The 288,358-nt window shown below is 39.8% G+C and overlaps 1 protein-coding gene across 4 annotated transcripts; it reads right to left on the bottom strand.

Annotated features, from left to right (window-relative positions):
* Nucleotides 1–83,250: 83,250 nt before the first annotated feature.
* Nucleotides 83,251–250,522, bottom strand: ptprda (protein tyrosine phosphatase receptor type Da). Of its 4 annotated transcripts, none has more exons than XM_088015914.1 (34): nucleotides 249,324–250,522; nucleotides 205,353–205,547; nucleotides 175,245–175,390; nucleotides 172,233–172,374; nucleotides 148,916–149,104; nucleotides 140,924–141,034; nucleotides 134,678–134,947; nucleotides 132,266–132,847; nucleotides 130,885–131,030; nucleotides 129,090–129,234; nucleotides 127,240–127,545; nucleotides 126,156–126,349; nucleotides 125,084–125,110; nucleotides 124,123–124,240; nucleotides 122,605–123,192; nucleotides 122,075–122,175; nucleotides 121,708–121,964; nucleotides 120,748–120,841; nucleotides 118,449–118,658; nucleotides 117,070–117,230; nucleotides 111,550–111,662; nucleotides 108,459–108,500; nucleotides 107,855–107,952; nucleotides 105,173–105,296; nucleotides 101,316–101,491; nucleotides 99,602–99,721; nucleotides 99,363–99,517; nucleotides 92,898–93,183; nucleotides 91,674–91,852; nucleotides 91,478–91,604; nucleotides 91,215–91,340; nucleotides 89,519–89,673; nucleotides 89,240–89,375; nucleotides 83,251–88,323 (listed from the first exon to the last, which is right to left on the bottom strand). In XM_088015914.1, the coding sequence occupies exons 2-34, from the start codon at nucleotides 205,462–205,464 to the stop codon at nucleotides 88,255–88,257; spliced, it is 5,805 nt and encodes a 1,934-aa protein (XP_087872040.1). In that variant the 5' UTR covers nucleotides 205,465–205,547; nucleotides 249,324–250,522; the 3' UTR covers nucleotides 83,251–88,254. The 4 variants fall into 4 exon arrangements, with proteins under 4 accessions (XP_087872040.1, XP_087872041.1, XP_087872042.1 ...); XM_088015915.1 differs by having other exon boundaries at nucleotides 122,075–122,172; XM_088015916.1 differs by lacking the exon at nucleotides 108,459–108,500.
* Nucleotides 250,523–288,358: the final 37,836 nt, after the last annotated feature.

Here is a 288,358-nt window from a genome sequence, read left to right as displayed (position 1 = left end):
ATACATTCAAATTTATGGATCTCTCTGTTTTTTAATCATAGCTAAACTCTACCTCAGTATCACAGCAACATTAATCTGTCCTCAACAGGCCTTGATAATAAAACCAAACATAACAGTAAATAGTTGATGACCTCTACCATTACCTCATGTTTTTTTTGGCTGTCATTACCTTCTCTGCACCTAGGGGGCAGTGTTGTTGCAGAACAATTCTGCATTTGCAGTGCCGTTAGCCTGTTACCTTATTGGCTGTCCCTTGCTGTTGGGTTGATGGGACTTGTTCATCCTCACCCTGATGTGAAATATCACTTCAGATGAGCGGATGGGCAAAATACAAGTTAAACATATATTCAAGATGCTAAGCCACTATTTATTCCTGTTGCTGATGCTCTGTTGTCCTTTACTTTCTGTTTTTCATGCTCCAAAAAGACTGTACAGTTCGGGCACATCTTTAAAGACAATTGCGAGTGTTTCATGGCTCAGCCATAACCGATCCCAGAGAGAGCGAGATGAAGATTCTGAGAACTGTCTCCCCGTCTTTTAATCATAGCAGCAAGCATTACGACTGCTGGAACAGAACTGATCTGAAAACAGCAGCTTGCTATCTGCTCCCTGCAGTGGCTCCGCTGTGGATACCATTACATGATAAACACTGTTCACTATCACAACTCACAGGCGCAGTACAGTGCTCAGTCCAAGAAAGTTTGACTCGGAAACAGCAACAGCAAACTTGTTGGACTTGCTGTGGCATTTTTGCTGCATTGCTTGTTGTGTTTTTGTGATTGAAAAGCAAAGAACAACAATGTACATTTACATTACTTTGTAACACTCTTTTCACAGCTACAAACTTAAATATGTTTTATTAAGATTGCATCTCTTAGGTCGACCCATTGTAGTTCATAACGGTCTTTACAAAAGCAACTCTCTGAAAAGTGTGGCATATATTTGTTTTCAGCAGTCTAAACTGTGATTCCTCGAAGTGAAGTTTTTTCCCACCCTTCTTTGTTGAAGTAGCTCAGATTCAGTCAGATTATAAAAAAGCATTTGTAAAAATTATCACATTGTAAATGATGTCCTCAAGTCTTCTGTGCCCTTTTTGAAGGTTTTGGCAAAATGTCAAAATGTTTCAGGACACTGGTGCACTTCTCATGAAGCATGTTTGGGGTTTACATAAAAAGTAATAGTTTTGCAGTTAAAGTGAAGGCTCCACATTTACTCACAGAAGCCAACTGCTACATATCCAAAATGGCTAAAATATGTGGTCTAAAAAGCAGTTAGCAAATGTGGTTTGGATAAGAACTGTGCATATATATTTTTTTCTCTCTCCTTGAAATCCTAAGTTTTTCTTCCTTATCCACTCTGGAGGCAGTTTTACCTTTCCTGACTGGTCTGGATCACATCAGGTCCAAGACCTTCTGCAAATGCCAGAAGGTGTGTTGCTTAACTGCTGGCCAAACAACATCTGCCATCAGCATTTCTACATGGCCCCACTTTGACCTGCTGTGAAATTAATTCTGCCTAAGGGTAAGGCAGAAACCTTTTTTTTTTTTTTTTACATTCCTTGATGACAGATTTTCCAAAATTTCTTCTTGGTTATTTCCTGTTGTTAAAATTCCTGCTGCCAGTCTACTGGTTTTAAAGAAACTTTTCAAGCATTTGACTCAAATTTTCCATCATACGTACAGTACAGTAGTTTGCAGAATGATTCATACCCACTGGTTTATAATTGTGAAATTAAAGGTAGTTTATTTCATGAATAAAAATGCTAAACAAATTATGTGCTTTTTTAATGCATTCTATAACTGGGACATTCTAATACAGTTAACCCCCGTCATTTGCAAGGATTAGTAAACCCATCAACAAATGTTCCCTGATTTCAAAACTTTGGCAGAGCAACATCAAAACCCTGAGAGATTTGATTATGCTCAATTCAGGTTCATGTGAACAAAGAGGAAGTTGAGACTGCGCATTTAAATCACTACAGGTGAATCGTTCGTAATTTAAGTCCAATCATTTATATAAACATTAAATAATATATTTGTATACATATGAGGTTACTGGGGCCACAGTCACTGGCTTTTGTCACTGTGAAGAAAAAGTTTTACTGGCATTTATCTACTTAATGTGCGATGGCACGATGCGATTTCTCTGTTCTGCTTGTAGAATTTGAATTAAACCAAATGAAAATTAAAGGCAACTTGATATGTCATTATCATTTTACAAATCGACAGGTAAAAGTAGATTGGCAGGATTTTTCTGATGACCGTCTAGCAAAACCTCTGATTGGGACATACCTGAAATAAATCATAAAGATATGAAAACCTTGTGAAGAAACACTTTCAGTATTCAATAAACATTATGGTGCTTTGGTAGCACTAATAAAATCACAAAATTCCACAACAAAAAGAGTACTCTGGCTGAAATGGGTCATACACTTGTTTTTCTTTCCTTCATAGCTTCCTTTCCTTTTTCTAAAGTGGCTGCCTTCCAAACAAGCAGATTTCAAGGCACAAAGCTCTAGTTTTGTGATACAAAAGCCTTTCCTGCCTTACCTTCAAATTTTAAAGCAATTTTCCTGAAAAGTATGACACTTTTGCTTCTCAAAACCATACAAAATTTAGGACTGCGTTTATTTGTAAATGGATAGAAATGACTTTACCTTGCTGAGATTTACTCAAAAGCACCACTGTTGTCTCATTGCTGAACTCATATGGTTCATCTGTGAACGAATTAGACGATAGACTGAGCCCCACAAAGAGAAACACTGGTGTTACACAGGACGAAAGGGGATTTCAACCTAAGGCTGACTGATGTTGCAAAAAGTTGTACTTTTTTAGGGATTTGTTCTCCGGCATTGAAATCTTTCTCCCTTTTTCTCTCTCTTCTCTCTATTTTTTTTATTTTTTTGTATCCCCCTCTTGAAGGCTCTGGTGAACACAAAATGTTTTCGCCAAGGGATTTGTGGATGTGTATGAATTGAGACTGAGACGTGGGAGCACTGGGCGTGCCTTTTTGTTAATAGAATACGCATGGTTGGGTCTCCCTGGGGCTGTTGGTGATGAGAGGAGAATGAAAATGTTAATGTTTGCGAAGCCGCCTTGGGTTCTCCAGAACCTCTTAGGTTTTATTGACAGACGCACCCTGCAACAGCTCCAGCGTTTAATTCAATATTTGACTATTTCAGTAGCAGATCTATATCGGAGATCAGTACACATGTAAAATTTGTCCGTACTTTGGGTAAATTGTAATTAGTATTGATTTATTTTGGGCCTCGTTCTGCAGATAAAACTAATGATCACTCGTTTCAAAAAGTGAAACGTATAAGGATATAGATTCATTACACGCTTAATTGTTAAGTATTAATATTTAACAGCTTTATTTTCTTTTTTTCATTTCAATGATTACAACTAGCAGATAATGAAAACCATACTTTGTATCTCTCAGAAAATTTTAATATTTCAGAAAATTTATAAAAATGGATATCTTAAAACATGTCAGGGTTCTACCATTTTCTTGCTGGGGAATTAAATAAGGATCTCCATCCAGTTTTTCAGCAAAAGGAAGGATAATGTGAGGCACCTTTGGTGTTTTGAACTATTAATAAAGATGATTTAAATGTTCTTTTTGTGCCCAGGTATGATGCCCTGCGAATACTGGGGGTCCAATGTATATACCAACATAAACAGTGGGAGCTTTATCCCCATTGAGCTGGAATTTCAGAGTAGGAGTTGTGATAAATGTTGATTTTCTGAGTTGTTTTAGAATTGTAGCCTGCCTCTGCTTATAGTTTGGCAATGTCAGAGGTATTGAATGAAGCCATTCACTCCGTGTTGGCCACGCTTCCAAATACCGAGTAATTATAATCGGATCAAGAGAAACGTTAAAAACATTGCTGGCAAAGATGTTGTGGACCTGCTGCTCAAGGGGCTGTTTCCAACGCCCACTTTGTCCAGTGAGCTTTATTGAACTTGCGCATTACATTTGTCGTGGCCAAACGTTGGCAACTGCGACAAAGTAGATCCAGTTGTTTAAAAGTTCAACAGAGTCTTTTAAACAGTGGTGACTCTGCTTGCCAGAGTGGTGAGGATCCTGACTCTGTGCGAAGCAAAGCGTAGAACAAGCGGCGAAAACACCAGGCTACGCTGTCATACTCAAAGCTGCCAAATTAATCCATCCTCCAGAAGCGCACCAAGGCATAAGGAGGATAAGTAATTTATTTCCTTATAATTTTCTCACCATCAAGTAAAAAACATTGATTTTTAGCTCTATTTTATCCCTCAATCTGGTCCACCATTGCAACGTCACCTTTGTGTTTGATATGAAAGTATTGTTCTTCATGATTCATGCTCTTGCTGCCCAGTTGTTTTAGCTCATATGCTGAAAGAATTTCTCTGTAGTTGACAACTAAGATAAAACGGGATCAAGTTGACCACTCTAGGTGATCAATATGCGATTGTGCTGCATGGTGACAAATGACTGTCATGGTGCACTCATTCAAGAAAATGAAAAGACCTTCTTGTACTGCGAAGTAAACTGAATTCAATCATTATTCAGCCTTGGGGGAAAAAAAAACATCCACATGATATTTGATGGACTGACAACTCTCTAAAGAATTACAATTTTCCAAACAATAAGATGCATAGTCTACATGTTTCTTTAAGGGATCACTTAGGGGCTCTTTGCCTGCATTTCACAAGATGATACCTAAATAAATTGTGATGGAAAACCTAACTTTAAAAATACTTTTAAGAATTAACAGCGTGTTGCATGTTGGGTACACATAAATACAGACAGTTTGCTTTTGAACACCTGTATGTGGTCGGATCGTATTTCTAAAAAGCTTGGATGTGCCAAACGAGATAATAGGAATGCATGGGTATTTTTTAGGATGTATGTTTTGGCAGCTACTCTAAAACCACTTGTCATTGTTGGTTTATTTATTACACATGGCTCTTATTATAGGTTAAGGGCATAAAATGTCCATGTTTAGCTCCAAGACATCCGCCTTTGCAGTTTTACTCAAATGGCAAACAGAACCGACAAGTTCTATTGTTTGAGCTCTTCAATGAAACAAAATCACGTTCACCCTCTACTCCTCCCCCCCCCCCCAATGCAATGTCAACACGGCTCCTTGTAAAAAAAAAGAAAAAAAAATCATCCAACTCTGTTACAGATAAAGCCAAATAATCTGAAGAAATGGCAAAGTGAGTTGTGATTTTACTCAATTTATATGCAAATGTAATATTTTCTGAGTAATGAGCTTATTGTATTATGTCAACATTTACTGGTGCCGTTTTGTCATTCAGGATGGAAACTGCAATCAATATTGTAACCTTGTTCTCATTTTCAGAAATATGGATAAAAATTTGCATGTTGTGCCACTGATGGGAGTTACAGCCTCAAACAGCCGAACATGTTGACATAAAGGACGAATGATCCTATGTGTAGGTTTATTTTACATAAAAAAAAAAGTGCTGTAATGTAAACCTAAAACAAATTACATTTAAAGAAAAGTGAACCAGGTGCTTTTCACCATATATGCCTTAATACACACAGTGGAAACCAGCTTGCAAATATTGTGTAAGATGATATCCAAAATCTTCCTTTATCTCTACTCTTTGGGGTACAGCCAATCAGTGCCAAGAAAAATAAGTTGTACTCCTTGATTTGATAATGCCAGCCAATAACATCTCAAGCAGCATTGCAAATAGGTATTTTAAGTGATTTCCTTTTAAATATTTTATATCTACCTTATATTAAAAAAAAGCCACAAGTAAACTGGTTTCCTTCAAATAATTTGGAATCGCGTTGTGCAGAACATGCAGAACATGATGTTCACAGCGAGATTATACAACTGAAACAAAAAGTACAATACAACTAAATAGGACAATTATTTAAAATGGCAAAAGCTTTTTAGAAAAAAAAATAAAATGCAAAACAAAACTGTGTAATTCACAAATAAGTCTTTAGTTTTCTGAAAATTGCTATATGGTTGATTTTGCTGACTTTTATAACCCAATGAAACATGTTGCACAGACACCTAAAAACTCGTGACAATTTTTGGATTAGGGAATTGACCCAGCAGCACCAAGTTGGAGTTTCTTAATTATTTCTCTGATTATTCCCATATTCACCTTAAGGTCTTTAAAAAAGGTTGTGCTGCTATAAATCCAGGTTAGCATGAAGACATGTCTGAGGAAGGGGGGGAGGGTCAGGCCAAGTCAGACCATGCTGTCTCTCTCTATCTTTCTCAACAAACATCCCTACACCTTAGCCCATCTGCATATTCCCAGAGTGACAAAATTAGTTAGCTGAGTAATAAATCAAACCTCGACTGCCCAATTTGGCTTCCTAATGCAATTAATAAGTGCTAAAAGCGTTTAACCAGCTGTAATTTGTGGATGGCACTTTGAAGTGGGTATTTAAGGAAAAGTTTGTGTGCCTGTTGTGGAAAATACATTGGGCTGGTATGAAAGCTGTCTTTGAAAAAAAGAAGAAAGAGAAGTTTCCTGTTTGTCAGTACAGTTATGGGGGAAAAACTAAGTACACTCCAGCTGGCCACATAGAGTTTAAAAAAATGAAATGTAACAGACGTAACAGAAGTCTTGGGAATTTGCTAGAAGGAAGTATCGCTGAGCACTAACAAAGTGCCAAGTCGCAAAGACAACAGCAGGGATTTTGGAAATCAATCTGAAAATGGTGTGAATAAGTCCGTCTCTAAACAATTTAATTATTCGACCACGGATGGACTGGGAAATTCTCACTTTGGACAAACTTCACTCACATCATGATGCTGGATGCTTGAAATGGAAGGTGCAATCATGACTTACTTTCTGATCAATTCAGAAAAGAATTATCTACCGCTCTAACCGCGGTACACTTACAGCCCTGAAATCCTGCTACCATATGGTAGCTTTAATATACAGAAAATTGTATTCTGACAAAATACTAAATTGCCAAAACACGTCACAATGGCAGCACATGAAAAGCATCACATACTTTTTATTTTCAATATGCAAACAGACATGCTAAATTGGACACTATGGCACTAAAAAAAAAACTACAACGTTGGCAACATCTCCAAGTTGATGAGCGATTGCTTTGGATAACCAAAATGACTCACTTTTAACTAAACACGCAAATTAATCTGGAGAGATTTCATTTAACCTAATAATCCAGATTAGATTTTCGAAGTAACTGTTTTAGTGATCTCCAGCCCATCAAACAGGCTGACTAAATCAGAGAGGATCTGTCAGTTAAATCTCTGTCTCTTCCCATCTTGCATAATCCCCTCCTTCCCGTTTTCTATGTAGCAAGCATCGGAGAGGGTGGTGCAGACGGAGTCGAGCAATGGAAGGAAGTGCAGTGGGGTGATTTCCGAACAACAGAGCTTGTCATGGGTGGATTTATCGCTGAGGGGGGGAGAGACAGTGGAGAGAGAGAGGAGTGGGGGTGAATTGATGGGTGACACATAATCAGCCTCCTTATCGCAGCCCCACAAAACTGGATTGCATCCACATCCTTGTGATCCGTCCGGATTTGGCTAATGTCTCCCACTCCTCTCCTGAGCCCCGACAGCTCGGCGTTATCAGGGCCAGGCCTGGGCTCTACTTTCCTCTTTCTTCAGACTGCTATCCCTCCACACCTCCGTCCGCTGCCTCCCCCGTCCCGTCTTTATCTTGACACGGTGTCAGGTAAAGAGGCAGCTAAGGTTTCGTTGACCGGGCCCGTCCAAACACCCCTCTCCTGTTGCCTCACCCTTACTCTGCAGTAACATCTTCCCGTGTTCCTTTCTCCCACACCAGTGTTTCTTTAAAAGACACACTGGAGATAAATCTTCAAACATCCATCTTAAATCGGGACCGGCTGTTGAGAGGGCTGCTACAGGAATAGAAGCAGACCTTTAATGTTTCCCTGCTTTTGAAAACTACTAAATATATCTCTGTCAACTGCTTTGCATTGCCTTCACAAAACATTACAGTTTTTGTCCTTGCGGTCTATTTTTCTGTGACTGGAAATGCGACGTAAACAGCTGGAGGAAGGAGTGAATCACAGCGTTCACGGTGGTTCCACAGTGGTGGGGCTGAAGTGGTTTTAGAAGAAAGTAAAGTTATACGATGACATAATGCTCTGGTTTCCCTGTATAATCATCACGTTGCCATCAAACATTTCTCATAAAGAGAGACCATGGTGGCAGAGGAATTATTTATTCATATTTAACAAGTTTGCAGATGGACGCATATATGTACAGAGTAAAAACCCTGTTCACACCAACATGTCAATTTCACGAATTCTGTTCATTTTTTCATAACATCAGTCTACCTGAGGAACTTGTCCTAAGGACAGAAAGAGATGTTTTATGCGGAGGTGAAGGGCTGACACTAAAATGAGTACTTTGCAAAAGTTTTTAGAATTTTGTTTTGTACAATGCTGTTTGGTTTCCACCTTGACTTTTGAGGCATTTTTCCTCTAAGCAATACATTTTCTCAGGTGATGGCAAAACAAGGCTTGCCCACTTCAGGTTATCTGCAAAAAGTTGAGACCTAACTTGAGTCAGCAATTAAGCCGGATTGCAGGGAAGATGTTCCCAAGAACATCTTCGATCAACATGTCCTTCAAGAAACACTTCAGGCAGAATTTGTAACAAAATCTGTTACCTTTCTGGCTTGTTGGAGCATTCTGTCATAAGGCAAAAGAGTACATAAAAGATTCTACGCATGTCACCCTTGAAAAACTGAACTGTGAAGCAGACCCCAGCTGACTGTGACCACATCCAAGCACTTAAGACAAGAATGGGATGATCAGTCAGGATTTGGCCTGTTGAAATTTGCTCCCATCACGGAAATTTTGGATCGCCACATTTGTTTTATGTATTTACAAATAAAACATAAAACTGTTTTTTCTGTATACCAAGGAGACACATAAAAGAAGCAACAAAAAAAAACACACACACACACTTGTCACTGCTGTCATTTTCACTGTGCCTGTATTTTCTTCCCATTTGCTCTGATCAGTAACTGTCGGGCTTCACTTTATCCATCCCTCTTCTCAAACTCTGCTTTATGCGCAGCCCCCAGTCACTGCTGCCCCGTCTAATAACTCTTCCCATGTTTAAGCAAAAGCGTGTGCCTAATAGACTGATCTCAAATCACACATTGGGGAATGCTGGAGTGAGCATGCTGTCACAGAACATTTATCTCCCGTTTGCCCCCTGACCAACCCATCTACGCTGGGACCATTATTTAACCTAAGAGAGGTCAAATCCTTCCTGTAGGGCTGAAACGTAGCATGAATTAAACTAAATCGGGTTTCCCCTCTACTAAAGTAGCCACTTACTTTGAAATTTACTGAAAAAACCTCTGGCACTGTATTGCTTTATGGGTGTCACGGACCGAAAGGGCTGGCGGTGGGTGAGGTTGAAGGGCAAAAGGAGTGTAAGAGGGGTGGGCTGTGATGCTGCTTGGTCAGCACTTGGCGTTATATGAGGAGAGTAATGAGGCTTAGAGAAATATCCCCCCCTCCCCGTTCCTTTCCTCTGCAGACTGTGACTCATTTTATGTTTCAGAGACTTTATTTTCCTGGATTAAATTTTCTACCTGTTTATTTCACAAGGAATATGTCTCCGGGTTCAGTTTCTCTATGGTTCTGATGGAGTCAAAGTTATTATGGATTTTATAACATTTTCACAATTCACACAAAACATGCCTTAAAAGGTGACATTTAGATGATTGAAATCCACTGCACACTTCAACGTCAGTAATACTCAGGTAGGAATCTCTGCGAACCGTTTTGTTAAGAACTTGGAATGAGGCTTTTATCACCTCAAGCTTCAAATGTTACAGTAGCCTCTTCAGTTTGACGATCCATTAACGTGATCCAGATCTTGTAAAACTGGAAAACATTTTTTTTTACCATGAACCAAAGAGAAAGCAACTGTTTTTTGTTGAAAACATAAAATTGCAGGGTGAACTCATATCACCGTTGCCACCATTGTCCCGACAAGCTTATACCTTCCTTAAATTCGTTTTGTGCACGGTTAATGACAGAATGAATCCATATAAAAAATTATCTTTGTCAACTAAAACCTTTAGAAGTTTATCAGACCAAATCTGAGCTGAGGAATGTTTCTGCAACTGATCAATAGTTTCACTAGACTTTACACAGATCTGCAGGTAAACAAGATGCCAGTTTACCTGGTATATCAATACAAAATAAAATGATTGCAGAGTTAACATCAGTCCCTATGCGAATTCCCTGCTCGATATCCACAAGGTCGTCGACGTTTAATCCAGCAAGTTGAAAGACAGAATCAGATGTTTCTAAAAAAAATAAAAATAAAACGGCATCTTTGCTGATAATACAGCTGACTTCCTCTTGTTAGATGAAGACTGTCGCCATAGCGTCCTGAATAATCAGCCAGTGTGGCACTGTAGAACCCATCAAATTTTTTACACATTTTTTCTATAAAATAAATTAAAATCTGTGGTTGTAGCATGAAAAAGTAACAAAGCTGAAGGGAAATGAACATTTGTGCAAGGCACTGTGGAAACTAATGGACGTCTCCCCTCATTTAGTGGAGGAAAGGTAGTTCTAAGAGTTTGCAGCTTATTTTAAATGTCCGAAAACATTCTTCAAATTTTCAAGTCAATCTGATTCAAGTTGATTCTGGTTTATAATAAATGAAAGTTTTTCAACATTACAACTATTATGTCATAGCGCTAATGAATGTAATGTCAAAGTTAACAGGCTCTTAAAATGTTTCTGAATTCCTTTCGTAAAACTAAATATAATACTTTGTTCAAAATGATCAAGCTTTCGAACAGAATCCCCACGGAACAGCCCCTTTGTATTTTGGCTGCTTGGTGAAAGCGTTATGCTGCGGGCCAGCCTTTGCCAGCCAACTGGCCAGCAAAAATGTGGACATGTCCAACAATGAGACCAGAATCCACAGCTGTGTGACCATATTGCATGTAAGACATGGCAAGACATGGTTTACTTCATATTACCCCAACCATCTGCAACATATAAATAAACTTCCAGTTAGTTGCAACAGAGAAACAAACAAGAATTAAGTGTAAAGATGTTTAGCGATTTTATGTTTATAGCTGAGCAGTTCCATATTTTTCTTCTCCCGTCTGGATAACTGATAAAATTGTGTAAGATTTTAATGCTGAAAACTGAAAATGGTTATTGTTGTTTTTGTATCCATTTCTGATATGGCACTTCTTTTGGCCGTACCCAGATGACCTTAAAAATGGTCAGTTTTCACAAACTGAAATGTTGTGTTACTGGCTTTTACTCTGCAAAACAATGTCCACAAAGACTACCAGATAGATTAAAAAAAAAAAAAAAAAAAAAAAAGTTTCTATTTTGGTTAGGCTTTCAGCATAGCAAAGTAATATTTATTTCTGGCTTAGAAAAATGGAAACAAGAAAAAAAAAATCAAAGTAAACCAAACACAAATCAACTAAACATGCAACAAAAACTGGCAGTGTGACATTATTAATGGGTCACCAAACTCAATCGGTACATTATCAATAAATGATAGCTTGGACAGTCAAGGAGTTAACAAAGCTAACGCTTGCATGATAATTTATTCAATGAGAAGAAGGAAATGAGGAAAAATGGTAGCTTGAAGACCTAGCAAACCAGCACTCTACTTGAGAAATAAAAAGGTTTTGTAGCAAGCTCACTTAAAAGTAAAGTTCTGGCAGATCCTGCTCGAGTTATGAGCAGCATTGTTACTTTAATAGGCAGAATCAACATTTCTCATTAATTCTTATAGGTACTTCCCATTACTGAGCCTTACAGTGGTTGTGTGAAACATAACTATGGTGAATAGAACTATTCTCTTTCAAGAATTTCATCCACTCTATAAAAGTTTCTTTGGGAAAAGTAAAGCGCTCACTTCGTCCTTTTTTGTATGATGGGTAAGGGAACACACATCCACTCATTTTAGAAAGGGTTTCATTGACAGGAAATCAGTCTGTTTTCTTAACTTCCAGACATCAGAGTATTACTCCATGAATGGCATCCAAATGCACTTTTTGCATAAAAAAATGCTTGTCTGCTTTGAAAATCACTAGAAATATCTACTGTAAACTATTTATGTTAGTTCTGTCGAGATTTGTCAGTCTTCTGACACTTCAATCCGACGAACAATGCTCTTAGACAAACCTGCTTTGCTGGAGTTGTAAGATTGAGCAGTTCTTGGTTATGTTGGGGTTGTGGGTACAAGGGGTCATAAATTCTGGTCAGCTGTTGGGGGGAGATATCGACACAAATACCACACACTGATCAAACCAAAGCTTTATGAAATGATGTTGAACGCTCCTTGATGTTTTCAGACCTTGTAGACTGAAGGGTTTCCTCTTGGCTGTTTTTTTCAAAAGAGGAATTTCTATTAGGGTTCAAAGAGAGGATATTCCATCTGGAAAGTCCAGTCTGACTTAGCAATGATTCATGCATGATTTGCTTCAAATGTAGTTTAAAGGAAGGCGCGGGTATACAGTATGACTGGACATGAATCAATAACTTTACCAGGGAAATCAATCATGTCTGCACAGAGAGGAATGTATGGATTGTGTTGCAACAGCACTACCTTTTAAATGCAAAGTGGAATAACCAACCTGCAGGCCTGTTGTTGGGACAAGAATCCAAAATGAGGAAAAATTACATAAAAAAAAAAGCGTAGCCGAATAAACTCTATTTTGGGATATGCACATTGGCTTCCCCCGATGCATTTTTGTTTTGCATCTGCTCAACAGAAAGATCTGGCAACCTTCCATCCTGTAAATGGCCCTATTATTTTTGTTTTGCACCCTCTGGTTCCTCTGAATAAGCAGAATTTATCTTTGTCAAACAGCCTCGTCTGCGTGTTTTCCCATTTTACCTTTCTGCTCATTTTTTTCCCCATTACAGCCTACACAAACAGACTACCCTTTGCCCCATCTCTCCCAGTTTTTTTTTTTAAACTTCCCTTTCTGTCATTTATTTGACCGACTGTAAAATTTGCAATTGCTGTGGTTCAGTTCAGCGTTAGCAGTTTCTTTTAATGCAGGTTCTTCCAGAAACGTTAATTTACTAAACCTAACCTAATCCACTCTTGAGTGCTCCCTTTTCACTACAGGCCACAACCTCCACCCTCCATCATAAAACACCATCATCATAAAAATATGCCAGAGTCAAAAAAAAATGTTTTATAAAACCATAAAAGAAAGAACTTGGGTTAAGGCCAGACAAACATGATGCCTACAGTTTATTATAAAAAAAAAAAAAAGCCTGTTTGTGAAAAATTTGGCTTGGCTGGCACTGAAGGCAGAAATAATTCAGGCCAAAAATGGCTCTGAGGGACGTAAAGGTTGAAAACTGCTGGTCTAGATAATGTCTTTTCCTGAAAGCTGCGTGTGAAGTCTTGATTGCTGCTAAGTCTGTACTACTTCAGGGTGATGCATGTTGACATTTTCAGCACTTATGCGATAATGTTTGTATTTAAATGGGTCTTTTAAAGAGTTGAAATGTTCTTCCCATCTTAAACTGTCTTGACTTATGTACTAAAACTAACAGTGGGCAGCAGACACGCCATTTTTGGATGACTATTTTAGAGATTTTAACGAGCAATTGCTCTGGATTTATTTCCCCCTTTGTCTCCGACTCAAGTTTTCTCCTTAATCTGGCAATAAAAACGATAGTAAAATGATCACGGCTTTTTTGTTATACCTTGTGTTTACGTGGCTTATTTCAGTTTCATTTCCAAGTCGGGATAAACAGCCCAAATCTAATCTCTGCTCTGTAAACAATCTGAGCAATGCTCGCCTTAAAAGTTCCTGTTTTTTAGCAAGTCAGATATTTTCCTTCTCTCATTTTGGTCAGTGAGTAACCATCACGATGAAAGGCGAAACCACACGGTGGAGTAAACCACCAATCAAAACTGTACACCTATGAGTCACTTGTTCTTCCTCCCACGCGGTTCAGACGGGGTGAAGACGACTGAACTCGGCGAACCGTACGTTTTGTGTGCTCTTCATATTTACTTTTGAACTTTGTGCACATACACTCAACTTGCATTGGACTATTAAAATTCAATAAGTCAAAAAGCTCAACCCTCAAATGGAAACTTGGCTGTAAATATTAAATTCTTAAACTCCATTAGTGTTTAAATATTTACAGTATTTGTGTTAAGGCATTACCGCTTCTTTCAAAAAGGCACCTTCTACTCAGGTTTGGGATGTTAAACTCAGCTCAGAAGATGAGACTATTGTAGTAATAGTTTTATTCAATTGAGATAGATTTTAACGATGTGAAAATGCACAGATTGCACCTGGTGTAAAAAGTTTATATATATTTCATAAATCCCACATTGTCCTTTTGAGAACCTGTGACGTGTTTTTATGTTGTAGTTTGTAAGGTCAGAGCTGGATCAAGCAACAGACAAGAGTTTTAGAGCTGCAAGGTGATTAGAGGTTTTAATGACAGCAGACAGGAAAAACTTACGTTGAGCGCAGTTGGTGAGCAGGACTGAACCGGGTTGTAAGAAAGAGAAGGAACCAGTGGTGAACAATTAAATATGATGGATTAGTGATCAATGACATTATACCCTGGCAAGTGGGGGAATGTTGAACAGCTGTGGGAGAGGACTGAGCAGGGGAACTGAAGGAAAGATGATGAGAATGATCTACAGTTAAAAAAGTAAAAAGCTTAACACACGAGAATGTGAAGAGAAAGCACAAAAAATAAGTAGAAAACTAAACACAAAGGAATTGTAAAGACCCTAAAGATAAAAATGAAGAACTGAAAGAACAGCAAGACCAAAGTGACGATAACACACAACCCAGAAACAATCAAACACAAAGGAAAACCAAAACACAAACACCGGTGAATAACAGGCCAGGGGTGAACGTATACCCGAGCGTTTGTGGCAGGATGCTGGAAATACAGTCTTTATACTGATTGAGGCATTGACTGATTGAGCTGAGGAGGGCATTAGAAAAGTAACTTGTGAGCACACCTAGCAGGTTACTTTTTTTCTTTTTGTCCCTCAAACATTTGTGGCATCCCTCTAAATCCTGGAGCCCTGTGTGGGGAGCCACATTGCCCATATCAAAAAACAATCACTAGTCCTGACTACAAACAAAACAAAATAAAGGAGCTAAATCTACAAACAAGGCCTTTTAGTCCAACATGACGCAGCTAAATCCCACCAAGCTAACTAATATGTCTGACTGTTGGACATGAGACAGTCACGACTGCAAACTTTCCACAGGATCCTAGGAATCCAGTCTTTGTACTGTTGCCAGGCAGTAACTGGTTGAGATGAGGAGGCCATTTAGAGGCTTTTAGAAAACTAACTCGCGATCCTTGAAGTGGACTATAAATAGTCTAATGGTTCTTGTCTGTCTTTACTTTCCCAGAATTAGGTCTGAGAATTTATCTAATCTGTTGTCTGCAGGAAATGAAGCTCAGTATATTTCCCTTTGCCAAACTGAATGACTCTTCTTTACATGGGCTTTATATAAATTCTCAAATCTGCAAATAGTTTTAAAGCTCATCTCTTTCTTCCAAAAATGTTATCTGCATGAGATATTAGCCAACACTCTGACTAAAATATCAAAGTAATAAGATGTTAAAAAGCCCTTGACTTTAGATTTAGTGCAGAACTTTGATCTTTTCAGACTGCAGTACTTAAAACAATCTCGTTTTTCAAGTGAAAGGTTTGGAATAAGATCTACAGTACCGCAGGGGAGGGAAGTATAACCATTTGGGGGGGGAATCAATGTGGATTTGGCAAATACTATGTGAAAATTATCTACAGCCATGACTGTCTCTCTAAAGCTGTCAAAAGAAAACAAAAGCTTTGGCAGATTGAGTTGGCTGCCATGATGAGGGAAAAGCAACGAAGAAAGACTGTCTGATTGGGCCCATTAGTTTAAATGATGTATAAACAGCAACAAGGACAATCAGGTTAACAAAAAAATCACCAAAAAGAGCTCAAGTTGTTTTAAAAGTGAAAAAAGAAGGAAAACCACGGAGGCGGCACGAAGGATGCCAAAAATCTTTGTTAGCCACCTGAACAGATGATGCAGCGAAGCTTTGTTAGATAACAAATACCACAACATAAAGGAAGAAGAAACTAAGGCAAAAAAAAAAGCTCTATATTTACATTTTCAGATTTAATTAGTGTTGACAGGCAATCGCTTCTCAACAGTTGAGACTGACACGTGTTCAGATGGTTTTCACTTCCAACTGTAATTCATTTATCACCTTTAAAAGTTTTACTGACTTCTTAAATTCTAGCTAACAACGTTCCCTGCAGCGGCAAGAACCCACACAGGGTGGAGAGCAGGCCTATCTTTGGATCCCACCCTGGAGAGCACCTTGTTTTTAACTTCCCTTAGAGGTAATGATATCCTTATACTATGCTAATTTTCCATGTGGCTTTTAATTGTAGCGTTTGTGGCCCACTGGACATGCCCTCCCCCACTTGTATATAAAAAGCTCAACATTGAATACAATGAATCAAGTCACCTGTCTCCGTGTGAGTAAATATTTGCTTCAAAACTCTGAAAGTCTTTGGGTTTACTTAGTCTCAAACCATTTATCAGGTGTATGAATAACCCTTTTTATACAGTGTGTGTTTGCAAAGTTTAGATTTGGATTTTCTGAACTTCTATAATAAATGGCAGCTCTGTGAATAATTGTGGACAACTCACACGGCTTTAAGAAACACATTTTCATTTAAAACACAGCTCATAATCTCGTCATCGCTATGTTTTAGATTTTGTATCCAGTTTATATATATATATATATATATATATATATATATATATATATATATATATATATATATATATATATATCCAAGAAACAACACAGACTGATCTCATTTGGCAATAAAAGTTCCAAGAAAAACCTACAATATAAAGCTGAATTACATGGTCCGGTTTACAGGATTCACAGATCTTTCCTTTCTGAGATCTCATCACAGTTGAGTCACATGAACCGCATACCTGCCGCCACCTTTGGCATTTAAAATGAAGAACTATGAGTAAGCTAAAGGATATCATATAGAGGTTAGTTTATGAGATGCTTCACAAATATTAGGAGGCAAATTATTTAATGCTTCCTTTCAAGACTCACAGCTTAGGCATTTACTTGATGTATCATCGCGGATTAGAAGGCAAGAAGCGGCTCCTGTAGGTTGACTGTTAATAAATGCAAGCTCCACTTGACTAGAGCTTGAATAAAAGCAACAATGACAGAGCAACACATCAGTTTCAGACTAGTGGATATACCAAGGCAACATGTAGAGCTGCATTTTAAACCAGATGTAAAGGGCACTGCAGCTCAGGTCAGTGAACACATCACATGCTGGGGATTTTTACAACTGAAATGCAAAAAAGTTGCTTCCTTAAGGAACGCATTACAGGTAAAGCTTGCCAGTAGAAATGACGTCGTGACGTCACTTAAGCTGTAAAACCCTTCTAAGGTGGCTGAAATAAACCAAAGCCACAATTTATCCATGGTGATGAAAAAGACTCGGTCAGTTATCTCTAACATTTGTTGCTGTCGATTGTGGCAAAAGCAGTTACTAGATTTTTGGATGAAATAACTTTTTCACATGTGAGCTTCTTCTAATTAAACCTTCATGTGAAAATGTTTAATTTATTCAAGTTGTCTTTCTCTGGTACTAACGTGATTGACGATCTAATCTAAAGGAAGTTTTTACAGCTTCGTAATTGCATTTATGTATATCGTACAGTATGATCTTTTTTTCCAACTATATGACCTCTGCAAACTGTTAAATATTTACATAGAAGAAAAAAAAGATCTAAATCTTAGGTTTGTCTAAAAATAGATTTTTGTTGGAAGGTAATGTGATCAGTGATTGATTTATTGATTATAGACCACATTACTCTTGGACGACCTGTTCCTCCGCATTATGAAGTGATGTTTAATGATGCATGAAACGTGAAGATTAGCATGATTAGTTTTATATTTCAGTGCACTGTGTCGTTGGCACTGGTGCGTTTTGCCATATTTATGAGACTCAACTTGTCTATTCAGGAAGGACCTTTAATACTCTTCACATGGGAACAGGTTAGCAAATGTCACTTCCAGTGATTCATTTTTCATGTAAGATTTGAAATGTCTCCTCCATCCATCAAAAGACCCAACAAAAACGTCGCAGAGTATCAGCACCTCGAGGTAAATTAATGTATCACTTTAACTAGTGTTAAACACATTGTTACTGGGGTAAATTGTCCAAGGAAATAAGAGTCTCTACACCTGACTTGCTCAGGGTGGGAAAAAAAAAAAAAAAAAAAATTAGGATAATTTTCACTCATTTATGTTAATTAGAAATCCAGAAAATTAAGGTGCCCTCTGGCAATCTCAACAATTAAAAGAAAATCAGCGTTTTATTTATGTCATAAATTACATTTTTCCGTAGAATTTAAATAAGGAAATTGTCTGCGATCGTATCTCTCGGTTTTCGTTGGGGCAAAAACAGTTCATATTGTTATGGTCTTCTGCACATCAAAGAAAAAAAAAAAGAAGAGGATAAATTAACTTCACAAGTTACAGCATTGATGTGTTTTGATTAGACTTTTTAATGAGTTTTGACGAAAGCCCTGAGCAAGATCTTTAAAAGGTGTTTTATGCAAAGGATCTATTATAATTCTTAGATGGAAAAAACCCCTAAAAGGCGACCATAGGGCTTATGACAACAAACGGGTGACGTATTAGTTTAGTGTTTTTGGTGGAAGACAGAAATGGCAACGATCGTTCTTTTAGTACACCTTTTTTATGAATGTATCACATTAAAACTACATAGAACACACAGCCTCAAAACTCTTGACATGAAATTGTTTTTCTGTACACATCAATACAAAATGTATATATGTGTTTTTATGTTCAGAATACATTAAAATCACTGTAAATATGGAAATTAAAACAGAAAGACGGGCAAAAGCTGACAAAGAAAATTAAGCAAATAATTTTTTTAAATGAATTAGACATTTGTTTTGACTGATTAAAGCAAACGAAGCAAAGGAGACTAAAATGATTGACAATAGTGTTGCTGAATTGGAGAGCTCCTTCAGTGGCTACTACTACGTCCTAAGTGGACAAAGGAGCATTATAATTCCTTCCTCCCAGTATATGCTTTGCTCGAAACAAATGCAAGAAGTGTTTACACATATTCACTGTTTTACTCATTTTAAATAACATCCCGACTCTTATTAGCACATACTTTTTTTTTAAATATGCTTTTTTATGCACAAAAATACACGCATATCTTTTTTGAAGATTTCTTTGAATCGGAGTAGGTCGTTTTTTTATTGGCACAGTAGTTTCTTATGCTGCAAATTACACATTAATTTGGTAATTTACTGACTTCTATTCACATATATTTATATTTGTGTAAATCTAAATGCTTCAGCTTGCCTGGTACAACTGAATTTCCCCTGCTGACGGAAAATAAAGTCCATTTCTATTCTATGTCTCATGTCAAACATCTCTAATCATGTAATCACCTCACTGAACTAACACGACATTCATCATCGGCGTTTGACACAATCAATATTAATTAACGGTATGGCAAACTATACATTATTTAAACTCTTTCAGGATTTACATACAAATAAATGAAGATTGTTTAGGTTTAAATGAATCCAGGATACCACCTGCACGGTCAGTAATTTCCTCAAACAAGACAACTCGCCCAAAATGCCAAATCAAACCCCAACACAGTTCAGATACATGCAAGTTTTTTTAAGTAAAAAACTTTATTTTATTTGCACAATAATTTCTTTTACTTGCACAGCATAAGTTCATAAGAAAACTTATGCGGCATATGTACTTTCTTATGCTCCAAATCACATTATCACACTTTTTTTTTTAATAGAAATCCAAATTCAACACTTGCTGTAAATTGTCATGTAGGGCACGAAGATGAACATGCAAACTTGTCCAAAGTGAGAGATGTCTTTGCTGCCAGTGCAGTATTGGCATCTGCTTAATGGATGTGTGGTAAATGACCCTCACTCTACAGTGTTTGTCAGCATTAGCAGAGCCCCTCTCGGCTGAGAGTAATGCCGCAAAACTGCAGAGGTGACAGCCTGCGGTGATTTGTCGCCTTCCAAACACACAGTATCATGACACTTCAATAATGGACCTGCGTGTTTTACTCAACAAATGGCACAATGACTGCCGCGGCGAACGAAGCCGGCTTCATTTTTATTCAGGTGAGGCTGTCCAGGTCAGTGCAGCGGGGCAAAAGCTGGGGTGCAGGTGCAACACCATCAACTAAAGGCAGATCCATATTGATGATGAGTTAATGAAGAGGAATGCACCCTATTGGAGTGCTTGCACCTGAAGGGCCCAACTCTTCAGAAAAGATGCCAATATCTGCTCAATGAGACAAGCAGAGGACATTGGCCTGGAAGTCGTGTTATCGCCCAGGGTGTTAGAAGTTGATATGGCCTTGATATCCTCAAGAGTTAGAGGCTTGAGAACACAATGGTAAATCTACTTTTATCAAAGCAAACAAAAACCCAGTAAAGACTAAACAAAGACAAATTTTTCTTCGGTGATATTTACTTGCTTGACATTTTCCCAGGAAAGTAAACGAGGCCTGTTAATAGTGCACCATGGTACACATGGTGCGTGTGTACCATGATATAGGCATTCCCATTACGCACCATCGTATCGTATGTGCATATAAAACTTCATTATTTTTGTTCAGTCCATCCAAACCTAACTTATAGGGATTTTCAAGAATAACATGTCTACAAATCTATTACCTGGCAGATGAACTTGTATATTACGGTGGTTGTGTGTGCTGTCCTTGGGATGAGTTTAATCTTTAAAACATTGTGGAAGCCTTGCTGACGTCAGCCATTCTCCGTCGAATGAATCTGGCTGCAGTCAAGTCAGAAGGACACCTCCACTGCCCTTCGTACCACTTCTGCAGACATTTCTACTGTCATTATGTCACACGCCCTCCTTCGCGCACACACACACACACACACACACACGCACACACACACACACACACACACACACACGCATACACACGCACACACACACACACGCACACACACACGGTTGCTCCTGGCAACTGCCGTCTTTGTAGACTCGAGGCCAGAGTAAAAGCAAAGTTATTTAATTAAATAATCACAGCAATGATTAACAGGCTGTGAAATGAACAAGTAAGAGGATGAATAGCAGAAAGAAAAGGTGCCTTTCACATGCCTCTCTGCTCTTTGACCAATTTAGAACGTGCGAGCGGCTATAATGCCTGTAGAAATCGAGGTAGACTTGTTGAAGCTTTAATAAGTCCTTGCTAAAAAAATTGCTCTGGAGGGCTTTTAAATTATTTTTGTAAAAAGCACTTAACTTATTTATTTCTAATCAAACTTAAGCTGATAGAGCTGCAAGACTTCTTAATAAACATTTTCACAACCTGACATCTATCTAGTAGTAGTAAAATACTAGTAAAATAACTAGAAAATAAAATAACTAGTAAAATAGTTCAAACATTTTTTGAAAGGGTTTTCTAGTTTTTAGGCGTCTGTGGTTCCTAATAGAGGTGCACCGATTGCAGTTTTCTAGATGATCGGTGAATACCGATCTTTAAAAAGCCTGACCTGCTGATTTAACCTACTTTTGGCCTATACCAATTATTTTGTGTGTCTGAAATATCGCTAAATATAGCAAAACACTTGCTAAGTTGGCAACAGTGGGACAAATATTATTAATTGCAAACGTGCAGAATGACCGGGTGGGCTGGGGCTGGTGTATCAGTCAAACCTCTGAAAGCAGAAGAGGACGGTGGTTGATTTTTAGACCTTTGCTGAAGTAGATAAGATCCAGGAATAAGATCAGCTTGACATGTAAGTGTTGGCCGATCACCAATCTCCCAAAATTAAGAAAATCTGCGTTATGAAATCAGTGCACCCCTAGCTAACCCTTGCTGAAACTGTACCGACCACTCAAAGCACTTTACACTAAAACCACATTCACCAAATGGTGCTCACAAACATTCACATGTTCATGCACTAAAGCATAGCTTAGTAGGCAACTTGGGGATTGCCTTGAAAGTTGGAATTGAACCCACAACTTTCCGACTGCAGGAGAACTATACCGGCAATTTTCAAAACAACTGTTTCCAGAGGTACATCACCCCAATCTTAAGCTCTAGTACTACGGTAAAGCATGTTTGATACCAGCTACATTTAAACCCTTTGAGTAAGGTCATTTGTAATTACTTTTGAACGTCTCCCAGACTTCATTTGCTACTTCAAGACTTCTTTAGAAGGTCATTTTAATACTCATAATTCACTATGCTAATTTGAATAACTGGCAAACAACTGTAATTGAGTGTTTAAACAGTCAATTCAAAGCACTGGAAAGACTTTGTTCTGTTAACTCAAAATGTCTAAATGGTTGTCATCTCCCAATGTGTTTTGTTAACTGAAAGAATTCACAGAGATTAGTTTGTTCAAACTACAGCAGCGCTTAAACTTTCCAATGGCCTCAAATGGTGTGTTTGACAACTCAAGCAAGCAGTGTACACTTTGTGCGAGGACTTTGTTGGAGCAAACATGCTGGCCAGTAAGAGGCGTGGAAGTCAGATGCTTTGCAGGAACCCGAGAATACTGTGCTTGTGCGTCCTCTGTGGGAATGAGATAGTGGAAGTACAAAGAGAAAAGGGAAAACGAAGAGGACAGAGACAGAAGAAAGAGTGAATTAAATGAGGTCGAGCAGCAACATATGAACTGCAGCTGAGGAATAAAAGAAGGATCAGTCAAGTGAACAAAAGTCAAGTTAACAAGGTGCGAGAGCAGAAAAATGAAGAAAAAGGGGAAAAACCAAGGACTGTACGCACACACTATCTGTCACATGGTTTTATCTGCCTGCAGGCAAAATGGGCATGAGTTAATATGCAAATTTACTCTGTGAATCATATTAAGGATTATCTAATGTTTATATAATGGTTATAATGACCCAACAAGAGCCTGATGACAGAAATGTGAGGTACGAATCTGCGATTTTTATTTCTTGCAACGATTTTGTAGTCGAAGTTCAAGGATACCGACCAAAACGTTTGGTTGCTGAGTGTTTTAACCCACACAGCATCAGAGCATATTCAAAGTGCCAGGCTAAATTGTATTTTTCTTGGAAATGTACTCGTGTCAGTAGGGAAAGTTCACTTTGTTTGCATGAAGCACTTGAATGACGAGTGCCTCAGCAACCTATGCCGGTATCGGAATGTTTTGCCAAAAGACTTTGACTGGAGGGTCAGTTCCTTCTGTCTATGGAAATAATGGACACAAAAAAGCAGTAAGCTGCAAACGACGGTAAGATGACATCAAACTTTATATTAGACATTAATTTGTTGTCTGTTAATATGACGTCTTGGCGGTTGTTTAGATAGAGGTGGCATGTTTATTTTAGCGCCATTATTTTAGCTCCTTCAGGACATAACTGCACTGTGTGTTTGACTGGAAACAGCTTGACATTGTTTTTGACATCGTTTTATCTTGGCGAACACAAGATCCAAATGCACACATGGTGACGTTCTTGGCACAAGTATTAGCTAACTTGTTAACGATTCTAAGGCCTTGTTTACAAGACATGGTACGATTTTCTGCCTCAAACATGTAAATGGATGGACAAGTCTTCCGTCGTCATCTTTTAGCCAATTTGGGGATAAAAATTTGCTGTGACACTAGATATTTATATCTGCGCTGTCGAATTACAAAAGTGACAGAACTGGTATGGATCGGGATGGTTTCAGACCCAAAGTGGTGGCGATGTGTGGATTGCATTTTGAAATCTTAGTCAAGTAAGTTTCTCTCAGATGCACCTCAGAACTGGGATGAAAGAGGATTCTGTGGATCTACAAAAGTGAGGGATTCTGGTCAAAGAAATGCATTCTGAGATTGTTTTCAGCATCTGACATTTTATTGTTTACAAAAAAAACCTTCTTAATATCTCAAAGTACGAATTGGCATTAGTAGTATTACCGGATGCTTGATGACTGCATTGCAACGGGACTTTGTGAGGCCAATTACAGCAATGTGAACCAAAAATTATATATTTGTATTCTTCTTCCAAGGAATGATGGGTAATAGCCACATGTTATGAAGATCTAGTTTTCCTTTGAGCCTTAGTTACTTTTGATTAAACTTTTCCCTAGTCTTTGTATCCAGATCCACCTTCCACTGCCCAATAAATCAATTATAAAAAAAAAAAAAAGTCTCCTAACTCTGCCATATATTAATGCACAGTGAATGAATTACTAATTAGTTTCTCTAAATGATGTTTAAAAATATGGAAATGCTGGAATAAATAACCTCCTAGGAATGATATTTTCAGGTGTAAATTATTTGGCGTCTAACTGTCCAACACGCCGTTCTTTATCTGTGGCAGATCTCCTGTTCTTCTACTTGAATCCTAATGATTCAAAGACTGATTATTCTTCATTACGCTCTAATACCCACATGAAGTCTTTCCCATCATCACCTTTTGTCATTAATGGCAATTTCACATGATTAATAGAATCTATTTTTGTTTTACATCACAGGTGACATGGTATGACTGCTTATCAGTCTCCCGTCATTAAGTGGTGTGGCTTGACAATGGGCCCTCTGGCTTAGGTCGACGTGACTTAACAGGATAATGTATGGCTTCTGGGTTTTGGGTTCAAAATCTTTCCCTAAAGATAATATGTCTTCATTTTTGCAGCTATGGTCACTCCATCAGCCTGTCAGGTCTCCACGTTTAGCGATATCTGAGTTCCACTGGGCCACAGAGCTGCTTAAAGACCTAATCAGTGCACCTTTGAGCATGCAAATTGGTAATAGTTGGAACGCATTAAAAGTTTGACCACAAACGTGAATAATGTTATCCAAGAATGCGTAACTGAAAATTGTGTAATCAAACTTATAGTCGCAGGTAGCGATTCACGTATAATTAGGCCTGCATTTCATATGACCTTTTTGCTTTTGTGTAAAACGGCATTGGCTGCAAAGAATTGAATATATTGTGGATTTGCTCTAATCCACAAGGGTCAAAATTATACATACAGGCACAAATATACATACACGTCGTATGTTAGGGACTCAGTAAGTTTTTCATTGGAAACCATAAATCACTTCTTTGCAGAATTGGTGGAGTTCATGTAAACTGATTTTTTTTTTTTTTTCTTCCAGACACCAGTGGCCGTTTTTGATTTTGTCAATATGGATCACGGCACAGGGCAGCATGACATTTGAAACATTTGAAAAAAAAAAAAAAAAAGAAAATCATCAAGGGCATAATAAAGTGGTATTTTATCACGTCGTCTACAGTTGAACAAAACGTCTATTTTTTTTTTTTTTACGTCAAAATAAACTTTAAAAGGAAATGGCTTGGTCAGAGCTCACCTTCCCTTTTCACTTCTTCTATAACCAAAAAGGTATTACCAGGTTAGAGACGTCATGACAGGCTTCATCCAAGAGCAAACTCACTGGGAGATTAACCAGACATCACCTGCCAAGGAAGGTGGGGAAGCTGCTGCTGGTGCCACCGGCAGCAGTTCAGGTCAGCTGGCTGCCAGAAGCTGAGTTGCAGGATTGACATCATAAAAAGAGAGCTCACAGATGTCAGGCACTTGAGGGACAACTGATGTGAATTGTGACACCTTTTAATGTTTAAATTTGCATTTAACATGGTCTGAATGTTGTAATTCGAGGCTGTAAAACAATGAGGAGTTGAATAAAATTGAGGGCTTTACTGATACTGTTAGCTGCTCGTCCTTATAATTTGTAGTTTCTTAGCTTAAAAGGAAAATTATTTACTATTATTATTATTATTATTTACCGCAACCTTTAACCTTTTCTACATTTTGTTATCCTAGAACCAAAAATTTTAATGTGTAGTTAGATGTAACCAACTTTGTAGAATCAATGGGCCCTCTGGCTGCAAAATAACTCAAGCTCAGCCTGATTCCATATAGTCTGTTTTTAATTAGACCTATGTCTGAACTTTGATTGGGCCACTCTAACGCGCGCATGTTTTGTTGGCTTTTGTTCTGCCCTCTCTGCATAGAGAATGCATGAGCTATCATGTACAGGAGTGCAAAAGAAGCCTTCCCATTTACTTCCTAGAAAAGTCCTCCTGAACAAACCCTGCGTGAGATAAGTTAAAACCTTCTTGTCATGTAAAAGTTGAAAAATGGCCCGCCGTGCGCTGCTCACCCTTGTCGGCTCACATACCGCTCTCCTCTCAGGTCTTTAAAACGCTTTCACATGAGCATTTGATGCCACACAAGATGTGTTTACTGGGCTGCAGATAATTCAGATGGATGGTACACGGTTACGCCGGATCTCGAGAGACCAGGACTTCATTTCGTAAACCACTCCACTATATCATTCATCATTATTCTTTATATTTTCTCGGTGTGCTGTCACATTCCAGGTACTTCTCTGAAGTCTGTGGCGGAAGAGGTGAGATATTTGTGATGATGATGATTGAAATCTATTCTCTGGTGTTGGGGGCGTGTTTTCTTTTCCTTTTCTTTAAAAACACAGACCCAAGTTGAGTTTTTCTTAACGTCTTAATATTAGACTGTGCCAAGATGGGAACCTTCCAAACTCATGGAAGTTTAAAGATTTCTATTGTTTATGTTGATGGTACTGGATACACCTGGACAAAATTATTGGTACAGCTGTGTACCAACAAGCTGTACCACTGAGATCACTGACATAACTTGAAAGTGAGAAAAGTACTAAACTTTGGTAACAGATAGTTATGTCACAAATCAGCCTTACTGTTTACTGTGTTAACGCTGAGACAATTTATTTTGTTTTATAATCTGCTTCTGGCTTTAAACAGTTTAACTTTACCTCTGGTACAGTGGAGATGTACCAGAGACACGTGCAAATATAAGCTTCAGGGCTGGCTTTTATTTCTTTTGGAAAAGCTGAGGCAGAAAACCACACAGTCCTTGTATTGTGCCGAAAGATTTAGCCCAGTGGGGCGAAACAACCAAAACTGAGCAGAAATTAATTCACAGCTGCAGCTGGGTGCTCTTTCTCTTCTCGAGGTGTGGCGCGAGTGAGGTGCTTGGTTGGGTAATGAGACAGATGGACAACACAGATTGCTGACATTAGCCTGCTCTTGATCTAGATCATGATTCCTCATCAAGCTAATCATTTATCAGTGGAGTTCATCGTGTTTTTTGGAGGGGGTAGAGGACAAGCTGTGCAGCCCTGGCTGCTTCAACACTTGACCGCATGGAAAGATGGCTTCATGGAGCGTGCTGAAATGAAAACATTGGGAGTCTGCTGTGAATGCCGCGGCTCTGCAGACACAATGCTGGAATGTTTCTGTCTGCTTTAGTGGTACTTTTGTTTTTAAATTAAAAAAAAAATTAAACCTCTGAAATATATTAATATGCATTACAATATTTTAAGTTTAAGCTGAGTCATTTTGTTGCAGGACAAAAACACTTTTGACTTTGAAATCAACATATGGCCATGAACTGTGTTTTCAATGCACAAGACCCAGGTACAAATTCAAACGTGACCTCAAAACCTAACTGCACTGAAAGGTTGTCGTTTTGCTTTTGTTGCTTTTGATCAAATATTTGTCGTTTCAATTCTTTTTTTGAGTTTTTCACTTGCAAATTGAATGGTACTCTCTTTTACCATTAACGCCCTCTTGGGTCCATTGTCCTTAAAAAGACTTTCAAAAGTTAGTCAAAATCTATTGTCAGTTTAGTGATTCATTTAGTCTTTCAAATACAAAAATAACTGGTTCTTGTGGGGGAAAAAACAAAACATTTTAGATTTCTTATGTTCTTTTCAGTTGCATAGCAATCGACTGTTTTAACAAGACAAGTTTCCAAGCTGAGCATTTAGTGTTAAGAGTGAAACGTTGTGCACGTTATCAAAGCAAGTAAGCTTGCCACAGTTCCAGGCTACTTACTACATTTATTCAATCAGAACTTACCGTGCCACAGGGAAAAATCGTAATATTTCTTGAAATGCACCATCAGGCCTGACATATTGGCCTACACTGTGCCGCCCATCTGTTCACAGCTGGGCACAGAGGAAGCAGGAAGTACAGGCCAAAGTCTGTGCCACACGAATACAGACAGGCAAAAGAGGGAGAGGCATCCACACAATCTACAGAAATAAAATGGAAAGTGCACCAGTGTTTTCCCTCTGAATTGACCATCTTTTTGTATGACCTAGCAGGAGATGAATGGCTTCATTTTCTCTTGCCCTCGGTTAAAGTGGCATCTTGGTCCACTCGCTGCTGCTCTCTCCAACCCAATGTTGCTAGAATGTGGAGAAAAGTATGCTGCCTGTGCCAAGGATCGCGTTTGCCAGGAAGACACATGAGCAACACAAAAGGACGGGCAACATAAAGGCTTGCAGGCGAATTGGATTTGAGTAATGAGTCACACTGCCACATCAGACAGAGATATAAAATGAGCACCTGGGACTTCAGCAGACTGCAGAAAAGTACAGAAGAACACAGTCATCAAAACCAATACATACTGACACGCAACAAGGAATTTAGGGTTCATAAGAAATTCTGCCATATTTACCCAGATTAATGAAAGTCTGTACCTGTGTTTCCTTGAAACGTCATGGGGGAGTTGGTGCCCATCTCCAGCAGTCCTTGGGTGAGAGACAGAGTTCACTTTAGACAGGTTAACAGGGTATTGGGTGCATAATCCAAGCATTCGCACATATTGTGATTTCCAGAGTATAAGCCACCACTTTTTTTTCAAATGTTTAAACAGTGAAGTGGCTTGTATATGGATAAAATCCACTATTATCACAAACAGCTTTCGAAAGGCTTCACGGCTATTTGATGAACAAGGCGACACAAACTCGAGGGCAAATTTACCACAAGACAAAAGTGACATTGAGAGTGACAACGAAGGCAGACTGAGAAAGCGTGTGATTAACTAATTCTGAGGTTCTTCAATTTCAACACTAAAAAAAGACTATTTAATGGTTTTATTGTGCAGGAGGAAGATGAAGGTAGCAGTCTGACTTTTTCAGTCATGTCACAGGCACCGTTTGGAAAATCATTTATGGTATCTGTGTACGTTACTAGTGTGTATCTCATTAAAAAGGTAAATATGTAAAAAAAAAAAAATCCCTTCTCACCCTCCGCGGGTGGTCTCTCTTTCATCCTCTGAGCTCGGGTCCTCTACCTGGGAGCTTGAGGATTCTGCGCAGTATCTTGGCTGTGCCTAGAACTGCACATTTCTGGACTGAGATGTCTGATGTTGTTCCTGCGATCTGTTTGAGCCACTGCTCCAGTTTGGGGGTGACTGCCCCGAGGGCCCCGATGACCACAGGCACCACTGTGGTCTTCACCTTCCAGCCCTTCTCCAGTTCCTCTCTGAGGCCCTGGTATTTCTCCAGTTTCTTGTGCTCCTTTTTTCTGATGTTGTAGTCACTTGGTATTGCTACATCCACCACGACTTTCCTCTGTTGTTTATCCACCATCACAATGTCCGGTTGGTTCGCCATTACCATCTTGTCTGTCTGGATCAGGAAGTCCCACAGGATCTTAGCTTGGTCATTCTCCACCACCTTTGGGGGTGTTCCCCACTTTGACCTCGGGGCTTCCAGTCCATATTCTGCACAGATGTTCCTGTACACTATGCCTGCCACTATGTAGCCTCTCAAGTAACCCTCGGCAGAGAGGCTACATATATATTATGTCACTATGTGTTTGCCCAGGAGTGTCTATTAGAGAGAATGAAAATCAACATTTCCAAAAGTCTTCCAGCATTTCAAGTTCTAGATCATTAAAACAACTGTCATATGTTTACTCTATTGGTATCTACTTAGTCTTGTGCTTTCTCACAACAACGTTGCAAAAAAAACAAACAAAAAAAACTGTCTTCTTTTTAATAGCTTCTTATGCTGTTTGAGCTTCATGTCATTTTTTTAAATGTCAGTGATGCAACAGCTGACTTTTGTGCTTTTCCTGCTGTAGCAATTTCCGCACTCGAGTGTTGCAGCAACCTGGAAGCATGCTAACTTAATCTAACTTGATCAGACGATAGATGACAAAGTTTGAATCTCTCACAGTTTTGCTTTTTTTCTTTCTAGATTTCTTTTGCAGCTGTTTATGAAATAGACACGAGGACAATGCTCATTCTGTCCATATCACTTATTCTTCTACACCAGTGGTTCTTGACCTTTTTTGATGTACTGAACCCCCCAGTTTAATATGCGCATTCACCGAAACCTTCTTACCCCCCGCCGACACACAAAATACTTTGCAGTATTTTGATTTAGTAATGTAATTATATTAGCTGTGTTACCACCCCCACGCCACTAGAGCCAGTAGCAACCCCAAAAACATGCGACTAAGCTGCAGATTTAGACTATACAATTTGGTAAAAACTGTGAGCTTCACTGAAGTAATTAAAGACACAAGTTCAAATCCATGCTGAGAGTGGAGCTTCTTCAGCAATGTAATTGATCCTCTGCAGCAAGTGATGGCAAAGCGGGGCGTCATCACGACTTTACACAGTGCGTCTTTACCTCCGCGGCAGAGGCTCCGCCGAACCCCTGAGACCGACTCACCGAACCCCTGGGGTTTGATCGAACCCAGGTTTAGAACCACTGTTCTACACGAACAAGTATCCAGACCTCAACCCTCAACCTGTCCACGTTAATTCACGTGGAACTAGATGAGAGCTGATGGAGTGGCCATTTTCATGAAACTAATACAAAAGTATAACGCCTCTTCGGATGCTAAACATAGACTTGGTTTTACGTACCATGACTTAAAAGTAGTCACGGCAGTTTACAAATGGAGTTTCTAGTTTTAAAGGTGTGAACTGATTGCATGTGACATCAGATTTCTAAAGAGCTATGCAGAGTCACTTTGTGCTAAAACAGTTGGGCCCTGTTAAACAGAGAATGGCAACTGCTTGTACAAGGCGCTTCATTTCCATTGGCAGCTCCCTTAAACTTGCCTGCATTGATTAGTCATAATCACCTCCAACCACACAAAGGAGAATAAATGGCAAAAGCTTCTTACTGCATCTCTCCTATTCTGTCTGCAGCAACCAACCCTCTAATCCAATTATGGTCACACGCCGCTCAAGGAATCTCGCCTGAAATCAGCCTTTGTTGTTTCATCCATGTGAGAGCAGCATTTACTCAATCATTGCCGCCGCCGCTTGGATGGGTCTTTTGTTAGATTGTAATAATGTTACTATCAGCATTCTTAAATACCAACATTATTCATTTAGTAATGGCACCAGTAGTCGAAAACACCAGCTAATCAGTGGTTGGTTTAACAAGACGTTTAATTTTGCTGCCTTGGTCTTTCCTAATTATGCAAATTACAAAGGTAAATGCCTTGAGACCCGAGTCAAAATATTAAAAGGTATTCCCAACCTTTTCCTTCGACATCACTGTAGACTCAGAGTAGTCATTAGTTTAGACTCTGTTCAAAATACAGGTTTTGTTCTCTGTGTAAATTCATTTAATGAATTTTTTACACCTGGAACAAGATATCTACTCTGTACGTTAGGAAAAAATAACATTTTTATCCTCACAATAGGTCAGTTGGGGTCAATAATATTTTTTTTTTTTTTTTTGCTTAATTGCTAGGATAAGAGAAATATCCTCTCATCCTCTCTGGTTTTAAATATCCTTTTATCCAGAAGTTTATACATAAAAAAATTTGTGTTCCTTACTGTCAAATTAAATCAGACCCAGAGAGTTTGACCCTTGTCTCACAGTTCAGTTTTTTTGTCATTTTTGACATAAAGTAATAAGGTCAATCACAATTACTTCATGATTTAACAAGGAGGGCAAATGAAATATTCACTGTAAAAATAAAACATGCTAAACTGCTACTTCTCTCATCATCCTTTGCATGCAATGTACTGTATTCTTCTTCCACTGGAGGAACATTTTTGTCTCGACGAAGCTGAATGTTAGTTAATTATTTTTGTTATCTTCCACCATGGCTTGAGGCTCTATCAAACTTATATGCATGCAGTGGAGATAAGAGCTTATTGGCTAAGAGAAGCGGACAGTTTTTTAATCATAAATACAGGCGGCTCTGCTCATCAAAGCACCACCGTCTGTAGTCTGATCTTCCCAAACTCGGCCCACTTCTCTGGTGCTTTGGTTCTGCTCCGTGCTTTTGCTAAACTCACTGCTTTAACAGTAAATGCAGCTCTTACTGACTAATTTGATCACGAACAAGTTGAGGAATAATTTTATCTATGTATTTTTTTATTGTTTTTTATTTTAGTCACATTTACTCATAGCTTCAACATATTTTAAATTCTATTTATTAAAAAAAAAAATATTCTGTTGTTTCAAGGACAGCTTTCTAAGTGGAAATTCAAATTCTGGAGGGAGTTCCTCCTGGAAAGCTACACAGTCATAGTTGGAGTGGGTCTCTAGGCATTCATGCTTGCTAAATCGGCCAAGGCAATTCTGCAAAGAAGAGCAGGCCAAAATGCCTCCACCATTTGTTATTGCAAACGCTTCATGGTAGTTGTTGCTTTTTCACATAGGGTCAGATTGGTTTGGATAGCTTCCCCTCCCGGCCCCCCCGCCCCCTATAATAATAAAATCTGCATTTGCAAACTGCTTTTTGTGTTTACTCACACATGGCAAAATACAGCATGCATGAAATAGTTTGGAGATAAGAAATACAAGTAGGTTGGGAAGAAATGGCAAAGGCAAGGGAGGAGGGGGATTGAACCAGAGACATTAGGTAGCAAATACAAAATAAACTTTATTAGCGTTGTTTACACTTTCAAATGAAATGGATATGATATTCAGTTCTGAAAAATATATGTATGTAAGATTGTGTAAGAATGCATTATCCCACTTCAGAAAAGATGGATGTTATGCAAGTTGACAAGTTCAGTTCAAACTTGTTTAAGCTCCTGTTGATGTCTTTATAGCAGCAAATCTAAGAAGCTTAGTTCTTCTCTTATAGGTGTTGCTTAAAATTACATTTAATTTACTGAACAACTATTTAAGTAATAAACATAACAGTTTGAATTAACAAAATATAGTTTATTCTCCTTTAGAAGAGGTGAAATTAATCAGTGTGGTTTTATTATTAGTAGGTCATTTGATACATTTCTTCTAATTCTGCTTTATGACCAACATAAAGAATATTTTCATAATATGTCCAGTTAGACAATAAACTGCCAACTTGTGCTAAAACAAAGAAAAATACAGTTCTTACAAATAATGTTTTTTTTTAATAAAAAGAAAAAATCGCAGATGAAACCGAAGCGGCTCACATTTTTCTCTAGATATTGATGCAGAGTGGAAAGAGGTTAATCTATGTCTAAAAATTATATCAGCGTTTTATTTATCACTTTCTTGCAGTTCATTGTTTTCAAAATAATGAACATATTTGAATACTTAAAGTGTGCCGTTTAGGATTATATAAGTTGGTATGCTATTTTTATGTACCCCGAATAGAAACAAATGTCTTGAATAACTCCTTTTGTACAAAAAATTAAGTCAAATTGTTAAAATCACAAAGGAAGCAAGATGACCTAATTTTTCAGTGAGTTCTTCCTGACTAAATTACAACATCATTTTGTCATTCCTTAACTGGTTATTTTATTAATCTTCCATCAGTTTCAATTATCCAATGAATTGTTCTTGATCATTTTCAGATTTGTTTTCTGCTTAAGCATGTCATGTATCATCTACTCTCATCTCAAATGTAGCATCTATAACGCTCCGTCCTACATTGTGGGTGTGCGTTTCAAAGTTACTGGGTCTCTTTTGTCGTCGTCTTGGCGTTGACGACATTAGACTGAACAGTGCTAAGGGATGCAGGCACTCTTCCTTGGCTGCAAAGTGTACGGGGCCACTGTTGTCTTGCCAGCTGTCATTACTGATGTTGACTGCGGTGCGCACAGCATGTTGGCTTTTACAGAAGGTGACAGCTCCCATTCCATTTTCCTCTCTGTTCTGAGCAGGCATGTTTTATTTGCAATTAAGATGTTGTCGAGGGAAAGTGATGTAAGAGCTCGGCATGACGACATTCCCCCTTTTGGTGCTGAAATCCGGTCTGTCACATGCAGCAGCGCAAAACTGTACTTGTAAGCTGCACGCAATTTTGAACTTTTATTTGTTGGAGCGGGATGGACTCTCCCATGTATGTAATACTATATATTTGGTCAGTTTGGGCACAATAGCCTTGAACTACAACAAACTTAGACAGCTGACTGATGGCTCAGAGCAGCATGAGAGGGAGGGGAAAGACTGTTTTCTGCTTTATGAAACTGAAGAAGTACGCCCAGTCTCTGGTACTTCACTAAAACAACTTTAAACCACATGAGGTGTAATGATTTGAGTATGACTCAGATCCAAAACTGATACCACACCACAGGAAAGGTTACCTGGATTTTATAATCAATCAGAATTTCAGAGGTGATCAGCACCTTCCTATAAGAATTGGCTCTCGGGTCAGCTTATGAAGGAGATAGGTTGGTGAGTAGCTGGTAAAGTAACACACACAATCCTATTATGTAATTCAGACCTCAGTAGACTTGAATACTCTGTGGTGTAACAATAGAAGATTGGAGAGTGTCCTTTTACTAGGGATTGTTCCACCCGCGGGACAATATAACCTGCCAACCCTCAATACAATTTAATAATCAAAGGTCTGGGAAATAGTTCTGGTCTGCAACAGGGCAGGAAACACAAGTAGAACAGACCCAGAATCGGTGAGGCAGTAATCAGGTTATGTAAAGTAAGGTTCAAATCACAGTGCAGGCATGAATGTGTGGCAGGCAGAGGATGTGGTCAGGAAGCAGCAAACGGGTCAGGTACATAATCAGAAACACAACCATGAAACTGCTAAAAGTCAGTGACAAAGATGATGATGTAATTTGGAAGTGAGTGAGCAGAGGAGGAGTTTGCATAGGCAGCAGCACAGGTAAGAGTCATCAGCAATTAGCACCCAGCCCCTCCTGTATAGGCAAGAGGAGCAGCATGAATCACTGAAGGAAACACAGGGAAATGATGACGGTAACAGTGTTACGCAAAGTTTTAATGGGCTTGAACCTAAATTGTATTTTGCCTTCTCTGAAGCCAGGTTGTAATTACAAACATACAAATAAAATGTATTGGTGAGCAAGTAACCACTGAAATATTAGGTGTATTACTTGACCTGGCTGGTAATAAAAGCAATTGCTTCAATAAGAAGCAGAAAGTCTAAAAAATGTACTATTTCGTCAGAGTCGAGGGCATAATCTGAAGCGTGACTTATTTTCATTCAATAATTGACAATGCCCACATCGAGGTCTTTTGCAAATATTTCTAGAATAACCAGCAGAAATCTAAATTGTAGTATTTATCTTCAAAATTGAAGCCTAATAATCATCAGAAAGCAATTTTAAGCTTGCTAAACAAAGTTGTCAGAAACTGTTTGGTTTGGCAGCCTCAAAAAAAAAAAAATAAAACTCTGCATCTCAAGCCTGGCATATTAAAAACTATGATGGCAACGCATGAACTCCTGCTCACCTTCCTGCTCGTCGATAAAAACCTATTCATTGGCAGCGGCTGCAGATAGGACAGACACACACACGCGCGCACACACACTCACGTATGGCTCCCGTGGATCCGCTGGAATTGGTAATGACACAATCCATCTCTAACCCATTTCCAATTCAGCTCTGGGAAATGAGATAGGATGGTAATGGAATCTCATTGATCTGAGTTTGCTCTCATGTTTATGGTCTATAACTGTGGAAGCCATTTCTAATGTTCTTTCTCATGTCAGCCTTTTTTGCATACTATCATATTTGTAGGAAATTCTGCTCAGCTTTGGAAGTAGGTGCAAACTGCACACACGAGGTCATTGATTTTTAGTGAGTACCTAAAATGCTTTAGTGATCCTTTTGTCACAAATAGTGTTTAATGTGTATACATATAAGTCAAATAAGTCATCCATAAAATGCGTTATAAATGTTATGCCATTCAAACTAAACAAGGATTCATTGGCCAAGTAATCAATGCTAGCTTTTGATTAGGTTTGTTAAGTGTTGCACAGTGCAGGTTTGGCCTGCATGTGTTCGTCATGGCAACCAGGTATTTATATTGAATTTTTTTTTAACTCAAATGGAAAAACGGAGTTATCATTTATTTGTCTACATCACTTTTTGGCAGTATGACAATAACTGGGGCCTTGTATTGTCCCCCACCCCCAAAAAAAAATAATCAAAGTATAGAAAGTGTGATGAATAATTCAGATTATTTTATTTATTTATGAATTGTCCCATCTCTAATGAGATGTTTCAATGATTGACTAAATATTCATTCCCATTGGACATTTTCATTCATTTAGTTACCCTGTAACTAAATATAACACAAAATATTGCAAGTTGGTTTAAAGATTTCTGACAAGTACAAATCTGAAATCCAGTTTTCTTTTGCATGGTCGTTCACACCACAGATTAAATGCAATCACTGTCAGAGGTCATGTGGATGTTTTACCATCACATGCGCAGAAGAAGAACGTAGACCACTTACAGCATCGTACTGTTTCTGCCGTCTATTATTCAGCAATGGTATTGAGCTGTGGTGGAAAACACTTTCACTAATCTGCTAATGCACTACTAGGGGAGCAAATGTTTTGTTTAGCGCTTTAGTGTTTTTGCTAACTTTGAGAGCATTTAGCACAGTTAGCTCCCCCTAAATAACTTTTTTCTGGATGAATTTACTTGGCTGTTTTGTAAGCTTTCAGTTGAATAAAGTTTGACGTCTGTGTGAAAGTTTTAAAATTCTTCAAGCAGTTAAGATGTTTACGTTCATGCTCTTATTTTGAAGCTGGTAATGACTGTTTACGCAGCAGTTCCATTTCCTCTTCTCATTTAAGGTGCAGCAAACAGTGTTTATTCTGTACCCATAAGGCATCTCTACCAACAACAATGACTAAGACTTGTTGTTCTACAGTTAACGGTTTAAAATCGTACTGCATCCTGTTGTCTTGCATGCTTTCTGACCACGATCCTGCTGTGGTCAATTAGGCAAAATCACCAACAGAGCTAGCAATACTCAACTTATGAATGAAAGGTCTGTTCCAAACAATCACTTCCTGTAGCACAACCACACAGGGTTGAGGGTGGAACACATGTTGTGATGTTGGCACATGGTTGAATTTAGCACTTTAGTATTACCTTGAGTTAAATACGATATTGGTATGTTGATTTAGGGTTAGCTGAATCATGTTAATTATTAGTCCTTTAAGGTTAGCGCTACTAACCTTTTAGTTAGCTGTTCCCATGACTGGTATTGGGCATTGTCACAAGAACTTAAACCAAGTGCATCCCTGTCTTTCCATTGCTTTGCTCCATCCAAAGTGTGCTTGCCGCAGCTATTGTTTACATTTGGATTTATCATATCTGGCTTCCTCTGGTGTAAAATTCTGGTACCTGTCTCACATCAAGATTTAAAAGTCAGATAAAATGCCACTGCTGTTCAGACTGCAGACATTTGAAAAATAATGGACATGTACAGTATCAGATTTAGTGCCACATATAGAAGGCACTGTGTGTCAGTGGGTCAGTTAGACTAGCATAAAAACTTAGGCAAAACAATCGAATTTGGGTCGACTTGCCCTCTGACTCTGTGTGAGCGTATCCCGTTTCTTTTGGCGGTCAGAACTGTAGACATGATGATGATCACCAAAGAAAATATTAAGTAAAATCACCAGAAAGATGGAAACTGAACTGCTGCTTTATGAACTTGAATGGACCAGATTCTTGTCACTGTAAATATGTTGTATTTTTCAGGGCCATCTATACACTCTAAACAGATCCGTTTTAAAGTAGACTAATCTTTTATTTGTCCCTCAATAGGAACATTTCAGTGCACAAATTAACAGACAAAAAGATTGTGTCCACTTCCATGAACTGTTAACTTGTCTTTTATTTTTAAATCAAGTATGTTTCTAGATATCTGTAACAGTTTCAAATTATAATACTAGTGATACTGGAACAATAAATGTTAAACTGGATTTGGTTATTGACTCCGACAGGACTATACAAACATATAAACATGTGTCTGTTTAGTGTTTCTTTTCACAAACGCTTATTTTGGCTTTCTCTCCGCAGCCTTCTTTGTTCTCCTTCCAGACTTTTGCATTTCAGGACTAACTGTAGACAGATGCTGACAGAGTCTCCAATCTAAGCAGTGGATCTCTGCAGCGCCTCCAGAATTACCATAGGCGTGTTGGCTGCTCACATCTGTGAGATGTTCAAACCTTGCAAAATTGCTTTAAAGTCTAACTGCTTTAAACCTCTCATGAAATTTCTGCCTGATCTGTCTTGTATGCGTCTTGGTCACCATTTCCTCTTTTTTTTTCTTCGGTAAAGCACTTTGTGACTTTTGTCTGTAAAAGGTGCTACTTACTTACTTACATGCTTGCTTGCTATAATGCTGTTTGCTTACTAAAGCTCTCTAATGGATCTCTGAGGCCACCTGGATTTATGCAGAGATTAACTTACATATAGGTGACCTCTATTTACTAATTTATTACACCAAATGGATAATGTAGATTTTATTTAGTATCAGAGTAAGAGGTGCTTAATACATGAACATTTTTATCCTTAGAAAATATTAAAAACCTTTATCATTTTCCTTCTACTTCACAAGTATACCTTGTCAATTACTTCCCAATTTGTGCTTCTAATGAAACAAAAGGTAAAAAAAAAACTTGGAGTGTGAATACTTTTGCAGGCCACTGTAAAAATCTAATGACTTTCATATAAAAGTATATAAACTTCAAAGTTCTCTCAGCCCCCCCGCCCCCACACATTCACACTTTTAAATACCCTGTCTACCTTTTATTCTACTGACTACATTCTAGCCATCCCACAGTTAAATGCTTTTACACAGTCACATATTTCTCTTTCATACTGGGCTGACTGTGCAAGACTGCCGCAATATGGCTTTCCATTACATCACAAAACATCAAGTCAAGTGTGAAATTAACTGACGAGATGACACGTCAAGATTGTCCCTTGCAGATGAGGAGCAAAGAGAATGGTCCGCATCAATCCATGAAAAACATACACTATATATTAAAGATGAAATAAAATATCAATGGTAATAAGCACGTTGAAGGTGTTCGGCAGCAAGCCTCGTGGGCTGCAACTGTGGGAATGTATGTATGCAATCCAGCATTACATCTTCTGTCATTAAAGTAAAAGCAAACTGCTTATTTAGAGTGCAAGTTTTATTTCCTCTTATCACAGGAAGTCAAAGTCAGTTGACTTTATTGTTTACCATGATGGGTCCCTTTCCCGCCTCCCCCTTTGCCGTTTTAGTTTGACGATTCTGGCCGACTTTGTTATATAATTCTGCCATAACAGCACAGAACTTTGCAAAGCCACTTAGTTAAAAGCATTGCTCCGAGGGGATGCATTAAACATCACAAAACCTCACATGTTGACACTTCTCTTTGTTTTGACAAATCAGTTTCACATTTGCAGCGTGCTGAGATTTATTTATTTTTTTTAAAACACGGATCAAAAAGTGCTGGCAGCCTACAGATGCCACTCAAATACACAGAAGCTGTGCAAGTGCAAAACATTGCTCTTTGGGTGGTTTACACCTGCTTGGGTACAAAGAAATAAATGCATTGAAATGGCCTTTTTTTTTTTTTTGTAGTAGATTTATCGAAGAAAGCTACAAGGACATCCTTGGAGATTCAAGAACAGATTGATAGATTTTGAGCCTTGCTGAAATGCGAATATATCAGATGTCTTCAAATGTCAGTTTAAAGCAGATCATTTTTTTCTGCTCCACTTGGCTAAAAACACAAAGAGAGGTCCATAGAAATAAACAGGATTTGTTGGATAATTCATGAATAACTAAAATGCATAATCTGTATATTTCCCCTTTGGATTGTTAAATGAACTGATATTGTATTTTACTGAGACTTCAATTCTCCTTCTGTTCTGACTCTTGAAACTTTGATGTTCAGTCTTCTGTTTTCGGATTTGAAAGTACAAACTACAAGAAAGCTGCGCTGCGTGCACTGGTGCCAATTTCTGAGATGCACATTATTGGGATGAATGTAAACGCCAGTCCAAAATGGTAATTTGGAATCCATTATTATTTCCTGGGCTCGTTTAATGAACTAGTTAGACCTTTAGGATCGCTCACAGCGACATAACATTGCCTCAGTGTAGCAGAGTGAGTTAACTGTGTGAATGCATTGATCCTGTTATGCCGAAGAGCTAAAGGTTAATGTGTTGGCCATCGATCTCGATGAGGCCTTTTACTTAACAGTGCAGATGATGTGTTCAATAAAGGCCCCACAGCTGCCATTTGTACCAGCTCATTTTTAGATTTAACCAGCTTTTTGGATCCAGCACATGGCTCCCGGGAATGCACCCACTGACTTCATACGTTGAATCATGCTAAAGCATCCAGAGCAACGCTTCCAAAACTTGTCAGTCTTTGACCCACTAAATACAAATACTGCTAAAGAAGCTGGAACCCATTTATCTCCAACCCTCCCAATTCATTTTAAGTTGGAAAATCCATCAGATTTGCTAAACGTTGTACTCAGTCACCAGACTAATAACTAGTAACACGAGTTGACGGCAATTATTGCATTGAAACATTAAGAGACATCCATCCATAAAGGTTCTAAAATACTGACGCTACTTCAGACCCAACCTGAAACCAACTACTGAATTGGGGTCTTGGTCAAGACATGTTTCACTGTCTGAGTCCCTGATGAAACTCAACTCCAAATAGCTGACAATGGAGTGTCATTATTACTTGACAAAAACAGTTCTACTTTAATTTAATCTAGACCACGGGACATGTATGATGGTTGGACATCATTTCGCTCAGAACGTAATTAATTGCTTTTTTTTTTTTAAAAGGTTCTATCCTGAACCTTTTATATTTGTGTGTTTAAATATGACGTACAGGCAACATCCATTAGCAACAGCAATGGACGACAAAACCAACTCTCTTGGCCCACTGGGGTTAATTTTCACTTCAAAACATGATCTGATGGAATACTGGAAAAGACTGTCGTGTGCAAGTTGTGCAAAAAGGAGTTTGTCTATCAAACGAATGATAATGTGGTTAATTGCTATTAATTCATTATAAACTCTGCAATTAACCTGATTAAAACGTTTGAGTGCCGCCACTAAATACACCCAAATGGGTCAGCCTATCAAAACTCTCCAAAGCCATGAGATCGCCGTGACATCATTGTTTAAAGACGGTAACTATTCTGTATGTAAACTTCTGATTTTTAAGACAATGATAGATACCTTTCTGACATATTCTCTCATTATTGTGCCATTCAGTAAATAGAAATCGTTTTGGTAATTTCAACCGAGCTAAAACAAGAGCAGTTCGGTCTGATTTAGCTTCAGGCAGTGAGGAAAAAAAAAGTGCGCGTGTCTCTTCATTTGGTGTATGTAAAATCCTGGTTTCATCTTACGAGAGATTTCTTACTTGGATGTGGATCAAACCAACGCAGGAAGTTGCAGGAAAATCCATAAAATCAGTAAATACATCATAAACATGATGGCGCAGTGTATTAGATTTGTTATCCCAGGAAACTGTCAGGAAGACGACACGCAGATTGAGTTCTCTGTGGACTCCCTTTTGCCTATTACTGAAATGAATGGTTTCAATATCGGTGCAATGGTGTGTTAAGAATGAGGGGAATATCATTAACGGGAAAAGATGCTATTAAAACATTTTATTTCTCCGAAGGCCTGGAAGTGAATCTTGCCACTGAGCAGAACTACTTTTGTTTACAGAAGTCACGCCACATTCACACCTCAACAGTTGATCATAATTGAGATTATCATATTAAATACCGGAAGATGTGATTTCATTAGGAGGTGTTGTGGATGAAGGAACAATTTTAATTCTTTTTGAATAAGGTCACGTAGATGCTGGTTTAAACCCAGGCAGTAGCTGCAGCACATGTTCCCTCACTGACAATCTAATCAGTCTAAACTTTTCCTGTCTTAGGTGAGTTAGGATTGCTTAAATTATTCCCATTTTCTAAATACCAAAACATAGAGAATCTTTTTTTTTAATGATTTTATATTACTTTCTTCAAACTCAACATACATTTTAGAACTACCCTCTAAATTGTATGACGGTGGTGTCGTACAGTTTAGTTTTCTCCCTGATTCGACAAGCCTAAATGAAATGATGGCTCGTTAGCAGGCCTCTGCAGAACACTGACATGCTGAGGAAGAAGTTGGAACCATTTGAATCATCTGTGCTGGAGAAAAGACTAATCTAAAACATGCAGTATACTGGCCTTTGAAGACGGACTCCCTGCTTTGTGACATACGTCAAATATATTTGTTTCCTTCCACCAAGCTTCTCACAACAGATAGCTGGAATTCTGTCCGAATCCTAATTTCCTTCTCACAGGAAACAGGCCAGATGTAAATTTTCCGCTCTGCCCTAGGATTTCTAGAAAGAAAGAAAGAGACCGACAGGCAGGTTGAAAGCAGTGCTGCAATGCAACAGTGCTGTCAACTGCTCCGTCTTGCAGCTGTGTTTATTTTTTGTTTGAGATCTAGCTAGTGTAGGAAGGACATGTAATTAAGAGGGTAGGGAATAATACATTTTCACTTCAACTGTCTGCAGTTTGTTTTTCCTGTATGACATTCTTAACAGACCGTCATGTCTGTTAAGAATGACGGTCTGTCATTCTTAACAGACTTGAGGCTTTTTTATGTAGCCTCAAGGCTACATAAAAAAAGCCTTGAGGCTAATTTTTATGTAAGATCTGATGATCCCGAGTTGCTACTTTTTTTTTTTAACTGCAGTTTAGAAACATTTTAATTGTCACACTGACTGTAAATATCCATGTGTTCAATATTAGTTTTACTCGAATAACGTGTACTCCTAATTTGAAGTGATGGATTACAGCAGTGCTTTGCTTTTCATGCATTTTAGGTTACGCTGCAGTTGGGTGAGGGATTCTGGATAAAATAAATAAATATTTTTACCTCTGTCATCTACGTTTAAACAAACGGACTCTTAAAAATACACATGGTGTTATCCTCATTAATTTTTAATAAGGAAATGCACCTGACCTAACCATTTTTAAGCCATCCTGCTAACTGGCTAGCTACAAACATGCAGGATTAAACCAGGAGACCCTGTAAACCAGGTTACATTATTATCCTGAGTAGGAGGAGAAAATCCTGTCTCTGGTGTTATTATGAAACAAGAAAAACACCTGTTCCCAAAATCACTGAAGCTTGCGATTTAATTTTATCAGCCCACAAACAATCACTCATTATGTCGCTGGAACGATGATAGAAAGCAGTCATCTGTGAAGCCCTCCATTCTTGGGCACGACGCATAACCAGAGCCTCCTTTTTCTTCAGGGAGGAACCTGTTCAGCTGAATCCTCTTAGGCAGGGGGAACACTTGTGGCAGCAACACTGGTTATTCAGCAAATGTCACGGTCTATAATCTTTTAATACCCCTTGAAAAAAAAAAATAGAGGCAAATATATGTCCAATACTAGCTTCCAAAATAATTAAGTGAGTACTTAACGTTTAATTGAACAAATCCTCATTTGAAATAAACTCGGCGGTCGTTTGTTTTACTGACAGATATGGTAAAAAAAATGTCTTGGCCTCATCCTGATGGGGATTTTGCCTTTGGCTGGCTGGCAGATGTTTAACTGGGGACACATAATCCAATATAGAGTAGCCTAACAGTGTGGATAAGAGAGGCTTCTGAGTAGTAGTCGGCCCTGTGTAAAAGCTTGTTTGTGTCCATCATGAACTTATTTTCTTAATACTCGGTGAATAAGTGATTGACCCCAAGCTGATTTTCCAAGTTTGCTCACATACAAAAACATTAACAGCCTTGAAATTCTATATAAAAGTCTGGGATTTCTCCCGTAGACTCAGATTCTCTCCGGTCAATTTTTGACCGGACCAATAAGCAAATAGAATGAGTTCTGACCGATGTTTATTTTCTGTTTTAGAATCGTAGTCTGCCTATAGTTTTAGCCATCGCAGGGGTGTAGGTGGAGGAACTCATTCAGTCCATGTTGGCCACACTTCCAAATATTGAATTAACATCAACAGTCGTCTCGTTTGGATCAGCTCTTCTCTCTTCAAGGAAGGTTGTTTACATTACTGGTAATTTCCAGTACGCTTCTTTGAGTCAAACTGACACATTACATATGTCACAGGTAAATTAGGATTTGGGTGAAATTTAAAACCTCAGCACAGTCCATGCCTCCTGGAAGCAAAGATTTCTAAATAACCGAGAGCCCAAGAGCTGGTTTACCAGGCCAGGTACTATGAAAAATTGAATTTTTTAAATTATACTTTACATGATATTATAACATATTTGACTCTCCCATGGCAACCACTCTGGGGTGTCACAGGAAAATCTCTATTATAGCCGCTCTCCAAAACATTAACTTTTAGTCTACAAAGTTCCTTCTGCACATCATCTACCATTCAGATCCTAACACTGGATATCTATCACCACACCTACAAAATATTTTTATAGAAAAAGGCTGTATGTGTGCTGCATGGTGGTAAACAGAAAAGTCTAATTTCTAATAATACGTTTGGACCAGCAGCAGATATGCAATTGCCTCATCCAGGACTTTTGAGAATATGCAAGACAGAAATAGATGTTCAGTTCCAAACAAACAGGAAGACGATGGCAGGGTGCAAAATCCCCTATACCTGTGGTTCAGAAGCATCACTGGTCACCTCATTTAGAAAAGTGCCAGTTGTACCATTTGTTTTTCTGCCTCTCGACGTATTTGACGGCACAACAAATCTTACCTGATATTTAATAGCCGTATAACTCGCTTTTGAATCTGTAAAAGTAGTTCTGCTTCACAGCGTAGGATGATATTGAGCATTTAATTGTATGTTTGATGGACTATTGCGGTTGCTGTGCTGGAAAAAAATGAGAGAGAGAGAGAGAGAGAGAGAGAGAGAGAGAAAACAAAGGCATTTTGTTATCATTAGTTTAACAATGTCGCTTCACATTCACTAAACCACACTGTAGACTGGGCAGATTTTTGCAAATCACTTAAAAAAAGGGAAAATTGCAATCAAAAATTATCATTTAGTTTAACACTAACTTAAGCTCTGTTCAGACATTTGTCAGATAAGCAAAGCATTAATTTGTGACTAAAAATGTGAATGCCATTTGCTTGGACTGCCTACCAACGAATGGGATTTATAGAGTTTTTCATTGCGAGATTAATCTAAATATTCCAAACTCATTTATGATCCCAAGTGCCTTTTGTACTCTGAAATGTGGTCGTAGCTGATTTCTCTACAAATGGCTGTTGTCAAAATAATGGCATACAGATTAAGCCTTCCCATTTGTTTCCATGATTGAGGCTGTGGCTCAGCTAATAAATTGCACTGACACTCATTTTAGTGAAACTTTAGCTCAGTACAAACATTCTGGTCGATAATTCATCTGCCTCTTTCAATGCTTCGATAACTCTACTACATCTGCAATATGGTATAAATTTTAAGCTGCGGTAATGCTAATAAGCACAAGTCATAATCTGAATAATATGAGAAAATACAGGACCTGTTCCACTTACCAGCCACTTTATTAGGTGTTTTTTTTTTGTTTTTTTTTGTTAGTACGGGGCTGAAACAGTGAATAACTAACTCAATTCTTCATTGCATGGATTCCACAAGGTGTTCGAAAGCTTCCTCCAAGATTTTAGTCTATATCAACACTGTAGCGTCACACAGTTGCTTCAAATGGTGTGAATCTCCTATTCCACCACATCCCAATGGTAGTCTGTTGGAGTGAGAGTTGGTGACAGAGGAGCCCATTGAAATAGAGTAGACTAATCATCATGTGCGAGAAAGCAGTTTAAGACGACTTAACGTTATTGGGGAGGAAGTATTAGAAGTTCTAGGGGTGTAATGGAAACACCCAGATTGAAACCAGATATTTACGTCCACCAAGACACCATTTTTACAGTTCATCATGAGGAAAGAGCAATTGAAATTATTTTTTATAATTCTTCAACTGTGCGTATTTGTGTCTTACTTCTCATAATATTCTCTCTCTCTCTCTCGCTCTCTCCATCTCCTCAGTAGGTTCAGGTTCTGCTGAGAAATAGTTTTGTTGTTTAGCTCTGTTGCAGGCAACTGGGACTAGTTACACACACGTCAAGTGGTACATTATTTCGTGGTCTAGTCATGGTTGTCCTGGCTGTAACAATTACAATGGCAGACTGCTGTAAGAGTCATAAGTTTTAGCATTTGTATGGCACAAGTGTATGTCTCTGAACTCTTGATAGTTTGTTTAATGTCCTTGTTTCAGCAAAGAGGAATATTCTTATCTTGAATAGTATTCACAGAGCATATTTGGCAATTTCAGAGCACTGAGAGGAAGTTGTGGTAACTAAAGGTTATAGGCTTGTTTTTATAATGAAGATTAAAGTAATTACTGAAGATGAGAGCAGCAACAGATAAAGGCTTGGGGAGTCAAGTTATACAATCTAGTAAAGTGGGAAAGAAACAGCTGTGCAGTCATCAAACAATACAGTGGAAATAAAAACACACATAGCTATTTCAAATTACAGGTCTGTGACAGGGGAAAAAATTGAATTGATTTCTTGTGAGATACAAACTAGACCATTCAAAAGAAGCATATGTAAAAAGTTAAAAAGTTCACGAACCCTACGAGATTACAAGGACATCTCTTGTTCTCAGGGTTAGGGTTAGAAATAAAGTGTGTTCTAGATTGTAAAACATTTTGAAGATTGATAATATGCTCTTTTCCAGCGCTTTGACCCTTTTCAAAAGAACTTCTCTGAGTGTCAGCCTCAATTAACATTCGTTCTCCTGATGGCAGCGACGAGTTGTCATTCGAAGGAGAAAAAAGTTGGTAAAAAGGGAAAATGTTTCTGTCCCCGGTTGGCCCCAGGGTTAAGAAAAAAATGCTGCAGACTGTTTTTTTTTTCTTTTTATGGTAAACATACAATGTTTCTCTCTTCCTTTTGCTCTGCCAGATAGCCCTGAGGCTGCCAGAGGGGAAGCTATTGATTGTTTAGCACAAGATAGACTTTGTGATGTTCAGAGAGAACATATAGCATGGGAAAAGAGCATCTCACTTGAATCATGCGATGTTTACCTCCTGACTGAGATCCAATAAATATAGTGCTTTGATGGCGTCGGCTGCACAGCCTTGACAGGACTTCATTATTCCTGAAGTCCATCACAGTGGTGAAAACACAACGGCAGGGAACATGCATCCACGTGTTAGAGAGCCGGCGCTTAGATGAATTATAGCAGAAAAGCTCATAATTGTGACTTTTCACATTTCAACATGAGCTGGAACAAATTTGGCGTTTTTGTATTTGCGTACATCGTCTTCCACGCCAGGCGTATTATGAGCCTCGGTCTGACAGACACAAAGCGCCACTGCACTGCTGCCCAGACACAAGAAGCCAGTTATTACTCCAGAGAAAGTATATGTTTTTGAGCTTTTTCTGCTCTCAGCCATTACACAAGGAAGACTAATTGATCCCTGCAGACAGCAGACAAGGCAATAGGTCATAAAACCCAGCCACTTTGCTTTTTCACAACTCGCTATCACTTTTCTCCCAAAGTGCCATCAGCAACAGCAATGGGGGGGAAAAAAACTCTGCACGTAATTTGAGGCAATACATCTTGGAGGACGGCTTGTTTTGCCATCGCGAGAGGACAAGGGAGGGAAAATACAACATCCAAGACCAAGGGCTCTTCAAATTCTTGCAAAAATGGACACAGATGATACAAAATCCATTTATTTTGCTCTTTGATATTTACGGTCTGTACTATGAATCAACAAACACTACAACAAGTATTATGTTCAATGTTCTGTGTTTCTATGCAAAGTTACCTTAATTGATCCTGCCATCAATCCCGTTATCAGTATATTGTAAGAACTCACTCTGTTTTTCAAAACGTATTTACATAACCTTTTAGGGGAGATGAAAATAGATCAAGAAAGTACCTTGAAGGAACCCTAATCATGTTCGTTTGCTTAGATTCATGAATCTAAATCATAGGTTGACATCTATGAAAAAAAATAGCAGGCATGGCCTGTCAAAGAGGATCTGAGGCAATTTAAAACATGACCAATCTCTCACTCTCTTCTGATCTATTGATCGAGTTTTGATCGACTCCACCAAACACAGAAGTTTTACATTCATCACTATTAAGATATAAGTTGTTCAAAACCCTTTCCATGCTAGTCTCAGTGTAGTGGTGTGGTCACAAACCTGAGGTAACCAGTGGAGAGCACAACATGCATTCAGGACGATCCAGAAAACATTTTGTGTGTAAAGTTAGAAACAGATGGGGGGAAAAAAAGAAATTTTCTAAATTAGTGCTGTCCTGACTGCAGCAGATAAAATCAGCAAGCTGCTGGCAGCAGGCTAACATATTACCACTATTTCTTATGAAAACTTTATTTCATACATTTTATTATTTTTTTTCTTAGACTGGCTGATAAGAGTTTGAGTTTGCCAGATGACTTGATGATGGGGAGGAGAAAGATATGCCCTGGAGATGGCAACTTCTGGTTATCACATAAGAAAAATATAATCGAGATGAGAACTCAGTGAAGATGTCAAGTTCCCCAACACGTTATTTTTTCCCTCATCATTTACATGTGGGGCACGTCAGTCATGTTACAGAAAAATGCTTCTATAACAGCTAACTTGAGCCATTTTGTTTGGGTTCTTGGTCCATAAAGGCTCATAGTGTGTCGTTCGTAGTATACTAGCTCAGAATAAGTATTAGATAGAAGACAGTTTTCAAATAAGGATTTCATCTATTAACAGAGAAAGAAAGCTGTGATCTAGTGCCCACTAAAGATCCCCACTGCCCCCATACATCATAAATTATGTGTGATTGGCACATTTTCTGAAGCTGAGTTAACCTTCACAAAGCCCGATCTCTACCCGACCGTCAGAATCTGGAAATCTCTTATTAGAATCTGTCTGAAAACATGCACAAAGCTAGGCTAGAAGGTACCAAACACCAACACATCAATACCTAATCTAAAGAAACTCAAGAACAAACGAAAAAGAAGTACTAACACATGGAAAAACATGAAACACTGGTGAACATTGCCTACCAAAATTATTCCAGGAGTGCATCGTCGACTCATCCAGGAAGTCACAAAAGAACCAGCAACACTGCAAGCACTTTATGGAAACCCTGCAGGCCTCAATATTTAAATGTTTAAGCATTGTTATATCTATCGGAAATTACCTGTCAGCATAAAACTAACATAATTCAAAAAAAGAACATTACACAGTCAATTGCAGTTTGGCGGTCCCAGTTAATTTGCTGCTTTTGGCTGCGACTGATTTGCCTTAAGGAATTCTGCACTCTACCAGAAATTCCTGAAGGACAATGTTCATCAGCTGGTGATGTGAATGGAGCCAAACAATGATCCAAAGCGCAGCAGTTAACTCTGAAGGAATAAACGTAAATAAAATGGTCTAGTCAAAGTCAAGACTGGCTAAAGAAAATTCTGCAAAAAGTACTGAGCCCAAATTCTTTCAGAGCAATCCAAAAGACCCTCTGTCAGTTTTCACTATCAAAAGCCTATTACGATTACTGTATTCATTTTTATTTAGAAGTTGGATTGAGCAGTCTGGACTTCCTTAATAACTGATAACACTATTTGACTGTTTGACACCTGATGTTTTTTTTTTATGATGACTTAATCAAGATAAAGCAAAACATTTTTTTTATAAATTTGCTCACATTCATTGGCTTGAACATGATTTTACTTCTGATAAGTTCACTTTTAAAACAGATCTCCTACAGTGTGATATCTCTTTTGACAGATGTCATTATGAGGAGATGATCAATGTCATTGAATTCAGCTGTAGGTGTTATAATGAGCAAATTGACTGAGGTAAAAAAAAAAATCTGAATTCACTCTGTTATGTCTCGCGTTCTCTGCTGCTCCCGCCAACCAATGCGTCAGTACAATTATATTTCCCATTATGGTATGTAAAACCATTTCCATAGAAACCAGATTCCTTCCATGAAGACTTTTGGGACAAATATGACATAAGGCCAACCATAATTGTAGGTTATGGATGGTAACCGCTCTGGCTCTGTGTGTGATTTTTCTCGAGAAATTGTGCCTCTGCATGCTGTCTGAGGTAAGAACTTGGCTCTTTAACTGGAGAAAAAAGCATGTATTGATCTTTAATAATATTCCCTTGTGAAATGTGTTTTACACAGCAGGAAGAAGCACACATGCTAGAACAAAAAGCAAAACTCATTTGGTATTGAACACTAGAAACAAAATCACATTTCACTATTACATCTAAAAAAACTACATAAAAAATGAATATTTCCTTAAAATACAGTTCAGTGACTAATTAGTAAATCTCCTACTGATTTTATGCATTTGCTTCCAAAAAAAAAAAAAAAAGCCTCGTTTAATTTTTGTGGCTCGTTTTATTTGTGTTGGAAAAGGTCAAAACATTAAAAACCCTCTTTATATTAAAATGAATAATGTATTGCCTTAAAAATGTAAATGTGTGTCCTTTTTGTTTGAATTGTGCTCAATTATACCATATTCGATGGTTTTTCTCTAATGCACTTTTCACCGTGTCGGTGAAATTGTTTTACCCCGTCGAACTGAATTTTAAATTTGAATGTGTCTTTTGAAGAACGCAAAAACAATAACAAATGAAAAAAAACAAAAAAAACAGGCATATTTAAGCTATGAAAATTATTGGGGAACAATAAGTGCAAAAAGGACGATGGTTTCAAGTTTCATCAAACAACCTTTGAATAAACTCCGACTTTTTGAGTCAGAGTTCTGTTTAAATGCGTTGGTCATGTTGCCTATACTTACACTACTACACATTTAATTCCATCAAATTTGGGACCAGCTAAGAAGGACCATAAACAAATACTTGAGAAATCCTCTAAAATGACGCATACTGCCTATTTTAATAGCACAAATACCAAACGTATCAAAATGTGTAATGAAGAAGTAGGTAAGGAAAAAATCCACTGGGGAACAGCCAATCAGGGGCAAGAGAAATGTTTTCTTTCAATTTTTTTAGAACTAGTCTACAAAAAAATCTGTGAATAGATGGACTTTATATGAACACTGAATCAGGCGAGAGATCATGAGTTATTTGTAAAGTAAAATATCAATACCCGTCAGGTTTTGAAAGAACCTCACTTAAAAAAAATGTTCAGCTATTTGAAAAAGGTGATTAAAAATACTCATTTGACTTAAAAGTGTTCAGTTGATGTTCATTTGGTTAATTATTGTTTGTGTACTTACACTAACAACAGTGTAAGTCTTGAAAACCCATTTTGTAGGTCAAAAACTGAAAAGTTTAGTATCAATCAATCAATCAAATTTTATTTGTATAGGACATTTCAGTAGCAAGGCATTTCAAAGTGCTTTACATAATTAAAATGAAAATATCATGTGACATTGAATAAACAGTGAGAAAGAGAAGGAGATTTTGAAAAAGATTAAAAAAGATAAAAACATTAAAACCCGCACCCCTTTTAGGACTTCAGTTAAACGTCGTTAAGCCAGCAAAAGTGTTGGTTAGTTGGCTTAGTGCTGATGGTGAATTAGTGTCCCCAGATTATCTAGAAATGTTTGATCAAGGATGACAAAGTAGGAAATTTGCACTTTTTTCATGCTTTTGAAAGAAAAAAAAAAAAGCCAGGCTCATCAATGTTCTCTGAAAAAAAAACAAAAAAAAAAAAACACCCAGTTGTTCAAACATCAGCCCCGACTCCGAGCTGCCGTCTCCTGTGCTGCTGAACTCAGATAATTCACTCATCCCTTTCTCCTGTGTGAGTTTTATCCTCTTTCTCACCTCCACTATTCCTCTTTCTGCTTTTCTCCCTCCCTCACCTTTGCCTCTGAGGGCTCTGCAATTACGTGTTGGGTGCCCAGGAAAGGAGAAGGGGGCTGGGGGATCACTCCAGCGAAATAAATCGCTCCATAACAGCTGCGGTGAAATGGTGCTAATTGCCGATTGATTTGGAGCAGAGGCAGCAGATTTCTGCAATGCAGAGCCGCATCTGCCACTCTCCTCATCATTCCCCTCTCTGATTATCCATTGTTCAGGCTGTTTACTTGGTGGTGATGAGTGGTAAATGGCAGGTTAAGAAAACTAAGGGGGCCAGACACCAAATTGGGTCCCTCTCAAAAAGACGAAGTGTAAAATTAGACATAATTAACACACCCCCTTCAGGCAGATTCTCCAAACCGCATGGAGATGACAGAAATGCAAATTAGCTGTGCAGATACACATTTTAGATACAAAAACAGTGATTAAGCTTCCTTTGGTGAACAGGGGCTCCAGCCAGTTTTGATTGAGAGCACATCAGCCGCTGAACATCTCATTTTAATTTTCAGGACTCTTGATGATTTGTTGCTTTAAGCAGCATGTAAAGAGATAAGAAATCATCAAAACTTAAAGCTTAACTTTGTAATCAGGGAGAAAAGTACAGTTTGCTTCCTTTGCAACCTTTGAAGCTCTATAGGATTTTTGATCCGGTGTACAGATTTGAGGATAAACCTCAATGAAATCCACTTGTTGGTGTTTAATGTGCTTTTCATTGCTGTAGCATAATAGTGAAAAGGGATTTGACTTGATATTATAAGTGACAAATTCCGCCAGTTCTGCACTTGAAGTAAACCGTATCTGACACGTGCGGGCCTGCTGCATTAATGCCGCGCTGAGGCTTCAGCCTCTGTCTGCGTCACTTTGAAGTGCTGCAGCCGCTTCCTTGCTCAACATATAAATAAATGAAGAAATGTCGCCGTCAAAAAACAAATGATTTAGGAGCTGCGTTAAACCCGTACGACTGTATTCAGCAACGCAGAAGCTGATTTTTTTTGTTTTGCTCATAACAAAGCTCATTGAGAACAGAATATATTATTGTTCTGTACGTGAAATATAAAGGGCTGGTTCATCTGTAAATGTTTTCTCTAATGTTTTTCATACGCTTTTTATAATGCAGTACAACTTAAATTAACGAAACCTCATTTACCACTGATCTAGAAACTTCATTATCTCCTCTGATTGGCTGCACCCCTAACAGTGTAGATTATGAGGAAGATTGTAGATGTTTACCTGCTGCTTCTACTTTGCATATTAATACATACCAATAAATATTTGTTTGTTTGAACTATTGAGCGTGGCAGTTATGAGCATTTTTAGCAGAGAGAAATTAAAGAGAAATCTTCAAAACTTTCTGAACCAAGAAGTGCATCTTGGGATCAACAGGTTTCCATTTTAAAGCTTTTGTGTACATCTGATCCAATATCTGACAATGTTAATGAAGGGATCTTCTGCATACATATAATGAAAAAGTGCCTAGAGGCCTGGAAAGACCCTGCAGACCTTGCAACTCAGTTCAAATGCCGAGCAAGGAGAAAAATGTTTTGTACTCAAAAAAAGAAAATTACCGTTTGCTCACATTCATTTTATGTGATTCCTGAACGTCTGGAAAATGAAATCACTTTAGCAATAATTGGTCACTTAATTTGACGACAGGAACTACATTATTTAACGTTTGCGCATAAAGTCAAGAATATTTGGTTTTAGTTGCTAAATTAAACACAAAAATTAGATTAGAGGGGACGAAGAAGAAGAAAACGCACTGTGCCTCCCTTGGTTTCTCATCCACACATACAGATTATAGAATTGATTCATCACTTCAAACTTATGGACCAGGAAAGTCAAAAGGAACACAGTCAGTAACTACGACTGCTACAAATAATATCCTCCTTGACAATAAATAGATTAAATCCTGTGCCTAACAGCGAGGTGAGAGCGAACACTTGTAGATGGATTTAGTTTTTTCTGAAGTCGACCGGCAACTGCTATCATTCTCAAAGTGCTGATTATCCATTATCACTTCTATATTGAATTTCCATCATACAAATGTGTTTTATTAGGTGAGGTTATAATAGAGTGCATTGCGGATGGCGGGCCCCCTGCTGAAGCGATTGTCTTTTCACAGCGGGTGCAAATCCATTTGCAACAAACTCTCAGAACTGACATCATTATCCCTCAATTTTATGATTCACGATTGTTTGAAGGCAGTAAAACATCTCTTTTCCAGAGAATTGACTACCGTTTCCCCGAAAGGTTTTTAAGTGATCTTCTTATGATTGTCATCAGCATTTAAAGTGTAATGTCTTCTCTGCTGGGACTTATGCAAAGAGGGTTTTTCTCCAGTGATTTTCTTTTTTTTCTTTTTCATGCTTTGACTAAAGAAGTTTATCTGCGTAGGAAAAATAGAGACTCAAAGCAACTCAGACTAAGTTGTTTGTGCTTGTCACTTTGACGCACTGTAGGTACACATCCTACACCAGCGTCAAAAATAACATAATGCCTGTGGCCCAGGGAGACAATTAGGTAAAATTATGACAATTAGAGTAAATTAGAGGTTATTTATTTACTGCTGCAAGAAAACAAAAATCAAAGACATTTTGTTGAAAAAGGAATCGTAGAAAAGGAAATAAGAAAATGTTGACAATCAAAACTTGATTTCTGATGAGCGTTACTCCAACATTACCCACATTTTCATTTGGAACAATGTTCTTGTTCCAAATGAACTCTTTGGTGAACTCTTTATGGCGGATGCATGGATAAGCTCCTGAGATAACAGGAAATGCCCTTTGTGGTGGTGCAGGGGATTTAAATATTTCAGTCATGCATCTTAAGAGAAAAAGAGCATTATTATTCCAGAAATGAAAGTAAAGACATAATAAAAAGACTATGTTACACTATATTACACATGTAAAATACAAAGAAGTCGGGTATGGTAATTTTTTTCTAATCAGTTTAAAACATTAAAACATAAGCAATAAAAAAGACAGATCGTTTTGACAAATAAATAATTTGCCAAGACAATTCTCACTAAATAAATGTAGTCAAATGGCAGGTTCAGTTGTCTGATTTTTTTTTTTTTTTTTTTTCAGAATGAGTTTATGCTATTCCAGGAAAGCTTAATTCATTTTGAGGCTTTTCTGTATAGCACTGTATAGTTATTAATTTACATAAATGGCATCTATTCCTCCAGCAGCCAGTAATAAGCTTAAACTACCAGAAGATTTGGATAAAGTTGAAACCTTTTTTCCCTTGTTTAACCTCCACAGGGCTTGCCTGGTTGCCCAGCAGCATCACAGTAACAACAAAGCATCTCAGACATGTTTTAGTCTTACCGTTGCGTTAAACCACAAATACCCATTTTTCTGTAAGTAGGAAACTTTTCCATGTAAAGAATGACATACACTACCTATGTCTTAGAGAGCCATGAGGAAACACTGAGTTATTTTCATTCAGACACATTAAATGGTGATTAGCAGTGACTTTTGTTTCATTTTAAGCCCTGGCATTGCGTGCTTCAGTCTTCCTTGCTGCCAAAGCAGCCTTGGATCCTGGTTTGATTCCCACACTGCTTCTCCACATTACGTAAGTGTGTCCCTATGACTGGCCAACTTCGAGGACAGTGTGGTCACGCAGTAATGGTACCTCATATAACCAAAGTGCTATGATGTCAACATAATCACGTTGTTTGTACAGTAACCAGCATTCGGAGAGCCGCACTGTTAGGCTTCTCCGTCCCTGTTTATTGGGCTATCCGTGTGAGGATAATGAATGATGGCACACAATATCCGTCATCCTGCCAAAATGAGACTTGATGAGCTACGCTGAGTAGTTCCTCACACACACACTGCTCAGCCTATCCTATCATCCAAGATGACCTCATGGTGATTTTTCCTCTAGTTACAGCTCTCTCACTCTCTCATAAAAGAGCAGATTTTAGACCACCGACAAAGTGTGCACACAGGCACCACAAAGCCAAACTGTTCACCAAACACGATCCAGACCAAGACAGGAAATGTGGGGATAACCAGTTCATGCGATTTACCCAAGCTTCACCCTTTTACAACCTCAACTATTGACACTTATGGCTCATCGGAGGCAGGGCCACCGAGTTGGCGCTCGGCTTATGAGAAAAAGACAAACGTCCTGCATTGAGCATCAAGATTGGAGCCCCTGTTTTCATTACTTTGGTTTATCGGCACAATAGTCCCCTCCTCTCTCGCAGTGCTAAATATCCCCGTGATTTGTTCTTCTCAAGCTTGCACCTGAAGCAATTCATTAAAAATGAATAGGAAGAAGGCAAAGCACTTTGAGCTGACGAGTTGAGGGAGATCGGTGGATGCAAGAGCCACGAAAAACACTGATGTCTGCAGTTTAATACGATAAGACCTTAAGCTGTCGTCAGACTAATGATTTGAAAGCCTGGGAAAACATCAAAATGCGAATAAGACATTTTGAATGTTCATATGCATTTGTGTTCTTAATATGATTTCTTGAAACAAAATCTATCCGTCTGTCCATCCGGATCCAACCATTGTGTTGTTGGAGTAATGGATCTGAAGGGTTACCTAATACACAATTTATTCACATTTATTTTTAATCCAACCATCCACTCATTATTTCTCTATGTTCACTTATTTGTACAGGGTGGTGGTGGTGGCCATCTCCAGCAGTGAATGAACAAGGCAGACTGTATTTGTGATACATCTATAAATGTTTTGCACCCACCAATGTGGTATTGTCACCTCCTTTAGGGAAGTCCAAGTCTTCAGTAGGGCGGTCAAATCTCCCTTTCACCTTGTAATTGCCAAAGGACCTCAAATACACCAAGTTTTCCATTTATTGCCTTCTGCATGAACAAGGTTGGGTTGAAAAAAACAATAGAACAAAAAAAATAAAACGGGCAGGATACCGTCCATTTAGGACAGACTTTGGACACCTGTAGGCTAAAGAGGCATCAGAATGTGATCATTTGATTTAAAGAAAAACAACTAAAATGAATAACAAAAAAAAAATATATATATATATATATATATATATATATATATATATATATATATATATATATATATACACCTTCTGCTGTGAGTTAAAACACCAATTATAGTTTGCAAGAATCACATCCACAGCTAAAGGCAAATCCAACTCAAAACTTATTTCCACAGATGTTTTTGTCACTTAATGTCTTGGGAGGGTTTTTTTTAAGGAGAAGAGAAGCAATCTTAAGCACATTTTCAGTAGAAGCAATTACTGTTTTCAAGTGAAATAATTTCTCCAGTCAGTTCATAACTTCCCCTTTCTGTCAAAAGAACCTATACTTAAAAAAGTTTCACATTCAATCCCATTCAATGCATATGTACCATTAAGAGATCACTGTGGGTGAAAATTTATGGCTACATGTTAATGTTGCTTTGCCCATCTGTGGTATTAAGATTTACAAGCCCTGAAAGAAAATATGATTCATAGCAGGGAGGGAAAAAAAAAGAGAGAAATCATAGCAATGAAAAGACTTTCTCACTTTAAAGTTCTCACGAGTTCAAGCCCCCGAGCTCGATTTAGCCGAGTGTGTTTACCTTTTTGAAAATGACCTGTTGATTTTGTGCAAGGCCTTTCCTCTAAATGCTCTTTGTCTTGGGTTTTTCCTTTGGAGGGGGAAAAAAAAAAAGAAACCTTGAAAGCAACCGCAGAAGTTATTTCAATGCGACGAGAACCACAAGATGAAACAATTCCTCTGCTGCTCAACTTTGATGAAACGTACATAAATATTTAAAGAAAACACATACGGACAGCTGTTATTTTAGTGTCGCCAAGGCAGCCGGTAAAATAAAATCCCCTGTATTTATATGAATAAGCACGCAATTTCATGTGAGCACAATGCATTTCCAGCTCTATCAGATCTGTTTTTGTTTTGTTTATCTCTCCCCATTTGCATCATTATGAGGCAGAGAAAATCTATAGTGGAGTGTGAATAGCTCCGTAATGAGGAGGAGGAATCAATCATCCTTTCAAAGTAGGCCTGCTGCAGCAATGAGAATATAAATTCACTCTCATAAATCCCACACTTTAGGGTCTCTATATCCTTCTTAACGTCTCTGGAGTTTACAGCGGCCTTGTGTGTTATGCTCCTCTGTAAGATGGACTGCCTGATTTAGGGCTGGTTTCTTCTATCCTGCTGGGAGATGATGGTTGAGATGTCCAAGTTAGCCTTCGTAGTGTGAGCTATAAAAGTGCTGTAATTGCTGTGTTAATTCTGGGGAGAGCACAAAGGGAGCTCTTTTGCCAATTCATCCAGCTATCAATCTACCTATCATGTCAAAGATTTGCCGTTTGGCATGTCTGGACCATTATTACATATGCCGCGTAATTTGGCACAATTAAAAGAAGGCACAAGTACTGTAATTAATGTCAGCTGTCAAACACAGTAGAAGCTGACAAAAATAATTATTTTCCTTAAGAAAGCCTTTGAAATCAGGAGTAATCTAGGAGGCTTCACTCGAGCTGGGGTCGCAGAAATAACCCAGATTCTCTTTGAAAGAACTGAAGATTAACACTTTATTTCTTCTCATCATTCATTTTCTAACACAGCATCCTTGTAGAGACTTGGACTTCCTTTGCTGTATTCCTACTGTATGTAACATAGGTTAAATTCAATTGAAAATACTATGAGTATCCCAAAAACATAAAGTATGTTTAATTTAGAAATTAAATGTCATAACTCAGCTGTTGGCTTTTGCTGCTCCTTTTTCAACCTTCATCTGACCATTTGGCTAGAAAGCTGCACAAAAAGTCAGGGATGATTCATGCTCATTATGATCAATGGAAAAGATGACTTGAACTTCCTCCTTCTGTCTATGCTTTTTCTACAAAGTCTTATTTTCAACTCTTCTTGGAAATGGGGTCATAGTTCAGATATTATTTGAGATTTGAGATGCTAATCAGCTGCTCCAGGTGTTTGTCTATGTGCACAATTTGGTTTAAGGGTGAAGTTATCCGTTTATTGTCAGAGGTAATAATCGCTTGCACAGTTTCAGTTAAATTAATATTTTCTATTGGCAGAGTTGGTGTTGCATGTGCAAGTTAGTAAGAGCACAGATACACTACAGTTTCACAAAGTGTGCAGATTTAGTCTGTTAATCACACATCCACCATGAAAACTGTTAAATATGCAAAATAAAGTTAAAGGAAAGTTATTGGAGAAACCAATAGTTTGACTAAGATGGTCTTTGGTTAGCTGCCAAGTTTAGGTAAGTTTTTTTTTTTAATCTAAAACTTATTTTAATTATTTTTGCAAAGTGATTGCATTACTGCTGTTGTGTTATAACTTTTTAGCTTACCACCCAAATTAAAATCAGATTAGTAAACTAGATTAGTCAATCATGGCAAAGTTGAAGCAAAAATAACATAAAGAGCTATTACTATTGGGGTTATCTTTGCTTAACTTTAAATACTGTTTTGTCTTTTTACCTTTTCCCATCCACAGAAGAAATCTGCTTTACCATTATCAGTTTTGACGTTTATTTTGAACTTCCAAAGGACCTCTGGCCCCAAACTTGTTGATTTGTGAACCCCAACGAGGTCCTGACCTCAACTTTGGGAAGCACTGGTTTATGATACAGTCACTGTGTCTAAATCACAACATTAAAACCACATGGCGAACACAACCCCCACTTCTGAAAAAAAAAAAAAAGAAAAGTTTGGAATCCGTGTAAAATGTAAATAAGAAACAGATGAATGCAACAACGTGCAAAAAACAAGGATGCTATGACTTTGTAGGAATTAAGTTCTTAGCAGGCATAATAAGGGGATCAATAGACAATGACCAACTTTGAAATGAACTTAAACACAAAACTATTTTCTGTTGGAAAACATGTCAAATGGAGTAATTGTCAATGCTTCCAAAATAAAACTTTAGTACAGAAAAATAAATTCTGCCTGTTTCTGCATATAAAAACATATAAGCATGAGTATACTTAGAAATAAAAATGCACTTGTAGTCTTGGGGTAAAATGCGTTATGGTCCGATGAAACTATTGATAGGTACACAAAGAACACTGGAGATATCAAACGGCATAGTTTGCCAAAAGTGCCAATAGTGTGGTGATGGCAGCATTATGTTTTAGGCTGTTTTTCTTCTGCTTAGTCTAGATAGAGGCAATGATTAGGTTCAAACACTAGCCAATATCATACCTGTCAAGTTTTGAATCTGAGAAATCAGGAAATGTCACTGTCGCTGGGGATGACAATAATACAGGATATCTACGGGAAAATACTAATACAGGAAGGGGGTAAAAAAACGGTAGTTTCCCAACCAAAACAAGAGACTTACAGGTATGGCCAGTATTGGCACTAAACCTTCAGTGTTCTGCTGGAAAACTAAAGAAAAATGTCATCTTTCAGGAATACTCGGGACGAAGCCATTCAATAAAAGAATGGAAAATAATCTGATGTGCACAGGAGATGCCCTCACAATCCGACAGATTTTGAGGGTGTTTTGAAAAACAGTAACACAAACTGCTTTAGTTAAAGGGTGCACATCATACATGGAGAGATGTCAGTTGGGTTTTTTGTTGGATTCCACTGAAGGTGGAAAAAGTTAGCAAATTACTACTTTTCGTTTGAAATTTAATGCATTACAAAAAATGTGGTATTTTGACAGGGGTGTGTCACTTTACTTGACGATGCAAATGTAAAGTGAAAATCTGATATTGCTATTTGAGCGCGTAGTAAGCAACAACGTTCCGGACATGTGTGTCCAATAAGCAACTGTGGAACAAACAGTGGAAACTTGTCTAATGTGGAACATGCTTATGGCATTTTGTATGTTTATTTACGTTTGCATGCAGTTTGTGTATTCTAGCATGTTCCTGCAGTACATTCCCCCAGGAAACTCCGCCAGCTGGGATCCAAAACTCTTAAGTGGGATAAAATTCTGCCTTTTATATATTGCACATACAGCCTCGTGTAAAAATGTAGAAAAAATATTAATATATGTTCTTTCCAGTCACAGTTAGGAGACATCCACAACAAATAACGTTGCACTTGTTCACTAATTTATTTCCTGTGAAAACCTTTGAAACTCATCCCCCACTTGATGGAAGGCATTTTAATATATTCAGGCGCATTGAGTTATCCGAAACAAAACACTCTAATTCAACTTTTATGTTTTTATTTATATAATGTATGTCTGCGCAATCACTACTCTCTGAGGTAAAAAGTCTGAGGAATATTTGCAGCATTCATCAAAATGATGCTCTGAGTGACCGCTCTCCCACGATGGCTTTATTTCCCGACCCATCTGTTACATCCAGTGTGGGAATACAAGCTCAGATAGTGCTCCCCGTACTGTACTACGAAAGCAGCCACTGTAATAAATTAGGTGATGACCTAATGCAGGATGAGGAGAGGCAACATCCCATTTCTTCTTTCAGTGTACCACATGGGATCTATTTCCCCTCAACATTAATAATACTCCGGAGCATTAAGGCATGCAACAAAAGCAGATGTATTCCTCCCCGGGCTGATTCGACTTGTGAGCGTTTCCTCTCCCTAACCCCCATCCCGGTCCTCCGGCAAAGCATGATTACCCGATTTTAATGAGATTTTTAATGTGACTTTCTTTTCTTTTTCCTCCTCCTTCTTCTTCTTCTTCTTCTTCTTACAATTCCAGTGAGACAATCCAGTTCTCTATGTACATACACACTATGGTTAATGTTTCCAGTCTGATGGTATGCAGAAGAAACTCATGTTGACATTCTGCCCGTCTGCCTTTTTGAGTTCTGTTTCTTACTCTTTACACGGGCGTGTTTCTAACAAGAACAGAAAATGTGCATATTTGTATTTTTGTTAACCAAAAAACTTTTTCTTTTTTTGTGACGTTGAAATTATTTACAGTGGGCTTTCAGAACTGATTGAGGTCAGGGACCACGACCACACCGAATACACACTGCTCAAAAAAATAAAGGGAACACTCAAATAACACATCCTAGATCTGAATGAATGAAATATTCTCATTGAATACTTTGTTCTGTACAAAGTTGAATGTGCTGACAACAAAATCACACAAAAATCATCAATGGAAATCAAATTTATTAACCAATGGAGGCCTGGATTTGGAGCCACACACAAAATTAAAGTAAAATGTTCCCTTTATTTTTTTGAGCAGTATACCTTAACATGCATTTTTTTTGGCATAACCACAGAAGCTAATATCCACAGCCTTCCTTGTCTCCACTTTTGGAGGAACAACCAATCAGAGCCAAGAAAAATGTACAAAGCTCTTGAATTGGCTGCAAAAGCTAGCCAATAGCATGTCAAGTAGCATGGTGCTTCCCAACCTGCATTTTCTTTCAAATATTTTAGATATGTTCGTCGATGAAATCTGTAAATAGGCAAATTTTCCACATATTATCAGAATTCATGACCAAATCATGAATTCTGATTTGATAAGGGACATGTAGGTTGAGATAGCTTTTTTTTTAATGGAATTATTTGTAAATTTGGTTGCAGGAGACAAATGTTTTTTTTTTTTTTTATTGTACTGTATAGGAGGTGATGTCCATGGTTCCTCAACAGCAGTCCTTCACTTTCTCATGCTTTGCCCTCTCCCGGCGGTGCTCTTGTATGAACCTGACTATTACTTGTATCTTGTCTACACAAATGCGTTCAGTTATCTGCAGGAAGCGTTCCGTCTCGTCTCGCTGTTGTGTTTTTTTGTACTCGACACAATAAGAAGTGCACACTCTAGGGCAAATGTCTCTCTTAGGCATATTGATCAGGCGAAATCCCTCAAATATAAAGCACCTAATGAAGCTGAAAACACAGGGGCTTACTTGTAAATGATCAAGGAAATCCTCTTTGTTCTTGATTTATAAGCCACTGAATGCTTTTACTGATCTAGTCTGGAGCGGACTGATTCAAAATAAAAACTTGGTCATATCTTTAATTTTTGATTATGCATGCTAATCATTTGAGGAGCAATTGTTGATTAAACAAAAAAATATGTTTTAATTAATTGTAAAGTCAGTAGATTTTTCCACAGAGGTTCTGCCTCCCAAGGGGTCTACCATTCCTCTTTGCACAATCTCTCTAAGTCTTTCAGAGATAATATTCTTTTCCTGAGCTCACTTCTTTTCACAAGTGACATAGGACTTAGGTCTGAGGACTGAGGTGCAAGAGAAGAATGCTTGGATCATTACTCTGCTGAAAGACCATTTAACTTGTGGAAAGAGCCACATTCAAGTACCTGACAGAGTCCACCAGATGTTTACCTTGTCATACAGTTGATGTTGCCATGCGACAGACCCGCAGCTCTTCCACCATATTTACCAGTGGGAAAGAAACGGTTTTCAACATATTCAACCTGCAAGGAACGCTTGTTACCAAAAAGCTCAATCTTAATCTCATCTTTACACTTTCAGGTAAAGATGAGACTGACATGTGGAATTTACCATTTAGCAAATTCCACATGTTTGTGATGGTAGGGCTAAGGTTGTTATGGAGACATGGTGACCGCTAAGGGGCCACTCTTTGCTGCAGCTTGCCAACAGTGATTAATTAAATAAACATTCCCATGCAAATGACAAAAGCTTAACAACACAAGCATTTTCAGATTTTAACTTTTGTACCGTCACCAGATTTTATTATACTTGTATGTAAAACTGTAGTCCCCTTGGTTTTAAAAGTGAATATTTGAAAATAGTCACTGTTATGATTGGACTTTTAATGTCTGATCAAATTATGATCGGACATTAAAAGTATTTAGTTTTACACAATGTCCCAATGTCATTAGAAGTGGGGACATAAAGAAAAAAAGGCTTCTCTACTGATCCTTGAATATTGGTCGGATGTTTTGGTGTTTGCCTTGTGTACATACTGTTATACTTTGTCAACTGTTTTCATTTAATTAGTGTGTTTATTGGCAGGTAATTATGGCATGTTTGCAACTTGTAACCACCTTTGTGGTCTGATTAATGGTCGGAGGGTTTTATTTTAGTATTGGTTCATGAGTTATGGCTTCTTTTTCCAGGTAAATATATGCTTCTGTGTGTTTTTGGACCAAGCAGCCAAACTTCTGCTTTGCTTTGGAACTGAACTTGTTAAAGATTACATATGCTGTTGGCTTACGTGGATAAATGGCTGCAGAAGTTGTTGCATTTGGCCTATAGTGGCTTAGAATTAATGTTGCCTTCTGAGCTGGATATATAATACATTTAAAATCTTTTCTTTATCACTATAACGTTTAACTTTAATGCATTTGCCAATACTGAGTCAGACCCTGAGCTCCCATTCAACAGCTGGATAAATCCAACAAATAAAGTCTTGATCCAGTTGTGGCACTTTATGTGAAGGAAATGTTTTGATAAATAGCTGCAACCTAGTGATAGTAATGGCTCCTACAACGTCTCAGGTCTATAAAAGAGAGCAACTTTTATCTTGGTGGTGAAGATTTGAATGTTGTCATAGACAGAAAGTATATTTTAATCACTGATGGGTAGCAGGTGTTTAATACAAGAGGTTTTTATGCATTTCGCTTCTGATTTTCCTCTTCTCTGCCTCCAAGTTCTAGAGGAACTTAATTTTCCCCGTCTACTGTTTGACCGATGAAGTTACTTGCGTCATACTTGCAGTCAGTTTTAGTTAGAGCCACAGTAAGCTCAGTTTAAACTCGGAATACCATGTTTGTGTAAAGTAAAGCACTGCTTGGTTGCCAAGATTCCCCTTTTGTTTTGTGTTGATTTGGAGGTCAACATTTCTCAGATGCAGTTGCCCCCACTTTCACTCGCCCCGCTCCTTCCCAAGTCTCCATTCCTCGACAGTGGGGTCATGATGCTTTGTTAGGCAGAAGTCAACCCAAATAAATGTGAGGGACAACAGACCCTTGGCTCCCTGCGCTCACACACTCGCCTCATATTTGGACAAGAACATGACATCATAAGGCAAAATGCCTGGTTTCCATGCTGAATTTGTCTACCCTTTCAGTTTACCTTCATTTCCCACTCCACAGGCAGCAGCTGTTCCCAGTCCATTTTTGAATGAAACCCAGGATTTCCTGTATTTCCTTTTAGGTTGATGGTGACCATATGCTTGGACAATTACCAGAGCAATAAAAGTCCCGGCGTTTCTATTTATTTTCTTGAGACGGAGCATCAGTCTGCTCTAAAATGATTAGGCAGAGCAGGTGCTGAAAGAATACCTCACTACAGCACATCATGCAGCCGGCCTGAAAAAACAAAGGTGTTATACATTAACGGTGAGTTAATGTATAACTCACCATCAGTTCACCAACAAGTCATAATACTGTACGTAGAGGAAGCTAAAAGTACATTAATGCTAATGTTAATCTCCTACATGTGGTATTTACCAATGAGGAGACTTCTTAAGCCTGTTGGTTGCACTGTAATCATCTTGAGGAAGTTGCAGGAAGCTTCATATGAGCTCAGTTTTAAAGTGTGTTTGGCATCATTGTCCTGAGGCAACATATCATCTTTAGACAGAAGCAAATGTGTTGGCACATTTAGGAGCCATCTGGAAACTACCAATGTCCAAGCATACCACCGACTGGAGTCTGCTGGTACACCAGTGTCTCTCTCTGCTCTGAAATAAATATAAAACAATGTGGTCTCAGAAGGTGCTGATCCAGAAAAAAACATCAAAAATTCCCAAAATTAAAGCACGAGTGTAACTTGAAAAGGATAAATGCCTCCAGGAGACTAAATGTTTCTTGTGACATGTCACCAACAATGAAGGGAAGTATTTTTAGAGGAGTCACGCCGGCAGCGTGAAGGTTGGTGTTGGCACAACCACACTGAGGGTCTGCTTTGTTGTTTGCACTGGCGAATTGCTGGTCTGGTAAAAATCCAGCCGCTTGTGCAACATTTTGTTTCATCCAGAGGGTCATTGAGAAATTATGACCTCCTGGACACGTTGACTGTGTTGAGGTTTTAAGTTGGTAAAAGTTCAATGGTAAAAGTACAGGCAGATTACAATGCAGAAAATTGACGTCATTGCTTACATCTCCCTCAGTTCGCTGATTGGTCCTGTCAAAAATTCAGAGACAATCTGTGTAAATGGGAGAAAGCACAAACTGTGCTGCAAGCAAAAAAATAATAATTTCGAGCGAAATTGCACAGGAAGTCAATGTCCAAGCGACTGAATTGCTACTGAATAATGAAGGACGACTATTTATAAATTTTTCAACTTCACCTGAAACCAGCAACTAATTGAATCTAGGATACAATTAGATGTTCCTGAAGGACGATGAATGCAGATAAACACCAGAAATGGGTTTGGAAAGATGAAGCAGCCTACATGCATTATGTGTTTGGAATGGTGCGAACATCAACAGAAAATCAACCAGTTTCAACAACCTAAGATGTGGGAAAGCTTGTTGATGGCTACAGTTCTAAGGTTTCGTCAACAATACAGAGAACAACAACCATACACACACACACACACACACACACACACACACACACACACACACACACACACACACACACACACGTCCATACTTAAGGACAATTAAGAGGGAAGAAGCCAGTGTACCCAGAGAGAACCCACACATAATCATCCAGAACATGCAAACTCCATGCAGAAAGAACCCAGGCCAAACTTCAAAAAAAAAAAAAAAAAAAAAAAAGAACTCTTTGAAATTTGTGGCTGAAGACTTGTGGAATTTTGACAAGAAGAAAAGTAAACCTTTAAAAACAACATCCCCCAATTTGGAGTAGAAAACATAGTGTTTCTCAGAAAAACTTTCAGACTGGACCAGAGCGTCATATTTGGATATTTCCAGACTTCTGGAAAATATTACGGTTGAACTGAATGTTTTAAAAACTTGTGGTTACTACCGAGCACATATTTGACATATTTCCTAAAGTTAGGAACCACCGTTGGAAAAGAAATGCAAACGTGTCTCCTTTATCAACCTTGAGTCTAGAAGTAAATGAAGAACATCTGCACCTCCTTTATCAAGTACTGGCCTGACTTTGGTTTTTTGCTATGTGAGCTTAAGGTATGTTATTCTTCTTCCTTATACCCTTATACCATACGACAAACAGCTTCAGCTTTAGACTTTTTCAGCTGCATTCCACTGTGAGCTGGGAGGAGAAAATTGTATTTAGTTTTTTTTTTTCCTGACATAGGATTTTTGGCGAGCTGTCACTGCAGCGGTGAGACAGCTCTGAATTTATCTGCAGGCTGTCAGTAGAATTAATACAGATAAGATAAAAAAATATATATGACAAAAGTTTGAAGGTCTGTAGTGGAAAGGAAGCTCTGTCGACTGCTTCATTATATTAAAGAGTGAGGCTAAAAAAAAAAAAAAGAGAGAAAGGAGAGGCCGGAGGGGGGGCGAGGTATCGTTAATAGCTTGCTTTTGGAAGCTTAGAGTTTAGAAGAGACCCAAAGCCAATTATATCTGCTCTCTGTCCAAACTTAATCAGCACCCCAAGCTCTTTAGACTTACATTTATTATTGTAACGCACTTTGTAAAAGTATTTTTCGGGACACTTGCTTCTTCATTCTAGTTCTATTTTAAGGGGAAATGACTACTCCATGCTGCTGCTGTTGTTGTTCTGTTCTCATTTACCTTAACAGCTTCTGGCTCTGCAGCGTTAAGTAGGTGCAATAAAACAAGAGTAAGGAATTTAAGAAGCAAATGTTCCTAAATGTGATAATACGGTTAAAAAATGCAGAATCTCCTGCAGTTTGACGCGGTGCTTTTTGAATGTCTGAGAAGAATGACTGGAAATATTCAGATCAAATTTGACTCTGGGAAAAGTTTTTTTTGTTTGTTTTTTTTTCCCAGAAATCCCAATTTCATGGGAATGTTTTGTATTGTATTTAATTACTTTCGAGGTCCGGATATGTTTTGAAAAGGAAAAACAAACAGTTTGAGATTTTATCCTCCATCCTTTTATCCAATTGTAGAATCCATCCAGTCATCACTTTTAATTTGGGTCATGGGAAAGTGTCTCATCTACTCTAGGTGGAATATAATCTGAAAGAAACTTGTACTGTACTTGTACTTTTAAATTTACTTCATCAGCTGTAATTCAATCCCCGTTGGGATGCCTTTTGAATCTAGAATTTCACTTTGACACAGAACTTGACTTTCTGGCACAAAGCATAATGTGAACTTGTGATTGTAATGTTCAGCAGAGCAAAGCAAAATTTCTGTTTTACCAAGCCCTTTCTTCTTAAATATTATATTATGTATCTCTGGGCTCTGACGGTCTTGTTGGAGGGGGAATTACCCCCCACCCAAAAAAAATCTCTAAAATCAAATCCTGTTAAAGCGCAGAAAACAAGAAGACGCTAATCCCTCCCACTCGTGCCTCCACCAACTCTGAGCCCAGCTCTCTGTCAGACACCGTCTACAGTAGAGCTAAGTATTTACCAGTTGCTCACCCACTCGAACTGATGAGTGTAAATTAATCATAATTTAGCATAAAAAGAGTTGGCCTTTATTCAACTTTGCTATGAAAGGGGCAAGAAAGGGTATCGTTAAATTGTGAATTCATGACATATGGTGTGTTTTGTTCAGTTTTAAGTAGCAGTTTAGAGTATATCTAATTGTAAGACTATTTAAAACAAAATGCAACAAAAATGAGGATATCTTTTCCACACAAAAGCGATTAATTTTGAGCAGGAAAGCCTAAACCAAGGTACGGTTGGTGTCTTTTAGCCTCAGTGGGTATTGTTGGACTGACGCTACGGTTTCCTGACATGCGGTTCAGAAGGACCCTCAGAGGTCTTTACCTTGATGGCTGAACCTCTCAGTGAAATCACAAGGGTAAACTGTGCCAGATCCCTACGGCAGCATTTAAGGCTGACCTCATCCCAAGTATCCAGTGACTCAGCAATATGAAAGTGCAAAGTGGTTTTCTTATGGGATAATGCTACATTGGATATGAGCAATGGTAGCAAATCCATCTCCTGCACATTAAGGTAATTGATTCTATCAGAAAAGCCGTAGTTTATACGGTATGGGACCCACCGATGGTTGTTTGAAATACTGGATAAGGAAGGTGATTTTCAAGGGCTCCTAGCTGTAATGTAGCAATACATTCATTGATCCAGACTGCTGTGAAAAAGTATTTGCTCCTTTTCACAGATTTCTTTTGTATTTGCTTGGTTGACGAACTTAAAACGCTTCAGATCAAGTAATTGCACTTAAATCCACTAACTGGTTGTGTGACCTCTGCTTGTGTTTGCTATGACTGAGAGGAAGTCCAATAAATCTCTGATTTAGGACATTTTGGCTGACTCTGATTTGCAGATTTGTTTTAATCCAACCGCCTTGTTGTGTTTTCAGCAGGATTAGTCTGTTTTAACACAATGCAAACTTTGACTTCAAGCAAAACCTCGATAAATATGCAGTTTGTCATTACAATAACAATGCTTATTGAAATTTAAACATTTTGGCCACTTTAATGAGGAAAGAACTTTGACAGGTTTGTGGGGAGGTTTGGCGATAAATTCCTTTCTACAGGTTTTTTGGTGGTTAATGTTACAGTATAATTTAATAATTATTACACTCAAATTTCTGGAGCCATTATCATAGAACAAAGATGTGGTGTAATTAAAAAAAACAAACAGGAAACGTAGTTAATAGAAGGATAGAGAACTGAATAAATGCACAGATTAAAAATATGGTCATAATTTTTTTTTTTTACTATTTAAGAACTAATGCAGAAAAGATTTCTTTTTAAGGCCAAAATCAAAGTGATTAGATTTAAGATATATTTACCTTACATACCTTGTTTTTGGTTTAAATCAATAACAAAGCGAGTGCTCTAGTCCTGGTGAAGACTGATGGCTACCTGCAGTTCAGGTCACCCTGACACTACTCCAAACTACCTTCCCTGAGACAGGCTCTACAAAATGTCCTGATTCTGGTGAATCTCCTCTGGTTTGCTCCCTTCTCTAATGTCCACTCCAAACGCCATGCAGCTCTGGAACTCGCTACTCTCCAGCTGCACACCGGCCGTCCCTTCAAACTGCGTCCTCGCCTCAAAGCCGTAAGCCATCACCCATCCGTCACTTCCCAGTCTCCTTCCGAACTCTGATAAAATCCCAGATTAACCGTTCATTCTGCTTCGAGCTGATCCTGCCAAGCAAACCAGCGAGAAATCATCATCATCATCAGATTCCCATTCAACTCTTTGTACATGTTGTAAATAAACCTGCTTGCCTTTATCTCTGGTGTCCCTGGATTGACTCTGAATGTGGGTCAGAAAACGACCTATTAACATGGCTGTTATGAGTGGGACAGAGATTATTTGTTTAGAGTCAACATGAAAGTGATCAAGCTTACTGAATCTTTCTAGTAAAACACTCTAGAGGAAAAGAAAGCCCTCGGTTTCATCTCTGCTAAATTTGCTGTGCTGTGGTGAGTGAGACCTGCTTAAGGTAGTCATTTGGGTTTTGTGACTTGACAAGACAATAATAGAGCTCATTTTGCTCCATCAGTGCAGCAGGTATCTTTTCCTCACCGTTTCTCGTCTTTGACTGAAGGTTGATTTGCAGTTATTACCGTCACACTGACACATCTCAATTAAAACGACATCTAATATAATACAAGAGGAGAGATGGATGTGGAAGCTCTGACTGAAGCAAAAAAAAAAAAAATTGGTAGCACTGTGCTGATTGGTTTGTTCATAGGTTTACACATACATTTAAATACGCAAGACTGATGCTGCTCTTAATTGTGAATATAGATGGCCCAACGGTGGAGAGTAATTAAATATCCTACTGCTTCCACCTTGCCATCTCAGCATCATAAATATACATGACGGTGGAATTTACAATCGCCATCACACACACACACACACACACAATCAAATGGGGCCTGCAATGATGGCCAAATTTCTCATCATCACCCAGATGAGTGAAGCCTCTGCTATACACAGACGTTAACCCGCACGCATCCACAATTTTCTCAGGCTGACACTTCAATTAGGCTAATCCCGCCTGCATGCAAAATGCTGCACTCCTCCTCTGTGAACCGGCATTGTTGGAGATATGCCACGTCTCTGTACTTTATGTCCTGCTCTGCATCACGAGTAGAGGGGAGCCTTTTCTTTTTTTTCTGGTGGAGGAAATCCAGAATGATCGGATCGGAAAAAGAAATGAGCTAGAGATGCACAAGATGACGTATAGAATGGGAGGAAGGATTGCATCCTGTCAAAGGAAAAAAGAGCTAGATTAATAAAAGTGATCCATACCGTGCTCCTTCTCATACTTGGTATATAGAAAATATAGAAGAAATGTGAGCTGCTGTTGCAACATGTTCCTAGCAGAGGGAATGTGCTGTTGTCCTTGTTGTGTTACTTCAAACATTTCTGATCTTCTTGATGAAAGCTTAATCTGTTAATGAGGTTTTGACATATGCACGGCAAAAAACTAACAAAAAAAATGCTGATATACATTTTAGCAGACTGTCATCTTCTCTTCAAGAACTGTATCGCATAAAACAGCACTGAAAATATGTGTTATCTGCAGTATGTGTGAGCGATACTGCTTTAAAACATGGATAAATTGACGAAACATGTACATTTTGAAAGGTGTTTATCATTGTATTAATAGTTTAGCCCACTTAGTTCAGCCAGCATTACAAAAACAGTTGTTTCTAAGCGTAAAGTCAAGTCTGTGTAGACTTGACTTTTCTTACCTTAACCTGGAGATTAAGGTTGTCATCTCATTTCCATATCCCACCTGTTCCACAACAAAGAGATGTTTGGTTTAAACTGGGACTGGTACTTCGGCGTTTTAAGTTCAGTTAATGAATTACAAAGATTTTAACACGTTAAAAGTGTTAAAACAACGAATAGTATTTATTTTATTTATTTATTTTTTTAGGTCCCAAGCCGGAACCTTTGTATTGCGTTTGTGGTACGTCTGTTAATCTGATGCGCAATCAATATCTGCAAACGACGACTATGAATGATAGCCACTTTTCTTCGGCCAGTGGGGGTTAATTTTTGCTTCTGAAAAAAAAATTCTATTGGGGCGCTGGACAAATTATTGTGTGAAAGTTGTGTTAAAAGGAGCTAGCCAATCACAGAAGCTAAAAACTTTTAAAAACTATTAATGTCTTTGTTGTCAGTTTCATGTGTCTATTTATTTTTAGTTTAGCAGCAAAAGTGGGTTTGAAAATGTTGCTTATTTTGTCTAATAATGATTAAAATGCAATTAACTGAGATGAATTAATCACACTGAATCCAACTCAATTAAAAATTTAAGCCGCTATGTTAAATAGAAATATGTACAAATGTTTGCTTTTAAAACAAGAAATTAAAGGACATCTTCCAAATAGATCCTTCAAAAACCTCAAACAATTTTTGTGAGATTTGTGAGATCATGCATGGTTTTTACAAAGTTTGGAGGAATGTTTCCATCATTTTGACCAAACTCTGTTCCTATGGATTGTTGACTATTTGGAGCGATTTCTTACGTGCTGACCAGTGGATATGAATGTGACGTTATGCGTGCTAACAAGCCTTGTCCTGGCGAGGTTGTCAGAAACAACCAGAGAAGGTACCATAAATGTGTCCATCCAAGTTAGACTGACTGTCGCAATCACCGGGCTCAGGCGACATGATGGAGAAATGAGGGACAGTTTTCAGCAGGGAATAAATTGACTAATAAAAACAGCCGCTGTGCTGTTGGTTTGAAAGTTTAAATACGAGCCCAGTTCAAGATGGTCTTCTAAGAGAACTGCATTCTCCTGTTGCAGTGTGTTGTGAAAATTTTACTTTTGCTCATTTCTTTTTGCAAAGGTGTTACAGAACAGGTAACCAGGTGGACAGCATCTATGAACATATATTTTCAAGATTGCTACAGATGGTGCCAATCACCAACAATTGGATGACTTTAAGTGTGATCTCATCTGACCGGAGCACCTTCTCCCAAGTTTTATGTGTCCCCTACATAGCTTGTAGGGGGGCTTTCTCCTTGCCACGCCTTTATAAATGTCAGGGGGATGACTGACGATAGTCTCATCAACAGATTGTCCTATGAGCTTCTAGAGTCACCATGGACAGCTTTGCTGCTTCCCTGATTAATACCATGCTTGTCTGTCCTGTCAGTTTTCCTGGATTTCAGTTGTGAACCTATAGTATGGTTTTTCTTCCACTTCACATCATGCAATACTTTGTGTTGTTCTATGACATACAATCTCAATAAAAGATGTAATCACAAAATGCTAAGTTCAAGGAGAACAAATACTTAATTTTTACAGTTTGAAATTATTCATCAAGTTGGCAATGATAATCAGGTTACCGTTTGCGTTATTGCAGCGTTATTTGATCATCATGACAAATTAATTACCCCCTCCCACCGCCACCCCCTCACTGAGACTGAAATAGTGAAAATAAGTAAGGTGTGGAGGTTGTTTCATTTTGTCGCTCCACCCTCTCGAGTTACCAAAGCTGTCAGCTTTACGTGGACAATCTACACCCACATCCCTTTTCCTTCAGCCCCCTCCTCTGCCGCTGCTCTGATATCTCTCCTCCCCCAGGCGCTACACCAGGACATCCAGAATCGCAGTGGAAATCCAGTAGTTAATCTCCACTAGTTAAATGCCCATGTATGGCCCTGAGCTCCAGCAGTCAAACTTCCTGTCTTTTCAGCCTTACTTCTTCTCTGGGGAATTTGTTCAGCGCTCTTTTATTGTTGCACGTTGGGTAAAGTTAAGTGTGTCTTAACAATAGCAGTTTATGAGCCTCTGTTTGTAGTTTTTACACTGTGGGAACTGATTTAATGTGAGACTGTTTTGGTGCATCGTTTGTAGTGTTGTGCCTGGTTTAGGTTTGTCAAAAGCGCTGAAGGATATCAATAGCAAATATGCACGCCTCCATTGTTTCAGATAGAACTAAAATGATAAAAGCAATATTTCAATCAAGCTTCTTCTGTTATTCTTTTAGATCTTGATATACCTGGTATAGGATTATTTTAGGGGTAATCTGAAGTTCAAAGTGTCATGTCAATCCTCACATAGCAGTAAGATGAGTGTGTGTTACAAAACACACATGCAAGAGTGAATCTAAAATCAATGTTACATGTAGTACTTGATATTATAGATGGATCAAATTAAAACATGTATTTTCTTATGGAAATTAAAGCTTAAAATAATCAACTACTGCAAACAGTTTCTGTGGCTGTCATCATGTTGAAATTCCCACTTCCTAACTTTAAACTCAGGTTTACCCACCAAGGTAAAATGAACATTATCTTTGATGTTAATATTGGCTGAAAAGCAAATGTGAATGTAAAGTAATTAAAAAAAACTCAGATCTTTGTTTTTTTTCTCTATTAGATTATGGAGTAAGAAATATCTTCAAATGCAAATGATTCTTTATCAGGCTTCCCTTTTTCCCATACCCATGAGATGAAAACGCTCAAATCAAACTCCAGACTTGTCAGGACTCTGCAGGAAGCCTGTTCTAAGTGTCTGACAAAAGAGTGGAAAGAAAACCCCACAGAAGAACATTTTTGTTGTTCTTCTTTCTGCTGTCTCAGCCGTGTCATCCCTTTCAACGTCTGTTTTGTTCTCCAAGAGTTGCTTGTTATGCAACATTTTACAGGAGGAAGATCTCGCAGCGATTCTAACCAGACCTGACTATTTATTCCGAAGAGAAGTGCCTCAGACAAAAGCGTGCTCCCTTGCTTTATGTGTCTCATTTTGAACTGCTTGACAGATGGCCTTCAGACCGAGCGCTTGAACACGATGACCTTCTCCTTTTGTCTGAGCCAGACTTGTGCTTAAAAAGAAAAGCTTGTAGAAACCGAGCAAGAATAGAGTGAATCAAACTGTCTCCACACGCTCCCAGCAGGTCTATCTGTTGCCTTCCTCCTATGAGAAAAGGTGTTTACCATCCGAGGCAAGTCCGCTATGTTACATGTTGCGGAGCACGCGGACAAAACATCACTACCCAGCACAGGATGTCCTGGTGGTCCGAATGTAGTCCGTGATAGCTCACATGATGAGACCCAACGTTTTGTCACTACGGTTTGGAAATACACGGATGTCAACCACTGCTTCTTTCTAGAGTGAAACCTTTTTTTTTATTGCATCTCTCTGTGACATCCTTTCTTTGCCTCTGCGCTCAGTCGCACTTAGACTTTTGTCTTCTTGTTGCATTTAGAAAGAGTTGTCATAGCAAGGCTTTACCTTGTGAAACACTTGAGCAGAGCCTTTTTGACCCGCAACGCTGTCAAGATCCTGCAACAAAAATCTATCTGTTAAAAATAGACCCCTTAGCTTTGCCACATTCAACTGCTGACACAGAGGATTGTTGTGGATTTTCCCTCAAGTGTTGTGCTGTGAAGCAGTTATCAGCAGTTAATTGCTTACCTGCAGTGCAGTGGAGTATTTTTGGAGAAATGTTCACACTAGAGAAATGTTCACACTAGTTAAACTAATTAAGTACATCTTAGCCATATGAAGCCACTTGAATCTGAAATTTGCATACGGTCAAGAAAAAAAACTTTCCGTTAGATAGGGACTAGGGATCCATTAAACCAGAGCTACCCAAGTCTGGTTCTTGAGAGCTACCAGATGGCAAGTTTGAGATGCGTTCCTTACTGAACACACCTGGATCAAACGAGTAGGGATGCATCTAAAAGTTGCATCCCTACTCCGATGCAACTTTTAGGACTGAATCAAGAGAACAACCTTTCTAAATGTTTTGTCAGCACATGGTGGAGCGGATGTGAATGGGTACATGTGAGGACCGCATCAGGCTCTCGCATACTTCATTCAACCATTTGACAATCTAAATAATACACTTACGGCTGCACAATATCGAAAATATGTCGTCTTTGCAATGTCAGTGTTTGCAATATTTACATGGCAAAGGGCTGTTTGGAGATGTCCCCGAACAGCCCACCTGGTGCAGAATGAGTTTTTCATAATTCATTACTTAATTACTTTTCATAACTTGGATTTTTGCTACGTTGACTTTACGTTGTTTGTTTGTCACGAAAAAGCAAAGTGAGCGACAATGTGAGCACCTTACCAAGCAGCGGGAGCCTTAAAGGTTCTCTGAGGGGAAACAATTTAGATCCCTGAAGCGGAACTGTGTCGATATCGGCCGAAATTACATACACCCTGACAGTGAAATCACTAGCAGCTGGTGAGGCAGGAGAACGTGTGGGGGTGTAGGGGGTTTGGGGGAGGGGAAGCCAAACACCTAATTTTATGATGGCTGAACAAAATGACCCCAGCCCCACCTACAGCCACTCATCCTCCCGTGAATTTCTTGAGACCACATTAAGCTAGAGCATAACATCAAAGTTTGAGCTTACACTTTCACCACGTCTTCCAGGCAGGTAGCTGGATTTTTCCCCGTTACAGAGAGTTAGTCACGGGCACTTTGAGCTTTCGCCAGCTGTCTGCGGAAGAGTTTTTATGCTCGGAATGCATTATGTAAGTTTCACTGCGGGGTGGCGTGGGGGGGGGAGGAAATTCATGCAATCAGTCCCCGGCTGTAAAACGGACCATCATTGGAGGGGGTGGTCACAAGGCTTGTACTATTCAAATGAAAACTGCTGATGTGTCCTATTTACCTTGTGGTAATGGATTTGTTTGTGGCCCTGCACCCCCTCCCGCCTGTCTCGAAGGAATATTGGGGGCTTAACTCCATTCACTTTCTGCTGCCCTGGCCATTTATTTTGATTAGGGAATGAAGCCGTCCATAGGACCATACCCAGAATAATTGACACTGTGTCCTCTGAGGTTGCAAAAAAATATATATATACTCTAAGTATCCCTTGGTGAGGTGGCAGTATATGAAAAGAGTGGAGCTGAGCACCAGACTGGAGGTGTATTATTGCTTTAGGTTGCAACAAAAACCTGTTGGGGGAACTCATAAATTATATTTCTTCTTTTATTTCACACGGTTGACAGGGTAATTGATGTGCACTGTGGATTTCCAAATGGCTTCAAATAGCTTATTGATTGTATATTTTTCTTTTGTTGTCACCCAGAACAAATAATAGCCACTTGGAACGTCAATGGTTTGCATTTAGGTCGTATGCGGTAATGCCTTAAAGGGATAGTTTGGGATTTTTTTTATTTTATTTTTTTTTGAAGCGGGGCCCTGTGGAGTTGCTGACGTTGCCTCAGTTTGCTTGATTTTCTCGCTTGAGTGCCTTCATGTTTTCTTTTGTGTGTGGCAAAGGGATAATTCTGATTAGTTGACAAAGTGTTTTGTGGTTTTGACAAAAGTCGGTATCTTAATTGTAGAAACTGACTGAAAGGAAGGACAATTGAAAGTCAAAACAACAGAGAGGAAATATTTGTTCTCACTGGTGAAAAAGGTTTGCACTTTAGAGTCAGTTACATATATTATTATATTTTAAAGCCAGAATACATGGAAATCTGTGAAACATGAAGCATATTAATAATAATTGGATTTGCATTATTTGCTTTGCATTATTTTTTTTTTACATCGGATGTGTCCTTTTAAATGTTCTTTTGTGAAACAAAGAGCACTCTGAGTTATTTCTGCTATGATGCAGTTTCTTTCTTAAAGCCATTTACTCAGGCTGCTAAAAAAAAAAGAAAAAAAGAAGGATTGGGTACATTTTTTCTTTTTTCATAGTTTTTCAAAAATCTCTTGGCAACAGTGTACCCGTTGTTGTCAGAGTTTACACTTTTAAATCATAAAATGTTTTAGACTTTTAAAAAAATTCCTCCTGGTGTTCAAATCTTAGCATCTCTGTACATGAAATGAAATGGAAACGTATTTCACTGACTGAAAACAGAGTTTGTTTTAGCAGAATAACTACATACCCAACCCCTCCCTCACCTTTACATTTACACATTAGTTCATGAACGTGCCCTGACGCGTGTCCACTCCCAGATGAAGCCAGCCAGAAATCAGTAATGTAGCCAGAGAAAAAAAAAAAAGAGAAAAAAAAGAGTGAAAGCAGATGGCCGGCCTACAGAGGTTCTGATGGCGGGGATGTTGGCAAGATGCTGAGCCGGAGAAATTAACCTTCATAGGTTTATACACTGCGGCAACCGTTGGCCCAGGCTGGATCACTCCCTGCTCCCCCTCACCACTTCCGTCATCACTCCGGTCGACCTTTCAGCTGAAGTTGTTTTTACCTTTTCCTTCTCCAGTGCTTTTATTTTCCTCCCTGTGTCTTGTTTCGTTTGAGTTGAAAATAAAAGAGCGCCAAGAAAAGCATTTTTTACTCGCACCTATACGAAAAAAATAACCCCAGCTAATATTTAATCAAACTAATAACGTCATTCCTTTAGCTTTGTGTTCTGGACTTCTCTGTTTTTCATTCTTGTTCCAGTGAGAACACTAAAGGTCAAACCTTCTCTGTGCCTCTGAAGCACCTCTAATGTGACATGCACACAAAATCAGTGGCGGCTTTGGCAGCAGTGTCGGCTTTTATCTGGGTTTGTCATCGCTGAACTGAGAGCTCGCTCGATTGAGGATTGCCATTTGGGTCATCATCATCGGCCGACTGCAGGGTATGGTGCCTGTCTCGCTGCTGCACAGAAACATTCTTCATCATTCTGCTGGCAAAAGGCCCCTGGGTTTTTCCTCTGCTCACACACCCATAGCTGTCTGTTTCATTTGCAGTGCACAGACGCTCCGCTTGCCCTGCGCTGTGCATTTAGTTCAGTCAAGCCAGGATTCCAGGAGGTGCAATGTCTGTTTACTCAGTCGCTTAGCTCTCAAGTGCAATATTAGCTAGGCTGGCAGCCAGCTGTGATAGTGGATTTGTGAGCTTTGCCCCTAACAAGTGTATAAAAATCACAGTAGCGTTTTTTTTTTTTTGTTTTTTTTTGCAGTTGACATTGTTGACTGTAAAGTTGAATGTCGCTTTAATGCATCAGCTAATGCTGACTTTTTAGCCACGGATATAACAAGACACTCGGGGAAAAGTTGCAGATTTGACCACCTCATAGATCCTAATCAAATCTGGTGGTGTATAATTATCGCTGGAAAAGGTCAAATATATTATGTTACTCTTAAAACCATTTGCCAGCATTCAGTTGCTTTCCTCTCCTCTAATCAGCTGCCAAGCCAACTGAAAGCAGTTTCATATGTCTTACAGCAGTCATGCAAAATTTAGCACCAGGAACAGAAATGAATGTATTTGGGGTAATAATTCTGACTCTAATGTAAATTTGGAAAACGAAAAAGAACAAAAAAAAACCTCCTGAACTATAAATCACTGAGTTTGATTTGTACCAGACCACGTTCATCTGATGATATTACAAACACAGATCCATATAAATACAATGTCAGTATTTTTATTATGGTTATTGCTTTCATGTTTTCATCTAATCACCGTGCAATTCAGTAAAAGGGAAAATAAACCTGCCTGGTCGATCCGCTGAAAGATGACACGACTTTTCCGTCAACAAAACCTGACAAAACCAGAGTTTTTACATCCAACTTTCAAAGAACTTGCAGAGGAGAATATTCACCTCAGATTAACACCATCTTACTCATGTTTTAATTCTTCCTGCAAAAAATAAGTTTGGGGGAAATGCTAAATTAAATAGATGTCAAAACTAATCCCCGGTATGAAAAATGTTGTGCAAGTAGAGGACGTTGAAACACTGCCTCCCTAAAAGAAAAAGAAAAAAGTCAACAACATGCAAAGGTCTGGAAGGTTCATCATAAAAACAGGATGCAAGGTGTTAGACTAAGTCTCCAAAATAGCCAATGTCATTTGCTGCAGGCTTTTGATATCGTTTATATGGATGTTTGTCCCTGTACAATCAAAAAGAGGCTACACAAGTTCCACACTGCTCTTAAAAAAAAACCCACAAGAGCTATCCTAAAATTTACCAGAGAACATAAGCCAAGACATGGATTTATGGAATAATGCTCTGGACAGATGGAAAACTGTGAAGCACAGAGGTGATTTAGGGATGTTCTGCTGACATGACCAGCTCAACATGAGCTCTACTGAGTATTGGCGGGTTGTTGAGAAAACAACAACCCGCCAACCTGTAAGGAAAATGAAGCTGAACCAGAACCGGACCCTCTGACATTACAACGACCTAAACATACCAGGCAATCTATTAAGGACTGGCTGAGAGTAAGAAACGTAGTCACAGAGTCAAAGCACAGAATCGTTGGAGTAAATTAAACAATGCTGCACATCCAGGAGGCAGAAAGCAAATTTTCCTCAGACTGATTTCAGAGTGGATAGCTACTAGGAGCATTTCTGAAATTAACACTGTTTGTTTTTTTTTCCACAGCTAGAAAACACATTTGTGTTACATGTTGCTTAATGAATAAGTTTTTTTTTTTTTTAAGTGCCACTGTTTTTTTTTTGTTTTTTTTGTCTAGGCTTGAAAAATAGTTATGAATAAATAAATATTTCAAAGTAAAGAATCCAAAATGTATGTGGTGTCTTAAGTTTTGAAGCGATTGTAAATAATATGCAATTAAAGAGTTTAATCTTTTAATCTGACAATCAGGCATTGCTATAACATGTTTATATAGAATACATGTTTCCTAAATCTAATATATTTCCTGTTCCAATTAAAGTCACTCCGTTTCAGATCTACATCAGTTCACTTAAATCGTCCTTATTTAGAAAAGCCACTTTGAAGATGCACAACAATGTAAATTGTTTGCACCTGCTGATAACTTGTGTTGCACTGGCAATTAATTAGCGGCATTTGCTTTGTGAATAAGATGCTGAGACACAATAGGGGAGCTAATATTGAGTGCCGTACAACATTAGTGAGTAAATCACTCTATACTTTCTCGAGAATCAGAAGCCATTATGAACTTCTCAAAGAAAAAACACTGAGAAAAGCTTTTTATTCAGAGGAAACTTTTTCTTTTGACTTAATTTGGCACTTAATATGCACCTGCAACATAACATTTAATTTGAATAGTTAGCAGCTCACAGCAGTGTTAATATGAAAATGGCCTCATACATGGTGAACATAACTACAATAAGTGTCCTGCTGTACTCCTGAAAATTGGAGTAAAACGAATCACAAAATACTTGAATTAATGAAGTGGGAGCAGGTGATTGTTTTTCACACGGCGGTGGAGCTTCGAGAGCAAATCCAGCATCTGTCTGAGTGATCGCCGGTAAGCTCTGACGTCATTTTAAACGCTCTTGGACCGAGATAACGTCTTTTGTTGGTGCAGAGTTAAAAGAGAGCATGTCAGTCTCCTGTATCGAGGCAAAAATAAATGTTTCAGCAAATTTAGCGTTGTTAAGCAAAAGCACAAGCTGTCATCGTGTAAAGAAGGGGTGGCTGTACGGAGGACGACTTTACTACGACTGATTGGTTTCATAATTCTGCAGAAACAGCAGAGAGATGGAGACGGAACATCTGCAGAGCGCTTGCTGTCTCTGGGGGGGATAAAATAAAATAAAACGCAACGACAGCACGAGTTCGTTGTCAGGTGCAAAGAAGGTGTTTATGACCAGGTGGACGCTCGAGACTAATTCACGCTAGGTGATTTTCAAAAAAAAGAAAAATGAGTGAGATGAGAGACAAAGTGAAGCCGGGCTTCTTGCTTAAGTAATCTGCATAACACCAACACTTTTGCCTCAGGCTTGGGGAGTAATGATTGAGATGTTTGAGGGGGTGGCTCGGGCTAAAACAAAAAAAAAAAGGATGTAAGCTGATGCAACGGCTAAGGCTTCCTTGCGCAGCGGGAAACATCAAACATCAGGATGAATAAAACAGTGCATTGTGATGGGGCCGTTTTCACTCTTGTTCAAGTCTGTTTTCAGTTTGAGATGTGATTTACAGAAACGGAGAGCGGCGAACGGCGTTCCGCTCGCAGAGCAATCATGGCAGGAACATCATCTCTGTACATCTTGTGGTGTCGGTGCTTTTGACACGTAATCTCTCAGACAACGTTTTCCGTCTGAGGCAAGTGCATGTTGTTATTTATAACGTTTCAACCAATCTGTGGGCTGAAACATTGATTTCCTACATCACGAATATCTGACAGCGAGTTCAGGAACAACATGTTTCCAACTCCACTCACACCTGGCTGTGTTTATTTGAATATATTTCGGATGCAAAGGATGTCTATTAGTTGGGATGGTAGGTAAAAATAATTGTTTGAAGCCGAGCTAGGATTTAAAGATAGATATTTTAGCTCGGAGGATTTTTGACTTCTCAAAAGAGAAATGCAGTCCAGAAGATTTCAAGAACGCCCTGTGGAAACTAAAGTGGAGGTCAGATGGTGAACTGCTAGAGGTTACCAAAGTAGTGCCAGGAAAGTCTTTACCTCCGGGCAACCGAAAGGTGAGGCAGTGAAGAAACTCGTCTCAAACTCTCACTTGGTTGCGGGGCAGGCAGAAATCCTGGACTGCAGCATGTGGCGCAGTATGTGCCATTCACTGCAGTCCTGCCAATTATTTTTGAGTTTATTTTCAGGGAGAAAACAGCAAACCGAAGAGTCGAAGTTCTGCATTCGGCTCTAGTCCTGGCAACCGAGTTACCTTTACCATTTGCCAGAGAGAGATGGGATAAGGCAGCCAAATGTTGTTGTGGAATATAGACACAGCAGATGGTACAAAGTAAACTAATGGAAAGCAATTAAAATCACTATTTTTACATACCACTATAGAAGCGGCAGAAGAGATTTCAAAGCTTTTACGACATCTTTGTCTGGCTGGTTGGTCAGATGGATGCAGCGCCTTCAACAAATTGCACTAAATCCAGTGAGAATGAAAGCTTGCAGGAAGGAAGTTTGAATGAGGGAAATACTTAAAAAAAGAGAAGAAATATTTGAAGGAAGAATGAAAAGAATCAAGGAAATGAATAAATGGTCGATGAAAGTTAGAGACGGATGCTTTAAAGGACAGTGAAAAAAAGGAAATAAGAAGGAATGCTGTGGTTTACGGAGGAAGGAATGAAGGACCAAAGATGGAAAGAAAGGAACATGCAAACATTTGACTAAAATGAAGGAAATGAGAGTCTCATCCATGATGATCAGTGTAGTTTAACGTACCTTATTACGCCTTTGGGTAGGTTGAAAGGCAAAGCAATTTAGAAAAAAAAAAAAAAAAAGCATTGAATTTCACTTGTCAAATGTTCCTGTGATGATTCATTGTGGGTTCCATCAGTAACAGAAAAAACAGAGCCATGGAAATCTGTTCAAATGTGGTGAGACTAAATTTTCCCCCATTTCACCAGAGAACTGTGGATAATGTGTTGGACCCAGACCAGCAGGGGGTAAAATGGCTTCATCAGTCTTTTCTTTTTTCTTTCTTCTTCTTTTGAGGCAGAGTGAGGTGGAGAGAAACAGGCGAAACACCAGTGCATAACACTGACATTTTTTAATAGAATTCATTTATAACAAATGGAACTCGTGTCAGCAAGGAACTGGTTTTCTTACAGACTTCTTTCTCCACCAATGTAACCTAAGTAAGAAAATAAAAAGCACTCCTTTCATTCAGAAAAAAGAAACAGTTTACGCTTACAACTAATCAGAGGTAATCGTATAATCTTTTTAACAAGCCATATTTTTTTTTCTTTTTACAATTTCATTATTTAGTTATCAGTCTATGCATCCAGACGAGAGATAGATAGAGAGAGAGAGCAGAGAACACAACGTTTATTTCTGTTAATGACACTCCGAGCTCAAATGGCAAAGCCACAAGAACAGATGGTTGGGGGGGAACAGATTTCTCTGAAGTCATCTGCTGGAGTAAACCATGGTGGCATCAGAACGAATGCTCTTTTTTTTGCCACAAACTCTTTTTTATTTTTTTGTCTTTTTAGCAGGTTGATACCTTTTCTGTGTTATTTACATACACACAAAGTGAATGTCTGAGGAGTTTTCCTTTTAAGAGATGGGTTCAAGTAATACATTATTGGGTTCAGAATCAATAGGGCAGTGCATAGTACAAAGATAAGAGAAAGTGCAAGTCCTTCCTACTCGGCCCGGGTTTTGGCCACTCTGCAAGTTCTTTACCGTGCATAATGAAAAGCTAATAACTGATAAGGAAAATCAGATGAGGACAATACAAAATAATAATAATAATGAACATGTTTCCGAGACTATTGTGACAGAACGGTCAGGAAAAGGAGTACAACAAAAACTCACAGCTGCTTCAGAAAATAAGGGAAAGAAAGCATCTGGAATGCACATCCACAAAGCCATCAAAGTGGGGCGGGGGGATTTCCACCAAACCAGTTCCAAAGCTGGTGGCTGGAACTGGTTTTCACCTGGCAGAGAACCACATTGTGGCCAGCTCTTCCCACCAACCAAATATAAATATAAATCTCTGAGTGATCAATTTTCAGCTTTTATTGTGCAAACCTAATGTTGACTAGAAGTTATTTGGCTACACTTCTCGCACATGTTTGATCCTCTCGATTCCTGTCAGTGGTCAGAGTGTGGGGAGGCGCAACGCTAGTTACAGATGCCTTAATGTCACCAGCTAAATTTGTAAGTGACGTTTTAAACATGCAATGTTTGTAAACTCTTTTTTTGGACTCACTAAATAGCTTTGCTGAGCTTTGATTGGTATATAGTACAGTAATTTGATGGTTCCAGATCAATTTGCGCCTCCTGTTGTACTCGGTCGCCATTTTGTCCCAACTTCCTTCCTTTTGATACTAAACCTGCACAGTATATCGAAGACCAAGAGCATCATCACATCACAATGTCAAAGAGCTGCTTGAATCCAATTTTCGTAAGATTATAAGTGTTGCTCATACAGATAAGTTTAACCAGTTAGAGAAGATCTACCTGCCCTTAACTGATGTACATTTTTATTAGCTGAGATGCTAACGCTCACGGAGAGGAGATAAGTTATTGTGTCACAATAAAGCAAAGATATATTGCATAAATTTTATCACTACCAAAGGAAGATATATTTTTTTATATTCGACCCAATTTTGTACCCATGTAAGCGATGTATATCATGTTTGAGATAAATAGTAAGTAATTAATAGTAATTAAAACATTTTAGCTATCATTTTATTTGGTGGAACATCACTTGAAAATGTTTAATTCTAAGCCATCTCCAATTATTTTTTTGCTTCCAGTCCCTAAATTTTTCTCTCGTCATTCTCTTCATTCTTCAAATCCACATTTGCATTTATACTGTGACAGTTTGGTGGTAAAACCCCGCTCTCAGGGAGCGTTGGAGTAAGACGTAATGCTGCTCAAGCCGGTGTAAAAACCTTCTCTTTAACTTGGACACAAAGACAATAGCCCACTGTTAAAGATTGTCAGTTTAACAGGAGGGACATTTTTGTCTCTAGTTCTGCTCTGAGGTGTTGCGTATAAAGACGAAAGGCATAAAGAGGAAACCAGTCATTGATGACCTGTGTTTGTGCATCCATTTGTTTTTCTGTTTTTTTTTTTTTAACAAAATCCACTTGAGAATGTTAGTTGACACTTAATTGTATGCCGGGCTTGGAGACTAATCTTTTTAAAATTTAATGTTTAGTTTTGCATCATCATCCCACCCCTCCTCCCCCAACTGTGTACTTTTTTGTATCTTGTGTTTTTAGCTGTATTTAAATTTCTATAGTGGTTGTTTTGTTCCAATTCCCTCAGCCTCTGTAAGGCCACAAAAATGAAAACTCACCATTAAAATGTTCTTATTTGCATATATATATATATATAATCTCATTATGTGACAAATGAAAACTTTACATTTTAATTTCCACTAATGCCTAGAATACTCAAAGGATACATGAATGGTAAATAAAACATTATAAAAACAGGCATAAATATAAGGCACTCTAGATGCAAAAATAAAAATAAACTATATCTGAATAAGTTGATGTCTTTGTACCTTGCCCTATTGTGTGGAGAATGAGTGTGATTCCCTCCAATATCTGACTGACTGAGCTATTTGTTTAAAGCAAAAACGCATCAGCATCGCTTTGACTGCCACCTGTTGGTATGGAGGGGGAGGGCATAATAAATTTGTGAGTTAATGACATAGCCACATATTAAAAGGGCAAAAAAAAATAAAAATCTAAAACATGTTTATTGCACAAGAAAAGATGCACTGAATCAAAATACAGTTTTGTTTTACTGATGTGCATTCCAGTGAAAAAAAATCTGTTTCCCCAATGACTCCCCGCTTAAAAGCTTTCAAACACAATCCGTACTTTATATACTTTTAAACTATATACTTTATATATCGTTATATCTATACTTTGATATACATATTTCACATATTTGACAGTATATAGTTATATATTCATACCAAATTCATCATGTTTTCTCTTCTCATTGTAACATGGAAGAACTAAGATAATCGGTAGCAGCAACTTCATACTTTGCTCACCCCTGTTGATTCCACAAGGCCCCGGTTAAAGGGCATATATCATCATATTTTAGAGCCGGAAAACCTGAAAAGCTTCAAAGTATTTAACAAATCGCAACTGCCTTTTCTTACTTAATTTAAAAATGCACTTATCCGAAACAAAAAAAGAGCCTTCTGAGTCACGTCCACTAAAACAGGAAGGCACTACCATATATGGATGATGACAGAGTGACTGTGTAATGGCACCTTCTGGAAATCTCTGAACACAACGGATTGTTTTGTTGACACGAAAAGACCTTTTGACGCAGGAATTTGTCGAACGCATGCGTGGCTGCTTGTTACATAAGTGAGCGCGTTTGCTTCGAAGATCTATGCAAAAAACGTGGGAGGTAATTACACGGGAAAAAAACAGTCCGTCGCATTTAAAGTGACGTCACTACTCAAATCTGGAACATGAGAAAACGCACTTCATGGTTCAGCTACAAAAGACAGTTCGACCAGGGAGTGAACAGCCAGACCATTTAGGCAACCGCAGCTGTTGATTATGAGCTTCATCAGGTAAGAAAATGCTTTTTTTTTTATACACACTGTGCTTAATTTCTTTCTTAATGTCTGAGCCAATGTCTGTATGCGACTACAGCTGCTTTTGGAATACACATCAGGTTTTTCCTCCATCATCCACCACATCAAACGTCAGAAGAGGTCTAGATTGACAGATGTTGTCCGCAGAACAACGTCTGAGGACATTACTGTAGGAAAGTTAGTTCATTTATCAAACGGACTAATAATATAGAGAACTGCTCCATGCGGTTAGCCTGTGTAAAATATAGTGGTGGTCGTTGTTCAGCGAAAACGCGTTTTCACTTGATTTTGGTGTTTGAGATGTGATGTCGTCGCTGTTCGGCGACATTCAGCTGCGTTGTGCTCTGTTGTTCTCTCATCCTTTTAAACATATTTCTCACATGCTAGTCAGTGTTTCTGCGTGACGTTTCAACCCTGAAAACGACTGAAGAAGTTGTAGAAAATGATGATATATGCCCTTTAATCAAATGGAAGTAACCAGGTTGTAATGTGAGTGATTGTAGACAGAAAACTTGACAAAAATATATGAACAATTCCAGACAAATTTACGAAAAAAAAAAAAAAAAAATCTTCTGAAGGAAGTTACAGTATGGATGGCGTGAATTTTTGAAGTGTATGAAAATTAGCAAACAGATTCTCTGCAAAAACAGCACGTACATTAGAACAGTTCTACAGCTTTAAAAAAATGTTTCAACTCTTTTTCTCTGTAAAAGAAAAGAAAAAGACATTTGAAAAAAAGCACATCAACTTTTATAATAAAAAACTAAATCAATACTTTTGTATTCTAACTTTAACCTCTCCCCCAAACTGAAATGAATCAACATTGCGACCAGATAAAAGGGGTATTTATTTATTCGTTATTACTTTAAGTCTGTTCTGCTCCTGTGGACCAAGCATCGTCTTCTTGATGTGATGTGTGGACTTGATTGTGAAACAGATTTGATTTTTTTTTTAATTTTTCCTCTTTTTCTTTTTGTACAATGTGCATTGAGTTGCTTCCCCCTGTATTTCGGTGTGCTTCTCGTTGTCTCTCGTTATGGGTCATAATCACTGATGCATTTCTGACGACGTCATTATTGTTCATTGACTTTTTTTCTTGCGTTGGTTTCATTTAGTTTTATGAGCCCCACAATGGATCCTTGAAGCAAAAAAGAAAAGGTAATTCCCTATGATGCTTCAATAGTCAGGATTTCCCCCCCCACCCCTCATGCTCGTCTTAAGCTGAGGTTCTTTTTATTTGGGCTTGTTGGGGAAATTACTTGGTCCTCCGGGAATCATCTTTTTCATTTTTTGACGAGTCATGTCGCACATCCAACACTTAAATGAATTGTTAGCAAGGAGTTTTAAGGAGTACTTTCTCAAGCAGGAATTTATGGCTCAGAAGAGAGGCTCGCTTGGATTTCTTTTTTCTCCCAAAGGGCCCTCCAGTTTTATCTTCCAATACTGGGTGTTTTACGTTGCATAGTGATCAAAGCTTCCCAAATACTCCAAGCCGGCTCTGTAGCAGAATTGGTATTGATCCTGGAAAGAAAGAACACTTTTTAGTGCCTTTTAAATCAAATCATTTTGTATCACTTATTTTACAAATTGCGGTTAATATATCCAACTTAAAAAAAAAAAAAAAAAAAAATACCTACAACTAGCCATTGTTTCTGAAATGATACAATAAGACTGGAGCTGAGTGCGCACATAGCTACTGCAAACATATTCAGCTACTAAATTAATCATACTCTTCAACAACGGCTTGCTTAAGTTGATCTTTATGGCTCAGGAGGATTCCTGAAATCTTCCTAGGCTGCTCAAACAACTGGAGTAAAATAATGTGTTAGAACCACAGCAGCTGATTTGATGAGTCTCCCACGCTTTCAGGAAGGCAGTATCCTGCAAAAATATTCACGTTACGTGTATTTTCAGAGTATTAATAGTTTTTTATTTTAATACTTATTTTTTTCAGCATTTTGTAAATAAATCTGAGGTAAAAAAAAAAAGTACTTTTATCAGTTTAAAACACATTTTGATTTATGTTTGTATTCAGACTCCCTAATAAAGTGATCAAACATGAAAGATGATGATAAAGTTGTGGGGAAATTTAAAGCAGAGTTAGTTTGTAAAACAAAATCCCAATCTCTGAGCATGCAACAGAGAGCATCTTCTAAAAATGAAATGTTGCGCAGTTGAAGTCGTTCATGAGCTTGAGTTATGCTGCAAGTTAAATTTCTCAGAATTTGCAGAAACTTCATTTTGTAGATATGGAAATCAGAGGAATCTGAAAGCAGCTGCAACTGTAGTAAAAGACTGGGGAGGAAACTACGCACAAGATTTTTGTTTGCAAGTGTTCGAAAAGTGTGTAAGATTTCCATTCCGCTTCACAAATCCGCACTAGTCTTTGCTCTTCTGTAATAAAACACACTGAAGTTTTGTTTTTACGCCGGCTCACCTCTGTCTGTACCATCGCTGGTCTTTGTGTCCGTAGCATTTTCACTGTCTGAAAGATGTCTACCACGCCCTCGTATCTCATTCGTTCCAAGACGATGCTGAGGGTGATGAAAACTCCGGTTCTACCAACTCCAGCGCTGTGCGAATCAGGCAGACGAGAGAGAAGACGTTCGTGTTGCGATCCAACGTTTTAATATTCACATGATGATCCGTTTTAATATTCACATGATGATCCAAAAAGGATGCCCAAGGTGCTTGGGAATGTTGCCTGACCACTTACCTACAGTGGACTGAAATGGGACCGTCTTGGCCGAACTGCTCTTTTGTTTTATGTACTTGGCCGATGAAATCAATGAAACCCTCTCCTGATTTTGGCACTCCTTGTTCAGGCCAGTCGGTGAACTGAAACTGCCTTACTGTTCGTGACTGTCCATCCTGAAACACGGGGAAGAAAAGGTGATATTATGTTAAGTTATAATGAAAACACACTCCCATCTGTAGTTGATTTTTTTTCTTCTAGGTTACAGCAATGCCGTTCGTCCTAGAAAAAAAATGCACACTTAATAGTCAGAAGGGAAATAAATGTTTAGTTATATAAATAGAACTGAAATTGCTGCCAAAGAAACCAATGTTTTCTGAAAATCCTCAACCTTGTAAAGTCTGATGCAAAAACAACTTTCAGAAAATTTTAATTTTTTTTACATGTTGTTTAAAAGTTGTTTTTATCAAAAAGGGTTTTTTATACATCACCTGGTTATTATATACATTGAAAATAGTTAACATACATTTGTAAAAAAATGGTTGAACAATGCACTGGTTGTAAATTAATGCATAATCTATACATGTCAACAAACTGGTCAAACTAATTGCTTATTATTGCATTATAAAAACTTGTGAACATGATATATTGTGAAGACTGACCTTTTTTTATGTTTGATATCTAAAATGAAACCAGTGCTAAAAACTACAAAATGCAGTTATCTGAGTCATCCAATCTGCTTAAGATATCGTCAATCTCTTTTAGATGGCATGAATTTACTTGTTGATATCTGTAATTCAAAGCAACTTCATCCGTTTGTCAGAGAAAATTACGTTTAAGATTCCTGAAATGTTCATGTTGATGGGAAGTATTTGAACCTTCTGTTTGTTTATGATAACTCTGACCCATGTGGCGTCGAAGCGTTTGGGTTTCAGCTACTAAACGTTAGTCCTGAAAATGCGCCGCAAAGGTGGCATCAAAGAAAGCCTTTCATTATTACACCCAAATGTATTTAATACACCCGCTGAAGATGCTGATTGCTTTGATGTGCGGCTTTTGACAGGTTTTGGGGGAGAGTTTTAGTTCGAGGGTGTGCATTGCTTAAGTGATGTTCTAGCCCCTTGATAAGGAAACCAATCCCATTGACGAGACAGTGTTACACGCTCCACAAAGGCGGGATGCTGCACCATTTATCTGTCTGAGCCTTTGATGGAATTAAAAACTGTGGCAGTTCACTGCTGCCGGCACCACTCGCATTTTAGCTTGTTTTTTTTTTTTGTTTTTTTTTCATTACACTCTGACAAGTGTCGTGATTTGCACAAATTTGGATTTACTTTTCTGTTGCACTTAAGGCCACAAGCTGGTGTAAACAAATATTTGAGAAAATGCCAATGTGTTGATGTAATGACTAATCCAAACAGATCTGGGTAATTAAAATCAGTCCTCAACCTTGTTTTTTTCTAAACCTCTACAGCTAATTAAAAATCGGGAAACTGTATTATTTGATACTTTGGTAATTATTTGTGTGGGCTTTTCTGCCTTTAGACATTTGCTGCACCAGAGGCCCAAATTAAAGAGCAGCACGACTATAAGCGGTATAATCTTCCAGCTGACCTCTAGGCGATCCGGTCGTCCTGCGGAGTCAAAGACGGGTTATGACCCAGACTTGGATCAGTTTTAATCCTCAACATTCAGTTTACAAGCAATCTCTGCTTACCCTGGCATCAGTCACTTTGAACTCTCTCAGGATATACTGGGGCATGTTATACTCGGCCATGGGGTCCACCACAAAGTACTGGTATCTGGCTGACCTCTCTGCCGGCCAGTACTGGTGACATTTTTCCTGGAAAAGTAGACCACAGTGACTCACAACATTCCTCTTCACAGGAGATTTATGGAATAATTTATGCATTGAATTGTATATTTTCTTTTTCTATAAAGCTGTCAGAACAAAGGCTTTTGGAGTGAAGTATCAATTACCCTGCCCATTTCTCTGAGCTTGGTCAGCATGACTACAATGGTGGAGTTGTGCTCCCAGAGCATTCTCCAGAAATCTTCTGTGGTCTCCGCCAACGGTCCCTGTGTTGCAATGTAAGCTTTCTGTTGCCTGGAGGAAACAATCAGATGTAACATAACTTCGAAAAAAAATTTCTCAGTTTTAATTGAATTATTGTACCTGTATCCATCAATGAAGCTTGCATTGATGTAGTCCGAGCCCTCCACTCCTCGGATGGGCTGAAGACACACTCGTGTGGACTCGTATGGCATTATGTTGACAAGGCGGTTCTTAAACTTGTTGCAGGGGAGATTGGCACTGATGAATCGCGACGTGTGAGCTTTAGTGTTGGCTAAGCGCTGCGAGGGCAAGGAGAGACGGAGAACTTAATGAGCGTCAAAATGATAGGTGCATGCGACGACAGATGCTTCCCCGGAGACGGGCTGCGTTTGACGTCAAGGGTGCACTACAAGAGAAATATCTAAATACTGTTCATATTTTTGCTCTTTTTCCTTTACTATAAAGTGCTCCTAATTCAATGCTTCATTGCTGTGCAGTCATTAATGGAGTTACTGCTGCCATTATTTTTCTTTACAGTCTTTTCAACTCAATGGTTTTATGCTGAATTCTCTCTTCCGTTGACTTTAGCAGTCCGTCTATCCTGGATGAAGCCCCTGACAGAACGATTGCTGTGTATGTTTTGCTTCTGTTTCCCATAGAAAGTGCTTTTACACTGCTCCTTTCCATGTCTTCTTCCTGGTTTCTCAATGGCTGCTCATTAAGAGCCTGGTTCTGATGGAGGGTATCTTCGCCGTTACCACATACTTGCCCAGGATGAAGAATTTCTCGAAAGTCGGACTTGACACCATCAGCAGAGCTTTCTTGACTTTAATCAATTACTGTTAAAACGATCAACTGAATTTTTATGAATGGATTGGATGTATTATATGACTAGACTGCATAGAAATGAAAATGACTGATTTGTGAAGAGTGCTTTAACATATTTGTTGTGAATTTGTTCTTTATAAATAAACCAAACTTAATTGAAATGGGAAGTCAATGACAGTGGCTTAATCTTAATGCAGTATGGTTAAATAGCTTGTTAATCTGTTAACAGAGATCGTTAAGCAAGATAAAAAAGGGAGAAAAAAAAATCAGCAGTACAATAGAAACAGCTTGATTGAAAACTGCTACATTTGTTGTTTACGTTCTATGGCAGAAAGAAACTTTATGTAAACCAAAACAGTGGTTCCTAAAAAAGAGGACCCGAAAGGTGAAGATTTATCATATGTTGTGTTAAATCAAAGAGGAAACCAGAAGCCCCACTCTTCATATGCAAACAGAAACGTATATCTAGAGATATATACAGAACAGAACTGGGACGACATGTTTTCTGATTTGTACCTTGAACTCCAGTTCCATGCCAGTGACATTCTCTCCGCCCTCTATCTGGGTCAGTTTCTGGATGTAGGCGTACAGGTTTCTGGCGGGCACTTCGGTCGTGCCGCAGTTGACGGCCTCCTGGAGCGCGTCGTGTATGAAGACGTACTGGTCTTCTGTTTGCACCATGTAGTTGCGCTGGGCGCGCATCAGCGTTACGTGTCCGTAGATGTCCACGGTCTTCTCGTGCTTGATGCGCTCCAGCATGGCATCAATCACAATGAAGCAGCCGGTGCGGCCCACCCCGGCACTGTCATCACAACAATCAGAGGTATGCTGTCAGATACTTTTTATGGAAGATGTTACGGTACTGTATTTTGTTTCCTGGGAGATTGAAGTTCATGTAATCCCCCCCCCCCCAACCCCCAAGGTGATTTCTTTTGCTGTTGTCTCAGGTTTGCAGCTCCAAAATATACTACAAAATACGATCACCTTTGCAGTTTCAGTGTGCAAAATATAATATTAAAAAGTAATAATTAAAAAACATCCAATTGGATGTGATGTTTGCAATTCTTTACCATTTCATTTGCCATGCATTCATAATCTATGTGCCAACATTTTCAAGATTTTGAAAATTTTGGCAAATTTTCAAAATCTGTTTTTTATGCCCAAAGCTAAAATACATCACAGGCTAAACATTTTCAGCTGCGTCCTATGACAACCGACGTTCCTTTTTTTGGGGAAAATAATGCAAAATTCCAAGTGATCGTAAACATTTGTAGTTCCTGCTAAAAGCTTTTTTTTTTAAATGCTTATTTAAATTAAAATAAACTCAATACCCTTGAATGCAAATATACAGAAACTGGATTTGGTTTAACATGGACAGTGGACTGAATTGGCAGTTTTGTAAGCACATAATGCATGTGACAGGCCTGATCTCCAGTAGCAGAGGAAGAGGCATCTTTTATTTCTCCGGCTAAAGGCCAAAAGTTACACTCTCCACCAAGTTTTCTCCTGTACAATGAGCCATTAAACTTGTACCGTAATTGAATCTGAAGTGGCGCTGGGCTGGCACTCAGCCTGCAGCAGGCTCCAAACTGTTTCGCCTCTAGACCCCACCTGTGCTCTCCACCTGATCAGAACTTAATGCACTTGTGCGACAGAAATGTTCCACCTTTATCTCTTGGTTCAGAAAAGTGCCACTACAGTAAATGTGATCCACTGCAGCAAACATTTCCCTGGCTTCGTTATTGGACAACTCTGGACAAGTGCAGCTGACTACAATTAGGGTTATTAGATTAGTACAGTGCACCTGAACAGCAGAAGGGCTTATTAGGAGGCACTGAAACGCAGGTCTCTTCATTAAGATTCATACTGCCGCATTTTTTACGTTGATGTGCAAAATGCACAAGTGGAAACAAAAAGTTGTTTTACTGTTTCTCTTTGACCTGCCCTTGCAGCCAGATTCAGAAGCACTGGATATACGCAGCCTCCTCAACAGACCAGATATTTGAAGGTATGACTTATTTTATCTTCAGCAAAGTTTACTTTTTATGCCTGCAAAAAAAAAAAACAAAAAAAAAAAACAACGTTATCTGTGACTGCTTTTAGGCTCAGCCCCCTCTCCAAAATCATAGTGACGTCTTTACAGGAAGATCAAAATTCTGCTTAAGGCCCCATACAGCTTTGGGCTGGGTCTGAACCTTAATAAAATCCAGTGCAACCAACTGCTTTCAAAAGCAGCTGAGCCGAGTAGGTTTGTAGCCCGAGTAGCCCACAGAGGTTTGTTAGAGGACATTAGTGAACAAACAAAATCATGAAGAACAAGGAGCACCTCAGGCAGAACAGGGCTGAGAGTGAAGAGCAGCTTTAAAAAATAAATTTTTTTAAAGGTTTTTGTGGCTGAAGTGGTCTAGTTGGGGAAGAAGAAGAGCAGAGGAAGAGGAGAACACGTGCAGTAAATGACCCCTACTTCCTCCTTTTACAACCTACTTCCCAGGTTCAAAACGGAAAGTAAAAGCCATCATTTAAAAACGAATCTGCCAATCTACCTAAATTTACAGGCCGCGCAGGGAAAACATTCGTCAAGTACTTACACTCAACAAATCTGTCCTTTAAGGATGAGTGGCAAGAAAAAAAAGCTGATGCAAGAAAACCCATGTAAAGACTGCCACAAGCCATAGAGATAATAGAAAGTTGGTGCTCTGGTCTGATTAGACTGAAATTAAAACATTTTGGTCTATAAAACGTCTCGGTGTGGTGGAGATCTGACATCAGCCTGATGAAGCCATTGCAAAAAAAAAAAAGCGTGGGTAGGAGCTAGAGCGATCCATAAACTACAACAAATTCAGTCTCCATTTATTTGTTTGTAAAAACTATCATCGGCCATGTAATATTTGACATGCATGTCACAGTTACGCCTCACGTTACGTTGGCCCAGCACAGAAGCCATGAGAAAATAAAGTCGAACACCTTTGCAAGGGAAAGGCATTATGTTGTACATTTCGTTTGTTTTTCTTCCACCTCACACGGCGCTTGGCCTTGACAAGTCAAGTCCTTGCACTTGGCACACAAAAGCAAATAGGTTATCCAATTCATTTGGTGTACGTGTCTATGAGGTGCGAAGCAGCCCCCGTGTGCCTTCCTCCTTCTCCTCCTCCTCTTCCTCCTGAAGAGGCATTTGTTTTTCATTTGCAGCGAGAAACAGAATAGGTTGAGTAGGGGAGCTCAAGAGGCAGCGAAGCTGGTCCCCCGGGGCCGAGTGTAGTTAATGTGCCTTGCAGCAGAGAAACCGTGCTGCTGCAAACGGCATAAAGACACACATGGGAGTCGCTGGCTACAGCAAATGATCTGATGATCACTTTCAAAATGGATGAAAGCGAATTATTTCCTTGCCTTTTTTGACACGAAAAAGGCACTGCTCCAGGGTGAAGTTAAAAAGTGCACTTGCGTGAAAGGGGATGTTTTTTTTGGTGGGGGCCCTAAAGAAATGTAAATGTATCCCAGGGGAGCAATCTGAGGAATGAGTCACTTCCAGGTCTGAAAACACCTAAAACCCCTTGGGTGTAGGGATAGAAAAAAAGAAAGAAAAAAAAAACTATAGATTTCTTCCTTTGCTGCAGCAGAAAACATTTTTCAGAGCAGCCCGGAATGTGGGAGAGTGATGACCTGCTAGAGAGTAAATGACAGAGTGACAGCGCCGAGCTAGACGGACGGAGACGGAGGAAGATGAGGAATGGGAAAGGAAGGTGAGGAGAAGACACTCATCTTGAACTCGTGTCGCCCTCAAGTTAGTTTTTCTAAAGACTGAGCTGCAGAAATACACATCGGCTTCTTCCTCCCTCTAAGTGTAAGACCACAAAAGGCGAGTGTAATTTTCCTTTCTTTTTTGGAGAAGTGATGAGGTGTCGGGGTGAGCTGGTGCAGAAAGCTGTCAGTACGGTTGGCAGTTAAAGGGGAGCTGGCGCACTGACCACGCTAATGACCTGACACTGCCTTTTCAGCTATTCAAAAGCGGCCGCCTCGGACGTTGACACACACGCACACACACGCACACACACACACACACACACACACACCCACACACACACACACACACACACACACACACACACACACACACACACACACACACACACACACACACACGCGCGTGCGAAAGTGTCAGGCTAATATGCTTTCCAGGAGTTTAGGGAATACGGGGGTGGGAAGGGGAGGAAAAAGCAGCACATAGCACAGCTGCAACGGGTCCTGTGAAGATAAAGCATTAGCAGCAGTAAAAGCAATTACATATGTATTGTTGGCAAATCTCTGGCTGTCAGCTGGCCTGTCACTGTTTTTTTTTTTCCTTTTCTGCTCTGTCTATAAAAACATCCACACATATAATAAATTAAACTCATTGGGGTATCTGGGTTGCAAGTTGAGGGCTAGCTTTTACTCGAGTGTATGTGAACAAAATTTGGACATTAAATGATTTTTTAACCTAAACTAAGGTGTTTTTTTTTATGACTGGTATCTTTTATGCAACGGTAATTTTAAAACCATACGATTTGTTTTTGATTATCCAGTTGAATGATTCAGATTAAACAGATTATAATATCGGAGAAAGATAACTAAATGCAAACAGCCGTTTTCAAAGTAATTTATATATTACATTTGACACCTGATGTTCCTGGGGGAGGGGGTGGGGTGGGGTTACGGACACACCCTACTGCAGGAACAGCTAGAATCTGTGACTATTTGAGACATCCTCTGAATATCTTACTGTGAGGGTGAAACGAAACAGTTCTAGAAAGACTGGGCCAAAATTCCTTCAAAGTCATGTAGATTACCATTTTTCACCATTACTTCATGGCATGATTATGTGACTCTCTAAAACATTTAACTGTGGCAGAAAAAAAAAAAAAAAGCAAAAACATTACTCTTCGAGGATGCTAATTTTTCTTAGTTCTTTTCCACATGCTGTCCTTTCCCCCTTTTTTTCCCCTGATGAGCATTTTGGGAACAACAGTGGATTTTGGTCTTTTGCCTTAGGAGATTTTGCCTCTGAGATCGTGTCAAATCTTTCGGCTTTAACGGAAATAAAAGGGGCTATGTTTAATCTTCTCCTCAGGGAATGTTTCCCCCATGTTGCTTAACCTGTCAGTGAAGCTGGGATTTCACGGAGCATTACGTCTTTTGGTTGTAGGGAAGCCAGCTCTGATGATCGTCTGTTATACCTGGCTATGTGCAAAAGTGCAGATCGATTCAGTCCAACGGCGTCGTTTTCATAGCAAAAAACTACAAGCATAACAGCATACCTTGCTTATTTTGTCATCATTTACAGGCTGTTCCCTAGGAGACAGTATAGATTTCATCATTGACTTTTTGTCCCATTGTATAAAAACTGTTACTAGAAATTCATGAAATCAAAACAGCATCCATGTCTATCTAGGAAAAGCAGTGCTTTTCTTTCAAACAGGAATCGGGACATGAAACAAAACAGATGTATATCTAGGCAGGAAGAACATTCATAGTAACATCATTTTGAGAAAAAAAATAAAATAAAAACCACAATTCAGTCTTAAGTGTCCAAAAGAATATTAAAAATTGTATTAACGGATATTTGCTTGCATTTGTCTACTCTAGTACTCTAAAGACTTAAGAAAAAAACACACACACAATGTCTCTTATTCAGTTTTTCATCTACCAACTGGGAGCTGACTTAGAGTATATATATATATACTCTAAGTCAGCTATTTATATATAGAGTATATATAAATAAAACGCTGTAAAAAGGAAGCATGGCAAACCCACTCCTGAAAGTGGATCTTTTTATGATGCTGCAACAAAAATGCATTTTTATGTACATCCTTCATATTAACCCATCCACTAAAGTCCATTCTGGATAAGGATGTGAGACATAATTGTATGAACTTTCTTAGCTCTGTTTTCGTCAGGTGGATATTCATCTTCGTCCGTCGTCCACGTGTGAATGTCCTGTTTGTAAATTACTGGCATTCACGCTTCATTTTTGTTCCTCGCTATGCTTTAAGCCTCCAGCATGTGCACAAACAGCTTCAGCAGGAGGATCTACACTAAATTAATAGGCACTTTTATCCTATTTTTAACAGCTTAACCACAACACTAGCTTTGTGGTATCCTGCAAGCATGTAAATATACCAGTTTCTTCTATTTAACATGAAACACAGAATGATAAAAAGGCCCTGATTGGGGATTTGGATGGTGGACACGACTATCTGATGGGAAGCCAGAGGAATTTAAAACCCCAATCTGCAGTGTGACGTTAATTCCCACATTTTCCTTCAGACTTTAAAGTCTTTTTTTTTTTTTGGGGGGGGGGGTGCTTTTTGGCAAGTAGCACTAATTAACTTCAGCATGTGGTAATTCTACAGTAATCCTTCTTCCTTTTTTGTCACTTTGATAAAAGTTGGTATCTTTTACACTGTCACCACTTCCTAATCCCCACACCCCCACGATGAGTGTGAGAGTTAAGAAAATCCAGAAGACTCCGTTACTGTGTGGCGCCTCACTGATGGGAAGCCCCGCTGCTCATGTAGCTGATGGTTGGTGAGCGAGTTCTGGGTGTATCAACCCAAATGAGATGAGCAGACTGGTGGGTTGTTGATGCAGGAAAGGCATGATGACAGGTCAGCCTGTATCTGTCTCTCTGAGTGGGAGGATCGCTGCAGGAAATGTAGCTGGTACTCGTGGTATGACGTTGCAAACACGTTCTAAGTTTGAGTGCTTTCTGGGAAATGAGGCTAGATGGCCTTTTTTGGGGCTGCTATGCAATGCATTTTAGTGCATTCTTTTTTTAGATATCAGTACACAAATGACTCAAATATGAGCCTTTAGTAACAAAGAAAGTGATTTATTTATTTTATTTTTTTTTGTCATATGTATTCATTTATTCATTCCGGCAAATGGAGAGGAAAGAAATCAATTTCATGCTTCAGGATGTTTCTGTAAAACTGTGATGTTCCCCACCTGCAGTGCACCACCATGGGCCCCGCATCTGGAGGATTGCAAGCTTTCACCCGTCTGAGGAAGGCGAGGAACGGCGTGGGGTGCTCCGGTACCCCGTGGTCTGGCCAGGCAGTGAACTGGAACTGTCTCACCTCCCTCTTCTCACTGGAGCCGTTCTGAAATAACAAACGAAAGTGACTAACGCATTTTGTGCCAGGGGGGAAAAAAGAAAAAAAAAAAAAACCTTCGCAAATCCTCACCTTAAAAAGTGCGAACGTCCGGACGCAGTATGTGGCCAACTCTACTGTGTCCAGCAACGTTATCTGGATGAGACCGTAGGTCTCTGTCCCTCTTGTGGGCCAGTACTGATCACATTTCACCTGCAGGATACACAGATCTCAGGTAAATCAGTCCCATGTTTAGACGCCATGTAGTGCGTGACTGTGAAGAGGAAAAGAATCCATGGATTTAAACCTTATTTTTTGGGAAATGTGCGTCTCTTGTTCAAAATCCCAGTTCTTTGTTTGCCTGTCAAGTCAAGGCTGACCACAGATTAACAACTGGCTTTGTGTCTGGAGATAATCTTAATGTAGCTAGAGATCTACTAAGATTACATTTTAGACTGTTGAACTTTGTGACCGATTGGGGACTGAGACAGGTGGATTATAATCGGTTTTCAAAGTAAGCGATAATGAATTCACTGTATGCCACACATCTAAGGTTTTTTTTAATGACTATTTATACCATTTATTACAGTATCTTGCCTCTATTTAATTATATACTCTACTTTGAATTAGTCTATACCGTAAAATCACAATAGTGAATACCAAACCTCGAACCTTCTGCTTTTTACTAAACAAAATGTAATAAGTAATGTTGCAAATCATTGTCTGATATTTGTAAGACCACTTTGCACAGCCAAACAATGGACAAAACAAACGTTGACCTCCTCGCCCCTCATTCCTGCTGACTGGCTTTAATTTCCCAATCAATGAAATGGCCTGAGATATTTGCATGCAGCCACCAGTGCCATTAATTGCCATGACTTAATCTATAATTACGAATTTAAACACAACGTCCAGTCATATTAGCGTCTTTGCTTTATTGCCACTCTGGTTTCTTTGTGTCGAATAAAACACTTGAATTGCTGCGTTTGGACAAAGAGACAAAGAGAAGCACGGCCGCAGCCGGGGAGGAAATAACCAAGCTCCTGAAGAGTTATTTAAAGTATTGATTGGCTCAAAGGAGTATGTTTAAGAGTAGTTATCATTATCATATTTCCTAACAGGAGTCCTATGAGACTCTTAAGCCAAATGGCACCAGCATGAAGCACACCGTTTAGTAATATTTCACTTTTTAATAATTTGAGCTTCGCAAAAACAAAACAACAAAGCACTGTTAACTACGAAGCAGTGATTCTCAATTGTTTTAAATTACTATGGGCTTAACAAGATTTAGCAACATTAACGATATTTATAGCGATTTTTATTGTTTAGAGAAATTCTGCAGTTCTGGTGCGGTTAGCATGACTTTTTGGCTATGTTGGCATCGGGGCAGCTCCTGCCACTCTTCAGTTATTTGTGTGGCAGCATTTGAGTATCAAAGTAAACATTAAAAAAGTGACTTACAATGCCAGAATGTTTCGTAAGTACTGAAAACACATTTTTTTGACAGACTCCTGCTCATTGTCATGTCACTGTTTCTCAGGGAAAAACTTTATCACCAGAAGTTCTAAACTTTAAAATACTTTCCCTCAACAAACATGAACTGGATCATTATCTGCTAAAATGACATGTTTTACAAAGAGTGTGAACACAAGTTAAAACTTTCTCTTCCTGATCACGATAATCTATATTCCACAATGAGTCAAAACTATCGAACAACAACATAATGTGAGAGTTGAGGAAGGCCTTATTTTATGATTAGTAGAACTGTGTTGTTTGATGTAAACAGGTGTCCGTTTTTGTCCCATACCCTCGACCTCTCTTCCAGTTTGGTCATCATGACAACGATGGCACTCCTCTGCTCCCATATCATCCTCCAAAATTCACCAAACGTCTCCGGCAGCGCTCCCTGGGTGGCGATGTAGGCATTTTGCTTCCTGTAGCCGTCTATGTAGTTAGCGTTGATGTAGTCACTTCCAGGGATTCCTTAAAGACGGAAAGCAAAGTTACTAGTTTCATAGAGAAAGTAAACGGGATGTCAACTTTTCCAGACTGCACAGAAATCCTGACGTTTGTGTAAGTTGTTGTTTTCCATACAGCTCCATCACTGTGCCTATTTAGTGCATCGTCAGACTTTCTAATGCTTTTCCTGAAATGATTTCAGTCAGACTAATGTTTGCTGTAAGCAACGCAGCAACAAACGCTCCTTTTTTTTGGGGTGTGTGTGTGGCGGGGGGATGGGGGGCAGTGTTACCCGTCCGAAGGGATTTGTGTTTGCTATCAACAACACATTTCCCTATTCCATATCTGCAACTGACTTACAGATAAAGCTCGGTCTCACACGGAGAAAAACAAACCGGCGAGAAAGTAGCAAAACAATTTTCCCCCAGCTCTGCTCTCCCGTTTCCCTTTGCTTATAATAAATGAAAGGCGCAGCAGCCTTTTCGAATCCAGGCAAAACAGACAGAGCTGACAGCTAGTCAATGCTTGAGGACTGGCAGTTTAGGGGCTCCGTGCACACATGGTCGACCAAGATAAGTCTCATCTGCATGGGCGCCACGTCTCAGAGAAATACCCCCCCCTCTCCTCATCCCCTCCACTTCACTCCAGCTGCTTCCTCTCCCTCAGACTTCCTTTTACTCTCAGGTAACTCATTCAACAGTGTAAAAGAGAAAGAAAATGGAATATGAACACATTAAAAGAACCCACCCACATTGTTTTTTTTGTTTTTTTTCTCTCTCTACTCTCCCACCCACCCTCGCTGAAGCCGTCCACACAGAAACAAGCGGCTGTGCATTTCTGTGATGGACAAGGGATAAGTACAATTAAGCCTTGGGCGTTCTCCATTTTAAAAGGAAAAAAAAGAAAAAACCCAAAAACAAACAGAGACATTACGGTGGTTTAATGAGTATGAGGCGAGTTGGTTAAATGTACATTTGCAAATGGATTTTTCTTTTATTCCTTCTGTCACTCAGGATTTGTGTAAATTTCTCCATTTTCTAAGTCAATGCAGCCATTAAGACATTAAAACGTTGATGTTCTTGCAGCGTAGCTCAGCTGGCCCTCGATCCTCATTGGAGGAAGATGAAGGTATCGCGAAGAACATACTGAAGGTCTGATAATTACTTCCAGATTTCGGCTTGTTTTTTAGATTTTTTTTTATTTTTATTTTTTTTTAAAAATAAATAAATAAATAAATAAATACTGTTGGCGACTCCTTGCGGTGGAGTCGCCAACAGTAGAGTTAGCAGTGTGTGTGTGTGTGTGTGTGTGTGTGTGTAGGCCAGCACATTTTTTGTATTAAACTTTATTGCCCTCATTCTAATTTTCTAATTTGTTGCCATTATATTTTCATCTGTTCAGAGTATTAATATTGCAAAGAACTCTGGAGTATGATATTTATTGGCAAATATACTCAAAGTTTCATGAGTTTACACCTTGTCCAGGAGGCTGAATATGACACTGGTGTGCAGAATGTCACTGCAGCTGTTGCACACTTTTGACACAGATTACAGTCTCCTGGACGGTAAATGTCACAGAGTTGTTTGGAAGCAAAGATGAGAAACCACAGCAGTGAGGAAGATGTGGATTTACTTCCCTAACAATTGATTTGTATGATTTTCCACCATTGTGCAGCCCTACGTGTGAGCCACAATCATCAAAATTAAGATGTGTCCTCATTTGAATAGGGATTACTGAAATAATAAACTTGATAGGTATTCAATGAATTAAAGTGCTTCTATAAACTTTACGGGGTTTAAGTAGAACTAAATAAACTAATCAAGGCTAGTCAACTTTAATTCAGCAGAACTTGATGGATGCGTTCAGACATCTTGAGTAAATACAGTGAAGTCATCGCAGACAGAACGCCTGTTTTCCAGAGATCCTGCCGATTCATGTCCACATATGTAAATTTTAACTTCAAACTCTAAAGTCAATTCCCTTTGTTTGTTTCTCTGTGGACTAGTTTGCACAGAGAACATAAAGAAACAGATGCACTGCTTGCCAAAATGCTTTTGTTAAGAATTGTCTCTCGTGTCCATCTGAAAGCAGCAGTGTCTTCAGCAGATGTGTTTTTTTTTCCAGTGGCTCGCTAATGGAGCTCCATCAACACTTTTAAGTTGTGGGCGGTTTCTAATAGACTGGAAAAAAGATGCTCTCTAAGTCACTTTATCCATTTACTATTTTATTTATTTTCCCATTTTCTTCCATGGGAGCAGCTGAGTGGAAATGCTTAATTAATAGCTGTGTGCGTGTGTGTGTGTGTGTGTGTGTGTGTGTGTGTGTGTGTGTGTGTGTGTGTGGGCGCAGTTGTGTTTAATCGTAAACCGATGAATGAGTTAGTACTTTGCAGGGAAAGTTTCAGAAAGGCCTTTTCATGTACAGGGAGCACTGATGTGCAACACGTTATAGATGTCATTTCATACCTCCCTCTAACACTGCAGTTTAAGTTTTGCCTGTTCACACCAACAACTGTCCTTTTTGTGCTGTACAGGAAGACTATTGATTCAATCATTCATTCGTAGAGAGTATACTTGGTAAAAAAAAATATATATCTCTGGCTCTGTGTGTATTTGTGATGGGAGGTTTTCCTGCAAAATTAGATAGAAAGTACTCCTGGTCCAGTGTATCTGGTCCAGAAGTAGCTGAATTTCTCTATGGATGCTACTGACAGAGATTATATTGCCTTTGACTTACTGAACACTCTTTTAATAGAAAGTCATGTTTTTCTTCTCTGGATTTTTGCTACTGCTGTTAATAACTTTGTGAGCTTTCTTTTCAGAGAAACAGTACATCTAAAAAAAAAAGCTCTTATGGAGATACTGTTACCATTAAGTCAGTTGTATTCTTTTTTTATAAACAGCACTCCTGGTAAAAGAAAGCATTCATTGCTCAGTGCTTTTGTGTTTAATTTAATTTCTCTCCTGGACAAAATTACTGACATAACTTCTCTGATTAGAAAAGTATGTCTTAAAGTATGTGTTTCTCTTGAGGTAATCCAGTACTCATGTTTGTAGCTGTATTTATCTCCTGCCCAAAGAAATTGACTCAGATTTTGCTGTCATCAACATTGTGGATTCTCCTGTCACAGCAGTTGACCATCTGCACCTCCTGGTTCTGGAAGTGCAGAGGCTTTTCCTGTTTAAAGGGACGGGTTTAAAGGGACGGGTTCCTCTCCAATGTCGCCACATGCTTGCTCAGGAGGTGGGATTGCTACAAACTCTAGAACCGCAGTCAACTGACATTTCTTAGACAAGCATTTTTTACCTGTTTGTGTAACAATGTACTTTAGTAAAATTTGCACCAATATTTTATTCTGACTATATAACATGGCAAATTGTCACAATTCAATTGTCACAATGAGACATTTGAGCTGCAGCCAAATTTGCCATATGTTTGTTTTTGTATATTTATGTTATAAAATGGCATTTCCTGTCAAATCTACTTTGTTTTTTGTTGGCAAAAAAATACAGAAACACAAATGAACAGGTAATGTTTACTACAAACATCACTGTTATGTGCCGGCGTTTCTTGTATGAGCCGCCACTCATATTCATGTATGAATATAATGAAATTTAACAGTGTAAAAATGCCCAGGAGGTCTTTAAAACATGTTTCTACGGGTCATCATTACAAGCAATGCAGCAGTTAGGAAGGGAGACGTACCGTCAATAGCTGAGAGTAGGACTCTGGAGTGATCGTAGGCAATTACGTTGGCGTATCTGTTCTTTGGTTTGTTGACCTCCAGGTTGGAGTGCTCCCAGGTGAACTGCTGACCGGGGTCAATGGACTGGCAAGGGGAAGAGCATCACACTGTTACCACAATAAAAAGTTTTGACACAAGATGAATAAAAATTACATGAGAGAACATTGACTGTTGACGTTTAGGAGGTTTCCACATTCTTAAATTCTCCTTTCAGCAAAAAAAAAAAAAAAAAAAACTGCAAATGAAAGTTGGATCTGATGTTTTTGACAAATGTTTAATTCATTTTTTTAAGAGTATATGCAAGGCCATACATGGTTTTATGCATTCAGATACTGTCCAGGTCCTGTTTAGCTAGAATGTGGGGATTTTTTTCCTTTTTTTTTTTTTTAAAGTAAAAGCACTTATAAATATTTCCGCCTGGTATGTCTGATGTTTCAGTTGACCCCAGATCCTATTTTAGCTTTTGCCGACTCTAATAGCACATTTGTTGGAGAGTAAAAGCTGAAAACGTACATTATGTGCTTCTGCTATGCATAATATTGATTTTTTTTTCCTTTTTTGTGCTGCTGTAAGGCCTTCTCGGCTGCACAAACACAGTGAAGCAGAAAGGCTTTGAAATATTAATGAAATACTACTCTATGGAAAAGTTACACTTACACTAGCCATGCTAACCACTGCAAGCCCTCAAGCTTAAAAGAGCTACCATGGTGGAAATAAACTGATACCCAAAGTTTTTTGAGTTAAAGATTACCTTTGTTTTGAAAGAAGAAATAGGTAAAATAGAAAAAAATATGCACAAATTGCATTGGGAGAGATTTTTTTTTTAATGACAAATGACTTCCAGAGAACTCCAGTTATTTTATCCATAAACAATTTCATTCTCATAAAGGCTATTATTGACTGTGCGCCACCTTATTTCTCTGCTAAGTGAATAAGAAACTAATAATGAATAATCATCATTTTAGTCGATATTGTTTTCCATTTGTTTTGTTTCTGACCCCTGTTTAGCCCAGAAAAAATGTATATGACATTAAATTTCACATTTGAAATTTGACCCTTTGTCAAACTAAAATTACCAATGAACTTTCTCTTGGTAAATATTGTTTAATGGAGTCACAAAACTGCATTTCATCACTGATTATCAAAGCCGGTAAGAAAAATGTCCTGCGTTATGAGGTACAACTCTTTAGGTCAAATCTTCAGCCCAGATCTACTTTAGCCATGTTCAGGAATTTCTTCTGTTGAATTTTGATGCTTTTAGTATTCATGCTGGCTGCACAGTGGCGCAGTTGGTAGAGCTGTCGCCTTGCAGCAAGAAGGTTCTGGGTTCGATTCCTGGCCCCGGTCTTTCTGCATGGAGTTTGCATGTTCTCCCTGTGCATGCGTGGGTTTTCTCCGGGTTCTCCAGTTTCCTCCCACAGTCCAAAAACATGACTGTCAGGTTAATTGGCCTTTCCAAATTGCCCCTAGGTGTGTGTGCATGGTTGTTTGTCCTGTGTGTCTCTGTGTTGCCCTGCGACAGACTGGCGACCTGTCCAGGGTGTACCCCGCCTCTCGCCCGGAACGTGAGCTGGAGATAGGCACCAGCACCCCTCCCGACCCCACTGAGGGACAAGGGTGAAGGAAAATGGATGGATAGTATTCATGCTATCACCCCCTACTGGCACAACCTAGGTATTACCAAGCTTTTGTAACCTGATCCCAGAGAAAATGTTGATGCAGGTTTCTCCAAAAGCAAACAAACAAACAAAAATCTCCAGAACTATAGCCATTGCCAAGCTAAACCCTTTAATTTTAGCACAATTACCCCAAACATTAGCCTCCCAAGGACGTATTTTTCTGATCAATATGTCCTGTCCAAATCTATCCTAAACAAAGGCATGGAAAGTCAGGCTCAGTTTGATTTTTACCAAAATATGTTCAAACAATGGGCTGCAACGTTGCTTACAATATAAAAATCTTTATTACATTGTGCTCATAAAATTGCTTTCCACTGCTCTGAAATAAGCAGTATGAAATTGGAATAGAAAGGTACTTAAGCGGCACTAATGATTTGGCAGCTTGGCAGTTTGAGGCCCACAAGGTGACCTCGTAGATTATGGAGGAGCTGAATGATCAGCACAGAGAGACGGCCAGAAAAGTGGTAATTATTTTTCAAATGCAGCTGGGGCCTTTTTTGAAGATTTTTTTTTTTTTAAGGATCTATGAAAGGCATAGTGCTAAATTACCAACTGGCATACGGGACTAATTCATATTGTTGGAGACTTTTCTAAAAGATCCCAAAGGGCTTTAGACTTCTAGGTTCTACAGTAATATCATAAGATATTATGCTTGTTTTACTTTTCATGCGTCCTCATTGTGCGACTTCTTACATATTTTATTTGAAAAGCAGAGTTTGACTGACTTTATGAAGGATCTTGACTCAACTTTGTGAGGCCAAAACCTTTGGAAACACCGTTGGTCTTAATGTTTTCATACAAACTTTACAGCAGACACGTACTTTTGCTTCTTGATGTTTTTTTTTTCCTTTCTTTTTTTTTTTTTTTGTGGTGACTACACCTAAATATTTAAGTGACTCTCAAGAACCACAAGAAGTTTTGACCCTAACTAAATTGTACCTATAACAAAGAGTTGACACTTACTTCATATTCCTGGGAAAACTTTAGGTTGTCATTGGCTTTCAGACGCTCTACGTGATCGGCCAATTCCATGATGGGGATCGGAGGATGGTTCGCCATACCTGTCACAAAAAAAACAAGATGGACCGATCATCGCTCAGGCACAAGCCTCGATTACCAGCATATGATTATAAGAGGTGGAGGTGGAAGAGTGAATCTTGTTAGGCTAGTTTGTTTTACTCAAAGCAGTGACCATGCTAATAAAGAGACACAAAAGCCAATGAGAGGCCATCGAGCACACTTTAGCCCCCACTCCCTACGGAGAGAGAAAAACGTTATTCACACAGAACGCCGCAGTGGGTAGTTAGCAATGACAGCGTGTGCACGGACACACACAAACATCCCCCAAAACACACAAACGTCACACGCTGAATGTTAGGCTGCTGACATCTGCTTTGAGTGATGTCATTTCAAACTCTGCCTCCTGCGATGACAATGGTGTTAAACGGCGTGATGAATTAGATGCGGATGTGGACACAAGACTTAGCAAAAACAAAAGGAGGAAAGAACTGAGGCTAAAGAAAACGATTATGGGTCATGTCAAAAAGCATAATCGAGAACAACTAACTTGACAAATGGAGGTTACTGGGGTGACTGGGCGCACCTGAACCTGTGGAGGAAATGTGGGTGAAATTAACTTTATTATAGACGTCACAGCAATGTGATGACTGTTTTTAGTTAAAAAAAACAAAACAAGACAAAAGGTAGAAAAAGGATAAGAAATAGTTGATTTTGTCTATACTATATGGGAGATTAGCAACATACAAAATATTGTGATGCCACTGTGCTAATTTCACAGGGAAGAGGTAGACTGAATGATCTGATGATTTGTTTAGTTTACTGAACAGAGACTATGTATATAAGGATTAATCACAACTAAAAATACATTTCATTACAGATAATAAATATTAGAGAAATTCTTCATTTCAATTTCATCTGGAGGGACATTTCTGAAGAGTAACTGGTAGAGATGCACTGATCAAGCCACCAGTCCTTTGTAAATGACTGGTGTTATCAAAAGGAGGTTTTGTCTGACTGACCTCAAATTCTGATGGCATCAATTTATAATCTTAGCCAGCAAGACGGGTGGCTTGATTTTCCCTACAAAATTAAGTGTTTTTTTTCTTTTTAGAATTATGTTTATATGTGTGTTTAAGCATATGGTCTCATGAGGCATCTGTTTTTGTCTTTGTGGGAGGGTTACACAAAGGGCAGCTCTGATCATTAGCGTCTATAATTTTTGAAACAAAGCAACAAATTTAAGTAGGACAATTTTTCCAGTAAGTTATTTTTCCAATAAGAAATAGCTGTAATATATATCCAATAAGATATGTTACAAACTTAATTATCAACAAGTCATATCAAAACCTGGAGAAAAATGCTAATGTTAGCCTAGCGACAAAGCAAGCTGATCATCATCAGAGGAAGTAAGAGCTAATTAGGGTTGTATGTGTCGGGGCAGATATGCTTTCAGAAACAGAAGAGTTTTGCTTATTTTAGTTTAAACTTTTTTTTTTAACCCACCATAGTCTTGGATTAGAAATCCCAGTTGGTACAAAACAAACAAAAAAAAAAACCACATGCCATCAAAGAACAATGCAGAATCCAGAACATTGTATTAGAAAGTTAGATCTCAAGCATACACATACAACGGCTGTACTGGGTTTAATGTAGTATTATGTGACAAAGGTATGTCAAGGATAAAATAATCTCGAGTGAGCCGTCTCCAGATTGTAATAATTTAAAACTAACTTAACAGACTTGGTGTGCTGCAGCAGTTCAGATGGATTTGATTCCACGAGGCAGAATTACACTGTATAAATAATTTATAGTCAGGTTGTATAAAAAAAAAAAAAAAAGGTCCAGGAAGAGACGTTCACCAAAGCAACGTGTTTCACTGTGGCTATGACGGAAGAGAGGATGTGTTATTTTGCCAAGCTGGGCGCCTGGCGCTCTATGCGACACTACGTTTCATTCTGGTTTCTGGCACAAGTGGGCATTAGCAAATGGAAGCTGCAACGTTTTCACACCCACTTATACATCCCTTCGAACGACTGCAAGGACTGCCTTTATTGCAGTGCGCCACTCAAAATCCATTTTTACTAAAGGGATTGGGGAGGAGGGAGAGGGGTTGAGGTGCAACCACGAGAGTGCCTTTCCTGACATGCCATCGTTCAGACATCAAGAATCCTTAAGATGAAAATGTCCAATGAGAGGGGTGAAGAGGTGAAAAGGAGGGGAAGTGCAGCAGAGAGAGGTGTTCTTAGGTAGAAGTGCTCTGGAGGAAAGTGGTCCTGTGGTGAGAAGAAAAATATTTGGTTCTTTCTGTAGCTTCAGAGAGCCAAGATACTGGCTCTAAGTAAGTAAAAAAAAAAAAGATCGGCTTGAGAGGTGAGAAAAATAGTGGAAGGATGGTTGGAATCAGTTCCAGGCTGAGGTGAAAACACTCCTCCTGCTTGGATAAAATGATCTGTAATGGCCCTAAAATCCCAACGGAGCTTTTCTGAATATGCACAAATGAGCCTGCCGGGATAATTTATCCCCCTTTTGGGCTAGCTGACCTGAAAAATACGCGTTTCATATTACAACGTTATTGGCAGCGTCTGAACACCCGTTCTGAAGCAGTCAGACCCAAAGAAAGTCAAACTGTATTAAAATGTGCCACTTTTGGCCCTGGAGAAAATGTGTGTCTCCTTTCCTGGTAATACAGCATCTTGCCAAAGGATTCATATTTTATCACATTGCAACTCCAGTGCATTTAAATGGGACATTATTTAATAAACCGACACAAAATAGTATGGAATTATGAAGTACAATGGCGTCTGAAATGGGCGTCAATGTCATTAAAGCTGCAAACTCTTCAGGATATGTTGTCAATTTTGCAAACTAAACTGTTCCATTGTAGCTCTGGCTGCTGTGTTGTCCTGCTGGAAGGCAAATCTCCATCAAGAATCATTTCAACACAGGTGGACTCCAGTTGTTGGCTTGGTGACTCCTAAGTGCATCTTCTTGCACTGGATTTTATTTACGGGTATCAGTGTAAAGCGGAACAAACACAAATTGATGTCACACTTTTAAAACGTTTGTAGGAAAATAATTTGAAAACGACCTTGCAAGGTTTGATTGCACTACTTTGTGTCGGCTTATCAGATAAAATCTCAGCATGTTTGGAATGCGACAAAATGCGAACGACTTCGAAGCCGCAAAAACACGGGTTTCGTCATCCTCTCGCCAGCTCGTGGTTTTCACACAGCCGTGATTAATTTCGTATTTCGCTCGCCTCCTGCAATGCAGGTCTGTGCTATTCTGGGTGAGCGTGACAAGCAGTAATGACCTGTACAACCCAGATGCAGACGGCGATGACATATGCCACTGAAGTGTCGAGCCCGCATTCCTGCCTCCGGATTTTCCACAGCGAGGCGTCTCCAGAGAGACCCATGTCAGTATTGACCCTCTCTGTCTGTTCAGAGCACCTGTCCACGGCCTCTTGTGCAAAACGCTCCCTTGTTCAGTGTCAATCTTACCAAGAAAGGGTGATGAAGAGGAATATTTGGTTTTGTTCCCTTGAAGAAAGCAATCAGTGGCATTCAGACCAAGATGCAGATTCAGGTTTGTTTTTTTTTTTTTTCTTCACACAACGCTTGATCTGGAATACTTACCAGGTGTCTGGAAGTTAAGACGCCGGAGCTCAACCGGATCAGTCGGATGATGAAGAGGCATTTCTTTGCTGTTTGGAAGGCTGCCTTTTCTGGCTTCGGTTTCTGCTCTTTTTCTGCGGGATATAAAACAAATTCAAATTATCTCAGCCAAGAAAACAGATGCTTTTTTTTTTCTCCCCTCTCTATTGTTGTATAACCTCAAAATGCGCCTTGTTGTCCCATGAATAATGAGGGGAAATATGTAATTAAGGAGCTGACAGGACTACATTCTCTCGGCATGCAGGACTACAGGGGATAGTCTGAGCAACATCTCTTCATTGTATAATGGCTTGCAGTACAATAGCTTCTAGCTGGTTAATTCCATCCTTAGTGAAGCTTAATGTTCACGTTTCAGTGAGAGTGTCAGGTCATGCATTCAGCTTTTAAGAAAATTGGAAGGCTTTGTTGGGTCCAGGATTTATATGCATTATACTGAAACCAGAGTTTGTTAATGTACATATGCTTAATTATATGGCACGGTGCAAAACCAGTCCTTATTTCTTATAAGCCTGCACAGCATGCTTTATTTTTTAATCTTTTAAAGTGGTCTTTAATACATCCCCAAGCTGCCTGAAGAACTTCACTAGTCTTTATTTGGACTTCAGCTTTTTCATTCATTTTCAGCATAAAATCCATAATTTGCTTTAAAACAAAGAAAGTGGACAAGATGAGTACAAAAGTGTAAGTCATTAAAAAAACAAGTAACTACAGCAGATAAAGATAATAATAATTTTAAAAAATCCAGCAGGGAGCTGACATAGGCCCTGAGAGATGCAGTACATCATCCTTTAGTTGATCTACTGTACAGGTTTTCAGCTAACAGCTCTTTGAGGATTATTCTTTTGTGCTTAGGCATAATGTTTTAATGTTGATTCAGGGAAACTCTTGCATTTAAGCTTTAAGAGTGTATTTAAAAAAAGTCAAATTATGATCTTATCTTTTTTTTTTTGTCCTTGCTTCTCTAAATCTGGTCTTCTAGTTTATTTTATTAACTTACCTGCTCTGTCAGATTCTAAGTAAGCCTTTCTTTGCTTTTTGTCATTGCAGTTTTTAAATTGATATTAAAGCCTTTAATTTGATGTTTATCCATTCAGTTTTCAGCTTTGTTTTAGATGTCATTACAAGTTAAATATACGTATCCTTGACGAAGCCCCCAAATAAAACTATATCCTGATCTGATGCACAAATCACAAGCCTGAGATCCCCACTTGGTAAGAGGCGAGGTACGTAGAGATACAACCTTTTAGCTACAAGGCAAGAATGCTAACAAGTGCACAACTATGACCACTGTACACTAAGCATAATCAACCACAAGAGCTACTGCAACAATGGTTTTCAGTTTGTCAATACCTTTGAAGATGTTCAAGTGTCATTGTCTTTCCAGGTATTCCAATGGTATGTTTTTCATATTCGACGAAAGAAATTGCAACAAATGATGTTGCAAACGTCCAAAAAACGTTTTCTTGAGAAATTATATTACATGTCGTCACCACATTAGCTTCTCCTTGTCTTAATTAATAGGTCAGACTGAAATAGTTTAGCAAAGAAGAAAAAATAAATAAAAAAAATTCTCCTAAAATCCTAATAGTAAAACCTGCCAATATCTGAACAGAACTAAAAAACACAAACCTTCAAAGGTCCCAGAAGTGGTTTATAAAGAAATGCGGGATGAATCAAGTCCAAAGGTCACATGTGGAATGCTAAATAACATACCTCAGTTCAAAGGGATCTTTTGTGTAAGTATAAACCAGTTACTGGTAAAAAGACGTTCCAGCGTTTTGAAATGTTAAGTTTAAAAATAGCTAAAAAAATGTCATCAAACCATCCAAACAGCCTTCCAACATCTTTTCATGCAAGAGAAACTGTCAGAGCAACAGACATTTCTCCAGTTCTTCCAAGTACTGAATATTGCAGCAATGTCCCAATTCACCAGTTGTTGCCTGCACACTGCTGGTCAGCTCACTCAATGAAGGCTCCAGCATTCTTCCCTCAATGACAAGAAAGTCACTTTTACCTTGGTTTAAATATTTCTGGTTTAAAAAAAACAAAAAAACAACTAACAGTCACGGTGCCAAAACTAAATAAGAGGAATCTAACATTTGTATTAATCTGACAGTGTTTTGAAACTACAGTTGGCAAAGTAAATGTCTGTTAAGCAGCTGACTGAAGGCTCTGCTGGAGCAGATAACCTGCCAACATACGTTTACGTATTAGTATGTTACTATGTTGTAACTGATAAATATCATGGCTAAGACTCTTCTTGTAGTAATATTCATAATACTGGATTATTTTGGAAGTAGTATACATAACTGTTGCTGTCCTCTTACGTGCAAGTATTTAAGATGCTATTCCACATTTTTTTATTTAAATGTTTGTGTAAACAACATAAAACTGTGTTTTTGCTCAAAACCGTGCAGTGACAATGCCCAGTTATGTGCTTTTTTCCTGTTGTCTTACATGTGCGACATGCCTCTCTTGCAGGGGAAAGATGTGTTCATTAGCGACATGCAAAAGAAAAAAACTGACCAAGAAGTTCTAGGTTTCTTTTTTGTTTGTTTTTTGTTCAGTTCTTTGCCAGTCTTACCTGTCTGGTTTGCTGCTCCATTGGTCAGCAAAAAATAAAAATAAAAGAAAGAAACGGCAACACATTAGGGAATGAGACCTTTAGGTTTTAATATTACTGAGACTTCCAGAAACTAAATCAAAAGCAGCAAGAGAAAAATGAATCCATCTCGCCTGACTTTTCTTTTTTTTTTTTTTTGCTTTGTGTGCAAGATTAGTGATGCTTCACTTCGGGGGATTATGCTCAATTATGCAGCCTTGAGGTTCTTTGTTTCAAACACTACAGATTCCCAGGTGCAGCCAAGATTCGTACAATGTATCTCAGCTATTTCAAGCAGTTTCAGCTGATTGCTTCTTGTTCAAGCATAAAAAAGTCATCTCTTGACTGCTAATTGGCGTGTCTGTCTGTTCCTGTACTCCACTGTTTTATGCATTTATCAAACTCAGAAACGACGCACACTAAAGATTCATGCATTTGGTATTTTATATGAAACGACACGTGGGATCGTTGAGTTTAATGAAATGTGTGTGATGGGGCACGGGATTGTGGTGGGGTTTTTTTCCCCATTTGAAACAAAATCCATCAGTTTTATTGCCATGATTGTATTTGGAGGTGTACAATTTACTTTTATGTCCAGGCTCAGCAGATCTCACCACGGTTTTGTTGTGTTGTTGCATCAAAGTTGCATTCTCTACCCCATGAATATTGATCTTCAAGAGAAATATCACCTAGTTCTAGTGCTAAAAGTCCCCTTGCCTGTCAATAACTAGTCTGGTACTCGATGTTTAAATCTACTGCACTTTACAGATGCTAAAGAAAATTAATCATAAATAATAAAAAAATAATCTCAGTTTTTTTTTAATCAAGTTGTAAAAAGAAATATTTTCCAGTTTAAATATAAAGAAATATGTAAGTTTTTTTTTTTTTTGTTCATTTTGATGCTAGTGACAATCCAGAAAAGTAGAATATGGCTATTTGCAACGGATTTTTATTAGCCATACTGTGCTGTTACTCTCCACAAGCTGTAGCTTGAGGGCTCCCATGAAAATAAGCTCAGGCGTAGATGTTTGACTGAATGAACTGCTGGTTATGTAGAAGGCCAGAGGAGACGGACGAGGAAGTGGACGATGCAGGAGCGCAAATGTGTGCAGGTGCATGCTTAAAGGCTGCGCGTGTCCTGGCGAAACAGGAGGACACAGGAGAAGGGAGCATAAGGTCAAAAATGAGGATCTGTAGCTCAGGTTCCCCAGCTGGATGGGTAGCGGCGAAAGGTGCGGGGAGAGGAGGGGGGTGGGGGGAGGTTAGGATGGCTGGGAAGTGAGCCCACACCCCGGGGTCCTTCTGAAAGCTTCACACACATGCAGTGACAGGCAGCAGATAGTCAAAGCTCTTCCCTCCTACGCTTGACTGATGAGCAGTGACATTACGGGCTCAGAATATCACTAGGGGGTTCCAGTTAAAAGAAGAAAAAAAAAGGGAGGGAGGAGGGAGGGGGATATTTTCATTCAGTGGGAAGAGCATTACAGCAGTGTTTGCTACAGTTTAAAGAGAGTTCCTGAGTGTGTGGAGGGAGGCGTGTGATTAACTTTCAGTCAGCAGACGTGTCTGCTTGAAGGACTGTGGGCGCCTGAGCTTTGATGGCTTGACAGTTCGGGTAGATGCATGTTTGGAATTACTCATGTTAGAATTAATGTGAATTACTGAGAAGGAAGGTCACACTTAGTCCAAGGATCGATGCGCCTCAGGCTTAAAGGTAAAAATCACTTTTTCTACATCTGAATACTGGAATTTGGTTCAATGTTTCAGTTTATTCAGCACTACAATGTTGCCACTCATATAGCATCCTTTATAATTATTCGCCACCCTGGTGAAGATGTAAAAAAAAGAATAAAACAATATTCATCTATTTTCTAAACAATTTTCTTCTAGTAAATTGATAAGTGTCTAGGAGTTTATTACCTTATGGATTCACTTTTGTTTCCCCGGTGAATAAATATGATGTGACGTAGTAGCCTATTTTTTTGTTTTGTTTTATAAACTCTTCACAGTGGGAACAAGAGGAGAACAAGGCATTTTTAGTAAACCGGATGGGTGTTAATCTTTATTAGTCAGGAAATGTCCGCAAGAAAATAGCTGCTTGCTAAAACCTGGTCAAATTTACACTAAGAGCTATAATCAAAACAACTGGAACTGTGACTGACAAGGCTGGACGAGGATCCAACTTTATCTTGCCACAAGGCAGGTCACTGCCAAAAATGCTCTCCTCAATACACCGGACCATAAAACAGGGTACCGAACTGCACTGACCAAAGCCGTACCGCTCAACGGAAAAGAGGCATTAGGATTCAACAGGTTTCCATAACAACCATTAGACGGCAACCGGTTGTTTGCAAGCCAAGCCAACTTCCTCAGTCGCTAAGTAAACAACAGGGTTCCTACATCTTTACTTCAAAATACCATACTGTCTTTATTTTTATGATTCCTTATAACCCAGAACTAAAGAGATAGAAGCTAATGAGGAGAACATTTAAATGGCTGATAGTTTACATTTTAAATGGATGGGAGAAAAATTTCAAGATTTGATGTAGTGATCCCCCTCACCCTCCAAAAGAAATGACACAACATAAATAATAGTGTGCAAAATACATACATTTTAGGAATCTGAGTTTTTTTGTTATTTTCAAAGTTTTTATGATGAAATGAACCTTGTTCTTTGGTCAGATAAAATTAAAACTGCGCTTTTTTTAACGACAAACACTCCGGGGGGGAATCTTGATTGAAACAAATGTTGCAGACACACAAAAAAAAGCGCCTCATGCACCTCACTGTTATGTCTGGTAGATGTGATGCGGAATACGTCGAGCGTTTCTATCTGCGACGGATTGTTGTGAGTTTCTGATGCGCTGCAATGTCCTCACCTTTTATAAAGAAGGATGGCGATGACGATGCATATGATGAAGACAACTGCCAGCACGGGCCCCACCACCCAGATGAGACCTTCCTCCTCGTCCATGATCGGCTGGGGATTGAGGTCTGCTGAAACAACTGGGTCGGAGTACGGGCTGGTGGCATACATGATCTGAGAAGGAAAAATCAGAACTTTGGTCCAGTTTTTGCCGTTTTAAAACCCGTCTGATCTTTTGCTCCAGGTGTTTCCTATTTATTTGCAATGCGGTGAATTCAGTAAGGCAAATTCAAAGCTAATTCAAAGTTTCCTCTTGAGTAATTTTTTTTTTTTTGCACAGCTGCTGTTTGACCAACTACAATTATCTGTGTATCTTTCTTCTCAAGGAAAGAGCTGATTGAACCATTTCATATTCAAACCAGAGATAAAAAGATGGTCTCCGGGGAAGAAAATGTATGCGTTAGTGGGCAAATTAGAGATTTGCGTCTGTCCGTCATTATCTACCTGAACTCGGGGTTAGTGGAGAGAGTACGAGGTAGAGCTGTAAACCCTGGAGCTCATCAAATCCATCATCTTGCCTGCAGCTGCCTAATCATGCTGCTTTCTGCTCTTTCGTCCGCACTGACACACACACACACATGCGCGCGCACACACGCACATTGACACACTGGCTGCAGCAGCGGAGATAAGGTGGACCACACGTAGGATGCAATTAAAGAGGAGCTCTGTTATCGAGGTGTTCCTGCGATCGGCGAAGGTCTTCAGGGGGTTTCTCTCCCTAAAGCATCCAGGGTCAGGTTCTTTTTGGACACCTTCCCAGTGCTGCTTTAAGTTTTCGTGGCAAAGCTGCACAAGCCCTCAGAGTAACACACAACCAGAGGCAGACTGCGGCCTTTGGCCGAGATGAAGTGGATTTGACCCTTTTCCTTAACAGTTTTTAGAACTAAATAAGAAATCAGGGAAAGAACTTGAGCTTTAAGATCACAGTGCCTTGAAAAAGTATTCACATCCGACCTTTTAACTTTTTTTTTTCCAACCATAAACTTAAATGTATGTTCATGAGATCTTAAATGATTCACCAACACAAACAAGGTAGAGAATATTTGAGAATTTCCTTGCTGATAAGGAGCATTCACGCAGCACAGTGATGGTGTTCAGTGTGATGCTTTTTTTTTTTTTTCAAAGCTAATGCAATTCTTTTGACATTTTCTTATAACCAGCTCTTTATCCCTAACTTGTCTGTTGTGTTGCTTGGTGATACAACTACATAACACTTTTATTAAATAAAATTCCAATAAATTACACCGAGATCTTGGGCGGTACAGGGACAACGTGAAACCGTTTACAGTGTTTGTTTTTTTATAAAGGACAGAACTGAAAAACAAAACGTACGTTTTCAGACATCTCCAGCACGGCGAGCACGAAGAAGATGTATTCCTGGCCGTTCTGGAGTTGTTTGTTTTCAAAGTCGTCGTAGATCTTGCCGTCTCCCAGGGTGAACTCTTTGGGCAGGTCTTTGAAATGTGCAGCGATGTAGGCTTTGGGCTCGGCGTGCCTCTGGAAGCGAAGGCCTCGGCTCGTTCGGTTTATCTCTTTCAGTAGCTTTAGTGAAAAAAAAAAAAGAAAGAAAGAAAAAAAAAACAGCTGATAACGTGGGGCACGTTCCAGTCGCACGCACACAAAAACAAACCCCGCACTCACTGAGTCTGACAATCTCTTTTGATTGCTGAGCCGAAAATGCTAATTGCAAAAAAAAAAAGGCAGAACATGAGAAGAAAGATCAATAACTTTTTTTTTTCTTATTTCATCTGCTTTTATTTTATTTGACAACAAAAGATTGAGAGATTAAAAGATTGTGTGAATTTTCCGTCATTTAAAGCAGCTGAGGATTATCCGGCGGCTTCAAACGGTGAGAAACGGACTGAATTAATTCAAAACTTGCATCGCTCTGTTGATACAATCAAAAGCTTTTTTCTGCTTAAACGCATCGACGAGTAAAATCTGGGGAGAACTTGGCGGCGTTTGATAAGTGTACTGTAATTTATTTTCCACTCATTTTCTGCAGAAAATTAATCCAACACAAATAAAACGAAGAAAAGTTAAACAAGCCGCAAATAAAAACGGATTCAGACATTGAATTTTGTGGGTTTCGACATCGCGCCGATCCGTTTTGACTCCGTAATTGTTATTTGGGTAAATGATTTCACCACCTTTCTTTCCCAGCCACAAGTGATAATGATCCTACGAGGCTGAAAGGAAAACAATGCCCTTCATGCAAGCCGGTGTCGTCAAATTCAAATTTCCTCTTACAAAGCATGGATGATAATTATGCTAATCGCGCCTGGTTAGCCATTTCTCTGTCTGAATGCGTATATCCAACATGTGTGTGTGTGTGTGTGTGTGTGTGTGTGGCTGCCGTTCACATTGCAGAGTGTGTGTCCTCGGCCGTTGTGTGCTTTGTTTTGGCTGCGGGGGTGTTGGTGCTGCCCGATAATGTCTTCAATCATCTCTCCTGTCAACACGGCTAAATCTAGCTGCCCTTGGGAAAAGTTGTGAAAAGGTGAGTGCCAATATTGACAAACAAATAAATTCTGACGGAGACGGTGACTTTTGGGGCCATCGGTCAAGGCTGCAGACACGGGCCTCCGGGCATGAGCCACGAAGGCGTTGCTGGATGAGACCCCTTGTGTTTTCTTTTATCCATCTGTACCTATGATATAACGTGAGGTTTATAACCAATAAAATAAACATCAGAAGTGTCGCTGCCTTTGCCAGACTCTGAAACAGCTGTGCAGCGAAAGGGACCGACATTCTTATAGTTTTCTGTTATAAAAGGGTAAATGACATCACAGTTCAAGCCAGAAACGGGATAAAAACAGTTAAATGTATGATTCTTAACCAAGCTTTTGATTGGCTTTCAAAATGATTAAATAAGTTTAAAATGAATACAAAAGAAACATTTGGAGCTGTTGAAGGTACTGGTTGCGTTACACACTGAACCATTTGAAATATCTTTATTCTTTGGCCACTTTCACAGATGTGCTCAGCTGCCTTATGCATTTTTTTCCCCCTCTTCAGACATGAATTATAACTACTGTGCGATTCAAGTCTGAAAGCAAATGAAAAGCACACTTAGAAAAGTAATTCTCATAAGTTTGACACTTTCAACATGTGAGATTCAAACTTTAATCCTAAATCTGTATTTATAAAAGCCATCATTTAGCTATCAACACTGCTGCACACCTTGATGCTTCAAAATTACCCAACTTTGTGCATGTAGCTCTAAATATAAAACGTCAAGTGGCGTGTGCGCTAGCTTTTCCTGAAACGCGAAGAGCCGCTAAGGCCTGATGCAAGCTCTTCAGGTAATTACTGCAAATACAAAGAGGAGGAGAAGGTGGAGATGGGATGGCAGTTTGCAGTCCAATTGATGGCTACTTCATGTTCTCATTTCCATATGAACAGTGCTCTCTGGAGCTATTTGCGTCAATCAGACAGACTCATCGCCTGTCTCCCCTGTCCTCATACCTGTCTCGATGTACTTTTTCCTGCTTTGAGAAATTAAATATGTGTTCGTCGCACACAACTTTGCAGACCGAGCTATGACGCTTGTCTTGACAGAATGCTGGAAGTAGAATGTGGATTGTGCTGGTATTTTAAAATGTTTCCTCTAAGACGATCTGGAACGCACCTCTTCCAGATTCATCTCATCCGGACTGTCCCAGGGACTGTAAAACTTCCCAGTGCGCTGCTTCTTCAGAGGTACGACCACAATATAGTAACCCCTGGAAAACACGCAGAAAAAGAAGAAATGTCATGTGTAATCACTTGTTTCTGTTTCTGTGTGTGGCTTAGCATGCTCAGGATACTTTGCCAGTGGCGGTTATTTCTTACTCAGGTCCCCAGTGGATTAAGTAAAACAAAAAAAAAAAAAAAACAGAAAAGCATTCTCATCCCATCATCAAGGTGGCAACAAAACTGCCAAACTTGAGATTTTCTGGTGGGGCAATTCACCAACATTAGCCCAAATGTCAGTATAGCAGGCTAATACAAAACTAATTAGCTTAAGCTGTATTATGGAAGCCAGTGGGCCAAGTGCAACCAGCAGCATCAAAAAAACAAAAGAAAAAAAAAATGAGTTGGAAGCCATCATGTGCAATGTATTGTACTCCCTAGCCTTCTGACAATCCTGGGCTTTGTTGAAAGGCTGTAAGAGACTTTACTGGGCTTAGGGGGGTGCGGTCAAATGAGTCCGGCTGCGTTAGTATGTAATGATTGAGGTGAAGAGGATATTAGTCTCAAAAGCAGGGAGGAATGAAAATAGTTTATGGGGAAAAAAATACGTCATTACTGACAAGGTGTTGTGCATAATTAGTCTATGGGAAGACCCGTCCTAACTAAGGTGTACCAACGTTGTTTAAAGTTTATGATTTCAAATGAGGTAAATTTTTCTTGAAACCTCTTAACCTGTGATTTCAATGATGATTTTTGTCTGGCATCTGTGTTGCTGCACACTGTCTTTTAGCTGACTGAAAGAAGGAAAAATATTGTCTGATTGGAAATATTTTCAGTGGTATTTTTATTTCATCAGCATACAAATACCTTACAAAATAGCTACATACCACTCCAAACTGGCATCATTCAAGCTCACCTTACTGTCTCAGAAGTTTGGACCGACGGGAGCTCTACGGTCACCATCCCGTCTGAATTTGTTTTGCCGATCATGTAGGGCTTGGTGCGAAGGACATCTGGAGCCGTCATGGTGGACACGCGATGCTGAAGACCTCCAGCGCTGTTCCCGCGGTTGGTCAACAGGAAGGAGTACTGTGTCTCTGGTTGAAGACCCGTGATAAGCTTCTGTGTTAGCTTTCCATCCACCTCCACACTCTGCCCATTATCGTAGAGGATCTGTGTGTGGGGGAGAAAGAAACGTCTCATTTAGACGTTGTGGGGGAATGTGTCGTGCGATGTTCACGTGTTGGGGTTATAAGCCGCGAGCAAGGTGAGCGAGCACTCACAGTAAAAGGTTGTGCCGGGTTGTAGGTGTCTGGGATTTCCCACGTCAGCAGCACTGACGACTTCATAGCAGCTCTCACGTGAAAATTTTTTGCAAACACTGCTAAAAGAAAGGGGGAGCAGATGATTTAGACACAAAACACCCTCTCCGTCCGTCTTCCTTTGACCCCACGCACTAGTGCTTACCTGGGAAAGTCTCCTTCAAAACCAGGTTGAAACCAGTACTATGTTGAACTGAAAACTGTCCTCTTACCTTCTTACCAACACCACGTTTATACAGTAATGACTGACCTTTACTTAACTGACAAAACACAAAGAGACACACATACTTACTCCATGGGAGGTCTTAAATTATAGGATAACAAAAAAACTAATGATAGGGGAATATGTTAATACCAGAGTCTTCTGGTTGAGTCAGCTTTAGCATTTTGAGACATTAGGGCGGAAGTTGCAGCTGAACAGGTCTGAGCAGGAAAAGGTTGATTTTTAAGAGGAAAAAAGGGGCTATAAGAAGTTCAGTGTCTGGTCCTACCTTGATCCACAGGCTGTGTTCTGAATTGGACACTTGGGCTATAGGGGCCAGAGCCCTTGCTGGTGAAGGCACACATTTTAATATCATAAGTAGTGTCTGCCCTGAGCCCATCCAGGAGGACGGTTGATTCCGGGGCAGTGATGAAGAGTTCTGACGGACTCCGTGGGCTGTTGATGTCTTTGTACTGCAGAGCGTATTTCACTATCTGACCGTTTCGCTCTGCCAGGAGAACGGGCTGCCAGCTGACCTGAACCGTGGAGGTGCTGGCTCCCTCTGCCTTAATGTTCTGCGGGTAGCCGCTCGGTACTTCTTCGTTTGTGACCACCTCTTTGACCGTCTCCTCCCCAAAGCCCACCTTGTTGCGCGCCGAAAGGCGGAAGGTGTACGAGGCTCCCTTGTGGATCTCTTTGGTGGTGTAATGGTTCTCTCGCTCAGGGAACTCAATAACAGTCAGTGGGTCAACGTCTTTGCGGCCAAAGCGAAGGCGGTAGCCCTGCAGGGGGCCGTGGGTTATTGCCGGGGGGTGCCACTGGAGGAGAGCCGTTCCCATGTTTGTTGTACTGACCATGAGGCGAGGTTTCTCAGGAACTATTGGTGGGAATAGAGAAAAAGTTCTTAGAAACATAAAGGACGCTGTTTTCTTCATTCATCAGAGCATGGGCCGCTATCAAGGTTTCAGAATACCTTAACTTTTCTGTGTCAAGATGCCATTCCGACTAGGAGACCCAGAATGTTTTTCTCAAGACTGATTTTCCTTTCATTATTCTGGCAGGTTTTGATGAGCAATGTCTGGGAATGGGAGACTGACACACCCATTTTGAAAATAAAGGCTGGGATTCTTCACAATAACACTTAACCAGTGACTCTGTCACAATGACGGTTTATAACTTAACCTTACCCTAAGTCTATTTAGAAGGAAAAGGATATTTGCTGATGCAGACGTCTGTCTTCTACCCCTAGATTGCCTTGGATTAAAACTCTGTTGTTCTACCCATAAACTTGTTCACAGCATGTCCATTGTGAAGCTGAATTATAATCACATCCAAGCAGCAGCAGTGTCTCCCTGTTAATGTGATAAGGTTCTCATTGACCTCAGTTTGTTTTTATTCGTTCATTCATTTGTTCGTGTGCCTATTTGCAGTGCCGCTGCTCTCCCAAATGCTACTGCACACTGCTGGTCAGCAGGGTTATATAGTAGGCTACTGCACTTTTTTCCCCACTTACAAGAAAGACGAAATATAATACTTCTGTCTGCAACAAATGCAATCTGACATAGAGGAGAAAACTGGTTAAAATATAAAAGGTGGCACTTGTTCAAATGCTACAGCAAAGAGTTAAAAGTACTTGGATAATGTCACATATTGTCTTTCGTGAGAATGCCATTAGAACGTCCGACCGATGACAAAAGAAGACTGCTTCTGTTTCTATTATCTGAATTGCTCATAGCCTCGCACTGTCACAGGAGATGGAAAGAGACTGACTTCCAGTGTTTATCTTTATCAGTGATGATTGGATTACCTGCGCCAGTGGTGGTGATCAGTTTGGGTTTGCTGCGTGCACCGTCGCCCTTTGTTGTGTAGGCTGCCACTGTGACTGAGTACGTGGTTTCGGCCTGCAGATCAGTGATGATCATCTCCTGAAAACATGCCAGATTTTAAAGTGCTGAACTCAGAGTTCGTCTCTGCACACATAGGTGAGCAGAGATCCTTCATGTCCGTTGTAACCTCTCTGTCTGCTACCATTTTAGCTAATGCATAAACATGACAACAATTCATTAAAATCCTACTACAACTTCTGAACTTTATTTCAAGTAAATCTATTTCATAATACTTGGTTAGGTATCAGTTTAAGAAGTCTTGGGTTACGTTCACACAACAGGTGTTGATCCTCAATTCTGATTTTTTTTTACTAAAGTCTGATGGTTTTTGAGTTGTCGTTCATATTGCTAAGTAAATGCGAATGCAACCAGGCTTCTGTGTGAAAGATGTACGACCCCAAAGCGACCGGCACGTGCAGAAGAAGAGCGTAGACGTCACATAGCTGCAAACTGTTTACAGAAGTGACGGTGGATGCCGCCGTCTATGGACTGATTTTAAAATTGCTGAGCAGTGGGAGCCGACAGTATTGTCACAAGAGGATAAGACAAAGGAAGCCAAGACAAAAGAAAGACAAGTGTCGGCACTACTTGCTTCAGTCATTGTTTACTTCCAAATTTACAGGTGCAGCGTTATGATCCATGTCTCACACCAATTGACGTAAAAGTTTGGTAAAATGCTAGATGACTGTTCAGGCTCCAAACTTTTTAAACTTCTGTAAAGTATCTGATATAGTGCCACATATGGAAGTGGCACAAATTGGATTTTTATGGGTGAAAAGATCGGAAATGGGTCGTTCAGACTGCCTTGAAAAAGCAGTCTATGGGCAGCATTTCCCTGCTGTGTGAACATAATAAACAATAAAGTCTGTTGTAGCTACTCACATGTTCAGTTGTGTCATCGTAGTCCCACTGTGTGTTGTCGAAGAGCGGACAGAACAGAAACAACAAGTGAGCAAAGGTACAACAGTGACTGGCAAGAAAGCATTTGCACCCATTTTATCTGTAAACACACAAGCACCAAATGTTTGCCGGTAGGAATATTTGTAGCAAAAGTGAACAATAAACCAAGCGCAAATGGTTTGTGTTTGTCAACTGAAGTAAGATCAGTGAAGTTTAACGACGATCTCACTCACTGCCTGGCAAAAGTACTTACAACTTAGGAGATTTTATTGGGATCTTAAGTGAAAGGCTGACACAATGTACTCCATCATTGTGAAAAGTAAAAAGATGGACTAGTGGTTTTCACATTTTTTCACAAAAAGGAAAAGGTGTGGGATGGATTTCGATTTTGTCTTCTTTACGTTGACGCCACAAAATAAAATGCAGCACAACCAACTGCCTGCAGAAGTGACTTAATTAGGAATGAGAGTACTTTCGACTTGCCTGTCACTTTCCTGCTGGTGCATCTGAATTTCCCCACTGAGGGACAATAAAGGCAATGACTGTTCTATCTGTGTGGAGCTTCATCTCAATATGAAGCCGGCTGTTCTGCGGAGGCCTTAGGCAGGAAACGCTGCTGCCCACAGTGGAAGAAGAGACTCTGGTCAGAGGTAGTGCAACTACCTCATACAACTATGCTTTTTCCTGACACTTCACAATTATGCACTACCTTGTGTTAGATGTCATATAAAATCCCAACAAAATACAGTCTGTAGTAGTAATATGATAAAATGCCAACAAGTCCTGTTGCTAATGCAAAAGCTTTACATCAACCTTAATTTCTTTACACTCAACCTCCAAGAAGCTAGAGGTCTAAGGTGCAAGCCTGAAACACTTCTTGGAAGCAAACTGTAGCAAAATTAAGAGAGGACTCAAGACTTTTGCACACAGTACAGGACATTGCCATTACCTATTTGAAGGTGAGGAGGTGAATGAGACAAAGCAGTACTACATGTCTGAGGAATGAGGCGGCAGGTTGTGTGTCTGGTTGCGTTGAGGGTGGGTGGTGTTGTACCTGAGCATCATCAATCAGGATGTCCTTGATGACTGGCTGTCCTGTGGGCTCCCCATTAACCATCCTGACATAGTGCACCTGGTATCCTCGGATCTGACCGTGCTGCTTGGTGGGCACCGGTGAGCGCCAAATCACTTTAATTGATGAAGAGTTGACAGCCTCCACCTCGACTTTACGAGGTGGCCCACTAGGAACTGGAGGAACACCATGGGATAAAAGAAATAAGGTCAAAATTATAGAGAATCCCCCCAATCTTTGCTTCACCCTCTTAAGCGTCGCCCCCAAAAAATGTTGCGGTGACCAAAAAACAAAAAAAAAAAACAAAAACGCACAAAAGTGCAGAAAACCGCAACAAGCACTGCATGACAGAGTTATTTCAACAATGGTAAGGAGAGAGGGGGGGAAAAAACAACAGCAAAAATCAGGTCCGACAACCGACCTAATCTTGTAAAACCATTAAAACCGAGTCGGGTGAATTGTAAAAAATATGGCGTAAAAAATGGGTTTAGTCAAAATAGAAAAGTGGAGCCAAAAGAGACTTCAAGAGTTTCATATTCTTGAAGTGCAAGAAGAGTTTTGGCTGTGATGTAAGGGGGAAAAAATAAAAATAAAAACAAAAAATGATTTATTATCACATGAACTGACAAAAATATTAAAAATGGCCTTTAAAAAAAATCTTCCACATTTTGTTGTTCCCACTGTCATGATTTTTAAAAATTCGAGATCTAAAAAGAACAAGAAAAAGTTACAAAAACAGACAGTTGGGACTGGAAGTTTGAGGCCTGGAGGAGTGGAAAAAGCCATACCATGTGTTGAAATTAAGCAGCGTGAAGGGCAGAAAAAGCCAAAAAAAGGTGCTTGCGAGAGTCAGTTTGGTTAAAAAAATGACTTTCCAGAACAGAGCCGACAGTACCGAGTGGTCACAGTCATTTCAGAAGCAGGCAGAGGGGGTAGAGAAGAGGTAGCAGCAGATAGAGGCTGTTAGTATCTGGGGGGTGGGGAGTTGGTTAGGTCAGGAAAAGCAGGCTGGATTTTCAGCTGGAGGGTTTTTTTTTATTATTTTTTATTTTTAGCAAACACATACCATCCTCCTCTGTTCGGATAAGCTGCGGCAAGCTCTCAGGTCCTGCTCCGACATCTGTGTGGGCAGTGACCGTCACACGGTACTCAGTCCATTTTTCCAGGTTCTCCAAAAGATACTTGGTGCTCTCCGGAGGGATCCCAGAGATTCGGCGAGCGGCGGTGTCCTCCCCTTCGGTGGCGGCGTAGTGAATAGCGTACTGCGTCAAGATCCCGTTTTGCAGCTCCACGGCTGGCGGCCGCCAACTTACCAGGATACTGGTCGAGCTGGGGCTGTGGCACGTTACATCCTGAGGTGGGCCTGCGGGTTCTGGACGGCGAAGTGGTTTGGTAGCAGATCCGTTTCGTTGCGGTTTGGTTTAGATTTGTCGGTTGAGGCCATTCATTTAGTTGGATTTGTTGTTTTTTTCGTTTTTAAAGGAGGTTCAGTTTTTATTTATTTTTTTTATTTTTGATGAGGTTGATGATGGAAGAGTCGAAAGAAAAAGAAAAAAGGAAAATAAAATGATGGCATGAAAAAAAAGCACGAGGACTTTGATGAATAAATAAAACAAACCTTAAAACACAAATAAACAAATGTAGAAATAAACACACGTTTTTTTTAAGTTTACAACGAAAGGAAGAATGATTGGAAAAAGGAGAGCTGTACCAGAAGTCACCTACCTTTGCCATGAAAAAATATAAATTCATATGAAATTAAAATGAAAACTTCTTTCCCATTGACGTCATAAACAGGTTAAAGAGACAATTTCAAATGTTACATTTTGCAAGCAGTTACCATCAATCCAAAAACATAAAGGTTGATGCTGAAGTTAATTTAAAAAAAGGGGGGAAAAAATGTGGTATTTGTCACCAACCTTTCCGAAGCCTGTTGGTTTGTGGTAAAAGCCTGACTGTACAACAGAGAGCTTTGCAAGGAGATATGACTGATTCATTACATTCTGACAACATCGGCATGCATGAGTTTCTCTTCTTTAATATCTTCGCAGGATTTAAATTTCTGAGTGTCTGTACCCACCTGATTACCTGCCTCTGACTGTCAGACCCCTCAGATTTATGCTGAAAGTCCAAACTCAAAAAAAAAAGAAGAAAACAGAAACTGATCGGTTTGATTTTTCTATTCTGTGAACTGATATGAAGAGCTGGATACGTTTGGAGAAAGCAGCAGAATTTAAACGTCTATTTTTGTTTGTTTTTCCAACATAAATCTGAGGTTTTTAGGAGGTGGGAATGTCTCTAACTAGAATGTTGCTTTGAGCTTTCTATGCTGATGCAACTCAACAATTCAGTTAAATTTAAATGGCGAATTAAAGAACGAAAAAGTCTGAGATTTAACCTTTTGCCTTTAAAATATGTAGCTGCAGAGAAAGCTCAAACTAAACCTTTATTCTCCTGGTTTTGGCTGCCAGGCAGCTTCAGGAGACATGGTTTCCAAAGCTCCGTTTCGCTCCCGTTTTATTATTATACAACTCACACACATGTGGACGTTAGCATAAATAATTCAGGAGCTTGAGCGTTAATTTTACTCAAAACTGTTTTGTGCACAACAAAGCAGAGGAGCAGGGGCTTTTGTAAACCATTCTAGTGACTTTGCAGGAAGCCCAGATGGCTGTCAGTACAGCCACTACAAGGAATGCTGCACAGTTTTCTTTTTTTTCACTCTACTTAGATTTAAACATTTTTCAAATGCATCAAACATTAATAGGTAAAAAAAAAAAAGTAGAAAAAAGGAAACCAAAAGGCATAACTGACATCTCCACTCTTTTGAGATGTTTGGACTTCAAAGAAAAATGCATTTGAAACGCGTTTGTTCCCAGATGTTTTAAACTTGGTCAGATAAAGAAGAACACCTACGTGTCTGTGGGGTTTCTGCGGAGATGTCGCTGGTGTAAGCTCCAATTCCATGTTTACTGCGGGCGGCCAGACGAAAAGTGTACGTGGTGAAGGGCTTCAAGTCCTTCAGCAGGTATGTGGTTGTCGGTTCGAAGCTGATTCGTTTCTGTGAAGACAGTTTGGCCTTCTGTCATTTCATTTCTTCTTTTCCTAGCTGGGAAACACTCATTAACATACGAAACCTTGTTTACAAGTAGATTCTGGCAAAGAGACCAGCATGGAAACAAGGAGCGCACCAATGTATGTACCGGTCAAAACAGGCCTACAGTTTAACCTGTTGTGCAAGTTTTTCTTTCATGTTAAAAATGAAAGAGTAAAAGAACCATTTTTTCCCCTTTGATTAGTTAATTTAGTAGTTTGGACAGGAATGCTCTAAAATTTCCATTTGTATTAGAGAGCACTAGCTCGTGCAGCCTAGAAAAGTTTGTATTATTTCACGGTATTCAATAATTTTCAATAAAATAAGATTTTGAACATTGAAGGTGTCCTTCTAACACCTGACAGCTAAGAACAAAATTGGTATTGGTCAAAACTGGAATCAGCAGGTCAGGCTTTCTAAAGACCGGTAGTTTTTATTCTAAAGGCCAAAAACTGCAACTGTTGCACTCCTGACAAAAACAGCTTTTGACAGAATTTCAAACATAAAAGCGTACACTGCAGACACATGGAACAAGGATTCATATAATTCAGTTTAGACATAAAACTCAACAAAACCAAGGAATTCTCCTTTTACACTGTACACCTGGTAAAGTTTAAAAAACTTTAAAGTTAATTATTATTTTCTTGCACAAGTATAATCCGATCTTAAATATGCGCACATATTTTGTTGTGGAAAAGATCCAACGTTAACAAAAAAAGATGTTTTTAATTGTTGGCACCGCAAACATTACATTTAAACTGAATATTTAAATGAAGCATTTTCTTTCTTATACTTTGGTATTTGAAGTTAATCAGAGCATTGAGGAACTTTGATCTAGTCAATCATGATTTTCCAATCCAGAGAAATTCATTTCTTTCAGGCAAGACAAGAGAACATGGCGTACAAGTAAAGCAGTTGTGTGTTGATCTGAAAATTAGACAAAATGGCTAAAAGAAAATAGCTACTTGTCTAAACTTACTATTATTAAGAGTAACAACTATAAAGTGACAAGCGAATCAGTTTAAGGAGGTTAAAAAAAAGCTTGACATTAGAAAACAACAGGAAGCAGTGAGATCATCAAGCCTCAACCATCAGATACTGACTTTGTACCAGATGGTTGGGATACCAGGAGGCAGATTTTGCTGCCCGACCATCAGCAATGTATCAGTGTAAAGTTTGATTTCGAAGCTGGAACCGTGTGGTACAATCAGATAAGACCAGGACTGAGCTTTTACAGGGAAACACATGCACTTTGTTTATATCCAGGAGCATTGAAATACAAAAAGACATCCCCCCCCCACATTCCTTTTTTTTATTGCTTAATATTGCAATGACAATTCAAAGGAAAATTAAATAACTACTGCAAGCCACAATCTCCAAATGTCAAAGTCATAAAAATAAAAATGCTCGAGGAGAAAAAGTTACCAATTATGCCCTGTTAATTACTCACAGCAGTGTTAAACTAACAGCCGTACTGTAAGTAATTAAGGAGGGTAACAAGCGGCTCTTAAAAACATTATTAAAACAACTGCAGCAAAATCTGGACAGATTCAGAGTATTTCTTACGTGCAAGCAGACTAGAAATGCAAACTGTTCAGGTTCGTAAGCGGTAATTACCTCGTCTTTGTCGTCCTTCTTTCTGTACGTGAGCTCATATCCGGTCACTTGGTTTTCCAGTCCCGTCTGGGCCGGAGCGTTCCACGAAAGCAAAATGCTTGTTTCTGATTTGGCTTCTCCTTTGAAGTCAGTCGGCTGGGAGGGAACTGGGATCAAAGAGACGAGTTCATTATGAGCCACATTACATGCGATTCATTGGGATTTCGGTCACACTTCTGGACACGACAGCGGAATGGTTACGGTCCGGAGGGATGTCAGTCTCATAGATACCACCATGCCATCCTCAAATAAACAATATATGCAATATTGTTATTATTGCTTTATTACTGAATGCAATTGAAGATATATATGGGGTTTCTAATAGTCCGTTTTTCATTACTGTATTATTATGAACTAATTTAGAACGCATTGAATAAAATCTCTCTAGCTCCTTTCCATAAACACTTCAATGTGGGATTAAGACCCCCTTATGCCGTCTCTGTGTTTTGTTAAAGGACTGTGGTGGTTAGGGGAGCTGAATTCAACTCACTCCTGGTAAGCCCCTTACTCACCAAAGGATGTACTCACAGCTCTGTGTCATCTGAACTGTGGGAAGTGTGTTATGTAGCTGTGAAAGGCCGACTGTGAGGCCACTAGGCTGGGGATCATCGCACTGAGGAACGGCTACTTTGGTTAAGAAAGGCCGACTTGTTTCTTTGTTGTTGTTTTTTAAGTCACAAGAAGGTCAACCCCTAAATATGTTTGCATCATGTTTTTATATTATTCACAAGCATATCAAATCATTTTGGAGTTGGAGAGTGGTTTCTGTCACCTTTGTAGTGTGTCACCACTACCAGTCAGCTCTGCTTCTGCTGGCTGCTCCAGTGTTGTAAGAGCCTGTGTAACAATATCTTGCACATCAGGGTTTTTTTTTTTATTATTATTTTTGGTAGAGTCTTTTCATGAAACCCTTATTTTCTAAAATATTTAAGAAAAATAATTTGATGTGAATTTACAGCCTGACAGTTAAGTTGACTCAGTCAATGATCACAGATCAAACCAGAATAACTTGGTGTGCTGTGGTGGTGCAGGGGTTAAGCACAACCCACATATGGAGGCCTTAGTCCTCGATGCAGTTGTCACAGGTTCAATTCCCGGCCTTGGCGACCTCTGCTGCATCTCTTCCCCCTTCTCTCATTTCCCACTTTCCTGTCAATTAACTATCAAATAAAGGCCACTAGAGCCAAAAAAATCTTAAAAAAACAACAAAAAAAACAGAATAACTAAGCTCCGTCTTGCTGGTAAATGGAGTTTTCGATCCACCTTTCCATGCGGCACGCTTCCATACTTTGTAAATTGTCAAAGCAGGTACAAACTGATTCACCACTGGCACCAAACCCACCTCCGGTCTTGGCGATGATTTGCAGCTCAGGAGAAAGGGGTCCGTCGCCCACAGATGTGAAGGCCAACACTTTGATGTAGTAGGTCTTATTCGGGATGAGGCCCTGGATGGTGACGAAGTTAGACCCCCGAACTATCTGCTTCTCCCAGAGGTTAACGTGCTGGCTGTAATCCATGGTGTAGTACACCCTGTAGCCCATGATTTGCCCGTTGGGCTCCTCCGGCTCGTCCCACTGGATGACCGCCGTGGTCGCGCTCATCATGTGACCCCGGACCTGCCGCGGCGCGGTGCTCGGCGCCTGCTCTGCCGTTTTGGCCTCGATGCTCTCGCTGGGCGGCCCTCGTCCGATGTTGTTCACAGCCACCACCCTGAACTCGTAGTCGGAGTAGGGGCTGAGGCCGCCCACGCTGTACCGGGTGGTGGCCACGCCATCTATCTCCTTGTACAGGTCATCAGAGTACTTGGATTTGTGCTGAATGATGTAGTAGGACACTGGCTCGGGGTTGCCAGAGTCCCAAGTCAGCGTGATGCTGGTGGCTGTGCGCTCAGTCACCACCGGAGTGCCAGGAGCCTTGGGCAGTGCTGCAGTGACAATTATTTCATAAATATTAATAAAAATACAAATATATGGAAAATATCAGAAAACTTTACCTCTGTGATTCATTTCTGAAGCCACAGATTCTCACATTGTCTGCTTTCAGCATTTTACAGAGCCGTTGTTTATGTTGTTAATCTTTAGATTTCTCTTTATCACTTTAATAATTAAACAGGTAAATTTATTGCTTTAATTCTCCACAAAGTGGCGCACAGCAAAGGATATCAGAGCAATAGATCGTGTTTATATGCCATCTGAAGCAGACTACTGGGGGAAGCCTCTGCCACGCTGGTATATTGTGACTAATATCTTCATGTTTTGTCTCGGAAAAACAAAGCTGTGAGCGTGTTTGCGGGCTGGAGTCTATCCCTTGTGTGCATGTGAATGTGGCGGCGCTATCTGGGTTGTCATTCTGGTGTATTACGAGGGACAAATGATTACTATTTCTGCACCAAACAGTATACTCTACTTTCTACCCCTCCTTTTAGAAATAGGGAGCTTGTTACTTTGTAGTTCTCTGTCTGACAGATAAGCACTTTGCTATAATCTTAAGCTTGTATCGTATGTTAAAAGTCGGGTGCCAGAGTTTTAAGAAAAGCTTTGAAATTGGTTTGTTTTGACAGAGAGGGGTGGGTACGTTTCTGACAATAGTCTCTACTTGAATGTTTTCTGAACAACAAACGACATCAAATTTACAAGACAAAACTGTTCAATCTTAGTATGAAGTGAAGATGATCGACATTCTGAAAAGTGATTAACTTCTGTCATCTCTTTCATTAGCATAATTCCAGAAATGGCAACTCAGAAAGTCAGAGGAACACTGTTATTGACGCGTATATATTTAACTACTTTTGCATGTTTTATTTCACTCCAACCACTCAACCTTAACCATCACTGTGTTTAAAATGGATCATATTTAGGACATTGTCATTTTCTAAAAAAATGTAATCTGAAGAAAAGGCAGGCTTTCAAATCAGTCAAACACATTATGCTAACTGAAGACTAACTACAGTATTTTCCAGACTATAGAGCTCACCTCACAATAAGCCGCACCCACAAAGTCTTTAAAAAAAATGGAAATGTACATTTAAAAGCCGCACCAGGTTATAAGCCACTGGTATCTCCGCCTCTCTCGGTTTTCCACAAGATAAATCTCCTATTAATCTCCAATGCCGAACCATGGATTCGTTCACGCCGAGCTTACGTGCAGCCAGATCGATGGCCTTCAACTTAAAAAGCGGCATCATATGAACTTCTTCATGTTGTTTCCATGATGAGGAGGTATGAGTTTGAATACGTTTCTCCGTCGTGCCTGCTTCTAGGATGTGCTTGTTCTAAATGAAAATCAGCACTTCCTTCTTTGATTTCCAATTTTGACTTCCAATGATTCACTTCCTGCTAGAGAGCCCCCTGGTGGTTGAAGAAAAATCCGCACAAAAGCCGCACCCGGGTATAAGCCGCATGGTGTGTAGCAGCTTATAGTCTGAAAAGTGCGGAATGTCCCTTTATACATGAAACACTGTTCAAACTTTCAAGAGGTCACTAGACACTGTCCTATTACTAATTAAGCTTTTCCAAATCACTTAATAGTTCTTTTTGTTTTATAAAATTGGTTTTCTACAAATGTGTTATGTATGTTCTTTAGAGAAAAGCAAAGCTTACCAATTGATATATTATTTAGATTAAACGTCTTCAATATGGAGATTTAACTTTGTTTCTGGGGAATGTAATACAGGAGTTTGAACAATTATAGCATCTCATTTATTTTTAAATCATAATATTAGTAAAATCCTACCCATCTTAATCAGCATATTTACCTTTTACTGTTATCTGGGCCATAGCTTCTATCACCCCAAGTGTTGACATGGCAACACAAGTGTAGTTGGCCGACTGTCGTACATCTGTGAGCTCCAAGACGTTGCGTCCAATGGGCATGTCGTCCTCTGGGGTGAGATCCTCAGCGCCCAGCATCCACTTGACGTACGGCATGGGCGAGCCCACAGCTACACACGTGATATTCACGCTGCCACCAGGCATGATCTCATTGTCTGTCGGTGGGATGGAGAATCGGGGCGGGACTCGCCGTACTGAAAAGGAATTACCAGGTTTAGAACAACCAACTGAGAAAAAAAAAAAAGATAAAAAACAAATCAAATCTTTCGGAGTAGTTTCCAAAGAGTTTGATTGCTCGAAGATTGTGCTTTTATCTGCAGAATTCAAATGAAAACTGTTTCATATCATCCATAAGGACGCATTTTAAACATATTTTATCTAAGCTCTAATGGTAATGGTGAATGGGTGAACACCGATGTGAGCACTATGCACAAAACACAGCATCGGATTTGTACACAAATACTGTTGCCAGGCAATTGTATGCAAAGAAACAACTTTTAGACACAAACTGATTCTTACATACCACAGGCATATACATTACAAATATCAAAACAACATATAGCCTTAAGAAAACATTTTTTGTGTGGATTCTTTTAAGGTTCAGTGCAAACAAAAGACAGGACTGTCAGATGTTATGCATTTCCACTTTAGAACTCAACCAGCTCATAAAAGATTAAAAAAAAAGTAAAAAAACAAGGCAATTCTGCTATGTAGCTGTTTTTTTTGCTCTTATCACAGGAGCAAAAAAAAATGTTTGAAAGTAGGCCTAGAAGATATCAGAAACGCTTCTATGACTCACACTTTAACGGGAGGTTTTTAATGAACCTCAAAAAAGTGTGCCTAAGAATGAGTGAACATAAAGTGCACCAACTGTTGGTGAATTAAAGATGTAGTTTTTAAAAAAAATTAAAAGGTTATTTGCAATAATGTGTTGGCAAAGATTAGAAGTGCCAACTTGGCTCATTTTAAACCCAAATTAGTTGGAAAGGGAGGGAAAACCTGAGGCCAAGTCCAAGAGGGGAAGAGACCTAAGCACACTTCTACCGTCTTAAAACATCTACATCAAAAACGTCGCAGCATGTGTGCTGTACTTCCTGAACTGTAAAACCATACTTATGTTTGCAATGGATGGTCATTCATAGGGAATCCAATGATTTTATTTATTTATTTTTCATTTTTGTAACTGAGGAAATGGAAATTGGAGGTGGCACATCACCAATGACTTTCCTGTAAAACATGGAACATAAAACGCGTTTCCAGTCAGAGTAATAGTCGGATTCAGAACTAAAGCCACAGAAAGGGCAAACATATTAAAGCAGTTTACGCAAAGGCTATTTTGTTCAAATTTACACTGCGCTTCTTTTTTTCTAACCACCCAATCCAGTGTAAGTATGGTTTTAAGCTTTATGAAATAGCATTTATCCAAACCACTATGAGATTTATGAGGCAAGAGCTGTTTTAAAAGCTCGGAAGTCGTCTGTGGTCTTGGCCCCTTCTCAGAGGCTTTAGCCTCCAGGACAAACTATAATCTAGATTTCTACTAAATGTAGATGCCAAGAGTGTTACGTTCTGCAGGTGACATATCCGTTTAAGGGTTTGCAAAGGATAACCCTGATAATTACAGTGGAAGAGTTTCAGGAAAAAACATGAAACACTCGAGGCAAACAGTGGATGCATGCCTATTTCTGATTGAGTATTTGTGTATCTACCGTTTTTGCAGATTTGGAAAATTTACTGATTCATAGAGTTTTAAGTAGACTTGAAGCTGGAACACTTCTGCACATTTCTACTTGACAGACTATTGGCTGGCTTTTACAAAACAGCCAATCTAGGAATGGCATTCATTTTCCTTGCTGTTGATTGGCTGCAACTCCAAAAGCAGAGATGAAAACAACCTTAGACATTAGCTTCTGTAATAGTGCTAAGATGCCTTCCACTATGTGTATTACTGCATTTTAAAGTATATTTGGTGACTGACATTTTAAAATAGTTATAAGAATTTTTTGTGGGGACCTCAAATATTTGCAGATTTGATTCATTAGTGCAAGGATGTGTTCCCTGACCTCCATGAACACCACAGTGTTTTCTGTATATTAAAGTTCTACTGACTTTTGCAGCTTTTAGGCTGTAATAATAAAACCTTATTTCTCTTTTATTTAAATCCAGTGTGCTGAAATTCCAAAACTATATAGACTCCAATATGGGTTTGTGAATGCATAACATCTGACAACAACACAATAAATAGCACACCAAAGAAAACAGATGAACTACTTTTAGCTGGACAAAACTGTACAACATCATGGATACAAAGTTGACTTCAAGGACTTTTGGAGGCAAAAGAAATCCCAACATGCAAACAGGAATATGGGGTTGTTGGAGACAAAATGAAAGAGGAAAACTGCTTCAAATACGGTCAAAATGTTGTCTTAGCAGTCCAAGCAGCCATAAGAAATGTCTTTTGCAAATAGACTAGTTGTGCTGCTTCTGAGCATCCTCACTTGGTTAAGATTACCAAATAAAGTGGATAATGGGACACAGAAGCAAACAGACAAGCGTCAAGGATGGGTTCATGTGTACTGGTGAGCTCAGTGTTACTGCTCATGGCATTCAAGGCGGACCACAAATGTCTTTAAAATAAAGAAATCAAATATTTTCACATAACCAATAAGATCCTCTAGTTTCTGTCTCTAACCCGAGGACGCGTTAGGCTTTACTCAGCTATCGCGTCGCCAAGTGCTTCCTGCTGCCAATTCTCGAAGCCCGCTCTGAAGAGAGTGCGGTAGCTCTCTGGAGAGGAAATCGAAGGGAACTGGCTGCATTATTAAATACAACGTTTCTCTCGCTCAATATTTAATTAATATCCAATTGGATCGCGCTCCCCACAGACATAATATTATCCTGCTCATTTGAATATCATTACATTTGTCAAGACTTGTGGATAAGACTCCGAATGTATCATTCTTTCATGACTTCTCCGGCAGTAACATCCTCATCAAAGGGAGTACATAATCGCTGCGGGTGGAATTGTTTTTACAGCTTGACGCTCGACTTTAGTGTAAATTCCTGAACATATGTCTGTCTATGGGAAACACTTGTAAAGACGTTTGGATGTCTGCATGCAGAGCAAGTCCCGTTCCCTGTAAACTAGGCGTCAACCCAAGCAGGAACACTGTCATGGTAAAGGGCTGGGAGGGTCAGACGTTAGCAAGTGAGCATGCAAACAGACAGTCAAGCAGATGCAAAAATCAACCTCCCACTGTTCCGCCTCCAGGATACCAACATGTGCCACCTGTTGGACAGTCATGCATTCTGACAAAGAGCAAGGGACAGTCTCTACAGGAACAAGAACACTGAATGTGTGACAAAGAAAAACAATACGCTGAGGCAAAAGCAAAACCAATGGAAGAATGCTCGCTTCAATGTCTGGAAGATCCGATTTCCTTTTTGGTGATGAAAATAAAGAAAATCGATTGCCATAAAGAGTAACTTGATGAAGAAGTAAAAAGCACACCAACCTTCTCGTAGCTCTGAAGGATGTAGGGATTTTGGATGCAGAACAAAATGAAATAAGGGGTGGAGAAAAAACAAGGGAAACACAGAGAGTAAGAAGGCCATGTTTCAGGTGCTCAAATGCTGCGGAAAACATTTCAGAGGACCTTGTGTCCTCTAAAGGGAAGGAAGCCCTGTGAATCTCCCCAACACCAACAAACAGCGACACCTTGTCGGAGCTAAAACGTTTGAAGTAGCATTTACTCACTTATAAACTGTGTTGTGCCAAAAGCCAGTGGTCTCAAACTCCAGTTCTTGAGGACTGACGTCCAATTGTGTAGCTCAATTGTCTCGTTTTGTCATTTTGCCTCTGGAGGCCCGACAACAATATTTTTTAGATTTTCGCGTGTTTAAGTAAAGACTTGTCAAAGTGTCTCAGCACACCAGCCTGTGAGGACTGAAAGTTTGAGACCCTTAAACCATTTGATTAGCTTCCCAAAAAACTTCAAATACTAGGTCTCCTTTTTCATTTGCTTTCTCACTGTCAGAAGATTTTCATGGCTGTACAACAACGGTTGGCTAATGGTCATCACAGACTATCAGCATTCTCTCTCCTGCAGGTTCACACATGTGTTTTTAACAGGGTGTGTGTTTAACAGGGCATCCCACATCAAACTAATGCAAGAATAGAAATGGTAATAATGACAAACAGAAGGTTGAAGAACTGTCGGCTTTTTTTTCCCCACCAACAGTGGGAAGAGTTTGGATTTCTAATGATACGACAGCAGTGCAGCAACACTAAACTTATAACAGGACGCATCTGGAAAGCAATATCCTCGATGTCGTCATTTTACCAGGAAAAACAAGATAGTTAAGTAATTAATGTAATTAAAGAACAGCCTTAGGTTTCAGTAGGTAACAGTATCAAACCTGAGGAGTAAAAATTTCACATTTTTTAGCCAATTTACTTTTTATTTTCAAAATAGGAAATATTTTGTTCCTCGTCCTTTCTACCAAGTTTGAGCAACAAAAAAAAGAGGGAAAGTATTTATCACACAGATTTATCTCTGTATATGTTTCAGTTTTCCAAAAATGTTTTTAAAGTATTTATTCTGAATTTCTGTATTTTTCCATTAACATTTAATATTTGTAACGCCTACTCTTTCATTCCATTATTTTAGTTGTTTTATTTTTAATGACTTTTTTATGTTTTTCTTTCTGATATTTCTCTTGCTGCTGCAACAAATCAAGTTTCAAACACAGATGGACAAATACAGGATTATTTAATTGTATTCTAGAGTATCCCTCAGGATACAAGACAACATTTATAGTGGATAATGCTACCTTTCTCAATTATTTTTATTTTATCATCAAGAAAGTATTAAGGCATCATTATAATGGTGTTCAACAGTAACTCCAAACTGACAAATGGTTTCTGTTTTACAAATTGGTGCGTCACTGCACCATCCGTTGTGCTCAAGAAAGGAGATGGAGGGAAACAGATGTCTTGGCCTAAAAGGGGCTGAATTAGCAAATTTTGTTTGTACAAAGTGACGTTTTGCTGCAACTATCCCAGATCAAGAACTTAAAAAAAAAAACAGACACCAACTACTATACATTTTGTTGTTGCAACTGATATAAAAAAGATGATTTTGTCTCAGAAGTGAGCTTTATTTTTCTAATCCTCTTTCTTACAGACCCCAAAAACATCCCTAAGGTCAGTAGGAATTGATACATGGTCGATACTAAACATTTCATAGTGTGTGCGAAAAGACCAAAAGTCTTTTCTTACACGAAGGGGATAAATGCAACATTATTGTCCCCTGAGACATGTAGAGCTCAGAAGTAAAGCCTTGTATGTCTTCACTATCCGTGAGGTGATAGAAGGCCCAATAAAAGCAGGTTTAAAAACCATAAATGGCCACAGCGTTTGACGTGAGAAAGCAAACACGGCTTTGAACTGGGTTAAAAGGTGAAGAGATCCATCACCCGAAAGCTCCTTGAAGGAAAAAGGACAATACATTCTTCTGCTAGCCATTTTAAAATATATTTGATAATATTTTAAATTAACTGTGCTCAACTAAAGTGAAGTAAAAACGAAGGATTACTAAATGCTGTTTAACCAGAGTAAATTATAAGTTAGGGGGAAAAAAACCCTAACAGCTCTGTCTAGGCTGCTGGATGAACAGTACTGTACTTAAAAATACCCGTAGAGTAGAATTAATTGCCGTTTCCTGAATCTTTCAAGTTGCATCCTCAGTAATGGGATTACAGGTGCCCTAGTGTTTGTCAGTAGGGAGGAGGAAAGAAAAGGATCTTTTCACAGCTGGAGCTGATGAACGAGGTCCGTTCACTCCCTCCACCAACTCCAGCAGTCAGCTTTTTTAAAAGCAATTAGTAGATACATGCTGCAAGCGGCCTCGTCACCGGTGTTGGACTCGGGCTAATCAACGGAAACGGACCGGAAACACATAACAGAGCAAATACTGTAGGTTCAAATCAGTGCAGGTAAGGCAAGTGCAAGGAACAGAAAATAAACAGTAATAGAGCATACTTACAGTGACCTCATAGCACACGGACCCTTGCAGACAATGTGGCGATTTAATCGCTCCTTATCAGGTTTTAAAGGCAGTGTGATACTAATGTTCGGCGAAAACAAAACAGGGGAGGCTGTTTCCTACCTCTGACGTAAAGATTAGCCGGGGCAGAATAGCGAGTCCCGTCGTTGTTTGTCGCCACGCATTCGTACTTTCCCTGGTCTGGTTCCTCGCTGTGCTCTATCTGCAGGGCTCCTAGTTGGAATAACAAACGAGGGTAACAAAAGGCAATGTGGTCAACTCGGTTCACAAAATGACTTATCTTCTGCATTCTCCTTTCATGTCTGAGGTTAACTTGCTTCAGAGACATTAAGTTTTAGACTTTATCTGCTAGTCGTTATTATGCGTCTCAAGTAAAATGGGGACTTCTATGCATGTGGACAGCTGCAAATTACAATCATGCAAAACATTGTAATACAGCTAAGATTGTTTATTTCTATTATCAGAGCTAAAGTAGCAAACCAAGAAAAGAGTAAAAAAAAAAAAAAATAATAAACGGAAAAGAAAGTAACTCATAAAAACAAGGTATACCCTATCATTTTGATTTTTTTTTTTCTGAGTAAAAAAATGGCAGATTGTGTTAAAAAAACGCACACGCTCATCTCAGTGCCAATTAGGCATGGGTTGGTTTCTGGTGTCAAGGTATACAATTTTATTTTATTTTTTTTTTTAGGTTACAGTGTAAAAGCAGATTTTGCTGCACACTGGGAGCCAGCTGGCTAAAAGAAGACTACAATACATTCCTCTTTCATCCAAACTATTCCTGTCTTGGCCTTTTGCAACTTTGTACCTCATTCGGTGGTATGCTTTGGGTCCAAGCTTTAATTTACTGACTGATATCTTGAGATATTGCTTCAATACTTTGACAAAATTTTATTTTCTTATGTCATATATGTTGTGAGGATCATTAGTCCCTCTTGGTGTACAATCACACCACAACATGATGCTGCTGCCAGCATACTTCAGTTGAGATGATGTTCTCAAGTTTGCCAAGCTTCTTCTTTTTCTGACATCTTAATAGCCAAAAACTTACATTTTAATTTATTTAGACCTAGTGTAATGTCTTCAGAAATCAACTTTTTTGCTTGAATACTTTTTTGTTGCGTTTCTACTAATAGCTTCTTTCTCTCTGAATGGTCTTTCAAGCCCAGTAGGAAGAGGGGTTTTTTCTTGTTTCTTTTTAGCCCACCTTGACTACCTAATATACAATCATCTCTGGGACACAGAACCCATCTTCTTCCTGAATGTTGTGATGGCTGCACATTATTGTAGTGCGCATATTCACGTGAACGGAAGATTGTTGCACCTTCTGGCATCTGCAAATTGCATTAAAGGATGAACCAGAGAAGTGGATGTCCACAATTTCTTGAGATTTTTCCACACAGGGAAGCAATGATGTTGCCTTAAAATAAGCCAAAACATTCCTATCTGGACTTTCCCAAATTGTTTAAAAGGGAATATTAGTGTATGTAAGAGCAGAGAAGCTGGCCTATGTCTGAAAATGGTAGACCTAGCCCCAGAGGTCACTAGTGACAGGGCCAAGTAAAGACAGAGGATCGATGCCATGAATTCTGTACAACTGGAAACAACGAGAGAAAAGAGCAAGCTGCAAAAGTCGGACTTACATTTCTGGCATTTAGCAAACTGAAATACTTTTGGCACATCTAACTGGCCTTTGACACTGAAAAATTGTATGATTTAATGCCAGTCAATGAGACAGATGGTTGTGTGTTGCTATCCAGTGAATGTAAATATCTGATTTCGACTGTATGCAAAACATTTAAAGAAAAAAAAAAAAGAAATGTTTTAAAGCTACATTTGGTGCGCTTAAACCGACTAATTTGCTGGCTTATTCTGCTTATGTTAAGTGCTGTTAATATATTAACTGTGTACTTTTACTTAAATCTGGATATACAATTATTATTTTTGCAGTAGTAAGAATAACTTCTGCATTTTTTGCTTTGTGTTTCTATCTAAATACCTTGATAACAAGAAACCTTGGCATTTAACTCAAGGTTCTGACACCATGAGAGCCTCGTACCGACCCATGCCTAGCGCCAAAGACAACAAAAAATACAAACGGCCGATTTTTACTTTGAATAAGAGGGGCAACCCATCAATATACAACATGTCACTGGACTGGTCAGTATGGGGATGAGTGATACTGCTTCAGGGAAACATGGATCAAACAAAAGAGGTTTACAGTATAAGAAAGCAGCGCAACAAGGGAGGACAATTTAAAAAACAAAACAAAAAGAAAATTTAGGTATGATTCTTTTTTTTTAGCATATTCAATCACAGATCAGTTGTAATATTCAGCCTATGGGGTAATTTGGACTTCACCTGGGTGAAGTATCTTTGGAAAAAGTAAAAAAAAAAAAAAAAAAAAAAAAAAATCAGCAGCATGTGCAAAAATTTGGTGCTGCTCAGATTAGCTGGAAAAAAAATGTTTATTGAATCGTTAATTCAGGCAGAACCAACATATAACCCTCTAACAAAAGGTTTGACATGCAAATCTTAGCAAGAAATGTATGTCGACACAACTTACAACCTTCTGACAACCCTTAGCTGAAAAATAAAATGCAATTGTATTAGAAGACAAAATTCAAAATGCGGCCTGAGCCAACAAGAAAGTATAACCATCCACTGCTTTAGCCACAAAAAGACACCCATAAAAATCCACCAATGGGATCAGCAGTGTGGTGTCACATGACTCAAAGAAAAATGGCTTTATGCATCAACAACTCTCCCGCTCCATGTCACACGGCAAAAATGAACCAATCAGGTCCTCGCCAGACTCTACAGTTTGCCTTTTCCCCAAACCCTGAAGAAAAAAAATTAAAAAGTCAAAAAAGATTTTAAAAAAACCCAAGAAAAGTAAGAAAAATAGGTGAAAGAGGAAGGTGGGAAAAAAAAGCACCGTAGAAACTTTATCAAAAAAGTGGTTGTTTGGGCTTTTTTGTAGAGGTACAGGAGAGGAAAGCAAACAGAAGAAATGGGAAAAAAATAGTTTGCAAAGATAGAAAGAAGTCTTTGGGAGAGGTGGTGTTAGGTCTTCCACAGCATCTGCGCATGTCGGGTTTTTTTTGTGCTGAACAAGAAACAGCTAAGGGGGGAAAAATGCTTGGTTGTTTTAGTTGGACAAAAAAGAGGGACACATGATTGGCTATGGCCAAAAAGGAAAAAAAACAAAACAAAACAAAAAAAAAAAAAATGAGCATTAAAATAGTTTTGGAGGAAAAAAATAAAAACAGAATTGTCATTGTATATGCTTATTAGAGCCAGGGCAAGCATATCACAACTGAGCTAAAAGAATAAGAAAAAAACAACCAAAAAAAAAAAAAAAAAAAAAACAAGAACACAAAGGAGTAAATAAGGCATAGACACAATGATGAAATACAATTTTAGTGAACCAAAACCAGGACAAATAAGGAGGATGGGTCCATGTGAATGAAATGGTATTCGGTCTTTGTAAACAGGACAAAAATGGGAGCGTACGGATGGCTTGACAGCAAGAATGAATTTGTATTATTTTCATTCTTTGAACGTCAGTTCAGCACTCTTACCTCTTATTGGCGTACCACCTGGGTGGATAATATGAATGCAAATAAGATTGGAAAGAAGAAGCATTAGTACGAGTAGATAGAGGTTGGGGGGCTTTGGAAGAAGAATCAAATTAGACTCAACAGGGTACGTAAATAAAGGTACTACAGGAAAGAGAGAGGAGAGAGAAGAAGAGAGAACTTTTCTTTGTGTACTCTATTGGCAGAGAAAAGACAGGATTCATCATAGAAAAATCATAAAGTCAGAAGATCTTGTGAAACACGTGGGGGGGAGGTGGTGCCTTTTTTTTTTTTTCTTTTCCCAAAGTGGCTTCTGAAGACCATCTACTGAGGGGGAAAAGACTTTTCAGGACTTTGTGCATGAGACTGAAAGCGGGCGGACCTTTGGCTTTGATCTAGAGGCAAAGCTGGCCGCCTCCCTAAAAGCTCTTGGGGACTTTTTCCCTACTTAAGGTGCTGGTGTTAAAACATTAAAGTAGTGGATAAGTGAGTGAGGAACAAACATGTGAGGATTGATTATTATTCAGGTCAGTATGCGACAATACTTACAGTACTATGAAAAAATAATTACCCTCTTTCAGATTTCTTCGTTTTTTTTTTGTTTTTTTTTTAACTTAATTTTGTCACGTTAAAATGTTTCAGATCTCAAACAAATTTTAACATCTGACAATTACTCCCTGAGCAAATACAACAAGTGGTTTTCAAGAAATTATTTAATTTCTCAGGGAATCTGACCCTGCATGGGAACCTAAACCTGATAACTGTTTCCACCACCATTGGTAGCAAAAATGCTGGCGATGACGCATTTACATCACTGTTTTAATTCAGTATTAGAAGGTTTTCAAGTACATAAATCTTGTTTATGGTCACACCACCACACCTAGAACTGATTTAAGGCGAAAATGCTAAGGTACATGTGATGTTTTTTTGAGCCATTCAGTGATGGACTTGCTGGTGTCTGTTGCATTATTGCCCTGCAGCATAAAACAAGTGCACTTGAGGTTAACGTCACAAAGTGGTAGCCGGACATTTTCATTCAGGGTCTTTTGCTCAAGAGCCGAATTCATTCAGTTGCAGTCCCAACGAGTCATCCACATTACAAAGCAGTGCCTTTATAATGCAATGTATCAGAGTGCTTCCTCCAGGTTGGGCATAAGGTTCTATCCCAAGAGGTCTTGTTCATGAATCGTGAAAAAAAAAAGAGTGGTAGATTGGTGTGAAATCTGTAGCGATGCGAGTGCTGTACTGCTTTGTCGTAGTCAAGAAAAAGCAAAATCGAAAGGAAAAGTTCTTGGTTTATCTGGTTGATTTATATTCCTACTAGGAATGGAGTCAAGACCAGTTCTTATTAGACTGAGACCGAACTCTCCAAAGCCGAGACTGAATGTTTAGAGTTCAAATAGTATTTTAGGACACTTTTTCTTTGGGGAGGAAGGCACCACAAAACGCAAGAGTTAATGGGGGAATGGTTAGTTTCTCAACCAACATTTCTTGTTGGTATTAAGCAAATAATTGCCATAATTAACTAATATTTAAGTTATTAAATGCAGCCAAGCATTGATATGCATTCTCTAAACTGAATTCATCAGCTCCGTTGCACAGTAGTTGCATAGAGAGTAATAAAGACTTATCATATCGGCCATGGAGTCAAGGCTGTGTCTTCAGAGACCAAGACAGAGCCAAAGACAAGGGGAAAAAAGCAGGAGAGATCAGTCTTGAACCCGTCATGCCTGGGTCCCTCCCTCATCTACAGTCATGATGCCAAAAGAATGAGATCGTGGATACAAGCAGCTGAAGGGCACTTACTTAAAGATCAGAGATTCTCTCGGAGGGCCCCAAGTGGCTGTTTCCCCCCCCCCCGACCCAGCCCCAGATAAAGCTGATATTTGTCTGATATTACACTTTGTGTGAAGATCTGAAACATTTAAAAGCGACCAAAGGAAAATAAATAAATAAATAAAAAAATCAAGAACAGAAGAGATTTGTAAGGGGCAAATACTCTCTCACAACACAGTAGCCTGAAGCTTGATGGTTAAAATTCTCAAGATAAGGTGGTATTACAGCTGGCAGTGGTATTAATAGCAGTAAGACAGTTACACATTGTGAGGGTAAGGGGAGAGTGTGTGTGTGTGTGTGTGTGTGCGTGCGGGTGTGTGCGTGTGTGTTTTCTAGCCCTGACACTCTAAGCTATCTGTTAGTAAAATGCATGCCATGCATTTTAATAGTTGTTGGAACATGGAAATTAGTGGGGGTGATGTGTGCTTTGGAGCTAAGCACTTACCAAAGGATTCTGTAGAATTTAAAAATATAGAGAGAAGAAAGACAGCATAAGAATTATGATTATACTCCTTAAGTACGTTTAGTTAACAAGGTTTGGTTAATGCTTTAGCAAACTGCACGTGAATAAAAGTCGCAAGTTAGAAGTTAAGGTTAATCTGACACAGTTCTACTGAAACAAAAATAAACAACAAAAAAAACAAGTCAGGTTAACACGATGAGTTAACAAAAGGAAAGCTGTGAAATCTGTGAAGACAGGTGGTCAAACAGACAAGACGTCCAATTTAAGAAGTTATGCTATTGGGTTATCAGCTGGACAGAACTGGTTAAAAGTTAGAATAGTTCTTTTCTATTGATATATTAAATGAAAACAAAACTGGCATTTACACATTAAAGCAGGGACTACAGTGCCTTGCAAAGGTATTCGCTCCACTTCGGCTTTCTCACATTTTGTCTCGTTACAGCCAGTAACTGCAGCCGGCATTTAAAGTGATAGACCAAGAGAAAGTAGTGCTGAAACTGAAATAGCATTTTTCATTTTCACTAATAAAATCCAAAAAGATGCGCTTCTTTACGTCTACAAATAGTCTGGAATATTCTTCTGAACGTTTTACAATGTCTTCTATAAAAAAAAACAAAAAAAACAAACGAAAAAAAAAAAGCTTATCCAGATAGACTGACTGGTGGGCATTTAAAGGACAACTTTCAAATCTCGCCAGAGATTTACAACAGGGCTTGGTCAGGACTTTGATTAGGCCATTCAAAGAAATGAATATCATTTCCTCTAAACCACTTTATTGTAGCTCTGGCTGTACGTTTAGAGTGATTATCTTATTAAACGGGCTAAAGGTGAAGTCTTCTGCCTCATCTATTATTGACAGTTAAACCCTGGTATTTACAAGGTTAGAAACCACAATCATATGTCAATACTTGAAACCCCAACAAAAACCTTTATAAATACCAATTTCAATTGTTCAAGCATCAAATGTACCTTTACATGCCCACAGGGAAAACAGATGCAGCTCCAATGAAGAAGCCTACGTCTACAGTCTTCCTTATATTTACTTTTAGGTGCACAACATCATCACCAAAGAAAATAAAATGTTTCTCCTGGATTGGCTGCTCTGCAAATCCCAGCCGATTCCAAGCTGCATTTTTTGGAATAGTTTAGATATGCTCTGTAAAAAATAAAAAAAAAGAAACTGTGAATAAGTGGATTTTCCACAATGTGGAGTCACGTTCCACAAAAAAAAAAAAAACTACAAATACTGAATTGCGAATAAGTGCACTATACATACATTCATCTTCCTCTCTTCCTCCATGGCAAGTTTATTTATCATTGGTGAATAAAAGTATCTCCAGAGCATGATCCTTCCATGCTAGACTATGTTTTGTGGGAGTAGTGTGTTCAAGTTTGTTACTTTATGTTGGTCTATCAAATAAAATACAATCTAAATGGACAAGTTTGTGGTTTTAAGGTGGAAAAAAATGTGACATTGAACATTTTAGATTTTTTTTTTTCCTTTTGCATGGCACTGTATAAAGTCAGAATGAAGGGATAAAGGGAAAGCTTTATGAAGTTTTACGCACTACTGTGGCTGATTAGTTTCAAGAAATAAACTTCTTCTCATTGAATCTGAAATGCTCTTAAAGCAAAACATTGACTGCAGGACAAATATGTTAGGATAATTAAATTGCTTCTCTGCGTGTTCTCCTACTCTAAAAGCATGTGCATTAATTTGTGGGCTCTGAATGTGGCCGAATGTTGACTGAAAGGTGTAAGTAATGGGCATAATGGTTCTAAGAAATACTGCACCAATGCAGTGGAGAGTAAAACCAAGATGAAAGAGCAGAAAAAAAGAAAAAAATTAAGAACAATTGTTTGTTCAGAAAGTCACAGCAGTGAGCAATGTGGGCAGAGGTTAGGGCGAAAGCCAGCAAACACAGAAAGGAAACAATCCCAACAGCTCATGACAACACTGGAAGACAAAGGGAGACGCACATAAGACAGACAAACAGGGATGTACAGCAAGTAGAGGACAGGAAATAGTCGAAACAATGCCATTACCTATAAAACGAAAAGCCAAATGAGAAGTTAAATCATGGGCAGGAAGAAGAGGGGATGAAAGAGCAGAGGATATAATGTGGGAGCAGATCAGATAGAAAGTGAAAAAAAAAAAAAGAAAGAAAGGAGTCTCCCTGTTTGGTAATTGAGTTTTCAGCAGAGGAAACCTACCTGATCTGAGCTGCTTAATGCGTCCGTTGTTGTTGGTGGTGTTGACGGGGAGGAAGTCTTTGAACCAGGTGATGTCTGGGTCGGGGTTGCCGCTGGCGGCACAGAGCATGGTGGCGGTGCGCGTTCGCTCCACCACCTTTAACTGTGGGCCCATGTCTATGGTGGGGAAGCCAGGGGGCAGCTGGTCCTCTGCAAAACAGGTTGGAGACATTTTGGGCAAGATGTCAGAGACAGCGAGGCGGTGGTCTTAATGAACCCATGACCCGGTGGCGGGGGAGTAGAAATTAGGCCAGACTGTAGAGTAACAGAAAATTAGTGAATTTAGAACAAAGGGTTTTTTATGCTGCTAATTCTCTGTGTCATTTTCCTTATAAAATTGTGACAGATGAATAAAACGATTTAATTAGCTGTGTTTTAAAAAAAGGGTTACGCAGTACGTAGAGGAACCGATCTGACAGCGAGATGCTCTAGAAATGAGCTTTAAAGCTCTGGACCTGTTCTTGAAATTTTAATTAGTTCCCCACTGAAACATTAAAATCCCCTCTGCTTCATGGGAGACAGAGCACACACACACACACACACACACACACACACACACACACACACACACACACACACACAGGAGCAGCAGGGAGACGACTCATCAAAGCCAGGGTCGAGAGAAGCGCGCGTGCTTCTTTCAGCCAGCTGACCAGCAGAGACAAGCAACAGATGTGGCTGATTACTCTATGCTCTGAACATCCGGAGAAAATTCTTATTAAAAAGAACTTGGTGTACCTTGATACCGATAACTGACCCAATATATTAATGTGTAAAAAAACAAACTTCCGGTATAAAACTAGCATGTCGAACAGACAACCAAATCACACAGTATAGGCTGCTGGTATTTATTCATGCAAGCCGTATCTGGGAATACTGTTTAAACAAGCTTTTTACAGACATGCACAGGCCTAAATAAAGTAACTGATAAATTTTGCATTGCTTCTGGCGTCTCCATGGACTGATAGTACTGTAGTCGGAAGGGATGACTTCAGACTACCAGACTACCAAGCTTATGATGGGCAACAGCCGCTAGTAAAAAGCCTTTTTATGCAGGCTGAACTGCAGATATACGGGCTCGTGAATTAAATCTGCCTTATTTGTGGGACGGCGCGTCTGTGGGCATTTAAAATTTTAACACATTAGTTATTTACACGCAGTAAAAGCAGCAAAAAAAAAATGTTAATCTTCCTGGATGTTATTCGACTCAAGCAGCCAGGGTGTTATTAAACCTATCAGCTAAGTGTGGGCAAAATGCAGGTAAATATGATTTCCTCAAAAGAGGTTGACATTTCCGAAATGTCAACCTCTTTTTGTAGTGGCAGCATGCTGAAAGAAGAAGGGACCCTGACACCCCCGACTACAAATCCATTCAGGTGAGGTGCAGCTTTGATGCTCTTTGATGATGGCAGGTGGCTGCGCTGTGTTGTCTAAGCTGTCTTGTTCCTGTCCGTGTCTCAATTTTCAGCCTGAACAGGGCCAGGGGACCGTCTCGCTGCGGGTTGAGATGTGAAAGATGATAAACTCACAGGGCCCCATTTGCTCCAAACATGTTTTTTTTGTCTTTTTTTTTTTATCAAAACAAAGCCTGCAGCAGCTTGCCATTCTTTTTGACGAAGTGCGTTCGGCTTGTAGCAAGCGGCTATCTCTGAAACGCTGCACGTTTAAATATTCTATGCGCCATAATATCCCAATTTGCAAAACGCCTGCCTCTCTGCAGCGACAGCCAAGTCTTAAACTCCCAAACAAGACCTGCTTATTCTGACTGCCAACGAGGCTAATGCACACCTTTAAGTCTTCCTTTTCCCGCTGCGATGCGGCTAATTAATATCTTCCCTTGCTTTCGTAAGCGGCGCTGTTTGTTTTTGAAAATCGCTCCTTCATTAAATTTTCATGAGGCGTCATCAGTTTGAAACCCGCTTTGAGATGCCATGTACTGCATGCAGCAAAACGACAAATGTGGCCGTCATCCAACACCGCCTTTGGTTGTCTGGCATGGAAAACCACTTCTGTGGATAAATCTTCTCAGAAATAAGACCGCATTGCAAACAAGTGACTTCATACTGAACTGCAAAACTTTCCCGACTCTGTCAGTGCGTCCTTGCCTGAACTGGTGTGAAACTGAAATAGTGTTTCAGACATTTCAGAAGATTAATTACCCAAAGCGGAAAAGTTCAAGCCTTTACAAGGGTGGAAAGCTACAAAAGGTCAAGAAGCTCGTACCAAGTCATTGCAGAAAACTGTTCAGATTGATGCAGTCAAACACATTCGTAGAAAGTTGAGTGGAGGGAAAAGTGTAGTATGAAGAGGTCAACCAGAAACAAAGAGAGCATTGGTAAGCAAAATCGCTTCAGCATGAGGTCAACACATCAAAGCCACTGTGCATATCCTGAACCAGAGACATTAGACGTGTCTTGTAATTCCCAGAACTTATAATTCGGTCATCTCTGAGAGTACTGCTCTGGGGTCATTAAAAAGTCAGTTTTTATTTTTCACTTTTTTACTTCTATTCATCCAAAGACAGATATTTACCTAATCCAATTCTCTGATACACTTGCTTCTTTCACCCACATAGAAAAACCAGAGAATATGGGTGATGCGACTTACCAACCAGGGTAAGTACCATTCTTTTTTTTTGTTTTGTTTTTTTAACAAAAATAAATCTTCTCTCACCAAGAAGATTTTGGTGGGACTGATGTAATCTTTTTTCCCCAAACAAAATTGGAATTGGAAAATTTGAAAAAAAAATACAACCAATCACATCAACTAACAGTTTCAGATTTCATGCTATGTTGTAAAAGTAATTTTTCAGTTTTGAAGAAAAATTGTGGACTGTATTTAATCTTCTCTAGTTCAAAATAGTAAGACCTTAAAACTTAAAACACACACAAAAACAGCAATAGCAAAACTATCTCTACCATGCTTTGTTCAAGGCATCTTTTACGTCCAGACCTAAAGCAAGAAATTGCTTTAAAAACTGTGAAACAAGATCTCACAACTTTGTCAGTGGCCAATTGAATCAGTTAAAAATATGAAAATAATTCAATGAAGACTGTGCTGAGTATTTCACTTATTTTGTACTGTAAATCAGAATGAAAAGACGAGCTGTGGTTCCATAAAAATCTTTAGTCGTGCTCAGAATGTTCTTCCTTTGTGTTTTTATGTCTCTCCAATGTGAACATTACTGCAACTCCTGGGTGGGTATTCAAATTTCAGTGTTTTTATGGGGAACTCTACAGTCTGCATGGAGAAAGAAATGTTTTCAATGGGGGTAAAAAAAAAATAAATGTTGGAGCGCTGCAGGTGAAGCAGGTAGAGCAGACGCTCCATAAACTGTGGCTACAGTCCCGGGTTTGACGACTGGACCCGGGCCATTTGCTCCATGCATTCCCCCATTCTCTCTTCACTCCCTTTCTTGTCTGAATACTACTCAATAAAAGCCACTAGCGGCTCAAACAATAAAATGAAATAAAAACAACAACAAAAAAAAAGGTCAAGTCAGTCAACGCCTAAAAGTGCTCAGACTGGTTTAGGGTTACGGTTGGCTGGGGTTGATCCTGGTTGGTCCATCACAGGTCTAACATCTGTCTTTTACTTATATACCAACTCCTACAGTTGACTTTTTCTGATCACGTTTATTGTTATTTAACTGTGTGAAAATCTGGTTTTGCCGTCATTTTGACCACAACGTCACGGAAGAACAGATGTACCTCAATGGGACTTTCTTGACTAAAAATAAAGGTTTTATGATTATTACTATAACAGAGACACTCGGAAAAACAGACAATATTCAAACAGCCGTGCAACTAAGCCCTAATTTAGCATCTCCAATGAATCCAACATGCATGATTTTGGACTGTCGGAGAAAAGTGGAGTACCTGGAGATGGTTGTAGCAGCCAAGATATGAAAGGGCAGTGCTGCCAGAAACACCGTTCCACGGGTCTGGGGTTTCAGGTACTAAAGGTAAGTTAAGTATTTTAACTTAGAGTTTAAAAAAAGATTTCTGATCTTTTTTTTTAAATACTCAAAGGCTGGCAAAAAATATGAGTGTTGTTAACTTATGGAAGACGTTCAGTCTCAGAAATAACTTAAGTCGCAGTAAGAGAATAACCATCAAAAAGTAATTTTACTTCAAAGTACTTTCTTCCTTTTTTTTTTTTTTTTTTACAAAAATAAAGATTTTCAGTTGTTCAATAACTAAAAAGAATTGTAAAATGCCTTATCGTTTTAGAAACTCCAATGCCTGCTCAAATGTAAGATACTGAAGAGGGGAAAAGGGTATTAATTGGAGGTATTTCCTGTCCCGGCAGCCTGTTCAAGGTCAAAGACACAATTAGTAGATTTCTACAGCAAGTCCAAAGCACACCTGATCAAACACAATAGCCAAAAGCAGGCCTACAAGCATGGATGCTTGTTGAATACAGTAATTGGATGTGACAACCCATGCGAAACTAAATGCAGCTGCTGTAAAAATTGCAATGTATTCAGAAACAAAGTGCTTGGGAGACCTTAATTTAGCTGTCCTTTAAAAACGTCCAATGCCGCAGCATGTTTTGATTCTGAGTAAAAGTAACTGGAGAACACAGAGTGGTTTAAAGATGTTTTGGCAATTTTTTTTTCTTTTAGCAAAGATTCTGGATTTATATCTGTCTTGTAAACAAAACGTGTCGTCAAACCCAACTCATCCTACGTGAAACTGGTCTGCAGACTCCTAGCAGGAAGCTAATATGACTCCAGGCGTAGCATTTAAAATTAATGGACTGTTTCAACACTTTCTGGCCTTTTGAATGCATTGCCACTTAGCCCAGAAGTACATTTTACTGCTGCTTTGCAAGCTCACGCTCACTGAAAAAGACCACAAAGTCTTAACATCAGCAGTTTGGTATCTGAAAACTATTTTTTTTTCCCTCTTGCAGATTGCGTGATTTAGATAAAATAAACCAGTGTTCTGATGTTCTCAAGCTGCTCCTATCCTCATTTATTTCGCTGTGAAGCGAATTACCACTGTGACAATAAATAAAGGGCAGGGAAATTGAATACATCTGGTAGCTTTCGCCGTTATTAACAAGGCTCCTCAACAGAGCTGCGGCAGTATTGTCCTTTGAAAGCCGGAGATTTAAATTAAATCAGATTAATCGCAGTTTAATCACAGTTGCTGTTTGTTTTTTGTTTTTTTTGTGGAAAAGTTGGGCTATTGACAAAGCATTAAAAGTAAAGATTGAGATAATTAATGAAGCCGGGGCCAAGTGGCTGGAGGTTTTTCCCATGTGCCATGTTTGCATTTTTAGTAATTGTAGGACCATTTTCAACCTAAAAACATTTTTCACAGAGGACCAGATTTAATAGTACCACAACATAAACTCTGAGCTGCTTTGTGCAAATGAAGAAGAAGAAGAAGAAGTAAAAAAAAAATGTTTTAGGTTTGTGTTGAGATGGCTTGCCAAGAGGTTGCATACCTGACAACATGATTGGTCTGTAAAAGTTAAATACATGCAGTCTGTGTTCCCTTATTTACCACAAATCAAATTTCCTGGGATTTCTGACCATCAAATATGAAGGCGTATGTCTAAAGAAAATGTCAAAACTGGTTACATTTAGCCAAGGCTGGACTACCAGATGTTTTGACTGGTCACTTTCCCACAAGTTGGGTTCAGAAACATCCTACTCCCTAGTCCAGGATATGTTGGCTGATTTTTGGGACTATTTGCCAATACGATCCCAAAACACTTCAAGTCTGACCTCTTCCATGAGGCCAATATGTAAAAGCAGACAACATGGCCACCGGGATCATAGGAGTACCTTAATGCCATCTGTTAGAAGGAGAGAGAACTGACTATTTAACCCACTGACCCCTGAAACCTACCAAGTTGAAATGTGTAAAATTATAGGGAACTTGCAAACCAGAGCATTTTTGACCTTTGACTGGTGGTAATTGGATGTCTTCACCACTATCACAATGAAAAGTCTTACTTATAATTATTGTTGTTGAGGGGGGGCGGAAGGGGGGGGGTTCCTGGTCACGTCCCACTGGGAGGACACCCAGGTTCAATGTTGCATGTTTGGGATTCCCAAACATGCCTTCAGTGACACATTTTTGGATAAGCAGAAGATGGTGAATGAGGCTGGAAAGAGGGTGTAAAATTGGGAAGAATCTCATTTAATTTCCAATCTCATTCAAAAATTCTTAATTGTTGTAAAAATCCATTTGAAGCATCATTTGTGCTAGAAATTTATGTTTTAATGACTTGTAGGTTATTTTATTGTTGCACAAAACCTATTTAAAGGGCACCAAAAGTCCTCTACGCGAGTACAACTACAGTTAATAGACCAAATGCAATATAACTTGAGCACAAAGACACCATATGCAATATATGAAAGTCATACCTGAAAGGTGAGATTAATACAAAAAAAAAGGGGGGGAAAGTTCTAACTTATTTCCCTCACTTATCCTATTCTACCTCGCTGAAAGCTGCTATCTCAAGGACATTCACTAAGACAAGGGCAATTTCTGCTTTACAGACCCGTACTGTATATTCAACAATGGATCTACACACTAAATGAGATGGAAGGGAAAGAAATGCTGAAGTCACCTTCTAAAGAAGTGCTGAGCACTGGTGCTTGATATAAAAAGACCCCCAATGACAATTTGCACACATTAGCCACTGCCAGGCTATCAGGCCATATGAGTGTGTAGTGCCAAGCATTTGGACGAGTATAAAAAGGACATTGGCTCAAAAAGTACCTCGGTGAGCAGATTTTTCTCCAGAATACGTAAGGCCATTGGACAGAAACTCACCCCATTAGCAGATTATATCTATTGATCACGCTCACAGAAATATGAGCGCAAGTGAAATCACATTTTCCTTGTATGACAACGGGGGCCACTGCAGTTATCGACGTGTTGCTTGAGTGCTGCAATAAATTCTGTACAATTTGCAATTATAATGCAGTTGTCACCAGAATCCAGTATCTGTCTATACATCGACATTAAACTGTATACAGGCAGTTTTTTGTTGTTGTTTTTTTTTTATCAAGTAGGGTAAAAACGGATTTTTATGCCGTTAATCAGATTAATTGAGCTTGAAATGTATTTTATGTTTGCTTAGTTTGTTTTACTTCAAGGTTTGCTATAATGTTATGAAGGTTTAGAATGGATTAAACTCTTAAATCTGGTAAAAAAAAAAAAAAAAAAAAGAAACAATTCCCATACGACAACCTTCACAGTTATTAGCAACCCTTGTAAAGATGCGACCTTCATCGTACTGAAAAATGAAACGTAAAGATGAAAACCCAACTTTTAGTTTCTTAGGAACAATCCACTATCTCGAACACGCCATGCTCTTTCTGGAACATGGTGGCGGCAGCATTATGCTGTGGGGATGGTTTTCATTCACATGGATAGATGAATTGGCCAGATGAAATAAGACGAAGAGCAACCCTGAAAGAAAACATTTTAGAGACTGCAAAACCATGGTGCCCAAAGGTTTTGTCCCATGGGACAAATTTGTCAAATCAAAAGTACTCATAGGACAAAAATGTATTTTCTAAAGTTAAAATTTAACATGGTAAAAAATATAAACTAAGCACGTGATAGTGTATGTGATGTGTTTGATCAAAAACAGGGTTTCCACGTTTCCCTTATTAACAGAAAGGTTTGCATATTCCTTTAAGAAAAGAAACATAACAAAACAAAACAATTTCTATTCTCAACAACAACAACAACAACAGGATTTAGGTCACTGTTTCTTTAAAATGTTTGCCACCCAGGGAATTATTAGCAAAGTTAATTAGAAGCAGATTCGGGTGCACCAAAGTCTGCTTTTGAGAAAAAAAAAGTCCTTCAATAGATGTGGTCCTGTTTACTATTAAGAGAATGAAAACAGGGTGGTAGCTAAAAGATGAGTAATTTTTGTTGTTCTTAACGTTTTCCACCATGAGAACATTTTTTCCTAATCACAAAGAAAAAAGTCTCTACCTGCATCGATTTGCAAGCCGAGCAAATTGATGCAGCTGTGCTTCGATTGGACACGTTGGACATGCCTTTTCTAGCAGACTGACGGCCAAACTATAACGGCCAAGTCAAAGTCTGGGCTGGGCATTCCATATGTATCTTTCTATAAATGTATTAGGTGTTTTCTGTTGACAGCTTTGTAACAATACAGAGTGACATGGAATATTAAATATCTGTATCCAACCTGTCAGATTCATCTGCATTTCTCACTGTTTTTTTTTTTCTATTCAGCTTGAAGTGGGTTGGTGCTGCCAGATATCGATGTCCTAATGCACTTTAGCGTACACCTTTAAGTAGAGCAGACTGGACAATTTATCTGCAACAAGTATATTGATATTTACACAGTTGCCTGTGGAGATGGCTTAACAATATTCTGCAGCACAAAGCAATATAACAATTCCTCTTTTATGAGACCAAAAACACATTAGGCTCCAAAAATAACCCAGTAAAGGGAGTCTGAGAAGAAAACAAGCCTTTGTTGAACAGAATGGTTGGTTTCAGTGAAAAAAAAAAAAAAGAAGATAAAAAAAAAGAGAAACCTTTCTGGTCACATTCTGGCTTTAGTTCTGTGGTTGCTGCACAAGGATTGGATTTGATCCGACCTTTTTTCCCCCACCAAGCGGAACAAGACTTTTCACCCCGCGGTTGAGGATATTCTTCAGGGAAAATCCCCGTGGGCCGTAATAAGATATATTTGTTGGATCTATTTGAGTGGATACAATCTGCTCAAAGAGGCTGTCACAGGTCACTTGCTGTGGCACGAAGGAGAAAAATGTGTCGAGACGTATTGTTCTTCTAGCGTCCAGCCAAAGATGCTGTGAGAAGAAAAAAAATAAGAAAGAGAGAGAGAGAGAGAGAATGTGGTGCTAAGATGTCAGAAATGACTGAGGCCCAGACAGCGTAGCGCTAAAGATTATTTTCACCCAGGTTCAAATCAATCCGATTCTCACGATCTCGTTATAAGTTGTCTGCCAGGGAAAACAAAATAAAACAAGCGAAAATCCACTAAATATTATCTTTAAAGTATGACAGCAGTACTTATTTTTCTCAGCAGCCTGAACCAAACCCATTTTCCCAACAAAGCAAAACATATAATTTGAAACTGAGGGACAGTGATTAAAGATCTTTCCACACACAAAAGTCCAAAGAAGAAGAAGTTGGAAAGCGAACAAGACAGTGCTCATCATGAAGGTAATCATATATTGCTCGGAGCACCACATTGATTGGGGACAGAGTTTTTTCGGTCTTTGCGAGTGCATTAGCATGTCGAAATTGAACTGACACCCAGTGTTTTATTAACTGGTCTAAAAATGTTATTAAAAAGAAAATCCATACTCATAATTAAAGCCCAGTAGGGGAGAGTTGGATGTTTAAACATTTATTTATTTTTATTCTAGCGGTGCGATGTTTGAAATATTAAAAACCTCAATTTCTTAAGCTTTTCAGAAGATACCTGGAGGTTTAGGGTTAAAGCTCAATCATATTTACAACTGTAGTTCCATCAAAAGCAACGTTATTTCCACAGCATAATACTTCCACCACCATGCTATTTTGCTTGTGCCTCCAAAAAACAAAACAAAACAAAACAAAAAATCACCACACAATATCATCCCTTTAAGCTTTTGGATTATTTTATCCAGGACTGCCTTATTGATGACGATAAATCTCAGCTTACGTCTAACATTTCAAAACATAATATTTAATTTTTTGTCCACACTTGCACCTCTGTAGCGCAAAACTTAATTTCCGTTTCATTTTTCCAGAAAGAGGCTGTTAATTTCAGACCGCAATAAACACAAAAACAACGCCTGATGCAATTTGCTTACACTTTTGCTTTCTTCAACATGCCTGGTTAATACATCAGTCCAGAGACGATCTGAGCCCTCTTTAACAAAATGTTCGTTCAGCTCCAATTCCGCTGACATATTCAATTATCATTATTATTATTTATTTATTTTTTTGCCCTGGCATGGGAGACGGAACTGTTAATTACACTTTTGTTTTCACACAAACAAAATTACTCAACCAAACGTAAGAGGTCTCGATTAACAAAGGGAGGCAGCAATTTTGTTTGGTGCCAAATCTATGACGGCATCTGTTCTATTTTTCCTCTCCCCTCCCCCCCACAGCCCCTGTAACAGTTTCACAGTTTTGCCAATATTATCACAGGTTTTCTTGCTCTGCCTCCAAGTTCTACTTTATGCTGCGATAAAACTGTGCACCGTTACTGGATAGGGACTAATGATTGGCAGGTTCTAAATCAGTGCCCACCGCTTTGCTTTATCAGGGACCCACAGCTTGGTAGAACAGTCTATAAACTGGACATGAACCTAGTTCCTTTACTCCACACACCATCCGTCGATCCGTCCTGTAAACATTTGCAGACGATGCTCAATTTTTGCTCAGCTTTTGCTTGATTTTAAGGCCTGAAAAGCAACCGAGCTTCAGTTAAATCAAAGCCTTCCTTGTGTGACGAACGTTGAGCCTGATTTTAAGGTTTGATCAAACTAGTCAAGAATTTAAATGCCCTCAAAACTTCAGAAACTATGTACATGTTATTGCACAGCTGAGGTCACTGTTTACAATCAAACCTGATTTCAGAAAAACATCAACAGATAACGGATAACTGCTTGCCAGTTTACAAATGAGTCAGTAGAGGTCCTGGAGGTCAAAGTAATCATGATGGAGGATTCGTGTTTGCTTAAAACTCGGAAACTGTTGACTTTAGCCAAGGATGGATGTTTTTACATAGGCCTTAGAAATACAGAACGGAAGTACACTTTATTGTCCCACAGTGGGGAAATTTTGATGCAACAGCAGCAGCCTTGTATCTAATAACTTAAAAACATGGTTTGGTTTTCCAGTTGATTTTGTGTGCAGCCTGATGGAGCTTTTGATTCCTTTTTTTTATTTTTAGTTTCTCTGCGGAAAGCTCAGCCTAAGGAGGACCATCCGCTGGGCTATTCTAGTCCTGGAAAAAAGCAAACAAACTTGTTCACTGTAAAATGATGCACACGAAATTGGTTCAAATGACCTTTGAGGTTTCGCAAAGTTATGGGAAATAACGTTCGCTTCTCTAAGGTGGTTGTTGACCTCTTTCTCTTTGGCGTCATGTTGTGTTAACACACATCTGTGTGCTCCAGATCAAAATCTAAAGTCCTACTGAAGTAACAAGGTTTATTTAGTTTCACTTTGTCATTATTCTTCAAGAAATTCGGCAAATCAGTCCAGATTTTTTGGCCAAAGACTACTTCTTGTAATGCAAGTTGTGCAGACAAAAACCCATGTTTTTCTCTGTAAAAAAAAAAAAAGAAAAAGAAAGCAGCAGTAAAAGCTTAGCTGGGCTGGAGGAAAATATGCTTCAGTTTAGCTTATTAGGTGAATCTACAGGTACAGAGCTTGATAATGAATATTACCATGAATGCACCACTGTTGACTCAAACTGCTAATTTCATTTCACTGTAATAGAGGTTTTAGGGGAACATTCCCTGTCTGGCACAAAGTGGCATTAAGTTTTCCAGGCTTGGGCCCTCTAAAAGGTTGTTCAGTAATTCGCTGAACAAATACAATCTCTTTATGAAACCTGTTAAAAAAACCTAAAGGCAGGCAGGCAGCCAGCGGCCATCGACTACACACTAAGATGTTATTTTGCTGCGTTGCCTTAAGAGGCAGAGAAAGAAGAAGCCGTGAAACACTATCTGGACTGTTCTTCAAAACTGAAGTGATGATGAATGTTGGCGTAAAACAGGAGGAGGAAGATGAAGGTACAAACTCTCTCCTTACCAAAAGGTTCCTAACCGTCTGTCTGAGTGAAAAATGGCATCTTCTCCCGCCTTTGCCCCACACTGATTGTTTCTTCCATAAATCCCCTTTGAGACGGTGTAATTAATTGAATGCTGCTTATTTGTCATTAAAAATCCCTCAGCTAATGCCTGAGATTATGAGAGAACCATCGTAAAATCAATCTTATTAATCACAAGGCGCTTTTCCTGCAGAAAAACCTTCACAGGTGAACAATCTGAGCTGTTCTTATACCAAATGACATTGCGCAACTAGTTTGGAAAACTCTTAATTTGACTTTGGGCCTTGAAATGTGGAGAAAAACAAGCAGTTTTCATCATTCCCAGCAATGGCTATCCAGGAGAGCTTTTTTTCCCCCTACATTTGTAGAAAGTGAGTTGCACTGAGTTTTGAGGCGCAGCCAGATGTAGTCATAAAACATCTCATCCTTCAAAGATCTCAGAATAGACAGACTGACCAGATTTAGTATTTATTGATTCAAAACTTCTAGTTTTGAATGTAAAAAAAAAACAAAAAAAAAAAACACTGGAATGACCCTTCCGAGCGATCATCCGACCCGCCATCATCCACAGACATTTATCACGGCCATCGCTGATAGGGCAAGATTGGATCAGCCAAGCGGAGGGCATGCAACAGAGATATACGCCACTTCTGGCAAGGCACTCCAACTCTCCACAGGCCCGGTGTCATTCATAAACATGACGGATTAGCTGTGATATTCCTCCATTTACAACGCAAGTGAAGGGAGTGGGAGGAAGAGAATGAAAGCAGAGAGGGAGTGTTAGTGTCGGATGCCCCTTTGGGGTGGTGCCAGAATGGATGGGTAAAGAGGGAGATGAATAGAAGAGATGAAGCAGAAAGGGCGGAGAGGGGGAGTGGGGGTGCTTTCTCTACAGGCCTGGCTGGACAAGAAGCACAGCAGGCGGGAAGCCAGGCACAAAACTCTATTTACACTCTGATGACCCCCGATGCCCCTCCCTCCCTTCACGCTTTTTGCTTTACAGACCACACATCATCTCAACCAGATTTACGGTTTTGAGTAAATATCACCCAGGGGCAAAAGGCAGACAATGTTTTGTCATAAGAACCCCCTGTTTTAGATGCAGATGCTACGTCTACTTGACGTTTCAAAACTTCCGTCTAAGAATTATTTTGAGGATATGTGACCCAACTTTTGTATTTTTAGTGAAATACTTAACATTTTTGGCAGTACTGCCAAACCCTCCACAACAACAGGAACACATGCAACCGTGATGAACACTGATTTGTGATATCAATTGTGATTCGGGCCACATGTTCCGCAATTCCATTTCACCACTTGTTGAAAATCTGTTCGTCAGGGGGGGAAAAATGACTTGCATGAAAAATTTGCAAGCGTGGTGTCCAGCTATTGCATTAGAGACATTCTTTGTGATTGTAATATTACACACACAGACAAAGTGATGTTCATTTTTATAGTTATAAAAGGTGTAATGGGTGATTATGACTGCCCTCTTCAGTGATGACCATTATCAGCTTGAAACTATGTAAATCTTTATCGGGTAAAAAAATAATAATAATAATAATAATAAATGGTTGACCACTAGGGGACGCTAAGAACAGGATACAGAAAATTTCTAAGCCCAGTTGACAGAAGGTTGGAGCTTGAGGCGAGAACGCAACCAGGCGTGAGCAGCACCTGGACGGACTTGCTCAGGACGGCATGGACTCCTTACATTACTGACTGTAGGTCCAGTTATTTTAATTAGAAATACTTGATAAGATGCCACTATAGGCTGATTGTTTGTGCATCGTCTTCATCAACAGCATGGATTAAACTTAATGCTTGTATTTTTCCTCCATCATTTCCACAACAGCCTTTAACTCTTTATTAAATCTTAAAAAGGAGAGTATTGCAAAGTAGCCTCTCCTGTCTCTTTGAGGTAAATAATGTAAGACATATACGGTATTTGATTGTCTGGTTTAAAATTTATTGCCTCAGGCTGGTGAGAAAGGTTTGAAAATGTGTGTGTGTCAACATTTGTCATGAACTGAAACCGAACTGGAAGAATCACATTTCTTGAACTACTGTTAGAGAAGCTGGTCTGCAAAACTGAAGCAAAAAGGAGCGTTTTAGAAGAGCACAAATCTCAAATCTGTTGAAAATAAAACACTACACACACAATAAAACACACTGAATAACAGAGCGTGTAATATTTTAGCACTGGACTTTGAGATGCAATATTGGAGGATCTGTAGGTTGAAAAGTGTTCAAATAAGTTTAAAATAGGGTGATATCATCAGCTTTAGGTGATAATAAACATGACCAACCAAATATTGCTTGCTATAAGTTCAACATTTAAAAAACTTAAAAAGGTACAAATAGTTAAAGTCAAAGCCTGAAAGGATGTGATGTTTTGAAAGTTAAACAATTAAAAAAGCTCAAGGATTATAACATGTATTCAAATAATTATTAATTTGGTTTGTTTTAGTTGCAAAACAAACTAAAACAAAGATATATATTAGCAACAGCTAATATATATCTCAACATCACAGTGCGGACTAAAATGTCATTTCCTATTAAAATGCAAAAGCAACGTATGGCAGAATTTATGCCTCTGATGTCTGTATTACTTCATGAAATGTCATCTAATCAGCTTTTAAAATGTCTCCACATAAATGCCTTTGAACTTTAATCACTTGCAGGACTTGCTTGAGAGCACCAGATATCCTTTGCGATTCATGACTCGGGATTGCTCCATTTGAACATAGGATAGCATTAGACTGAGACGAATAATCTAAGAGATGTGTGGCATACATGTCTGTGGGAACCCACTTTATAGGGGCTGACTTCCCTCTGAGAAAGGGAGAACATAGCACTAGGAATTTCAATAATTCATCTAACTAAAAGCTTGCTACAGAACAAGCAAAAGTATAGAGATTATTCAAGCTTGCTAACATCCTGCAGAGAGGAGCTATTGGCTTTCAAAGAGCCCTAATGGAAAATGGGGTTATGTCAGGCTTTTCAACGTTAGCCTGCAGACATTTTCTTGCAAAAGTGACTTTAGGAGATGATGGGTATCTCAACATGCTGCGGCTGATGTGGCTGTAGTACAGAGATGTCTGCAGTGCCCCATGTTTTGAGATTTTGCAGGCGATGTAACATACAACAATATGTAACGATGCATTTTTATTTCTCTTCAATTAATTGGTAAAATAACGCTCAGTAAAATAATGCAAAAGATCTAATCGCACCCCCACCTTCCAACAAAGTTGTCGGGTTCCAATTAGCAAGCACCCTTACATAGCTTGAGAAGTTTCTCAAGATCATTAGATGCATTAAGGATGACCCTGCAGTATCCAGTTAATCTAGTAGAAAATTACTTTGGAGCGGCGCTAAGATCAAAGCTGCTAATATTAGCAACCCCTTGACTACCTGGCTCCGACTTACACACACTCCTTATTTTATGACCTTGTGTTTCCTCTGGGCAATGAAATATTTTTCTAGGAAAATTGATCAACTTTAGCCAGAAAAAAATTACAAAATGCTGCAAGAAGCTGCGTCTAGGCCAGGTAACTTTCAAGTTTCTGGATGAAGCAGTTTCAGTGAACTGGTTAATTTAGCACTGTCTGATAAAAACTTATCTTTACAAAATTAGAGGACAAACTATACATTTTAACAAGTTCTAAAAACGGTAGTGTAAAATCTTACTGCCATTACAGCAATATTTAAATATTTTAAACACTTAGCAGATGTTGGCATGCTACCTCAAAAAGCTAAGATGATTAGCATGTATGATAAACACTAAATTAGCAACTCTACATGAACTGCACTCAATTACCAATGGTGTAGAAGCCATTTTGAGTTAGCTAAATGTTGGACCAAAATAAGACCTGTAGGTGTCACTAAGACACAGCTTATGGTTCTTTTAAAATTAAACCAAAGCTTATTTGTCAAAGTCAGACATAGTCATAGCTAAATGATATGTACATTTACCTCTTCAGTAATTTTAGACCATCATGCATAATTCTACAAGCCTAAATGGTAACATATTGTTAGCAGATGAGACCAAACCAAAAAAAATAAATAATGCAATCTAAACTTCCTGCTTATTGACAAGCTGGCGTTAACATGCAGTACAGCTGTGTGCTACAGGACGTAAGAAAAGTAGTCATCTACAGCTTATATGAATGGTTTGTTAAAAGTAAGGCTTGGGTTTTCGATTTGTTTTTCCAACAGTGGTGTTGCTAAGGCCGCTGGTTTAATATTGCCATGTAAAGGCAAAAATAATAGGAGCTCCTCAGGCAGCGAGTCACATTAAGGTGTTTGTCGTTTTTCCACAAAACCTTTTTCAAAAGAATTTGAAAAGCATCATAAATCGACATCAAATATGTCCATAGCCTCTGTCCTATTTGACAGATTGTCTTCCTGTCTTATGGGTTAGCAAGTTTCACACAATCAGAGTTTAACACGCACTATGTAAGCTGGATAGTTTTCTGTTTATTAGTTTTATTGGCGATCAGGGTTGATGAGGACGCCTGTCTAAGCACGTCAGGAAATGGACAAGGGCACCTCTTGACCATATGTGTGGGAGTGACAGCTGGACATGATGTCCATTTAATTGGCCTGTAAACCTTCAAGTGGATTTTGTGAGCACGTCTGAATGCTGACATTAGCTCTTGTCCGTATATTTGCCAACAATACAATGCATTTTATGACCACTGTTGAAAGAAGATGCAGAAGCGTGTTGTGGATATGATTACAGGCCACACATTGTAATGAAGTAGTATCAAATTTTAATATATATAGTTTTAGACAATCTAATTTAAGAAGAGGCCGAAAAAATATTTTTACCATGGAATCCCTCAGGTCTTTTCTGCAGCTAAGTCTATCGGCATCATGCATGAGAGAACTAATACGTCATTTGTCAGAATCAATATTTATCACTTTTGGATGCCTTTCACTTTTATTAAAGTGAGCACAGAGCCACGACAGAAGAAGCACCATCTATCACGGTCAGAGCGAAGTTAAAATGCCCAACAGGCTCCGGCAGATGTTTTCTCACGCGCTATGCAGACTCTTAACGCCAACATCCATCTTGCTGGCAGTGGTTGCGTTTTAAATCATCTTGCATTACTATTTAGATACAGATTTACTTTTGTGATTAAATGCAAAGGTTTGGCATTGGCAGTGGATACAATTTTTTGTTCTTTAAAGAAAAGATCAATTTCTGTGAGGACAGTTAGCTTAATCTTTTAAATTGCTTTATATTTTATGAAACATTTAATGGATGTGACGATAATAGACTGTCTTCCAGTGAGACATTCTCACTCAGTCACTAATATCTCAGCATGCGAAGGTGCAGAGACTCTTTAAAAAGCTCATTCACATGCAAAGCATTAAAGCAGCAGCACTCCACTTCGTCCTCATTATTTAGTTCAAGACTGTGCTGAATAACTGTCTTAAAACATGTTTGAGAAAGTTACAGAATAAAAAAGTAAATCAGCAATATATGTATCTTTTTTTTTTTTTTCCGTAAAGAAATCTTCTGACAAAATTGAATGTTCCACACGGCAGCTCAGGTCTTGCCATTTTCCGATTTTCTGCCTCTAAACCAGAGAATTGTACAGTAGCTGCTGGCTAACTTCTCTCCTTTTTTTTCAAGCCACTGATCACGAACACAGCAATTTAACAATGGTCACTCGCTTCTTTCCGGGTGCTACATTTGCTCCGACAGTCGGAGACAGCTGACACAGCATTTATCTTCCTAAGCTGTTTAAGGACGTGAACGGGCTTTTCTTCGTTTTGCACCCTGTGCTAGAGGTCCGTGGGCTTCAAAGAGACAAATGAAGTGATTATATTATTACTGTTAATAAGAAACTGGAACTGTAAAATTATATCCAACAACCAGTGAAAGTGCTTTGGAGTTTGCAGACATGATGGAATCGCTATGCCATTTACCATCTACCTAGTGCACTTTTTTTGTTGTTTTTTTGCAAAGTTGTTTGTGATAAACTATTTCTTTTGATAATTGAATGCACTTCATGAACTGATGATGAAAAATTTGCAAAAGCTGGACTTTTGATATGATGGAGAATACAGACGAAAGCTACCACAGCACCAAGAAGGTAAAATGTCAGAAATGTCTCTAAAACAACAATAGTTGCTGCCTATAAGTCACAGAAGGGTTATACACTCACTTCCTGGGACAATCAGAAGTCCTCTTTTCTTCATGAAGAAAGAAAAGAAAGGTTGGCATGTGAAATGTTTATGTTCTCAGCAGTATAATTCAAAAAACAATGAACTAGTGGGTGCTGCTTGAAGCAGTTGCCCAAACAAAGCCTATTCTTTCTATAATAGTATAGTGGCAAAACTTGTTTGCTAAGTTGCTTCTTAATGAGCTGAATAGACCAAGAGACTAATGTGACTATCTGCCCAATGCCAAAACTCTGGCCCAATTGCATAATGAAATCAGTTTCACAAAATTGTCTCTAAAAGGAACAACAAGGCTTCTGGAACAATGTCCTTTGTAGGACTAACTTTGATAAAACTACACAGCATATAGCCACAAAACCTCTCGTAAACTCTTAAGCACAGTGATGATGAGGTGATGATTTCGATTTGTTGCCCTGGCCATCTTGAGTCAACCAGGAACCTTTCTGTCCACCAAAGAGTTTATATGAGGTCATCTGCCTAGCAGTGAGGCTTGTCTAAAACTGGAATCAATATCACAATGATCCCAAACGCAGCAGACAAAGTCCTGATTAAATACTGCAGAGGGATTTTAAGAGAGGTGAAAAGTCTGCAAATGAGTTAACGGGTGGCAAGTGTGGGCCAAAATCCTGACTGTCATACAAAAAATGACTACCTTATGGACGTTTGGAGTTCACTTTTAGGTCTTTGCACAGTTCATCACTCCCAACGCCTCTCTTGCCGACTTCCAGACAGAGACTTAGAGGAGCAGCAAAAGCAAGATGGACTAGCAGCGCTTACCTCCAACCGATGGTGTCACCCAGGACATGTTACTGTAAAATATTCTCCCTGCTGCCTGAATATTGAGACGCTAGCATGTCATGACAGTCACTAAATACAACAACAGTGTCTTCAGTAAGAGGCTTCTTCACAGTTACTGAAAGACTGACTGCTACTGGAGAACTTTTCTCCATCCACAGTGACTCTCTGAACATACTTGGATAGTATGAGTTGCATTTAATTTCCATGTGGGATAAAAATAAGTACTTTTTAATTCAATTGTATTCCTTTTGCAATGAATAAATACTGGCAGTGTGAAATCTGTGTTTTTGAACACTTAAGAGTTTCAAAAACTGTTAAAAATGAGGCCACTGTTTTGATACGAAAACCCTTGAATGGGACAAGGATGTACTTTCTTTTTACAGTACCGGTATGGCAATCAACAACTCATAGACATTAGTTACGAATGAATTAATGTATTTTAGCTGAGTGCAAGAATATTCTTCCCCCCTCTGCTCCCTAGAATGGCAACAGGAAGTGGAGTGCATATATTGTATCTAAATAATCACTGATCACGTAGCAGCTTTTTCACAGAGGAGGGGAAGCATTCGTCGTAACTACAGAGCTCTGACCGCGCCGTCGCACCATTCCATACAAATGGAAATGATGCTTTCTGTTCTCCCGTCACAGGAGAGCGGCTTCCCATTTTCCGCTCCCACTGTCAAGTTGTGCACAGCTGCATAAGTTTTGCTGGCTTGTGTGCGGGGCAACAGGAAATGGCTGTTGACAGCATAATGGGACTATGAAGATGCAGTATAAATCCTTAATCATGCCTGAATCATGAACCGCGGCACTCAAATGCACACATCATTCTGCTGGAGCTATTAGCAGAGAGGACGGAACCCAGAAAAGTGTCGCGACTACATCTTCCAAAGTTTGTTTCTTCCCAGATAGTTAATAGATTTCCAGCTGCGCTAATACTGTATGCTGGTGCTATTGTTACAAGCTCTGCAGGCGTACTCGTGTATATGCAAATACGGCGTCTTCCGCTTCCAAACGACATCAGACAAAACATAACTCCGATTGTATTGCAGCAGTGACTCCCGTAACGTGCCGTTTCTTCGTCTTCGACCCTTTTTTATGTCATGTGGAATTACCCGGCAAATCTAGACGAGTTACATTTAAAGACTCCAGTCATATGGGAGTCTGTTCATCTCACAGTTAATCAAAACCGAGCGCTGAATGAACGGAGGGGGTGGAGGGGGGGAGGGAAGTGAAATAAGCCAACCTGTATCTCATAGCGTGGCCTGGCAGATTTGACTCAGAACATCATTACGTTTCAGGGTTCGCCTTTCATGCAAATCACCTCTCCAAGCCTGGAAGTTCATTACTAATGGCAGTTCCCATCAAGTTGGAGAGCCATCCGAATACTAATATCCCCCCTGCGCTTCGGATTTTGTCACCTCCAGTCCCCCGTCTCCTCATAACGTGCAACAAATGTGGTTTTCTTTCATAGAATTAGGCGCCTGCCGCCCCCTGTGGCGAGCTACCCACAGCAGATGCTTTGCAGTTGTTTCCACAGACCATTGGAGCCTAAATGAACTAAGAGAGCAGTCACTTTATATGTATTAGGCTGGGTGTAATAGCACTTATCTTCATTTGCTTGACTTGTTTATTTCTTCAATCCCGCAACACGCACTCCCCCCTAGAAGCTTAATCTTCCTTTATGAAAACAGCCAAAATTGGAAATAACATTGGAGACTGCATTAAAACATACAAGTGTTGCTCTATTCAACACAGAGTGATGAGTATTTTTGAACAGAGTAAGCTTTTTGGCATTCTAAAATATGGATAAACCATTCTTGAGTTATTTCTGGAATCTCTATGCATACAGTATGAATAGTGTGCCGTCACTTGGCCGTGTTACTTCACTCCCAGTTTTTACCTTGGCTACAGCTAAGGCCGTCGTATTTGTCAGGAGAGCATCAGGGTTTTATTGTACACGTTTCGATGCACAGACACAGAAAATTATTTTTTTCTAGAGTTCCTGAAAGTTTTTATTTTACAAAAACTAAAACACACAATAAAAAAGATGCTTTTTTCAGCTAAAACTCTGTTTTTCTTTGTTTAGGAAATTACGTTGCCAGAGTTGTTTCATCCAACTCTTGCAGCGCTAGAGTATGTGTTGTAGAAAACTAACGCTGCACATCAGCATTAAAACACTATCGCCATGGCGACACATGGTTGGTGACAGCAGCACGACGTGGCAACGCTTTCGTTCCGCAGAGACCAGGAAGCCGGTCAGAGTTGGTTGGATGATACGGAGCATTGCAGGAAGGAAACCTGGAAAAGACAGGAGACTGGGGTGCAGGTTCCCATTTTCTTTGTTTAGATCAAAACATATAAAATCTGCAAATGGTCCAGCCAAGGTCCAGACATGACTCTTATTTAAAATCTGTAGACAGACTTGAAAATTGCTTTTCTCAGATGTTCTCCCTTCATTCGGACTAAGCTTGAGCTTTTTTGAAGAATGAGCTGAAATGTCAGTCTTCAGATGTGCAAAGCTGGTGGAGAGATACCTCGAAACACATTCAGCTGTAATTGCAGTGAAAGCCGGTTCTATGCAGCATTATCTAAGGTGGGACAACCACAAATGGATTATTCTACACCAATTTTCTTTCAAGTGTAAAGCTCTTGTTAAGGTGGGTTGCTATGTACTTCAGCCTCCAGTTCCCCCACTAACGTTGGTTCATCCAAAGTTAATAACATTTTATTCCATTTCCGTTAATTTCCTGTAGATGCAGCCACTGTGATGGCATTGCCACAAATCTCTGAGATATTAAGCTGTGATTTTATGTACTAGCTAATTTTTTATATATATATATATATATATATTTTAACAATGCATCACATCACTGCTGACACTTTGTTCAGTCTAGATTTCTGCAAGCAATTAAAATTAGAGCACATTTATTTAAAAAATGAACATTATTACCTGAATCATTCACAAGGATGAGACGGTGTATACGTGGGAGGTAATATGATAGAGCACAGTTTTGTATTTGAACAAAAGCAGAAGAGAGGAGGAGGAGGAGAAAAAAAAGCTTGCTCCTGTTTTTCTTTTTTTGGTTGCCGATAGGCCTCTACTCACCCTCAATACATTGATGGAAAAGGAGAGAGAGCAGAAGAGCAAAATGGAAATAGTAATAAACATGCTAATGCTAGGCCGTGAAGCCGGGAAGAGCAGCTTCAATCCGTCCCTCAGCTATCTGCTGCTGCGTGTGTGTGCGTGTGTGCGTGTGTGTGTGTGTGCGTGTGCATGAAGAGGAAATACAGAGATAGAGACAGAGTGAGAGTGAAAAGAAAAAAGAATTGTGCAAGGTGTTGTATGTGAGCACACCTGCACACCGTGTGCACTCCCTGAGAAAACAGCAGAGAGCCGCATGTGAATGTGCCCACCTTTCTCTTTCAATCGGCCCCTGGAGACAGTGCAAAGGGCTCTTTTGGTGGCTCATTGGTGAGAAAAGAAGGGAGGGGGAGGGATTCATGGTGGCGGTGGGGTTTCAGAGTCACAGAGCCAGTTTTTTTTTTATAGGTTAGAAGCACCTCTTTCAATAGAAACTCATTTTCCATGTTGTGTAATTGCAGAGCATAATAGAGCACACCTCATTCAAACAGCCCAAGACCCTTTTTATTATTACTCCAAAGCTATTTTCTCCATTCACAACCCAAACAAGTCATGTTTGAGAGAGATATTACACTGTCTTTTGAGCTCAGGGCAAGCACAAATTTGCCTTTGAAAGGATTGTTATGTCTAATAAAGATTAAATTTTACCCAGAGCTAATTACAAAGGAAGACAACGTCATCCGGCGAATTTTCCCATCTAACTCTTGCCCTGACCTTTCCTGTCCAGATTTGTAAAGCATGCGTTTTAACAGCTAGTGATCACTGGAAGATGCAGCCTGAATCAACCTGCCACTAGGACTCCGCTACGAACAATAAACAGCACGCCAGTTAATCGGATAAGAATAGCATGCTTTTCTTTCTTTTTTTTTTTTTTTGTTCTTCCCACAGACGATCAAATGAGTATCACAGCTGAAACACGGAGATGAAAAATGACTGATTTGAAAATCATTGCTGAGCTTTTTTCATTAAACCTCCGCAGGCTAGAGAAAAGGATGGCTATTTGCATAATTTAACTGGCATCTTAATTATTGTGTCAGGAATCGGTATGCAAATGTCTTAAGTCACTTAGAAACAAAAACTTACTCGGCTACACAGCTAATGGACTAAATCTTATCAAGTTAGGATACACAGCGTCGAGAGGAACCGGGGTTTATTTGCACACAACAATGACAGCAAAGACCAAATAAACAGATAAATGTAACCTTACCTGTTACAGGTAAAGAGACGTGCATGTAAGAGGTGTATGCGTGTTGGACTGCTTTGTTTTTTGTTTTTGTTTTAATTTCTTCCTTTGGGGGTTTGGGGGGCTGATGACAAAAGACCTACCACGTAAAACAGTCAGCCTGGTGGTGGCGCTCGTCTCTCCAACACTGTTGGAGGCGACGCATTCGTATATGGCTTCGTCTCGGGGCGTGCGCAACGGCTGAATTCTTAGCACGGAGCCAGAGCCATCGCTGAACTCTATCACCTGCAGGTGCGAGAGACAGGATATGTTAAAGGAGATTTTTTTGTTCACAATGAGTGAGGGACCTTCCACAGAAAATAATATCAACAACAACTGAAAAATAAAGTTAACGACAGTTCAACAACAACGATGGAGACTGACGAAATGTGCTTCCTATGACAGAAACAGCCGTTTGCCTACCTTAATGTAAAGATTTTATTTTATTTTTTTTGTATATTTGTGGATGTTTATTGAACAAGTAAGGATAGCTGCGCATTAATAAGACTTTTTGTTGTGTCCAGGTTAGGCACGGGCCGGGATGAGTGTCTCACGGCGTGATATTTTATAAAACTAATTAAAAAATAGTAGGCGATACAAAAATATAATAGATTACCTAAAGCAGAAACAATAATTCCTAGTAATATATTATTACATTTATTATAATGTTATAAGATTTATTTCTTGTTTGATTTCTATGAATAAAAATATTCCATAGGCTATTTACAAGTGGTTTTTCAAGTACATATTGCATTAATATTGTGTTTTTGCTGTCTCTGCTCGTCATAGACTAAGTATAACAAGCTGGTATTAACTTAGTATATATGTCGCCTGTGGCTTGCAACTATAGTCTTAAATCAGCATTAATTAACAAGTATGACAAAACATTTTCCAAAACGTCAAATCTGTTTACCATATAGGCAAGGTAAATGTCCTATAGCTTTTGCTAAGCTAGCTTATAACATCATTAGCTAGCTAGTGTGTGGCAGTAGCTAGTCATGTAAAATGTATTATGGCGCCATATTTTTTTGAAGTTAATTTTTTTTTCCTGAGAAACCTTTAGTCCATTTAATGCTAGCTTTGTCTTCTTGTCTATTACTAATGATTGTATTTAGCAGACAGAATGCATTTTGCAGTTTTCAAGAAAAAAAATGTCGAGTCCCAACCTCTCTTTTTCACTGAAATGTGTGTTCAGAAGTATATCTAAAAAGTCAAATTTGTCTTTCTGTTAAGTAACAAAACATCCGTTAGCCTTCTTTCAGCTAGCTGACAGGCAGTGTGCATTAGCAGGTGGATTAGGAGAGGGCTGCACTACTCCAAAACACCCGGCGAAAACCCTCATCACTTCTCTATTTTCAGATTTAAAAAAATCCCGCATTAGCTAGCAATTTTAGCTAGCTAAGGTTGCTAGGTAAAAGATTAGTGTCAGGTATGCTAGGAGCTGCAAAGTGCTCCTTTAAACAACGATAGAAAAGCTTTTTCTGCCATCTCCATAAAAGAAAATGTAATAATGCAGCAACTGTGCAAAGGAATATCGTAGCAGTCCTAGCCATTCAAAACTGACATATTGTTACAGGTAACCGGCCCATGCCCGCTCCAGATATATATATTATAGATATTAACTTTTAGTAAATGAAACCTAGTGCATTAACTGATGTGGCTGACTAACTTTAAGAATGGGGCTGGATGTTTATTTTGCACAGATATTTTGTTGCAGAGTGAATTTTAAGTCTGAATGTGTCCCACTCTTAAAGCTAACATTCTGTCTCCTGAAGGGAAAATGCATCACACTGGATCGTGTCAATGGGACAGAAAACAAGCACAAACAGTAAACGGTGGTTTGGTATTTGGTTACGGACATTTTGTACCATGGGGTGAGGTTTGTGGTACGAGAGACAGGACCAACTTTTGCTGGACGAACGACACATAAAATGCTTCACAAACAGGTGTTTGTTGTAGCTTATTCAGCTATCGTTGCATGCTACGTGTTGTATACTCACTGATTTTAGAAAGATCTGTGTCATAACTCAATCTCTCTTAAGCATAGAGGTAGATTCAAGTAAAAGATAGGCCTGAGACCACTTTCTCTCCCACACACACAGGCACACGCAGCCACACACAAACACACCGAGGCCTACAGACATTTTAAAAGTACACAGTATATCTGAGCATGTGTTAGTTAACAAAACTCTGCAACATTTCACTGGCCAAGCTAAAGCAGTGTTGGCACTCCAGGTGTCAGCAGGTGATGGTAAAAACAGCCTCCTTTCTGAGTTTGGGCCAAAGAGCAAATTAGAAAGGAAGTTGTGGGGCTTCCAGAAGGAAATGGGTTTTCGTTAGAAGATGAGGTGGCAGTGCATGATTGAATGGGTGCAGAATTGTAGCAGAGAGCGAGCCCCCGCGGGGCAATGGGTGGATGAATGGAAACTAACGTGTTAGCATTCAGCTGGACGTGCGATGCAAACGCGATGAACTCTGATAAGATTGGATTTCTGTAGGCGTGAGACGCGAAAAAGAGGTTTGAGCTCCATTAGGCCTTTGGGAGCTAACAAGTATGGCCGCCGTGTAGCAAAGAAAAGTCCAGAGGACTGACAGAAATTAATAGAAATCTTATCAGTGCTCTGCAATGATTCTGTGATGGTGTTAAGCTCAAATGTGGATTAATGCCGACTGGAAATCAAAGCTTCAGCCAAAATAAAGAGGGTGGGATATGCATTCGCATAAAGATGCCACAAAGCAAAAGGATCTTTCCAAGTGAAAGTGCCGCTTCCCCTTTCACTTTGCATGAAGCTGGAAAACGTGGTGTGATGCTAATGTAAGGATCTGGGTCACACCACAAGGACTTTTTTTTTTTCTAATCTGCCCAATTGCTTTCCGTTTGCAACTTATTCAAATTTATCACTGTATCTTTCTTGTTAAAACTCATGCATATTTAAAGCTGGGTCAGCGTGGTTATTAGAGGCCGCTAATGCGTAGTGGCAATTCGAGGGGAGGGGGGAAAGCAAGCAAATGGGACTTGCAATGCAATGGATTGTGTTGCAAGCAGAGCCAAAAGAGCAGTGCTGAAACATTCCGATTTTGTCGAGCATTTTACATCAGAACAATAGACCTAATACCTCAAATCTCTGGTTGCTGACTCTCTTCCCCTTCTTGTTCCACACAATCTTCGGCTGTGGGTCTCCGGTGGCCTGGCAGATGAAGGACGCCACGCCTCCCTGCACGCCTGTTTGGTCATTGGGGGTTCTTAAAAACTTTGGCGGTGCTGGAAAGACACACAGAGACAGAACAGAAAGGAAATTGCAAAAAACTGTTAGTGATCACGTTTATTGAGCGCACGCAGAGAAATTCTACTTTCTTACCGAGTCAACATATCTGCACACTTAAGTCAAAAGATAAAGTTGATGCAAATGGCATGAGACTGGGAATCGAACCCAAGACAACCGCGTGAAGGATGACAGTCTCTGCATTCGGTGCGCGCGCTAAACCAACGGAGCCAACCGCCCTTTAAGAAATCTTGTTCAATGATGTATTCAGTTTCATTCCCATTACATCATATAAAACATAAAAAAGAGAAATTAATTTTTAAAACGAGCAGAGAAATTTAAACGTGATATAGTTCACGATAACAATTAGCAAGTCCGGTTTGCCATTTCTCCTACAAAATTGCAGAAAATTTGCATCTAAGGGGTAAGCTTTTCTATCACATGTTGCTTGGCTGGTGGATTAGACTTGAATCCTCTGTTTAGGACCATAAAGTGGTCGCACCTTTATCAGTTTTATTAAGATAGATTACTCGATGTTACACTGTCAACATTTTGTTCTCTCATAATTTCCCAGTCTTAGCTGCTGCACATCTCTCTGCTTTTTAAAAAGAAAAGCAGCTGCAGTCATTACTAAGCTTTAAATCAAAATAACACAAGACGGAAGCAGAGACAGTGCTCTGTGGTAATGAAATACAATGAATGTGTGTCAAAACGGTTTGTCACTGTGAGCCTTCTGTTGCTGGAAATGTTATTCACTAAGTTCAAGATAACGGCTCTGTGGCGAACAAGAAAAAGCTTAATTAAAGCTAAAAGTGCAAAAGATAGCGAAATCGTGTTTGCTTTGTGCTGATCTGGCGGGGTTTGGATTTTCATAATGGTGGAGTTCTTTAACAGAAATTAAAAGTATTAATAAAAAGCCCAGACTTCTGTTACAGTCCAATAAATGCAACTGCCCATCAGAGAAGCTACAAATTTCGATTCGTGGACTTCACGCTCCAGTTAAAAGTTTGTTTTAAAAGACATTCGTCTTAGTAGTGAAGGATCTATAACATTTTTATTGGTACAGCTGCAACGGGCGACAGTTTTGTAAGCGTATGCAAAACGTACTGATTTAGAGACTGGATAAGTCAGTGGAATTGAACAGTAATTTTACCAAACAGAATAATAAACTGAACTTGGCTGCATTGTTTGATAACTAGATAAGTAACTCAGACAAGAACGTATGTAATTAACTTCATTGAACTGCATTGACTGTTGGTTGGCTCTACATAAATAAACTGGACTGAACAGATGACTCCAGGTGTTAACTGGCAGTCTGGGGCTACTTGGCGTCTTTTGGTAATTCTAAAAAGCGTCAAGAGAAAGAAATGCATGTTTTGACTCATCCGTGCATGTTTGAGGTCAGTAATCAGGTCTTTCTTTAATCATCTCTTAAGCAATTCTTTTTTTCGTGTTTTTAGGTGATGCCCGTTTTACTATTTTTTTTCATTCAAGTGATATTTAATGTCGTTTTCTTTGCCTATGATTTCTTATTTTCCCGTCTGAATGACCTTGCGTGTGAACAGTGCAAAACAAACAAACTTGGTCAAAGCCTGAGCTCTGGCTTCGGTGGGCGGCGCAGCTCCATCTGTGAAACAACTGCTTCCCTTTTATCAATCAATTCATTGGGCTGTTAGAGGGCCGACCGGGCTGCGGTAATGCCGACCGTCTCAATCGCCTCATCTGTATGTGTAACGACGTGTCATTGTGCCCGTTCTACTCCCTGTCTGACCATGTGCAAACTGATTTACCACCCCTCACCCCACAAAAAACCTCTTTCGGATTGTATTGCCCAGAAGCGGCGCAGGCAGCGGTGCGATTGAGGGACAAATTAACCTGCAGGATTCGTGGAGAGGTGACATAAGGATGTGTGGTCGGCAATCAAAAGGGCGAGCAGATAAACAGGCAAGCAGCTTTCCTTCACTGGGCAAAAGAGGCTGGGAAATCGCTTGATTTCCTCACGGCCTACCACTTCCTTTACTACTCGCAGACATCAGCAACCCCTCGGGTTTCCCAATAATAATGATCATAATAATAATAGTAATGAAAAAAACTGCTGAGGCAAAAAATATTCCTGTATTTTTTTCTGTCTGGAAAAATTAGAAGCATCTTTGTGCCATTTGCGCACAGGTATAGCTGCATTTTCACTCCAGCTAATTTGACTTAGCCGGAGTGCGGCGCACGCTGGCATCCGACCAAGAAGGTGCTGATGGGTAATTGATATGCTATTGGGGTTGTTTTCGCTCCGGGGCCATGCATTACGGCTCGCTGCGTCTCCATACGCCGGTTGTAATAGACTTCTACAGCGTGTACGGGAGATCAGCGCTGGAGGTGAGGGGAATGGGGTTGTTTGGGGTGGGCTGATGTCATCGCACAATGGGGAATGATTGAGGCGTGACGTGAAGGTAATGGTGTTTTCAAAGACACGGCCGCCGATATCGCCATCATGCACTCATTTTAGGTCTGCTGCTGACAAACATCAATTTTGGGAGCCTCCTCGTATGGCTTCAGGTAGATGGAGGCTGATTGAAACCTCGTCTTTGTTCCAACAATGCCACGACTGGAGCCGTGACAGCAAGCAATAAGATATGGCCCGTGAAGAAGAAGAATGGAGGGGGAAAAAAAAGGAACATTTTGCAAACCATAAACACACGGAGCTACAGAATCTCCCCCCCCACGACTCTTTTTCTGCGACCGTCTTAGAAGATGACATCATCCCCAAAATTTGTGGGTCCCATCTGTTTGATTGTAATCCTGCTAATCTGAACAGAAATTAATTTCATTAACAGAGACTATCATTTAGAATAGCATGCGGGGCTTTGTTTCGCAGAATGAGTCCAAACTGAAAGATGCTCCTTTCACCTAAGCCACACGTGCACATCTCCTCCGAGAGGTAACCATAAGCTGCATTAATTAATACTGCGGCTGGGAAACTGCTAATCCACTGCTAAGCTGCTGCCGGCAAACAAATGAGAAGCGTAAAGCCTGTCACAAGTTAAAAGGCTGGTGACGAGAGTCTGCGACTGCCCTCCCTGGAGGTCATTACATAACCTTGATCACTCTTTGTTCACACGAAAAGAGCAGGGAGCTCTTCGGAGCGTTCCCACAGTTCCTCTGATGAGTGTCAATTCATGCTTTGCTACCTACTATTTTATAGCAGCATGATGGAGAAAGTATCATTTGTGTCAGAACGGGAAAAGCGCAAAAAAAGATCTAGGTGTGAACTGAGGAGCAGCCTTCGTAAGGCGAAACTTAAGAGATTTTGAAAAATAAAGTCACACCTGCAAGTCATAATACGGATTCTTGATATGAATGCGACTCCAGCTCAGATTAAAATAAACCCGGTGTTCATCATTCTTGGCAGAAGGTTACAGATGCTTCCCAAAAGCTTTCTCTTGTACCTGCTGCAAGGTCAGGCTCCTCTGAACTACAGCGAACTTTGCAACCGAGAACCGACAGCTACTGCACATTTTTCCATTGGTCGCAGTTTTTTTACCCGGCAGCCAGAGCAGATGTGCATTCATTACTGCCGTGTTTGACATCGCCATAACCTACAGCCAAATATCAGATTTAAGTGATCTCACAAAGCTCCAAGTCTGACTTTTCCTTGCACAATGGCCAAAGCATTTCAAGTCATCAGGAATCCACAATGAAGTGACGTTTGATCTGCCAAGCCATTACAGAGAGCATGAATCAAACACTGCAGAGGACATTAATAAACTGACTTTTTGTCAGCGCCTCTTTCCTTTTTTTTTTTTTTGGGGGGGCATGAACCCCGAGCCCAAGACAGCTCTGCTTTCATAATTACACTGACTGACATATTCAATTTAATTTGCATGAAAAGGGCCATTTCCTTTCTGAATCTTTAACTTGTAGGGTGAGGTGGGGCTGTTGAGGAAGAGGAGGACGGGGGGGTAATTAATCCCAACACACTGGGTGGCAGTCTGCAAATCCCCCAGCTACGGTTTTGGATACAAGGCTGGAAGAAAGGAGCGTTTAGAGATGCCATTAACCCCATCTGACATCTTAAAGCCCAATATATATCAGCGCTGTGATATTGATGAATTGGCACAAGCGAGCGAGCGAGACAAATTAGACTGAGGGGCTGAAAGTGACACATGTAGTGGGAGCAAATACTTTGGATTTCTGACTACATAACATTCTGTAGGATCGATACTTTCAGAAGCCTACTTAAGAAAGCTTTTGTGAAATCAGAACTGCTGCTGTGTCTCAATAAATCAGAATTTAAAAGGTGATTTACGTAAGTAGTTTGAAGCAAAAGATTTCGACTCATATCAGTTAAGATTCATTGCATGCATGTTTTTCACTTACTCTCGTTAATTTATATCGTTACAAAAAGTACAAACACCAAAGATCAGCTTCTCAGAAAATTCTAATTTTCTTGTCTCCAAGTCTATTAATTGAAAGTTTAGTGGAGCGAAAAACTGTGATAAAAAAAAATTAAAAAAAAGATGCACATGCAACAAATGCAACCCCCAGCAAACATTCAACAAGTATCGTAACACACTAAAGGTCACTTCTAAAGTAACTGTCTGTTCTGTATCCAATGAAATTAACAGAAAGTTCAAGGAGAACTGCCAAAAGGAAGATGAGAAAAAGCAGACTGAACAACACAGAGTAGCTAAAGGCCTTTATAAAGCAACTTTGTTCATGCAAAGAAGTTCCGACAAAGTACTGGATGTACTTTAAAGTATGTCTTCATTCATTAGGAAAAATCTTTTTCTTTGTCTGATGTAATATTTAAAATATATATAAGACAGAAATTTCAAAAGCCATAATCGTCAATATTTGCAGACAGGAAGCAAAGCATTTTTCCTTCCACTCAACTTTTCACTACTATTCTTGTAGCACTCGTGACAGACGACTTCCTTTTTAATTTTTAAACCCATTGTCAAGTCAATACATTAAAACTCACTTTTCGTGACTTGTATGAATGCTTAAAATAAGATCAGTTTCTAATTTTTAGTTTGAATCACTAAAACAAATAATTGTTTCCATCAGATTCAAACGTACTGAGCTTAACCTGTGCAAGTAAATTCCCTATGATCCATGGCACACCCAGAAACCCAAACAAACCTCAAGCAAAAAAAAGTAGAGATAAGCAACATAAAAAAAAAAAAAGTAACGAAGGTAAACAAAACATGCTAATCTGTGGCAAAAACAAGAAGCAGAAATTATTTTTCCTGGGGTGCCGCACACTTCTCTATCTGCAGCATTCTGATAAAATTTCCCTTTTGTAATGCTGAGGAAACAAACTCCACATTGTGCGCGCTTCACAAAGGGCCAAGGCAGAGAGAATGAGAACGAATCGGGGCTTAATTAGAACTGTTGGCTGATTTGCAATGCATGCTCATCGGTAATCTTGCCTTAAATGGAATCTGAAATTCTTATTGCAATTAGTGATTAGTTGAAAAGGGATACGGCCCCTGAATGATTGTTAATTACTGGATCAGGAATCGTACATTAATTCACGGCGGAGGTTTTAATGCAGAACAATGATAGGGACCCTCTTCCATCAATATTGTGCTGCCTGTCACACATAATGAAGTTCATATAATACAAGCCACCTTCTCCCACATTTGCACACCTCTCCTTTCTCCAAGCGCCTAAATCTGCTCTCCAGGCAAAATTTGATCCATTGTGTTCAACTAATTCAGAAGAATTTGGAAAGTACTGGAAACGGTGCTCAAAGCCCTCGCAGTAGAATCCCTTCGGTAAGCAACAATTACCTACTGCAGTGGTTGCTATGGGAAAATGTTTGTGTGCAAGATTTTAAATTATATTACAATTAAAACTGTGTTTGAATTGTGTGGTATAAAGAAACCCAAGTAATCTTTTAATTGTCTAACAAAGTTTTGCAAACTGACTTGCACCAAGGCAGGTGTGCATCTCAATAAACTCAAAGTTTACAAAGTTTTTGGATTTTAATATAATCTTTGCAATCAACGTTGTGTTTGCAGTGAATTAAAGTGGATCCGCAATCACAGGTTTTGTCTGTGGAAAGTGACTCCAACTTATTTGTGAAAAATACTCCTGTGTGCTAGTTGCTAGTTGGTGTTTGCAAACACAGTGTTTGCAAAGCAGCCAATACAGAAGCGCCATTCATTTTCACGAGATGAATACTGGTGATCCATTGTATACACTGTCCAAAAGTTATTAGATAACAGATCATGCCATAATTTTTGGAGTTAGACATAATTTACTCAATATTCTGATGTAAAAGTGTAAAAAAAAAAGAAAAAAGATGAGCAGAACTATGTCCTACATCCAAACATTTCCATCAACTTGATGCAGATTAACATGTTGCTGCAGAACAGCATCTACATCACCTCTGCTCATCATTACGGTTCAACAAGATAAACCGGCAGGCATTACAAATTTTAAATGCTCTTCACACTTTCACTCAACTCCTCGGTTCAATTGATAGCATGAAATTGATAACAGTAGATTAGAAGAAGTAGGGCAAAAAAAGGGTACCTTTTCGGTTTTGTAGAAAAGCAGCGCAATCACGTTTTACGTTTTTTTTTTTTTTTTTGGTTTTTTTGTTGTGTAAATACCATAAAATTGCGCTTATTTCTCCAAGATGCAAAGAAAATATCTCATAATCCATTAAAAGAAATTGTGACGACAACTAATACAAAGCACAATCACGGAACTACGAAAAGAAATTTCAAGATGTTTCGTTCTTTCTCCGCCTTAGAAGGAAAAACACACATAACTCTCACCGGCTCTTAAAAGACGAGCCACATATCAAGCCTTGTGATCTTGTGCTGCACAAACTGACTGGTGAATTCTTCTCGTGGACTATTCAGCCCAACGGAGTCTCCGGCAGAAGTCATATTGGGACTTTCTTAGCCCCAGTCAGTGTGTATTACTCATGCTCAGCGGCCCCTCTGTGGAGAACGTCGGAGCTGCCGGCTATAACTCTGCGAGAGAGAAAGGACACTTCTTTTTTTTTTTTTTGCAACAGACAACAGCAGCGTCTTCAAAAAGAATGCTTGATGTTCCTGTCCCACATTTGAGGCACTAACGGATTCACTGACGAGACAGAAGGAGTTTGGGGGGGGATGCACATACGGATGCACGCAGGCTCTCAGGAGTGTTGGAACATGCAGGATGGATGGACGTACGGCTGGATTAATAAATTGGGGCCAGTTGTGTAAGGTTCTGATAAATAAGTTATAGAGAGTTATTTATGGTATCCGTTTGTCACGAGATGGAAGCTGAAAGATTCCCCATTAAATTATCATTGCACATTCATGAAAGCCACAGCGTATCAGTTTTGTAATCACAGCTGCACTGGCTGCGATGTCTCTTCTGTGGTGTATCGCGTCGTTTGCCAGGAAAAAATAAATTAATAAAAAAATGTTCTTCTGTTTCTCTCCATCATCCAGCCGTGCTCAGAACACACAAATGACGGCAGCCTCCGCCACCGTCTCCCTCGGGACGCATTAGCAAGGTAGAGGGATCCAGTTTGTCACTTAATAAAAACAGCCCACTCAAACAGATGGCTTTGTTCACAGCAGTATGCCCCCCCCACCCCCCTCCACCCCCAACAAAACACACCAACAACGCTTTTAAAGAGGCTGGAAATCACGGAAATCAGACACACGAAAGCACCGTCCCCCATCCCCTCCGCCATCCAACCCACAGCGAAAACCAAACAGAAGGAAACGCATAAATATTGAATCGCGCCACCGTCGGTGTGAGAGACCATCCGCGAGAGAGGGGGGGGAAATAAATAATTAAATATGGAGAACAAGCTGGAGGATGGATGAGAAACACTAAGCAATCCCCGAGCCCCCCAACCCCCCCGTCCCAACCCCCCTGCCCCCGTCCCACTCCTGTCAGATACTTCTAATATCCAGGAGGAGGTTGTCAAACACAGCGGCGAAATAATCCAGAGCCTCCGCTTACAATAAGGCCTCACTTCCCTTCCCTGCTCATTCATCTTCTGTTTACAAAGACGCACACATATGGCGCGCTCTACTACAGCGAGAAATATCAAATTCTGTTTCATGTCTTGACAATAAAAATCAGAGCAAGTGAAGGCAGGGGAAAGTTAAACTGTGATAATACTACAATTAGTAAAAATAATAATCCACTGATGAAGGCTGAGACATAAATAGGAATGATGATGAATGTAAATGTCTTCCGCAAGATACAGATGAAATGAACACATGTTTTTACAGTTGGGAAAAGCCAGCCAATCACAACTTGTGCACTATTTTCAGGTTGTAGTTTTCGTCCCTTTTTCGGTGTCCGAGTTTTGAAAAGTTTCCAAACTGCTGAGATTCTGTGGTTTCGTTAAAATTTTAATAACGATTTGTAGAACCAGAGTAACCTGGAGTTGTCTCCGGCTGTGTGGACCAACGTAGCATGGCATAGCTTTTGTTTAAGCAGTCAAAGTTTCAAAACCATCAGAGTTTCGTATAATTTCTTTCTTATACGGTTTGACGTCTGTTACAGAATATTGAATGGCACTGCTTTCCTACTCCCATCTGTTGCTGCATGCTGCTAATCAGCTGGATGAAAGATTGCTCCTATATTTTTCCAATAGAAAAAAAAAGAAGACTTTTTTTTTTTTTTTTTTTTTAATTGGGGTCCTGTTCAACAGTAGCTTGACGGAAAGAAGGGCCGGGAACCAGTCCGGAAACAACTGTGTTGAGGACTCCAGCCTCTGCATATGACACATCTGCTCTCTGTTTGCAAAACACACAAATCTGCTGCTAATTTCTCAAGCAAGAAATATAGAATTTTAGCTTCGTCTGCCCGTCTTGTTTGCTTCCCTCCAAAACAAAAAGTAAATAAATAAATAACGGAAACAAAAAGGAAAGAAGACAGATAAGTTATTCTAATTGCGCGGGGCTTCCTTCTGTTTGGTAGTCAGCGCAGTCTATTTGCAAAAAGTTAATTATCTGATAGGATAGGCAGTGGCAGCCACTAACACAGAAAGCCATTTGTTCATTCTGTTATCCACCGGGCAATGGAACGATTCATTAAATAGCAGCGCGACGGCAAATCGGCCAACAGTTATCACATCGGGCCTGCACAGGCTTGAAAAGAAGAGGGGAGGAAAAATGACACAAGTGATAAACACTTTTTTTTTTTGACCATGTCAGATTACTTCTGAAGCAATAATGTGTGAAAACCACTACAAAAATAATAAGAAAAGAGTGACCGTGTGTGATTTCGATGCCTTTAACATGCACACGATGCGTCCGATATCACCGTGTGGAGATGAGAATCTCAAGAGATTCTGGTTTTCCACTACGTGTAGCAGAAATCAAAAGCTGCGGAGGGGCGAGGGGGAAGGGGGCGGAATGGAAAAATCAAATGAGCAGCGTGTTCATCTCGACTCCAACCAACAGAGAATTACACTATAATACGCTCAGGCCTGTCCCATTTCCTTACAGCACAAACTTCGTGTAATTGTCTTCGCCCTCAGCCACGGCGCTGGAAAAGCTTGCTTCATATGTTGCCTCTGTAGGAACAGAGATGGATTATGAGGCAAATCATTCCACGGATTTAACATTGTATATTTAAACAGACTCCAATTTTATGGATAAGCGGTGCCAAGCCATTTTCTTATGGATGCCAGTTGTCAAGCCGTGAGAAGTGACACATTCCCGGAGCTGTGTTGTTTTTCCCAGGCAAAAAATGGCTGGGGCTGGAGAAAGGCTGCGTCGATGGGAACTGGCTTTCTTTCAGCGGCTCAGCTATCCTGCAAATGTTCCCGGGTTCAGCCAAGCAGGCCAGAACAAAACCAACATTTTTTTTATGGAAAAGGAAAATAGCCTTTTAGCGTGTCCCTCCCCTCCGCCCTCATTTTTTTTTTCAGCTCGTTTTAACTTTCAAAGGTTTTTTTTTTTTTTCCCCCTTCGCTAAAATCATAAGGGGATATAACACAGCAAAGACCTCCTTCCCTCCACCCGTCTGTAATCAAAGCAAGCTTCACACCCAAAACCCAGAACCATGACAAAGAATACGCAGCAGCCGTGCCACAAGTCGTCACTCAAGCACCACAGTGACCTTTTACAGGCTGCTAATTTTACGGAGCAGTATAAAAACAAGGCGAGCAAAGTCGTATTTTAAAGGCTTCCACTAACTATGATCTCAAAGAATCATTTGCATATAAAACTGTCACTGGCCTCCTTGAAAAGACATAACTACGTATGAAGACACCTTCTCAACAGATCCTTATAATCACAATGTTTCAACTGGCATTATGTATAACAAAATGCTCTTTAAATGTCTGTTTAGAGGGTGTAAAGATTATTTGCATTGGTTTTTGCACTTTGTCATTAACAACACTTTAGTCGCACATTGATATTTTTGTGGTTCTTCTTCGTGGTGAAGACCTAAAGATAATAACACGGTGCAAGTGTGTGGACGTGGCTTTTAAGGGGTCAGGCTGCCACACAGGGCATAAAAATGCAACCAACATCAGAATAAAAGATATCATCAAAATGCCGAGCAGAGTAAATGTTTACATAAAGTGGTATGCTTTTTTTTTAACCCTTGTATGTAGAAATGGGGTCCAACCGACCCTACACACGTAAAACTTGTATCATTTGCCATAGTCCTCTACTTTTGCCCCAGTCCTCGTGCACACAAGGGTTATGTATTATTATTATTTTTTTTCACTTCAATCATCAAATCAAGAAATACAGTCAAATCCAATCTGTCCACGTGGAGCCCATGCAAATTTGAGGTGTTTTTTTTTTTTCCTTTGGTTAGTGGAAAGGTGATTAAAAGACCATTTTCTCTTTCCAATCACCGTATAGGACCATAAAAATGCCCAGCACACTTGTTTAGTGTATCAAAGGGAACATTTTAGGTGATTTCTTCCTAAGTATTTGCAGATTTCAGCCGGTTACGGGAGCCTGTGGTTTCTAGCTTTCGTAAATACAGAGCTCTACTGTACAGTGAAATTGGTTTCTTAGGTTGTATTTCATGTCGGTGTTTTCCAACCGTTAGCTTTGGGTTTAGAGATGGAACTTAACTGTGTGAGCAGTCAGTCAGCTCCGTGTAAAGCTCAACACCCCATCGCGTATGACGACCTATTTTAATTGTTCAAACACATAGCATATTTTATTCTGCAAAAAATAAAGGCACAATGTAAACCGTTTTAGCACTACTGCAAAAGCCAATATCTACAGGTTTTTTTTTTTCTCATTTCTGTACTTGGAAAGAAGGAAAACAGCCAATAAAAGGCAAGGAAAATTAATAGCATTCCCAGATTGGTGGCTTTGCAATTCAGGCATGCAAAGTAGCGTTGAGCCAGGGTATTTTAGCTTCCCAAGCGGCAGTTTCTCTTGAAAGTTTTAGATAGGCTCTTTGGAAAAAAAAAAAAAAAAAAACCATGAATAGGAGAATTTTTCCAACAATAATCTAGAGTTACATTCCACAGAAAAATCAGTGAATACCAAACAGTGAATAGATGGGGGACCTCTGGAACCTGTATCTAATTAAAAAAGACTTCCACAAATGAATGTTATTTTACACCAAATTTTATGTTTGATGTCCTTGATTTTGCTTTTCTTTTTTTTTTTTCTAAACTGTGGTACACCTTCAAACCGCAAACTGGCTCATGTCTGGACGCAAGATCATTTCGGACCGGAGATGTGGTCTTTGGACTGATAGAGTTGGCTGCACTCCTTTTCACCCACCGCCAAACAGAGCCTCAGATGAGAAAGTTTAAGAATAATAATAATTTTTAAAAAAAAAGGCACCAGTCGCAAGAACAGATGCTTGCCAGGAGCACTGGGCTTTTTTCCACTAAGGAAGTGATTGTGATGTTTTTATGTGCATATTAAGCGTAAGGACATCTGCGTGTGAATAGAAATACTGTAGACGGAGTTTATTTTTAGGTTTGCCTCTTATCTCAGTCGCATTGATCCGAAGCTCATTTATCACATTTAGCTGAATTATTCCAATAACAAAGGTGTGAGTGCTGCCTTTTAACGACGAGCTGTTAAACTGCGAGACCAAGCAAATGCCACGAGGCACTGTGATCCTGAACAAGAGATGGTTTTATTCTTTCCCCTGCATAGTTTAAAGCGACAAACCGAAAGGCTGCATATTGATTCACTTTGATTGTTAACATCATGAATATTCCAGCAAATCCAGAGCACTTAAGCTCTAAAGTCAACAGAGGAGCTAATTCTTCAGCACGAGTGGGATCAAATGGATGAAGAGGTAGTCGGCCTCAGAACCGACTGTAAGTAGTCCTGACATCGCTGCGCCCTACATCTGAGATATTGGTGCTAATACAGTTTTATCACAGTTCATCCCTCCGTCCCTCTTTTTCCACCGCTCAGCTTTTTGGGCTCTCCACATTGTCGTCACATTACTTAAGCAAAGGTTAGTTTTATTGCAAAGAAATTGCATAAAATTCAGAGTAATTTAATAAAGTTTAGATTTAGGAGCTGATAAGGGCGCTAGTTGCCGGTTTCCAAAAAATATCAATTTAAAAAGTCGTAGTTTTAAAACTGCAAAGCCTTTCCACGATCACACTCCTTAGGTTCAGAGAAATCAGCTGACAGCCGATCTTTTTTTTTTTCTCTTGAAGGAGGACGTAAAAAGCTAGGTGACACTCCACAACACTTTTTGGTGTGGAAGTCGCACCTGATTGAAGACTCAAAATGAGCAATTTTCAGAATGAATGAGGGGTTTTAAAGTTACGAGGAGACACTCCTCGCATTTTCCACAGATGTATGTTGGCTCTTTATCACAGGTTTCCCTGTTTCACCGTGTTAAAGAGTCATATTCACTGAACATCCTGGAGTAGGAGAAAGCCGGCAGATACAATAACACCATCAAATATAGTCTCCTTTGCAATATTACACAGATTGATATTGTGATGAGAACTCACACAATATATTATATTGAGCAGGCTTTGTCTCCTTAGATTAATTATTAATGATCATTCATGACAAAGCCTGCTTAAGGCTGCTGTACAGAGGGAAAAAAAAGCCAAACAATAAAAACATGGTGGATTATTTTTAGCCAACAACAAATGCTCCAAAACGATTATCACTTATCTGCTAAAGAACGTCCTAAACCCACATTTATGTTATGGAAGACAAAGTTTACCCCGAAGCATTTGGTTTTTTCTTTTTTTTTTTTTTTGGACCCAGTGTTTTTACACTGCAGCATGTTAGGCGAGTCTGGTGCCATTAATCATCCTGCAGGTGCAGGAACGCTGTCAGAATCCATACGTCCCTTTGCCTTTTTCAAGTGGATAGAAGGAAAAAGTATAGAACCGTAGGAAGGGTTGGTGGCTCCCTTAAAAAAAAAGAAAAACTATTTCCCCTTCCTCCGATTCTTTCTGCGCTGAATTTGTCAAAAGGAGGAAGAACCAAGTCCAGATTAATTAGATTTCATTTTGGGTCATCTTTGTTTTTTTTTGTTTCCTCTCCCTCCATGACTCGCTTCTTTTTCTTTGTCTTGCCTCGAGTCCGAACAGCCATCCCAGCGCCATTTATCACATTGCCATCTCAACAGCGCCTTCTCCTTTCCTTGCTGGGAAGCTATTAGAGCATCTCTGCATCATGGTGGCCAGATTGCATTCCTGTCCGCGCTCGAGACATTTATCATCTTTTTTTTTGTCCCAACTTTTTATCTGCCCCTGCCCTGTACGAAGCTCTATCTCCTATGCCCAGCATAATGAAACACCGAAAGGTGAGGCTCAAGTAAATAATCTAATTAAACCCAGCAAATGGCCACAAAAAAGGGGGGATAGAAAAATGCACAAAAGGCCATCGTGAGAATGCCAGAGGAGGAACACTCACAGATGGCGTTGAGGAAGTCGAAGCAGTGATGTGGCGCAATGCCCATGCCACCCTCTCATCGCGGTATTTATAGTACTCTTAGCGGTGCTCTTGTTTACCCAGAGACATCCTCTTTACATGATCTGGTGTTGCAGGATGCAACAATTTAGCCAAACAAAGCAATAATTATAAATCAAGAAAAGAGCCTTGAACGGCAAAAAAAAGAAAACTGAGAAAGTACACCTGGCTCAGAGCCCCAGAGCACTCGCTTATAGGTCCGGGGAGAAAATCCATCTTTCCCCCTTTTCATTTTTTAATTCTTATGCAAAAGCCAAGCTGAGTTTGATTGGTCTCATTAGGGACAAGATGAGGAATACTATACATCATAATTATCAGAGCTCTCCGGCAAACAGTCTCAAGTCGATGCAATAAAATGTCAAGAGGGCATTAGTGGGCAATTATTAATCCATATCAAGCTGAAGTGGACAATTTAATTATCGCCTAATCAATACTTCCAGGGTCTCACGCAGACGTGGAGCGAAGGCTGCACGGAGAGACCTTTCATCTGGAAAGCTGTGCACGGGGGGACAGAAGAGGGCAGCGGTAAACATAAAAATGGCTGAATGAGACGCTCTGTGTTGTCTGAAAGTGATGGAAGCAAGTGCTTCGGTTCTGGAGGACCTTAAGGTCACATTCTCCACTTCATTTTTATTTCCACTTGAAGTGCAAGAGGCCACAGAGTTGTCCAGGTAAAACTGTATGGAAGGAAAGGATTTCAAGACTAAAGCTTTTATGTGATACAGCTAACATTAGGGCTTGTAGAGGATTAGTTAATAAGCAGGGAAGGACCTAAAGGGTGTTTATCACGTCATTCGGTTAGTATAACCTTTTAGGAGCCACATATTTCTTGGCAACGACATCAAAGTGTGTAAAAAGCCTTAAAAGAAGTCCGTCTTGTTGCAGAATCTGAAATTCAAAATTCAAACCTGTTCATTGGAAAACATCGCGGGTAAGAAATAATCATTTAAAGTAAAATTAGCAGTGACACAGTCATTGGTGCTGCTGTTGCTAAAAACAACTCTTTTCTCCCAGTAGGACAGACAAGATGATCCTTCACTGTTTCTCTCTCACCACCAATATTTTAGCCGCGACAGTGTTCTTCTGCCTTGCTGATACTTCATCACCAGACTGTTTTTGATCACCAGACTGTTTTTGATAACACTTTAGGCTCATTCATTTTCGAAGCCTACTTTTGCATTTAGTCTGCGTTTATCCTCACAAACAACCAGAGGTGGAGGACTTCTTTGCAAGCAATATTTGGTTGTTATTCCACAAATCAACAATCTAATGGGGTTGTGTGTAGGAGTAAGACTAATAAAAATAATATCAAAGCTAAAAACAGCAGTGGCTCGTGTAGAAAGGGTGCACTGATGGCATAGAGCCTTTTTATTAGTAATTTGTTATAATATTGTGCCACTGACCAAAATATTACTTACTTTCTGTTGCTGTTCTCTTTGTTCCCGGCTCGGCTCAAATAATTACTCTCATTGCATCTGAAGCCAACCATCTCAAATAATGCCAGTCAAAGCTTTTGTGTGCGTGATGAAACAGAATGAACGCTGTGTAACAGGTCCTGGTGGCTTTCAAAGATGCCTTACAATGAGGGATGGCGAAACAAAAGTGGCTGTCTGCCACGAGACAGCAGTCATCTGAGATAAGAATACGCTCTTATGGTTGTGTTTTGCCTTTTTGTGTGTGTGTGTGTGTGTGTGTGTGTGTGTTTGCTGTTATTGTGACTCCCATCTCCATTCCTGGAATCACCGCAGTCCGTACGCAACCAAATGATCACAACAAAGGGTGTATGGGATCTGGTTGTTTTTCACAATTTTCTGGCAGCAAATCAGTTCCATACAATATTTATCTTTAATTTCATTCACTTGCGAGACAAGATGTTCTTTCTGAAGCTGGACAGGTACTTTTTGTTCATAAATAAAATCTGGAAAAGAGTTGACTCATGCTAAGCAAGTCAAGAGTTTTGCTCTGCTTACCTTAAACTTTCCTTTCAACGTTTTTTTTTTTTTTTGATTCCACTGAAAAACAAAACTTAAGTTGTTTTGCAATGTGCCAGAAAGCTAATCATGTCAGAAGGATTAAAGTTGAAGGCTTCATTATTTAAAAAAAATAATCTTTCATCTTAATAATAAACACAAAAAATCCCTGTAAACCATATTAGTCTTATCTTCCTTTTATAACTGTGAACTCAACTCCTTTGAAAGTTAATCGTGCTGCTCATTTATTTAATCTCCATGTAAAGTTTTTTCCGTTACATGTTGGGAATCCAATATCTCTCCATCTTGTGATTTTTTCCCCCCGACAAATTATTTTTGCCGGAATTTACATGTTTGTTCAACAGTTTGGCTTTAATCTCCATTCTCTCCATTTTTCAGTCTTCCATTTAAATTCAGTCTGGCTTCTTTCTTCCAAGTTAATTACTGTTTGTGCTTTCTGTGCATAAAAGTGTTGGAAAGCAGGTGTTAAATTAGTTTTTTTTTTTTTTTACCTGACCTTAAAATCTCAAATAATTAAGATTAAAATAGTTTTCTCACACATACCACATTGGGCATCTCATGGGTTAGTTTGTAGTTCACGATGTGTGTGTGGATGATTCACATATTTTCAAACTGAAGTTGCCATAAAGCCATATCTTATTTAATGCAAATATGTGTGCCTATATCGCATTTAGAAGAACCACAGTAATATTTCATGTGATCTATGAATCAGTGAAGTTCAATATGCTGAATCAAGAATGACATCTATAACTTTCTAAAAACAAATCAATGTGAACTACTGTTTCTGCTCCAAATCTTAATGCACTGACATAAATTAATTTATTTTGAGTGACAGCTGAACTTAGGACTATTTGTTATTAAAGGTGAACTCACAACATGTCAATTATACTAATAATGATTTTATAGGTGCTATAGTTAAACTTTCCTACTCTGACAATTACATTTTGACTTAAATCTGATTTGAATGCGTGGAGTCAGATTTGCTGTATATGAATTTGACCTTCAATGTATTTTACAGGAGAAATGGAAAAAAAAAAAAAAATGACAGACTCACCAAAACATCGTGATCCACCTAAACTGACCAGCTGGGAAAGGAGAGCATTAATCAAGGAAGCAGCTATTACCAAGCCAGCTAATAGCCACACGCTCCACAAATGTGCCCTTTGTTAAAGAATAGAAGAATGTCATTGTTGAAAGAAAATCCTGTTTACAGCCAGACACAAGCCAAGTAGGAACAATTAAAATATGTGGAAGAAGGGGCTCTGCACATTTTGGCCTAAATCCAAAATATTACCTGTGGAACAAAATTAAAAACCTGACCCTAAACATATAATCACCATTGCAGAACATCATTGTGTCAGCATCATGAGGTAATCCTGGAAGAAAACGTGCCACAGGCTTCAAAACACCGGAGACAGGAGCAGGGTTTCACATTCCAGCAAGAGAGCAACTCTAGAGATGAAGCCAAATCTACAGTGGGATGCTTTTAATCCAAGGATATCCACATGTTGAAATGTACGCATATTTGTGCAGTGAGTTGCAAACTGAACACAGGAGGCAGTTAAATTGAAAGATTGAAAGAGAAACCTCTACAACAGTCTCTGATCTCAAATTAGTTTTTATTTTTTCCTCTCAGAGGCAAAAGCACGTGAGTGGGCAAATCTTAGAGTGCAGACTTAAAGAAATCCATGTAGGCACAAATCTCCTGTACCAAGTTGCAAACTGAACGAGACAAAAAAAAAAAAAAGTTGGTGAGGTAAATGTGTCGGAGCTGAAAGAGTTTGACCTTATGGGGGTTCGGCTTTGTCAAGAAATATGACGGGCTGCTTTTAAAAGGAAAGAGTTCCTTTTCCTTTTACATTAAGTACTTTCACTTAACCTTACATAAATTTGATCGTAACTCAAGCAATAAAGACAAATTGGTCATTAATTTGTCAATGGGAGAATAACAAATGGCAGGACAGATAGAGCCAGGGGAGTTTTAAAACCGAACACTTGAATCCTGGGTGCCATGATGGATGCTGTCTAAACACCTCATAAACGTCCAGGCACATTTCGGTAAAAGTGCACAGGCGGGAATGCGTTTTCCATGTTTCCATGATGTGACAGGATGGACATTTTGAAACGCGGTGCCAATAAAAACAGGGACTTGGCTTAGTTTTTAATTTAAAACGCCTTATGGGTCTGGCTGCGGCGTGAGAGCACTTTCACCTCTCAGCGCAGGCTTTCATTCTCATTTGCCATAACTAATAAACCACGCTAAAGTGGTGCGTCACTGTAAATCTCAGCTCCCCAAATGGCGTGAGTCATCTGGTAGTGAAGGGAGAAGCCAACAGAGGGAGGGAGGCATGAGCCGGCTGGGTGTGCGAGGATAAGTGCGCGAGTTAATGAGCGAGCACGTGTGCAAACAAGAAAAGAGGGTGGAGTGACGGCAGAGTGACAGATGCAGTGTGTGCGAGAGCGGGTGGAAGTAGGTGAGAGAAATTACTCTCCAAAGATGGACTTTGAGCGCTCACTCCATCACTTGGCACAATGCAAATCAGTTGTGACAGGAGGAGCTCGCGGCGTAAAGATTCCCAATCCGAGTCGAGCCTTTGGTGAGAACTTTTAGGTAAGGAGGTGGGGATGGGAGCCTTTCTGGCTGAGGACTGAGAGACAGGCCTGCGGCTCTTTCATGGAGATGAATGGTTTAGACCATTAACCCCACTGCAGAATCCCAACATGCCTAAGGGGCGCACAAATGTGCTGAGCTGAGATCAGTGAAACACGGTGCCCTCGCAGGACCCCTGGAGTGAGACCAAAGCTCTGGCCCAGGGCCAGGTGTTACCCGTATACGGGCTCACGTGCGCGGCCACACACATGGACGCGTTAGCTTTAAACCGGTGAAATTTTAATGACATGAATCATAAAAGAATCCGACTCAATGGCGTTTATTTTCCTAACCATGACACTCGCTGGCGGCGACGTTTATTAGCCCCCCTGGGAAGAATGTGGAAAAAGCCTCGGCTTTTTATCGCTGCAGCAAAATCTGTGATTCAAAACATCCTGGTGCTTTTGAAGAGTTTTACTCTCTCAAGGTTTCCCAGGTCTTTTAAAAGAGAAACAGGCCCACAGCACCACAGATCCTTCGCTGTAACCTCAACATTACTTTTACCACTATAACCGAGGAATACATTTTTGTAATAAAAAGGTCAAAGTATTGGTTATATTTGAGGACTAAGAATTTAAAATAGAGTTAAATGATTTATTTGTTTCTTTTACATATGAGCATTTAATAAGCTTTAACAAAAGCCTGTACTACAAATCTACAAGTACTGGAGATGTATGTGTCTCTTCCCAAGTACAAAACTGTTCTGGTGTCAAGTCCCCAAGTAAAGAGGAAGCTGGCCCTTTAAAGCAAAACCGCAGTACGTAAATACGTTCCTGAGAAGAAAAATGAGCAATAGACCATCCTGGATAAAAAAATTCAAGAACCTCTCACACTTCTGACCTCAGTTTTTGCAAAATAAATTATTTCTCACTTCCAAACCAAAGTTTCGCTGTTGCAGTTTGCAACTGAGCTGATCTGCAATGAAAGTGGAAGAGGAAAATCATTTGGTTACCCTGACCTGCTGCGCATTTGGTGCATCCCTTGTTTCCAAATGCAGTGTTTTTCTATGGTGATGTTTTCAAATTAATATATATATATAAAAACAAAAAACAACAACACAAAGCCTGTTCTATTTTCGTCTGCTTCTTTCCACCCACTTTGCTGGAAAGGTAGAGGTTGTGCAGACGAAATGATCTCACGCTCTTCATTGTTCACACTGCCATGAAACATCAACTGCACACTGAATGCTCATGTATTTCAGACCTGACTGGCCAAGTAATCCCATTGCAGCAGCTACAACATCAATCTATTAATTGCACTGTCACTGCGGCAATGTCACAAAGCACCTGCATTTTGCTACGGTTCACTGGCACGGCGTGTGAAGGGTGTTCGGATTTAGTGCGCGTGCCAGCAGCACCGGTGCTGTGCCAAATGTAAGCCCAGCAGATGCAAAACAGCTGGCATTGTGCTCAACTCACCGGCTCTAAAGACATGTGACAAGCTCGGCTTTGTTTGAGAGCCCGTGTGAGGCGGGAGAGGCTTGTGTAAGTATAGTAACCGAGAGCGAGGTGCACTCCTTTGTTGTGGTCCGCCATTGTTTTTATGGCATGTTAAGTGCGCCGAGGACTGATAAGGAAGAACCAGGTTGACTGAAATGCATTGTTTCATATGGAGAGGAAATTCGTTGAATGACAATAGGGTAGGGACACCCAATAAACTACAAGACGTCATATTGTCTTTTGCATTACCTTTTCTGTGACCTTGTTGTTTAAAAATGACCATTTCTCTTTTACGGCAGCATTTTATTTCATTGAGATTGTTCTTTTATTCCCAGCTCTAACAGCCTCTCTCCAGGTTTACACAGCGGTGTAAAAAGACAAAGGACTCGCCCCCTTATAGATTTATTCTGTAGTTGCTTTTGTTGTGTCATGCTTCTATGTTTCAAACCAAGAAAATATCATCAAAGTAAGCTAATTTCAGAAACAGATGGACACAATAGATATGAAGTTCCAATTTCAAATAATTGTTTCATTCTGACTTGGAAATGGGACATCCAAGTCTCTCAGTGAGAAAAAAGTGCTAGTCTCCTCCACCGGATGTGAATTACATACCGTATTTGAATCGTGTGAAATTGGTTTGGATAACAAAGTTTCTCTTAATATTTAAAAAGGGTAAAAAAAAACAGCTGTTTGATTTACTCCAGCTATTTTTTTTTTTTTTTTACCTAATATCAAAATAAATTTGTTTCATGATCTAAAAAAGTGACAGGGCAAAAATCTGGAAAGGTCAAAAAAAATTTTTTAAAGACATTATAAATAGATAGAAGTCTTCATATGTAATTTCATGACTGAAAATGTTTTTATGGCCAATTTTAGATTGATGAGTAATTACATTGTTGCTCTGGCCAGTCTATCATTAGTTGGCTTAAACTGCTGCTTAAAACAATAAAATGTCCTTGCTGATTAGTTTGAGTGCATTTAATTAGCAACTCTTGGCTGACTATCTTGGAGCAAAATATATTTGACTGGATTTATATTTTGAGGGTGGGGGAGGGGTGCCCCTCAAACTTCGTGAGGTTAGTTACTTCTTGTGTTTCTTGAACATCTTGTGGATCGTGGCTTTTGAAGAGGGCATTTTTGAGGTTTGTTGACGACTGCCGAAATGGAAATTCGATTCAAGCACTTTTATTTCGTCAATATTCCCACGCTGAACGGTGAATGCTACAACACAGATAAATGACTCCACCGTTTCCAAGCCAGTTATTTCTTAAGTGCGCTTTGAAAATGAGGGCGAACATTTAATTACCTTCATGTGGGCCTTGAACAACATGCCTCTGTCGTATGTGATTATCTGTTTTTTCTTGAGTGGGAAAGTCAGGGGGTGTGATGAAAATTGCTTGGCTTTTGTGTAATTTTTTTTGTCCCAACGTGAAAGAAAATGACCGCAGTCCACATGTGCGGGCTAATGGCCTTAAATAATACACTTGGGCACAGTTGCCGGAGAAGTCTGCATTCATTGAGTTAATAATGGGGCTAATACAACCTTTAGACGTAATTGCACAGCACGTTGTTGACAAGCAGTTGGTGCAGGAATTTACAGCAGACTAAATGATAATGAGTTCTTTCTCATTTAGTTCAATCTGCAAGCAAGTGGAATCTTGCGAACCCTCGATAACATGTTTTTATCTCAGACTCAGCCTTCGCCCAACTAACCAGGCGGTAATTTAGCCCTGGCACTCTCCACTACACAAGTGGCAAAGGTGTTTTCACCACATGTATTTTTGATGTATGCTCTCCCCTTGCGGATATCGATGCGCGTTCTCAAAGATATACTGTACCAGGACACGTTTTGAAATGAACGAGTGGAGCCAACAATGAGATTTCCACTTGAGCAGTGTCCGGCAGGATGATGAACGAGGGCGGCAGACTTGAGGAATTGCGGTGATTTAAAAGTTGGATCCAACCTCGAGTCCTGTTCCCCTCTCGCTTTTAATGTCATTTAATATGAGAGCACAAACACGTAAGGTTTGGTGTGTTTCCGGTGTAATGTGTGCCAGGCGGTGTGCGTGTGTGTAAGGAGGAGGAGGGGGGGTTGGAAATCGCAGGATGCAACTCTTCAGAGTACATACTGTGTACAGAGTACATGATTGTGTTGTGTGGGTACGAGTGGAAGAGCAAATGGAATAGACTCGATTTAATTCAAATTAGCATGCAGGCAAATTAAGCATAGGGATTTAATTTGAGCTGTTGTAAAAATGTTAATTTTAGCACAGCCCGCGAGCCTATATGCAAATACGAGACTATTTTACAATAATTCATATTAGGCCGGGCATGCATAAAACACACATATTATAACCCGATGTAATCTGGGGAATAGAGTATCATTAGCCTTTGGACTTGCTACAAGGTGAATTTGTTTAGCGAGTGTATGTGCAGAGGCAATTACTAGGACTTCGGCAGTTTATACATGTTAGTACTGGAGAAGGTTCATTGCTTTTCACATGACTCTGCTCACACAGAGGGAACAATTTCTCGTGTTGACACAGTAAAAGTGGTCTAAGGATCTATACCTGATATGGAGATTTTGTGTCTTAAAAAAAAAAAAAAAAAAAAAAAAAAAACTGTTGACAAAATGATCAGAGCCAGCTATCGGTTCACGTATACAATGCAAACGACAACAGTGGAGCAATTTATTTAATTTTTATTTTTTCTGGCTGTCTGCAGAGATTTACCACAAACCTAGATAGCTTTACTTTTGGGCCATGTGGGAAAAAAAAAAATCATTCTTGACGCAAAAAAGCAAGCAACATTAAGTAAAAAAAAAAAAAAAAAAAAAACAGTCACGACCGAATAATCTTTAATATGATCTTTTGGCCATCTACTGGCCAGAAAATGGCATTTCAATTTTTTTTTTATGTTTTTGTTCTTTTTCCCCCCCTCAAACAGAGACCACACATTTGTCTAAAAAGAACAAAACATAACATATTCATTATTGCCGACTGCTGTTGCAGTGTCACTCAACAAACAAGCTCTCATTAGGTAACGGATGCCTGTGAAATGTGGTTTAACATTCACATTTGGGGAAAAGATATGAGGAAATCCCAATATTTAATGGCTTGCAGAAACACCTTCAGCATAATTAATTTAAAGCTGTTGCTCTTCGAAAGAGGTTTCTATTCTTTGACGGATTTTTGCTCCCACCTGGATTATTTCAAGGAAGTTTATGAGAATGCATCTTTCTTTAGCACTACTGTCAAAAAAAAAATGTCTAGATTTTCACTGAATTGCTCCTTCAAGGTCATTGCTGATGTCTGTATGTCTTGACTTTTCGTTAACACGCATCTGTGTACGGCACGGCAGTACAAAGCTAAAACCTGTCCTTTTACAGCAAATTATGATAGAATCAAGTGATTTAAAATATCTCTAGACTGCATTGTATCTTCCAATGCAGTTTCAATGCAGAGTATATGACTAATTGGTTTGTCACGTCTACATTTCCCCCTACCCACCAAACAAGAGAGAAGTATGAGTATGCAATTATGAAAGAACGATGCACTAACATACTACAGAGACAGATTTGTCTTAATTCCTCATTGTGGCTTTAACATGCAAATAATTCTGCTGTCACACTTCTCTGTTCTGCCTTTTTCACCCTGCGGCGCATCAAGAGAACATCAATAGATGATCTGCTGATTTCATCCCATGTGGCCCACCTTTGATTGCTTGCTCTAAAGCACCGCTTGCTAATGCATTAAGCGGGTGTGGATGTTGGGAGTGCTTGTTCTGCTCTGGTTCGCCCATGAAAGTGAGAGAGAGAGAGAGACAGAGACAGACAGAGACAGAGTTGGGCTAACATCTTCATGTTGAGAGGCTGGGAGAGTCTGTCAATACTCATTTGACGTGTTAAAGGGAATCACGCTGGCTCACTGTGACTCACCATGCCGACCACCAGCAAAGTGAGTGATCAATTAAAACGCTATTAGGCCCACGTTTGACACATTCCAGCTGAGGATGGCCTCAAATGGACGGTTTGGTGTCTGAGGCAGGATTTACCTAAAAATGCAATTTGACACCTTTATTATTGTTCAATACCTCCACTGTCATCTCGGATGGTTTCTTCTGGCATCGCCTCACAGTGAAAGGTATAAATTATATGCTGCCTCTCAGGCCACCAGAGACAATTATGGCCCTCTTTCATACCATCGCCAAGCCCAATTTGCCACACAAATTAAAAATGCCACAACTGAGGGGTAGCCGAAGGAGAAGAATTGTAAAGGGGGAAGAAAAGGAGGGTAGAGAGCATTAGAGAAATGGCCAAAGAGAAACGATGATTAGGGAAAGCAAATCAAAAATAACCTTCTAGAAATGTTTGGCTTGAAATGATCAATTCACTGGATTCCCAAATCTGTCACTGATTTTACAAACAAATGTAAAAGTCATAATTAGGTCTTTATTTCATAAAGACGAAAACCACTTTTTGAAAACGATACTCACTTTTCTTTTTCCTCTGGTGTACCAGATAAAATCCTTATGAGATATATTGAAGCTTATGTCTGTGACAGTGGAAAAAGAAGTTCAAGTAGAAATTGTAGGACTCATCACTAAAAAGTTCACTGAGAAGGTCTTATGCCGTTTTCTTTTAAAATAGAGCAGAAAGATGAGAATTGCTGATAGTCGTGCCATCTGTTGAGCAGGCAGACTCGGCCTCCAGGGTTACTCACACCCAAACGGACCTGGTTCGGACACAGAGCGCCGTTTTCTCTTCAGGCGCACCGTTAAATTTTAGTGAATCGAGGTCCTTCGTACATAAGGAAAAAAAAAAAGTCTGAACTCGTCTGGGCTGGATATGGTTATGCGGCGGAACAGCTGAGGAAATGAATGCTCCTGTGAGCTGCTCAACGGGGGCTGGTGCAGAGCATCCAAAACAGCCGAGCAGAAAAAACGAAGGAGAAAAACAAAGAAGCGGATAGGGGGGGGAGACAAAAAAGAAATGAGAAAACTGACAAGAGAGCGATTAGGAAGAAAAACAATGAAGGGAAGCTGAAAAACCTGGGTGTTCAGGCAGCATGGCAACAGAGACTAAAACCCCGGTTTTTTGTATTGCCAGACATATTCCACACCTCACCTCGATGAATCCCCCCCCATTCCCCCCTTGCCCAACTCCCAGACACTCCTTCAGTCACAGACAGACAGCCGCTGCCACGACTCCCCTCATGTGACGTTTGTTTTGGCTCGGAAACGATGGCCCAGCACAGCTGTTTAAAGTAGAGTGTCAGGGTAATGGCAGCTGCAGGCGATCAGACAGCTAGAGGAAGGAAACTAGCCGTGAGTTTTCTTTTTTTTTGGGGGGGGGGGGTGGGGAGGGAGGGGATGTGGGGGTGTCACCTATTACAGTTGTACAGCTCTCTGTTACATTTGGGCTCAAATGCAGTGGAAGAATGTCTGAATGGTGACAGCTGTTATTTTAGTTTAAACTATGCTTCGGAACATGAACGTTTCGGATAACTTCCTCTGTAACATACATTATATTGTCAAAGGTTATTGCTTATTTGCCTTCACGCACAGGCATGAGTTACCTCACATTCCTAATCCGCAGAGTTTAATATGATGTCAGACAGCCCTTAGCAGCTGTGGCAGCTTTTACTCTTTTGGGAACCCTTTCCAGAAGCCACGATGGTGTTGGGCAAGAAGATTTTGCTCACAGCTCACAGTCCAAGTCATCTCAAAGGTGTTTTGTCAGCTTGGAAAGGAGGAAAGTCAAGTTCCTCCACACCAAGCTTGTTCATTCATGTCTTTATGGACCTTGTGTTGTGTTCAGACACAAATCACGACAGAAAGAGGACGTCCTCAAAATGTTGGAATAAAATGTTATTCTCCTGATTAACTGGCAAACCCAGGAAGAGAAGCATAGGGATTATTCATCACTCCAGAAACTACTCTAGAGTCCAGTGACGACATGCCTTATACCCAGGTGTGGCTCAGATGCAGTTGCCCCGCCATAAAATCCCATTCCATAAAGCTCTCGTCTCGGCGATGTTCCTGAGCCAACATGAAGGTCACGAAGGTCTGTACCTACTGAATCTGCAGAAAGTTGGTGATTATCCAAGCTCAGGATCCTGCAGCCCCATGCTACGGCTCTACAAACCTACCACTTTCTAGCCAAGTTGCTGTCATTCACATTTCCTCCAAAGGTGTTGTTAGGAAATCCCATGACTGGAGGTATTTTACAATTGATACCACATTGGAATTCATTGAGCTCCTAACAACAACCTTTTGCATGCCTACATCTGCTATTTTATACACCTGTGTCCAAGAAAGTGGTTGGAACACCTTGATACAATGATCTGGATAGGTTAGAGAATACTCGTGACAATATAAGTGCATAATGCCCTGTTTGCAAAGTTCCCATAAACGAAACCATGTCTATAAATCCGGAGAGCAGTACATAAAAAGAGGAATACGCTGTAACACTGCTTTTCCTCTCCTGCTGAGAGACATGTGTGGCGGTAGGAAAGGGAAGAAGAAAAATAAAGGCCATTTGAAGAGATTGCAGGGAACATTTCTCAAGCACAAAGTTTAAAATTTCGCCCATCAATTTCACTTTGCGTGGCTCCGTTGTATATGACCTTGGGTGAATGATCCCTTCAGTCAGTCGGAGACATTCGGCTGAACCGAGGGGGGATTTCAGTCGGTGCGAAAGGAGCAATAAAATTTTTATTCATCTCACTATGGAGCTAATGATTCATGGATCTTCCTGTTAAAAGAAAGAGAAGGAGGATGAGGGGGCGGTGGGGAGGGAATCTTTGGTGTAGGACCAAAGCTCAATGAGGTTTGAAAACTGTTGTCACACGTCACTGAGCAGATGTCTGATGTCGAGTAACTCAATTCAGAAGATTTCTCATTGTGATATTCTTGGCACAGGCCGAACAAAAAAATAAATGGGGGTATTAGAAAATAAGGACAGAAACATATTTTGAGCTTCAGTGAGATGAGCAGCTTGGTCAGTGGGAAAGATTGATGTTTTTTTGTTGTTATTGTTGTTGCTTTAAGGATATTTAATGAGAACTACAAGCCATATAGTGCAAGCTAGACCAACGATGAAATTTATATATATATATATATATATATATATATATATATATAATCATTTTCAAAACTTTCCAATAATACATTTTACAATCCTGTAAAATGAAACACTTTTTGAAATGTCTGTACTTAAAATATCAATATCATAATAGGGATGTGCTAGTTATAGAAATGGGTTGAAAACCATTTCAGCTGTTGAAACGGTTGAAAATACATCTGATGTGAAAGAACTATGTCGTAAACCGTTTCAGCTGTTTTGTCTTACCCTCATCGTTTAAAGCCCTTTCAAGGCGCTGCCACAGAAAGTTCTCTACAGACCAGAGTTTTATGTGTTTTATGTGCACAGAGTAATAATGTCTGTCTACTCGTGTTAGAAAACATGGACAATCAAGGGTGCGGAAAGAAAAAGAGGGCCACCCATCACTTTTTAAATGATGGGTTTTTAACTCATCACTTAACTATCTTGCCCACTCCTAGTTAGGGCTGCAGCTACTCAATGTTTTATCGAATAATGCATCAATTGAGTACCTGAATTTTCACCAAATGTCCCAAAGCGTTCATTTCTCCTTGAACATCAGGTATTCAGAGCTTGAGATATGAAAGTCTACCCAGTTGGGCTTTCTTTATAAGAACTCATCTCTCTCTCGAATATGGAGCTTAACTCAAGATGGTTACAGGATATTTCATTTGATCACTTGATGTTTATAAGTTTCTGTGTATAATCCAGTTGGTCCTTGATTAGTCAGGAAAATGCATCAACCTCTTGCTCCAGATACACGATGCTAATTCAGTACAGGGTACCAATTGCTTCTCTTTTATTTGCTGTGATACCAGACCTTTGATATTTGTGATCGTTTTCTAAAATGCAGCTCCCTGTCTCTCCTCCTGCACATGTAATGTAAACAGAAGGACGTTGCACAACTGCAATTACTGTTCCTATAAAACATGAGTGTGTAAAACGGTTGCAGTAACTGCAGAGGACATAAATGAAGCATTGGGGAGATTTTTGCCTCAGGCATTTTTTTTTTATTTTTCAAATCGAGTCATTCAAGTAACAATTTCACTGTTGCTTGCATGGATTTGAATACCAAAAAGGCATAATATTCTGCTCAATAAGTACCTTTAACTTGAAAACTGCCACAAGTCATGTATTTATTCTATACAGTCGCTTTGTTTACATATACATGAAAATACCTTATTGTACCAAATACTAAGGAACTGTGGTATTTTTTCCTCCCATATCTTTCATGATACCAATTTTTTGGTCAATTATTTAACTAACTCCCCTGTCAGATTTACTTTTTCTCTTGGAGTGTAACTCTGTCTCTGAAAAGTCTTGCTTGTTTAAAAAGCTTTTGAGTCCAAAAGATGAAAGAAACAGGTTGCATACTCTTTTCTATACGACTCTGAATTTTAGTGTACTTGTGGTTTTTTGTTGTTGTTTTTTTTTATCTGCATTTCCCATTTCACTTCCTTACCAATTAAATTGTCTGCACAAAACCAGGAGGAAAAAGAAAATGGTGTGAATTTCTTCATGAATACATAAGTCAGTTGGTGACTCTTACGCCCGATTCTGCCGATAAGAATCGACCTGATCCCAGCTAAGGAATTGTCTAAATCTGCTTACTGGGAATGTATAGCACCATCAGCGTTAAAAACCATTTTAAACCTTGAAAAAACATTTTTAATTAAATTAATTTGCCATATCTGAATTTGTTTAAATGTGTCGTTTCATTACATGCAGCAGTTTTGTCGATGTTTATTCATAGAGGAATAGTAGAAATGTTTTCAATTATCTAAAAGCAACAACAAATGAGGGTGTATGTGTCCTTGTTGACTGTTTCTTTGGTGCAGATTTTTTTCTTCTTTTTTTTTCTTTGCAAATTCAAGGATGTTTAAAGACTTCAACAAAGTGACTCATTTGTGGTTTCCCTGTATCTGACGGTTACAGTCACCCATTCCCTGCAGCAGAAAAGAACATTCCTACAGCATGGTGCTGCCACCACCATGTTTTACTGTAGGGATAGGGTTAGGCAGGTAACTAAGAGTGCCTTTTCTACCAAATATGGTACTTTGAGCTTCATTCAATCAGAGAATTTTGTTTCTCCAGGTTAATTTTGTTTTTAAATCATTCAAACGTACTGTGACGTGTCTTGTAGCGAGGAGTGGCTTCTCTCTGGGTACTCTACCTCACAGGCACCAAGTTTGTTAGAGCAGTGAGAGTTCTGGTGGTTCCACATTTCAGAATAACGGGCACCGCAGCACTTCTTGGGATGTCCAGTGCTGCTGAAGGTTTTCTTTCTATCCCCCGCGCTCGAAGGTCTGGTCTCTGAGTTCCAGAGATAACTGATCTGGCTTCATTGTTTTGGTTCTGCTCTGTTGCTCACTGGCAACTGTGAAACCTTATGTAGAACCAGAACCAGTCTGTTCCAGTACAAATGATGGCCAATTAGCCGTATTTACAAAATGTAGACTGCAGTCAAGTTGTAGGAGGACTTCAATGAGGATCAGTGGACTCAAATGTGCCTGAGCTGAAAAAGTGTGTATACTTTTATTTTCCTCATTGTTGGACACATGACCATGGTGTGAAAGGGCATGAGTGCTTTCAACGCAAATCGCCAAACCTCACATGAATTTAATATTTCTTTGGAAGTAGTAAGAAGATCCAAAAGTTTCTTCCCTGTAATACCGCTTCAGAGTGTCTGTTTTAAGTTTTACGAACAAGTTGTACGTGTTTTGTGTCATTTTTCTGTCTTTGAGGACATTTGAAAACAGAACATCCAAAACTTTCTCCGACTCAGCGGGATGACTCCTTTGGGCCCAACCTCCCCCGACCCCCTACCAATCCCCATCCCACGAGTCAAAACGTACGGTCCACTTACTTTGAGCATCGGCGAGGTGGAGGAGCAGACCCTGGATCAGCAGCAGCAGCGGCGGCAGCAGCAGCAGCGTGGGTCTGGCTCTGTGCATGGTGGGACAGCTTGGCACCAGCATGCTTTGGCAGCCTCAGTGGCACTGGCTCACAGAGCCCTGTGAGTCAGTCTGGTCTGATTTTTCAGATGCAGGGTATTCACAGCCTGCGCAAGGCGAGGGAAGGGGAGGACGGAGGACGAAGACGGAGAAGGGAGGGAAGAGAAGAGGGAGAGAGAAAAAGAGAGAGAGAGAATGAATGAAACAAAGCTGTTTGGCTCCACGGGTTTTATCTATCCCTGCACATTTCTGACATACCCCCACACAGCCTCGGCTGGAGCTGACAGAGGATAGGAACAGCCTGATGTGCTCACAGGGTATATTCTGACAGTTCTCTAAATGGAATAGTCACTTCACACGGATGCATATGTGCATGAGAGAGCGAGATAGCGAGAGCAAGCGAAGGGAAAAATCCCACAGATAAAAGGGCGAGTCGACTTGATTTTTGTCTTCACGGCTTAGGTCACGAGCGCCAATCAAACAAGCTGCATAATTAAAGAGCATTTAGATCACAGAGGGAACTCGGCTGCTAATAAATAACAGCCCGAGAAATCATCTCCAATCTAAATATTTAGCAGAAATTACAGAAACGAGACATTAATGCTTTTTTAATTATATCAAGTTACTCTGCAGCAAATCGTAGCTTCTTTCACATCATATTTCCCCTTAAATAACACGCTTTATTAGCTCTAATTCCCACACACACACACACACAACCGTACGCAGACATTTTCCCTTTCATCCGCAGCAGCACAAACACCAAATAAAATCTTTAAGACAGAGTGGCCGGGCCGTTTTCCTTTCATGTTGCAGCCTGTTATCGACGGGGCGCTGCGCGGCAGGGAAAATCAATGCGATACAGTGAACTGGTATTAGCTGCCGCCTGCCTCCTATCCCTTGTCATCCATTTGCTTAAGCCTGAGCTTGATCCTCAGTGATGGATGCTTTGCGGTAGGCTTCAGCTCATAACACGGCTCCCGGCTAATCTGAGCGTCACACTGTAGTCGCGGGGGTGGCTGAGAGGGGGTTAGTAACTGCGGAGCCCGCCTGCGTTGTTGTTCTTATAAGAAGGTGTCGTTTCAGCTGTTACTGCCAGGAGGCCTTCGTCAGATCTCCTGAAAAGTTTTGCGATGGCATCGAGTTGGCCGGCCGCGTATCGGCAGATCTGACCACCGTAGAAGAGGAAGATATAAACAGCCTGAAGCCAAATCCCCAACGCGCGATGATGACAAAGTGCCTAATTTCCCTGTTACCAATCATCCTCTCTCCCACTTCAGGCTTTCCCCTCCTTCACTCCTGTGGGCTGTAAATGGCGGAATGACTGGGAGATAGCGCACCTGTCACAGTCGATTTGTGTTTGTGTTTGGAGGAGCAGGAGGTGGGGGCGCTGGGTGGAGGACAGATAGGGCTACCTGCGTGAGAACTGGAAGGTGAACAGTGAGAATCTGTGTGTGTGCGCGTATGCGTGTGGTGAGGGGCCAACAATGAAGGGAATCTATAAAATGTAATCTCTGCTTTCACTCACGCTGCGAACAGCACACAATCGCTAATATTTACGCATACCTATGGCGCCTTCCAAAAAGTTTTCACATCCCTTGAGGGTTTTCAAGGTTTTCCACATTAAGAACACAAACTTTGCCAATTTCACACAAGATAAATACCGCATCGTTGTGGGGTCATTTATCTTATTTTGATTGGATTTGGCCCTTCTAAGAGCTGAAAGGGCTTTGAGCTAAACCACAACTGTCAAACCGGTGTTTTGAAACGGTGAGTTGAAACACACTTGTATCAAATAATTACGTAATCGGTAGGACCCTGCAGAACTTAACTGGCTGCTGAGGAGGCAGTTTAACCATTTGATTCAGGTGTTGGACAAGAGACACATCTAAATGTCGCACGACACCTTGAGTTGGATCTAAATCATTCTGTTGCAGCTACGATATGTCAGATCAATGCCCTGCTTGAATATTAAACTCCACCACAGTCTTAAGTCACTTGCAGTTTCTTAGCATGTCTTCTTCCAGGAGTGTCTTTTCCTGCAGCGGCATGTGGCACAGGCGCCAAACTCCAGTCCTCGTGTTCTCTGCGATGTCCTGCAACTGGTAGGCCGACTCCAAGATGTTGTGGAACTTGGCTGCATGAGAAGATGTGTTGGACTTGGGTCACATCCAAAAGTTGCAGGACACCGGCACTAAAGGACTGGACCTTGATACCCCTGGCATAGAGGAAGAGCGGGCGGCCCGTGTATAGCAGGAAGGAATCCTGTCCTTTTGACTTTTTTTTTTTTACTGCAGGTCTTCCTTCCTTTTCTGTCTGATGATCATCAACAGCGTTCCCATTGCTGATGAGATGCAACCCCACAGCAGTTTGGATGGAGTGTTCAATGAGTTCAGGGCCCTACTAAATTGCAGATACGTCAAACTGTCTGTGTGTTTTTTTCCCCCAAGTAAAACCTATAAAACAATAAAACTTTGTGTTACAATGTGACAAAAAAAAAGAGCTGTGGATACACACGCAAAGAATTTTATGTAAACACACTTCTGAGAGACACTGGGATGACTTTCCACAGCTGTGTGAACTGGATTCAAATCAACAGTAATGAAACCCCCTCCTGAGCAGTCAGAGCGGACAACGCTGCAGTCCGATCCATCTACGCTGCAGCTGTCCCTCTCCTTGGGTTATCGTCTCACTGCCCTGCTCCTCCAAAGCTAAGTGATTGCCTTTGATTTAATTGATGAAGTGTGAATCTACAGAACAACATGACATTGGGTTAGAATTTGCAGCACTCGGCACACACTCCCGATGCCACACACACACACACACGCAAACTCGCTGATGGAGGCTAACTCAACCATCTGCGTGTTGTGTAACAAGCAGGGAGACAAACTAAAAGGCTGTGCCATGTGAGAAAATATGAGGAGAATCTCAACCCACAGACGCCATCACACAAAAATCAGAGCTGCGAGGACTGGTGCTGGTTTGCCGTTAATGCTTTCGGGCACTTTCCTTCATAATGTGCTAAGGTGTGATAAGACACCAGCCAGAAAGCCAGCAGCTTGTCAAATGAATGTCGCCTAAATACGGAATCATGCTTGTGGCGTAATTTTCACCTTTTTAAATAAAGACACATGGGTGAGCATGTCCAAGTGATACTTTTTCCTCCAGTTATTCCACGTTGAACATTCCTCCGCCGAGGTATCTTCAATCAAGAACCGGGACTGTCGCTAACTAGTTCAATGACAGCTATGAAACGGCTCATTCTGAATTACTCACACCGTTTCAATCGGTAGGTACAAAGGTCTTCTTAGACTACGGGATGTGTACAGCCTTCAGGAAGGCCTGTGACATGTGCCCAGGAAACCTCCAAACAGAGGAGAATACTGATCAGGTACCTGAACTACCTTAGCTGGATGATTTTTGAAGCAAAGGAGAATGAAGGTCAACACACACAGATCTCCAAGTGCATGCTGTATCTAGTGAACGCTAACACTTCCAGTGAATGAGGAGAGCAGCTCAAGCTCGAGCAATAAGTTCTGCTTTTTCAAACTTCAGCATATTTGTGTTCAGGCTTGCCTGCGTGATGAGCGCATCAGACCGCCTCTGGAACTCCATTTCTGAAGTTACAGGCGATTTTACAACCAAATATACGTTGGTGGCGCCCACAGCAAAACCCAACAGTTATATTATGAAAAGTCCTGGTTTATTTATTTATTCATACGTCAAGCAAAGTAAAAATGAAAATAAAGTATTAAAATATGGTAGCAGACCTAACTTTACTGAGAATGGACAGTGGCAGTTGATCATGCAATCGTGATATTAGTTTTCTGATGCACAGTCTTTCTAGTTCTTTCCAGTTGGTCATATAAAATCCAAATAAGATATGCTTGAGATTTAGTTTGTAACATGAGGAGTAACATTAAAGATAAGGATATGGAGTAGTAGGATTTTAATTAGTCGTTGGTTTCCATGAGCGACCTTATGAAAGGACCATGACGGCATCCTCCTTTCATTGTCGGAGTCGGTGCTTTGACTCAGGAAGCAGAAAGAATCGACTCTGGTTGGGAATTAGAAACTTATTTTTTTTCATGGTACAAGTCCTACTGAGGTTGCTTCAGTTTTTTCCACACACTTAACTATTGGATGCAATATGTTCACATTCATATACTTGGTGACTCTGACGCTTTCCATTGAAGATTTATTACATTAGAAAAAAGGAAAATAAATAAAATAAACAATCTCGTCTTTCTTCCGGAGCCCCCGGTGGTATTGTTGTGCTCCCATTCACTAGTGCCACATTCAAAGGATTTCGGTGCTGATAGCAATCATGCATTATTAAACAAAGCCTGACAACATGCACCATGTTAATTAGAAAAAGAGGAGGTGGGGTGGGGGGAGAAAAAGAAAGAAGCTGTTGAACTGTCTCTACTCTCTCCTTCCCGGTGATTCTTATCAGAAACGTGAGAAAGAATGAGGGTGGCGTGTTTATATTCCACATGAAGGCTGGCTGCCGCTCTAATTTCAGCGTGCCGGTTTGGTATTTTTTTTAGACGAGCAATATTACAGAGAGAGTAAGAAAAAAGAACAAAAGAATCAGTTATATTTATCTCATATTGCAGCCATACAGCAATAAACTTATTATGGGGATAAATGCGGGGTGAATAGTTATGAGGGTCTCGAAGCCGGGAGTTTATAACGTCAGCTTCGCAGCTAATGTGCATTTCTATGTTTGCTCACATGCGGTAGTAGTAGAGAGGACCTGAAACAAACCCAAGCAATCGAAACGCTCCAGCAGTGATGTCACGAGTTACATTTTCAGCGGCACAATACTTTATACTGCTCCTTTGTCCGAGCTGAGAAACTCTACGCAGTGTAGCTAAAGGCGATTCATAAATGAGGTGGGGTGTTTTTTTTGTTTTTTTTTTCTGTTTTAGACTCGTACGCGCAGACCAAATCGATCTTAAAGGAAACAGAGTTGCGTATGTTGTCCTAACGCACAACCTCAACAGCAGCAAAAACGCCACCGAATCTATTAAGGCCAAATCCTCTGTAATTAGCTCAAGCAGAACCAAGGAGAAAAAAAAAAGGAACAAATAAAAGGAAACAGAAAGCGAGCGGCACTGCACTGCGTTATAATCAGTATCACGCCCAGCCAGGCACAGCAAAATCACTTTTGTGAGGCTGGACTTTTTTTTCTCATTTCCTACAGACTTCAGAAGTTAAAGAATGCAATAATTACATTCCACACTCTGATTTCCCTTTTTTCTTAAAACGTCATATGCAGGACTTGGGGGGATAAAAGGGGGATAAAGCTGCAAAGGGTCTTTTTAAGCTGACTTACTCATGGAGACACATTAATATATACTAAGACAAGTACTATGACCGACTCATGTAAACTGAATCCTAAAGAGAATGTGGGTGAGATTTAGATTTCTGTATTAAATATGTAATATTTCATTTATGCCTGGATTTTTGGTGCGATGGAGAGGTTATGAGAACTGCACTCTAAAAATCTCCTCAGCTCAACCTCGAATTAGATAAATGACTTTTTTCAAAATAAGAGCTTTTAGTTAAACATTTTCCATCATATCGTTTCCACGGTTTTCACGTCCTTCCCGAAGAGAAGCCAGAGAAAATTCCGGAGTGACCGGGGTTTTCGCTCACTGTACGGAGCAGAGAGTAACGCAGTATCGCCCCTCCCTTACTTATTGCTGCACACAGAGAGTTGTTACAAACTGTCTGTGTCATACACATTTATCCAAACTGGCTTTGCTTAAACTGCTGTCTTGCTACGGATAAGATACTGAAACCTAATAGTTTCACAGAACCCCATTTAAGAAAACTGAAAGCAGAGCAAACCTGACAGCAGATCTACGGTCACTTACAACCTTTAAATACCCTTTATATTCATTTTTGTGACATTAGTGTTTTTTGTCTGATGACAGAGCCATTTTAAAACTGTATCTGGTCTTTTTTTTTTCCCAAAGCACCGTGTCAACTTTTATTTCCTTTCCTTTATGAGCTTCATTCTTTTGCTCCCTGCTGTTCCGTTGTAGATTTTTCCTGTATTTTCATTTCTTCCTCTGCTCGCGTTGATGTGATTTAAGACGGAGTGACAAGGCCGTTTCTCACACATCGCTCTTGATCAGCCGGCATGTGTAATAACACCCCTAAAGCTAGGCTAAGCTATGCCCTCCAGTGTATCCTCCACATGAAAGACCCTGACAAACGCGCATCAGAGGAGTTTATTTGGTGTGCTGACTTATTTACTCAACTCCCACACCAACCTCTTGCCCCCCATTGCCTCCCCCTGACCTCCCTGTAGCAGGCCTCTCAGGGTCTTTCGGGGGGGCGGCGCCGCGAGACTTTCTGTTTGAGAAAGAAAAGGATTTAAGCCTCAGACGAAAAAATACATAAATAAATGCTCGCAACGCTGCTCCTGTTTTTCTAGTGTGGTTATATGTTGCTTTACTGTGAACGGATCCATCGACGTGAAGCACGCAGCAGGAAGCTAATTGGGTCTGGTGGCATTTGTCTGCCTAATAATTGCTTTAAAGGCACCTGCTGCGACAATAGGATGGGAGCTATCACGGTCCCATCTCGCTCATGTGTCATGTGGTAAATTGCTATCAGATTTCCAAATGGTTTCCATTTTTCTATCAGGAAATCCTTTGAAATGTGTAATGTTGTGGCAGAAATACAATTAAGTTCTGTTGTTACAGCGTGCGGAAGCTGTAATTGATCCAATGGTAATGTTGAGACCTCCTTGGGGGATCATTTTTCTTCTACAAACAGTTGAACTCGTCTGTTTTAGGGTGAAACTGTAACACTGCTTCGATAGCATTTCACCCAAAATCTCAACCTAAAATCCAAACGGGATCAAAACTATACAGAACCTTGAGTATATACATATAACTTCACTAACATTGGGGTAAATGTTTCTGAGCAAGCTGGGGAGAAATAACACGCTTTTAGTAGCAAAGTTAAAGTTTCAACTATCTAGCTCTGTCACGGAGGTGAAGTTAAAAAGTAACTCCATCCAGCTTGTGCAGTGCACCTTTACGACCGTAGGCGAAGCAGAAGCACATCATGATGCTGCCACCACCATGCTCGACAGCTTGCGTGACATTGCTGGGTTTCAAAGCCTTACAGTATTGCCTTCAGCTGGCTGTAGCGTCAGTACAACATGTAGCATAATGGGGGCGAACTCTAAAATGATTTAAAATTTAAAAATGTAGGTTTTATCTTTTAATATACAAGAAAAAAAGAAAGAAAAGGACAAAAATATATAAATACATAGAAAAGGAAAGAGAGAAAAAGGAAGAAAGCAAATAAAATGAGGAAGAAGGAAAGTAAGAGGGAAAGATTTGTTTTGAGCACAGCTGTATGTATGTATACATTTGTATAATTTTGACTCTACGTGGTTTAAAGAAAATTCACAATTCAAATCCTGTGCATGTGGAGATAAATCGTCAGCCGTCCCAAAGAGAACATGAACGTCATCCTGATGCGAGCTTCTGAAGACTCCGACTGAAGACCGGCGTCTACGTATATCATGACGAAATCTCTGCAGAGTTAATATTTTAGATGAAAAGCTCGAGTCAAGGACGGCGTGTTCATGATTTGAAAACGGCTGCCTTGTTGGAGTGGTAGGTTCAGCCCACCTACGCAGACCTCGACTTTAGTCTGACTACAAAAATCTTTGTCTCCAACATCCTCTCCTTGGATTTCCTCTCTGACTGATCCATCTTGCCATCTCTTTTCTCCTTTTCCCTCGTCGTTCTACCTCAGCTGCTTCCTCCGCCAGCCAGCTGCCAGATTCAGATGGATCGTGCCCACGGTGCAAGACCCTGACCCTGTGATATGGTGACTGATAATCCCCCCCGCGCCACTCCCTTTAAGCGCATCCCAACAATATCAAAAGCACAACGCAAGGTGAATGGAGCTAACTGGGCAATCAGTGGGGACACGAGGGAACTTAGAGCCGCCCTATTTTATCTCTGTCTTCATGTTTGGATCACCTCCTCTGACCTTGTTGACACTGGTAAACACGCTTCCCATCGGCTGCTAATGGATGCCTCTAATGCCTTTCCAATGGGCAGCAGATAAAAACCGCCACAGAGCTCACTCAGACGCTGTGAACTATTAATTTATATTTTTGGGACGCCTTTCTCTTCTGCTTCGTTTGTTTTGTCACGGCGTGGGAGGCTTCTATAGGACGAGCGCGTGCCACTTGGGTTGTGCTTGACCTTGTGAATCAGCGATTGGCGTGAGGAACGAACGTGTTATCATGCAAACAGGCTGAATCTCGAGGAGTCTATTGTGTCGGGGAGCAGCGAGTGTGTCGGGATAGGAGGGAAGAAATGAGAAAAAAGGGGGGAAACCAGCAGCCGCAGCCAACCTAGAATGGCTGGGATTAAATTTACGCCGCATGAACAGGGAAGGGCTAAATCATGTTACATATTATGAAGCTGAGAGGGTGGGTGGGGGTTGGGGGTGGGGGGTGAGAGAGAAAGGGAAAGAGGGTGGAGATGAGGGCTGGAAATAAAATGGATAAGAAGTGCAACGAGCCAGAGGTGGCGAGCAAAGAGGGAGGAGGAGGAGGAACTGTGGACAGATGAGGGGAGGAGGATGCATTGTTGTGTGGCAGCCACTGCCAGCATTTTCACATTTCGCTTGTACCTGCAACCTGCAACGGAGGGGAATGGAAGAGGAATAAAGGGGGAAAAGCTGCCGCTTCTTGTCAACGTATTGAATTTTTGTTCATATTTTGTCACGTGACGCTGCGTGAAATAGAAAGTCTAACAATGTGAACCCAGCATCCCAAAGATAAAACACAGTGGTGGCTGGGAAGCTAGAGGTTCGCCCATCGACAGCAACAGTGGCGTTAAAAATACCTTGTGAATCAATTGGATGGTTTAACTCAAAAACCTAGTCAAAGTCCAGATCTTGTGACTTGGTTTTGTTCCATCACATTAAATCCAGGTCTGAGAATCAAGGGGAATTTTTTTAACCTTCCAAGTACACACAATTTTGTGCTCGTCTAGCAGATAAAGCTCCAATAAAATACAATTAAACTTGTCAATGTGGCAAAATATGAAAGCTTTCGAGGGTTGTGAATAACTTAGCGAGGAATAACGACAACGAATGAGCAAAACTTTAACATTAAACCAAATTCCTTCCATCTTTAAAATCTCACGGCGAGGATCAGGGTCACGTACGAAGAAACACACGCCGCTTTAAAATAAAAATGCACGACTCCTACACAGACGCGCTAAGAAACATGGACTCGGGCATTCATTTGCACGGATAGACGCATACAGCCGGAGCACAAGCACGCATAGCCTTTTACGCCACATGCTGCTGGCACTTTGACATCTACCCCCAGCACACCAACGGTCTGTGGGAGGATGAATAATCTCACTTCCGAGAGGCAGAGGAACATTAGAGAGAGGAAGGAGGAGGGCGAGAGGGAGGTTGTTCCTAGCCGGAGCTCGCATCGCTTTATGGAAAGTACAGAGGGCCCCCGAACAGACAAAACAACATTCCTCTCTGCCACTTGCCGACATGGCACAGCACATGGCAACAGAGCTCTGCTGAGAATAACTGAAAAAATGCAGCACGGGGATTTGCACCCTCCCCCACCCCCACCCCCAAAACATATGACACAAGTCAGCAAGAATATGCCTCCTTATCTCGGTTGAAACAATTGGACACTGAGGTGCATTGTTTGTTACTGACATTTAGAGCCTTTTGTACACACGCCAAAGCATTTGGTATGGAAATCGTCTACTTAGGCTTACATGAAGGACGTAAACGGGCGCCCGGGGCTTACATGCAACACTCATAGGGCATTAAATTAATTCAAATGCTGCTTATCTCCAATTATCTGGATGCAGATTTTACTCAACTTTCCCAGACCTAAATGTTACGCCTTGTTTTGTTTTTCTTTTTCTTTGAAAGCCCCACCGTGGTTAACAGCGATGCCTCACAGAAAGAAGGAAGGTAGCTGGTTGAATCTTGACTGTGGCCTTTCCTTTGTGCAGCTGTCCTGTTTTTCCCTGAGTTTTCATGAGGCTTCTCTGGCTGTTAATGCAAATGTTAGGTTAAACTGTGATTCTGAATTGGCCTTGGGCAGGCATGGATAGTTAACGCGCTTCATGTGTGTCGTGTACTTTGGCTCCCCCCCTCCCGTGTTCACTGTTGGGATGGACTCCAGCTTCCCCTGTGACCATGCATATGACTTGGTAGGTATACAAGATCAAGTTCCTTCCTATATGTAGAACGACAATGAAATGTAATGTTTGTGTAGATGTGTAGTTCATTTGTTTCAGTAATTTCATTTAAAAAGTGAAACTACTGATATGTAGGTTAATTTCCTTCAAAGTGATATATTTCAAGTGTTAATTTGTGCTGATAATATGGGTACCGTTTCCTTAAATCGACTTTCTTTAGACATTTCGACACACAAAACCAATTAAAAAGGGATCCTTCTTATGAAGCAGCATACTGTATGCAAAAGTATTCATGGAAAGCTTATTGGAAGGAAAAAATGTGGCATAAAAGAACAATGTTTAGAGGAATGTGACGCAGCCATCAATAAAATTGTTTGGGGCAAACAACAAAGCAAAGAGTCCAGCGGGAGCATCATTACGTCATACATACCTACCTCCTGAACAGTATGTCAGTGTATTGTATGGCACATTTGTTAGGTATGCATGAATTACTGCATCAATGTAACATGCAATGACTGCCATCAGCCTGTGGTGCTACTGCACTGTTAAGGAAGCCCAGGTTGCCTTAACAGGGCATTCAGCCCATTTGGATTGTTGGGTTCTAACTCAGGTTTATTTTTCACTCAACTTACTATTAACACATTTAGGTACAGCAGTCCTCCTCGTGGAGGGTATCTGAGGGGCAAATCAGCAATCCTCATGATTGTGTTGTCCATAGCAGAACATTTATGTCTTAAAAATACGTTACTGAACTGGTGTTTTATAACACTAATTTTCTAAAGATTTCCCCCCCCCCTCTAAATCCATTATGTGTAAGCCACAACAATCTAAATAAATTAACAGAAATAAATGCATTGAATACAACGACAATATGAAACAAGGTTTACTTTTTGAAACGAATCACTGAAATAAATTAACTTTTTAATGATATTCTTATTTACTATGTCACCCGTATTGATTGTGTATTTTAAAGACGCTGAGTCAACATCCAAAAACAAACCGAGGGCTTGCCAAAGCTTTTTGTATGAAAATTTATCAGTGTCACCGGCGGAGGACAATGCGAGGAAATAATATGATCACAGATATGTTTTTGCTGAATCCACAGAGATGAAATTGTGTTGTTTGTGCCCCTCCATCTATTTCCTGATAAGGCTCTCAGAGGACCCGGACTGAGAGATGTTTTAATATTTAAAGGATCCTTACTGGAGTTTGCAGAGTACTTTGATGTTGGTGCTGGGATTATTAGATTTGAAAAGCTAAACTTCCATTAGGCCTTGGACGTCCTTGAAAGGTGTTGCAGCTCAAAAAACCTATTGTTCTCAGAAAAATAGGCGGGGGGAGGGGGGAGGATTGTTTTTGCGCAACTCTGTGGAGGGTAAAGCAATGGTTCACCCGCAAGGCAAACACAACAATTCTCCCCTTTGTCGTTCCACCAAGACTAATGCTTGCCGCCGCAACATTAGCAACCAAACAAGCGCGGTCCTCTGACAGTGAATGGTATATTGTAACTCCATGAACAAGACGTTTTATTACGCTGGTTGAAAAATGAATAAATAATCCAGCTCTGGAGCTGAAGATGGAAATTCAAATCAAATGCCACCTTCCGACAAATGTCAGAATACAGAAATCAGGACTGCTGTGTCCACGCCCGGCATCAAGCAGCATGCTCGGTTTGACATTTAGGAGTGATTTTTCTGTCTCTGTGTCGGTTTTTCTATGTAAAACAAGCGTGGTAATTGCGGGAAAAAAAAAAAAAAAGACGTACATGAACTCACACACGCCACAAATAGAGAACTTCCCCCCACCACCCTTCGTCTGACTCCCTCTCAGAAGCCTCCGTATAATCTCGCCCCACCTCGCGCAATCCGCCCCCGAACACTCACAAACATGATTAAGACACTGTCAAGCCTGACATTGCCATCTCCCGTGCTGTCAGCGGGCCTCACCGGGAGCCGCTGACTGACTGCCTGGATGTGCCTTATCATTAACAGGGCTGCCTGTGCCACCACAAGGGGCTTTGATGACAGAAGCTACGGCCCAAGTGCCTGCCCCTCCCACGTTAGTGTCATCTAAATGAGATAGGGGCCCAGGAGCTGAGGGATTAGGTACTGAATAATTACCTATTTAAAGACTCTAATTGAGCATTTCATTAAGAGACTGGCACAGAGATTTTTTTATTTTATTTTTTTTTGCCAGGGAAAAAGAGGAGAGAGACATACTTGTCAGTGCATGCTTGTGGGTCGGGGATGACACAAGGATGCTGGGATCTACATGCTTGTGTCTGCGTTTTGGATCCACAACAGACCGTCACCTTGGATTCAAGGGTTACCTTGTTAGCAGCAAGGTCCTTCGCTTGTTTTCTGTTTACACTGCATTTAGCCCTGGCACGCGTTTGTGCAAGTAAATCCAGCAGACGTTTAGAAACTGATAGTCATGAGTAAACAAGGGGAACTTTCCCATGTTTACTCACGGCTATGAGTAGAGATGAGGTGTTCAACCTTCAGTGGTTTCAATTAAAAACAGGTGTAGGAGAGGGGGTTCCAAATGCATTGTGGGGATTTTTATTTGGCTTGAAAGTTTACTTAATTGTGCAACATACAAAATGAAGGACAAAACAAATCAAATAAATGGTAACTGCCTGAAGTTTTTTTTTTGTTTTTTTGTTGTTTTTTCCCCAGAATGCAAAGCAACCTCATGGTAAAAAGTTTCAAAATGCTTTAAATAGCATAATGTTCCACTGAAAAATATTCAGGCCCATTTCTCTAAGCTGCTCTTCAAAACCAGAAAACTTGTGGACATGCCATTCAGTTAAGACTGACGTGTTGATCTTCATTAGTTAACATACTGAACTTTTACAAACTACTTCTCAGTCCAATGCTTCTGAGAACAATTGTAAACAGCATCATAGAGGAGCACTGGTGGGATGACATGCTGAAGGTAGAGGGTCTTAAAGAGACCAAGGATAGGTTTTGTTTTATAATTCTTCTAAGTTATTTAATATGTATAGCATTTTACAGTGAATTAAGGTAGCATAGTTTCTTGATTGTGCTATAAAAGGGCACCAAGTGCCTGGAAAATACATAATACCCCCCTTTAAGACCATAAAGCAACCTGGCAGAGACCAACAGTAGTGCATTTTTTAATCGGTTGCAACACATTCTTTTGCAGTTCCTCAGCATTACTGGGTCCTTATTTGGTTGGACCCAGTAAATCTACAACTATAAATATATTGCGAATTGCTGGAGTCCAAAACTCTGCACTGGTACCAGGCAGAACTGGGCTGCTGAGCGGGTTCCCCTGATCCTGTGTTATCAGAAACAGTTTCAGCCAACGCAACCAACCGAGGAAAGTTCTCGACCCAAATATTTTGCTGATGACGAATTTGACCCGACTCTTCCATGACCTGTCATGCCATGGTTCCTGCTTGTCCCCCTCAACACACACAGTTGCTATATCAGGGGGTCAGCGGGGACGCTGGCGAGTTGCGAACAGTTGCCTCTCGCATGATTGACTTGTTCGCTAAACGACTCGCATCTGAAGTGGCAATGAAAGCTCGGGGCTGTTGGAGCCTTGGGGGGGCAGACACCAGCTGCTCGACTGCAACAGATAAACTGCCTCCCCCCCTCCAATCCACCACCTTTGGGATTCGTATGTGTTGAAGTCTGGCCAAAGACGCTCAGGGCTGCAATGACATTACACTGCTTGTGCTTCTGCAGCATCAAAACTGTTTGCTGATGAGTTGAACACAATGCGTTTGTACACCGTCCAGGAAACATAAATACAATGTTTTATTTTACATGCGAGCAAATAGTGGAGGAGTTCTCCAGCTGCTGTCAGCATGTTCAATATTACATTTGGCTTTGAATAGTCTTTCATTTACATCAGAATAAAGCGCTGCTTTGACCTGTCGTTACTGCTTTAATGTAAACTCGTGTCGGTGGAAGGTTAATTTGTGGAAAGCCTCATTTAAATCCATCCGTTGAAAGAAAGATCCTTGAGTGATTTTCCTGCCTGGCTTTGCTGCCTTACAACGAACTCTGCAAATATTTACACAATATTAACAGAGAGCACGGGAAAAAGCAAGACATTTCATTTCAAATACAGAATCCAACAGGTGCAAACATGTAGGCTCTCTTTTAAGCAGCAACTCTTTTTATGACCTTGTACTTGGCGTGAACGCAGAGGAAAATGTTTGTGCACGTATGGGTAATCTTAATAGGATAGAGTTAAAAGTTAATGTTTTGACTCGTGCTTCAAGTGGCTCCACTAAGTTAAGGTAGTATTGATTTTTTAGTATTGGTAAAAAAGAGAAAGGGAAGACAAGCAGACATGTTTGCATCTCTTGAATTCTCTTACCCAATGCAGCAGTTAATTGTGACCTCTTTTCACAGTCTGACTTGTATAAATAATCATCTAGTGCCTAATTTTACAGGTTTAGAACAATAAACATGGAAAATCTTTTTAAAAAGGCAGGGTATGACATCGTTTTGAGCCTTAGGTCTTGTTCCTTTGCCAAACCGCGTACAAATTTCCCACTTAAGAGTGTGTGTTCGCAATGTGACAACTCCCAGTGCAGATTATTGTCCGACCTGCACCTCTCTGGTCCTGGTACCAGAGTGGCGAATCTAACGGAGGTTCCCAATGTGAGCCGTATCAGTTATCAGGTCCAATCGGTGCCTTGTGCAGTCCCTATCTCCCCATCGCTGTTGGTACACATCCATCTTGATTTCTGCTGAGTGCCAAAAAATAAGTAGCAGTAGGATCGGAAGGAGAGGTGGATGGAGAAGGATGCGATCCCCTGATAAGGCGGCTTAGAATCAGAGGAGAGCATCTGAAGCTGGAGCGTGGCCCCAAAGAGCTAAAAGGAGGAGCTTCATCTTTATCTAATTACCACAGGCCTGTTTTGACCACAACAGACAGCGTTTATGGCGGATGGCTGGGTATCTCGTGCCTACTTACAAGAGCACACTTTTTCATACGCACGAGCCCATGAAGATACGATTAACATTCAAATTCACGTCCAGTCACTCAGAAACACACGCACACGGGGCCCAGGGCTGGGCGCCATAACAGCCCAATGAAATATATTCAGATTAGAAAGGTGTCGCATTACTCTCCAGTCGGATGATAAATACGTGGTTAGCACCGTCATTAATCTTGCGGCCCTCCCCACCTCCCGCCTCCAGACTCGGTGATGTAAGGGGAAGGAGGAGGGGGAAGCAAGGGGACGTTGGACGGGGCTGCACCAGTGTGGCTGGGGCTTTTAATGGAAGAGGGGCACTGCTTGTTCTGCTAGTTTTGAACAGCAAGTAGGGAAAGGACACTTCGACCCACTGAACTCATATCATCAATGTTAAAGGCCTGTTTTTTTGTTTTTTTTGTTTTTTTTGTTAGGTTTTCTTTTGAGTGATGAGATGCACAGTGCATTTTCCACAGATTTTCAGTTGGACTTTGTTCAGGATATTTGTGGAATATTGAAACACATGAGTGTCTAAACCAGTCTAAACCATTCCACTGTGTCCTTTGTGGTGTGTTTAGGGTCGTTGTTCTGCTGGACCAGCGTCAAGTGTTTTGCTGCCTCGAACCAGATTACTTCTAGGATTTCCCACCCATGCTTCGCTGTAAAGACAGATTAGTGTAGAGTTGTAGTAATGTGTTGTAGTTTACTGTGTTTCCTACATGGTTTTTCAAGGGTGATTGCTATGGATGTCTTCCATAAATGAATTTCTTCTGGTCATTATTCCTGAAATGCCACATTTGTGAAGTGAACAATTAGTAATTATCCTGACAAAACATGGCAAAATCTGATGAAGTTCAAGGGATGTGACTATTTCTGCAAATCACAGTAGCTTTAAATCTTCCTCTTCAGTTGTAAAATTTTCCTTGGACTCTGTCCATCGTGTCGTTCACATTCAGTTGGCTTTCCTTTCGGCTGCCGCCCTCTGGCCATATATTAATTTCTAAGCACACGGCTTCCTGCTGCCACTCTCCCATCTCTCTTCCCAGGGGTTTGCTGACATATTGCCCTGAATGGCATTTCATCATAAGTAGCCATTGTCTAGCCTAATGAGCAGCATGCATTAAACACTAGTGGGTTGAGAAGACAATTGCAGACTTGTAGAAGAGAGGAAAAAAAAAGTTAACGCACAATGGGAACAAGAGCAGATTCACCACCAGGACCTTATGCAGCATATTCCTTCCATCAAACGCTGACTCGTGTCTTTGGGACGACTTCAGACAGACAGTCCAGACAGTGATATGCTGCCCTCACTGCAAACATCGCCCTAAGAAGGGGTCAAACGTCAAGGGCTGACTTAATTAAATGTTGAATCGGCACCAGTGCCAGTTGTGTAAACGCAATTGTCATTTTCTTCATGTTCCCCCTCGTGGTTTGTTTGAATATGGATATTGACTTAGAGAGTACATCTTTTGGATGCGTGTGTGAACGTCTAAGGAGGTTCCTCCTATATGTCGACACATGCAAGTCAAACGGGCAGAAGAAAATGGTGAGGACGAGCCAAGCCACCAAAATGTTGAAAGATTTGTCTTTTCGTGACCCGCAGTAGCATACCGATTCAACTTCGAGGTGTCCTCACATCTTATTTGATGGCTACCGTTATTATAACCCGTAGTACTTAAAAAATAAAGCAGATAGTGTTTTATATATTTTTTCTTTCTTTGAGGGTTCCTTGCTCAGTTATCTTTAGCCAATTCCTAAAGCAAAGGGTGGAAGTTTTTAAGATGGATGGGTCAACACTTAGATAAGGAGTGTTGCCTGGACCAATAAACAAATAGCACATCAACAGCTGAATGACAGACAGCTGGTTGTTGAATGGATGGAGAGTTGTGTGAAGCTATTATTAGGCAAATAATGTCAGGAAAATTATATTTTTCCCTATTTATTTTCCCCCTAATTCGAGATCCCCCCCCCCAACTACTTCTCTCTTCTTTTTTTTTCCTTTTAGTTCAAGCTAAAGTTATTGAAAAATACTGTGCAGCTGATGTTTGTCCTCTCAGATTAAGGCCGTGTTTTCTTCCAGTAATCATCGAGACGAGACAAGTTTCATTCCCACCAAGACCTCCCGAGCTTGTAAACAGCCTTCCACTGACACCACTGTGTGAAAAGGGACAACATAAACACTAGAGTTTCATTGCGAGGTGGCTGATTAGCCCTGAAGGGGGCTGTAAAGAAATTCATGCCTTCTCCTGGGGTTTCCACTCATGAGCCCTTTGTTTAACTGGGATGAAAAACAACTTGATGCCTGCAACCTGGACGCCAGTGAAGAGAACGCTGCCATATTCAGGCACAAAACCCAGACAGAAATGATCCCACTCGAGCCAAGCCGATTGTTTTACCACACTTTTATTGAATCTCTCAGTTGCCCCCCGCACCCACCCGGTCGCTCTGTGCCCCATAAAATGCTGGCGAGTAGATTGGGGCTGCCATAATGGTGGCACGATGCAGAAATAAACTATTTTTACAGTGGCAGACAAAGTGATGTGACCTGGAAAGGTTGTATGTTTGCTGGGATAATGACTGTATTTTAGAGACAGGCCTCAGTGTGAACTCTAATTACTTGTCTAGGGCCGCCGAGCTACATTGGTCTCCAACTTCTGGTAATGAAGTCCATATTAGCTCTGAGCATGAATGTTGCTGGAAATATCTACCGTGACTGCTGACTTGGGAACAAATTGTCAAGATGATTTTAAAACTGTAATTAAAATAATCCAGAAGCCAAGCGAAGAAGGTTGGCAGCAGAATTAAAGGCAGATTTTTAAGGAAATACTGAGATTTTTTTTTAATGTTTTTATATCATTTCTTTTGAATTCTGCAGAGCTGGCTCCAAGTAAACTTAATCACTATGACACTTATTTCTCATAAATATGCAAATACATTACCAACATTATGAGCATGTTTATGGAAATTCTGTCTTAGAGCAAAGATATGTCAAAAACCTCAAGTAAAACCTTTTAAAAAGACTCCATGAGCAGAAGAGTGTAATGTTTTTTGTTTTTTATTCCTTTAGCAAAACATTTTACTAAAACAATATATTTGCTTGTCACCACAAATTTAACCACACAAAATGGCAGCACTCTGTCCCTTTCTCATCCACGCCGATGTCTTTTCAGTTTCCAGTGTGGTTAGCTACGAAGCAGATAGAAAGGGGAGAGGAGTAGCTGTAAAGGATGGAAAACTATCCATGCAAACTTAATGAAATAATGTCATTAAAATGGCACAGCGGAGGTCTGGTTATACGGCTTGAAATATAATTTTACACTCAGGTCCCCCAGCGTCCATTTGCACCACTGGCCCACTAGTAAAACAGCCCTCAACAGACTGAGAGGCGGCAAGGGTTTGTGGGCTGGTTGGAGAAAAAAAAAAAAACATATATATTACTCAGGATAAAAAAAGGGGACAATTTTCAGGGGTTTAAAACAATGAATGCCTGCTGGATTGTGACTTTGAAAGGCTTCCTGTTTCCCCATATAAAGTGGTCAAGTCTCAATCAGGGATATCCTGAAATGAAGATATTTCAAGAAATGAAAAAGTTAAAATATCACCAAAAAAGTATGTCTGTACCACTGGAGTTTAAGGTCCAGTTGATGACATGTCAGAAATGACGAGTTTTCTCTGCCAGTGGAAGCATACAGTAATGCTCTGCTGCCCCTCCCCCACCTGTTTACTGCTGGTCAGTTGGCAGAAAAGAGGCTACTTTTGTCATTTCTCTTGCTTACAAAAAAAAAGGAAAAATTGGGCTGTTTAAAGAAGCACTGATTAGCTGTCCTCCACTTATTGCTGTGTACTGTAAAACAAACACTACTATACTTTCCCCTGGCTTATAAGAAAACAAGCAAAAACAAAGAGAGGTTGATTTTCAGTGTTTAAGACAATGCACGCTTGCTGGATATAATTATCCGCTATACCGCTAGTGTAATTCTTTTCATGAGCATCCAGCGAAACTTGCACTAGATGTGTTACGTTTGGTGTCTTGGATAGTCTCTCTGAAAACAACAAACAAAAAAAAAAAAATCTGCTGTGTACAGGTTGCCAGTTAGGAGGTTGCCAGTTTGACTCCAGGCTAGAAAAATAACTTGTAATATCATTTGCATAGCAGACTAGATGCATATCGTCTTGTTTCCCTAAAAGGAATCGTCAACAGCTGCTGCCTGTCAGTTTCCAGAAGAGCTGTCTGATTTTGTAAAGTCAAAGGCGACCCTCAACGGAGTTAGGATCAACGCTAGGCAACAGGATTCGGCCTCGTCTGTCTGGTCTAAAGCCTAAAACAGCAGGAATTCCAGTCGGGGCGCCCCGTAAACTACCACCCTCCCCTTGAAGAGGTCCATATCAATCCATTTTGCATCAGCTGTCCTGTCTCACCTCTGTGTGGCCGCTTCCATTGCTGCTGACGTCCTTAATCTCTGACAGGGAGGCAACGTTTGTGGACTAACAGCTGGGAAATCTGTGGCCCCCGCTGCCCTTGCACTCCCTGCCAACCTCTCCTCCTTCTCTCACATGCCCTGCAGGGTCAACTACTCCAGGCTAATAAAAGAAGCGGTCCTTGACTGAACAGCTGGGTTCGCTGCGATCTAAATCACTGAGAAGCACACCAAGTAAAAAGTCAATTTGCTATAACATACATCACATCTGTGCAACGTTTTGGGGGGATTTTGGGAGATAGACCAACATAAACTATTGCAAAGGTAAATTATTAAAGTGGCTTTTATAATTTTTTTGTGCGAGTCTGATGACCAAAATCTGATCAAGGAATCAACCAAGTAATTTCAAATTAAACCAACTGCTTTCAGATGTCACGCAATTAGCAAACAGAGTCAACTTGTGAGTAATTTAATCACCTTACACACAATTTGAATTGTGAAGAAAGGCGGTGGCAGCATTAAGGTGTTGGGAAGATTTTCTTCAAAGAGGCTGGTCAGAGTTGATGGGATGACTTATCGTTACCACAAAGGTACAACAAAATATCACAATAAAACGTAGTCTGAATCGCCCGCTTCTAGCAGGGGGATAAATACTTTAGTTAAAAAATAAAAAAACATAAAGGGGAATTAAAATGGAGTAAGCAACAAAACAAAAGCATCCTTTGGTAAGAAGGGGGAAGGGAGCTGAGTGGCTCTGTTGTCCCTGGCTGTTCATGGCCTAACCAGCTAATCAATAGCCCAGAGAAACACTATTTCAACTGGTTCATTGAGCTCTCCGTACAGCAGAAATACTGAGCGTGCCAACTCAGTCCGAGTTTTATCTTACTCAGCCTCTCCCTGCAGCTTTTGACGACAATGCAGATGGAAGCGGTGCAACTCAGCCCCTCACCGACGCAGGAACAGCAACTGGACTGGAGAGATACAGACTTCTACAGACGGAGATGAAGGTGGATATGGATTTTTGTATTTTAAAGCCTCCAACTCCTAATCTCTGAGGTCAAATGAGATGCTGACCTCACTTTCAAAGTAAATTCTCGCTACTTCTTCTTGGGAAGGGAGATCCTCTCCTTGTTGCCTGGTGGTATTTAGGTCTTCTGGGAGCTGGAGTGTTGGAATGGCGTTGTTTCTTTAACTCAGGGGGGGAGGGAGTGCTTCAAATATATGTCGACCTAAAATACAACCGGTCAAGCCTGACCTCCACTCTCTTTTATCCTGTTGAAGCTCGGTAGACATCTTTTCTAATTTCACGTGTGTGAGAGACTGTGTAGCGAGTATGAAAGACGGTTCCAGATGCTCCCAGCTGGCTGCTGCCCAGTGAAGCACAGACACGTCTGCCTGCCTAATTAGTGCACACACGCTCACACATGCACGCACAGCCGACCCCTCCTCACCACTTCGTGTCCTGCTGTTTCACTGGGTTTATGGTAGGCAGAACATATTCGCCCCCCTCCCCTCTTTCTCGTGCGTTTTATACAGGACACACACGCAGACAGCTAAACAAACAACCAGGGGCTTAATTACCTCGTAAGGGAGGCCAGGGGGGTGAGGGCTGCCGATGAGTCAGAGCGGAATAATGTAGGACGGGAGGCAACAGGAGAAAGAGATGCTCCGTTGTGTGTTTTTTTTTTTTTTTGTGTGTGTGGATTTTGATAAAAGCTGTGACTCAATCGCAGGAATTATTCAGCTAAACTGATCTGCGACTTTGAGAAGTGTCAGGGTCCAACAAGCCCGCTTTCAACTTCAGCAGCTTTGTGCAAACACAAGGCTGGGGATTCTGGACTGCTTAGCTTAGAGAGAGAGAGAGAGAGAGAGAGAGAGAGAGAGAGAGAGAGAGAGAGAGCGAGAGACAGAGAGAGAGGGAGGGTCGGGGGGAGGGAAATGCAACAGAAGCTGATCCGAGATGCCATATGGACGTGCGTGCGTCCGCCTGTGCTTGCCATACTGACCTTTTCTTTAGGTGCCTAAAGAACGACGATGTACGTCGCTTACGGTGACACTTCCTCACAGCGCAGCGTGTCTGACATGTCTTGGCAGCCTGTCAACACTCAGGCTGTGTGTGGTAACTTCACTTGTTCCAGCCTGGCTTATTTTAGTTTCGTAGGAATATACTTGTAATAAAAGAAGAAAAAAAAAAAAAAATCGAAATGTGAAAGAAAATCATATTCACAAAAATATTCATGATCTTTAATATGAACTATAGACTTTGTCACACAAAGTGTAATTTATTAGGATTTTATCTGATAGAACACGAAGTACCGTATAATTGGTTTTTAGATGTATATTTATTGTTTTCAACAAATTATCAATAAAGCAGCAGCAGGATACATTTACATATGAAATATTGATCAGTCTGCTAAGACCAGTCAGTGTAATTTGACAACACTAGGATCAAAAAGGACTTCTTTATCTTAAAATATGATCCAAAAAATCTGAAAAGTGTGGTGTGCATTTGGATGTACCCCTATTATTTAGAGGTACTAAATAAAAACCCATGCAAGTAAATCTCCTTAGAACTCACTAAGTAAATAAACTTGTCGCATGTGTAATTTAATCTCGGTATAACTGAGGTTCCGCTTGACACTTTGACACCAGAGCGTCATACCTTAAAGACAACCCCAAATCTCAGAGGAGTAGAAAATAGAGGTTTGGTGAGATTTAAAGAGGAGAAGCAAAAGCAAATGAGGTGGATTAGCATCAACTGATGGTGTCATCCGAAATCACTATGTAATATGGTCTCTGCTGCAGCAAGTCAGTCAGAAGCGTCTACAGATTTGTTGCAAGACTGACTGCTACCAGAGATTCTTCCTGCCCACAGCATCACCATCGACAACTCTTTCTTGTAACATTTAATTACCCTCTGGGATAAATATAGTATTCTTGAATTTAAACTTTAATTCAATTAAAAACTGAATCTTATCACATTCCCATACTGATACAGGGTGGTGGCAAAAAACTGAAAAACTGAGTCTTATCACATTCCCAACAAAAATGCTTGTTTTTTTTTGTTTTGTTTTTTTCAGATGGGACAGGCAAGCCGGTCAGAGTTGATGGGAACCCTAAGCACGCAGTCAGAGCTAATCTTGGACAAATATGAGGCAAGACAGGACATTTGATGCTAACAGATAATTTTCCTCCAATCTGACTGAACTAGAGCCATATTTGCTGCCAAGCGAGGCGAATACAAAAACTTTGTTGTTAAATATATTGAAAACCATCTGTCATTTTCTTCCTTACAATTTAGGTGACAAAATGTGAGCAAGCTGACAAGGGCATGAATACTTCTGCAAGGCAGTTACCCGACATGCCGGGTAACAGTGAAAACACTGTCAGCTACAAACTAAAATTGGATGAGCGCAAGCATCTAAATACAGCAGTGTTGCAATATCAGTGGACAAGGTCTAAAAGGGTAAACGCTAGCCTCAAACCGTTGCACATGAAACCAGTGCCAAATGCGGAGACTGAGGAGGGCAGGCGGGAGGTCTGGGGCAGCGGTGCAGCTGAGAAAGCGATCCCAAGGTCAGCATTATGTGGCAAGCTGGTGAAGGGAGAGAGGAGCGAGGTGGTGCGGACAGATGTCAAAAGTGATAAGCGTCAGGCCTGACAAGCTCCAGTTTGGCTATCACTTACTACTCCACAGCCCGCAGTCGGCCAGTGCCAAGACGATGCCAACGCCTCCCTGTGACGATCAGTGCCTCCGGAGGTTGTGCAAAATGGCTGCTGCCGTGCCAGTGCATTACCACGATTCACTAGCTCTGCAGTTTTTTGGTGTATGCGTGTTCGCGTGCGTGTTTGTGTGTGTGTGTGTGTGTGTGTGTGTGTGTGTGTTTTCCTCCCTCCTCAGAGGAAGTGCCATCTGTGAGTGACAGCGGGGCCTCAGCCATTTATTCTGAATGCAGTAAACAAAGCTGCCATTTCTGCATTTTGAGGCGCTGGCTGCTTGTATATTACCGCTTTTGCAAGGCTGTTTGTTGTCACGAGAGATATTAAACACCATGTGATGTATATCCATTCTCTCAAGCCAAGCAGCGGGGGCAAAATAAATCCTCATTTTCACAATTGAGAGTAGGCTGGACAAAAAAAGGGAAAAAAAAAAGAAAAAAGAAATCCAATACCCAGGAGAGTGCTTGGTCTTGCTTTAAGGAGGAGGGAGAGAGTGAGCGAGGGTCACTGGGAAATAAATCCATATCAGGCTATTTACTATCATATTCTATGGTCATCGATGAGCTGTCAAACCATTTATTTCAGAGTGCGAGCTGCACGGCAGAATCATTTTCCAGGGAACTTTCTCTACATCCACAACAAATAATGAATAACTCCCAAATCGATGCAGTGTGCTTTATTGAGCTCGCACGCTTGATTTAAGTTTGGCACCTGGCCCAATTGTTTTTCATTTGCCCGATATGCCAGTCTCTCCCTCCTTTGTCCCCCTTTGTGTGGGGCTAAAAGAGGGCCTTGAATGAAGAGGGCATGTTTGTGTGGGGCGACCCATAATAGAAAAGACTCAATGTTGTTTTCCTTTTATTTGAGGATGGCAACGCAGCTCTATTGCACCCTGCCAGCTCCATTGAGTCACAGTTTGCAGAGAAGAAAACCCAGTTTCATCAGAGTGATTTGACTGTTGAATATAGTGAGACTGTAGCAGCATGAATCAGAAAACATCCGGCACCCTCGATCCGTGTTTCTCAATGGGCCGGCGGGTCTCTCAATGAAATCCGCCTTGGCAGAGCCGCATCGATCCGGGTCAAACACCCGCTGCCGTTACTCAATGGTGCTGAATAAAAATCATGGCCGGAGTGGGGGGGGGGCAGTAAGTCTTCGGAAAGGGCGAGGTCAAGTGCTTTGACCGGCAACGGGAGGCCAGAATCCATCATGCAAGGAGAGTTGCACTAACGAGCTTTGATGCACAAGAAAAAATTTCTTTCCAGAGAGAAAGGAAATACTCGGATGGACTCGCTACCTGAATGATGTCTTTCAGTTGTTTACTTCAGATAATTACATCTGCTTTTCAGCTATCAAAGCCTCAACATTTAGAATGTTGAATTGGACCAATATATATTATAAATTCAGAAAGCATCAGAATTCACAGTTGTTAAGCACACAGGCATTCTCCTCCACAAGAATTGTATTAATGAAAAGTTAAGGGAAAGAAAAACCTATGAGAAGAGCAACATAAAACATTGTGAAATGATCCAAAAGTCAAATTCTTTCTTAAAGTATAAAACTTTGTTTTTAATGCATTTGTAAAATGTATATGCTTCACTATTGTGACCCTCCTTTGTAGGCTCCACAGAAGGCTGAGGCTTCATTTCCTGGCTTCCTCCACCCTTTGCATAAAAACAGGGAATCATAAATGCCTCAGCATGAGCAAATGACTACCAATCCTCACTGACCCAGTCGACTGCGGCATCCTCAGGACCTCCTCCTGGGTCACATGTCGGCAAACAAGAAAAGCATATTGATTACCCATAAACTCATTAAGAACTAAGAGAAGGAGCTTCTGCAGTGTCACAACAATTTGTTTCTGTCAAAACAAAAGCTCAGCAGCGGGACTGCTTTCGTCGATCCACTTCGCTCTTCCGCCCTTTTGAACTCGGCGTTCGGCAAAAACAAGAGACGCCTTCGTTCCGCGCGGACGGAGTTCATCACCAGCCAAGCCAGCTCATGTTTCAACCCGTCAGGTGGAGGTACTACGGCGAGCTCGTCGACTGTATTCCTGCCAGCGCTTGCCTGCTTTGGGACAGCTGCCATTATTTTGCAAAATGAGCAAATGATAACAGTGTCATATCTGCCGCTCGTGTCGTGCATCTGTTATCCCTGATGTTGGCTGGCAGCTGACCAGAGCGTCGCTTTGTATTCTCCCCACATTTCCTGCTTGATCTGTAGTCTACGGTTGTGAAATCCAGCTCTAGATAATTATATCCAATTTAGCTTTTTTCCCTATTAATTCTTATTTCCTCTTATTGAATCTTGCATAAACAACATTCCTTGTGCCAACTACTAATTTCCTTTGGAACCCAAGCTTTTCCAGTTGGAGTCAGAAAAATGCAAACACCCAACATGGACATGAATGCCATATTAATTTGGTGCCTTTAATGACTTATTTGAACTGCTGAAGGAACTGAAGATCAAAGAATTAGAGTTGTGGAAACCATTATTAAAAGCTCCAGATGCAATTGGTTTAAACATTTACACGTTAGTGCGAGTTCTTGACATTTACTTATACAACTTTTGTAGAGGTCTATCGCTACATGGACTTTAAACAAAACCTGTTAGGATTTTGTTTTCCAAGAAGATCAAGATCCTCTAAAGTTTAAACCAATTAACTGGAAATTACTGATACTCTAGCGCTGTTCCAAAACTAATATGCAGCATTATTGTCAAGGTAAAATGCGTTAGAAGCTGTCAGAGGAATTACAGTTTCATCTTCGCGGTCCCAGTGGCGTCAGCAGATGACATAAAGTAGTCGGGACTGCACTTCAAATTGAGAGCAACGTGGTTGATACTGGAACAGTGAGGTTCAAACAAAAACGATCGCCAACACAGATCAAAAACTGGTTTCGGGATTGATAAAAAGAGAGTCACTAAAGTTCCTGGAATGGCCTTCCCAATCCCCTACCTTGAAAATTCCCAGACTATTACAAAAAGACAGGTCTGTTCCAAGAAATTAAACAATTTAATTAAACTCTAATTCAACAAAGAGGAGGGGTCAAATGCTCGCCCATAATGTACCAGGATGGCTTAAAAAATCACTCAAATGGCTATAAATTTTTATCAGGGAAAGACAACATCTACAGTAAATTCAAACTTATACCTAGTTAATGCTTCTGCAGTCCAATCATTCCAACAAAATCATCAGAAGCTCAACATACAGATTCATTCATATTTGTGCTGTATAAGTCATTTTGTCTACCACCAGACCCCTGATAGAGGAATACTTTCCCTCCGTTTAGGATTCAAGGCGTTACTCTTGCTCAGCATACCATCGACATGCCGCCAAGTTGTTGCCCCCTTTGCACCCGCTGCGGCGCGTTCCCCCTCTCAAGGCGCTGCAAAGGATGTGCCTGAAGATGGAGATAACAACTGAGGACCTGGACAGTTTCTGTTATCGTGGCTCAGCTATTAATAAGATCGCCTCTGTCCCGAGATTTGCTGGACTGCGTTGTTATCGTATTTTGGGGGACAATTTAAAAATGAAACGGCTCTGGAAATGTGGCGCAACTGTGACAAAGAGGTGGTGGTGGGCAGGCTGGGGTGGAGGGGGCTTAAAAAATGGAAAGAGATGATGGGGCCGTGGGTGTCAGTGTGGGTAATGGAAAATAATGGCCAGCAATTTATAGTTGCCATTCTGACCAGCGCCGAATGTACTGATGCAAGAGATCGAATTTTAATGTCTGCGTTCCATCACTTTGCACAAACTACCGCTGTTTAGGGCCGCTGCCAAGCAGTGCATGGATGTATGGATGGGGGTTATCGTTGAGCAGTAATAAACTGGGCAACGCTCTATAAACACTTCCCTTTTTGCTGTGTTTTTGTGATTCATGCGTACGCCGGAGCATGCTAAAGAAACGCAGAACAACATTAGGCAGATTTGACAGTCATCCCATCTCCACCTGCAGCCATTGTACTATATAAACGAACAAGGGAGAGGAAGGAGGATGCAAATGGAGGCCACCTGCTCCTGTGAGGCCAATGGGGAATATGGAAGCCCATCAGTATTTACCCTCGTCCGACAAGAGTTCACCTAATCTCTTTTGTCTGCTCGCTCCTTCTAGCCGTGCTCCCCCCCGGTGTAAAACAACTCAGGAGACGAAAAAACACATCTAGATGCAGCAGAGTCCCAGGGCCCTTTGCTGGGTTCATCATAGAACAACCAAAGATGTTCTATAGTTTTTACAACTGACTCCAAAACGACCAGTAATGGATGATTGATGAATGCACTTCTTAGCTTACAGAAATGCAGCTGTTGATGACATTTGTTTTCAATAAGGAAAAAAAAATCTAAAAGTGTTAAAGATTGGTAGTAAACCCAAACAGAATTCATCTCCAAATACTGGCAGTGAGTACTTCAAAACAGAGGAAAAATGTTGGTGCTATTTCTGATTCTTATTGATGTTAACTCACAAGACGAGACACGATATTGAGTTCACAAGAACGAGACGAGATTTTAATATTACTTCAAAGATCAATTTTATGCTACAAAAAGACCTTCATTCTGCATTCCTATCGATTTTGCCACAAATTCAGAAAACTGACACTCTTTCTTTTTTATCTATTTGAAGCACCATCCTTAAGATAGTGCTTCAACTATCTGAACTACAACATTTACCACTTCCTGGTTGCTATTGACAGGGAATACTGTGAATGTAATGCTGAACAGATTTTAAGGTTCTTAATTCTGGTTGCTAAAAACACCGGCTGACCTAGTCTTGCATATATAAACTTTCTCTATTAAACATAAAGCAAAACAAGTATAACCCTATGCCACTGGAGTAATAGGGAATGTTGGTCCATTTAAAAGCAAAAATGTATTTAGTTGAACTTCTAAAGTTTATTTTGACGAGAAAAGTTTTAACATGTGGTACAAAATCTTAAATTTGTTGCATCTGTTTAGGCATAATAATACTTTTACTTTTGAACTTAATTTTAAATTGTGATATTTCACATTTTAACTTGACTTTCATCTGTCTTTTTTACTTATTCTTATATGTAATTATTGTGTTATCCACAACACAAACTGTGTTTATTAGTTCTTTGACCTCCTCATAATACAATCACTGTTTAATTTAGTCTTTTTTTTTTTTTTAATTTAGCTGCAGGTCAGTTTGCCCGATCACAAATTTATAACCTCATTTAATGATTTTATGCTTCTTTATCTTATCTGCAGACAAACCGTTTCAGGTGTTTTGTATCAGTTCATTTTGCTCGACAGACATGTTGAACAATTATAGAGATAAATTATCATAAACATACTCAAATCCCTGGTAGTGTTGGATTAGACGTTTGTTATGAAGATTTCAAATAACACCCTGCACACTTTTTGATTTCTGTTTGGGTGATCAAAATGAGACACCTCTCCTGATCAAACCAAAACAACAATGAGCAAACTCCAGTTAGTAGATATTAGTTATTGGCGTCACTCGCCAACTTCTTCCAACCATTGGTCAGTTGTCAAGGAGGGTGCAGACTGACTGAAACTTTTTCTTTTAGCATATGGCTACCTAACATGTATAAAGTCAGGTACCAGAAACAATTAGAAATGTTTCGAACACTGCTAACATACCAGTAACTGACCTCATCTAGTCTCCACCAGCAACTACAGGGATAGAGCGAGAAATAATAAGAAGGTCATCAGGAAGCAGGGATGTTAAAAGATCATGTTCTTCAATTTAGCTCCATACAGACTAAATTGAAGCTGCAGTAGGTGGATGGATAGACGAGCTTCATGACTAACTGTGGGAACTGCTGTCATGAGAAACTGTGATCTGGCTCTCTTTATGTCGTGTAAATGTGAGCGCAGCACAGCTTGACTGAACAGGAAAATGGCTTGTGATGAATGCCATTCAAACAAAAACAGAAAGGGGGGGGAACGAAAAAAAAGCATCTAAACAGCAGGTCTGCAATGAAATACAGAAATTACAGATCAGCTGTGACTCATGCTCCTCGGTGTTGGGTTTTTTATTAAACTCACTCATTAAGATCAGACTGCATTGTCAGTTTCCTCGGCTCCGAGCGCAAACAGCAAATAACCACCTATAGGGCACAAGAGGCAGAAATCAGCCGCATACAATTTTTCCTTTCTACGCCGCGTCGTTTTCAGCATTTCACTCCTGACGTCAGGCCTCTTAATGAAGACGGTGGAGCCTTTTTCTCCGCGCAGCCAGTCTAAAGATTTTATTTCACTGCTTCCACAGCTTGCCTTATTTCACTGCGGCTTAATGAGAGTCGTTTGGAATAATAGGCTTCCATTGAACGGAAGGCATCTGCATCCACACAGCCCTAAATGAGTGAGCTAATTTACAAAGATAATCACCTCTCCTGCTGTGCTTTTATGCAGAGATGCTGTAGATTTTTACCCTTGGATTTAATGAAGTCAGAAATTAAATTCAGTCCTCCGGTAAAATGCCAAAAGTGTCACTGAAAATGTGCCTATAGGTCATAAAAGTAAGTGTTATCTGCACAGACGTGGCACCTAACTCAGGGATTTAGGTTGGGGTTTTTTTGTCCACCCCCCCAAAAAAAACAAAAAAAAAAACAAAGATATTCTAAAAAGATGAAGGTTTTTAAATCAAGTTTTACCATACTCTCCACAGCTATTACCACCCCAGGTAGGGATGTGTAAAATAAATCTTTTGGGCTTCTTTTTTATTCCAGCAGCATGAAGTCACACGGAAAAACTTTAATTTGACCACATTTATTGAGAGTGGGTAATTGTTTTCAACAGAATCACTGGTGTCGTAACTAGTGGAGCTCATAAAAATTGCTATAAAGTAAATGTATTTGAAGCATATGTGTAATTTAATCCATAGCTGAACCAGAGTTTTGAGGCGATGCAAACTGCAATATAAGAAGGTATAAGAATGACACAGAAAATATTTTGCCATTTTATTACTGTATGAGTGTCATAACACCGTGTGTGACAGAGCACATTTTAACCATTCGTAGCATCTTCTAACACGACCAGCTTTGTTAGCCTAAAGAAAATCTATTTTCCCTTAAAGTTTTACTTCCAAAAGGATCACTGCTCAGTGACAGAGGCTGAGAGGTTGAAAGCTCAAAAGAATCAAACAGTACAACTTTCCAGCACTCTTGTCATGTTAGGGTATCAGCTAAAAGTCTTGCTCTTTCTCGCTTTCCCACAGCCTCAATAAAGACTCCAAAACATGTCTCAACATGTTGCAGAAAAAAAAGCAAAAAACAGATTCCTTTCAAATAGTTTCTCACATCTCTGTGCTTACAAAAACTTAATTTTGAATCCTCATATTACCATCACGTCATCATGGACATAATTCGTCAAATATTTCCTGCTTTTCCCTCCAAGCTGTTATTGCATAGATAGCGAAGATACTAAAAAAGATCTTGTAAAAAGGGGGCAAAAGCATTCACTCATATTTTTTGAAAATTCTACAGTCACAAAAGCTGCAATCAATCCAGATATCCTGTATTCAATTCTGTACTCACACGACTGATTGGAAAACTATTGGAGTCTTAAGTTTCTGAGGAGCAAACTGATTTCTCAAAATCGCTTTTGGAACTTTCAATTAATAATATATAAATTCTCGTTTTCCAACAGTTATGATATGGGACGATATTTCACTTTTAACTTATGTAAGTCACTCTTCAAAAGAGGCTGAATAAAACTTGCAACTCAACGAGAAGATGTATGTCGATCTTCTTAAATCTACAGTCAGAGCAATAATTGAACAGCACGTATCTAATAAAAACCTGGATATCTTTATTATATCAAATTGTGCAAGAAAGTGCTAGAAATGTAATTTCTCAGGTTACCTCAGATTACAAGAATAATGTTCATTAATTGTGCTATTGGCAAGTCTTTTAGCTCTTAATAAATGATCATTAAACCTATAAAACCGCACATAAATACTTTAAGTAGGAGTCATTCAGTACTACAAAAAAAAATGTAAACAGTCTGACGTAAACATTCATGCAAATCCAGCCACATAAAAATAACTACCAATACGTTTTAGCCTCCCCAAGAGAAAACAACTAGATTTCTTTGAATGTTGAGTTAATGACGTCCGAGGCACAGATGAAGAATGAAGATAAACTCTCCTTCTTTCTCTCTCCCTCCTGTTCTTTCCCAGCCAGTGTGCGCGTGAGCGTTTTCACGGATGACACAAAAGCTGGGGCGTCATGCAGTCACTGCAGATGGTAGATATGAGAACGAAGGGAGAGAGAGAAATAAATAAAATAAAAAAACACACGAAAGCGGACAGGAAGGGACTGTCGTTTCAGACGGGAGAATCTCTTCTGAAACGACATGGACCATTCTGACAGAGTGAAGCCCCGTCCTGTCAGAACAAATGGGAAAGGTCACACACTGACAGTGTGGTAATGTCCTGTTCAATGAACTACACTCTGTTATTTAACTTCCCACTTTGGAGTCAGCTAACTTGTCTTAAAAAAAAAATGTCATGCCCTTTTATTTCTGTAAAGGTTGCTCTGGAGGCAGCCACAAGCAAAAAGAGGGCGAGCTGTTTATCTCTGCTTTCCCCGTTTTTCTGTTTTAAGCAAAACTGTCAGTAATTTGGCAACATTTACAGTACCGCCACTCCTCTCAGCTCCGTTGGAGTGGCTGTTTAAAAAAATAAAATAAAATAAAATAAAAAATTGCACACAATATCAAAGCAGCAGCAGCAGAGGTTAATTCCCCGGTGCAGTGCTATGCAGACTGGCAGTCCAAGCGGAGGAGCAGGACGACAACAAGGCTAGCTGCTAGCTTTGTCTGTAGATTATCACAATGGACGGCCGGGACGGTGTCCAAATAAACGGCGGAGGGTGGGAAGATGGAAAAGAAGGGATTACATTGTAATGTGTTTTCATGGCTACCAAATGAACCCTCGTATTGACTGTGACACAGCACTGAGGAACACACACACCCACACACACACGCACTCACTCTTCCAGGACTGTCACAAGAATAAAAAGCAGCCGCAGCAAAAAGGGAAATTCATTTGAATATTAAAGCTCGAGGGCCACATTCCAGCTTTGGCAGCTAAAATGTCATCCAGCCGAATAGTATTAATTTTTCAAAAGTGCATTAACTGTCTCATTGGTTTAATAATTCTACAATTAAGGGTGTTGTAAATGACACCTTTTCCTCATAGGCCAGAGGCAACCCATCAAAATATGGATGTTTGCAGTTAATTTCTCATTTCAAAGTGTGCATCAATCTCAGTTTCAGCGGCAAACATTGCAGAACGTTTATTTTTACTTCAAGCTTTCTCTGATCCTCATCTCAGTTTCAGTACCAGCCATCTTGCGCTTCCTCCCCCCCCCCCCCCCAATTTCCATTTCATTCGTATCAAATAAGGTTTTTAAAAGCCTTTTTTTAACCTGGGAAACTGGGCTCATGTTTAATTGCAGGAATTCATGACGTAATCTAATAAGCATGTAATATTAAACTCAGAGAGATGAGAGTGAAGCAACAAAAAGTAGGCGGGCAGAGAAAAGCATTCCGATTCCCGTACAAATTCTCCTTTTCTCACAGTTTGACCCAAGCACACAAAATGATGCGATGGTGTCCAGTTGCAAGAAGGCCTAAAACACTCCTGGAATGTTTCTTTAGGGTACACAGACATGAGAGAAAACATGCGGAGACAAGGTAGGTGGAGGCAGGCTTGGGACCTAGGATTACAGTGCACTGCACCTGACATCGACTTCCCCTCGACCGCAAGAGGAATTTGATGGAAATTGTTTCAACAAGAGGTCACAGAAGTTCTCATTTAAGACAGTCTCCTAACTGTGCTTGAATGTAGGCTTTAAATAATCTTAAAGGCGAATTCTTTAAAGCTCAGCTAGGGATGTCTAGCGGTTCCTCCCCCCCCACTTGTATTATTGTAAGTGTGGGTTAATCTGTGTCAGCAACTCAAACCCCTAAACCGTGAATGAGTTAGACTTAAACATAAGTTTTGGATAAAAGGCAAGATACATAATCCAATTATAAAATCAATTCAAAACATATTTATTGTTTTGTAAGATTCAGAACTGTCATTTTATTCATGAAAGAAGGAATAACGTAAAAATGTAAATATTTAGACAAGGCTTTTTTCCCCTCATGCTGAGTCATTCTACAATCTAAAATTTACATTTTTTCCAGTTTTCAAAACTACTTAAAAAAAAAACTGCAAAACTTTTCTCTGATGACTTAAAGTCCTTTTAATGAGATGCCTGAGAGATCAAAGTTTTCTCCATTGTACTGATTAACCAGCTTTTACAGTTTGGTAACTTGTGATAGTCTGATAAAAAGAATGGTAAATAAACTAGATAAATCAAGCTCTGTTTCAAAATCAAAACACTACATAAGACATGTAAAAAATGTGACACCTGGAGTAACCCATTTGACGTTGAAATATCTTTTTTTTTTTGGTTTTACAGCAACAAACGGATCTTTGCGAAACATTAAACAGAAGAACTTCCTCCAATGTTTAAATGTGCTTGAAAAAATGCTCGGGTTGGTGAAATGAGCTAACTAAGTTTGATTTTCAATAAAGTAGTGATCTCTGTGGACATCCAGTGTTTGGATGGATAAAGTCAAATGACAACTGTTTTCATAAAACATTGTAATCCAATATGCTCAATGTCATTTTTTGTACATCTTCCTCATGTTGGAAAGTTAAATACAAAGGTAGGCCTCTAAATGTCAACACAAACGGGTTTATTTTTTTTATTTTTTATATTTTTATCATCACTTTAATTTCAGGCAGTTACTATTCCATTTAAGTGTGATTTTGACCACTAGATAGCAGCACAGCCTACACACTTGACCTTCAAGCAGCTTCAGCCTCCTTCATAAATCATTTCCCACCGCCGCAAAATCTTCACATTGAATTTATCACGATGTTGATCCTTGGTATAGATCGAGACATGAATAACTTTGTGACTTCATGCGGATTTGTATGCAAAGCGTTTTTATGCGGCCCGTGACTCGGTGCTATATCCGCCGTCTTGAGCCATTCTGCATGAACTTCACATTAGCGTAACTTAAGTCTGCTCAACAACTCTGGCTAAAACCGACACTCTATGTTTAACCGCTGCCGTCTTCCCTCCCAGCGGATTTGCGAATCTCCACGGCCAAATATAGTTAATTGCTCCTTGGGACTTGTAAATGTTGCCAGAATCCCAACTCTGTGTTTAATGATCAGCCTTAGGTCATTTATCTGTAAATACCCACTCTACATGAATGGTTCTGTGTTGGAATATGCACATCTAAAGATATTGAGGCTATAAATACATTGTGGAGGTGTGAAGGGGTCATGTACGGCATATTCTTTTGGCCTGCCTAAATATAAACAAGTCCCATCTGCATAGTGTTAACTGTAACAGGGTGATGCAACTCTAAGAAACCCCTCTGAAATAGTTCCTAAAATATACATGAAAAGGGATGAGCCAGATGTACTTGTTCTTCTCTGTCTGAAGACCCAAACACAATCTTGAGTCATCATCCTTAAAATATCCCGACACTATAACGAAAAAGGAAAGACAAAAAATAAAAATAACAAAAAGACTAGAGGTGTCAGCATTGCTAGTGTGTCCAAATCAGCAACTGTTTCTATTCTTGTCTAAAAAAATTTTAAATGTTTCTTTGCAGGTTTTGGCAGGTTGGCGGAAGAGACGGGACAAGAAAAGCTGCAGCTCACATTAATGTCTAATACTCACTCATTACTTTCCCACACAGAGCCACGTTCCCCCTGGGCAAACATTTGCTTTGCAAAACGCATGCATGAAATTCTTGAGACCAGGCTCCCCCACGAGACTCTAAATAATAGATTACCAGCACAGCATCCAGTCGGCACTATAACTTCATCCCCAACTGTCTGGCCTCATTAGCGTGGGAAGCGTGAAAGATAGCCGGATGCCAGTCCAGGTGAAGGGGCTCATCTCTGGCCTTTGGTACCCTTAAAGAGAATATACGGCGTCTCTCTTTGTGCCGTTCATCCTGTAATCCACAGTTGCGCAGCTGAGCTCCCGGAGGCAAACAAATGGTAGCAAACAGCAAATAAGAGGGGAGGGAAATTGAGTGAGAGGAGGGAGAAAGTTGCACTACGAGGCGCCGACAACAAAGGAAGGAGTTCAAACGTGGCAAATTCATACGTGAGCAATGAAAGATGGCTTGGTTTGGGCTGCATGGGCACAACCAAAGGTGACCTAAGCCATTTTCGTCTCCGATTGTTCCCACTTCTCCCCTTTCTAACTGCTCCCTCCCTCCACACTTTCCTTTTTTCTTCTTTCTTTCTCCCCCTCCCACTGAAGCTCGGTCTTTCTCGCCCTCTCTCCCCATGTCTTCTTCCAAATGGCAGTCATTATACCGGACATGAAAAGTCATTTTAGTTCCGCCTGGCTTCTTCAAAGAGGCTCGCTATAATTGCTGATTGAGTGGAGAGAGAATGCCGGGGTTAGGCAGAATTTAAACATTGACTCCTAACCTTGCAGCAATCTGGAAATTTAATTTTGATTTATACAAAGGGGCGGGAGAACATAGGAGGAATAAAGAGGAGAATATATTTACACCAGGATGATGCCAGATCGGTTCGCACGCTGTAGTCCCGACTTTACGTCTAAATTTAAACATCTCCCTTTGAACATTTGAAGGGACAGCATGCTTCAATTCTGGCGCGACTTCAGGAAAACACTTCCAAATTATGAAAAATCCGTCCCCTATTAAATGCATTCCTCAGTCGTGAAATTGCTACGAGGCAATGTCACTGCACTTTGTAATAGAATTCTTTCCCCTTTGCAAATCCCAATACGAGTTTGGGGAAAATTTAAAAAAAAAAAAAAAATGGACACCAAATGCAAATCTTTAGTTTTATTTCAAATAATCCTCATTTCGTTGTAGGTTCTGTGCATGCCAATGACAAAAACAAAACAAAACAAAAAAAAAACCGCTATGCAACTGTTCACAAACGTGTTCACATGTTGAACTTAAGCTAGAGGTAATCTGGATTATTTGACTGCCAGTTTTACACATCTACAACATACGATTCTTGTCAATTCTTTGCAAAATAGCTTATGACGACTGAGTGACTTATGGCACATGATATGCATTGATTTAATCTATTTCATTCAAGTTTTGAGCTCTGCCAAGATGGTGAGAACATTCAGAAAAAAAAAACATGAGCTGCCCTCTCAAGCTCACATACAGAATTGTCTAGAGGTACTTTCCCCATTAGGCAGATGGACAGGAATGCAGAAGGATGCCACATGCAACCTATGCTAAAGCTACAAGCTAACACTACCACACTGATATTTGAAAAGGTCAAATTCATATATCTGCAGCAGTGGAGCAGAAAACTCCCCGGACGAAGCACAGTGACGCTAAATGTTTAAATATTAGCTTCACAGACAGATAGAGCCCAGTGATGGGGTTCTGTCTGTCTGAGATGCTGCTTCAAAGCTGCACATTTCAGAATCCCACAATTCTGTTCTACGGCACGAGTTTAACGCAGGACACCGTTAATCAGTTGGCAGCTCAGTGGGCTGTGAAATAACGAAGAAATAAAAACCAGAGCAAGCTACCCTGCTGCTGCTCTTGTTGATATTGTGATAAATTAGCAGAAATGTAGAAATCGTACATGGTTGCTGCCGAATACATTTTCATGGAGCAGATTGCAGTTTTCACTGTGGAAAACGTGTTTCGAAACCACCTGATCCATGTTTATTTTGCTAGATGTGTCTTTGTCTGAAAATCTCAATTTTGTACTAAAAGCAAATTGACAAACAAGTGGAGGCCCAGATTGGTTCAATAAGGCTAAACAGTCAGAATAAAATAATTTCAAGATTAAGATCAATCTATCCAGTTAGCTCACACATACATACATTGTAAAATAGTGTAATAGTTTGACGTGTGTGCGTGCGTGTGTGTCTGAAACCTCCCTGTTTACTTGTAGCCACCAGTCTGGCCAGGCCTGTCTTCCTTGCACTTATCTCTTGCAGCCTTGTATTTTGCACAGCAGGAAGCGTAATTGTTCTTGGAACGGGGCTATCAACCAAAGCCTCCATTTTTGACTTCTTTCTTTGAAGACCTTCTTCATAACACCCCTGTTTTTTATATTTATTTTTTTTCTTTCTTCTGCCTCTTAGGCTCTAACTGCAAAGTGCCTCTGAACAAAAGTGTTTTAGTAAGTCATTCACCGTCGATGGAGAATGGGGTAGATGGTTTGAAAATAAAAAAAAGAAAAGAAAACTCTCCTCACCGTCCATTTCAGCTGGCAAAAGCCCCCCCCCCCTTTTCCAGTCCATGAAACGTAGCTCTCACGTAGTCTCTGGCGAGCAGAAACAAATTCTGAAAACTGTCATACTTTAATTGAAATTCCATCACTTGTGTGGCTGCCATTGTGGAATAATTTGATAAAGCTGTGTGACATGAATGCACAGAGCTACCCGCCACTTTCATTTCTTTTCCCTGCTTTTATTTCCTCATTTAGCGGGTTATTCGGATGAACCTCGCCCAATTCTACCCTCAGCCTGTTAAAAAATAATTAAGATGATGGAAGGTGAGACAATGAAGAGGAAATAAAAGGAAGTACCATTTTGGGATTAGATCGGACTATCACCTTCGTTCTTGCATTGTTTTATCCACATAATTAAAATCCTTCTTATTTAGCCAGGACCAAACTTTTTCAGTACCCTGAGAGTTGCTATTGTGGGACAATCCAAAAAAACATGGGGAGTCAATAGAGGAATTAGAACCCAGTCCCACTGACCCTGATCCAAATCCATACCAGCATACTTGCTCTCTTGCTTATGTCTTCACAACTGGCTGCAGGAATTTAGACTCCATCATATGGTCTGAAACCTAATCTGTGACCAAAAGGACAGCTGGGACAAAAAAAAAAAGTGCTTGCTTCCTAGGCTAGAGAAGACCTGGAGGCAGACTCTAAGGTAAACTAAAGTGACTGGGAGGGTCACTTCATAATTTAACATGTATGGATGGAAGATTTCACAGATGCTGATGCATGTTATGCAGTGAAGATTTAGAGCATTTTTACAAACTTTTAAGGAAAAAAAAATCTTTACCAGAGTTTTAGGGCTTCTCAACTTTTCTAAGCCATAAAAAAGTTTACGTTAAATGTTTATTGTATATGTATACAATGATCTGGTTTTAAATATGGAACCAACGTATACAGGTTAATTGGATGGAAGGGTGGATGGACGACCAGAGACTTGAGGCTGAAGAGGTTATTAGATTGGTAGATATATATATATATATATATATATATATATATATATATATATGAATACACTGATTGTTGTTGGATGGAAAGATTAATGATTAGACGGCTGAATTCGATAAACAGTGGAAACATTGAATTAAGTCTGAATTTACAAGTACTTCATTCTCCATTTTTCCATATTTGGTCTCGGTCTGGAAAACAAAACAAAAGTTCCACTCTCTTCTACATGCTTTCAGACTGCAGGACCACCTGAATGTAGAGCTTGAGACGTTTTCTTAAAATGATATTATTCAAACACCAACAATGAAGACAAAAGTTTCACATAAGAAACAAGGCGAAGATCAAGTTCAGCCGCAACCTTCTGTTTCTTTCACGGCCCATAATATTTACGCCTCAGCTTTTTTTTTTTTTTGTTTTTTGCCCTGACAGGGTGATGGACAGTAGAGGTTATTTTTGCCTGGGCGTGAAAATAGGCTTTTTATTATTCCAGCCCAGTGGCAACTTGAATATCAATAATAAAAAAAAGAGCTGCTCACTGTTCCCTCTATGTGTAAAACCAATGCCCCGTAGCGGTGGTTTTTATCAAGCAACCCACCCTTGACGCTAGTTATGCAGTACTAGAGGTTACGGGAGGAAATGCTTGCCAAGTAAATAAATGAGTGAAGCGATTGAACAGAGGATGGGGGAAAACGCAGCAGGACCCGGTGCCAAAGTGAACCAAGGGTAAAGTCATGATCACTTCATTATGCTGCGGCGCAGCTCGGCGTTGTGCGAAATCAAACTGCTTTTTCATTTGTCACATTGCATCAGGTTTGGTCCCGGTGAGGTGGGTTTTGTAGTTGGTGGGAGCCCTGCCGGCCCAAACCGCAAAGTCAAGGCAAAAAAAACATCATCTTACTAACCAGAGGAAACTTGACAACATAAGCTCATTCATTAGTACACACGCCTTCTTATCCCTCAGTGCAGCAGCTAGCAGTCATATCCGTCTCCTGCATCCAGTCAACCACCCACCCTGCCAAAGAGCGAGTTGGACTGCCATTCAGGAGAAAGCTGTTGAGGGCTACTGCTGGTGCAAAATAAAATAGAATACACCCACTGGATTATAGAGGCCAGGCAGTGAAGGGGGGTACGAGGTGTGGGTGGAGGGTGGGGAGGGGGGGATGTGTTGATTGCTAACAGACCTATTGGCACTCCATCCCCTCCACTTCCAACGCAAAGGCGCCGGATAATTGTGGCCTCAGTGTTTGCGTATCCGTTTATGTAATGTAAGTGTTGATTTCTCATTCCAACACTTGTAATGGGGGGACCTGGCCTTGAAATTCCTAAAGCAGTGCTCACAAACACACTCTAAAGGACAAAAAAAAAAAAAAAAGTTATTTCTCTGGCCTTTTTTTCCCTTTTCATATTTTCTCTCCTCTACACTTGAAAGTAAACCAGTGAGTCAGAGCCACTTGGCTGTGCTGCTGAGACAATGGGGCTGTAAGGTGCAGGCACGCTTGGTTGTAAAGAGAGGTCGGCTTTGCTCCTGAGAGGCACACAAGTGTAAAAAAAAACAACAACAAAAAAAAAAAAAAAAAAAAACATGCCAGACACTGGGAATAAAAACAAGCTTTCAGAAGTTAACCAATAAAATGTAACAAGTTGCCTACATTTTATTTAAAGGAAATATAATTAAGTTATTTCTAAGCACAAAAAAAAACAATATGCAACTATGACAACAGATTTCAAACAAACACAAAAACCTGCACGACTAAATTATTTACATGTTATCTAATTAAGATCATGTTTGCTAGTTTTGTCTTTCACAGTTTTTGATTAAAGCATAAAACATTAGTGGAACAGGAAAAAAGAAGGAACAGGAAAACAGAAGCTGTGACTGTTCCACCACGGCAGCATATTGGGCTTTTGGACTAACTGAAATTGGATCCAAACTTTTAAAATGTACCTTTACTATGTAACATCTAAACCTTTTCCCTGATTTGATGTTCAGTAGTAACCCCAGGGTTAAGAAGCATGGCTTGATAGTGTGACCTAAACTTACTGGTAAATTGGGCTCAACTAGACTAAGCTAGTTAAACCTGGGATTCTTGCTACTAAAATGTTACTAGCAACAACTGCCAAGGAGCTTAGCAGCTGTGCTTGTTAGCAAAGTTAGAACTGCCGTTACGTAATTAACTACTTAAAGTTGGAAACATTGTTTTATAATCTGTTCTAATAAGATGGCCTGTAAACAGTTTCCCAGTCAACCACAGCTAATGTGTGCCATTCAAAAGCAACGACTACAACAGGGTTAAAGACTCCAGATTAATACCAAGTTTGACTTTAGGATTTTAGGGCTGTTTCTAAACTACCTACTAATTGTTGAACATATTCTCAAAAATAATTTGGTTCTGCTTTGTTATAAAAACTATTATTTTTTCCTAGAATTTATCCGTTACATCCGATATGTTTACAAACTAAAATCTCTCACTTACATTATTTAAATTGTAATAGCAGATTTATCACTCTCAAAAATTGTTTTCTCTTCTAATTTGCTGTTGCAAAGCAGACTGGGGGATGAGCAGGGCGTCAATGGAATCACAAGTATAAAACGTGCAGGCAGGACATTTCCTTTCAAACATGTACGTTTTGTTTTTGCTTTTGGTTTAAAGGCTTGGATCCTCTACCATGACTCTTCTCCAGACAACCTGATAAACTGAGGTTAAAAAAATTCTCATATTTCATTAAATATTAATTTCTCTCTTCATTTGTTTGAGTTCAGCTAAAGGTCTCCACCTAAGGATGTTGTTTTACTTTGGAAAACAACACAAGGCAAAGAAGGGTCGACTGCATCAAAATGTCAGCACCACTGCTTCTTTCTGATGACTGGACCACTTCCTTCCTCCAGCGACTCGGGCAGAGCACCGCCTCGGTGCACTCTCCTCCTTTTGCACCAGCAAAATAAGAAATCGAACAAGTGCGGCGCAGCGTTAATTTGCCTCGTGTCAAAATTTGGGCAGCCGTTGCTAATTGTTTGGGGTCCGGAGAGTGTAAAGCGTTTGTGGAAAGACGTTGACTGCAGAGGGAGGGCAACGGAGTGCTTACCGGCTTCCAACCTGGAAGCACCTGAACAAACACAAATACGCACCAATTTGCATGTTTCAAACAAACACATCCATCACTTTTCCACACTCCAGCCTTAATCACTAGCTTCTGATCACTCCATAAGATAAACCATGCACTGGCTTTCCAACAACTACATTTAAAATAATCCGACAGCACTACTGAAATCAAACCACCTCTAATAGCTTGTCATAAAAGCAGTTAATCAAAAAGTCAATTATGTTGAATTTCACAACATAATTCAACATATAAGATAAAAAATAAATTTAAAAAAAGGTAGCAACAACCTGCAGATCTAAAGTCAAGGTTTTATTTCCTGTGTGTACATGTAGGAAAAACGCAATAATGAAAGGACTGATATTGTGTTAAGCTGAGCCCGTTGAATGAAAAATGTCAGTCTTATTGAGATCTCCTTTGAATGTCTTCTGTCAAACCAACAGCATAAACCCTATGTAGCATTAACCCTATCTTTTCAAAATCGTCAAAACCCAAATTAAGCCAAAACACGACTGCTAAAAGTGTAATTAACACTAAACATAATTCCTACTGCTCATGACAACTCACGACAATAGAACAAAGCTGTTCCCTTTGCCAGGAAGTGTCTTTAGAATGTAACCATAGACAACCTCAAGCAGTTTAATGGAAATTTGGAAACCTTTAATATCGTCTCTCATATTTAAAACAATAAGACAACAAGGCCCTGAAAGCACTTACAGCCACTTAGTTGTTTGCCATCAGGTGGGTCTTATTGGATGGAGAGAGGGGCGGAAGAAGTGGGCGGGACTGGTGATTGTTTTCCTCATCTTTTATTGTTTTTGTACAAAAAGAACTGTGTCTGATCCACAGAGGCTCAAAGAAACATACTTGAATAAGAAACTAATAGTTCTAGAAAAATCATGAACTAACCTAAACTGAAACATGTGGTAGAGAATAATAATAATAAAAAAAATGCTTTTAAGCACTTCTGTGTGTGAACAACAAATTCTGAATATAATCCTCTAAAAAATGATATATAAAAAGGAGTTGGGGCATAATAATAATAATAATAATAAAGACTTAAAAATGTTTTTTTTTTTTTACCACTGTAGGAGAAACAGATAAAAAAATGTCACTAAAACAAACTGGATGACTTGGATAATTTGTTTTAAATAATACATCAGTGTGTGCAGCACACAAATACACTGACAAAACTAAAAAATTTATAATGTTTATGAAATCAAATCAAAAATATGGTGAGATAAGATAAAATACATTTTAAAGAGATAAAGGATATTAAAAAGCTAAAACTTCCGCCTAGCCCCCTTTAAGTATTTAGATTGCCTTTGTGTTCAACAAATAAAACACCCATTCATGCATCTTTGACAGAAACATTTGAACATTTTACAACGTAGGATAAAAAAACAATTGTCTTGTATCTCATCTTGTGTGGATTTTCCCCTCATATTGGTGCCTTAAACATCCAGTTTAAGGGCTTGTAAAAGCTCCTTCTGCATCCTCCTCTGTCTGGGAAGAATGAGTCCCCTAGTGGCTCAACAGGCGCACTGAGCACAGGTGCTCTGCGCTTCTACTGGAAACGATAATAAAAAAGGAGAAAGAAAAAAAAAACATTCACTTTCACCTGATTGACAGGACAGCACTTCATTTGCGTGACTGACCGACTCTGCGTCAACTTTAACTTTAAACATCACCCCCCCCCCGTCTCTTTCGCCTTCCCTTCTCACCCAAAACAAAAATAAAACGTGTTCTATAATAAGCCATCTCTTTTTTTTTTCCCTCCTCTATTTTGGACGTGGGGATCTCTGGAGAGTTGCAGGAATGCGCTTTGAAAAATTCTTCACAATCCAGCCGCATGCAGAGAGGAGTCTTGTGCAACTTTAAAAGGATGCGGTGTATGAACTGTATGTGCATGACAGCTTTAAAAATAACACGTCCCCTTGTCTATTTCAGATATTTTTGATGACATTATCCAAAGATAAATAGTTGCGTGCCAATATGAAATGGGATATAAAAAAAAGACCCGTGAATAGAAAAATGGGTGCATTTATACAGAAACAGTGGCTACAAGAGGAAATAAGTGGCTTCTAATAAACTGGACACAAAGATCATCACTAAAACAGCATGTGCAAGCCTGATGGACAGATTAAAGCGCTGTCAACACACCTGAAATCACTGCAGCACTCACACACAGTCCCCTTACCTTAGCACCATTTTGCGGTCACTTTCAAACTTGTTCTCCGCTCTTTTTATGAATGTTTTTCGTTTGAATCTTGGCTTTTCTTTAGAGAGTTCTCTTCTTTTTGTTTTACATCCAGCAACGCGAGTCGGGTAAAAACCAAAAAAAACATATAGAGAATAATTAAAGGTGTGGGTTTAAAAAAAAGAAAAAAAAAAGAAAAAAAAAGGAGAAAGAATCCGCTCTTAGGTTTTTCTTCCTGCTGTTTTTTCCACGTTTTTCCGTCTCTTTTCCCACTGGAGTCGTCCGCGACCAAAGCGCTGGAAATCACGTTCTGGTTTATTCCCTCCGCTGGAGGGAGGGTGTCGCTCGTCGGGTCTTCGCTGTGTTGGACGTGGCGAGACTGTGGTTGTGTTTGGAGAGCCGCGGTGCAACTGCCTGCCTCCCTCAGCCTCTCTCCCACCTTCACACTCTCCCTCTCTCCCTGCCGCCCTCTCTCTCTCTCTTTCTCCCGAACACGAACCACGCTCGGTCCGCCTGTAACGTGCGCGCGTGTGTTTGACTGTTTGACGGGCTGGGGGTGACGTAAGTCCGCGAGGTCCCGGTCCGCGCGAGACACCACCGACACCAAACACCCAGAGAATTCCTATGCAGGAATGTGCACTTGTACATGATCAGATTTGGATGGAATAGAGGAGGTGGCCACGTGGGAGTGCGCGCTTTCCGTGTCTGCGTGTTTGTGCAGGTCTGACCTCCTAATTGTGAGACCTAAGGGGTCTTCGAAAGTATTCACACCCCTTCGACTCCTTTACGTTTCTATCGAGCTGCAACCACAAACTTCAACTATGACAAATATGAAAGGTGCAGCATGCAGTTGTTTTCAGCTCTCATTACCCGAAAGAGTGTTACCCCCACGCTTTGGGGTAACAAAAAAAAAAAAAAAATACATTCTCAAATTTTGTACTTGTTCTTATAATTTTCCATTAGTCTTTTATGTAGTTTTGGTGCAGTTTTCATGTGTAAATATAGGCCAGTTGTTATAGTTTCAGTCAAAAAATGAACAGAACATGAAATGTTCGAGACATTTGGGCGTCCCTTGCAACATATTGGTTGACATATCCCTCAATTTCTTAACACTGCACACACCACCCTAAACATATTGGACACCACCCTGATGACTGACTTTTGGGTTAACCACATAGGACAGCTTTCAGCAATAATTTAATGGTGGACTGCCTTTTTCATTGTTTCATATATCGCAACATAGCATGCAACTAAATACTGTATTAGGTTTTGTGTCAAAGTCATACGCAATGTTTTCTGTTGTTTTTTTTTATATATTTAGAAATGTTTAAAGCTTTGTCCAATTCCCTAGCATGGCAAAATATACTCTCATAGTCTCTTACGTGTGGACAAATAGACAAAAGTGTTCCAGACAAAGAGGACAGAATGAGTTCCATGTGTAAGTAATGTGAATAATTTGAGTATCTGATGAAATATTACCCACACTGTGCATTTCTTTCTGTATTCTTTTGTTAAGGCACATATTGTAGAAGGGATGCCAGTTACCACTAAAAATGGTTACAATAATAAAATTATATATATATATATATATATATATATATATATATATATATATATATATATATATATATAGAGAGAGAGAGAGAGAGAGAGAGAGAGAGAGAGAGAGAGAGAGAGAGAGAGAGAGATGGTTTGTACCTGCAGGTGGTGACCTAAATGACTTGTTACAAGGTCAATCACTAGAGGCTCTTTCTGTGTTTTAATCTTAGTATAAATCCAGTTGTTCTGTGAAGGCCTAAGAAGTCAAACTCCTAAGGTGGAGTTTGTTGGAGCAGCAGCTTACCTACAGGTAACATCTACAGCTATTGGTATTGAAGACCTTCCTGGTAGGGAATCTGGTCTTAGGATGCCCCCTCAATCCAGTGCAGGTGGTAGAAAACAGAAGAACGTTGGGTACAATGACATCACTCTAGACAACGGCTCCCACCCCATGCATGAAGTGGAGTCAGTAACAGACAGCTGCGTCCTCGTTGCACAAAGGAGCGTCATCGCAGATCCTTCCTCCCAGCAGTTGCTGGACTTTATAACCATCACTGCTCCCAACAAACTAAATAAAATGTTACATCCCAGGTGTTATTCACGGTTTTCTTTTCAATTTCAAATAGCATTCCTGCTGTTGTTTTTCAGTTGCACATTTCTTTTATCCAAGTTTGCTGTTATTAAGAGTTGTACAGCATTATTTTTCCTATGTTGTAAGTTTGCCATTATTACACAGTTGTATTCATGTTTGTCTGTTGTTATTTTAGTTGACAGCCTGAACAGTTTGCTAGTGCAGTCAGGATTCACCAGTATCCTCTGATGATATTTAGACTGTGATAATTAAGAGAAATATCCAAATAGAGATTGAGTATTCAGATTTAACACATTAAAGCACCAAACCATTACAATGTCAGGCAACAATAATAAACACAGGGGAAAAAAATCACCTGCAATACATTTGTCTATCAGCTAGATGTTCACACTTTTTTTTTTTTTCCCAGAAATCCCTCATGCAGGGGAAGCTGGTAAACAGACTTCCAATGGTCAGATGGGTGTCACTCCATTAAAAACGCCATCTCCTACATTAAGGTCACCATAAACCCATCAGTAAAAGCGACAGGCACATTGAAAACCCCTGCAGGGACAGGGTATTGATTATGTTGTCAGGCTGAGCGTAAATGTGCGTGCTTGTCTGTTCAGGAGGCATTTCATCTGCCGTTTTACTTTTTCCATCAATAGCATTGCTTTTAGATTTTGGGAACCCGTTCTGCGTTGTGTACTCCAAGGTCAGCCTGTTCAGCCGTAAACTCATATTCCGGTTTGTAATGGGTAAACATTTTGCGCAATGTCCCGAAGATGGGATATATACACACGTCATGAACACTAAACAGACATAATGTTGAGCAACACTCGGGATGATGGAGCTCTTGATAACACAGGGAAAAGCATGGTCTCTCTGATGTGTTAGTGGGGGAAAAATAACAACGATGGCCCCGGGAGACAGATTCCTATGACCAATTGTGTTTTTATGGCAGCAGCTCAAACCCCTTGATGAACAACCCAGCCCCGAAGACACAAAGATCTAGAATCTCACAAAAAGAGGAACTTTGAGAGACTTCTGAAGACAGCAAACCTTTTTCTTACACGGAGTAAGTTATGTCAGGTATCTGCCTGGTTAACCCTGATGGGGATTTATGACTGCAAATTACACAAGCTCCATTTCCTGAGGGCAGAACTTGATAGTCTCCACAAGTTCAGGAGAAATGTTTGGTTTTGCGACAATGAACAATGAAGATACTTAATGGAATTACTGTTTTGTGAACTATTGTCCTTTACCTGTAGGAGAGAAAGACAGAAGTGGGAGAGAGTAAGTCAAAGTTGACTATGTTTTTGTCCATTTGTGAAGAAGTTTACAAAAACAATCCTATGTGATCACCAGATGTATGGATAACAACCGGATAAACGAGATTCCTTAACCCAATCATTTGAAACCAACTTTCTCCATAAAGGAGCCTTAAAGAAAGATTTGCCATCTGAAGGAAGCCTGGGCTACAGTCACTGCTACTGTGGCTGGCCTTAATTTTATTTTATGCTAGCGTTGGTAAATAGTTTAAGGTTCTTGCCTGCCTTGGCTAACGTCAGAGCTAAATGCAATAATGTGGTTCATAAACCAATTATCCTTTAATATAAAGCATCCAGTGGTACAAAGGTGAATCATCCGTTTTTGTCTAGCATGGATAAGAACAAAAGGTCCATCCAGGAGACCCAAAAATTAACTGGAGGGACAGTACATGTTCCTTCTGGCCTGGAAACTCTGGTATGTGCGGGAATGATCTAAAGATTGCATTTGAATGTTAGAGCATCTTGGTTTCTCTCCTGGATGGATGGACATATGGATGAATGGATGGATGGGTGGATAGATGAAGGGACAGAGGGATGGTAGGACACTGATACTGAGCTGGTATAATGTAAGGGAGGAGTGTTTCTCCATTCGTTGTTCTGCATGTTTACATCTAAACACACATGGAGGTCATGCAAAGTGTATCCCTGACTGACAATCACTATGTAAATATGATTCAAATGTAGCAACTGACACCAAAGGTTATCAATATGCATTTACTTTGGATGAATAATGTAGGCAAAGCTTTTGATGCTCTGTGTACCTGCCCACACACCCAATCTTTGGAGGTTATTCTGACTTCACAGACCTAATTACTGCAATATTTTCACACTTCTTTGAAACTATGTTAATTTCATTTTTCTTTTTTTTTCTTCCCAGCTCACGTTATTTTTCAAAAGAGAGAAAAAAACAATGAAGGTAATTGGCTGACAGATTATTTAAATGTCATTTTGAGTAATGAGGTCAGGCAGTATTATTAACACTTAAAAAATGTGCTTTTTACCAAAATCAGAACGGAGTGTAAATTTTGATTCATTTCTGTGTCTTGTGTCCTAATAAAATGTTAAAGCATAAGTTTCCTTCAAAAAGAAAAAAAAGAAAAAAATCTCCAACAAACATAAATGGAACAAAGGTCCCAAAGATCATTTAAAAAAAATGTTTTACTACTAAGCTTAATAGTATGTGTTGAAACAGAACTACCATGTGTGAATAATTTATGCATCACAGGTTCATGAATAAAGTTTGAAAACGGGTAGATATCTGGTATGAAAAGCAGCCAGAGGAAAACTTTGAAAGACCATCAGAAAACTCAAGGAAACTGAAATCAAAAGCACTTTATGAGATTAAAAGAAAGCCTGGCTCCTGTGAATAATCTTCATAGCTTTAAGCAAAGTGCTTCACCTTTAGTCTGCTTAAAGAGGTACCCTGTAATGCTAGTCAGCTGAATCTACAGTAAAGGCTATCACAGGCTCAGACTGGATTTTGTTGCTCAATAGACTGGAGGTCGCTTTCTTTTGTAAGTCAAACCAACAACTGCTGTATGGGTCTGAGTGAGGACTGGAACTCTACAGAGTTTTCCCATCTTTCTTTCTCCACAAGTTGAACGGCAGACGTAACAACGCGGTCCTTTTATAATTCTGGATCAAAACGGACAACGCCACTTTTTATTTCAAACTGACAGAAGAGAAAAATACAATATGTTTCGCTGTCAATCTTCCTGTAGCCTGGGATGCACGCCTTCTCACCCTTGACAAGTTCCTGGCACTTTACAAATGACTTTCAGTCAAGTCATTACTCTCAACTCTGTGACCCAAAGACAACGCCGTATGTAATAAGAAGAGGGCAACTTATCGCAATAAAAAAAAAAACAGGAATTGTTGCTTTCAGCTCCCAACGCCTCATAGTTGATGTATTTATAGCCCATTACCTCCCCTGATCAAGTAAACCAGTCATCGTAAAATTAATTTCCCCCATCAAGCGAGACTCATGCTCCTTGGGATAACAATCTATCTTAAGAGGATAAATCTAATCCAACGTGTTGAGACGGATGGAGATTGACTTGTTTATGGCCGTTGCCCAAGCAGTCAAGGGAAAGGAAAAAGGGGGGAGTTAAGTGCAACAAATGTCAAGGTGATATATCTCGAAGGCACAAAAAAATATAAGCCAACACCCAATGCTAGCGTTTCGCCGAGACATCCAATACTTCCACTTTTCTTGGAATCTGTCCGTTGTGATTGATAGCCAAACATGCAGTCATCCTCTCATGAGCAATTAACAGTGAGCCGGAACTGGAAGACTTCACTGCCTCAAACTGCAGACAAAACGGGCTTTTACTTGTGTTACTCTGATTGCTATAACTATGTTCAAGACTGACAAGAAGTACTGGTCAGAAGCCAGACTGAGCTTTACACAACCCCTTAATGCAGCCAGTAACTCTGCATGTATGTATGTATCGCTTACTGACCCACATACCTGAAGACGTCATATCCATCTCAAACAACACCCCAAAGCAAAACATGCGCAAATCTTTTTGGAAGACAGAGTATTAGGTTAACCCCTCTTATCTTACCCAATGACTCCACTGGAGAATTTCCCAAACAAGAACAAACTTGCTGCAATTAATCAGGTATTAAAGCAGTCTTGACTCCAAAAGAAGAAGATTATACATTACAGTGTGTATTTGGAGTGTCTTGTACTTAATATAAAAATATTTATGTTTTACTGTTACAACCACAAACTTCAGTGTATTTTACCGGGATTGTATGTGACGGACGTAAACAAAATTGTTTTTAATTGCGAAGCAGAAGGAAAATACACGTTTTCAGAATAATGTACCACACAGCAATATTCAGCCTCTGTTACTTTGACTCCCCCAAATAAAATCAGTGCCACCAATTGCCTTCAGAGTACTGTGTGCAGTTCATCCTCAGTATAAGTCCAGCTGCTCTGTGAAGGTCTTGGAGGTTTGTTGGAGAGCAGATCAGAGAGGTCAGGATGAAATTATGAAGATTAAAGGCAGAGTAGCCTGTGTAATCTTCTCTGAAGACTTCATTTCAACAGTGGTGGCACCATCATGCTGTGGGGACACTTTACTTTAGCAAGTCCAGAAGAAAACAATAGAAAAGGAAACAGGGACAGAGTGGCAAACAGGATAAATGCTTTTTAAGCCCTGTCAGAATAGTCACTGGCAAACAGGGGCTTCTAATCTGTGTTAGTAAAGAGCCAGGCCACCGTTTTAAAGAGCTTGGAATCTAACACACCAATCAAACCTGAATTGTATGGCTTCTACATTGACCAGACATTTTATAAAACCAGTTTGAACTTCAGGAACCATTCCTGGATTTATGGCAAAACAAAAATTGAGCATCTTTTCATATATATATATAATTTTTAAAAAATTTTTTAAGCATAGTCCAGCTAAAGAAAGCTCCTTTAGAGCCACAAATTATATCACTTTTTGGAAAAAAATCACAAATTAAAGAGGTGAAATCAATGAAAAACTGATATACTGCATGTATTATTTTAGACAGACAGGCGGACAGATAGAAACTTCATATTTATCTATATTTAAAAAAGAAACATTAGTTTGTTCTATACAAGTTTTAGCCAAAGTAATTAAGAGTTATAGTGGAAGGTCCAAAGAGGCACTTGCAGCTCCAGAGCCGCAGGTTGCAGACCCCTGATCTAATCTAATCCTCTTCCTGTGAAACAAACATCCCATATTGTCTCGCACTGAGCTCGATGTATCATCAGTTCTCTATTCAGGGCAGTCATAACGTTAGGGCTGAGCACTGCAAGCAGGTGCGATCTAATCAGATTTGATACAGCTCCACCAACAGGCGTCAGACTGGGATACTCTGTGCCTCTGGTGTTCCTCAGCTGGGACCTTCCTAACACACAGCTGCAAGAGAAGCAGAAAACGTAAATTCTTTAAAACGCGATGCAACTCTGAACTGTTAGACGATGCAAATTAAAACCTGAGGGACCACTGATCATTTATTGTGTCTAAATGATGGCGCCGACGGCTTCATTAGCTCACTGGCAGCCTGTGTTTTGAGTTTGATTGGCTTTGATGAGCTTTCAAAAACGCTTCACATGTCACCAAATTTGGCAAGTACTTGTTTATTCTTGTGAGATGAGAATTCATAATTCAGCACGCCACCATGAGCGGAGTGGTGGCTTCTGCAGAGAAGGCCATGTACGGTGCAGAATACGGTAAGAGGCGCTCGCATGCAGGCGGACAGTGAACCCCGGACCTGAAAAGTTTTGCCTGTCACATTGCATGACAAGAGCCAAGTGCTTGCTCATCCTTCCAGCAACTTTCTGAGTCGTGAAGTGTTCAGTATCACCTCGCCGTGGTGTCAAGCAGAATCCAATTTGAGACAAGGCTTGTGTGGAGGACTTTTGGTTTGATTTAGTTTAGTGCTAGCCAAAGGGGTGCAATGAGCTGAAAAGCAATTAGGTCCATTAAGAGATCAACTGGGATGGCGATGAGCAGCCGCGGCGCGCGCGTAGACAAAGAGAGAGATAAAGGCAATGAGGGGGAGAAGGTTTAGACAGATTGAGTCAACTCTAGCCTGACAGAGCTGCTCTGCAGAACCTGGCTCAGGACATCTGTCCACCTAAACAATTCGAGCTCGCACTTCTGACGCGTCGGTTTGCGCGGTCGGTTACGCAGAGCGAAAGCGAACAGATCAGAGTGGATGAGAAAGGCCTTCCCACAAACCGATCCAGACACATTTGCCCCTCGCCACTGTTCAATCAGCATGAAGTCACTTTTGCAGCGGCGGAGAGTGCTACCTATTAAGAAGGGAATAAGGGCCAAACACTTGTCACCATGGATACTGTGCTGATGCACTGATTGCTCTGCTTTTTGAGGTATATTACTGGCTGTTTCCATTCAAACACAAATCGTCTAAACACAATGAGCAGCCTCTCTGCGTGCTTGTTGTGAGGATGTATGGGAATCCCTATGGTAGCCTCTCCCATCTGAACAATCTGATCACAGCAGAAGAACTCCTGAGGAACATAACAACAACAACAACATAGAATTGGGTTTATATTGATTAGTGCAGTTGTAAAAAATAAATATGAATACAAACATGTCTATTATTAGATAGAAGAAGCAGCTGAGGAGGCAGAAGAGTGGAGCCTGGCTCTGTGCTCAACACAAGCCGATTATATGTCTGCGTTATGTTAAGGAAAAACATAATAGAGCAACAGAAAGAGTCTGCTGCCAACAAATATATGCTAGTTAAATATTTATATGTTCAAAACTACAACAAAGAGTTTTAGACAATGATATAATACAAGATGACTGATTAAACAAAAGTTCTGAGAAGACACCAACTCTGTTTTTTTTTTTGCAGATTAGCACAGATTTAATTGCCTTTCAAAAGATGTTGAACTGCTTTCAAAAGGTGTATGTAAAATATGTATGGATCCATTTAGGACTAGCTTAAAAAAATCCACAGTAACCCTGTTGAATCCTGAAAATTAACCCAGGTAGTTAACCTGGTAAGTGCTAGTTCTTAAAAAAGTAATTGGTGCAAAGTAACCCCGATGCTAAATTCCTTGAAACAAATATTTGTGAGCATCTGTCTCTGATTTGATTCTGTCTTGAATGGTTCCCAATACTAATACTAAATAACCCTAACCATGTGAGTTATTAAAAATACCACAAAGTACACTGGAATTTCCAAAAACACACTTTTAACTTAAAATATTGCAACAGTACTTCTGAGTGAAAGTGCAACAGAAAATGTAGAGCTAAAAACACAACACTTTCATAGTGCATGCTATTTTAAGCAGAATTCAAAATTCCTTCACAAAGAAATACCAGCTTTGTTGAACTTGCTGCACTTGCTTCAGTGACGACCAATAAAGCCCACATAAACCCATAGAAACCAATTGAACAAACTGAAAAAAAAAACAAGCTCCACATCAAAAAGTAATAGTTAGGAGGGCAGATTATCATCAGGAATCACTAATATCCTGCTACACAGATTTAAACCCTGCATAGTTTCGCAAAAGGACAAGCAGAACTTTTCTAAAACAACTACGTTTCATACTTAATTTCTGCACACCACACACACATCTCTATTTTTCGCTCTGTCTCCCTTCCTCTCTTGTCTCCCCCGCCGCCCCCCACGGCTCTTTTTCAGCACGTTTGGACACCAGGCATTTACGAGAAGCCTCTCACCGCAGCCGATTGATCACGACCATTGTTTGCGCTGGGTCCTCGATTTTACAGTTCAGTGTTCATGAAAAGGGGTGTTTGCCACTCCTACCTGTCACCAGCCCCCTCCATCCAGAGATACACACACATACACACACACACACGCGTGCAAACACACGCGTGCAAACACACGCACACACACACACCCACACATAAACACACACACACACACAGACACAAGCCTCTGCCATTCTGACCAGTGATCGCCTGCTGGCATTTTCACAAGCACACCTTCATCAATTTCACACCTCCGGCGCCCTTCTGTGGCAGCGTGGAAGGTAGGAGGAGGAGCCGAATTGATGGGTGACAAAGTGAGCTCAGATTCAAAGTCAGAGGGTGGCAGAGTTACTTCAGTGTAGGACATGGCAGTCATTAATATTTTGTGCTGTGAAGAAAGTGATTTATTCTCATATGTGCAGAATTGTTGTTGGGGAAACACCGTTTTCATGACATCTTTTGCTTACTATTTGCTGCCCCCTGTAGTTAGCCTCACGCCCATTTAGTTATTTCCAAAACATGAGGCATGCAGTCGCTGCTAGAAATCCAGTAATGCAATAAAATGCTGCGGTGGGGAAAAAAAAAAAAAAAAAAAAAAAAAAGCTATCCAGAAGGTAAACATCCTCTGCGCTCACTTCCTCCGTTTAGTCTTGAGAAATTAGGACTTCTATCATCAGCCAACCGGTGCGTTTATGAGCTGCTAAAGTAATGGGCGATAGTGGCAAGATTTCAGCACATTCGCCTCAGACGGCAGAGCCTTACTTGAACTGCTTCGATTAAATAAACGTCAGGAGATACAGGAGCAGGAGGAGGGAGAGTAGGAAAACCCCTCAAAAAAAAATAAAAAGACGGGTAGCAAGGTGCCTCGTTCATGGCTCAGGGGTTTATGGGATTGCTCCCAGCTGTCACTCTCTGCAGCGAATCCGCAGTGCTGTAATATCTTAATTGTTTCAAATTAAATGCTCATAAAATTCCAAAGGAAAATAGTTTTTTTCCCCTTCTTTCCTCTGCCTAATCCAAAGCAGCCCCTTGCATTTGGGCCCAGTTTTAAGTGAGACGGCGTTTAAAAGGTGGAATGGCTCCCAAATGAGCAAAAGATAGGATAGTGTTGAGTGAGCGAGTGTTAAAGGGTTCAAAACTGCATATAGAAATAACACTGGAAGATTTAAGGGATTTCTAACATCTTTTGTCATTTGCTTCCCATCATTTCAACTTATTTTCCTATTTTGTCATTCATAGGGTGCCATTAAAATGTATCGCCATACTTTCAGAGGTTTGTTGGTGATGAGCGAACAGCATCAGGAAGAAAAAGAAACACTACACTGTTGAGGGACAATGTCGTAGGGAAATTTAACTTTCTACAATCAGTGAGTTGTAGTTGTAGTTGTAGAGATTGTAGTTTTCTACAATCAATGGCATTAATGAGAGAAGCAGTCGGGATTTTTATACACATTCTTGTCAAATAAAAATACCAATACAGTGAGTGAACCTTCTGTTCTTCCAAGCAGCCAGGTCCTTTGGATGCCGTTTCAGAAAGTTTCTTGGCTTTAAAGAGTCCTGACTGCATTTTTATTTCTAGTATACATTTGGAAATACTTAAACTGGTCGAAACCTAAACCGTAACGTTCTACATTGAACAGCAAATCTTTACGACGCCTTCCATCCGCATTTAAAGTGCACTCTGCATGCTCTACTGTCGGGCACAAGAACTCGACAAACAAGGACCAAAAAGCCCACTGTAAAAAAAAAAAAAAAAAAAAAAACTACAGGTAAGACTTATTGAATGAAAGAAGTAAAGACATGCTTGGGGTTTAAAACTTAAGCATACAACATACAAAGACATCCCTAAGCTGCCCAGAATGATTGCTAAAAGTACTGCTAGTGACTCCAGCTTACAGAATACAGCAGCAGTTTAACACACGTGTGTGTGTGCGTGTGTGTGAGCTCAGCACACCACCCGGCACTCGGCAAACATCAGCACGACTTTCATTCTGCATGAAGATCGGAGTTTCACATTAGCCCACCTCAACTCGACATCTCCCGTTCCAATCTTGCGCAAACACCAGCTCAAAATTAGGCCCCTAACGACAAATCCAGCAGACGATTATGTTGCTACGTCTGCAAAGTGCTTTGTGATGGGGCTGTTAGCAGGTGGTGGTGCTGAGGGCAGAGGGGGACCACTTCAGCTGAAAGGGAAAAACCTACCTGTGGATCAGGATGGCAAACCGGAACTTTTGGCTTTCCGTAATTATATAACCTGCAGTTCTAGCAACTGAAACCTAACAAGAGAAATAACGAGAATATAAGCGACAGCAGTTTGCTGGAAGGAATAAAGTTCCAGCAGAGATAAAAACAATGAAACACAAAAACGATGATGGTCCCCAACACCTGCGGATACCAAGGGTCCCCTGCACTGTTAAAGTTGATGTTGCATATCAACATGTCCTAACGGTAGGAAAGACATGAAGTCCTAAATCTTCCAACATGACTACGAACAGATAAACCTGTTTGAAAGAACAGTTTTAAAAGCAGGTCCTCCTCAGCAAGAGGTCTGAAGATTTTGTGGTGGTAAAACTTTTGTTTGCAAATATTCAACATGTTTTACTGATATGTCTGTGACTATTTGACATTCTATTCAAATAGTCATTTAAATCAAACGGATCTCAGTGTGTGAACTCAGAAACATTTAATCTCCGTGTCATTTGTCTCGAGTTCAAAGCTTACAGTGAACGACTGAATAAAATAAAAATGAGTTCAGTTTATTTGCTCTTTTTATGCATCTTTCTGGTTTTGAGTTTTTCTCTTTGTTACTATAATCTGTCTCTTCACCTCAATTGCTCGGGTTTCTTTCAACCGAGACACATCTCTCATCCTGGTCTTCTGGTGTAAATACACCGATTCTCCTTCCCTTTGTTTACCCTTGTTATTATTACCTTTCTCTTCTGTCTACTTGATTGCCTGGCAACCAGTAAATTTCCTCGTCCTTTTTTCCTAATCGACACATCTCGCCCTTCAGACGAGTTTTACTCTCTTCACCGTTCAGTCTACTGATCTCATCCAAAAATTAGCTATTCTGACGCCTTCTGCTCTCGCAGCCTCGCTCCCTTCCTCCGCTGCACTCTCTCGCTCTCTCTGCCATGTTTGTGGCCTTTCGCTCTGTGCACATCTAATGGCTTGGGTGTAATCCACTGGCTAATCTGCTGACAGCCTGTGTGACAAGGCATTAGCTTTGTGTCACTGCCTACCATGCTGCTTCTCAGCATGTGTGCATGGGGACGACGGAGTGACAAAAAAAAACAAAAAAACACATAAAGAAGTCTGTTCATGTCGAGTTGTCAGTTTGCGTGGCAAAAACGTATCTGTGCATATGTTAACATGTGTGATAGAATGTGAGTAATGGCCTCTGATTTGCCTGCTTGATGTTGAGCTGGAAGCGTAAAAATTGATACCAGAGCTCCCTCAGTTTTATGTGACCTTCCGCCTTTCCATTTTTTCCACTATTTATGTCTAGTGCTGCTCTTTTACTCCGTTTTGGGTGATAGCAGTTTTAATAGGATGCCAAGTCAGGCCGCAATGGACTGCAACAAAAGGGAGATACAGGTCACAACATCCGTGACAGGGCTGGGGGGAGGGAACCTATGCTTGCAAGCCATCCAACCTTGTTAAATGGGACTCACTTTCTATCCAAATATTGGATTTTTTTTTATTATTATTATTATTACCACCTCAAAAGGCTGGAGAAAATTGCATTTCTTTCAGATGTCGCCATTTTACCACATGCCGTTCCATTTTTTCCCCCGAAAATGATGATTTTCTTCACTGATCACCTCGTTGGGTACGAGATCATTTTCTTGCTTGTCCATCCTGCACCTGTACTTATACTTAAAGAATATTCACTATGTATAAGTCGACTGACTCCTTTCTAAATCGTAAAAGGACTAAATTGGTTCAGAGAAAGAGTCTAATTTGGAAAATAAAGCCCTTATTCAAAGACGAGTAGCAGGTTATGAGATTTGATACAATGTCAAAAGTGTTTGGCATTTAGTCATGATTGTAAGATTTCAGAATCAGTCCTACAAGCACATCTTCATAAAGTTGAATATTGTGATAAGCTTCAGTATTTTTTGTTGTTGATTTCCGAATGTGAAACCTATTTAGAATAAATTCCAGTGATGGGGGAAAAACGGAGTTGCTAATTTTAGACCAGACCAACGGAGTTTCTATCTGTATTTCAAAATTCATGAGATGGCACTTATTTAATTTGAATGCGCATTTTAAACAAACAAAACAGACTTTTTGTTACGTCTTCATTTGTGAATTAAAGTAGCGTATTCGTTCCGACGCCTGCTATTCACCCCCGCTCCGCTACATCATTCGTTTGACTAAACGAATGCCGCTCATTTTTCTCTCTGCCCATATTTCTCATTTTTAGCTTCTGTCCCTTTCGCTATCTTCACCTGAGCGATACTGTTATCACAGCTGACCCCTTGCTAGATCTGTCGACAGCCAAAGAGATTACACCAAAAGCTACGGAACACACCGAGCTGCGCGTTTGAAGAGGGAGGCAGAGAGATTGCCTGATCCCCTCACGCTGATAAAGTAGCCGGGGCTTTGAGGATTCAACAAGGTCCCGGTGGGAATGGGTGTGTAGTCGTGGGTTGGTGGTTTGGCAATAGCCGACTTAAAGTCCACTTCTAATCACTGGGCTTTTCAGGGGGGATAAGGGGGAAGAGAATAGGTGCTGGGTTTGGACTGGAATTAGGCTCTGATGGAGTTCAAGATAAGATTGTTGAGCTTTGATAATGGAGTTTGTTTTGAAAGCTTGTGAGTGGCGTATTTGGTCAAATATGCTGTTCAGCTAGGGGGTGTTGATGTGTTAGGTGGTTATTTTTTTATTTACTTCCATGGGTCAATAGCAGCTTGTAATTGATTTGCTTTTCTGAAATGCTCTTCAAATGCAACACATTGAGTCTTGCAAAAGAAAGTGAACTTTTTCCTCATTTCTTTTTACTTATAACTTAGGAGTCGCTTATTTGCATTTTATGAAAGACACCAATGTGATGCCGCCTAAGTAACTTCGGAGAGGCTGCAGGGACCCAAGACTGAGGCGAGACGACACGTTGAAGGGACAGCCGTTAGTCATGAAGTCAACAAACTTGGTCACCGCGAACGAGTTGTAAGAACAACAACAACAAAAAACATTGAATGACATCCATAGAAGTCCTGTTTAAAGTTGTCCACAAGCCATATTGGTGGAGCAAAAATGTGAAAGATGATCTGTCTGATGAGATCAAAAATGCATTTTTTGGTCTCTATAAGGTTTATAAAACACAGCAGAAAAGTTTTTTTTATTATTATTTTTTATTTCCTTTGTCTAACCAGGTAAACCCCGTTGAGATCCAGATCTCATTTTCAAGAGGGACCTGGGAGTAAAGTATGGTGGTGGCAGCCTCATGCTGTGGGAATGCTGTTCTTTAATAGAGACATGAATCCTAGAGCTCATTGGAAGACAGATGGAGGTAAGCACACAGCAGAAAAGTAAAAAAAAAAAAAAAGCTCTAAGACGTACCAAACCCTTAAGAAAATGCCTCTCTTGCATCCCACATTTCTGCCAAACAAATAGTACATTTTATTTTTAGTAAATTATATCACTTGTAATTTTTCCTGTTTAAGTCACTTTCTCCATTTTGTGTACAATAAAAGGCGTAGAGCTACAGCAGATTGGTTTATGCTAAAGCATGTTTCTCTGGTTTGATGTCCAAATCAAATTGTAGATCTAAACTAAATCTAGTTCACAATCCTTTGCAAAACATGAAAAATTCAGTCTATGCTGATGATGCTGACGAGAGACGTATTCAGAATGACTTGGAGCTGCACCTGTGGCAAAATGGGGCTTTACAACATATCCACTCATCTCTTGGCACTTTCATTTTTTAAAACATAAATAGGATGTGATTTCACAAAGCAGTACAATAGTGCACCGCTTTATCTTGACGTATTTCGAAAATCGTTCCGGCAAAACACATCGCATTTTATTGGTTGTAAAATGACAATTGGTGTGAACACTTTGCAGCATCACTTCTTAAAAGTTGCCACAACTTGGCTGCTACCAACGCTATCTCAAATAACCATTCCCCAGTTAGCGATTCATTTTATTCACCCAAATCTCGGTGTACTATTTCATTGCTCTACGTTACCACACGGGGCGGATGACTCTGCCATCCATGTCAGAAAATGGTGCAATCGTTATTGATTGATGCACCATAAAAGTTGAGCAGGGTGAAACAGACTCTCATGTAGCACGGCTTGCCAAAACGCTGTCAGAGACTGAGGTTTGATGGCTCACTCATCCATGGCCCCGCCGCATCATGTTGTCTTCACCAGCTGTTGTTTTCACACAGCGGGGAAGAATTCCTTTCTGTCAAAGACACAGCTATCAACTGAAGAGACCTGACAGCCACACGCCACGAGTTCCCTTTTTTCCCCCCCATTTGTTTCCTAATAGGAGCTACTGGTGGGGCATCTGCAAATGATAAAACGCCAGTTTTGAATTAGGAATAAAGTAGAAGACTGGAGCACCCTGATGATCTTTCTTGGTGAAATAGCTCAAACCAACAGGATTTTTTTATTTATTTATTTTTTCTTACACGGATTTCACAGCAGCCTAAACGGTCATCAGCGTCTCCACTAAAGAGGTCTTAAAAAATAAATTCAAAATTTTCATTTCCTAATAGATCGATTTGCAAAAAATTGACACCGCATGTCAGCAATAACCCAAGTGAAACTGGAGTAGCACAGGAAATTAGCAACGATCAAATACTTATTAGAAAAGCCCGAGATGCCATCTCCTGTATCCTGTATGCAGAAACTAGTTTTTCTGTTCATTCTCATCTTCAGTTCAGAGATTTTAGTTGAATTCAAGATGGCTGACAGTTGAGCACATTTTTTTTTTCTTTACTGTCTGGATTCTTGTCTCGGCTCATTTCTCCATGTTATTTTTCCTGTAATTATAAAACATCTGCGACTATCAACACCTCCCCATGATGCTCCCACCTCCAAACTCTACTGTTAATGTTCGTTATGTTGGCAGCCACAATTCTTATCAAAACACCTTCTGCAGCAAACTTTAAATTTCCTCTCAACGATGATCGTGCATCTATTCCATCGCAAGGCACTCATTGCTTACAAGGACAAACTGTACCTGCCAATTCCAGGTATTTCTAAAAGCTCACCGTAGGCACTTCAAGGCTGTTGGGCAACTTCTCTTGCAATTCTTTGACTCCTCTGTCAGAAGTCTTGCGAGGGGCATCTAGCCAGGGAAGGTTAGTGGTAAAATTATGAGCCATAGGCATTGAAATATGGCCTCAACAACGCTCACTAAAACATTCAGAAATGTGTCTAAAACCAGTGATGGCATCATTTTTACAACAGTGAAACCGTGAATCTATTGAGAGGTATTTTAATCCAAGTGTGCATCAACTTGCTACAACAAGAAACCATTTTACAGTTAGGTGTGAGCCATTGATGATAATCGTCACAGAGGTGAGAACTGCTTTCTATTGCAACTGGCTTCCTGGTTATTTGTGTGTATCTTTTGCACCTTCCTTTCTTTGCTTTATTGAACATAACGAGGTATGAAGTGTGTTCATACCTGTATTTCTAGGGCTACTACCAACATTTCAACATTAGAAACACATTTACTGAGCAAAACATCATCGGACTCTACACTTTGTATCCCAGTTGCATTTATACCCCAGGAAACCAGGATTTTGCGGAGTTAAATTAATTAAATTACAAAATTTTGTATTTATTTCAAAGGTATCATCAGGGGCGCTAATAAATTTGGCATCAACAATTTCGTCAAAAAAGTAAAATTGTGGCACTTCTGGCCTTTTAGCTCACTAATCAGAAGGGAAATTTGCAGAGTGAAAAAAGAAGAAGAGCTCCTTTGTGTATCAGCATTCACTCTTCTACCATGCCACCTAATCATTTGAAAGAGTCATTTATTTTAAGGTGTGTGTTTTTTTTTTAAACATTATACCAGGTCGTGCTAGTAGTTATGCAGAGTCTTGCATAAAATATGCCATTTTATGGAAGTATTTTATTTTATTTTTTGTATTTTTGTACTGTATCTTCATATCAAGGGGATGCATTGAGATTAAGACATATAAGTGTACACTCCTGGGAAACAGTGAAAGCAACTGCCGCCATTGATCCGCTCTTAATTACAGGACTCAATAGAATTTATGGCTTTTAAGATTGCCAGAAGCCACTTACATGGTGCACGGAGTGAAGCAATCAGTCCTAATGGCAAGTGATCAAATGATATACTGCTTTTGTCAATTGGAAACGGAAAAAGAACAAACAGGGAGGGGGAGCAAACTCCAATTTGGAGTCAAATATTGTAAAGAAATCAAAGACCTGTTTTTTTTGTGTGTGTGTGTGTTCAAAAAAAAAATGAGAGCAAATTATCAAATGTACCACATTTTGCCTTGTATTTGTTGAAAGTGTCACTGCAAGTCAGGGCGACTCGCCTCAGTTTGCCTCAAATGTAAGTCAAAGTCAGCAAATCCGAAATCACCCCCCATCGTCATTATCACCTACATTGTCAAGATGAACAATTACTACATGTTAAGATTCTAAAAAATACTACCTAAAATCCAATCCATGCTGGTGGGATTCCTGGGGCTGACTGTAAAAAGTTGGGTCAAGCAGCTAGCAACTGGATCATTGTAATTAAAACATAAATTGGAGGTATTGAGCTGTGTGCAGTCTCCAGAGCGGGAGCCAGGGAAGCATTGATTCATGCGAACACTTGGAAACAATTGCTCTGATATGCGCAGAGTAAAATATAGAAGGCCTGCGAATAAAATCAATGGCAAACAAGCTGCCCAGATTTTCTGAATAGCAAACAGTGAATTACAACCAGGAAGAAAACTGTGGAGATATCAGCAGGCATAAAAAGTAGGGAAGGTTATAAACTCTATCGTGAGGTGAAATGGGACGAAGGTAAAGAAGAAACCTGATGGCCTACGGAAATATTGTGTTCAGAGCCGTGCTTCGTTGTGTTCATATTAGGTCTTTTCAAGAGTGGCAGCAAAATTTTCAGTCCACTTAAGAAGGATGACTTTTACCAAAGGAGCTAGAACCAAATGTGGATCAATGTGGTCACATCAAGATGTCTCCTTTACAACTTCATGGAGGTTTTTTCCTGTGAAGGACTGGATCTGAACTTGTTATTGATAAAAATGCATGTGTTTGTTCCTCAACATGCATGACCTATGAAATCTGACAATCTTTGCCTGTTGTGTTGTTTATGCACACCTGGATGCAGACATTCACTATATTTCCTTAAGAGAGGGGGGAGGCTAGTCAGCTGACATTGTGTATAGGAAAATTAAATCTTTTACCTTGTGGTGCAATAAAAAGTAAAAAAAACCCAACAACCTTATATCAGTTTGTTTCATAGTCACAATTTGTGGATGACACACACTCTTATTGAGAATTAGTTCATACTGAGGTCTAATTTAAACCACCTTTCCACATGTGTTGTCACACCTTAAGTGAGGCAAAGTAAATAAATTACTGTTATACGGACTTTGAAACAAGACAACATTTCTTCCCGTGGCAGAAATCTTTGAGATTTTTCTCACAACCTCGCTGTGTGGCGGTGAGAATAATCTGGGACCTTGTCTGACCTTATTTATCATAAATCCAGCTGTGACTGTAGATACTGGCAAATTTAGGCAAGTAGACATTTTCTGGTATTATCATTATTATCTGGAGACATTACTCACACTTATGTGAATCAATATGAATCTGCCTTACGAAAATGACATTCTCTTGTCTTTCCCATTTGGAAGAGAGTCTAATTGGCCACTGTTCAAGATGACATGACGTGATCAGAGCAATAACAACGTCCTAGGTTAAAATACATGTAAACATGAATTACCTACACATTTCAAAATCTAACTGTTTTACATGTAGAAATAATATTTTATATTTTGTATAAAACCAAAAAATCTAATGGCATGATAGATTTTTAATCAATTAATGCAATTAATTAGTTACTTAAAACAAAACAAACACTATGAAGCCTTTTATTTCTTCTTTTTTTATTTTTCTAGCAGCTATTCAAGGCCTGGCTCTGTCAAGTGTTTATACATTCTTTATTTGGCAGCTGCACAAAAGACCAACGTTAGCTTTTAAGCTTGGGTTGGAGGGAGATCCACTCCCTTAGTATCTAAGATCTAAGAAGGAGCTCGGCGTGTTTCAGATTTAAAAATCAATAACACATGCTGACAACCAACAGAAAGTGGAAGCAGGAAAACAGAGGCTTTTATTTCTTCTTTAATTTGTTTAGATTCTTGCAGTGTAATAATGAAAAAGGGAAAAAAAAAGTCTTCAGAAAATTCTGCACAAAAATATCTGGCGGCTGTTTCCGCTAAATACTGTAAGTCAAAATACTGGACGAAAAACAATAACCGTCTTGATATGAATTTTCTGTCATGACAGTTTGGAATAAATGCACTTCTTGAGGTAGTCTTACCTCACTTGTTACTTTTACGCGAGTGATATTATTACCAAGTATCAAAATTATCTTGACGAAATGAAGAGTCTACATGTTTTGAGCAAAAGAAAATGTAGAAGACAAGGACTCACATCTATGCCGTTTACAGTTTGAAGTGAGACCTCTTGTTCGTACACAAGCTTTGTTATTTCAATGTTAATCTCTATCGGCTGAGCCTGTCGTGCCATTTGGAGGTAGTCGCTATACAGTAGATGCTGTCACTGGGAGAACTTTACCTTTAAGCCTCCAACTCACTGTACATTGGACAGTGTGAAATAAGGACTGTTTGCCAAGAATAAGTAGGTCTAGGGGGAAATACAAGTCTGCTTCAACAGCAACATAACCTTTATCCAGTCTGTCTTGTGCTGTATTTCCTACAAGCAGAACTGTAAATATCTCTACTTTCCAAGTTCCTAGTTTAGTTTCTTCCACTTTCTTTTCCCCCACTTCCTGTACTTTGTAACATTAATCCTTTGTGATGGAGTCACAGAAGCACAAATCTCGTCACCCGCGTTGTGTGCCATGTGCTGTGACTGAAGGGGGTTTTTCCCCTGAAACGGCTCTGGGCTCACACCTGAACCCTGTGTTTAACGTATAAATTTACATCTTTAAACAAGCGCCGATTCAAAGCTACAGCCCTGCACAAATTACACAAAGTGTGACGTGAATACTGTAGTACAAAATTTGCTACGAGTATAAATAATAAGCTAGTCTCAGATGATGATTCATGCCCGCGTAATCCCGAACTTTAATACATTTCTAATCAATAGTGCTTCACTGATGCAAGGGAGTAAGAACTTGAGAATTAATGGGGAGGGGGGGGGAGAAAATAAATATATACTATATAAATATATGTACATATATACGTGTGTGTAAGTACAGGGAGCAGAGCGGTTTGAGATGAGAACCAGCATGGAGACGGCAGTGGCCGAGGAGAAGGAGTGGGCTGGATGTGCAGGGAAAATTGGATAGGCAAACAACAGAGAGAGGGGAGAGGCAGGCAAGAGGAGATAGCGAGGCAGAGTGGCAGAGGAATAGGAGAGGTTAGAAAAAAGGACGGGGATGAAGAAGGGAGGGGAAATGGAGATCAGACAGAGAAAGGTGGTGGAGGAAGAGCTGTTCCTCCCAGTCGTGGGCACCATCCTCAAAGCTGCTTTCATCTGCCCTCACATGTTCTGCCTATAGGTGGAGAAAACCCTCTGCAAGCCTGCCTTGCAAAGACACAAGCTGATCAACAACAATACAGAAAAAGTTGCTTAATGCAATTTCTTGCAAAAGTTCCTCTTTAAAAAAAACAAAAAACAAACAAAAAAAAGCCCAATTATTTTCCAACTGAAAATTGAAGGTGTTTTACTTTCCGTGAAACAGACAGTTTGCTTTCCCGCCATTTTGAACGAGACTGTAGCGTAGACGTAAAACGAATATAATTAAAGCAGAAAGCAGGGTTGGGCGGCCCTCAAATAGCTTAAATATGTTTTACTTTAGCATACAGTCATGGACTGGTTACTAGTGTCGCGGTGTGAGAGTAATTACAGTTACTCATTCTTGTTTTTTCCAGCTGTTTGAAGCTTGTGTCAGTGCAGTGCAACACGTGTACGTATCAAATTAAAATTACAAACAAGATAAAAATATTTCTGATGACAACATAATTATATTTCAGCTGTTGTGGTTGTGCTAAGACAGTTTCCACAGAGCATATCAACAGCTCTTAAGGTATATTTGGCGTTTCAACTCCTAAAATATGCAGTTATAAGCACTTTTTGGGGTGGTTTGAGGTGGATGGGGTCTCAAGTATTCAGGGTGCTAAGTGTTCGGTGTTTTGTTGCGGTTGCCGTCCCTAACATATGTGATCGCCTGCGGTTCAAGCACAAAGTCTGAATCTACGCAGTAAAGTATCTGCATAGAGATGTACTCCCTCAGACTCAGAGACTTCCTAAACGCTCAAAGCAGGAAGAGGAGAACAGAGTGAAAGTGATGCTGACTAACAGTGCATGGCATGTCCAAGGTTTAGCATAATTATGCCCCAAGGCTATAAACTGTTCCCAAACCATGATCAGCTCAAACAAGGAGACGGCAGGAAAAAAAAGCAGTCACATCTGTAACAACCCTATAGATGAAGAAATGCTAATAATAAGGAAGCTCATGATTGTAAGACTTTTGAACTAGGTTTTATTTACGTATTTTCTTATGCTAATTTTTTATTTTAGTAAGTTTACAAAAAAGGTCAAAAGTCTGTGTTCTGGCAAGATGCTTTCACTGTACGGTAACAACATTTGCATCCGAAAGTCATTTTCTGGGATGAAGAGGAAACAATTACATCCACTAGTTTAATGTAGCAGCTATGGTAATCAGCCAAAAAGAAAAGAAAAAAAAAACACATTTAACTTGTCATGTTGTTGCCTGAAGCAATCATCTAACTCTCCTGCACATAAACTTCTGATGTTTCTCCATCAGAACGCTTTTTTTTTTTTCAAAAGCAATTGTCTTCTAAAGCGCTTTGATAAAAGCAAATGTTTTTTTATGGCAGAGGAGATTTTAACTGATGTTTGCTCCAGGTGGAGAATATATTCCTGAAAATGAGGGTGTGGGCTGGTGGAACATCTCACAGCTGGACGTGGTGAAGTCGGTGAGTCACATCCATTTGAAACTCGGAGCTGGATTGTAAAGATAGCAACCTCAAAGGCGGCGAGTGGAAAAATAAAATAAAGAAAAATAACGCGGCAATCTAAGAAACCTGGCTGGTGTGGAGTTTATAGTCCGTAGTTGACTTTGTGATGTGGTGCAGCTTCCTGGATTCAGCAAGCTAATTAACTTTAAACTGTAAACATCTGAAGTGGCAGGAGCAATCTCGAATGTTATTCCAAATGCTTTAATTAAAACCTTTATTTTAATTGAAGCATTTTTCGCAGGAGTTGACGGAACAGTTTAATTCAAGTACGTGTAAAACCAATGACAGCACGCCTTTTACATCAAGTACAACCTCAAGTGTTTTTTTTTTTAATCCATGCCATTTATTCCTAAATCAAAGGCTTTGGCGGCATTTGTATTGCGTAATTAAGTATTGCATAATTGATTCAGTAACAAAAATGTGTTACTGAAAATTTAACCTTTAAATTGTTTTATTCAACAGGGCCAAACTTTGACGTCAAAGAAAAAAAAGTGTCTTTTTTTTAAATCAAATCTCTGGTGCCATGATTATTGAAATCTTTAATTATTCATGTAGAAAAAAATGACCTGCTTTTTGCTACAAAAAGAAAAAAAAAATCTAAAATGTGATTGCATTAATTAGTTGAAATGTGGCAGAAGGAGGGGAACGTCATTTCAAATCTATAAAGTTAGGCGCGGCGATTAATCGTGGTTAATCACAATGCTAGAGAGTGATTAATCCAAGTAAATTTTTTTAATCAATTCACACCACTAATTCAAACCTGGATATAAATTTTCCCCCAGATAAAAATGTACCCAAGTTTGCATTTGCAGAATACATCTACTGTCTCACCGCTTATACAGTCACAGGATATATGAGAAGCTGTGGCTATTTCTGAACTTAAGAGGAGGTTCTGTCAAATTTCAACCCCAGGCAAATGAGATTAGGTAGAAATTTAAAAAAAACTTCCAATATTGTTATTAAAAAAAACCCCTGCAATGTTACGTTTATTAAAGTACCCCAGTATTAAATACGTCACAACTGTGGTTTATTAGAAACGGAGTCATCTTGACGTAAGATCAGATGTCTGACAAAATCTATTTCGAGTTAGGGATGCATTATTCAGAAGACTCCCCCACTGTGTACTTAGAGATATTACTGTCAACAATCACTTAACAAACACACAAATATCAATACTGCGTCGTTGCTCTCGTGCACACTGCCAGTGCTGGCAGTCCAATGGGTTCAAAATCCACTACAGCAAGAGGAGCAGCGCAGGTGACGCTGTTTGTTTCTGCCAGACTCTGCAAAGAAAGCCTTTCTACAGCAGTGCCTCCTGGGCTCAGAGACCACATTAATTAAGCAGCAGGGAGACCAGAATTCAAGGCCCCTAACAGTCTCACTTCTTCAGAGTTTCCATTTTGCTGCCGCCAGCATTAAGACAATAATCAGACCGATAAAGGAATGGAGACTTCATTTGGTGAACAAGCAGAAAATCTTCCATCAGAAAACCTACCTTTCACCACTCAAGCAAACTTCCCGGCAGATCGTGAGCTGAAGGACGAGAAAAAACACAAAGCATTAAATGAAGGTCTATGCAGATTAAAAAGCACAAACTAAACACTAACGCCTCTTATTGGAAAAGGTTCATAATGGATTGAATCTAAAACCCGGACCGACACGATGATCTGTTGCCTTGCACTGATGCACTACTTTTCCAGACTCTTACCGTGTTAAAGGGCAAACACTTATTACCCACTGATTACATTTGGCAGGCTTGTCCGTCTGACACTTAAAGCTTTGTAATTTTCACAGTCTGTCTCAAAAATTCAGTCTTGGCCACAGACGTCCAGGCACCGCTTGGACATTTCCAACAGATTTCATTAAGGAGAAATTAGAAAGTTGGAAATAGGAAGGGCAGCTCCTTGGTTAAGTTCACGCCGAAAGGTTGCCTGAAACAATTAAAGATCAACTGGAAGAATATCATTGCGATTACACGCATGAGGTGTCTGAGTACCAACAGATTCAGAACCAAGTAAGGAAAAAAAGGGAAAAGGGGGAAATCAAACAAAAGTGACAATGATAAGCAGAATGTGTCAATGCTATGCAACTTTGCCCTATTTTTATTTTTTTTTCAGACCGCAACATAAAATTCGAGCTTGCCAGCGGTTGTTATTGATAGAATCGATTCTGGCAGAGAAATATGACTGCAGAGCATGGAGGCTGAGTGGTTGAACGGTTGATGTCATAATGCTGAAGAGGGGATTTATTCCTGGTTTATATGCACGCTATATCAGAGTTACTGAGACTAAACAGCTTTGGTTTGATAGCTACACAGCTGTGCAATGCCTCGGCTTGACGATCAGTTTGAACGGACATAAAGTATATTTTACATCGCGAAAGTATTCCCAACCCTTTGACCTTTTTCACATGTCACATTATGCCACAAATTTCACTGTGATTCAGTTGGAAACAAACAATATATACCAACAAAGAATAGTGCATAATTGTGAAGGGGAAGAAAATTGATTTAAAAAAATCTTTGTATTTTGGGGGGATTTTGTAAAAAAAAAAAAAAATGCGATGACTATGGTTTGCATTTCTCTTCATTTGCAAAGTGAATACTTTGTGAAACTTATTGTTTGATATCCTGCTGGAAGGTGAAGGCCAATCTCCACGTAACTCGTGAAAAAAATAGTATTTCCATGGTGTTATGATGATGCAACCATGTCCTGTTTTTGTTTTCTTCCTGAATTGCAATTATTATTTTTCTTTTTTTGATCCACCTTCTTGCTTTGTACTTTTGACCCATCAACTCTGACAACTTTACTGTCCACACCAAAGAGAAACATTGCCAAAACGGATGGGAATGTTTCCCATAACTTTTGGGAAACATTGGTAAAATTTATTCTGACCACTTACAAGGAAAAGCAATAATAAAGATACTTCTGCCAAAATCGTTCGGGAAGTGTGTTCAGGCTTGATGTGCAGCGTTTGTTTTCCAATTTTGGTCTGATCTGATTTTTCCTTCCACTTCAGAATTCAACTTTATCTGTTACACAAATCCTTATAAAAAATACTTTTAAGTTTGCAGTTATAACAAAATGGAAAACATGAGTAATGGAGGAAAAATTACTTGTGCAAGATGTTATGCATTCAAAAATAGAAAAAACCGAGAAACACTTGTCACAATCATCATAAGTCGGTTTTGGTTTGACTGCTACACACTGAGCAAAAAGTGACTTTTATCACAACTTATCTAGACACACAATAATAATAATAATAATAATACTACTACTAATAATAATAATAATAGCAGTTTTGGATGACGCCCAGCATTAGTCACATCTTCCATTAGTGGAATCCAATGCAAACATAATTTGGAAAGAAGCAAATGAGAGAGCACAACACCACAGAGAATTTGGATTCAGATAATTGCCAGTCCCGCAGTGTCTGATCCATCCCTCTGCTAAAGAGGGTTTTTTGACCCGTGGGGAATGCAGAGAATGATTAATAGTTATACTGCAGCAATCAGTGTGCAGTAAGAGAGGTCCAGCCACCTTTTGTAGATTTATGGCTAATAACCGGCCTTAATGTAGCCACACTAGTTCTTTCAAGACCTTATGGAGTTAGTTGTTTGTTTGTTTGTTGTTTTTTTCAACATAAAGAGGACAAACTATTTGTTTTCTGAGGCATACTATGTGAGTGTTTGTAGATTTGGAGAAAAGCATTTTCAGCTTAGACTTTTCAAGCACGTGAGAAATCAAAGTGTTACATGAATAATAAGGTCTCTGGGGAAAAAAAAAAGAAATAATTATGGATTTTTTTATTATTATTATTTTGATGGTGTCCCGAGGTGTGAGATAATAAATACCAAGAGCCTCCAGAAATACACCAAAGGATAGAGAACTTGACAAGTAAAATAAAATAAAAAACCAACTTTTGAATAATTAACACGTAATTAGCTTTTTACCGTGAACAGATCGCAAACTCTCAAAGGGATCTTCAGCAAGTTAAGAAGATTCCTAACAAGGGCTACATTTATTCAGCTGCTGTTTGATAACACCTTGACAGTACATTATGCTCTAAATAGCCCCTAATAATGCTGCCAGGGTGTGTAGCAACTGTTGAAACAGACATGATGACCTTCTTAGAACGCCATCTGTTGCACAGCACAGCCACAGCAAGGCGGTATTAGGCAGTCAGGCTGAAAGAGTCGCATTACAAGGCAACAACAGCGTTCCCCTGCAATGTAAATAGCAGAATGCAGTTTTCCACACTGCAAATTGCAACTGTCAAATCAGTAGAATTTCAATTTGAGTAAAAAAAAAAAAAAAAATGCAATACTATATGATGCCTTGGCCATTTTTGACACAATGACATAAATAGTAAACAGGAACTGTACACTATTGCTAAAAGTAGACAAAAATGTGCTGCAGCGTGAGCCTAAAGAGCAGGCTAGCACCAGGCTAGCATGCTAAGCTGCGGTACTATCCAAACTTCTCAGATGTTAAGCGGCTTTCAAGTTATGAACAAAAATGAAAGCTCATTAGGAAATTTCATTTCATTGCTATCAAGTCAAACAATAAACATGCCAAAGCTAAGCTAACTGCATTTCAACGTACAGAGTCTAGCTTCAGCATTATATACATTCAAACTTCAATTTTAAACCTGGTTAGTTGGTGTGAAATGGTTAACTTTTTCTTAGGGTCGTTATTTTATAAAAGATTGTGACAAAGTTACATAATTTCCCCTCCAAATACTAATAAGTTGTGCTAACCTTGTAGCACTTAGCAATTAGTCCTGCTACATGGCATGGTCACCAACCGATAGCAAAAAATTATTTATATTCCTGGTTGCGTTAACTACACCACATCGTTCATGTCCTAAAGCAGCTCCAGACAGTCACACTAACAACAATGTTTGAGGACCTTTCTCTGAAATGTTGAAGAAGTGGGAGACGCATGGTGGACACTCACATAATCCAAGCGGTCGAAGATCATTTAAACAAGTCACCATTACATTGTTGTGGTTTGCCTACTTTGATGCTGGGTGCAGTCTTGATTTAATAGTCTATCATGCAAACGGGAAACCATCTTCAGATATCCAATTTTATAGAGCAAATCTACCCTGGCACATGTAGACAACCATCTGCATAAAATACTAAACAGAGAACACATAAAAATAAAGAAAGAGACTTATTGAAGTACTTTTCCTCCACATCAGGACGCAACCATCCAGAAAGTTCCACTTAGGTGGTATGTTTTATTTATTGAATCAGACATGAATGTGGCAAGTGAAAGTCAACAAAACAGATTTGACTATCAACAGTTTACTCATGATCTGAAAGTTAGGGGCTACTGTATTTTGACATAGGACAAGTTGGTTTGTATACCAATTTATTAAATATCTGTAATATGCTTCATGTTTTTACTCAGGGTTTGTCTGTCGGCTGTTGAAATTTGTCTAAAGCATTTGAATGTGATAAAGAAAAAAAAAAATCAGTATATAGGCAGATATTTTTTGTGACATTGGGGGTACAGAATTTCTACAACCAATGCTTCTAAAGGGGATTACTATCATTTTACTGTGGTTTTAATGATAGATTGGACAAGCGACTTATTTTGAATGCATCTGTAGTTTCAGGAACATTAAAGCTGGCAAAAGTAGCGCAGATGTGAGCCCCAACTAAATAACTACAGCGATAGCAGGACTCAGTACTTCGTTTGCTATTGTCACCTCTTTAATTTTGCCACATTGAGTCCAATAATCTCCTTATGATTTTTCTGCCTTTGGACTTTCACTTTTTCCACAAACATTTTTCTTCCATATCCCTTGGTGTCAGGGTCACTGTCCTCCAGCTCCGCTCTCTGCTTCACCCTTACCTCCCCAATTTCTGTTTTTTCCTCCCTCTCCTTTTCCGAATTCTGTCCATTGCCCTGCTGACAGGCACCCATCAACCTGGGTGCAATTTAAAAAGCTCTTTAACAGCTGCCATTCCACAGAGCTGGCTATCAGTCCATCTGCCAAAGCCCAGACAGCGTCTCTCCACAAGTCCAAATGGAGTGAAGGTGAAAGACGCCATTTCTCAAAGATCTGCTGAGCTGAGCTGAGGAGACAGTAACTGAGGTGAAATTAAGATGCAGAAATAAAACTTGGAATCCAAGGAATTTGCCTATTTTGGAAAAAAAAAAGCCCTACATTCTGAAGTTTACAATATCAGAAATTGTAAACTTTAATACATGATTCTTTGAAGCAGAAAGCTCCTGGGCCATTTGCCTTGCAAGCAGAGACTCATCGCCTTCTGCTGAGTTTGTGTTTGAGCTGAATCAGTGCGCCCACCTGCCTGCGAAGGCTGCATACATTGCTCATCTGAAGGTGCGTGTTGTCCGAAACAATCAAGTGAAAACATCTCAGACTGGAGACTGGACCACCTGCTGTTGTGCATTTCTCTCCTCCATATGTCTTTGTCAGAAATCTTCACCATGCGTCGGATGAGGGAGGAAATCAATCCAAGAGCTGCTTTTCCAGTTGCTCTGTCGTGTGAAAGCAGCTAAGAATTTTGCGCTGATACTCGACAGATTAGCTCACGCTGCCAAATGTAACAACTGTGCCAACCAGACCATCTGGTCTCCATTGTCCGATGCTAATTTAAAGAAAGTGGAGACTAGTCAACACTATTTATATAATCTCAGTTAGCGAGTTTGGCAGATTTATACGAGAACAACTTTGTCGGTTTAGTCAGGTAGAGTTTGTAGTGTGAGCTAAACGAGAAATGTGCGTCTTTCCCTTAGATCTACTTGAGTTTTCCTGGGGAGATTCATTGTGGGAGCTGGAAACTATCAGATCAAGAAGACAGCTGACAGATTGGCAGTCAATAACAAGGCTAGCTTAACTCGTATTTACCAAAAACTCATAACTATAACAGCATGTATGTCTTTAGGGATTCTGGAATTTGGGGCATACATACACCTTCACAAGAGACCATCATGTTTAAAATGTTCACTGTCCACAGTGATGGTAAAGGAAAGTGCTCCGTCCATCATGCTGAAGGCTTAAACACATAAATGATCACATCTTCTTCATGTAAACGACTACCACAAACTCAACTTTTCAGAGTTCTTGCTCATTTATGTGACTGTGCCCCTGTGCAGCCACGTCCAAATATGTTAAATGAAAATATTTAGTCCTTCACGAAACTGGCGCTCATGGTAACGCACTGCAGCAAGCGCATCCAACGTTCAGATGAATTCTGTGAAGATATTTTCAATTGCTGTTTCTGGGTCGGCCTCAGCCATTGTGTCGGGATCTCTTTCTGTCTGCCAAAGCTTTTAGTCCATTGTGTAGCAGCATCACTTTTTGCCTGTAGCCAGAAGACCACATGAACAAAAGCTTGAGCTGGCTGGGTCACACTGAGATGTACCTGGGGCATGTATGCATGTTTTCCACGGACTGTGGATGGTAATCGTCGAGTCCATTAACATGAGAGAGTGCTACAACTTCCGAGCTGTGGCTGGCTGGGTGGGGGGGAAACATGCCTCAAGCTAGCTGGCGTTATAGACAGGCATCTTTCCTGATTCCATTCAGCAAAGCAAATTAATGGAGTTGAAGTGGGTCGTCCGGAATTAAATTAAATTAAATTTGATGTCCGAGGAAAGGCTTTGATGTGACAAAGATGAGGCTAGCGTTGTAGTTTTGTGTTCAATGAAAGGATACAATTAAACAGAGGGTATAATATTAGTAATATAGATATAGATATTCAGTATTTATTTTTATTTTTTTATATACATGAACAGTGACTTTATCCATCAAATAAACACCAACATTATTTTTTGGTTAAGCCACCCAAACAGATTTTGATGAAGGAATATATTATGGGTTTCATTCATGTGGCTAAGAGTTGGGCAAGAACAAGAACATTTACCCAGGAAAAGCTTGATTTGGGGAAGATTTTATCATGTAGCTGAAGTAAATTATGTTAGCAGTGACACAAAACTCTGTATGCCTGAAGTATGTGGGTTTGCGGCTGCTTTTCAGTGTTTTATAGTTTCATTTTAAACTATTTTTTCCCCCCACCACACAGTGCTCTGTCTAGCTGCAGGAGAAGTCATAGATCTCTATTGGTACAACTACACCATTTAATAGCGTGAGTGTCCTTCCCATGCCCTTCTGTAAAAGCCAAGCATCATTAGTGAGAGGGTTAAGAGCAGGGCCAGTCGCCCATATGTTTCAATAATTACCCTGCACTTCTGACAAGTCACATACAAAAAAAAACAAAAACAAAAAAACAACTTGTTTTGCAGAGTTTATTTCTCTCAAATGCTTGCAAAGGAAAATTTTAAAGGGAAACCGTGGAGTTATATATATATATATATATATATATATATATATATATATATATATATATATATATATATATATATATATACACACACATGTAGAAAAGTGAATAAATTCTCAAAGTTGTGGAATACTAACAAGTAGTCAGATGGACCCTCCTTTAAATCAGATTTATGCAGATTAATAAAACTCAACTAAGAAAATGTTAAAGTCTTTGGGACACGATGACAAACATTGTCTGTTTACAACTTCATATAACACTTTTGTAAAGTTTGTAGCTGTTTTCCAAAACGAACAACGTTTAGAGTTACTACTCTGTTGTGTTCAAGATTTGAACACATTTTTCAGGACAATTTTTTTTTTTTTTTCCCCGGCTTAAACTTCCAGAGTTCTGAGTTTCCATGTCAAGTTAAAGTATAATTACAAAAGTGTTTTTATGTACTGAAACTTTCAACCAACACACAGAAACAGGAAGTGGGACGAGGGGGAGCGATGGATGGATAAACAAATAGACGGTTTTGTCTTTTTCTCCCATTTCTGTTTCTTTACCTTTCTGCAAACTCAATATGACGTCTCTCTTCCAGAGATAAGGGAACTATTACTGATGGCTTCAAAGAACCACATTTAATAACATTTGCACTGTGCCTTTAAGGTTGCAAAAGGTAGACAGTAAAATGCTCTTCTTTTATCACACAGAAGAGACTGCAGCCGCAGCCTTATTTCCAGGCACAGCAGTTTGTGCGCTGAGTGATATATTATTTTTCTACAATCTCTTCCCTTTGCATCCCGACTGTCTCAAATCATAATCCAATCTATTTTGCACCTGAGCAGCCTCATGAAACTGCATTTGATTTGTCAGATCATTCCCATCCATAATTTCCTGTCTATTCAGATCTCAGCTGTTTGAAGGGCAGATTTGGATGAAAACAAAAAAAAAACAACATGGGGATCAATCAGAGCCCAGAGCTCAGAGAGTTAATAGCAAAACCTTTGAGGTTGACAAATTAAATCCATAATTGGCTGAGCCTTGATGCTATGAATATAGTTGGAATAATGTTTTAAGTCGCAGTGGAAAATGAATTCGTCTGAGTCGTATCACTGTCCACACGGACATCGTTTTAAATAAGCAGCAGCAACAAACAAAGAGTAGTCTCAGCTGAGAACAGATTTGTTTTGAGGGTTAGAATAAGTACTTGTTTAATAAATCAGCACATTTCCCCAAAAGAGAATAGACGGCTGGATATGTTTTGGTAATAATCATACGAACAAGAAGGGTAAATCCTTCACATAATGTGGACAACAATTGGTGATCATATCCAGCGACTGGTACATTACGGTGAAGAGTTGCCTTGTAAGCAGAACCAAATCAGCTAGTTTGTGGACCGTAAACTCAAAAACAACACAACCCCCCCCCCCCCCAAAACAACAACAACATTGAGCTAGAGGAATACAATAAACAGGCAAATAAAACTGAAGAAGTTTTTAGAGCTCATCTCTTTGCTACTTTCGAAAACCACCATCACCATCCAGAGAATTGTTTATTTACAAACAATAAACAATTTAAACAATAAACATTATAGCCGCAGCAATTTGCGGCTATAATGGTAGACACCATTCAGCTTTAATAAATCCTGTTCATGGGCCGCTTTGAAGTCTCACAACAGGACAAGCTGATCTAAAGTAATTCCTACCAATTCCTTTAAAGTAGTAGGAATTTCACTATTTGTAATGGAGGAGACCCCAAGCAAAAACTAGTGCAGTGACATTTATATAAATTATATTCTGCCAGCAATACACCTATACTTGACGATAACACAGACGGTGTGGGACCCTTAATAAGATCTGTTCAGGGTGCGAGAATGGAGTTCACAAATGTGTCACTTCACAATATGGCAGCTGTAGTGTTTGAAGCCACGTGATCACATGCCGCGCGACTACTTTTTGGTCACATGGACTGAGTTAACGTAATGGGAATAGGAATTAAAATCAAGATTCCTGTTACGCCGATTAATGCCAATTGATGCATTACTGCAGCAAATTGCTGTTTTTCCACTTTCCTTTTAGTTATTATTATCATGCAACTGATGAGACCGCAAGTAACGCCCCTAAACACCACATGTGGAATGCGTGCAAAAATCACAATGTGTATCAGTTTGATCCAAAGGTATCGGAGAACTTGCCGCTGACGTGTTGTTATTCCGTTCTCGTCGTTCCGGCTCTCTCATGAATGGAAATCTCCCCAAAAAAGAGAAGTGGTTAAGCCATTTGGATCAGCCATATCCCTGGGCAAAGCAGCAATTAGAGCCTAAGCTGCCTTGTAAAATCAATTAGGAGTTGTAGTGTATGTTACAGGTACAAGAGCGGCTGGCACCTCTCTAAATGGACCAGGGAGGGAGTCTTTAATCTTCCACGCAAGAGACTGTAATCTGCACCATTTAGTCACCAAGTTGTTGTTGTTTTTTTGTTTTTTTTATGAGATGCTATATTCTGTCAGGATATTATATGCTTCATAGGGTAGTTCTGACTTTTATTTTTTTTTAAAAGTTATAACAGAGACGACTGTTGGAAACTTTCATCTATTTCTTTTTAGAACAACTTTCATGAAGTTCAGCTAGAGAATTTAAAATTTCTTACTGGTTGAACTTTTTTTTTTAACAAACCCATTAGGAAGAATAATTAAACTAAAGCTTATTTACCTTCTGTATCCTAACACCACAGGGGCATATTTTCCTTTAGTTGGATTTTAAATGTTTATTTATTCATTTATTTTTCCCATTTTTCTCAATTTGCCCCATAGACATTCTGTGGTAAATTCACTAAGTTATTTGCTGGTATGAAATGTGTTTGCGCATGCTTCTCGTCGTGAATCTGAGCATTGAAGTAGAAATATTTCTGAGACATCTTCACCCAGCGAAATGGATCTGTTCAGCTGATGAAGTTATTATTATTATATTTCACTATGGAGTCCCTCCCATCACTCTTACTCATATATAACAGTTTTAAAACTAGTTCTGGGAACCCTGTTAAACAAAAACATGGGTGCGTTCGACTACAAGTCTCCAGAAAACGGTACAATTTGAAAGACAAGGGTATTTTTTTTCCCCCCCGTTTAATTCCGGTTGGATTCATACCTCAGGTGTCATTCACAATTAACCTCTTGTTTCCCAATAAAACCGCTTGTTTAAGTTTCACAAAGATAATTAATGAGAGTGGCATTTTCAGCCGTCTTTCCCGCCTTTTGCTTTACTGTTGAGGGAACAGATGTGCCAAGCAGGCCTCCGTGTGAAAGGAAGAAGAGTGATAGGAAACGAAGTCGGAAGCATCTGTCGCTTTGAAAGACGTCACGTTATTTGTCATCCAAATGATTGCGAGGCAGCAGCACAAGCACTACGGATTTCTTCTACGAGTACGAAAGAGTTGCAAACAGCAGCGTGCACCAGGAGAGACAGTAAGGTGTTCAGTCAGTTATAAAAATCTGTCGCTTATGAACATGTTTTCTGAAGCCATTTTGTACAACTTTTTTTTATTTATTTATTTATTTTTAAAATACTGACATATTAAAACATCAATGAGGTAATGTTAGCATACGACTTCACAGTTTTCTTCCCGGGGGTTTATGGCGGATAATAACTTAACTCTTAAAACGGCTTTCTCTCTACCTGTGCAGCAACTGGTCATTACCAACATCATTTCAGAGTTGCTTAATGTGCTGCTCATATTTCTGTGACAAACTGGGTCATGTGAAAGCGTGGGGACAATTTTAACTTTCACCAAGGTCAGTAGGTCTCTGGCGGCTTATGGCCCGTTCAGCTGGGAGCTGCAATTACGTGGCGTATCACACTGGTTTGGCCACCAGCTTTAGTTTCACATTAATACCGTGCATCACCCCTGGTTTTCGTGTCGTGTGGTATTTGCAAGGCCACCGAGAGGCCACAGGGAAATCACTGTAGTTCATATGTAAATATGAGGAGCTGATGCAGACTTCACCTTGCCTGCCTTGGTCCAGATCAGAGTAGCGTGGAAATGACAAAAGTGCAAACCACACTCATTTTAAACGCTATTGGTTGACTGTGGTCTTAATTGGCAATTTTGGAAGAAGAAAAAGGGCATTAGAGGCATGAAATGACGTGAACCTTACTTAAGATGTGAATGCAAGTTTGATTAATACAAACTGAGCTAACTGAGCAAATCCACTTGAAATATGTGGATTTGAATCCACAATTAGATTAAAATACAACATCCACTTTTATAAGAGGGTTATTAGAATTGCCCAAATGTTGACTTTGAATTCTTTATTTTATCTGGTTTAAGTATTTTGTACATTAAATAATTTTGGGGTGCACTTTTAAAGAGACAGTTTTATATATATATATATTTTTTTTTTCACATATAGTGAACACATTATAGTGAGCGGATGAGTGAACAATGGTTTCGTTTTTGTACGGTTTTTGTGCTGTAAGGCACATCCTGCTGTGGTAAAATAGTTTCACGCTCTGATCAGTGGAGCGTGAGCATTTCACTGACTGCTGTTGCACTTCATCACTTCTGCACTTTGCAGGAGATTCAGCAAGATTTTTTTCCTTCTTCGCTGGCCGAAACCGAGTCAAAAATGAAAATCACAATTCAAGTACTCAATCAGAAAACCCCCCCAAAACAAACAACAAAAAACTGATCTTGAATTAGCTTTCATTTCCTTTTCTGATTTTTAATTTTTGTCTTCTTTTACAGAAAAACCCACCCATCTGGCTGTTTTCCCCCTCTATCTTGTCTCTAGAGTAAAATAAATGAATAAATAAGTGGCAAAGAGCAGAAACAACACAAAAAGCAGCAGAATTGATGTGATTTTCTGTGCTGACATTTCAGACAACACGATATCTGGGATGCTGAAATCTTCAATTTTTTCCAATCAGGTCAAACCACAGAAGTTACTCGGAGCAGAAAATGAATACAAGTTCAGATATTGTGGGTAACAATGGCGTAAAGGTGTGCACCACTCCCCACCAGGGGGGATAGAAAAAGGCCCCAGGCAGCAAATCTAAACATTTGAGGAGGAATTGGAAAATACAGAGGCAAAAAAAATTTCCCTGACATGGATTACAAAGACATGCTCCTTTTTTTTTCTTTTTTTTTTGACTACAATGCTGTTCTGCTCGCATGTCCGTGTGTACGCCGTTTGTCTACGGTGATTACAAGTGGCATCACAATGCAGTTTGAGAATAATGAAAGTGCTTGGTTCATGTTTTCTGAGCCTTTCAGCATGACAGGAGGTGGCGTACCGCAGAATACAAATCACCTCCCAACACAACATATAAAACACTAATTTGATTTTTTGATATACACGAGATTACCTGAATATTAACGCTGCGAGAGTGACTCATTCTTGGAGCGGATATTAATTGGCTGCAAAAGCTGAGAGCAAGAAAACGCTCCATCAGCTCTCAAGCATTGCAATAAAGACGCACACAAAAAAAAAAAAAAAAAAAAAAAAAACAAGAAACAGCCCACGGTATTCAGAAAACCAATGTGTCACACAGTTGAGCAGATATTCAGGAGGCCCCGTGCTGGGCCGGGTGTGTTCGGAGCGAGCCGTGAACCACCCGAGTGGAACGTGCTGAAAAATAATTAGTACAATAAACTTAGTGAAAAAGGAAACACAACTTGAGGAAATCAACTGTTAAGGAACATCTGAGGCTGAACAAAGCTGTGCCCAAGCATATGCTCCTCATGCTCCCCCCCGCCCCCACTCTCCCCTAACAAAGCTCAATCTTCCATCCCTGCTGGGAAGAAAAAAAAAACTATTTATAGAGCAAATCCAGTCATTCAACTGTAATAGCTCCTCAAGATGTGCTCTTCGATGTGGGTGATTTTTTTTATTCCTCCGTCCCCTTGTATATATATTTTAACTTATAAAACGCAGTATGTGGCATTTTTATGCAAAGAGGAAAGCACAAAACATGGAGCTCAGTCTGTAAAATTGCTCAACCTTATTGAGCTAATTAAACCCAGGAAACTTACAAAGTCATGCCACTTAAACTGGAAAACAGAAGTGGCCGCAAACACAAGCAGGAGTCTTTGGTTTTTCTCATAACCTCATTCGGAGGAGGGGGGGGGGGAAACGTATATATGTGCGGAGATTTAACACGTCGGTGTTCTCAATAAAATTCCACTTAGTGTGCAGTTTTCAAAGCAGCGGAAAAATCCAGCACGCCACGTTTATTGTCAGTGTAGTTTTTTTTACCAACATCCTGATTTCGTACAGCCTTGAGTCACATCACGGCTGCACGGTGGTCTGGTGGTTACAGCACTGGTGCCTCACACCAGCTTACCAGCTGGAGTTTCAGTTGGAGCCTTTCTATGTGAAGTTTGCATACAATTCCCATGGATCTCTGCGTTTACACTACACAAACTGAATTTTTCTACAGTGTCTGCTAAAGCAGTAACAGGTTACCATGGTAATTTCTCCGGGTACTCCTGTGCGATATGCCGAATGCACCAATATATTGTGTGAATTGTGTGGCTGATTTCCAATGTGCATTTCTTATAAGAACAACATTTTAAATTAAACTGTTGTAGCACTACCCACCATAAGCAGTTATAATTAATTCTATAAGCTGAGGCAAGACCATAGCATGTGTAAGACAGAAGTCTGTAGTTCTTTAACAATCGGGGGTTAAAAGTTTAAAATGGATGTAACAGAGGAACTGACCAGCGCTCTGTGTCAGCTGAAAGTTTAACTCTGTCTTGTAGCTTGAATTCCAGACTCATCTCGACACGTAAATTATCTTCCTTTGAAATGGGTTCTAACATTCGTTTCCTTCATTTTCAAACACCTCTTTGTGACTGAAAATAGCTAGCCACGAGTTCTCAGTGTTCACACTGTAGTTGTTTGTGTGACCTGTTGGCATTTGTGTACGACTGAAAAGGCTGTCCGTGTACTGAAACCATGGTGCATATCAGTTTGTTTTAATTGGGGTTTGGTATTTTTGTGAACACTGATGCACAACATTTATAAATGGTACATTATGATCTGAAACCTTTGCACGTTACTTGATATTTTGAGCTCTGATGCCTCTCTGGGCCAGTTGAGATTCATCTAATATGATGAATTCTGCTCTCAAATCAAACTAAGGTAAGTGTGAGTCAAGTCAGCCAGGTGTGTGCTGACGTTTGTTTTAGTGTGAGGCTTGGACATGTCCACAGTGTCTCCTATCTCTTACCCTAACCCTTCCCCATTGACCACCAGTGATCATCAGACCTCCCCTTGCCCCCCTTTGCAGTATCAAAAAGCAAGCTTACTTTCTTCTTGTTTGTCTTTGGCCATCCTAAAATAGCCTGGCCTCCATGTGCTGTCAACATTACAGGAGCCTGTTGTGGCTCTGCTGTTCACCACTACCATTAGCGTGATGCACTTTCATCTATCATTCCGATGAAGTCCATTTAGTGGTATTTGGAGAAAATCCCACTGAATGTTGGCCACCACCTCATATAATCAGAAGTCCATAACAGTGAGCTGTAATTATCTGTACCTATACAGTCCTCCCACACAGTCTATTCTGCTGCAGCTTACTGCAGCGGCTCGCCTGAATTGGGGGGTATTTATACATGAAATTAAGGTGTAATTAAAATCGGTCTGGTGCTAACGGGGCTGAAGGTGATTATGCTCATTTGCATAGTAGACTGATTTCTTTCTTTTAAATGCTTCCCGCACTATTGCAACTAGCTCTAGCACATCTTAGGCATCCGCCGCGGATAATATTTGAAGCAAAAGCAAAACTTGCGTTCTGATTAGAGGACAGGTTTTTGC

This window comes from Poecilia mexicana, unplaced genomic scaffold (genome assembly GCF_051168715.1).
Source record: "Poecilia mexicana isolate PSO_F unplaced genomic scaffold, ASM5116871v1 scaffold_18, whole genome shotgun sequence".
Lineage (NCBI taxonomy): Eukaryota > Metazoa > Chordata > Actinopteri > Cyprinodontiformes > Poeciliidae > Poecilia > Poecilia mexicana.
Note: the sequence above shows the minus strand (reverse complement) of the source record. Positions and strands in the feature narration are given on the sequence as shown.

Bases quoted from the DNA above. Each gene is read 5' to 3' on its own strand.
- ptprda (XM_088015914.1), bottom strand. From the start codon at position 205,464: ATGCTGGTGCCAAGCTGTCCCACCATGCACAGAGCCAGACCCACGCTG. The intron at 149,105-172,232 runs GTAGGTCTTTTG...CCTGTTTTGCAG, and splicing joins CAGGCTGACTGTTTTACGTG to AGGACCAGCTGCCCCCTGGC. The intron at 132,848-134,677 runs GTAAATATGCTG...TTGTCACTGCAG, and splicing joins GGCCCAGATAACAGTAAAAG to CACTGCCCAAGGCTCCTGGC.